The sequence below is a fragment of the Camelus ferus genome, chromosome 7 (assembly GCF_009834535.1).
Source record: "Camelus ferus isolate YT-003-E chromosome 7, BCGSAC_Cfer_1.0, whole genome shotgun sequence".
Taxonomy (NCBI): Eukaryota; Metazoa; Chordata; class Mammalia; order Artiodactyla; family Camelidae; genus Camelus; species Camelus ferus.
In genome coordinates this window covers 70546714-70835071 of record NC_045702.1, presented here as the reverse complement: position 1 = coordinate 70835071, position 288358 = coordinate 70546714, and the positions used below count along the sequence as shown (strand labels likewise).

Sequence of the window (288358 nt, the reverse complement as noted above, 5' to 3'; positions counted from 1 at the left end):
ATTTTATTTTTATATAGGCAAAGTTTATGAGGTATTGTAAGTCTGTCTTTCCTGCTTTGAAAATGTTATAATTTCCTGTCTTCAATAATCATCCGAATTTTTCATGTTCACATTCAAGATGTCCTATGCTCAAATATGTTACATATTTACCACAAGCTACATTTTTCCTGACACTAAATGTAGCCTCCAGCTTCACTGCCTTCTCAACATTCCCCAGAATATATTATACTCTTTCCAGAGTAATTCTATACCTTTTCCCTGCAAAGCTTTTCTTCTTCTAGTCATATTTTTTATAAAGAATATGTGTTCTTAGAGAACTACATTATTTTCCTCCTCTATTTATAGAGAATTTGCTGCCTATCTCAGCCCAAATAAACTTACCTTATTTTCAACCCCCAAGTTAAATAACAACTGAGCTATCATTTGACACCATGTAGTATTTATTTAAATTGTTCTAATTGTATATCCTGTCTTCCAGTGAGATTATATACTTTTTAGGAAACAAGCTTACCAGATATTTTAAAAAATCTTACATGGTGCTATGCACGTGAGAAAACCTTCATGAATATTCATTAAATAGAGAAAAATATATTATCATGAGAATCAACAGAATTACTAAGAATCAAAATTAAATAATAGCAAAAGGGCCTGTAAGAATGATTAATCAACGTTGATATATTTAACTTGACTCGAAAGTAATGACTAACAGCTATAATAATTTTTCCTTATTTTAATGATGGAAATTCTAATATATTAAAGTAACTGTTTTATAGATGCCTTTTATTGCCAAAATTTAAGGATAAGGATAACCCCTGTGAGAGTTCCAAGTACATCTATGTTTACGACTAATTCAGACTACTTTAGAATGATATTTCATCACTATGTAAGTACTTACTGTAGTTGTAGTTGTTTTTGTGGAAGAAGTTGGCTGCGTTGTGGTCCAAGGAAACACATGAATTATGACTGTTGTAGTAGCTGACAGCTGACTAGCTTTATTCCCACCTAATTCATCAGTAACTTCAATAAGTAGCTGGAAAGTCATAGAGTTCCGAATCCCTTGAAATGCATCATACTGGAAATTCTGAGTGATGGCCAGAGAAGGAGGGTCAACACCTAGTCTCCAAAGTGTGAACTGATTATTTGTGTTTCCTGAGAATTATGAGGTAATAAAACAGAAATAAAACTGAATTATATATTATGTTACTTCTATTGTCTTATTGAAGTTTTTAAAAATATATTTCATGATAATATGTTTTCAACAGTTAAAAAATATCTCATATGGGTATCTTTTAAAAATACCATAAAAGTGACTTATTTGAAATTATATGTCTTACCTCCTACAATTGAGTAGCTCAGCTGTTCCTGTGGAGAATCTTTGTCTGAACAGTTGAGCTGAATAAAAGGAATCTTAATAGTGGAATAAATCTGAGTTTCCAAATGTGGTGGATTGCATACAGGAGGCTCATCATTCATATTCTGTAACACAAGAATATTATCTATTTTAGATTATGTCTTAAAATTTTGCCATATCTAATTAATTACTTGTTTAATTTTTGTTATTCATTATTTTCATCTTCACAATATTGCTCAAGTATACTTTTACAATTTATCTTAATTATTTTATACTTGAAAAATATTTTTAGTGTTTCATCATGGAAACCTTGTTTAGAGTTATCCATCAATATAGTTCATGTTCTATATTTAATTTATGAATAATGAATTAATTTTTAATAAATGTCTGTCTCCTACATAATATTGCTAAAACAGGTATTCATGACATTCATGAGATTATTAAATTTTACATCAGATTGAAAACTATTATCTATTCTAATCACTTCTCTTTAATCCAGAAAATATATGGCATCAAACATTTCCTCAAAAGGGGTACATAGTATCTAAAAGGAGCATATTTCACCACTGGACAGCTTTACTTATTAGAAATATTCAATTTTTATTAATCTAAAGGGTTCCCCCCCCCAACAAATTCAACCTCTTCTTTCTAGCTTTTGTTCTGAGGAAACTGGAAATCTAGTAGAACATGTGACCTAAATTTCTTTTGTTAATAACCTAGTTTTATCTTTTTTGGGGGGAGGTAATTTTTTTAAAGAGAGGTGGTTCAGGGGATTGAACCTAGGACCTCATGCATGCTAATTAAGCATGTGCTCTACCACTTGAGCTATACCCTCCTCCTTAAATTTCAAGCATATGGGAGATTCCAGCAATTCAGTTGAAAGAGTAACTGTGTTATCTCTGGGAATGTTCAAATTCTAAAGTTCTTTAACTCAATAATCTAGGATAGAAAGTATCTGATAAACTACTGCTGCTATCACCCCTTTCCTTCTCACCTGTAACAGACACTGCCATGCAGTCCACTCTCCTGAAGGATATAAATTTAGTCTCAGAGTATTTTCAAAGTAGCATTCAATGAAGACATTGCCATTGTATCAAGATAGAATGTGAAACAAAACCAATTTATGACCTTGATTTAGGAAAATGAAGTGCCTAATTTTCAGCAGTCTTTTTGATATCTCCATTGAGGAACATATTGGATGGAATTCTTTTTTCTCCAATATTATTATGACCAGCCTTTAAGCTAGCTCTTAACATTGAACACAGGAGACTCTGCCAAGCTAGAAGCATTAGCTCCTATTTCTGGGGTACTGTTTCTATGGCCTGACATTTAATATATAATGTCAATGTTGCTTGTCAGAATAATTTTGGCCAAAGACCGTTATCCTGACTAACTGAATCTCCAATTACAGGATAATGTAGCATATTTACTGCTTTAAATGTTCCCAATTAAAATATTAGAAATATAGCTATTGGATTATGGAAATTTGCACAATACGAAGTCTACAAGAGAGAGAAAAACTGAGTTTTAGCATTTGTGTATTTCAAACACACAGATTATTAAATTTCTAGAATGATAGTGGATGGACAAGAAGTTCTTTTTCACTAAGAAGAAAGGGTAGGTAATGCTTCACCTTTCTCTTAACTTTCAATACAAAAATGTAACCTAATAAGGCAAGCTAACATAATTCATAACACTATTTGCTCATACTATACAATTTTATTTTATATATTTATTAACCAAATTTCAATAACTAAAAACAAACATAGCCAATTTATCTGGGAATTTCCTTCAAACCTGCTCCCAATTAAAGAAAAATGAATTAAGATTATCTTTAAGTAATAAGTAAAAGTCATTTTCAGTTTCTCTCTCTTGTTAGTGAAGAAACCAAAGCTATCTATATTTCTTTATTTGCTAATGAAGAAATTATTATCATCAATATAGAAATTATAATTCTTGATAATTATTATTTACATTCTGGAGATATAATAGATTTTAGTTTTAAGTGTAGAAAATGTATCGATTGTTAAAATATAAATAAACTTGTGGATTATTTGGGCAGTTATGAACCACTTTATTAATATAAATTAACTTAAAAATGTCAAATGGAAATTTAATTAAGTTAAGCAAATTTTCTAATAGTGACATGCTATCCTAACATGGGTACTATACACTGATTCTTACTATTCAAAACAGAGTACTACATACAAAATAATGAAAATAATAACTTTGCATGAGGAAATGTAAAAGCTTGGGTTTCTTTAGACACAGCAATCTCTCACAGAAATGTTTAGAGAAGGTGTGAGTCTTTAATATGCAATTTAAAATGATAGCCAGTTATTTGCATAAATGTTTGTAGAATTCATGGGGAGGCAAATGAAGTTACATATTATCCAAAATGTTTTAAAAATCTTGCTTCCCACATACTGACAAAAGAAATAGTGTTAATTTCAGGATATGGCAAATGCCTTTTGATAATTCTACAGATTATAATTCTAAAAATTATAACACCTGCAAGTTTGTGACAAGTTCTTGAAGTTTTCATTTTGTTATCTAAGCAATTATACACTCCCTGCTTTAAAAAAATAATGTAATTCTGAATTTATCAAATGGGGCAAAGCAATTTCCAAAATTTTCCAGTTCATAAAATGATCAGTTCTAGAGATGAATTACATTCTATTTCATGTTAATTTAATTACGTTTTACATGAAAACTCTCAGGAACAAATCAGTCTTTAAAAGTGAAGGATACCTTATAAAAATCACATACACAGTCATTGCATTTATACATTACTTATTTGAGATGAATGATTAAGTTTTTGGTTAACACAAACTAGTATGCTTTCATTCTTGTTGAAATTATTCATTAAATTAGTCAGCTTCTGTTATCTACAGTGATTTTATATCACAGTTTTAAAGAGAAATTTTATAATCAAAATTAGTTTATGAAATAGTTCCTAAAGTCAAGGAGCTTTTTTCTATTTGATAAGATAAACCTGGGACAAATGAATAGAAAACCTATGTGCTAAACCATGTGTTTTTGTTAAAATTCAGAAGACATAGTGATAATAGTTGGAAACACTTTATAGAAGAGATAGGGGGCAATACAGTTCAGAAATTTATGCCACAGTCTCATAGAAATATTTGTGGCTTGTTGGCATTTTGAATAATCAGGAAAGAAAACCTCTACAAAATTAGGATTTGATTATACATTATATTAAAAATAAATGTATATGCACTTATCAGTTAATGCAAACCCAAATTATTTCATTGACTTTGAAAGTTAGAAGAAACTTAGAGATTATCTATATTAGAAGTCATTGACTGGTCTACACAGAAAAGTCTGAGGTGGACTTTTAGAACATAGCTACTCAAACCCTTTTCAACCACTTGTCTTCTCCCTGACTAAATTTGTACTTATGGTACAGAAAGCCTTATCATTTCAAAAGACAATTAAAATTAATATGCTAAAACCCAAAGGAAGATTTTACATACATACACATACACAGTATGTACATATGTATATGTATATATGCGTATGTATACATAGTATTACATACATATATGTATCTGTAGCATATATAATATGTATATACATGTATGTATCTGTGTATATATATATGATGCTAATAAATTCTAATATAAAAAAATCTTCAAAGACCCTAGTTCTATATTTTCAAGATATGGGGTCATTTAGTAGAGGAGATGTTACTGCATAAAGGCAGGACAGGGATCTTCTAGTGTTTTTCAAAACAAGCAAAAGACAATATAATACTTACTATACCTATAGCTATGGAAGCTATAATCTTTGGAAAAGAACACAAATCGTGATTTGGAAAGGAAGGAGACCCCAGAAGCCATCTAAAGTCTAGTTGGGAGTGTGCCCTTTCTCAAAGCAGAAGCAAAAAGTACATTCTCTTTGGAAGAAAGTATCCTCAATTTTCACTTCAAGGTTCCTTCATAGTGAGATCACTCATATATGAGTCAAAACCAACAATCACAGAGAGGAAAAAGGCCTAATGAATGAGCATTTGTTGATACAACCAACAAGAGGGCATTTCCAATGGTCACTTATTGTTGGCAGAGATCCTGATCTACTCTCTGTGCTGGTGGGTTTCCCTGGTGTTGTCAGAGAAAGTCCTAGGGCAGAATGAGCCTACCTGGGATGCCTTCTGTTGTGAGGTTGGAGGTCAAGAAATGAGGGACCTGGGTCACCTTCTTCTGTTGGCTGGCCACTATGGAGTTCCTCAAATCCTGGGGTTCCAAACAAGTTCATCTTTTTCTTACAACCTTTGAAAACTCTCCTTTGAATGTCTTATGTTATTTTGAGGGTGTATAGTTGAGCTTAGCAGAGAGGAGTATGGAGAAAGAGGACTGCACCATCTTGACTGGAAGTTAACCTACTATTTCTGAAAATGTACCTAATAATTAGTCTATTCTTCAAAACTCCCAGACACAGAAGTCAGGGAAAATACTCTGAAAGTTAGAGTATCTTAATTTGCAGTCAGTTCCAGGGCACTCTTTGTCCACTTAACAGTCTAAATTTCCCAGACATTCAGCAAACATTTGATTATTTTTTCCTCTTTCTGAAAAAAAGGTTGGAATAACTGTTTTTCCTGTTAATTTTTTTCTCTATAAGATCACATTTTCTTCACCTTTCTTAGAAAGTTTAATTTCACATTATTGCCACAAATGCTGTGTTTACCAAATTTCTCTGAGACATCTTTGCCCAAAAATTGTCAGTTTACTTTTCTTTAGCACCGTGAAATGTTTGCTCAACCCAGTGAATATGCCTCGAATAAATAAAGGAGCTATGAGTTGATTTCATCATTGCCAGTTATATATGCCAGCCTCTGTCATAATTAGCCTGTAAAAAGGACCTGAATACCTCCCTACTTTGAAGTAGACACTATTTGCAAGCCCACAAATGGTAAACATTCTGGAACTGCTTCAGAATACAAATAAAAAAGAAATTCCACAGTCAGAGAGTGGAACAGAGTGTAGTGATATCTGAATTTTGCATATCGTTTTGAGTTGAAAAAAGTTTGAAAATAATCATCATCTAACCATGCAGTGTTCCATACTCACCATTCTCTTCTTATACCTGCTTCCAAATACCATCAACAGAAACAGCTTTCATCTTGAAACTAGTACTCAGTAATATCTTGCTTTGTTTTGTTTTCATAACTTTTGAAAGTGAATATAATGGTGTTGTAAACTTTTGGAACTTACTAACACGTAATAGCATATTGGTAAGATCCATGCATATGACTGGGTGTTAACTGTGAATCATTCATTTTGACGGCTATACTGTCATTTGCCTACTGTTCTACCTTATTACCAAGATCCTGAGTATTATTTTATAATAGTCTTGAATGTACTAATTATATTATTTAAAATGACAAAAGCAGGCCATGAAAGAATGGTAAGAGCTATCAACTAAGGATTACAAAAGTGTCCAAGTTTGTGCCCCTGACATCAACTTTATAAAATAAATGAAAAAGTCCTTTCAGATTTGCAGGAAAATGACGGGAACATCCACTATAAATTGCCTGGAATGCTGAATTTGAGCTTATTGAATTGGATTTAGGAATAAAGAGAAGTCCATAGATGCCATCAATGGAAAGGAAATTGAAAGGCAGAGCAGTAAGGTTGCAAACTCATTTGCCCAGACCCTGAAGGGTCATCAGATTTGTACAAGGTCCAAACAGTAGGCAGCTTGGAGTTAAGGTCTGCACAGGGAGGATGGGAAGATATACCTTGAGACTGTATGAGGTAAGCAGTTGAAAGTGAAAAATCTGTGCAGAGTCGGAACTCATGAAAGCTTTATAGTTTCATTAGGAGTAGAATATATACATTCTATCCACAGCAAGAAAGCTTTTCTCTCCCAAGGGATCTGGAGAGGAAAATTAAAAGTTCTCTGGAATACATAAAAACTACAACCCTGGGTTTATTCTGGTATGGAGTTCAAATTTACCCTATAGCATACTGTGGAAAATGTGAAGATAAGATTAATATACAATTTGAATCCAAAACATGATAGCTAGCCATAGACTGAAAAGTAGAAATAAAGGCAGATCTGTTCTAGAGGAATAATTTTACAAGCCAGTCAATGGACTTTCCATTAAAAAAAAAAACAAACTGCAAAAGATAAGTGCATAATGAAAAATTGCAAAACACAAACAGAAATAATCCTCCAGGAAACATGCAATTATATGAAAGGAACAGTAAATGTTAAGCATTCTTAAATTAACTAAACTAAAATTTAAGTATTATAAACCACAAGCGAAGCCTAAAGCCTTATGAAAAGTATAAGATTTGATAAAATGCCATTATTCTTGTTTCTTTCCTGTTTCATTTGAAATGATAGTAAAATCATGTAAAAATATTATTTTATGTAAGAATGGATTTTATGCTAATTGTAGTTTATAATTTCATCATTGAACTCAGATCTTCCTTATAATTATAAGCAAATAAAACAAATAAATACATTCCCAAATACAGAGACTGTGGCTTCTATTCTCTCCGTGTATTAGGAGACTCCTTACAACTTAAATAAGATAAATTTGCTACCATTCTACAGCTTTACTTGAAAGGAAACACAACACTAACCCCAACCTTATAATCCAGGAAACCAGTGAGAGTAATCATAGATTTCCTTCTCAAAAAGTGTTTTTTTTTCCCCCCGAATAACAAGACAAGGTAGCAGTCTGTATGCGTTTGCTAAAAGAAAAAGAAATGGTGCTTGAATTACTAGTCAGAGCTTCCTCTTTAATTCAATCATACATATTTTTAATTAGGATGAAAGGCAGGACTATATTCCTTAACTGCCATAGTGGGATTCAAAAGTCATTTCTTTATTATGTTTTTCTTCTTAGTTTATGGGATCAATTTTCCATATGGTATTTGTAGTTCTTACAGGCAAGTTTGTATTTTGGCTTTCTCTCTTGTAAAACACATGTTCTTGAGTTCTTGGAATCTGATTGAACATCCTCTGTCTCAGAGCATGCCCGGAAGTCCATTTCTATTTTATCTCGGGTTTATACACATACAGCCAGAGACTGGACTATAATTACTTTAAAAACTTAGGAGGATTTTCCAGTTATGGGTGGACATAGACATAATTTTCCCTTTGTCTTCTTTTCTCACAGATTCTTTGAGCCAAAATAACAAAAAAGTAATAATAATGTTTTCCACCCATACTTTCATTATGCTATTAAGATTTGCTGCATTGTAAAAAGTAACGTAGTTTGAATTAAACAACAATATCATTGAAAATAGAAGCAAATTCACAAATAAGAAAAATAAACCCCCAAACCCCTCAGGCTTTATTTCTGAATTTTCTTGTTTCAGCCAAAGAAGAAAAAGCAAAAACTCAGAAAGAAAACCTCTGTGTGGGTATATGTATCCAATGTTATTGTCATCCTAATGTTCAAAATCTCAAGAGTAATCTTAGTTTCCACAGTGAGTGCAATTGTATGTCTGAAACACTAATAGAAGATGGTATGAATGTTGACAGACTATATAGAAAGCAAAATGGCACTGAAGCCAACAAAGAGTATCTGCTAAATCATAATCTGGAATTTCCTTTGTTTTGGTTTGGCAAATTTCTCTTCATCAAACTAGAGTAAAAATAGCAGTACTACTGGGGATTATCCAGTATTAACTTGTCCAAATCTTTTCCATGCCTCTTAAGCTTCCAATATTGTGCCTTTTCCTTTTCAGTATATGACCCTGTCTACCTTAATGAAGTAATCAAGGGCATTTAAGATTAAGCCCCTTAATTTTTATCTTCTAAAAATCCTTATGTCCTTTTGTCCATTTTTATTGAAAAATATGCTGCATATCTATCATAATTTATCTTTAATAAAGTACAGTTTCTCAAGTAAGCTTTAAAATAGTCCTAGAATTTAGATGGGAAAGAAAACATTGTGCCTGTTTGCTGAATAAGGAAATGAGAGCAAAGTAGTAAATGACTTGGATAAGTTACCACTCAAATAAGATTCTAGTTATAGGCTTCTGCCTACCAGCCTACACATTCTGGAGTCAGAATTTTGGGTTAAAATTTTGTCTCCATAGCAGTTTCCTGGGCAAGCAGCCTCTCAGTTCCTTACTTGTGAAATAGGAATAAAAATTGCCTATCTTTTAGGGTTTTTTGGGAATTAAAAGATATATTACATAAAAAGCATTTAGAAAAACACCTGTATTATCCTTAAATATTAACCATTATTATTATTTCCTGAAAATAATGGTTTTTTTTTCATTGTTTTGCAGTACTAGAACCCTTACTTGTACTAATTTTCCCATTCAAATCTATAAATATTCTCCCCATTTAAATAATCAATCTACCCACTGTCTACTATGGGTATTTTTTCCTTTTTGTCTACCAAAATGGTCAGAACTCTTTCTTATACATAAGGAAACAATAGTTATTCTCTCAAGTATCATCTTTTTCTCTCTCTCCTTTAATTTTTTCAAAGAGCCACAAATCATTTAACTTTCCAGCTGGAAGTGACCTTCCAGTTCATCATTCTTGTTTCACAGATTAGGATCCAGAGAAGCTGGTGCTTTGTGCAAGGAAACAAGGCACCTACCTGTAAGAGCAGACGAAAGTCAAAGAGAACAGTTCCCCAAAGGAGACAGTGCTCTTTCACAGTCTCATACTCTTCCTGACTCCATTTCTACACAGTCTCATACTCTTCCTGACTCCATTTCTATTCCTGACTCCATTTCTATACCCCAAAAGATACATTCAAGTACTATCCCCTAATATCTGTGAATCTGATCCTTTTTTTGGAAATAGAGTCTTTCAGACATAATCAAGTTAATATGAAGTCATATTGGAGTGGAGTGGGCACTTAATCCAGTATTGTATCCCTATAAGAAGAGAAGAAATACAGAGGAGAGACACATAGGAAGAACAGGGTATGATGATGAAGGCATAGATTGTAGAAATGCATTTACGAGCTAAGAAAGGCCAAGGATTGGTGACAACAGCAGAAGCTGAGTATGGCAGAGAACCGATTACCCTGTTCAAAGTGAACATGGCTCTGGGGACACCTTGTTTTCAAACTTCTAGCCTCTAAACTGTGAGAGAATGTATTTCTGTTGCTTTAAGCCACCCAGTCTGTGGCAATTTGTTATGACGGTCCTAGAAAACTAGTAACAGTGAACATTTATATTCAGTATTTAAAGCTAACAGGATACACAAATTTCTCATACTTGCAGAAATGTTTACTGATTATTAGGAAATGGTTGATATAGAATATAAATCTCATCTTGAAGATTGCAATGTAATCTAAAAAATAATTAAAACCATTTTCAAGTTAATATATCTAAAATAAGAACATAAGAATTCTCATTCAGGAAATAATATACATGTTTTCATTTAAAAATGTGTCATGTATTCTCACTTGTTATCAAATTTTGCTAAAATTTAAATTAAAGATTTTGCATTTTTCATTAACAACATATTGTACGGAATTACTTCTGTGATTTATTTCTCCCCTACTTGCCCGTGGAATACTTAGAGAATAATCGTAAGTTGTTGAGACAGGAAATGTCATTTTATGTTCATTTTTATGTCTTTTATGGTTTTTGTTTAATCATCAAGTATTCTCTCTCTCAAAACATTTTTTTCCAGAAGTACACTGGTTTCTTATATGTGTATGTGTGTACACATATACGTATATTATATATATGTAAAATCTTGCATAAGGACATTCCTCACGGAACACTTGTATTCCAGTAAAAATAAAAGATAATGACAAATTAAAGATAGTGTTCATCTCAAGAAGTTGATTCCATAAATTACTTAATGATGGAATAAAAATGCCAATGTAGATGATGAATTTTTAAATTACAGACATTTCATCTCAATTTTTATGGTTTTAAAAACACACTTTTATTTTACTTTTATTATTGTTGAAGCTGAAATAATTATTGCTAGGATAAGTATTAAATTTAATCAAACTTATGAGTTTCTTTTTATCTTATCATTCACTGACACTGGAAAAATTATCAAATAATTAGTTAAGCACATACTTTTTCAGAAAATTAGCTGGTAAAAATTTATATCGATGATTTTTCCAAGAAAAAGTTCCCCATATAAATGTTTATGCACTCTAATAACCTAAATAAAACAGTAAGAGGATATAAGAAAGCTTGTCTTGATGTTCTAGAAAGATTGTTTACTCTCAAAGCCATGGGAACATAGAGATGGAAAGAAATTCATGAGAATTCCAACTATTTGGTAAAATGTAACTGTCATGCAGAAAAATTCTGCGTCAGGCACAACAGGCTAGACTATGTTGCAATAACAATTAGAACATGAAATCTGATTGACTTAACACAGAACAGAGTTAATTCTTGCCTGTGTTACAAACAAACACATTTGGTGGGTCTTCTTGGAGGCTCTTTTTCAGGCAGTGATTTCCATCTTGTAATGTTTCCATCTTTAAAAAGATGGGCTTCAGAAATCACCTTGCAAAGGGAAAGTAGGCAGTTGAACTGGAGTTTTCATGGCCAGACTTGGGAAAGGGCTTCAGCCCATGTCCCAGTCACATAGCTCCAGTCTCTCTGAAAAGTAGTCAGAAAAATGTAGTCTTTCTGTGTACCCAGAAAGTAAAATGGATTCTGGTGTACACAAAACAATGTGTCTGCCATTACTTCAACTTCAGAGTACACATTTGGGGAACCACTGGTAATCACATTGCTTTTCAACTTCAATAAGACAAATCTCTTTTGTATAAAATGAGAGAAGCAGAAATACCAGGTTTCCTTAGGTTTTCTCCATCCACAAATTCTCATTCTCAATGACAGTGAGTACTTAGGCCCTAATGTATTTTTTCCTATTCAGAATACCTATTGAATTCATACTCATATGTATATTCAGTAAATAATTAAGGAAATCCAATGCTTAATGCATAGAAATAAAAGTACATAAGAAAAAATTCAGCATTCAAGGACTTAAAAACTTAACAGAATTTTTTTTAATGATCTTTATAATGTAAGCCAGAAAGATTTAAGTAACGAAATATAGATATAAAAAACACTGGAACACTAAGAAAAGAACAATTAATTTTCAATTCATAGATCTACTAGAACTGTGTGGGTTGAGATTGTTGATTTTTAAGTGTCAACTTGACTGGTTCATGGGATGCCCAGATATCTGGTTAAACATTATTTTTGGGTGTGTCTGAGAGTATGTTTCTGGACGAGATTAGCATTTAAATTGTATATTGAGTAAAGTAAATTGCCCTCCCCAGTGTGAATGGACATGATCCAATGCAACAGAAAGGTGAAGAAAGGAGAATTTGCTCTCCCTGCTTCACTGATGAGCTGGGACAATTGTTTTCTTCTGCCCTCAGACTGAGACTTCCACTGGTGTTCCTGGTTCTCAGGCCTTCAGTCTTAGAGTGGAACTATACTACCAGCTTTCCTGAGTTTCCAGCTTGCAGATGACAGACCTTGGGACTTTGCAGCCTCCATAATCACGTGAGCCAATTCCTTATGATAAATCTCTTTATGTGGAAATAAAAAGATAGATAGAAAGATAGGTAGGTAGGCAGATAGATAGATATAGAGATATTTATTTCTCTGGAGAACTCTAATACAGTGCTTTTTTTTCTTTTGTTTCCTTCAGCTTGCATTATTTAAAATTTTTTTCTCAAAGGGTGATCTCATACATGTTATAAATAAAATCTGTAGTAAGTTAGTTCTTTATGCTATATTTTAAAGTTCTTTAAACTATGCCATATTTAGTACATGAAAGAAATTGATTTACAGTTTCAGTTTCATAATAATATAAACAATTCAAGAAACATTATGCTTTTTAAAAATATGCAGGCTTAGTGACTTTCATGCTGTAGCTTTATTCTGTAATCTGCAGAAAATAAGAACATTTGAACTGCTTATCAGTCACACTTAAGTGGTTCCTGGCCTTTGTTTTAATGATTAAATGATGAAAATCCCAGTCTTAATCAAGTATGTAGACTCAGTAGAATAACAGTTCCCATCATGTTTTTCCCAGTTGTAGAAACGCTTCTAGTTTATTCATTTACCAAATGGTGCTTATGGTGAGCCAGTCAGTGCTTTACAAATACTCCCTTTTAAAAATCTCATCTGTGCCTTCTGAGGTAGGCAATATTACTGTCATTTTTAATGAACTTCTCCAAGGTCACAAACACAGTTTAAATACTATGCAATGGCATAAAAGATATTTGGCAATGCCATTATCCCCAAATACACATGGATATAATTGCTGGCTTTTGTGATTAAAAGGCATCCAGGTTAAAAAATACATAAATCCAGGATCTATTTCTTTGGCATGAATAGCTCTCCAAGAGAAAAATAGTTATGAAGAGACAATCAACTCTTGGTAATGTCTTGTCATTTCACACGGTTATTTCTGTGCTTCCTAACACCTCTCTGTTAGAAAGCAAAGCTAGTAAAATTTGCCTACCAAATAGGCAGTTTATTTGTAGAACCAGATAAATATAGTGGGGCCCTTACCATGCTCTTGCATTCTAATTCCTTTAGAACAGGAATGAGTTCTAAGAGTTTGACTACTCATAACCATATCAAGGAAGGACAAACATAATTTATAAGTCGTTGACTATTAATATTTTAGAGGTAAAGAAAATGGTTTATATGTTTACATGTTCTAGAAATGAAGTAAGCATCTGGCTGTGGGGGAGCCACTGTACTCTGGTTTGGAAATAAAGGGAATGTGTTTGGTAATAATTTCTTCAAAAGAATCACTGAAGAGACAGTGATGATTTAGAATCTATCCTCTGAGGAAATTTATCATGCTCTTTGCAGGAGACAAAACAGCCTTCAATTTTGTATGCAAATTCTTGTCAGTGAGTACAGGATGGTGTAATAGACAATGTATGATCATGCTAGGAAATTGTTTTTATTACATTTTTACATCAGTAAGGAAATTCCTGGTTTGTTTCTCTTCAGATCCAAGCAGAAGTGTTATTTGTGAATATTGATTTACTTACCTTGAGTATCACAGATGCAAAAATTTTTACTCTGATTAGATAAAAGCACATTTCCTTTTAGTAATTTACTGTGTTACTCGACAGGCCTCATTCTATGCTCACTTTCTAATTGACATAAGACACAACGCTTAACAGCTGACTGCAGCTTTTCAGGCAGGTCATATCCACCTAAAAGGACTAGTTTTTCTATTTTTTCAGAAACTTGTTTCAGCTATAATGATCCAATTTATATATATTTTCTTATCATATATATATGTGATATATATATATATGATAAGAAAACCTGTTGAAACTTCTTCAGTGCATCTAGCCTCTGCACTATTCTTAAGCTTTCCAAAGAATACATTTTTGTAGCTTTTTTAGGTACTACATGAGGCTACTTGTCACATAAAATGAGAGCTAGGTTGGATGCTTATAATTCTCAACCAGCATTTTGCTAAGTGACCTTCAGCTCCTTTTATTGTAATAAAATAGTGCTCTTCTAAACATCAGGACCACGTCTAATTTTCACTACTGTGCACTTTGTTAAAATGTTCAGAATGCCTTGATTTGAGACCAGGTGCCATGTAAACATTGTAGTCATAAATTCTAACCACTTCCATTGTATAAATATTCTATTACCAATATAGCTATTTTTCTCGTTCATTCCTTCTATACAAGATATCCCCAAATATGCCAATACTACCTAGAGTGGTTATGCATATTTAGTATGAAGTAAACATTGTACAATATGTTAATAATTAGCTGCTAAATGATACAGCAATTAGCAGTGAACTACTCATATAAAACAAAACCATAGCATTGTCGTAGCATCATCTGTACATGAGTCAGAACTAGACTCCACAGCACAAGGAAGCAAGCCATTTCCTAGTCCTGGAGTCACATCACAAAGGTGTGCTAGGCTGTGCGTCTCACCTCGGCCCCAGTCATTCCAGCTTAAAGCTAATGAATGGGGCGTGAAATACTGTGCATTGGCGAACTTAGTGCTCTCAATGTTGTGGCCTTTTTCTAAGAGTTTGAGATTTTAGATTCTGAGCTCATATTCAGCCAGGTTTTACCTACAAGAATGGTTTACAGTTTAGGTGGAGGTTAGGCCTCTGCAGAGAAGTTTTTATTCCGTTTCTGTCGAGAACTCAAAACAAAGGAAAATATCTAGGACCATGTTTTTTCTAATGTCTAGTCTTGGGTTTTCTGTATCTTGCAGTGTGTATAATTCAAACCCAATGTATTCGCTTAGAATTTCAGGAGACACATTTTTTGGCTTAATTCAGAGCCCAGGCCTAGAGGGGCAAGACTTCTTATTCCCTTCCTGGGCCAGTGTGTTAAAATGTTCTTTCATTCTTTTTATCATTGTAAAGCCCCCATTGTTATAAGGGATCCCAACTCCTTGGCCTTTCTTGCTTATTATATTTCCTGTTGAAGTAGCTGTGAAAATGCAAGCCTACTCTTTACAAAGAATAAAAGATGTTCCCAGGACAATCAGCAGCTGCGAGTAACCTCTTTATTTTAGGTCCCTGGAAATTTCTCTTAATTTCTTTGGAGGTCAGTTTTCTACTTTAAAGACTTATTTGTTAAATTTTGTCACACATTTTAAGGTGTTTTGTGCCAGATTCTATGTATAGGTGAAAGTGGAAATAAATTATAAATTGTGTAAGTCCTGCTGATTTGGGAGCTCCTGAGCTGAGCAACATCAAGAAGCAATATCAGTTTGTTCTTTTATGGCTTAATTTGTGTTTTCTGTAATTTACATTCTGTACAAATCTGTAGGCCTCACAATGGCAGAAGGAGCATCTTTCATGTAGGTACCTTAGTGGGCTGCATGCACCCTGGATAAAGAATAACTGCTCCAGGCTGCAAGCTTTTATAGAGCAGAGAAATTAGTTCCGGGATGAGTACAGGCCCTGTCATACCATTTCATACAATACTTGCATTTTATTTAAAAAGTAAAGGTTCATATAGGAGTAATATACTGCACCTTGAAGTATATGTGGAATAGTAATAGATGCAGACGAGAATAAAGGACACATTAAATTGAGAACAAAATCCAGAGGCTGGAAAGCACATATTATGGTGCATGGACAACAGTAGATAAATAGATGTCATTAGGTAATGATTGTAGCCAAGAGACATTTTCTGATTTCCTTGGGAGTCATGGTGGTTAGGAATGATCTTTTTAGAAAACAAATAGAAATTCATCATAGGGAAACTGAGTGAATAGTGGAAGTGAGATGTGTTCTTAACCACTTCTTTTCGAAATGGACCCGGAAGTTTTAGTGCCCAATTTTGTCAAAATGAAAGCATGTCTCTTCGACTCCTGCTTCTGTGGAATATGGGATTTTCCAACAAACCAGCTTATGATGAGGCAGTTTATTATGGTAACCTAGGAGTTCTCTTAGAAACATACGACCCAAGAAAATGATTATTCCCGAAAGAAGAACTGCAGATCAACTAGTCAATCAACAAAAACAAATATGAATTTGGCAATAGCTGATGACATGTATAAAACTCATCTCACTAAAACATTTTGACATATATTTTGAAACTAGTTTATCATAGAGGATATAGCAGGAGATTGCGTACAAGCTTTTTGAGTGTTACACTGGCAGTGTTTTTGATTGTCCTTTTCTTACTGTTTTAGAAGCAAAGCTAGACATTCTGTTCTACAATTACTTCAATTAAAAATTTCAGAAGACATAGATATGATGGCAAGAAGAATATTTAAATATATCCATAGCATATTTTCAAAGAAAAATACAATTAAAAAGATGACAGTATTTGCTATGATTTGATATAATTTTCCATCATAGATATTGGGAATATAAATAGTCTTAGTATTGATGCTTTTGAAAAATATGCTTGAATAGAGGAGTTTAGTGATTATAGGGCTGAACTGAGGATTGGCTGTGCTTTTGATAACCATGCAAGGCTGGTTAATTAACCTTTATAAATATCAGTTTCTTCACACATAAAATGTGAATACTAATTTGTATGCATTGCCAAATGTGAATACTAATCTCTATATATTTCAGAAAAATTGTGCCAATTTAATTTAAATTCCCAGAGAAATGAGTTGTCCATTCCGTACACCATTTCTAACACAAAATATCATCTACTTTTTTTTTTGCTAATTTAATACACAAAAATAAATTAGGTTGTTTTAATTTTCATTTTCATTCCTTTGTTTACTAGTAAAGTTGCTAATTTTCTCTTATATTAACTTATAATTCCTATTGACATAGTTCTTTTCTCTGATTATCTTATTGACTAAAGATATTAATATTTGAAATTCTGTTATAAATGCTATAAATAGATTTTGTCAACTTTTTGTTCACCTTTCAGTTTGCCTTATGCTGCTTTTGAAATGAAGACAATTTAAATGTCTTTGTAGTTAATCTGGCAATCTTGTCCTATATGATGCCTCCTTGTTACGATGCTGTAAAGTCCTTCCTAAAGTTCAAGATTTTGTAAATATTTACTATTTTATAGTTATTCTTATCCCATTTATGTGAGAATTTATCATTAGCCTATTATCTTTTATCTTGGATCCTAGATTTCTTAGTATGTTCCGTTGATCTAGCTGCATATATCTTATTTACTAGGAATATACCTTTTAATACTACAGTTTGTAACATTTTTATATTGTATTTACCTTAGTCTGCTTGGGCTATCATAGCAAAATACTATATAGACTGGGTTGCTTAAACAACAGAAATTTATTTTCTCAAAGTTCTAGAGGCTAGAAAGTCCAAGATCAAAGTCCAGCAGGTTTTAGTTTCTGGTGAGAGCTCTCTTCCTGGCTTGCAGACAATCACTTCCTCGCTTGTCCTTACATGGCAGAAAGAGAAAGTAAGCTCTCTGGTGTCTCTTCTTACAAGAAAAATAATCCCATCAGACCACAGTCTCATCCTTGTGACCGCATCTCATCCTAATTACCTGCAAAAGGCCCCATTTCCAAATACTATTACCTGGGGATTAGGGCTTTAACATATGAATTTTGAGTGGACACAAACATTCAGTATATAGTAGTATCCATTCTTTGTTTTATAAAAGATACAATTATTTCTTATTTGTTTTTACAGATGAAATTAGATTTATTCATCTAATTCTAATTTAAGTAGTATTGCTATATTGTGTTTATCTTTTAAATGAGCTTCAGTCTTTCTTGGAACAAATTTTAGCATAAAAAATTGTATTTATTGTACATGGGAATTCGGGCCTCAATTTTTTTTTATGAATAAAACGTTTTATATACCTTCCACCCAAAGTTTGGTTGTAAGTATCTTTAGAGGAAAGGTATTATAATTTAGTGGCAGTGTCTTAGGCAAAAGTTAACCACAGTGTCTGATGGTGGGAAATGTGTAGCCTTTTACCTAGTTCTAAGAAATCATTCCTAAATAAATCCTTCTAGCTCCGTAAGAGAAAGAAATACGAATGCTTAAAAAAAACTTTTATTTTGTTTATTTGTTTTATTGATGTATAGTTGATTTACAATGTTATGTTAGTTTTTGGTGTACAGCATAGTGATTCAGTTATGTGTATATATTACCTGGGTCATATTATATATATATTCTCTTTCACATTCTTTTTCATTATAGGTTAATATAAGATACTGAATATAGTTCCCTGTGCTATACAGTGGGACTTACTGTTTATATATTTTGTATATAGTAATTTGTAGCAGCTGATCCCCAACTCTTAATTTATCCCTAACCCTACTTTCCCCTTTGATAACCATAGTTTGTTTTCTATGTCTCTGAATCTTTTTCTGTTTTGTAAATAAGTTCCTTTGTGTCATTTTTTAGATTTCACATGTAAGTGACATCATATGATATTTGTCTTTGTCTGTCTTACTTCACTTAGTATGATAATCTCTGGGTCCATCCATGTTTCTGCAAATAGCATTGTTTCATTCTTTTTTATGACTGAGTAGTATTCCTTTGTATATATACTACAACTTCTTTATCCAGTCATCTATGGATGGACATTTAGGTTGCTTCCATGTCTTGGCTATTGTAAATAGTGCTTCTATGAACATTGGGGTGTGTGTGTCCTTTTGAATTGGAGTTTCCTCCAGATATATGCCCAGGTGTGGGGTTCCTAGATCATAGAGTAAGTCTATTTATTTTTTTAAGGAATCTCCAGACTGTTTTCCATAGTAGTTGCACCAAATTGCATTCCCACCAACAGTGTAGGAGGGTTCCCTTTTCTCCACACCCTCTCCAGAGTTTATCATTTGTGGATTTTTGAATGATGGCCATCCTAGCTATTGTGAGGTGATATCTCACTGTAGTTTTGATTTGCCTTTCTCTGATAATTAGCAATACTGAGCATCTTTTCATCTGCCTGTTGGTTGTCTGTGTGTCTTCACTGGAGAAATGTCTGTTTATGTCTTCTGCCCACTTTTTGATTGGGTTGCTTTCTGTTTGTATACTCTGAAAGTAAATCCTTTATTGGTTGCATAGTTTGCAAGTATTTTCTCCTGGTCTGTAGGTTGTTTTTTTCATTTGGTTCATGGTTTCCTTTGATATGCAAATGCTTTTAAGTTTCATTGGGTCCTATTTGTTTATTTTTGCTTTTATTTCTATCGCCTTGGGAGACTGACCTAGGAAATATTGCTACAATTTATGTCAGAGAATGTTTTGCCTGTTTTCTCTTCTAGGGGATTTATGATGTCCTGTCTTATGTTTAAGTCTTTAAGCCATTTTGAGTTCATTTTTGTGTATGGTGTGAAGGAGTGTTCTAACTTCATTGATTCCATGTGGCCGTCCAGCTTTCCCAACACCACTTACTGACTATCTTTACTCCATTGTATATTCTTGCCTCCTTTGTTGAAGATTAATTGAACATAGGTATGTGGGTTTATTTTTGGGCTCTCTGTTCCCTTCCATTGATCCATGTGTCTGTTTTTGTGCCAGTAACATGCTATTTTAATTACTATAGCTTTGTAGTGTTTTCTGAAGTCTGGGAGAGTTATACCTCCAGCTTTGTTCTTTTTCTTCAGTATTACTTTGGCAATTCTGGATCTTTTTTGATTCCATATAAATCTTAGGACTACTTGTTCTAGTTGTATGAAAAATGCCCTGGATGATTTGATAGGGATCACATTATATCTGTAGGTTACTTTGGGTAGTATGACCATTTTAACAATATTAATTCTTCCAATCCAAGAGCATAGGGTATGTATCCTGTTCTTTAAACCATCTTTAATTTCCTTTATCAATATTTTGTGAATTTCAGTGTAAAAGTCTTTCACCTCCTTGGTCAGGTTTATTCCTAAGTACTTTTTTATGTGATTTTAATAGGGATTGGTTTTATACTTTCCTTTTCTGGTATTTCATTGTTAGTGTAAAGAAATGCAATGGATTTCTGTATGTTAATCTTGTAACCTGTTACCTTACTGAAGAAATATGAATGCTTTTAAAGCTAAAGAAAAAAATCTGTTATTCTATACCTATGTGCATATAGGAGTTCACAAACAAAATGCAAGTAAAAACAATTAGATATAGAAGTGCAAATGCAGAAGACATCTACTGAAACTTACACTGTAACTTAAGGTGCACTTGGAGTGTATTATTGAAAGCTTGCATAAAGACAACAGGTTCATTACCTTATGACATCCTCTGAGTCATGGTTGAAACCATTCAAGTCACTTCATAAAAATTTTTTTCTACAAAGATTTTTGGCTTGGTTTATTAAGTTTTCCAGATATAATGATCCTATAGTACGTATTACAACACTGAGTAATGGGCCCCACTGAAGACTTTAACTCACCAAGAACACATATGAAAGTGTTCATTCACCACGTAGGATTATTCATAGACTCTCAACAGTGTAGCGTTAAATCACTTTATTAGAAATCATGGCCTGCTTCATAGGATGCCCTGTTGGAATTCTTACTGCTCTCAAGTAGCAAGAAGAGGGATAAATAAAGTCGTAAGATAAAGAAAATTTGGCATTATCTATAAAGGAAAAATTTTCCTTTTGTATAGTTCTGCCAGTAAAAGTAGAGCACAGAATTGTATTGATGTAAGTCTTAAATGAGCCAAGTAAAATATGTTTTTGCTTTGAATATTTAAAACGTATTTATAAGTTAGAAGTTCTTGCCTCTTTACTACATGTTTGTGAAACTCTCTGGCTGATCTCTCAGAGTCTTCACTAGGGAAAATATTAAAGTATTTTTTAAGTGAAAACCAGAAAGGGATAGAACAACCAGATGAGCAGAGAAACAGATTTTTTTAAAGTATCAAACAGAGTAGTCTCCTAAAACTCTAGAACATATGTTTGTTTCATTTATGGAAGTATGTGCAACAACAGACTGATCCTTCCAACAACTTCTTAAATACAACTTTAGGTATCAGGCACTCTAAATTGAAGTGCAGATTTGTAAAACAATCAGATTTAGAATTCACACAGATTAGTTTGTATACAACAACAATTTTTATCACTGTATGTTACAGTTATAATATTTTTGAACATACATGTTACTCTCTGAATTAGGTCCATGCTGAGGAGAATGAACTGTAATCCTTCTTAGTTTTCCTCTGTTTTTATTTCCCAAGAATGTCTCCTAAGTGATAACGGCATTACAAGCAGGGATTCATTCTTACCAGAACATTGACAGTCACCTGAGCAGTACTACTTCTTTGTCTGAGGGGATCAGGGACAGCATCATTATCCAAGTCTGTTATTCTCACAGCTATCTTTTATTGTGACTCTGTTTCTCTGTCCAGTGAATCCAATAGCTTTATCATTCCTGATACAAAAATGATAGAACTGTTACCCCAGGATCACTAAATATCTTCAATTTATGCTAAAATATAAACTATATGAATGAACTAATCACTACAATAATAAATGGAAATGACCTAATACAAATTAACTTTGTTTATATGTTCATACTCCCAGCATGTAATTCATCAGCAAAATCGTGGTAGACATTCATTCACACACCATTTTAAATTATCTGATATGTATTCTTGGAAATATGGAAGAAATGCATGTTCATAGGCTTTCTGAAGATCTGTATAGCAAAGATTAAAGCTTCAGTGCTTTTCCTGAAGTACCTAAGAACTTATGGATACAGCTAACTAACCAAGGTGAACATTGCATAATTTGAAAGTTGTTTTTTTAGCCTTTTCCAATGCCCACAGTTTCTCAGTAAAATAAATTCTAAATGAGTATATATGGGTTCTTTATTTTTATTACTAATTGATATCAGCATTTTTACAGTACCTGTGTCTGGTTCAATATAAAATTTGGGAGGTGATCCTAAAGTGCCTCCAACAATGGTATATTTTATATTATTAAATGGCCAGTCTGTATCTGTAAATGTAATTTTTCCAACTAGGGTATCAACTGGACTATTTTCAAATATACTGAAGGTAAATGCCGATGTAGTTCCAATTGGATTCAATTCATTTACACGACTCACCCTTAAAATAACTGTAATAGTTGCTATGGAGAAAAAAAATACAAAAAAATGTAACTATGGTGATCATATGTCTTTTTATTTTTCTTTTCTTTTTAATTAACACCTTATATATTATAAGTGTGTAAATTATACAAATACTTCTATATTGTTAAGTTTTGTTATTAAATTATTACCTTTTCAATTATAGAGCATTTGAAAGTAAATTTAGAATTAAAGCACTCTATTAACTAATTTTGAATACCTGTCAAAATAATCATCTTTTGTAACATATTTATACATAATGCTACTATTTTGAATTAAAGAGCATAGTGTATAAAGTATACATTGTTTGCTAGCTGAAATATGATTAAAATACTTTAGCATAACAATATACTAAAGAAATATGAAGGAAATGCAATTTATTATTAATGGGAATATTAGTGTTTTCTTTAATGCAAAATAGATTAATTCCCTGAGAAATCTTCTGAACAACAAATATTTCAGAAAAGTTCAACTTTGACCTTGCCTTTAAATAGCTGCAACATGCTGTAAAAATATTTGGACATCATTCTCTTATTCATGTGCCAATTTTTATTCTGACTTTCTTTTTTTTAATAGCAATACATATGCACCAAATAAGTTAATGTAAGTAAGTAATTTATATACTTTAGTTATAACAGATCATCAGAATATTTATAAATATGATAAACTTCTATAACTAATTTTTATAATTACTTATTATTTATATAATTCAGAATATTTTAATATTTTAAATCAACAAATTCTTACTTGATAGTACAGGGCTTCCTTCATCAGACACTCTCACAAGTAATGTATATTTGAAGTGCATTCCTGCAAAAATAGCATTATCATAATCTAGATGCGTAGGTCCAATCTGCAAATGAAAAATACTTTTTTTTATTAAACATCTATTTTATCAGTTACATGAATCTGAAACTAAGACTTGTGAAACCTTTGGTAAAAAAATAAGTGAAAATAATATTCTATAACAATGCTATTCAGTAGGGATACATTTGATAGGAATGTGAGCCACATACATGATTTTAAGTTTTCTAGGAGCCACATTACCATCACATTAACAGGCTAAACAGGAGAAATCACATGATCAGAGAAAAGCTAACACCCATTCATAATAAAACCTCCAATGTACCAGGAATAGAGGAGACTTTCCTCAACTAGATAAAGAATATCTACAAAAAACTGACTACAACTAACATCATACTTAATGGTGAGAAACTCAAAGCTTTTCCACTAAGATCTGGTACAAGGAAAGGATGCACCCTTCCGTCATTCCTTTCAACATTGTACTGGAAGTTCCAGTAGCCATATTTTTTAAAAGTAAAAAGAAAGAAGTAAAATTATTTTTAACAAAATGTTTTACTTAGTCAAACACATCCAAAATACTATCATTTCAACTTATAATCAACACCTCCCCCCAAAATGGATGGAATGTTTACATTCATTTGTTCACACTAATTCTCTGAAACTGCTGCTTATGTCACACACGTAGCATTATCTCAGTTCAGACAAGCCACATGTCAGGGGTTCAAAAGCACATGTAGCTAGTAGCTTCCATACTAGAGAACAAAGTTTTATAATATAGAAACTATAAATTTATTGTGAAAACTAAGATAATATTACTGTATATTCTAGTACTTTGTAATTATTACCTTCATATTGTAAAAATGTACTAATAGCAAAACTAGGGTTACATGTTTGATATGCATTTGTTCACACTGATTCATTTGCCATAGATTGTATTCTTCCTATTTCACATATTTTCTTCATCAATAACTGCTCTGAAGTATAATTAAGATTTGTGGAAAGTAGTTGTCATAACTTTATTTGTACTTTAAAAAAATGAGTTAGGAATGAGTTAGTATTAGTAAGAATAATCTCTCAGAAGCAAGCTTTAAATTGCAAGCTTTGAAATCATGCAAAAACAGAATTTGAGATTCACTCTGTGTGTGAGAGAGGTCAAAGCATCTCATATTTTTGTTCTTTCACTTTACTCTCCTGGGAAGGATGTGCAGGGCAGGCATGATGCATTCACGATCTTTCATAATGTTAGTAATCATACAATCCTCAGGGTGGCCATAGCTAGCCTAGGTCTGAGGCCATGCAAGAGGAGTGGAAGGAATGTGATTGTGTGCTGTGTCTTCAGTTCTTCCGAGGTCCTTTTGGTGCCTTAGCCACACTCACATTAACTATTTTCCTCAGCCAACACCTATTAGGGAGAAAAGTTATGTGTAGCAACTAGTTGATAAGCTGGTGCAGAAAAGCATAGGAGAATAGCATTGTTTTCTTAGGATTCTACAGTGTTTTAAGAATTATGGAAATCAAGGACTGTAAGTTAATTGTCAAATGGAAAAATGGTTTCTGCATGAATAAAGTATAATATTAGGTGATCTCTAAAATATTTTTCAATGATAAAACTCTGTAGTCTATGTTCTAAGGATATAGAAAGAGGTGACATGAAGAACACAGATGGCACTGAACCAGATATCAGTTAAAAAGTTAATAATCCACACTGGTAGTGGTCCTAATTTAGTGTATGCTTTCTCTTATCCTATTTACATTAAAATGATATGGAAAATAGAAATAAATCAAACATTAAAAGGAATATGTAACAAAAATAAAATACCAGATACACAAACATTCACAAAAATTCTATGTCAGAGATGGCACTGCAGGTCACTGTAGAAATATCACTGTGCAGGTTGGTATTACAAGTGGTGAAAAAAGTCAATTGAATTCCTGCTTCACTCCAAGCCACAAAATTAGTTCCCCTGTGTTTAGAAAACTTAAATATGAAAGACCACTTGTTAAAATATTTACAGGAAAATTAGATATTTTCCAGAGTATATCATAGAAATCAACAAGGAAAACAAAACAAAAATGAATAAATACATATTTATGCTTTTCACACAAAAGAAACACAAATAGTTCATGTTTTTTTCATGCAGTTGGTGAATATATGAAGAGATATGCAACTAATCGGGCAAAAGCATGTTAAACTGTGTGAGAATACCAGTTATCATGGGAAGGATATCGATCAAGAGCAATCTGTATACATTGCTGGTGAGAGTGTAATGTGATACAGTCTCTTCGGAAAACAACTTGGCACTACCTCATGTAACTGAATACATACACTGTGACAATGCAGTTCTGTCCTTAAGTAGACTGTCTTGAGAATGTGTTGCATGTAGGCACCAAGAGAAACATACAAGAGTGTTCATTATAACCTTAAGCAAAATTCAAGAGGAAATCCAAATCCTAAAGGGAGAATGGTTATAGTCACAAAATGAATATTAAGACATGTAATGGAACACTATAGCAACTAGGTAGGGTAGGTAGGTAGTAGATAGATAGATAGTTAGGTAAGTAGGTAGATACTCTCCATACATAGATGACTCTTAGAGACATCACATAAATGAAAAAATTAAGTCACAGGAGACTGAATAGAATGTGATACCACTTTTTTAAAGCTCAAGAGCTAAGCAAACTAACAGTGTTGTCCAGGAACATAAACATAGGTGATAGAACTATAAAATCCCCCAAACAATGACAAATATCAATGACAAAAAAATCATATTACTGGTTGCCTCTGAAGGACAAGCAGAGGGATGAGAAAGGTAGTAGCACAACTGTTAGTAATGTTCTAGCTCTGAAGAGAGGTGATGGATTCAGGGGTTCATTTTATTCCTACGTGTCATAACTTGCAGATATTTTATCTTGTAAATGTCAAATATTACATCATAAAATACTAATTAAAAATGAATTGACTAATAATATATTGCAGTGATTTTTCAGGTCAATGCTCATTAAAGAGAAATGAGCTAATAAAATATGTGATTAGCAGTACTAACATAAAGGAACATTCATCTTTTATTAGTTTATTAATAAGTTAAGTATATTACATATGAAATGAAATGGTTAGGATTCATTATATAGCAATTGATTGTTCTACATTAAAATCACATAGCTATCATCAGTACCCTGGTGAACGTCACTCTTCATTAAGATAAATTTAGAGTTAATGATTATCTACTAGTCTATTAGAGCTTTATTCATTATTTTAACATAAATTCTTGGTGCTTGTTATAAATCCCAGTTTTGAGTGAATGCTAAAACTTTTTTTTTCTCCCCTTAGTATAATACACTGCAAATGTGTGGCCATCTTAGAACAAATTAATTTTTTTAAAATTAGTATCTTAATTATGCCCCTTTGTGAGTTTAAAACTCAAAAATTGCTAGAAAGCCAAATTCATGTTCTATGTTCTCTTAAAGGTTTTAGTCAATAAGCATTAAAATTATGTCAGTTTTTTCCTTCTCAAACTGGCTTCTCTTGGCTCAAACAGTTTGGCTGCTGTAATGAGATAAGAATGTTGCCATTTTAATAACCCTTTCTGAACTTAATCACTTTTGAAAAAAAAAATCCCATTCCAATAGTCTGATAATGTTTTCACAAAGAAAAGGGAAGTATACTATATACCGGGGAGTTTAACATTCCATAATTTACAGGAAAATGTAGGAAAACCCATCCTGGGTACTCTGATTCAATGATTTTGCTTCTAGGAAATTAATGTGGCTAGTTTTATGGGTTTTGTCAAAATCAGAGCAGGTCCAGTGCAACAATCTGCTGTTGTTGTTTGTTCATATATTTTGTGAGCTTGTTTTATTTATTTCTTGTTCAAAGATATGTTATACAGTGCCATGATCTTCATATTCCTAATTAAAATAGTTCTGATACTGCATAATTTTCCATTATCAGGTATATATAGTTTATGAGGATCTGTTTTAACATTCTGATCATATTAACAGTATCTTCTAGTTGCAAAGGCTTGTGAAAATGTGATATTGATGGCCTTGGGAGTAATTTTTTACTAAATCTTACTAATGCATTACAAACTTATTTCATAGTTTAGTTTTGTTCACTTATTACTTATTAATTCAGTCACTGATTAATATATATCTAAGATGTACTGAATATATGGTAGGCACTGGTTTAATAACAGATTTTTTTCTTTCCCTGTTTATTTGGAGAGACAGAGATGTGACAAGGGCTTTGGTAGGAGAGATACAAAATTCTGTGAGAACCCAAAGAGAATCATCTGACCGAGACAAGAGAGAGAAAAAATTTCAGGGGTGACTTCCTAAAAGAGATGATGTCTAAACAAAGTTATGGAGGCTATACAAAACTGTGTGGGTACCTGGGTAAGAAAATAGCCGGGGAGCATTTTCTAGCAGTATGAACAGTGAACAGCAGGACTAAAAGCCAGAGCTGATAGACAACACATGTTTTAAGGTTGTGAAAGTGATTCTGTGTACCTCTATTAGAGAGTGAGCAGCAATGGTAAGGGTATTAGGGGCTGGTATTAAATATAATTTGGGGCTTTGGTAGGGGTCCAGCTGCAAGGGATTGTGTCAAAGCAAGGCCAAAAACTACACATTATCTATCTATGTCTTACTTATTCAGACCATGTCTGATGTCTTAGCCAATTGGTCAGGTGAGCAATTTTTTTATCATAATAGTATCCAGATATTATCCACAAATCTAGTTGAACACAATGCATAACCAACCTTGCCAATTCTATATGTGAATATAGCAACTTACAGCCTGACTTTGGTCTCAAAAATTGTTAAAATAAAATGTAGATTTACTCAATTGGTAAAATAGTTAAACTATTGTGTATTCTAAGATACAGTAATGAGGTATACATACTTATTCTACTTTATACAATGTTCAGTAGTTATTTAATATACTTATTTATGGCAGTTATGGTAATTTTAACACATTCCAAAGGAATAGCCAATACTTTATCATAGAACCACTTGTTCTTGGAAATCTATAACCTTCCTAGTTCAGTTCCCATGATCAAAATTGCATTCATCCTAAACTAAAATATTTTGTTGGCAATTTAAGGTTCATTTGAAAATACAGGAACAAATTCTGCCATCAGCTATTTGAACTACTGTAGTTCAATAAGAATTTTATAATAAAAAAAATAAAGTATTTTTCTAAGGTTAGTCACAGGGCCACAATCAGAATCTTTAAAATACTTACTTTCAGCTCATTGTTCGTGAGGGTAAAGGTTTCATGTGAAAAAGTATCCATAATCAAATGATAATTTATATTGTTATTGGGAATAGTGCCATCCTTATCTGTACAAGTTAGAGAGACTAAAAGAGTTTCAACTGGGATGTTTTCAGGAAGTTCAATTCTGTAATAAGTAAAACATGAGAAAAATGCGGTATAGCATGTTAATTTAGATGTATGCAGATGTTAATATTTAATTTAAAATATGTTTTAAAATATACTCATATTTTAAATAACCGCTTCTGCCAATAATAAATCTATAACGTTGGTGAAAACTGTGAAAGATAAGAAAATATTTGGCATTATTACTATAAGTCCTAGGGAAAATGAGATGCTATTATGTTGGATTAATAAGCAGCAAATTTAGTAAGACGCACATATATTATCATTGAAAAAAATGGCAGTTTGTACTTTAACTTCATAATTTTTATTTATAAATCCTAGAGCTGAAAGTCATCTGAAATTATTTGCTCCATATTTTTGCCTTTAGGCACATGTGTTATCTTTGTCTCCATTTTAAAAACAAGGAAGCTGAGAACAAGAGACGTTAAATGACAAAAAGGCACAGACTGGAGAAAATAAACCTTTGACTTCTTGCTTCCTGTACAGTATAATTTTCTTTGTTTTCTTGATATTTAAAACTGTTTTGTTTTTAGAAAGTTCCTTAAATTAATAGTAGGCTTGAACTAGTGCTATGATCTGCTCCGTGTGCAGCTCAAACTGCAGTAGTCCTACTACTGTCTGTTCATGCAGCTTACCAGTTAGCAGGAACTATAAATTTTTACCAATAGTCTTATGCCTGTCTCTGTATCCCAGTTTTTCTGCAACTTCCACAATTGGCTATAGCGGGTAGGAGGAGAGGAGGATGTGCTGGCAAATGAAATGTAAGTAGGAGGTTGTGTTATCAGTCTAGGCAAGAAGATTAACTATGTGGGTTATCTTCCACATACTCTTTTCCTGCATGTGGTTGGAAGGAAAAGGGAACGACATGACCAAGACAGAAGATCCAGTAAGCCAGGAGCACTGCGTCTCAGCATAAAGGAATGCCAACCAACCTTCATTGCTCTTTCCATAAGGGGCAAAGAAATGTTTACTGAGTTTAGCCACTGATTAAAAATTTCTGTTGGTGGTGGTGTTACAGCAACTAGTGTTAAGTATCATAACCAATAGAAACACTTATAATTATGTTATTGTTTGTTTTAAAATAATATTTTTAATTTTAATTATTTAAAATGCATTAGGTTTGAAAAAATAGTGGGATAAAAGGTGGGTTGTCTAATGTTTTAGAAACCAAAAATTCTAGTATTCCTCCAGTAAGAATGTGTAAACTACTAGCTAGAATAGGAAGGGAAAGCACAGTACAATTGGAGTGTCTACAGAATTATTGTTTATTCTTTCTCCTTCTTGATTTTTTAATAAAACATGTGTCTGGCAAAAAGTTTATAAACTTAAAGTTGTTTTTCAAAGTACAGTAGAGTAATGGCATTGTTTCTATTTGGACTGTTTTGTTTCTATAAAGTGATCAAATATATGCCAGCAGTAGTATTCCTTAAATATTAAGTGGGAGATAAGTTATTTAAGAACAGACTGCCGAAACACTTTTATAGCATTGTATAAAACATTGTTTCTGCTACATAGGTGAAAATTCTCTTAATATTGCTCAGTTTGCAGGACTATCAGAGTTCTACCCCATTTAGTTGATTTCAGTTCCATCTAGATTGTTTTCTGTTACCTGATGATATAAAGTACAAATTCCTATGGTTTTCCTCAGGGGTGGATTACTACATACACTGTTAGAATGAGATATGTAAAAAGAATAGCAGAGAACAATGTGTTATCAGAATACTCCCAGACTAGATTAAGAATTTTCTGAGCAATCAGGTATTCTGTAGGGAAAAATGTACTAAGGATCAGGAAAACTGTGTTTCATGATCTAGTACACTAGTAATTAACTGTGTAAACTTTGTAAGTAAACGAAATTTTACAGATTTGGCACTCCATTTATATAAAGGGAAGATCCTATCAGGCCTGCATTTAAAAATCTCTCTGTAATTAAGAAGCCACACCAAGAAAGATAAGTTTCCATGTGGCTTTAGAGCTATCTTTAATGCCAGTAACATTTTAAAAAGTGAATTACAATTTGCTATCCATACAAATATATAATTTTCAGTGTAATAAGTGTTTTACATCCCTAGAAGCAAACGGTTAGCTAGACAAATACCATCTTTTGGGGTCCTTTCTAGCTTTAATTTTTGTAATTTTTGGAGCTGAAATAAAGCAGGTCCAATTATACCAGAGAAGCTGCAAATTGGTTGAAAATATAGTAAAGAAGGAAGGGTTTCTTCTTCATTCCAGGAAGAGTATGTTGCTTACCCATTTATTTTTCTCTCTTTTCTCTCTATGCCAAAATCTAAGACCAAATTTATTATAATAACTTACATGTAAATATCCTGAGTGCATTGAGGTGGATTGTCATTAACATCTTGTAGAATCACTGTGAGTGTTCCAGTTGTGGAATGCACTCGTTCATTGTCATAAACTCTAAAATATAATACCCAGGAATGTGGGATGGCTGCGTCTTCATAATCCAAAGGATAGGCAATTTTGACCTCTCCTGAATCTAAAAGGTAGACAATGCAAATTTGTCCAACATTCACAAGATGAAAATGTTATAAATTTAAAAAGTGACATGGAAAAAATAGTTCTATGGATAACTTAAAGGACAAATCACAATTGCTGACCTGATAAGGCTCATAAACCAGTCACCCTTGAGGATCTGAGGAAAATGGCTAGTGACAGGGAAGAAGAGAAAGCCTCCTGAATTACATAGGTCAGGAAATATTTCATAGGCGGGTCATGGCAAGTGAGATGAGGGGTACACAGTGAGACCTAAGCTGAATGTTAAAAAACAAGCACAGGACATCCAGGCAAAGATTGGAATGGAGTGGAGGTTGCAAGGAGGGAGTTACAGCAAAGGAGAGGAAGAAATAGGACAGACACACCAAGTAAATGGAACAGCACATGGAAGGGCAGAAATAAATGCAAGAACAGAGTATTTTGAGAAAAGTAAATTTCACTGCTGAAGACTGAATGAGAGACACTGAATTACAATAGTGATGGAAAGAAAGGATTTTAATTCATATTTAGCAGATAGAATCGATATTCTAGCTGATTGGGCATGTGTGTGCTGGAGGTAGCTACAGAAGTGGAGTGAAGGCAATGAGAGAAATTCTTAATTTCTTTAGTATATTCCATACACTTTTTAAATTATGTTGTTTTAAAGACAGTTTATTGCAATTGAAAATATAAAATTTATATTTTATTATGATGGGACATATATTTTCCTGAATACAATATTTTGTAAAAAAAAAAAAAAACCACATATATTATCTCCTAGAGAATAATACAATAAACCCCATCACTAACTTCAACAATTACGATATATTGCCAATTTTGTTTCATCTATAGTATTTCCTACTTTATCCCTTACTTGGATTATTTTGAAGAAAATCATGAACAACATGTAAACAACATATTACAACATTTGTAAACATACTTATCTATTCCTGAAGGCAAAGGACCCTTAAAATATAACTATGATAAATTAGCATACCTAAAAACATCACCTCAATTCCTTAGCATCATCATATATTCAGTAATGATAAAATTTTTGCATTGTCTTATGAAGTTTTGTTGCTTTTCAAATCATGACTAAGTCTACACTTTTTAATTGGTTAGTATCTCTTAGCTCTTTAATCTATAAAATTTTGGTGTATAATTGTATGTTCTTTCCTTGATAAATTTAATGATAACACATTATGCATACTATTTTCACCCTTTTTCTCCTAATATATCTCAGACATCATTATGTAAATAACATGGAGAGAGGGTCCTTATTTCTTTTCTAGGGACATATTATCCCATTGTCTAGGTATACTATAGATTATACAATCAGTACCCTATGGATTTTAACCTTGCTATTAAATAATGCTGAAAATAATAACATGTGCATACATCTTTTCATATATTTTGGGGTAAACAAAGTTTATTCTAGGAAAAGCAACTCATTGAGAGATAAAGCTGTTTTAAATTTTACATATATGTACTGTTCATTGTTTCTAAGAACATTTTAGAGCTTTTAGCTTTTTAGGCTTACACAGTTATCAAAGGAATAAAGCCAACCACAAAATAAGGATCAATAACTTTCAGTAGTCCAATTATAAAGGACAGTCAAATGTGTTTACACATATCCAAGAAATCAGTCAAGTTATAAATAATAAGTAGTTCACTTGTGTCCTTTTTTTTTTTTATATTCCACATGTAAGGGATATCATGTGGCATTTTTCTTTCTCTTTCTGACTTGCTTCACTTTGAATGATGATCTCCAGGTCCAACCACGTTGCTGCAAATGGCATTATTTTCTTTTTTATGGCTGAGTAGTATTCCATTGTTTAAAAAAATATACCACATCTTTATCTAGTTATCTGTTGATGGACATTTGGGTGTTTCCATGTCTTGGCTGTTGTAAATAGTGCCCTATAAACATTGGGATGTATATGTCTTTTTGAATTGTGTTTTTCTCTGGATATATGCCCAGGAGTGGGATTATTGGATGATATGGTGAGTCTATTTTTAGTTTTTTAAGGAACCTCCATAGTGACTGCACCAATTTACATTCCTATTAACAGTGTAGGAGGGCCCCTTTTTCTCCACACCCTCTCCAGCATTTATCATCTTTGGGCTTTTTAATGATGACCATTCTGTCTAGGGTGAGGTAATATCTCATTGTAGTTTTGATTTGCATTTCTCTGACAATTAGTGTTGTTGAACATCTTTTCATGTGCTTGTTGGCCATCTGTCTGTCTTCTTTGAAGAGATGTCTATTTAGGTCTTCTGCCCTTCTGCCCATTTGTTTATTGGGTTGCTTGCTTTTTTGATATTAAGGGATACAAGCTGTTTGTTTATTTTGGAAATTAGCCCCTTCTCGGTCACATTAATTGCAAATATTTTCTCTCATTCTTTAGGTTATCTTTTCATTTTGTTGACGGTATACTTAGCTGTGCAAAAGCTTTTAAGTTTAATTAGATGCCACTTGTTTATTTTTGCTTTTATTTCCATTACTCCAGAAGCTGGTTCAAAAAACATATTGCTGTGATTTCATCTTTTCCTATTTTTGCCATTGTATTTTGAAATCTTTTCTAGAGGTGAAATTGTGGCATCAAAATGCAAATACATTTGTAGTTTTCCTATATTCTAGCATATTCTCTGAGTAAGGGTTATACTATTTTTCCACAACAGTTATATGAGGTCGGTTTCACACAGCCTCACCAACAGAAGATACTGTCAAACATGAATTTTTGGTAATCTTATAGGTTACAAATAGTAATGTAGTAGTATTTTAATTTTCAGTTTTATTATGAGTAAAGTTGAGCATATTTTCCCATTTCGTATATGATTGTTACTTTTAATTCTTCTAATATGCATATATTTTCCCAATGTCTCATTTGTATTTTTACTTTGCTTCTGATGATTTTATTTGTTTTCTATTAAAAATGCTGTTGCTGTTATTGTTGTTGTGATGATGGTGATGATGATCATAAGATAATTATGTCACACTCATCAATTTATTTCCATGTGGGTCTCTGGATTTTGAGTTACAGTTATAAAAGTGTTTCTTCCTCCTAAGTTATAAATAAATTTATTTATATTTTCTTCTATTACAAGGATGATAGCATTTTAAAAGTATCTAATCTATTTGATTCTTTCTCATGTACAGTATAAAAATGTTTTATTTTTCCTAATGCTATCCAGTTATTACATCATTTTTAAAAATGTCAATCTTTTCTGCACTTTTACTACATTTTCATGATCATTTGGGACTCTTATCAAGCCTTTCTGCTCCATATGTCTATCTGCATAATCATTTGTCACTAACACACTGTTTGCAATTCAGAGGCATTATAATATGTTTTAATATCTACTAGAGTAGCTTTCCCTCATTGCTTCTCTGTTCCAATTTTTTTCCCTACTATGAATTCTTTTAGTTCTTCTAGTTTCAGGCAAAGTAGAGTTAGCATAGGGAAATGCATACAAAGAGAAAAACAACAAAAATTAACAAAAATTAAAACATGATGTTTTCATTAATAATTGCTTTAAAATTCATTTTACTATATCTGTATTTGCAGAGCATATAGCCTTTATGTGTAATAACTATCCATATACATTACTTATTTTTAGTATTGTAAATAAATATGTGTTTAATTCTCACCATCATTTCTTAGGGTGATAATTCTCCAGTTATTTTGGTTGTCTGGAGTGCATTCTCTGATGAACTCCTCAGGAAAAACTCAGGAACAATATTTCCTGAGTGCTTCCGTGTTTCTAAAATTTTATCTGCTTTCTTTATCTATGAGGTCATTTTCCTGTGTATAAATTTTTAAAGTCACAATTTGTGTCCTCAAGTTTCCTAAATATGTTGCTCCATTAGCTTGTGGAAAAGTCTTATAAAAAAGTCTGTTTACAATTTGATTATAACTCTCTTATAAGTGATTTGATCTTTTTGCCTAGGGGCTCAAATATTTTTTCTTCTTTGTTAATGTCTAATAGTTTACTGGAATATGTCTCAGATTCAACCATTCTGTATTGGTTTTCCAGAAACCTAGTTTGCCTTTTTTAACATGTAGCCTCAAATCTTTATTTATTTTAGAAACATTTTCTTGAATGATACTTTTCAGTATTTTTCTCTACTGCTTTTATGTGATTCTTCAGGAATTTTTAGAATATGATTGCTTGGAATAGTATTGCTTCTTTTCTGCTTATCTTCTGTATCGATCATCTTTTTTCTTTCTTCATTTCTATTTTTTAGGCTTTATAATTATTGAATGTTTTAAATAATCACAAACACGTGGAATTTTTTTTTTTCCTGAACCATTTGAGAATAAGTTGCCAAGCAGATGTCTCATCATCTACAAATACTTTAAGGTACAACTCCTAAGAGCATTCTCCAACATACCACAATAAAAACAACACAATCCAGAAGTTAACATTAATACTCCTAATGCTGAGACCCCCTTTTGAGTTTCACAAATTGTCTCAATATTTTTATAGTAAAAAGATCTGGTTCAGAACACATTGTCATGTCCCTTTAGTCTCCTTCAATCTGGAAAGCCCTTCAATCTTCTCTTCTCTTAACTTTTAAGACCATTTTGAAGATAAAGGCTGGTAATTTGGGAGAATTTTTCTCAAATTGGATTTGCCTGATGTCTGCTCATAATAAGACTTGGGTTATGTAGTTTTGGATTAAATATCACAGAAGTTATGCTGTGTTTTTATGGCATGCTATCAGTTTGACTCATCACTGATGATGTCTACTTTAATTATTTGACTAAGATGGTGTCTACCTCTACTTCAAAGTTGCAATTAATAAATATTTTAGGGTCAGATATTTTGAAATTATGTAAGCATCTCTTCCTCATAAAACTGTCAATTTATGTGTGTATGAATGTGTATATATATATCTTTATAGACTCATGGTGCCCCATTTTTTGTAATGGGTTATAATCTGCAACAATTATTTTTAATTTATGAACTATTATGTTCCTCCTCTGTATGTGGGGCTCCTTCCATCGATATGATAGGACAGTGTTTGTTCAGTCCTGCTCATTTTATGCATAAAAATGTACAACACCTCTTAAGAAGAAGAGAAACCTTTCTTTCTCCCCTCCCCTTGCTTATGCCTAAATTGTTAGAGGCATGAACTCCTAACTTGTGGTTATATAGAATGTACTTAGACTTTTAGGTCTTTCAATCAAGCAAATTGAATTTAAGTGCAGGTTCTGACATGCAAATTAGCTGCATGAGCCTGAGTAAATTAAGATTTCCCTCCAGGCATCATATGTTAGATGAGGATTGAGATAGTAAACAAAGAAGTTATTATATATGCAAAGTGCTTATGAGAATGTATGATACAGAATATTCAATGTATGTCACTAGTATTATGGTTTCCATGGGAAAATGTACTTCTCAGAGAAAACACATACAATAAAATCCCAGGGAACCTTGCTGTGGGTCTCAATTGTTTGGGAGTCCCATGGAGCAGACAGGTTGTGCAGACTATTTCCATACTTCTGAGAAGGAAAGAATGATGACTTTTTATCTCATACAAAATATGCTAAATATGCTGCTTTTTAAAGACTCTTCTATTCTCATAGAATAGTAATCAGCTTATTTTTAACTAGTGGAATTGCATTTTATAAGATACTTTATTAAGTGATTAGCATTAAAACATTATTATACCTTCATTTATTGAAAATTCTTTTTGTGTACCTATAAATTCATAATGTACTGAGTCCTCTGTGTCTCTATCAGTTGCTGTCAGCTTGACTATCTTTGTTCCAACAGGCAGATTTTCATAAATATTTATGGGTGCATCTGGTATATATCTGTGGGACAAAGGGGATTTTTTTTATCACTTAGTGTAAACAAATGTCTCTTTTCATCTATGTCACACAACAAATATTTTAAATTTTATGTGATACATATTTTGTAGCAGCTTCAAGCCCCTGGCCTTAAAAAAATCTTTCTTTATAAGTTACTATATACATCAGAGAATGTTTAGGTATTATAAAGTGAAGTTAAAAGTTTTCTTCTACCTATACCCGTTCTCTAGTACTTCTACTGACTGGTAAATCATACTTTATTCCCGAAAGCAAAATCTACAAACACTTTTGAAATCACTGTTTCATTTCATATTCAGGCCTGCCTTGTTTTATTGCACTTCACTTTAATGCGCTTTGCAGATACTGCGTTTTTTACAAATTGAAGGTTTGTGGCAACTCTGCATTGAGCAAGTCTGTTGGTGCCATTTTCTATATCACACTTTGGTAATCCTCACAATATTTCAAAATTTTTCATTATTATTATACTCATTATGGCAATCCATGATCAGTGATTTTTTATATTACTATCATAGTTGTTTTGGGGCACCACAGATTATGCCAGTGTGAGACATCATGTGAAATCTAATGGATAAATGTTGTGTGTGTTCTGACTGCTCCTCTGACTGGCCGTTCCTCTGTCTCTCTCGCTCTTTTCAGCCGCCCTATTCCCTGCGACACAAATACTGAAATTAGGCCCATTAATAACTCTACAGTGGCCTCCAAGTGTGCAAGTGAAGCAAAGAGTGGCATGTCTCTCATTTTAAAGCAAAAGCTAGAAATGATTAAGCTTCGTGAGGAAGGCATGTTAGAAAGCCAGAAAAGGCCGAAAGCGAGGCCTCTTATGCCAAACAGTTATCCAAGTTGTGAATGCAGAGGAAAAGCTTTTGAAGGAAATTAAAAGTGCTACTCCAGTGAATCGGGAATGATAAGAAAGTGAAATGGCATTATTATTGATATGGATAACGTTTTAGTGGTCTTGATAGAAGATTAAACCAGCCACAACATTCTCATAAACCAAAGACTAATCCAGAACCAGGCCTTAACTGTCTTCAATATGAATGTTGCTTTGGATATTTGTAAAACAAAAACAAAAACAAAAACAAAAACAAAAAAAACAAAGACAATGGAAATAATAGCAAAACACTGATATTTACCCCATTATGAAAACAGTTTTAGTGGTTCAATCTTATCATTTAAATATTTAGATTACCCATTGCTTACGTAAGAACAGGACTCTCATCATTAACATTCCTGATGTTTAAAGTGATGGTGCCAGTGCATGATTCCAGAGACAGGTTCTCTCTGTTTTTCACAGCAACCACTATCTGGAAATGCTAAAGTAAATGAGATGACAGAATATGGATTTTTTTTTGAGTGCTTAAAATATGCAATTTCCCTTAAGAATGCTTTAAAATAGAATTAAAAAAACACTTTAAAAAGTTGCAGCATAAGACTGTAGATCAATTTGTAAAACACCTTAAGGTCATTTGTCTAAAGGAGTATCTTTTGCACTTATACAAAGTTCTGTGTTTAGTGCCACCTACCAGTTGTTATGGAACTTTGACCACGTTTTTAAACATTGGTTTTGCTGTGCTCAATTTGAGGCAACAGAGTCAATTTCCATTTGTTGAAATAGCAAACTAAAAGAGTAACTTAAGTTTCACTGTTTAGGAAAAAAAATGTAAAGCTAAACAGCTATCTAGTTTTTGGAAAAAATTGAAAAATTATGACTACCTTAGAAACCTTATAAAAAGCTACAAAATTTCATATAAAAAGTTGATATTCCAAAGTCATAATAATTTAAAATTTGGTCTAATAAGGTAATAACTAAATAAGCTTGGAGTCAAAGAATGATTTTCATTTTGTTTTGTTAAATTTAATTCTGTAATTAATAAGTAAATTATGTAAAAAACAAAGAGCATTTCAAAGTGCTTTTAATTCTAATAAGATTATACCTTATTTAGCCTTCTATGTCAGGAATATTTCAAATAAATGAAAAGAAACTGAAGAGAGTACATGAAATGTTTAACGAAAATGTGGCTTGACCAAAAATATATTACCACTGAAGTAAATTATTGTTCAAAAAACGTATGAACTGCTCAAAAACGGTGATTTAAAATGAAAAGTTTATCCTCGAATATGTCCATTTTTCCTTTCTTTGACACTGTCATAAAAAATGGGGTTTCCTATGACAGCACAGCTATTCTGAATTAATCATGCATTTGTTTACTCATTCTCAGTATGTTATCATTTAAGTACTGAACATTGATATTTAAAATGAACAGCACACAGTTTCTGCAAATATGAAAACTACATCAGAGCATGAAAGCATGAGGATAGTAACAGCTTCTCACAAGAGGTGGCAAGTCAACAGGGGCAAGGTAGCATAGTGGTGAAGAGCCGATACTAAAGTTAGGCTGCTTGTGTTGGAATCATGATCAATCCATTCGCCAGCTGGATGATCTTGGATAAATTACTTATTTCTTTGGACTTAGTGTCTTCATCTGTAAAATGGAGGTAAAAATGGTTTAAAAAAAAAAAAAACTCCCAGGGTTTTCAAAACTGTTAAGTAATTTATTTGTAAAGCATCTTGCTGGTGCTGGTGACTAACACATACTCAACATAATGTGTTTTGTTTCTTTAGGGGAAAAAAGTTGGAAAAAAATAAATGTGTGGTGTCTTGAAAATCAGGGTAAGAGTGCCAACACAGGACTTGGTAATTAAAAAATGATTTTGAACTAATGAATCTATTGTTTCTCATTGTTTTAAGTCTTAGCAAAGCACATGGACCCTTAAAATTAGTAGAGAGAGTTCATGATTTCATTCGAGAAATATTTCTAGAGCACTGACTGTATGATGCACTGTGCAGTACACTAGAGATAAGAACTAAATTAGAAATAACCTTACCATAGAGGAAATCACTTTCTAATGGGGGAACACTAATGTGTAAACCAAAGGAGGATGAAAATTTATCAAATGAAGGTTTGCTTTTAGATCAGGTTGGTGAACAGAGTAAAATCATTTTCCATAATCCTTCCAGGATAGTACTGAAATGAAATTATAGGAGGAAATGAGAGATTGAGAGAGAAAGAGTGACACAGAGAGACAGAGAGAAAGAAACTAATAAAAGTTAGGCCATACTACACATTTGGTCCAAGAATAGCCAACCCATGAAATTAACATACAAGCTTTCCTGAAGCCAGAGATGCCCTAGGAATGCCTGGAAAAGTCAAAAGGTATACCCATTTGGAGGGACAGATGCTCATCACTGTTCAAATATATAGATATGTAAAAACTCTCCTAAAGATGAGCTCATATGTGGGAAAAAATAAGTGAACAAACCACCTTAAGCAAAAGACAAAGGGGGGAACATTTAGGGTTGCTCAGCAAAGACAAGGGGGAACAATTAGGATTACAATTCCAAAATTATATTAAAATATTAGCAAATTGAATATAGTAATCCATATTGAAAACTGTGTTAAATGGGGAGGTTATATGTCAGAAGCACAAAGATGATATAATAACATAGAATGTATTAAAGTAACTCAAAACTATTACAAATTATAATTTTCTAAACAGATGCAGAAAATATTATAAAACTCAACATCAAATTCCTGATAGAAACTCTTAACAAACTAAGAATAAACAAAAATTTTCTTACTTAATAAAGATGTCTACCATAGTCTTACAAGGAATACCATTCTCATCTGAAACATGTAAAACATAACTTTAAAAGTCATGACAAAACACGTATGCCTCCTATTACCACTTCTAGTACACACTGTTATGGAAGTCCTCATCAAAAAAATAAGGCATATCATATGAATAAAGATAAAAGAATTAAAGAGAAACAACAGTCACTCCTCACAGTTATTTTAATTGTGAATGTTAACACATAGAAAATGACAGATCATCTAGAAATCATTAGAATCAGTATAAGGAGTTAGCAAAGTTGCTGTTTTAAACAGCAAGATATAAAAATCAAATTTTCCTCTATAACCCTGAAGAACAGTTAGAAAATGAATATTTACCAACAAAAGTCAAGTTGTCTAGGAATGTCACATATGTATAAAATTTCATGGATAAATTATGAAATATATTGAAGGGCTTCATGAAGTTCTAAATAAATTAATAAATCATCCTGCTTTATAGATGATAAAGATGCTAATTTCCTTCAGTCTAACTTATAAAATCAGTACAGTTAAAATCAGAATGTGAATGGGGCTTTTCATAAAGTTAATTTTGATCATTATGTGAAAGAGTAAAGAAGCAAACAGAACTGAGGCACTTTGTTTAGGAGTAAATGGAAAACAACAAGTTGATAATATGAGAGATCCTACATACCAAAGTGAAAATTAATGTTATAAGCCATTAGCCAATTTTCCTAGAGGGACAGTGGTGGCTTTTAATTTTTTTTGCTAGCTCTCAGGTAGTGACAAAAATCCTGGTCAAAATATTTGCAGTTTATAAAGGCTTGTTCTAGGTAAGATTATGTTTTTAAAAATTGCCTGATAAGTCTACAACTGGAAATACTGAGAAATGTTTAAAGGAACTGGAAAACATTTGAAATTTAAGTGGTCCCATTTCCCAGAATGACTTTGTAGGAAAAGTGATTTGTTGTATTTTTCCATTTCCTTGTACCTCTTTTCTTTCCAAATATTTGAAAATTTGAAATTTGACCAGGACATTGGGGGAAAAAAGAAGCCAGATCTCTATAGTCAAGTAAAGCCAAGCATAGAGGCAACACTCCAGATAATTTATGACTATAAACGGGTAATTTCACTTAATTACCCAGAACATTGCCTCAGTTCTATGCTTTTGAGTATGGAGGCAGTCCCTTCTCCAACTTTTATATGCACTTAAAGAAGCAAACACAGAAATTGAAATAATATTTTTTAATGTCTAATGAAAAAAGTAAAATGAATCAAGTAAGCTTCTAAATATATTTTCTTAAAGTGAATTTTGCTTCATCTATTTGAATATGAATATGCAATTTCATAAATTTAGTATTTTTATTTCAATTTAGGTAAGTTTTTGAAAGTTATTCTTATTGAAAATGTTGAAATTGTTCTTACTAAAGGGTTTTTAAAGATATTTATTACTTTAGTTAAGTTTCATATTTATTCTCACCTTAGGATTTGTTTCATAATCCAAAAGAGGTTTTGTAGTTTTAGAAATGACACCACTACGTGAATCCAAAGAAAGTAGGCAGTGGCATTAACTGAAGAATTTAATATTAAAAACTTAAAAAAAAAGACAAAAAATGGTTAACACATTATTGAAAAAGCATGGATTTTGAACTGACAGTTTTGATGCAATTATTTGGCAAGACCCAACTAAACCAAAATGAATTTTGTGAAGACTGTGCCTGTAAAATAAAAGCTAAACTTTCTTTCAGTTCTAGACTTCAAAAGCAATATGAAAAATACTTTCACATTTTTAGTTGTATTTTTCCAAAAGTTTTTTATATTTCAATATCAGAGTATTTTTGGTAAATAACTATCATTGATTTTATAATTAGTTTATTTTCTAGTGTTGCATTTACAGATTTTTCTAAAATATTAAGAAGTCAATCCCTCTTGTATACTCGAGAGGCACCTACACTTAATTATTTGGAAGAAGCCGCTAGATCTCATCTCCATGCTGATTTTCTGTATGGCACAATAAAATACTGCTTTAGACAAAGATATTTTTATGGGCATTAGCATATTCCTCTTAATTGTTATCACCATGTTTATAACTGGGCTCAGTTTCAAGATTAATATTAAAGATTTTGTAAAGGATTTAGTAAAGACATCATATTTTAAAAAGTTTACATTCAGTTTCTGATCCAAAGAAAAACAATAAAACCTGGGAGGCATATCCAATGCCATTTCCAAAAAGACAGCCGTTTTGATGGTCATACTAACTGATTTTTATTTGTCTGTAAGTGAACAACCAAAGTTGTCTTGTGTTAGACTAAAATCCATTAAATGTTCTTATGGAAAAATCTCATTTTCTTCATTTCTCCTCTTATTATTATAATTTTGGATTTATTTTTAAAATTATCATTTTCCAAGTCTTTGTTTTGTTTTTCTTTCCTAGTGACTTTTACAATATAATCCAGATATTATATTTAGTTATGAAAGATATACATGTAAACACAAAATTATAGTTTATATTTACATGGGCATCCCATCCTCCACACACATGCACATATCCTGGCATAAGCCCCACACATAAATCTACACATTCTAAACATACACAATCCCCATATCCTGACCCTTTCCTCCCACACACATTTACACACCCATGTAAATAGAGCTTCTGAACCTGGTAAACGAGAAATTGAATTTTTCCTGTGTCATCTTCTGTACTCAGTCTAAAATTCACATGACCAAAAAAGGAAAAAAAAAGAAAGTGGGAGTACTGATCAATGCCTCACTGTAACCAGGTCACCAGAAAAATTATATACAGCTTAAATTCTACAGCATGCTGCCCCCCCAAAGCTTTCATTTCAACCTTATTCTCCAAAGTTTCTAAGCCAGTTGTTAGAGTAAATATGAACAAATGGAAAAAAATTAGTTTGCTCTGCAGAGAATTAGAGCAGAATATTCCAGTGTACTAATATGATTTATAGTACATTGTATAATCAAAAAATCATTTCTTCTTACAAATATAATTAGAATATATTTCATTTGTACACCATAAAGATTTCTGAGAAAGTGTACAATGATGAATTATCTTGTATATCTTCTCCTTTACTGCTTCTTAATCTGTAACCATTTTATCATCTATTATTTATTAAATACTTATTTATAAATTATTGCTGAAACTAGAAATAATATGAAAGTATAACATATCCTTTATTCAGATTATATATCTAATAAAGAAAATGTGCCTGATCTGGGATGAATAAAAGGTGATGAAATATGAAAGGATATTCTCTGCTGTATGACTGTCATCGGATAAATGCAAATAAACGTAAGCTCTAGTTTTTCTAAGTGCCTTTGAGAGCATTTTAGAAGTTCTGTTGCTTTCATTTTCAAGTCATATCATTTTTAGTCTATGTTACTCTATTCAAAGTTTTAAATTCCTTCTTTCACTTAAATGACTACCAAAGGTATAAAGACGACTTTAATTCAAAGCCTGATGAAATAATTTTTTGCTCATTGAAAATTTGAGCACTCTTTATTTTTTTAAATCACATTGGAAAAAAAATAGATAATAATAAAAACACTTACTTCAATTTCTTGTCCTGGATCTGGATCTCTTGCAAGAATCATATATATAAAAGCAGATGCAGGAACATTTTCAGGAACAGATACTGAAACACCTAAACAATTATATAAACCATGAACAATAATTTTAAATTCAAACATTCTTTTGCCACTGTTTGCTTCATATTGGTGTCATAAGTTGTCATGCTGTAAGAATTTCTTCCTATAGCAGTTTTATTAATGATACTTATTTAAGAAAGTATTGTTATTAATTATTAATCATTATTAATCACAAATAATTATTCCCACTAACATTCATTTTAATAAAGCCAACATTCTGATAATCAGTTTCATATTTCTACATTTAAACTTGGGCCTAATGTATGGGTTGGGATATAATTGCTGGGTATCTGGCACAAAGTGAATGACCATTAAGATATGGTTTCAATTTTGATTTTTTTGTTAGATAATTTTTTTCATCTCTTTTTCACAGTAATGTACAAAACATAGAGCAGAAGCTGTGAGTTTCTGATCCATAAATATTCTCATCTGTGCAGTAGAATAAGGTACATACTCAACCTTAGAGTAGTTCTAAGGATTAAATAAAATATTATACACAATGCATCTCACAAGGGCTCAATAAATGTTACTTTCCCTTCTTCAGCCACTGCTTCTTATCTTTCTTTAAATGTTACCAGTTGTGATTCTATCTTACTTCAAAACCAAGTAATACAAATGCACACACATTAGACCCTAGGTATTTTCTTCACCTGTTATATGATTCTACAAATTATACTTTTTAAAAATTACTCCTGCTTTTTGTGCACTTGGATCTTAGATATGAAGTTCAGGGAATACTATATTATAATCTACACTAGGTAGTGCTGCAAAAGCCTCATATGATTTGACTGTTTCTAAGAATGTCATGGAATAATTTTTATCTGAACAGGTCTTGCTTATTTTGAACCTTTGTCTCAAACTGAACAGGTGTAAATAGATTCCCTAATTTAGTGGTTTGCTCTGGTTAATTAAGGGCACTGGATAATTTAACACATTAAGTGAATTGAACATGTATGTATCACATCAGCCACCTGAAAATTGTGTCAATACCCTGTCTTGGGAAACATCACAGAGACTAACAGAGTTACCCTATTTTAGGCAGAAAGTAATATTTTCTTTTCTGCTACTTCTTTGTCACAAGGACCATAAAGCCACATGACAGAAGAGAAGGGAATCTTGATCTTGATTCTGCCTAAGCAGCTTGTGCTGGTTTAGCCAAGTCTGTGGTAGAAATCAGGTCAGAATGACCTCCTTGGGGTCCATGTGTATCTTTTTAAAGCTTTCTATGATTTGGGGGAGAGCAAAAAAAGTAAATTACAAAGAGTAACAGTTAAGTTGTCTCAAAGTGATCCAAAAGATAAAGTTTTCATAAACACCAGACCTATACGGTGATTCATTGCCAAGGCCTAATAGGAGACTTTCCTTTCTTAAGTTTAGCAACTGTGATTATATCCCTTTAACGCAAATTCTTATTTCAGATAGATTTACAGCATACTAGAATGTATGTTTTGGGTCAAAGTAAGAAGTTGGTGTGTGTGTATGTGCTTGTGTATTTTGGAACTTTTCAATTTCCAAAACAGTGATATTTCTTTAAAATGTAGAAAAGATAATACTGGCATTGAGAAATGGATAGAAAGCAGTAATGGACAGGAATCCAGGGGGAAAAAAACTATTTTAATAAGGTTTTTGGTGTTCCATTTGCCCTCAACTTTGTTATCCTCTCATTGTCCCCAGGCAACTAGGTAATTTCTCCCAATAGAAGCAGTGAGAGAAAAACTGTCAAAACAGAGAGGGCAGAAAGAGTAGAGATGGTTTTAACATGACAGATAAGTAAGCAAGCAGGTTACAGATGAATGGAGGAAAAGAATGGAGAGACTAACAGAACAGATATAAACTATGGCTCGAGTTGACCCAACCAAATTCAAATCAAGCCAAAAGATTTTCTGACATCCTACTATGTGCAAGGTTTCAGATACATGTAAATGTTTTAAAATGTTTTATTTTCAAGGTTTTAATGAAAAACACAAACACATAAGGATGAAGTCAGGAAACACTTTATGAGGTTGTGATTTATATGACACTCATGAGAACATACTCCATTATTTTATGCATCTGGGTATACTGATTCTAATTAATATATTCTGAATTTTTTTTGAATGGGTGGAATTTTAAAAATGAAACACAATTGACAAAACTTTAATTTATACCAGATTTTTCAGGAATATCTATTTTACTGATACTGAAGGATACCGACATATCTATTCTATTGTAAATACCTATTCTTTAAGTATCTATTCTACTGTGATTTATGTAATTGAAAGCCAATTTTAGACAAGTGTACTTTTGAGAGGAAGAATATCAGATGAAATAACTACATACTGTTAGTAGTAATGATAGTGATTATTCAAGAAGTTGAAATTTTATAACTGTAGCTGGAGTTTTAATTTGAGAAATATTTTTTAAAGAATTAACAGTAGAGAATGTTTATTAATGTTGGGAGATGAAGAATAATTTTTGTAAATTTCAAAAAGAGATGACAATGGTTGTATATATAAATATAAAATGGTATTTATAATTATTGGTTAATATCACATAGCATTATATATATAACAAAATTAAGGAAACTTTTTATAGTTTATATCATATCATGCTTGTATTTTTTGAAAAGATTTTTTTAATTGCTAGGTAGCATTTCATCAATTGGATATGCTATGTTTTAACCAATTTTATATTATTTGACATTTTGTTTATTTTAAATATTATGTTACTATAAATTTTCCACATAAATCTGATCATATCTCCAATAAATCTGTAAAAATCAACTCTAGGAAATAGAAATACTAGAATAGAGATAATAATTATTTTAATATTCTTTGTAAGTGTTCACTAAAATAGTATTTTGGGTGGTTATTTAAAATTTCACTTTATGAAAATGTTAATTTCTTGTTTTATTGAAATATATTTGATTATAATATATACAAGTGTGCAGTATACTGATTCATAATTTTTTAAGGTTATACTCTATTTATAGCTATAAAATATTTGCTGTATTCCCCATATTGTACAATATATCCTTGTAGCTTGTTTTATACCTAAGAGTTTGTTCCTCTTACCCCCTACCCCTATATTGCCCCTTCCCTCATTCCCTCTCCTCACTGGTAACTACTAGTTGTTTTCTGTATCTGTAAGTCTGCTTCTTTTTTGTTATATTTGCTAGTTTGTTGTATTTTTTTGATTTCACATTTAAGTGATATCATACAGTATTTGTTTTTCTCTGTCTGACTTATTTCATTTGGATATTGCTCTCCAAATCCACCCATGTTACTGCAAGTGGCAAAATTTTATTTTTTATATGGCTGAGTAGTATTCCATTGTGTTAGTTTCTTTACACTTTAGTGAACACTCTTTTTCTTCCCTGTTATTTTTAAGCCTTGGTCAATTTAGTAGATGAAAATTGTATTTTATTGTTTACATTTTCATGTATTTGACAGTTTTACGAGGCTACATGTTAATTTATATGTTGCAGGTAAACTTAAAATAATTTTGTAACTAATCCTATACCAAATCTGCCACACAAAGAAATAATTTTTTGAATGTTACTTTAAATCACACCAACTCTATTTTTTTTAAGATCTCTCACTTTATTCATTCTTTTATTTACTTCTCTTTTATTAAAACTAAAAAAATTCTTTATTCCCAAATTTGTTTAAAAATTGTTTACTCTATTGTTTCATGAATGTTATCAATAAAATAGATTTGTAATATACCTGCTCCTGTTGAAAAACTTGAATCACAGACAATAGGATCGTCTACATTCTCCACAAAAACTGTAAACATATAGGTACTGGTATTATTTCCATTATCTATGGCCTCAATTTCCAAAGCGTAGGTTTTAGGATTATTTGGGTTGTCAAGATTCAAAGGCTGAAGAAGAGTGATTATGCCTGTGTCTAATGAAAAGAAATAAAATAAAGAAAAATGACCAAACTCAAATAATTAAGCATATGTTAATTAATCCATGTTGATGGTGGTTTAATTCACTTAATAATGTATGTTTTTAGTGAGTGAGGAAAGTGAAGTTTAGCAGTTCTGCATTTGTTGAAAATACTTCGTTTAAAAATGCTTACTTGCTTTATGCTTACTTTTAAAATATAATTAAATATTCAAAATGGTTTCATCATATTTTCTTCCAAGTCTCTGATTGTAATTTATGGGCTTAACCAAGCATAGGTAGCATCTCTATTTTAAAAATATGGGATACGAACCACAATATTTGATTTTAATTATGATAATAAATAGTTACTAGTGCTTTTGAGCATGACAAAACTAGCCAAACCATATTAAAATCCTAATCATGTATTGCTTCTGCCAACCAACTTAACTCAATTTAGTAAGCTCAAGGGCCAAACTTAGGAAAATTTGTGAAGATGGAAATGACAGTTCATCCCTGGTATCTCTAAGGGAGAATCTTGGTTGCCTGGGAGAACTGAAGGTAGGAACAGCCGTTTCATTTCTATCATATGTTTTTGCTGCTCCACTGTCTCACCATTGACATGAAGTAGCAGCTGGCTCTGCAACTGCTCTATGCACCTCTGGATCCTCTTTCAGGTTCTCTGACTCCTAGAAAAGGTGTATGTGCTCAGCTTTATGATGAAAGGCCCCAGATTCTGCAGGATACCCCTCACCACCAAGGTCAGGGCAGCAAGAACTGACATGGGTTTTAGTGTGTTGTTATAGAGTTCAGCACCTGCCTGTGTGTTCTGGTCTCCTCTTAATCTCCCCCACTTTATATCCATCTTCCTTCCTGACTTCTGGGCGTGTGAACCTCAAGTTCCAGCATCAGACACAGAGACAACAGCCTTTCAGATTCTGTGTAATAAGCTCTCATACTTGTGTTGCTGGTGGTTCCTTTTCTCTGGTCAAACACTGGCCAATTAAATTAAATACTATGACAAGCCATAGGAAAGCAATATTTCAGAGTAGTAATTCTTTCCACACAGATAAAAAATATATCCATAATCAAGTATCCAAAATAGAATTAGTAAGAAAAAGTCCCAATTTTCACAAATGAAATTAAGGGGAAAAATATGACTTATTTGTCCTATAGTCTAAAAGGATTTCACAAAAGTATTTGTGTTGATTGCCTCTGAAATCCAATAGCAAGTTTTAAAAATAATGTACTATGACAGTCATTATTTCACAAGAAGTCTCTTTTTACAAGTAGGAAAATAGCGATGTCAAGTGCCACACGATTTTAGTAAGTTTCTTTCTTTATATTTAATTTAATTTTGAAAAGGTAGTTTTACTAGCCCGAGTTCTAAAGGAAATGCAGAGATTAGATAATGCATACTTAAATAAAGTAGGCTATAAGTATGTATTTAAAACTTACAAGGATCCAAAGCAAACTTTTCCTGCTTTGTTTTAAAGGAATAAGTGATGCTGCCATCTTCATCTCGATCTTTTGCTTTTACTCTTGCTGTAATTTCCCCACAGGTTTTTTTTCAGTCACATTAATAGAATTCAGAAGAAATGGTCTAAAGAAAAAAAATACGGTGATGGAAAAAATGCAATGAAAATGGAAATTCGTATGCACATATCTGCCCAGTTATGATAACCTGCAAATAATCTTTTAGATTTGTGGTAATACTACCTTCAACTTGTCAAGAATGTAAGAGTTCCAAAAGTATTAAAATGTTGAGAAAATCCATTCCTGGCCCAAAGTTATGTAATTTTTTGCATAAGTGTTAATTTTTAATCATTTAGTCTCTGGCATCATGCCAGACATCAAAGATACCATGACATCAAAGAGATAAAAACTGAAAAACAGACTGAAATAGTGCACCTCTGTTATTCCAAATAACAAATGTATGGAATAGTTGGCAATTGAACATAAGGGACTAAATATATTCATTTTCATCTTGGTATCTGGTATGATGAAATACTGTCCAAAGCCATAACTTATTAAAACACGCTATCAGAACATTTCTTGTAAATTTATTATTCATCTCGTTAAAGTATATTTAAAGTCCCTGATCAATTTCCAGAACATGTCTGAAACTTACATTTCTTTCCTATTCAGCTGTCTGTTCAAGCATCAGACATTTATCAATAACCTACAGTGTGTTAGTCCAGTTTATACACATATGAATAAGCCCACTTCTGCTCTTTAGAACACATTGCTAGTGGAGAACACAGGTATAAATAACTTCAGTGCTGTGTGATAAGATGCTATAACTCTGCTACAGATTTTAAAGAGAAGAAAAGGCTAAATCTGGTGTTGAGAGACAGGTTCAAGGAAGTAAAAGGAAAAAGGAGGTGAGTGGGTGAGGCCATTCCTCTGAGCAACCTTCTTGACCACCACAATCTAGTGTGGTTTCTTCTTTATACCATAAGTCACAATATTTACATTCTAGACCACTCTAAGTCATTTCCTTCTCTGTTTCACTAATTGTAATTTAATATATTGTCTCTTAAGAGACCAAAACAGTGTTTTGGGGCAATACCGATATTTTGGTAATTTTGGGATTGCTTATAATATCTAGGATTGAATTCTACTAAATAAGTAAAAGCAAAAGGTTCATGTTTATAGAAGGCATGAGGGTAATAGAAAACTGTTTTAAGAAGTTGTTGGCATCCCTACTACAAATGTAGATGGACAAATAGGGTAAATAGCTTCAGAAATAAGAGAAAAAGTAAGTTCTATATTTGCTTCTATTCAGGTGGTACAAGTTAAAATGAACTGGGGATTTGGTGTTACTCTCCTTAGTCATCTGTAGAAATAGTGATAGAAGGAAAATAATTTGAATACTGCTGCTTTTCTTGTCTCTCTTCATTAATCTAAGAAGTATTTAATTTTTATTAGATTGTAATTACCATATTTTTAAGTATAGAGATTACCATATTTTTAAGTATAGAGAAACATGAAACAGAAATTCATAATCTGAAAAATTTTTTGAATGCTACAATTATGGCTCAGAGTATGGAAGGGAAGTAGTTTAAATTAAATATTTTAGACTACATTTTTAAGGTCTACTTTTCCCATTATTTAAAAATTAATATATTTATTAAAAGTAACACAACAACTTTACAAAACCTTTGGGGAAGATAACAAAAGGAAAAAAGACATACAAAAATTCTTCCACCATATTACAATGTTGGTCACTTCTATATTTGTTTTCCAGTATTTTCTAACATATGTATTTTATGTATATAGTAATATATTTTTAATATAACATGTTAAATATTTTCTATGTAGCTACATAATCTTTATTATTATTATTTATAACATGTGAAAAAAATTTAGTCATTCTCTTATGGTTACACTTTAAAACAAATATACTTACTCAAATTGAGGTTTCTCATCATTTATGTTTCTAACTTTGATAATTAGTGTCCCTTGACAGAACAGACCTGTTGTATCTTTTGCTCTCAGTGCAAGCTGGAAAACCTGGAAGAAAGTTTTTTAAAAACTTTACAATATACTATTTAGTAATACATGTAGAGTGTTATAATGTGTCTCCTTTTAGGTTTCTTTGTTGTTGTTTTCTCCAATTAGGTATAGACTTTTATTTTTCTTCTAGGAAGTTAAAAAATATATTAAGTGCTTTCTTAGTTAACTAGATTAGTTGTATATTTCAAAATAGCTTCATTTCATATGCCATTAAATTTCACTCAAGGGTCTGTGTAGCTTAGCTGTATGCATAAATATAGATTTCACTGAGCCAAAAAAATAATGAATGAATTACAGATTCAGTCATTAATTCAAAGTACAATGCATTGAAGCTATTCACGAAGCAGGGTGTTTAATACTAACCCCTGGATACAGTACCATGAGTTATTCCTTAGGTCAAGAACAGGAGGTAATTTCTGAAAAGAGGTGAGAATGTCGTAAGACCTCAAATAGTTTCCTCATCATCCTGTCACTCATCTTACCCTTTAGATATCTTTATTCAGATATATCAGTATATATCCTTTTGAAAGGAAAAAAAAAATGTGCCCCTGAGGCAGTAAAATCATCCACTAAAAACCTTTCTTAAGCAAACTTTCAGTGAGCCTTTGCAATGTATAAGAGTCTGGGCTGAGTGAGAGGCCAACAATAATTGTACTTAAATCTCTTTGATGGGTACTAACATATAAAATATCATAAAATTAATTTGTTAGTTACATAGTGGAAAGATGAAGTAGGTCCTAAAGGACTTGTAGAAGTTTGGTTGAATGTGTGAGTTAAGGCAAGTTGGAAAGTGCGGCAGAGAATGGGGACAGGTAATGAACTGTGTAATGTGTAGCTCATATGCACATTCTCCATTTTTCCCCACCTAATTTTAACCTCACATTGTAGTCCTCACACTCAAATTGCCTAAAAGATATGTATCATTGGCTTCTGCACTGTCCTGTAACAGTTAACATTTCCAAATTGAAATTAAAATAGAAATCATTGACTTTCCTCTACCTTTTATGTATTTTTAGGCTAGAAAGTTCAGATCATCTCCAATGATTAATACTTCTTTCTCCTAAATATCTATTCTGCAGCAAATTCTATATTTTTTCTATAAATTTTGCATGTACCCTCTTATGGCTATTTTGTCAGTCACCTTATTGATAATATATGTATGTGGGTAATTTTTGAAAATGGAAATGTTTTACCATTAACAATAATAATAATAATTATTATTTATCCTTTTATTTCTCAAATTCACATCCCTTTTCTGTGTGGACAGCTTATCTCAGTAGCCTTCTAGCTGTTTTCTTTCTAGTCAGTTGTTCCTACTTATACATCCTTTATTCTCTACTCAGAAAAATCTTCCCAACAGTGCTTTCCTTATCCTTCTTATGGAAATATCAGAAATCATTCTTCTTTCCTATCACATTAGTTTCAAATGCACCTATAAGGTTTATATATACCCCATCTTACCTTGCTACCTATGTGTTGTGCAATTCTAAGTGGAGCAGGGTATAAACATTCAAGTTCTTCCAATATGAAAACTTAACTGTTTTGAAGGGTTTTTTTTTTCCCATTTCAGTGATGTTCAGAAAGATTTAAAACTTGAAGATTTACTGATTTAACTTTCCCTAATTAGAACGCTATTTAAAGTCTTTTTTTTTTTTTTAACTTCTTTAGATAGATCTAAAAAGTTAAGCCATGATCTCTATGCTTTGAGTTACCACAAATACTACTGGATCCATACATTTGGTTAACTGCACTAATCCTTAAAAATGAATCACACAAAATATTACTCTTCCTCTAAAGTAATAAAGTGTTTGGTTTTTCAGGCAGAGAGCAGAGTTACCAAAAATTCTTGTCACTCTTTGTAGAGTAATAAATAAATATATTAATTACATGATATCTAGCATCAAAGTCCAAGGGATCTTTGCCTCTCAAGCTAACTATGCCACTTACCGATTCCACTCCAAAAGAATTTGCTCCCTCCTTGGGTCCGGATAACTGGGTCTCAATGGAGTACTAGAAAAATAAAATATATATTGCTCACACCAAAATAAATGAAAAGGTATTTGGAAGATCATTAAGATATAATAAAGGAGCAAATATATAGAAAGTTCTTTATTTTCACATTGATTAATTTCTGCCTTTTTTATCTAAGCCTATATTAAAACCATTGGCATATACTGATGCAAAATACAGGAAAAATAAGAGTTGTGTAGCTTATCAACACAACCAAAAGATCTGCTATATTTTTATAGAGCTGCATAACATTATACATATTTTTCTAATAGAATTGAAAAAAATTAGATCTGATTCTGCAAATTAATACATCTCTGAAAGAATGTACAAAATAAACTCACTGTCACTGTTTGAATTTTTAAAAATCAAATAAGATTAATAATGATATAAACCCATTTTAGATATTAATACAGTTAAGTGCAGTTTGTGATTTATCTTACTTACTAATTTGCTTTTTATTTGCCACCACTTAGAAAGTGGTGAGAGTAGATAAATCTATTCTCAAAAGTATCTGAAAAAAATTTAGTTTGAAATGAGGTAAAATTTGATTAAAGATAAGTTCAGTTATAACTAACTGCATATTTTAAAAAATCTGATAAAGATCTAGCCTCTAACAATATAACAATTTCCCAAATAAATTTTAAACATTAAATTTTAAAACAATTACCTGCCAAGTTCTTTTTCTGCAAATAACAGAACTGGTAATAAGTATGATCAATTGGACCATAGATTTTTTTTTAATCTATTGAGAAGACATCATCTAATAGGAAAAGTCTCATAATTCTTAACAATTTCATATTGGCTGGTCTATAAAAAAATATTTTTGAGCAGAGACTTTGAGTACCGTGACTGACAATAGCTGGTGTATCACTTAAGATTGTCTGAAAATCAAGGGCAAGAGGGATTAAGTGACTTCCCTGGGACCACACCACTAGTTAGTGGTAAAGACATAACTTGATCCAAATCACCTTATGAAGCACCATTGTTTCACCCCAATTCAGTGCTCTATTACTTCATACTGTGAATTACTAAATTAGAAGTAAACTCTCAATACATGTTTAAAAAGAACAGCTGCAGAGCAAGCATGCTGACTTTTGTAGTCCAATGTACTGCTAAATTCTCCAGAGAGAGCTTTATAGGTTCTTTTTATTTTGCCAAATCTCTGAGACTTTACAACTGTGAATCAATTATGAGAAAAGCAATTCTTTTGCAGTTAGATATCTAGTAATTAGGATAGTGAAACATCAAAAAAGAAATAAAATCACATTCAGATGTGACATTGACATAGCTAGAAAAGTTAAAGAGTTCTGAACAGAATCCAAAAGGTAAAGCCCCAGTTTCAGCGCAGTGTTGACGTCTTCCTCACAGCTGCCACCTCCATGAACAGTTGTATAATTTTCTTGTACTCATCAAGAAAATTTCTTCTTATAAAAATGCTGCTTCCAATATTAACATGAATATTGCATTAGAGTGGTTGTCAACCTCATTATGCTCTCTGTCATGATCAAATTAAATATATTAACTACTCCTGAAAAAATGTCTCGAAAGCATAGCACTGTATGCCAAAGCGATATATGTGTCTCACATGATGATTACCACTTACCGTCAGTCTATCACCATGTGAAGAATCCTCATCTGTGGCTGTCACTCTATAAATGGACTGATATAATGGGTAGTCCTCATCAATTTCTACAGTAGCTGTGAAGCAAAAATCAACATTGTTTCAAAAATTAAAATATATGATGTTTTCATTAGCTCTTTATATGTATAAAAACAAAATAAAACTAATTTTAGATTGGATGATTGGGCTGGGATAATATTTTAAGATATCCATTTGTATTTTCTTACTTTTGTGTTTTTCCCTTTGGCTTCCTGCCATCTTTCCCTTACAGAGTCCTTTTCCTTACTTCCTAGCACTGTCTGGGGCAACTGTAGCTTAAAATAAAAAGAAAATGACATATATGCTTACAGATTGCCCTATGCGAAGCCAGCCAGGTATCTTAAAAAAAAAAAATTCCTGTACTTCAGTTTCTAGGCTTGATGGGGCCATGTGTGGAAGAAACTCTTTTTCACAGAAGCACATTTGTGGGCATCTGTGATTGACCACCAGCTTTCACACACCTTCTAAAATCTCCCCATAGCCTTGACTATGGGTGAGAAACTCAAATTACAATGCAGTGTGGAAGGAGTGACCTCAGGAAAGACTCAAATTAATCGTTTTATTTATTATCTGATGTTTCGTGTGTCTTATATGTGTGTGTGTGTGTGTGTGTGTGTGTGTGTGTGTGTGTGTGTGTGTGTGTGTTGTTACAGTCCATGGAATGTGAGTTTGAAATAGAGTGTAACATAAATTATGTAGTGAGACAGTTAAAATTTTTCTATTTCTTACATACACATTTGTGGACCAAATTTATACATTATAATAAATTTAAATTGTAATAGATTGATCAACAATTAAATTGATCTTTGTTTTTCTATGTAATTACATTTAAAGTGAGTGACCAGGAAATATTGCTGTAGGTGAAAATAATAAGATAATAAAATAATAAAATAATGTTAGCTGCCTGGAAGCATGTCTCCCAATATTTTCTCCAAAAGCAATACAGAAAGAAGAAGAAGTAAAATTACACAGAAGCCTGCCCTCAGCATAACTTGAAGATAGCACATGACCAAACTTCATAACTTTAAAGTAGATTTTTTTTTTAAAAAGAAAAAAGTTTAACAAATCCTGACAGGTAACATCTCAAGTTTCCATCCCACCATCAGGCTTTGAGTATAGCAAAGGATGATGCAGAAAAGCTTTTGGTAATAGGAAAATTAAAAGCAAACTACAGGCTTAAGATTGATGTAAAATTACTGTCAGAAAGAGTAAGTCAAAGTGTAAAAGAAAAACCTCAAAACTTCTATTATGTTGAAAATACCGTGTTTAGTGCTGTAGGGAGATACATAATTGAAGAAACAAATTTCACATCCCTGAATTTATTTTTTCTTAAGGGCAAATAAATAAAAAACAAAACTGATTTTAAGATAATAAATATTTTAAAACAGAACAAGAAATTAATTAAAATATATGCTAGAGATATACTGGCATCTATAACTTAATCTTTGACTCAGTAAATTGAGCTTAAAAAGATTTGAAAATTTTTCCAATATTTAAACGAAAGTCAGATTTTGTGACAGTTTTTAAGTATAAGCCTGAACTATTGATTGCAAAGAAAATTAATAGAGGAATAAGTATATTGGATCCTCAGTGCTGTTAAGTAAATCCTATTCTATTTATTCTTCACCTTTCTACAGTTATTTCAAACTCTGGCCTTTTGCCCCAAACCTCTTACCCTTTCTGTTCTATCTCACACTCTTCCTACAGCACAGAGTAAATAGAAACCGTTAGACTAGTGATAGCTCACTTTTTCTCACAGCCCCACTTATATCTACACCATTTCTCCTCCTTTTATAGTAAAAGGAGAGAATTTCTTGTCATTAATTTTAATCTCTGTCCACTGGGAGGTGTCTCCCCTTCTACCTTCCCAGGAACTTAACGTCTCCTTCAAATACTCCCTCACTACTGTCTACTTTGCATGACCCATTAAACATGCTCAAATTGCTTCCGTTAAAAAAAAAAAAAAAAGCACCTTAATCCCAAGCACACTTTAGCTATGGCCCTGTCTCCCTACTACCCTTCAGGTCCATCCAGAGTTTTTTACATTTCTTCACCTCCTGCTCAGTCTACTCTTCTAGAGGTTCTGCCCCCATACAAACATCAAAATTTTTTCCAGAAAGTCATCAAAAGCGTCCATGCTGGCAAACCTAGTTGATACTTGTTGTTCATTTTATTTGACTTCTCATTGGCATTTACACAGTTGACTCTTGCTTTTTATCTTGGCAGGAAAAGATCATTGCAAATCAATAGGATCTGCTCTAAACTTTTCAGTACCTCTGGAAAAATTGCCTTGGAAACTCAAAGTTGGCATTGTTCCTGAACTGCTATTAAGTTCTTAGATCAGACAGAATCCTTGTTATAACTTTTCAAATCTTAACCAACAACTTCTTAATAATCTGCAGTCTCCTTTAGCTACCATTCTATTCTGTAATCTTTGAGTGCACATCATTCACCACCTCATATCCTGGACAGAGCGAGCACTGAGAACGGAAAACAAGAAAGGACTCAGGGGCTCTCAGGGTAACACAGAATGGGGCTGAGAGCCTAAGAGATCTTGGAAGAGGTGATCTGGAGTCTTACCCATTGATCAAGAGAGAAAGGGAAAAAACTATGAAGGGACTCTAGTCACTTATTCACATCCATAGCCAATATCATATTGAATGTGTGTGTGTGTGTGTGTGTGTGTGTGTGTGTGTGTGTGTGTATGTGCATGTTTGCTTTGAAAAAAAACAGAATGTAGTATCAGAGAGCATTGCCTTTAAGAGTGAAAATTAGAATGCTTTTGTGTCAACATAACAAACATTACATTTCTGAATGTAATCAGAGTGATGTAATCTACAGCTTTTAAGAAAATTGGTATTTCTGCACAGAAAAGTAGAGGTGTGTATAGAAAAATTCTACTTTATTTTTGTAATCAACTTATAAGATACTTGATATGACAGTTTAATTAAATGAATAATTGGTTTTGGTTTATATGGTCCAAGCTTCAGAGTGGTAATCTTTTAATTTCATTTATATGTTTTTTAAAAGTTATGCTTTACTTTCATGATTTTTCAAAGCAAGGGATAATAATGCATGTTTCCAAAGAACTATGTATTTCTTCTTCCAGTTTTATTGAGATGTAATTGACATAAAGCACTGTATAAGTTTATGTCAACATAATGATTTGACTTACACACACCATGAAATAATTAATACAATAACTGTAGTGAACATTTATCATCTCATATAGATACAAAATTAAAGAAATAGAAAAAATTGTGATAAGAATTCTTAGGATTTACTCTTAACAACTTTGGATAACAGCAACATAATGGATAGCAGTGTTAATTATATTTATCATTTTTTAATTATATCTCTAGTAATTATTTATCTTGCAACTGGAAGTTTGTACCTTTGACTGCCTCTATCCAATGCTTCCTCTCCCCATCCCTACCTCTGGTAACTACAAATCTGATCTCTTTTTTATGAGTTTGCTTGCTTGTTTTTGAAGTATAATTGACCTACAACACTGTGTTTGTTCCTATTACATGACATAGTGATTTGGTATTTTTATACATTTCAGTGATCACCACAGTAAGTCTTAGCATACAAAGATCTATAATTATGTAATATTGTTGTTGATTATATTCCTCACACCCTACACTTCATACTTGTGAATTATTTTGCAACCTGAACTTTTTACCTCTTAATCTCCCTCACCTATTTCTTCTTCCCCCCACCACTCTCCTCCCCTCTGGCAGTCACCTGTTTGTTCTCCATATCTCTAACTCTGTTTCTGTTTTTTTTATGTTTATTCATTTGTTTTGTTTTTCACATTTCACATATAAGTGAATTCATAACAGTATTTGTCTGTCTTTGACTTATTTCACTTAGCATAAGATCCTCTGGATCCATCTATATTGTCACAAATGGCAAGATTTCTTTTTTATTGCTGAGTAATATTCCATTCTACCAAATCTTCTTTATCCATTCATCATTTGACGGGTTGCTTCTATATCTTGGCTATTGTAAATAATGCTACAGTGAACATAGGAGTGCATATATCTTTTCTAATTAGTGTTTTTTGTTTTTTATGGATAAATGCCCAGAGGTGGAATTATTAGATTATATGGTAGTTCTGGTTTTAAATTTTTGAGGAATTTCCATACTGTTTTCCATAGTGACTGCAAAAACTTACATTCCCACCACAAAGGGATTCCCTTTTCTCCACATTCTCAGCAATTCTTGTTGTTTGTTGTGTTTTTGATTTTGATAGCCATTCTGACAGGTGTGAGGTGCTATCTCATTGTGGTTTTGATTTGCATCTCCCTGATGATTAGTGATGGTGAGCATCTTTTCATGCACCTGTTGTCCATCTGTACATCTTCTTTGGAAAAATGTCTATTCAGATCCTCTGCCATTTTTTAATTGTGTTGTTTGGTTTTTTGATGTTGAGTTGTATGATTTGTATAGTTTGGATATTAACTCCTTATCAGATATCCCATTTCCAGATAACCCATTCAGTTGGCCTTTTCTTTTTATTGATAGTTTAGTTTGCTGTGCAAAAGCTTTTTACTTTGATTGAGTCCCATTTGCAAATTTTTGCTTTTGTTTCCCTTAAAGAGACATATCAAAAAATATTGCTAAGATCGGTGTCAGAGAGCATATTTACTGTGTATTCTTCTAGAAGTTTCATGGTGTCAGATCTTACATTTAAGTCTTTAATCCATTTCAGTTTATTTTTGTACATGCTATGAGGAAAGTAGTCAACTTTGATTCTTTTGCATATATCTGTCCAATTTTACCAATATTATTTCTTGAAGAGGCTGTTTTTTATTCTTCCTCTTTTGTTGTAAATTATTGACTATATAAGTGTGGGTTCATTTTGGGGCGCTCTCTTCTATTCCATTGATCTATGTGTTTGTTCTTGTGCTAGTACCATACTGTTTTCAGGACTGTAGCTTTGTAGTATAGTTTGAAGTCAGGGACCATGATACATCCAGACTTGTTCTTTTTCTCAAGATTGTTTTGGCTATTCAGGATCTTTTTTGTTTCCATACAAATTTTAGAATTATTTGTTCTATTTCTGTGAAAAATGCCATTGGTATTTGGATAGGGATTGCATTGTATCTATAAATTGCCTTGGATAGTATGGTCATTTTAACAATATTCTTCCAATCTATGAACACAATATCTCTTTCCATTTGTTTGTGTTATCTTCTATTTCTTCTTCAGGGTCTTAAAGTTTCCTGAGTACAGATCTTTTACCTTTTTAATTAGATTTATTCCTAGGTATTTTCTTCTTGATGCAGTTGTAAATGGGATTGTTTTCTTAGTTCCTCTTTCTGATAGTTTGCTGTTAGTGTATAGAAATGCAACAGAGTTCTTTATATTAATTTTTTATCCTACAACTGTACCTAATTCATTGTGAGCTCAAGTAGTTTTTTGGTGGTGTCTTCTATGTGTGATATCATCTCATCTGTAAATAATGACAGTTTTACTTCTTCCTTTCCAGTTTGGATTCGTTTCTTTCTTTTTTTTTTTTTTTTTTAATCTGATTGCTGTGTCTAGGACTTCCAGTGCTACTGAATAAAAGTGGCAAGAGTGAATTTTCTTGTCTTTTTTTTGATCTTACAGGAAATCCTATTGGCTTTTCAGCATTGAGTATTTTGTTAGCCATGGTCTTATTATATATGACTTGTATTATTTTGAGTTATGTTCCCTCTATGCCCACTTTGTGGAGCATTTTTTGTCATAAGTGAATGTTGAACTTTGTAAAAATATTTTATATATCTATTGACATGACCATATGATTTTTATTCTTCAATTTCTTAATGTGATGGATAACATTAATTGATTCGTGGATATTGAAAAATTCTTGCATCCCTGGGATAAAGCCCACTTGATCATGGTGTAGGATCCTTATAATGTATTGTTGGATTTGGTTTGCTAATTTTTTTTGAAGATTTTTGTACCTATGTTTTTCAGTGATACTCGCCTGTAATTTTTTTGGTGTGTGTGATATCTTTCTCTGGTTTTGTTATCAGGGTGATGCTGACCTCATAAAATGAGTCTGGAAGCTTTCTTTACTCTGAAATTTTTTGGAATAGTTTGAGATGGATAGGTGTTAACTCTTGCCTAAATGTTTGGTAAGTTCACCTGTGAAGCCATCTGGAGCTGGACTTTTGTTTGTTGGGAGTTTATTATCGATTCAATTTCATTCCTGGGAATTGATCTGTTTTGTTTTCTGTTTCTTAGTGGTTCGATTTTGGGAGGTTGTACATTTCTGGGAATTTGTCTGTTTCTTCCATGTTGTCTATTTTATTTGCATATAGTTGTTTGGTCTAATCTCTTATGATCCTCTGTATTTCTGTGCTGTCAGTTGTAACTTCCTTTTCATTTCTGATTTTATTGACTTGGGTCCTCTCTCTTTTTCTTGATTAGTCTGGCTGAAGGTTTATCAATTTTTTTTTATGTTTTTAAATAACTAGCTCTTAGTTTCATTAATCCTTTGTACTGTTTTTTTTTAATCTCTACTTCATATATTTCTGCTCTCATTTTTATTATTTCTTTCTTTATACTAAGTTTAGCTTTTGTTTGCTCTTTTTCTGGTCCCTTTATGTGTAAGGTTAGGTTGTTTATTTAAGATTTTTTCTTGTTTCCAGAGTTAGGATTGTACCATTATGAACTTTTTCTTAGAAGTACTTTTTCTGCATCCCATAGATTTGGAATGCTGTGTTTTCATTTTTGTCTCCAAGTATTTTTTTTCCTTCTTTGATTTCTTCAGTGATCCATTGGTTGTTTACTAGCATTTTGTTTAGCCTACACATTTGTGTTTTTGCAGTTTTTTTTTCTTGTAGTTAATTTCTAGTCTCATAGTGTTCTGGTTAGAAAAGATGCTTGATGTTATTTCAGTCTCCTTAACTGTATAAAGAATTGTTTTGTGGCCTAGCTTGTGATTTATCCTGGAGAATATTCCATGTGCATGTGAAAAGAATGTGTATTCTCCTGCATTTGGGTAGAATGTTCTGTGCATATCTATTAAGTCTATCTTGTCTAATGTATCATTTAAGGCCAGTGTTTCCTCATTGATTTTTTTTTTTTTTGTCTATTGGTATAAGTGAGGTTTTAAATCAGGGATAATAATGTGTTTTCAAAATACTATACTTTAATTAGAATAATCAAGAAAATTTCTGTCAAGCACACACCCAAATAAACTGGGACCTTCCATTCACTAGTTTTTCAGAGATTAGAGGTGCAAGTAGAATCTGAAAGGAGAAAATTCAAAACCCCAAAGCATTTTGAATTTGTTAAATATAGAAACAAATTGAAAATGTAAATATAGACATCTAGGTATTTATAGATTAGTAAATTAGATCGATAAATGATTGATTGATTCCAGCTGATTTGACCCATCTCTGTCTTACTTTCTCTTTCATGTCTTCAACCAACAAGTCAGATGGATTCTTCTCATTTGTTTCTAAAATTACCCAAGAGTCTCCCTTTAAAACAAAATGCCCTAGACAAAGCTTTCAATCCAGTATAGTTCTACTACTGATTCTCTCCAGTTTCATATGCCGATTTCTAAAAAATGGTTTCTAATTTCACAGTTTTACTCCTCATTGTGCTCCATTCTGGTTTCCACCTCTATAACACCAATAAAATAGTTCTCAGTAGGCTCATTAGGTTTTGTTATCCCCATAGGACTAACTAAATGCAAGGGGACATTTTAATACCATCTTACTCGATTGTGGAATTCAAGTATACTAACCACTGGCACTCCCTATCAACACTGTCTCACTTTGCCATTCAGGGCACAACTTTTTCTTCTTTCTACCACCACTTTTGCTGCTCCTTACTCTCCTTGGCAGTCTGAGCTGCTTTCCCACGTCATTATGTGTAGGAGTTCCTCTAGGTTTGGCCCTATGCCCTCCTTTCTTCTAATTCTCTACTCTCTAGCTGAGTAATCTCATCCAACTTCATGTTTTCAATTACAAAACATTTATAGCCCTAGGCAAGACCTATGAGCTCCACTGCTTACTTAAATCTCTCCTTTGATATAACAAAGGCGTATCAAACACAACATGTTCAAAAGTGAATTCATAATTTTTTCTCCAAATTTGGTCTATTTCTAGATTTTCCTATCTTAACTGAGAATGTCCAAGCCAGTTATGCAAATCAGAAATCTCAAGGTCTTCCTCTCATCCTTTATATTTAATTCAATACCATATTCATTTACTATTTTAATATCTCAAGGCTATCCTTTTATTTTAATCTCCATCACCTTCCTAAGCCAAACTATATCTTTCCTTGTCTGGATTATTAAAATAACCAGGTAACTAGTCTTCTCTCTACTCCATGGGTCTTCAAACTATTGCCCTTGAGCTAAAACTAGACTGTTGCCTGTTTTTGTATGGTCTTTTGAGCAAGGAATTGTTTTTACATTTTTAATTGGTTAAAAAGATCAAAAGAAAGAATAATATTTTGTGACACATGAAACTCAGATTTCAGTGTTTATAAAGTGTTAACAGAGCACACACACACCCACCTGTTTATGTATTGTCTATTGCTGCGTTCTTGCTCTGCTGGCAGATTTGATAACAGAGATAGAGACCATAAATGGTGCTCTCATCACTTCACACAGTGTAAATTGCAGTAATATAGTCAAAATAGGATTCTGAGTACTGTGTTATTTTTTGTTACCATGCCTACCCATCATGGCTAAACAAGAAAAGAAGAGAAATGTGGACTTTGAATGCCACACTGGAATTTGGATTACTTTTAAGGCATGGTAGATGTGGCAAAACATCATGCTTATTATACAAAAGTATTATAGCTGATAAAAGAATACAATGTATAAAAGAAGTATGAAACTAAGCACTCATCTCTGTATTCTCATTTGACAGTAAAACAATGGTCAGAAAAAATAAAAAATGTAAAACAAAATATTTCATGATGACAGATTTTATTCACAAAAGTAAGTCAAAATTTAGGTTGAAGCTGCAACCAAAATAAGATTCTGAGTGGCTCATTTGTTAGCTAAGCAAGGAAAACCATTCACTCTTGTTGCGTTAACCACTCCATCTAATAAAAGGAAATTCTATCCCCCAAAAGAGACTATCCATTCTTCTCACTGGTAAACTTGTATTACAAACTTATAACCAATTGTTACTATTATTATTATATTTTAAAAACGTATATCTCAAAAATTTACAGAAATTTGTTTCCTCCATTGTTACATAAGTACTATGTAAATAATATATTTTTTTTCCCATCTGGCCTTCAGAACCCAAAATATTTACTATCTGACCCTTCTCAGCATCTGTTGACACCTCTTATACCTTTGTCCTCTTCAAATATTTCTCTCCATTCAACCAGATGGATTTATTTGTAACACTGCTTTATTATTTCAAAGGATTTTAATATTTCAGAGGATTACCACTGCCCTTAGGGCAAAGGCCAACATTCTTAAAATGCCTGTATTATCTTTCAGTAGTAATTTTGTATCATATTACTTAGTGATCTCTCCTTTTCAATCACTAGACTTTCAATTCTTTTTACTTACCGTGTTCTATATTGTCTCAAGGCATTTGTCCATACTGTTCCTTCCACATGAAGACACTCTTCCCATTCCTGTTTATTTACTCATATCAGAGTATAGATTAAAGTAAAATGTCAGTTCTTTAGAGGAGGTTTCCCTAAGTCTCTGACTTGGTCAACCCCTACACACAAACAGACATTATTTGCTTTTATAATATGAAAATACCCTTTGAACCTTAAGAATAGTAAAAATAAGTCACTCTTTTGTAACATTTTCAGAAATATGGATTTAAATTTATGTATTAAATTGTCAGAGCCTTTTATTATTAATTTTTTCTTCTGCTTCACTTTTCTTACAATGTCTTTTGAAGAACCTCTATTGCTATTTTTAATATATTTGCTCTCCAGCATCTTAATTGTGAAGTGAGAATTTCTACATGATAAACCCTTTTTTCCAAACAATTCCATAAAGAAGTTATGTGTATTTTATATACATGAATATCTGCACATTTTTATATCTATATAATCACATATTTTATATATATGTATAATGTTTTTTAAAAAGCAAAAAAAAAAAAAAAGTCACTGAACATCTCCAATGGAGAAATATGCCTGACATCTTTCATTATAGATAGCTGTTAAAAGTAAACCTTATAAAAGTGATATATATCATACCTGTGCCTGAAGAAAACTGGGGATCAACAGTACAGTCTGGAGGTTCTGAAACATCAATGATATTAATGGTCAAAACATGTCTCGAGAGCCCTCCAGTATCAACTATTAGTAGAAACCTTCTGGGATCAGTTTCATAATTAAAAATTTTGGTAGATGTGATTATACCAGAACCTAGTTAAGAGATAATCCATAAATTATAATTATCATAAATATATAGAAACATATCTTTTGAGTAAATATTTTAGAATCATGTATTTTAACTCTTATTTTATTAAGAACCTAAGTGGAAAATGACATGGTTACCCTAAGTCACACAATTAACAACCATCACATGAATCTTTAATTGAAAGGAAAAAAAGTAAGAATAAAAGTAGTCCCAAGTTTTTTAATGCTACTTCACAAGGAAAAGATTTAAAATATGAAAACAAATAGCAAATGCTGATAGTTGACTTACTTTCTTTTCAAAATGTTTCACAATTCAGACTTCTATTTTTAATAAACTGTATTTTGCTCTGAAACATATTTATTAAAAATTATTCCCAAAGGTTACAGGGACCATCAGTCACAGAGATTATATTGTTATTGCAATACATGTCTATTTTTTGTTAAGAGGAAAAAAATTGTTTGCCTATATCTAACTTCATTAGTTATTATGAGTTTACCTGAAGTCATAAAATAGGTTTGGTATAATTTTGAACCGACACCAAGGTAAACTTTATCATGAAGATGTCCTTGTTGTCAAAGAAGGCATACTGCCTCCAAAAAGGTACTTTGTACGCTGCTTAGTGCAACAACAACCAATTCCCTGATGGGCTAGCCTAAGACCTGGGTGTAAAAGAATTAGCTCTTTTAAGTGAAGACAGAAAAAGTATTGATGAAGGGAAGAAAAACACAGACACTAATTAAAACAATATTTTTAAAAAATTTGTTATCATTGTGGGCAAGATTAGTTCCATTAAATCTGGGCATTTTTAAGAATTGTCATCAATTTTTAATAAAGAGTATGTTTTAAAATTAGTGAATTATTTTGGATATTCTTAGAGAGCCCCGAGTCACCAAAGCCATTGAGTTAGAGGGAGGAAAGATTATTTTTAACTTTGAGAAAGTCTTTACTTTTGATAGACAGCTTTTTAAAAGTTATATACTATGAAATCTTAGCTGAGAAATTTAATACTGACCAAAAAAAAGTCAGTCTACCTGTAACAAATAAATTTCCTTCAAATTTTTGTCGAGTTTCTTTTTCAATTTCATGAAATAATGAGTTAAGCAAAATCAGATCATAACAAGAAACAAGAATAACCCAATGCTGAACTTCTTTCAAACTGAAGTAGAGCTTATATATTCCTTCCAAATGGGACAGTAAACAATGTGAAAGTGTGGTGATGGATCAAACCCAGAGGGAATGTTAATAGGTTTAACGACCGGGTGGTTGTTCATCATATATAATGTCTCCTAAGATGTTTCTTACAGCCATATCAATGGAACTAAAACTTGATTGAGTAATTCTGTGAGTCTCTCCTGATCCTTCTAGCCCAAGAAAGATTTTTGTACTCCTTACTAAGGCATCAAGGATACAAAGGAGGAAGAATCCCAGTTATCAGTATTGACAAACTTATGAAACAGCTAGCTAGATAATGATAGATATCAAAGAACTATAGTGATACAGTTCTATTTGTACTTTAATAAGATTACCAAGTATGTGAAGAGAAAATTGTAGAAGAGGTCTGAAGGCAAGAAGACAAATGAGGAAGTATGTACAAAGATCTAGAGGAAAGGTAATGGGAAGTAACTTGAGATAGCTATTCAAAGGATGAATGTTTCAAAAATATGGAAGATCGCTAAATATTCTAAATGCTAAAGAGATTATATGAGATGAGGGCCTAAATATGTTATTTATTTAACAATAAATAAGAATGCTATGTATAGTGACATGTCTTGCTGGAGTGATTTGTCTGTATTTATACTGAACTTTGTTCAAGAATAAACAGAGGTACAAGAGTGGGAAAAGTAGTGTACAGAATTCTTTGAAGATGTTTGGCCAGTTAGAGGAGAAGTGAGACATTCTTTAAAAGGTCAAAAGGAAGACAGTAAAAGGAAAGGAACATCATTCAAGAATGGATTTTATTAACATAGGAAACACATAAAAGACTAGTTAAAACTTAATAGAAGAAAACCAGCAGGAAAGAAGAAAAAGCATGAGAAAAAGAGTATAAGCTATACAGCAGGGTGTCTGAAGAGGGGAAAAAAACAGAATTCAGAACAAAGTTGAAGGGAATAGAAGTATATGAAATAAACATGTATCTTCCTTTACGACAAGAGAGCAGAAAGAAGGGATACATTGCAAAGAGCCAGCTGTCTGTAGGTAACAACAGAAGGAAATTCCCTCTTCATTGCTTATAATTTCCCTCAAATATGTAGGTTGAATACAGCTGATAAGAGAAGATTTTAGGTGAATAGGAGAGTTGAAATAAGACTGAAGAAAATTTTAAATAGCCAGGTTGGCAAATGAAAGAAAGATTTAATTAGAGAAATTTTGAAGGATTATCAGAAAGTATGATGAGCCAAGTAAAATTTTGAGTTAATATGCAGGCTCATGTGATTTTTCTCTGCCAATATTCATTAGCCCTGGTACAGCAGGAAACATCAACTTGTGGATTTATCTCACGTTGAGTTTTCCTGGGTATAGTTATAGAAGACAGCAGGACAAGTTATCTGGGAATATTATCATGGATGGGTTGAAAGATGGATCGTAATGCTAGACAGGGAAGTAAAGAGAAGAAGTGAACGAGAGAAAAAATATATCAATGGATTTGTAGACCTGGTGATGTTGACAAAACAGTATAGTACTAGGGATAACTGAATAAAAGAGGTGAAAAGAGCATAGGAGAGAGATGTCTGAGACTGAGTGCAGAAGTGGAATTGTAGATGCTGATGAAGTTCTGGCTGCGGCCACAGAAGTGTGTGGATAGAAGTAGATTTTAAAGTCGCAGGGGTTTAGGTCCAGGGATTTCTACTCAATAAGGTAGAGGGATTGAGCATGTGAGGTGCTAGATGGGCCATAATGTGAATATTAAAATAACCTAAGAGATGGTGGTTGCACTTGATATAGGAAGAAACATTGTGAGTGATACATTCAAGCCTTCAGGTCTTGAGAGACAGTGATTAGTATATTTGGTAAGGAGCCAAATATCCTGAGCTCCAAATGAGCAAGGGAGTTTCCAGGGAGAATTGGAGTGATGGTCAGGGATCAGCCTGGGAAGTGAAAATGCTGACTTTCCACTTCCTGACCTAGAGACATGAGGCGTGTGGGTGAATGAGTAACATCGGCTTGAGGCATGCTATAGTTTTCCCACAGGACAACAAATTTAAAGCAAGAGGTAGAGAAATGTCACAAAAGAAACAAGTAAGAGGTTTATCTATCTGTTTGCTTGTCACATAGTGGGGATTTCACAGTCTATCACAGAAGGACAAGAGAATGCATGAAGAGTGTGAGGTTAGGTTAGGGGAGAGGAAGACTGGAGCAGTATGCTGGTGAGAATAGAAAAGAGGTACATACGTATTTTCAGGAGCTTTTATCTTAGGCAATTACCAAGGATAACAGGGATTCAGGAAACAGGGAATTTAAGTGGATACACATTCTTCACATAATTAGATTCAGATATTTCCACATTTTTAAGAAAATAACGTACAAAGAAGATGAGGGATTCTTCTGGGATTCTGGCCAAGGTTTGTGGTATCATTCCCAGGAGAGGTCAAATTTAAAAAATGCCTTAGGTCAAAATGGCAGGCAATCAGGGAGCCTGAGGAAGTGGGCATTATTACAGTCTGACTACAAGGAATTAGAAACGCTCCCACCAAAGGATGGCCTCCACTAGCTTGTTCCTTGTCAGACAGAAATAAAGGGCCTGGGGTTGTCCAGCTGGTATTTGGAATTTGTAGGTTAAGAGCACAGTCCTACTTACAGATAAGAAGAGCAGTAAGTGAGTTAATAGAGCTTAGAATCAACCTCCACAGAAAGAGGTTGGGCTTGTGATTAAAGTGTGGGGTTGTACCGAGCCCCAAGGCTTGCATTCAGGTGAAGTGACACTGGGCAGTGAGGGAGATGAAAAACTGTTGATTCTTGTTCTCAAAACCATTTCTTACATTTATAAAAATCATGCCTGGCAATATTTTAACATGTCCTGAGCATAACACACAAATGAATACATATACATTAGTACATCTATCTGAAATGTAGATAACAGCCATGCTATCTTAGGCCTCAGTTTAGAATTAATATCTAGTTAATTGTGTGTAACTATAGAAATAATAACCTGAGTAAAGAGCAACCTAGTAAGAAAATAGGTGGACCCTATTCAGAGGAATTCAGTAGCTCATTTGTATTTGTTAATGACCCTGGTTCAATTATGATTGTGAAAACGAAGGTTTTTTGGGTTTGAGTTTTAGCTGAGAGACTCTGTTCTACTTTTTCTTTGAACCTACAGAGGACCTACTATAGGTAGGCACCGGGTGCTGTGGGGAGCACACAGCTCGTATTCCTTGCCTTAACTGACTAATTTATTCTTCCTTTTCAGAAACCTTTCAATTCATGTGGCCAGAATTTTTTTATTCTTTTTTCTTCAAATTACATCTTTCAAAAATGTACAAAAATACCATCTTTCCTATTATTCAAAGAACATTTTTTTCTCTGAAAAGAATGGGAAGACCCTCATGTAAAAAAAATAAGCAAATTTTTAAAAATTTTTTTCAGAAAACATTTGTGATGATGTTGGTGTTGTGAGGCAGGGTAGTAATGAGAAGCTTCTCTAGAAATTAAGTGTTTATATAACTATCTGCAGCAGGTTTTAACCAAAAAACCTAATATAACACTTAGGTTTTTAAGTACTTTTCTTTAAACTCTGAATCTTAAAAGTAATAGGTATAAAATAAATAATATAAATGCTAAATTCACTTACTTGCATTGATAAGAAAATCCTTTGTGTTACTCAGAAGGTGATAGACATCTGCTTTTCCAGCTACTTCCTTGTCATAAGCTCTACTCAGTTGTGTCCCAGGAAGTGTGTTTTCAGGCAAATTCACTGGGTTGATTAAGATCTGAATTTCTGCTGCAGCGTATGGAAACACTGAAGAGATAACACAGGGAGATTGCCACGTAAAACTAAGTTAAAATACTAAAATGAACAGCCTTATCAATAACTATTTAATGTGTTTATCCCTATAAATTACATTCACAAGTGAAACTGTAATTTTGAAAAAAGTTTAAAACTAAGTCAATTTTTTTTCTTTTAACTCTCATTTCAATATTGTTCTTCTGTGTTGTGCTGTGCAGAACAAACTTAAAGAGCAAGCTGAGACCCCAGATTTACTACAAATTTATTTCATTACTTCATTAACAACTAGTATGTAGAATGGTTATTTTAATTAAAAGGCAGTATTAGTAATTCCTTGCTTAGGTTACTGATCATTTTAGTCAAATCAGTTTGCATGTTTGAATAAGCTGTATGTGTCATGTGAAAGTTTTTTGTATTGTATTTTTAAATGCTCGTTGAAAAAAATCAGTGAAACATCCTTTGTGGATTAATTGAATTGAGTATTTTCATTGCTTTTTTTATTAGAAAGAAAAGAGACTGTTTTGGTTAAGTTGTGACTTATTGTAAATTGTGTTATGCTGCACCTCTAGAGCAAAAAGCAGAAATAGGCATATCCTGTAACTCACTCCCAGAGTATGTAGTATGACTAAAAGGCAATATAAATAATATTAAAAGATAGTCCAATAAATAATAATAATAATAATATTTAAATTAATAAATAGTTCATATAACATTTTGTTATATTATAAAGATTTCATATAGCAAACTACTCTAAGAAAGGAAGACCCTGAAGGTAAAGAAAAAATACCAAAAGTAGAGTCCTATTTGAAATAATCCAAGATTAAGTATTGAGTTTTTGTTTGTTTATATAAATACACACACATGTGCACAGAGTGAGAATGAGAGAGAGAAAATAATATGCAATGATTTAAAAGGATTACCGCAGGGATTCAAATCCTTAACTAACATGTCACCTTAAGTTTCTTAAGAGCTAAGGGAACATCAAAAGTTAAACAAACCTGTGCATATTAATAAAATCTTGAAGATGTTCATATCTAGGCCAGCTTCCCTGACGCCCGTAGCAATACCTACTAACAAATGCATGGCTTTGCTTATTTATACAAATGCAATCTTTGCTCAAACTAAGCCAACAGGTCAATAAATTGTTACTCAACATTGAAACCAGTCATTTTATTCTGCTTGAGTGATTATGCACATAGGTCATATTTCAGCTTCTCTGTCTGTTTCCCATAAGAAGATTATCAGCAAATCCAGGGTCATTATATAACATCAATTTAAATTATAAGTATTTGGAGTTGACGTGGGGTTTCCTATGGAGACTTTCTGGCAAGCAAACCAGATGGTTTGCGATTCAATACTTGTTTACCTAATAGAAGGCACTCTATAATAGGATAAAGAGTTATTTTTAATACGATTATTTTTATATTTTCACACCCTAAGACCATTCAGTCAGCAAATATTTCTGAGTGCCACTACCAGTGCACTCAGTACTGTTGATGTCTGAGGCACTCCAGAGGTGAACAAGAACCATTCTTAGGTTGTTTGTAACCTAGCGAAGATAATGGATGGATAAAAATAACTACACCATAGCAGAGTGGTGATATGTTTCAGTAAATTCCTATCAAACTTCAGGACAGAGAAGAGGCACTTCCAAAAAGGGGAAAAGAAAGAAACCTTCAAGGAGGAGGTGTCTTCTATAAAATGAGGCTTTTAAGCACCAAAGTCTTTTGATAATAGCATCTTATCAGGTAAAGGATTTTTAGTGGGTGTCTATAAATAAATGTACATTTATATATTTATAAACTATTTATATATAACATGGCATAATATATTATGCACTTATAAAATAGAAATTAGAATAAACTTTTTAAAATGATGTAAGAATGAAAAATATTGTATCACATTATGTTAAGCATATGATATTATAATTACCATATATATTATAATGCAAAATAATATAATATACCAAAATAAAATGTTTTATATCTTTAAAATATTATAAATAATATAGTAAAGTACATCATTTTATACTTTATAAATCATGAACTCATCTTTTAGTTTTATCTACTAACTCTCAAAAGTATTGAATACTGACAGCTATAAAATGGTCTTAATCTTTGATGCCAATCTGATTTTATTTCAAGCTAATTGAAAAGTATTGCATTTTACAATTTTAATGAGTTAATTTAAAATCTACTGAGGCTTTTCATGTGGAAGATTTTAAAACTGACTAGAAAATTCTGTTTCACAGTACAAGTGGGCTGATATAAGAGTTTTTGTAGGTAATACACTTCAGATGGTTTGAATCATAGAATGAGGAAAATATTTTCAAATTCATCTCTCCATAGAATGAGGTGTTTTGTTTGTTTGTTTTCAGAAAACAGTTGCTTGCTTTTTTCTTTTCTTTTTTTTTTTTTTTTTTTATTCTTTGCCTCCTTGGTTAACTTAAATATATTCCTAGGGATTTTAGTCTTTGTGATGCACTTGTCACTCGGATTGTTTTTTCTTTTCTTTTTTTTAATTGAAATATAGTCGATTTGCAATGTTAGTTTCTGATGTATAACATAGCGATTCAGTTATTCATATATTCATTTTCCTATTCTTTTTCATTATAGGCTATAACAAGATATTGAAATAGTTCCCTATGCTATACAGTAGAATTTCGTTGTTTCTCTATTTTATATATAGTAGTTAGTATCTACAAATTCTGAACTCCCATTTTATCCCTCCCCGCCTCTTTGCCCCTCTGGTAACCATAAGTTTTCTATGTCTCTGAGTCTGTTTATGTTTTGTAAATAAGTTCATTGGTGCCACTTTTTTATATCCCACATATAAGTGATATCATATAGTATTTTTCTTTCTCTTTCTTCCTTCACAAATTATGATAATCTCTGAGTCCATCCATGTTGCTGCAAATGGCATTATTTCATTCTATTTTTTGACTAAATAGTATTTCATTGTGTATATCTACCACATCTTCTTTATTTAATCATCTGTCAGTGGGTATTTAGGTTGCTTCCATGCCTTGGCTATTGTAAATAATGCTGCTATGAACAAATGGGCAGAAGGCCTAAACAGACATTTCTCCAGTGAAGACATACAGATTGTCAAGAGGGACAAGAAGAGATGCTCAGTATCTCTAATTATCAGAGAAATGCAAAGCGAAACTACAACAAGGTATCACCTCACACCATTTGGAATGGCCATGATTAAAAACATGAACAAACGATAAATGCTGGCAAAGGTGTAGAAAAAGGCAACCCTCCTACACTTATGGTAGGAATGTAATTTGGAGCAGCCACTATAGAAAACAATATGGAGATTCCTGAAAAAATTAAAAATAGACTTACTATATGATCCAGCAGTCCCACTCCTGGTCATATAGCTGAAGGAAACTTTCTTATTCATCATTAAGTGCTACATTTATCTTTAAGGGACTGATAGAGTACTTTTCTATTACTATTATCTTTCATGAAACCCATGCATATTACAAAAAAGATAAACACATTTGGAAGACTTGTGTTTTTGTAAGGAAAACTGTGAAACTCATCCTTAAATTTGACAGTTCTTTAAACACTGTGACATTAATAACAAGTAAACATGTATTGGAAGAAATATTCTCATTATTATTCTCTGCTCTTTATAAAACATTATGATTTTTAAATATCTGTTTCCTCATTCCAGTCCCCAAAGTAGCCACTTTGATGATTATTTTCTGCGTCTGGCTTAAGCTTCTCCATCGTTGCTGCTATAACTTGCCTATGAATAATGCAAGTGAATACATGTCACATATGATGCTATTTCTTTAAGCTAATTTCTTGAATCATTTGTCTATTTTTAATACAAAACAGCTATTTTATCAGAAATTATCCTTATATTTTTTCCCCATGAATTTTATTTTCCTTAGAGTGGTCATTCTTTGTGTGTGTGTGAGAGCCCTTTTTCTTTAGTGAACTTTTCCTTTAGTGGTTCAGAAAAAGTGATTCTTCAATTTGTTTCTTATTAAAATAGAATCTAATTAATACCATAAGCTAAGACATGTTTATGCCTGCACTTTCCTCCAACTATAGTACAACAATCTCACACTAAATGGTGAATTCTGATATTTATTTAAATCTTTAACATTTCTCTCCATCTTCCAAAAGGTTAATAACAAAGCACTTTACTTTGTTATTTCACATGAGCCCTTTTAGTCATTTTTGTACTGTATGAACAACAATTATTACCTCAGTCAAATATAAGCTTTTGACTTTTGCTGTTATACATTTATTGCCAAATTGGTAAAATCTTGTCAGGTTCCAAATGTACTCCTAATTTGCAGCAGTACTAAAAATATTGCATAATTTTGACATTTTGCTAACTCTAATGTCTTCAAGTAATCATGAGCTAATGTCTTCAAAAAATATATACACTTCAGTTGAAATTCATCATTAATAATAGTCATGTAAATCCATACTGCAACAACTTTTTCTGAATAATATTAAAGGTTTTTGGCTGACTTCTTGGTAGATCAATTTTTAGCTCTTAATACTAGCAGCAAGCATGCATGTCCAATGTCATTTTTTGCTTCCCCTATGTTTTTATTCATTCTTGTCTCAGTGAATTTAAATTACTTTTTTATTTAGTAAAGAGAAATTTAGTTTAAACAAGTGCAACTGATTGCAAAATGCCTGGAATATGAGCAAACATGGAAGAAGGCCCTTGTGTCTGTACAGTGGGATTTCCATTCTGGCCTCCATGTGGCACGTGACTGACATGAGGGCCTGTAACATTGCTAATGCCTACATGAATATTAAAACTTAGCTTCTCTTTTGTATTTTAGATTTTTTAAAGTATAAATAGAAGTTCTAATTTTTCCTTCCAACACTACAGTGGATTGTTTTCCACATACCCTTGTGTATGAGAGTACACTTTGGAGAATGTTACCTTCATTTATTTCATTTATATGAGATATTTCACCAGTAAATATTTGCTTGCTTGCTTGCTTGCTTATTTATTTATTTATTTATGCATTCTTGTAATAAAGAGAAGAAGAAAAGGGGAGAAGGAGACATTGGTAGTGAGGGCAATATGAGCAAAATTAGGATGTTGGAAAAATATTTTTGTTTAATGAAATACACAGCAGTTTCTCATTATTCATTTTTAAGTAAGGCCATGACATTACTACAAGTGCATTTTAGGAAGATCCATACGAAGGGACACTAACATTGAGTAGCAAGAATGGTAAAAAGACTTTGATAGCTTTCTATGTGAGAGGTAATGAGTACTCAAAATAGGATGTTGTTAGGAATATAGAAATATATTTATGTTTTATACTTAAAGAATCATCTATGGTGTGTGGAATATATGTTATATTACAGACTATCATATATATATATACATGTATATATATATATGCACATATATATAACAAGAACTAGGAAGGCCTTGCTTTGCATGGTATTGTAGGATTATAAAAATGCCTATGCATATCAGTCTTAATAATAAATAAGAAAAATTACAGTCATTCCAGTACTTTTAAAATTTTCTCAAAGTATTAAAAATCCTGTTACTATAGGTTAGAAATGGATAGGGAATTTAAAAGCAATAAATGGATATTTATTTGATTCACTGCGATTTAAATGTGAATTAAAATGTTTTACTTTTTTGTAAAAAAAAAAATTCCCTAGAGTAAACAGTCCTTGCCTTCTTCTCATCATATAATTTAAGATACAAAACAAAGATCTTTCCTCTGCTGTGGCAGATTGTTCTGTTTCTCTCTAGGTTTAATCAGCTTCCCATATTTCATTGTTTGCAATTTTAGTATTGTGACATGTCTGAAATTTCCTTTAATGTGAATTTTTGACAATGTCACTACCTCTGGGACAGCTTTTTGTCACAACCACTTACTTCATTTATGTTGATAAGTCACCTTCACTGTATTCCTCTAGCTGCACACTTAGCGTTTCTTAAATCATGGCAATATCAACATTCCTACAATCAGCTATTTCTCCTAGTAACTCCATTTATGTTCTATTGGAATCCTGCAATTTGCACAGTGTGGTAAATGTTTCTGCCATACTGTATGCATATTATTCACTATTCCTTCTTTCCTGGATGTTCTCATTATTTCAGATGCATACTTTATATAATATTTCATCCAAAGATCAGCTAAGGAAGTTGCATGATCTTCAGTTTTTGTGTCAGTAACCTGTTTGAAAATCCATCTAAGGATATAGGCATTACAAGCTGAAATAATTCCTTGATCTTTTGACTGAAAAAATTGAGTTGTGTTTGGTGGTAAAAATAAAATTTTCACATTTTCATTCCTGACCTCAAGATAATCAGGATGATGTGGAGCATTATCTAGATTAGCAGTGCTCTAAAAGTTAAGTTTTTTTTTACTAACAATGTTTCTCTATCACTGAGAACATACAAGGGTATATATGATTCAACCAGTCACAATGCTAGGAAAAAGCTTTGAAGCATATCATCCTTTAATGGTGGCATCAAATCTACCAAGGAGTGAAAATTTTCTATATTGGATTAAAAATCAATTCCACACAGCCATATTAATCATGAAATGAAATTTACAAACTTCTATATAGCTCTGGCAGTGGAATCGAAATAGGCTTAGATCACTCAAATGAAGTTCTAGGAAATGTTTGCATGTCAAGTCTGCCGTGGAATTCCAGGTACATAAGGTAGAAATGGTGGCTGTTTAAACTTCCTCACATATACTCTTGCACAGCATCCTTTTGAGTGAGAGACTAGGAGACAATTCTCCTTTTTTTTTTTTTTTTTTTTTTTTTTTTGCATTTCTGTAGGTCTTGTGAACTCACAACCTGACCACCTTTGTTCTTGACTGTCTTCAAGGATTTTTGTGCAGGAAACAGTCTTGAAAGATATAAATAGTGTCTCTCTCTAGAAAAAGGGACTGGTTTGATTGCTGACCAGTATAATAAAGATAAAGTCTCCCTCCAAAGCAAAGGTCAGGCAGACATAATAACCCTTATAAAAGATTTGAGTTCCCTAAACTCAAGGATTCTCTCTTATAACTCAGCCTACTGCATGGTCAGGCATTGCATGGCCCTCTTTGAATCATTCTTTGAAATTGAGAATTTAAAAACCAGTGTGAATACTGACACTCTGGCTTCTGAAGTTTCCTTGAGTAATAATGTCTTTTGTCTCTGATCCAAGAGTCTCATACCTTCTACCAGCAACTGTGAAGCTATGAGAAGCAAACCTCTTTGCTTGCAAGTAAGGCAAAATCTCATGGCCTTCACTATTTCTTGCCATGAGAAACCTCAATATATCTTTCTAATCACTAAAACAAATCTCAGCACATAACCCGAACAAGTTCAAAATCTGTAGAAGAGAAAATATATCCATGTGTGCTGTGCCTTAATGGCAAACTACTAGAGACTCATGTAATAGAGGCCAGTTTTTCAGAGAAGTAGTATAGCAAGCACTTGCAGGAAAGGGTACCTGATTCCAATAAAAGCTGTTTCAACTACGGTTGTTATTTAACCTCCCTACACATCATTTCCCTCATTTATAGTATGTGGAAAGTTACAGTAACTACCCCAGAGCTGTTATGAAGAATATATGAGGTAATGCATAAAGGAACAAAACACAGTACAGGATATACTAGAAGCACTCAACAAATATTTTATATTGCTCTAAGAGTTACTTAGAATACCTCATTAAAGAGCTCAAAATCTAGAATGGAATCTTATAGACCTTCACATTGTATAACCCATGGGATTGTGATTTGAATATTTTTGAAAATAATCTATCCTATTCTGAGTTCTGTTCAACATCAACACTAGCAGTATGATTCTTATTTAATGTTATAAAGCTTTCCCTAAAGAATTAAAGCGTCTTTATATATGTATCTACAGGGATCTTTTATGAATAGCTGGTAACCATAGGAGTTTGCCTGAAATGGCGCAATTCATCCTCCACACTCACCATCAAATAGTTCTAACTTACAAGCCTGATTATGTCAGTTTTCTACTAAAATAATTCTCCTTACAAAAGAAAGTCCAACTTAGCATGCGTTATTTCACGTCGCTCATTTCTCCTTTCCCCTTTCATATACCACACATCCAGTAAATCAAGGCTTTTTCATATTCTCTTTGATATGTTTATTTTTAAAGATATGATTCTGTGCCAAAAATGCCTCTCTCTCATTCTTCTTGTGAAATCTTACTCATTCTTCAGGAACCAAATCAAATATCACTTCCTTGGTGAAGGCATTCATGATTTTCCAGGGACAGTTAGTCACCCAACCTCCTATCATCTAAAAGAGCTCTGTACACACACTATTATGGCCCTTATGATGTGAAATTAAAGATTTTCTTACATGAGTTTTCCCTATTGTCTAACTCATCTTTGTGTTTCCAGTGCCCAGGACAATGAAAGACATATCATTTACTTTTTTGGTCTTTGAATGAATGAACAAAATACTCTATGTCTATCATGATATTATGGATTAAATTCTATCATGAGAATTTACTTCCTTTGGTTCTTAAGAATATATATTCTCATAGAATCTTATAGTAAGATCCAAAACCATCTGGCAGGCACATCCTGCCAAACACTCAGCTGCCTCAGTCCCTTTGAAATTACCATTCTCTCTGCCTGGAGCATTCTTCACGATGTTCACGTGTCCTGACCCATCATCTCCTTCAAGTTTTTGATGAGTGATCACTTTATTATTGAAGATGGTAAACTTCTGATTTAAATAGAAACTCTTTATTCTCCCTTTCCCTGTCTTACTTTTTTCCTTAATAATCATTCTTTAACATACTATGCAATTGTTTAAAGTATAATATCATCAATTTTCACTCACTGCAGTGTAGATTTTATGAGGTCAGGGATGTATTTTTTTTCTTTTCTTCAAGGAGGCATCTCCAGTATCTGGAAGAACACTAGGCTTAATGATTATGTGAAATATTTACTATAAGGGAAAAAGTATGAACAAGATTTTCTCATTAAATTCTTTCTGAATTTAGCATCCTATGAAAACTGATTCAGAGAAAGGTGCAAGGATTTGATTTATGATACTGAATTGAATTTTAGCTTTAACACAAATTTCATAGTTCCTCCAAGGACTTGGATGGATGGATGGATAGGTAGGGAGGGAGGGAGATAGATAGATAGATAGATAGATAGGTAGATATAGATTTATATGCTTATATAATGTTTTTATTTTTCTCAGTGATTATATATTAGTCAACTTGTTTTAAAATACAGTTTAAATGTGTGACAAAAACTATAGATTTTTAAATATCTTTGAAAATCAGGAACTAAGATAAGTAACAGAAGGGCATGCTGAAAACAGTCAATTAATTTGTGTGTTTTGACTAAGCAGGGAAGAACAGAGGGTAGTGGGGGAAGGATAGAAGAGGGCTGGTCTGTTTGTTACTCATCCTGTGAGTCACTGGTTGCGTGTCTGAAAAACATAGATCTTTCGTGAGTAACTCAGCTCTTTTGAACCAAAGGCTTAAGTAATCCTTGGAGGAAATGAGAGTTTATAATTGGCTTCTGAATTATTATTTAATCTTATAACTAGAACAATCCCATTTATACGTGAATTCCCTCATATAGGATATCAAACTAGCAGATACAGATTTTACACAGTAGTAGTCTTTTTTCCTCTGCTTGATCTGTTTATTTAGGATTATAAAAATTTTTAATAGACTTTATTTTTTTAGAGCAGTTTCAGGTTTACAGCAGAATTGAGCAGAAAACACAGAGTTCCCACATAGCCCTCCCCACCCACAAGTATATACTACCCTACCCTCAACATCCCTCATCAATGTGGTATATTTGGTACAATCGATGAACCAGCATGGGTACATTATTATCAACCAAAATCCACAGTTTACATTAAAGTTCACTCTTGATGTTGTACATTCTATGGGTTTTGACAAATGCATGATGACATGTAGCCACCACTATAGTATCATACAGAATAATTGCATTGCCCTAAAAATCCCTTGTGCTCCATCTGTTCATTCCTCCCTCCCTCCCTCTCTCCAAACCCCTGGAAACCACGATCTTTTTATTGTTTCTGTAGCTTTGCCTTTTCCAGAATGTCATTTGGTTGGAATCACACAGTTTATAGCCTTTTCAGACTGGCTTCTTTCATTTAGTAATATTTTTTTTAAGTTTCTTCTATGTGTTTCATGGCTTGATAGATCTTTTTTTTTTTTAACTGCACATGTATTTTTAAATTTACATATATGTACTGTTCATTGTTTATAAGAACATTTAGAGCTTTAGCTTTTTAAACTTACATAGTTATCAAAGGAATAAAGCCTATCACAAGATAAGAATTAACTAAAAAATATACATACACCATGCTATTAACAGCAACATTATTTATAATTGCCAAGATATGGAAGCATCCTAAGTGTACATCAATAGTTGAATAGATAATGGAGATGCAGCAGATATATATATATATATATATCTGTAATGGAATAATATATATATAATATATATATATATATATATATATATATATCCTAATGGAATACACTCACCCATAAAAAAGAAGAATATTTTGCCATTTGCGGCCCTTCATTCACTTTGTTTGTTCACTTCAAAAACCAGAATTTTATAACTGGCAGAGACATTTCCATTACATCAAAAACAACAAAACACCTAGAAATAAACTTAACTAAGGAGGTTACCTATACTCTGAAAACCAAAATGACACAAAGAAATGGAAAGATTTCTTGGGCTCTTGGATTGGAAGAATCAACACTATCAAAATGGCCACACTACCCAAAGCAATCCACAAATCCAGTGCAAACCCCCATCAAAATACGACATTCCTCACTGAACTAGAACAAACAATTCCAAAATTTATAAGGAACCACAAAAGACCCTGAACAGCCAAAGAAATCTTTTGTAGGTCTCTCTCTCTCTTTTTTTTCTCTTTCTTCTTTTTGTTCTCATTTCTTATTGTTTGATGACTAGAGAAGGTCCTTTAACATTTGTTGTAAAGCTGGTTTGGTGGTGCTGAAATCTTTTAGCTTTCGTTCATCTGTGAAGCTTTTGATTTCTCCATCAAGTCTGAACGAGAGTCTTGCTGGATAGAGTATTCTTGGTTGTAAGTTTCCCCCTTGCATCATTTTAAATATATCGTGCCACTCCCTTCTGGCCTGTAGAGTTTTTGCTGAAAAATCAGCTGATAACCTTATGGGAGTTCCCTTGTATGTTATTCATTGCTTTTCTCTTGATAATTTTAGTATTTTCTCCTTATCCTTAATTGTTGTCAATTTGATGACTATGTGCCTTGGTGTGTTCCCCTTTGGGTTGATTCGTATGGTACTCTCTGTGCTTCCAGGACTTGGGTGACTATTTCCTTTCCCAGGTTGGGGAAGTTTTCGGTTATTATCTCTCCCAAAATTTTCTCAGGTCCTTTCTCTCTCTCTTCTCTTTCTGTGACCCCTATAATACGAATATTAGAGCACTTCATGTTGTCCCAGAGTTCTCTTAAACTATAGAATTATACAATTTATTTTAATAGTACTAAAAAAATCATTCAGATGTTTGCTTATTATTTGGTTGGTTGGTAGATTTTTAATTACCTTCTGTTCAGAAATCTCCGAAAACATTTCAAAGAGCCTACATTTTTTTTTTTTTAATCTACTAATTTACTCTGTTAGAAAAGGTATACAGTTAAGAGGCACTGTTTTGGGCTTTGTTTTTCCTGAAGAGAATGTTTATGTTGACAAATAGAAAATGAAAAGAAGAAATCAAGAGCAAATAAGTTTTTTCTCTTTTGCTTCCTTAAAAGTTTCTTTTGAAAGTTTCATTGTTTACACAGTTTTGAGAAGTTGTCAGGCCTTGAATTCTTAAAATTATCAACCAGTATATGGATCATGCCTAATCAGTCTGTTGCAAAAGGAAAATTGGAAGATACTTCGCCGAGATTTAAATAGATACTTTTAAAGAGACAACATTAGTTACACTAATCCCTCTACTTCCTGAGATTGTGACAACAAAAGAGTTTATTAATTAATACACTTAAATATATGAATGGAACTTTTAAAAGCAATGTTGGCTAACTTGATGTCATATAATTAGGTGATGGATCTAATGGAAGAACATGAGGCAGTGCTTTCTGGACCTGGGGAGAACACAACATCCACTTCTAAGATTTCCTTTTGCACAAGAGCGAACCAAGATCATGAATAAATATGTTGGACGTTTCACTCTGATCTTGGATAACTCCGTTTATATATAAGGCTTGATGGGGGAGAGAAGTGGAAGGCTGCTTACCATGTAATAGCTCTCTTATTTATAGCTTCTCTAAACACCTTACTTTTCTTTACTTTAAAATGAAGATAACACTTTCCTCACAGGTTTTAAAATTTATTGTTATATATGTGACACGTGTACCATATATGATGTTTTGTGGCTCATAGAGCTATTAAATGTGTTCGACATCATAATCTTTCTCTTTACCTTCTACTCATCATCCCAAATTTGTCCTCTGGAGCTATATTAAACAAGTCTCATTAAAATTCCTTTTATTATTTTATGCATGTGAAAAGGAATGTCTGTATTTTCTTTAATTATTCAGTTGTCCTGTTACTAGACATGTAGTTCTTGTTTGGTGGTATAATCTCATGTTCCCCAAAATGCGGATTTTTTTCCAAAGGCATATCTGCAAATTTCTGAAATGCAATACCCTGAAAACTATTCAATACGTGCCAGAGAGGGTTGATTGGTTCCAGGTAGTGTACAATTACTGAGATTTATGTTATACTTACATATTAATGGTAAGATTTCAATGACATTTATTCTTTACTAACTTTTCCTTATATTCTTTTATATCTGAGAACAAAATGGCTGTTAATTATATTTACAGAAACTTTGGTTTGAACACTAACTACATAGCCACAAAGCCTACAGTGTATCCCATGATATCTATTATATTATTTGGGGAAATGCCAACTTTCTTTAAGACTCCTTGGTCTTTTTTGTAAAATAATTATAATAACACCCATCATAAAAGTTACGCTGATTATGGTGTCTGGCACATGGAACACACATTAATGAACAGTGATATTAACAGGAAATTACCATATCATAAATTTATTTTCATCATTAACAATTATAGAGCGTTCAAAGGAGCCACATATCTTTTAGCTAGTTCACCTTTTTTTCTTCTTGAAAGGAACTAATCTTGAAATTATAGTTTTGAAATACTCCCTCTCTTCTTTAGCCACAAGAATTTTAAGCTGTGAAATCTTTCCCTTAAAGTTGAGGAAGTCCACACAGGAGAAATCTTTGATCACACTCAGTGTTTTCTGCCTTGGTCATCACACACATTTAAAAGATGTGGTTGCTTATCCCCACATAGCATTAATGTTACTTACTCCTTGTTCTTTCATATTTAAATCTAAAATAGCAGCTCTATTAGTCACTCCCTTTACCTTCTTAAGAGAAGAAATAATCTCTAAGACAGAACAATAATTTGTCCTTATCTTTTAGTAAAATAAAATTTATATTTCCTATGTGAATGATTAAATTTCCATATAACAAATAGTTCTTATCTGTGACTCAGTTTTATAATCAAATAAATAATATGCTAATGAATATAGTTGTGATAATAAAGATCAATGTTCACATTTAACAGTGTTATAAGTGCTGTGTCAGGTATTGTTTATTTTCACAAATCTGCATTTTTTGTTTCCACCACTCCCACTGGCATCTTCTGCTCAAACTATATAGAACTTCAGCAGGTTTTCCCAATTGTACTCTGATGTTCTAAGCCATCTAGGCTGTCTGTACTGTTCTTTCCATGTCTTTTCTCCCTGGCAAGCTCGCAGTTATCAGTAAATATCATCCTTAGATAGAGTTAATCACTCCTATCATTAATGTACTTATCAAAAGGCATTTTAATTGCTTGTTAGTATGTCTCTAATAAGATATACTTGTTATGAACACCTTGAAGGCAGGGATAATTCATTTTCATCTTTGTACTATGTGCACCGCACATAGTACAAAATTGATTGAATAATGGAACTGTGAATGAATGAATGAATGAATGAATGAATGAATGAGGGAGTGAACCTCTCATGTAATGGTTATCAAATCTGGAACACAACCAACCATGGAGAATGCAGTCTCTTTTATTTCTCATCCATAAAATAACTGAGGTGCCAAATTGACCTCATTTAGATATTGCACATTAGAAACCCGTTTTGTTAAAAAAAAAAAAAGTGAGTAAAATGCTATTAATTAAAAATCTGGATATTGCATATAAATATCCAAATTCCTAACTTCCCTTGGAAAATCATATAAGATTTGGCAGCACATTGTATGCATTCCTGGCTCAAGTCAGATGGTAGCTACCCCCTCTAGCCTGGTACATATAGTCCCCGTCCCCAAGTTCTGTTTTTATTATTATTGAAGTGTAGTTGATTTACAGTGTTTTTTATTTTATGGTGTATAGCGAGTGATTCAGTTATACATCTATATATTATATTTCATATTCTTTATCATTATACATTATTATAAGTTACTGAGTATAGTACCCTGTGCTAAACAGTAAGACTTTGTTGTTTTTCTATTTTATATTTAGTAGTTAATATCTACACATCTTTTTTATCCAGTCATCTGTCAGTGGACATTTAGGTTGTTTACGTATTTTGGCTATTGTAAATAATGCTGCTATGAACAAATAAGCAGACGACTTAAACAGGTATTTCTCCAATGAAGACACACAGATTGCAAGAGTCACATGAAAAGATGCTCAATATCGCTAATTATCAGAGAAATGAAAATCAGATGTTGAGGTATCACCTCAACATCACTGAGAATGACCACCATTAAAAGTCCACAAATGATAAATGATAGAGAGGGTATGGAGAAAAGGGAACCCTCTTACACTGTTGGTGGGAATGTAATTTGGAGCAGCCACTATGGAAAGCAGTATGGAGATTCCTTTAAAAATCTACAAATAGACTTACCATATGACCTAGGAGTCCCACACTGGAGTATATGTTTGGAGGAAACTCTAATTTGGAAAGAAACATGCACCCCTCTCCCTATATTCTTTTATACAGATTCTCTCTTTTATCACTAGTGCATGAATTTGACTCTGGTATTTATTTAGTAAGTTTTGTTACAGTTTTTAAAACCCGGGGATTGTTCTAAATTGAACACCACTATTCTCAGTAAACGGGGAGTGATAGATATTTTAGAGATGGGAGAAAGAACAGAGAAATATGTAAAGATGAGACACATATAATAGATAAAACTCTCATAGGAAGGGTTTTCTCCCTATACCAGGGAGAAAAAAAAAACAAACATTCTTATGACCAGAGGTGGGGAGCCAAGAGAAACTTGTAAAAGTAGACAATGTTAAGATTACTTTTGTCTTCCTTAGTCTTCCCATATATTTTAGTTATTTTTCCACAACGAATACTCTTTTTTCAACCTAGTATAGAATATATAAGTACTTGAATCTGTTGGCTTGTTTGAGTCTTTACCTTCCTATGGAAGCTGCCATATACATACAAAGATGTATATGCTTTTCTCCTGCTGATCTGTTTTATGTCCATTTAATTGTCAGGCCCAGGTGGAGTCCTTAAGAAGGTAAAGTTTTATCTCCCCTACACCTAGATACACCTCTAACAGCCTTTTCCTTATTTGACAGAACATTGTGTAAATTTGACATCCCAAAGTCTTGTCTTCAAATGTGCTGTCTCTAAAGACAGCAGAATCTAGCAGATGCTCCATGAGGAGATGGTGGTAGACGTAGCACTAAGTGGTACACGACGAGTGAAAAATAGTACCCAGAAGCTGCTAAGCAGATAAAATGTAGTGTGACAGTAGTAAGTGTGTTCATGAGTGCGTGTGATACATTTTCAGAAGCACACTTGAGAGTTAATTTATAGATAGCTGATATCCTTTGTGAAAAAGAGAGGCAAAAATCCAGTAATATTTATTATAAAATAGTTGATGTGCCCCTGTTATGACATTTGCATGATATATTGTAAAATATAGAATATTGTGTTTTAACATTTGAAGAACTTTCTTTTTATCTCCACTCTTGAGTGTAGCAGAGATAAGTTTATTCACCAAACCCATTTTCTGTTTTTCCTACTACACAGATAGAGGACATTTTTGAGCCTTTTGAGCCTTTATTTCATTAGATGTGGCCAATAAAATGTGGAAGGAAGTATGGTACACAGTTCCAGACCTGGCACATAACAATCTCCTGTGTAATACTTTAAATTCTCTCTGATGATTAGATATGGAAAAACCTTCCAGTCTTTGAGCCCTACTGATTGGGAGAGCCACAAAACAGAAAGAACCTGAATCATTGAAAGACAATATGGAAAGCTGTCCACCAATTAAAAATATTTGCGTTAGGCTTGAGTGAAATAGAAGCTTCTACTGTGTTAAGCCATTGAAATGTGGGGGTTACCTACACTAACAAATAAACCTAAGTCAACCAAATAGTCTAATATTCTCTCTCTTCACATCATTTCAGTTGATTATGTCTGTGAGTCAATGTAAAAAAGAAAAAATTGCCATAACTGCTGAAACCAGAAACTACAAGCAGTCTTTGTGCAGAAATAATTAGCTATTGTTCCGTTTCACAACCATCAAATTATTTCACTGGTTTCATTGTCTACCTGAGAACTATCAAAAGCACTGTCTCATATTCTGTTCCTTGTCTGAAAGAAAGTAGACATGTTCAAACTTCATGTCCATTCCAGCAGTATTGTTAAAAAAAAAAAAGAAAACTCTGAACACTCACAAATCTGTACTTTCCTTCCTAAAATAGGGTGTTGACCTCAAAGGAAAACAGTTTTAAGCTACATCTACATGGGTGACCATGTGTGGCATAAAATAGATTTTTCAGCATGCGTTTATTTGGCAATGACTTAAAAGTACAACCAGATGTTTTTATAGAGAACAGCTCTTTTAGCCACAAATGTTTCCAATTTAAATACGTTTGTTTTGACTCTGTTTTGCTGCAGCTGGAAGACATCCATTTTCTTTCTTTCCAGTGGGGATAGACAGTGAACGTTGGCAAATATCATAGAGAACAATTACCAGTGTAGACAAAACTTCAGTGAAAGCTGTATTTCCATTAGGAGAATTTTTAAAAAGACAATTTTGCATTTTAAACAGGTTAGCTCTTTTAAGACCATCCCCCCCCCCGCTAATTAGTACCATAAGTCTTGAACATCTGTATGTGTTTGTTCCAAAGGGAACTACCTTACTTTTAAGTGATAAGTCAAATGGATCTATTCAGAATGACAGCAGAGCTGCTGGGTGTGCCATCAATAGCTACTGCACATAGTTATTTGAGAATTTCTTACCAAAATGTGTGTTATGTAGAAGCTTTTTAAATCAAATTTACTTGGAATTAGCAGATTGAAAAATAGTAGGAATTTTAAATGTCATATAAAAATAACAGAAGTTTTTCTTATTTTTAAAGAACAAACTAATGTGTACATGACAGTTTAAAATGATCTTGGCAAGAGTATAATTTTCTGTTTTAAGAACCTAGGAGTTTTATTTTAACTCATAAAGTATAATATTTTCTTTAACCAAATCATTCTTAACATTTGCTGTTATAGTTTAAACTATGATTTGTGAGGATCTTTCTGAAAGACAAGAAGGTTTTTTAAAATTTTATTCCCTGTCTTAGATAATTAAATAAGTTTTAAAAATCCAAGTATCATTTTAAACAGCATTATAATTATTATTTTTCTATTGAAAGAGTGCAGTCTCTATCATCCAGAATATAATTCCATAGACTGAGCACTATGATAAACAAATGTTATTTAAAAAATATAAATCCTTTAAAAAGGAGATTAAAATGCTAAAATTAATATTGATTTTCATGTTACTCGTTAGATTCATGCAACAACCATTATTTTTTACCCCATGTCTTCCCACTTTTAAGTGTTTTCATGTAAGGTGTCATTCTTTGCGGAAAGTATTTATATCTGTTATACAGGTTTTTTCTTTCAGACAGCATTAATCTTTGTTAGCTCTTTTGACTATTCTCTTCTGTCATTGATTCTCCAGTGAAATTTCAGTTATTCAAATAAAGGCCATGTTCCTAAAAAACACTCTTTATCCTTTGTTAATTACTTAAGCTTTTGCCACTGAATACATAATCAGTTTGGCTTAAATTACAAGATACTGATCTCAAGAATAGCTACATATTGGGGAAAATCTGAGGTTCTCCTAGAGTCCAGTTAAGGAAAAGAACACTGAGATCTTGGCTCTGTTCCAAAATCTCTCTAGTGGCCCTCCCAGTTCTGTATCACTGGGGAGAAAGCTCTTTGGCCAGATCACAGAGCTAGACAAGGCCCTGAGAGTGTGGAGTAGTCATACACTGTTTGAATAACCCTATGCAATTAGCTGTTGTCTGGGGAAAACAAGGATTAAAAGCAATTTTTAGCAGCAGAGTAAAATATATGTTTGGAAATATTTTGGTGTTACCTGGAAAAGGAAAAGCAACACTTCCCCATTTATATTTTTTCTTAATAGCACTGTTCTTATTTGCAAATTAAAGTGATAAATAGGAAATATGATCATTTTCATATTATCTCAATCTGACATAATATATGATAGGAGTTTTGATGGGAGAATGAAGAATATGAAGAATCTCTTTGTTTCACTAAAACTAAATTATATACAACATTTAATTAAGACATGCTACATCTCTATTTTTCTAGGAAATGTACTATTTTAATATAAACTTATAAAGCACTGTCTGTTAGGAACATTGTGTATTATTATAAAATATTATTTGTAATCTGTTGCTAGCTACTGAAATACCATCTTGGATTCCAGCATAGTTTTTTGCATTTGTTTTATAAGATGATTTAATACCTATTATTTTAAAATATTATTTATCATAATTTCTTTTTTGTCTAAAATTTCATATACACTAGCATATAAAATTTTATAATATCCTTGGCTTATCTTTTTTTCCAGTTTTAATAACACGCATTTGACATAACATTGTATAAGGTATCTAATGTGTTGATTTGACAAACTCATATATTACAAAATGATTTCCACTATAGAGTTATCTAATACCTCCGTCAGCTCACCTAATACCATTTCTGTTGTGTGTTGAGAAATTTAAGATTTACTTTCTTAGCAACTTTCAAATATATAATACAGTTTAGTTATCTAAGATCCCCATCATGCACATTAAATCCTCAGACCTTATTCGTTTAATAACTAGAAGGTTGTATTGTTTGACCAACATCTCCCCATCTTCCCCAACCTTCAGGCCCTGGTGGCTACCATTCTACTCTCTGTTCCTATAAGTTTAGTTTTTTTAGATTCCACGTGTAAGTGGATCATATGTATGTGTCTTTCTTTGAGCTATTTCACTTGGCATGGTACTCTCCAAGTCTAAGTATGTTCTCTCAAATGATATAATTTCCCTCTCTTTTATGGCTGAATAATGTTCCATTTTATACATGTGTGTATATGTGTGTGTGTGTGTGTGTGTGTGTGTGTGTGTGTGTGTATCTCACATCTTCTTTATCCATTCATTCATTGATAGATACTTAGATTTTTTTTTACATTTTTTATTGATTTATAATCATTTTACAATGTTGTGTCAAATTCCAGTGTTCAGCACAATTTTTCAGTCATTCATGGACATATACACACTCATTGTCACATTTTTTTCTCTGTGAGTTATCATAACATTTTGTGTATATTTCCCTGTGCTATACAGTGTAATCTTGTTTATCTATTCTACAATTTTGAAATCCCAGTCTATCCCTTCCCACCTTCCACCGCCCTGGTAACCACAAGTCTGTATTCTCTGTCTGTGAGTCTATTTCTGTCCTGTATTTACGCTTTGTTTTTGTTTGTTTGTTTGTTTGTTTTTGTTTTTGTTTTTTAGATTCCACATATGAGCGATCTCATATGGTATTTTTCTTTCTCTTTCTGGCTTACTTCACTTAGAATGACATTGTCCAGGAGCATCCATGTTGCTGCAGATGGCATTATGTTGTCAGTTTTATGGCTGAGTAGTATTCCATTATATAAATATACCACCTCTTCTTTATCCAGTCACCTGTTGATGGACATTTAGGCTGTTTCCATGTTTTGGCTATTGTAAATAGTGCTGCTATGAACATTGGGGTGCAGGTGTCATCCTGAAGTAGATTTCCTTCTGGATACAAGCCCAGGAGTGGGATTCCTGGGTCATACGGTAAGTCTATTCCTAGTCTTTTGAGGAATCTCCACACCGTTTTCCATAGTGGCTGCACCAAACTGCATTCCCACCAGCAGTGTAGGAGGGTTCCCCTTTCTCCACAGCCTCTCCAGCATTTGTCATTTGTGGATTTTTGAATGACGGCCATTCTGACTGGTGTGAGGTGATACCTCATTGTAGTTTTGATTTGCATTTCTCTGATAATTAGTGATATTGAGCATTTTTTCATGTGCTTTTTGATCATTTGTATGTCTTCCTTGGAGAATTGCTTGTTTAGGTCTTCTGCCCATTTTTGGATTGGGTTGTTTATTTTTTTCTTATTCAGTCGTATGTGCTGCTTATATATTCTGGAGATCAAGCCTTTGTTGGTTTCACTTGCAAACATTTTCTCCCATTCCGTAGGTTTTCTTCTTGTTTTACTTCTGGTTTCCTTTGCTGTGCAGAAGCTTGTAAGTTTCATTAGGTCCCATTTGTTTATTCTTGCTTTTATTTCTTCTAGGAGAAAATTTTTGAAATGTATGTCAGATAATGTTTTGCCTATGTTTTCCTCTAGGAGGTTTATTGTATCTTGTCTTATGTTTAAGTCTTTAATCCATTTTGAGTTGATTTTTGTATATGGTGTAAGGGAGTGTTCTAGCTTCATTGTTTTACATGCTGCTGTCCAGTTTTCCCAACACCATTTGCTGAAGAGACTGTCTTTATTCCAATGTATATTCTTGCCTCCTTTGTCGAAGATGAGTTGACCAAAAGTTTGTGGGTTCATTTCTGGGCTCTCTATTCTGTTCCATTGGTCTATATGTCTGTTTTGGTACCAATACCATGCTGTCTTGATGACTGTAGCTCTATAGTATTGTCTGAAGTCTGGGAGAGTTATTCCTCCAGCCTCTTTCTTTCTCTTCAGTAATGCTTTGGCAATTCTAGGTCTTTGATGGTTCCATATGAATTTTGTTATGATTTTTTCTAGTTCTGTGAAATATGTCCTGGGTAATTGGATAGGGATTGCATTAAATCTGTAGATTGCCTTGGGCAGTGTGACCATTTTAACAATATTGATTCTTCCAATCCAAGAGCATGGAATATCTTTCCATTTTTTAAAGTCTTCTTTAATTTCCTTCATCAATGGTTTATAGTTGTGTATAATTCTTTCACCTCCTTGGTTAGATTTATTCCCAGATATTTTATTACTTTGGGTGCTATTTTAAAGGGGATTGTTTCTTTACTTTCTTCTTCTGTTGATTTATCGTTAGTGTAAAGAAATGCAACTGATTTTTGAACGTTAATTTTGTAACCTGCTACCTTGCTGAATTCTTCAATCAGCTCTAGTAGCTTTTGTGTGGACCTTTTAGGGTTTTCTATATATAGTAACATGTCATCAGCATATAATGACACTTTTACCTCTTCTTTTCCAATTTGGATCCCTTTTATTTCTTTCTCTTGCCTGACTGCTGTGGCTAGGACTTCCAAGACTATGTTGAATAGGAGTGGTGATAGTGGGCATCCTTGTCTTGTCCTAGATTTTAGTGGGAAGCTTTTGAGTTTTTCACCGTTGAGTACTATGCTGGCTGTAGGTTTGTCATATATAGCTTTTATTATGTTGAGATATGTTCCCTCTATACCCACTTTGGCGAGAGTTTTTATCATAAATGGGTGTTGAATTTTATCAAATGCTTTTTCTGCATCGATTGAGATGATCATGTGGTTTTTGTCCTTTCTCTTGTTGATGTGATGTATTACACTGATTGATTTGCGTATGTTGAACCAGCCTTGTGTCCCTGGGATGAACATCACTTGGTCATGATGTATAATCTTTTTTATGTGTTGTTGGATTCTATTTGCTAAAATTTTGGTGAGGATTTTGGCGTCTATGTTCATCAGTGATATTGGCCTATAATTCTTTTTTTGTAGTGTCTTTGCCTGGTTTTGGTATCAGGGTGATGGTGGCTTCATAGAATGAGTTTGGGAGTATTCCCTCCTTTTCAATCGTCTGGAAGAGTTTGAGAAGGACTGATATGAGTTGTTCTTTGTATGTTTGGTAGAATTCCCTGGTGAAGCCGTCCAGTCCTGGACTTTTATTTGTAGGGAGGTTTTAAATTGCTATTTCTATTTCCTTTCTAGTGATCGGATTGTTCAAGTGTTCAGATTCTTCTTGATTCAGTCTTGGTGGACAGTATGTTTCCAGAAACTTATCCATCTCCTCTAGGTTATCCAGTTTGTTTCCATATAGTTTTTCATAATATTCTTGTATGATATTCTGTATTTCTATTTTGTTTGTTGTAATTTCTCCATTTTCCTTTCTTATTTTGCTAATTTGTGCTCTCTCTTTTTTCTTCTTTGTGAGTTTGGCCAGAGGTTTGTCGACTTTATTTACTTTTTCAAAAAACCAGCTTTTGGTTTGGTTGATTTTTTCTATGGTCTTGTTAATCTCTATTGTATTTAATTCCTCTCTGATCTTTATTATTTCCTTCCTTCTGCTGCTTTTTGGGGCTTTTTGTTCTTCTTTTTCTAATTCATTCAGGTGGTGGGTTAAATTGTTTATTTGAGATTGTTCTTCTTTTTTGAGGAAGGCCTGTATCGCTATAAACTTCCCTCTTAGCACTGCCTTTGCTGTGTCCCATAGGTTTTGAGTGGTTGTGCTTTTATTATCATTTGTCTCAAGGTATTTTTTAATTTCAGCTTTGATTTCCTCATTGATCCATTGTTTTTTCAATAACATATTGTTTAATCTCCATGCTTTCCTTTTTTTCTCCTTTGTTTCTCTGTTGTTGATTTCCAGTTTCATGGCATTGTGGTCAGTAAAGATGCTTGAGATAATTTCTATGTTCTTAAAATTGTTGAGGTTTCTTTTGTGCCCAAGTACATGATCGATCCTGGAAAATGTTCCATGTGCACTTGAAAAGAATGTATATCCTATTTTTGGGGGGTGTAATGCTCTGAAAATATCCACCAAATCTAGTTTTTCTATTGTAGTATTTAATTTCTCTGTTGCCTTGTTTATTTTCTGTGTGGAAGATCTACTAGTGATGTTAATGCAGTGTTAAAATCTCCAACTATGATTGTATTCCCATCAATATCCCCCTTTATCTCTGTTAGTAATTCTTGTATGTACTTAGGTGCTCCTATATTGGGTGCATATATATAAACGAGTATAATATCCTCATTTTGTATCATTCCTTTAATCATTATAAAATGTCCTTCTTTATCTTTCTTTATGGCCTTTGTTTTAAAGTCTATTTTGTCTGAAATCAGTACTGCAACACCTGCTTTTTTGGCTTTTCCATTTGCATGGAATATCCTTTTCCATCCTTTCACTGTCAATCTATATGTGTCCTTCTCCCTAAAGTGGGTCTCTTGTATGCAGCATATTGAACGTTCTTGGTTTATTATCCAGTCTGCCACTCTGTCTTTTGACTGGAGCATTTAGTCCATTAACATTTACAGTAATTAATGATAGATGTGTGTTTATTGCCATTTTGAACTTATCTTTGCAGTTGAATTGGTATATCCTCTTTGTTCCTTTCTTCTTCCTTTTGTGGTTTGGTAATTTTCCTTTGTCTTATCATGGATTTTATTTAATTTTTGTGACTCCTTTGTAAATTTTTGGCTTGTGGTTACCCTTTTTTGTAAATCTATTAGCCCATTACTATAACTGTTTTTATTAAACTGATAGTAACATGATCTCAAACCCATCCTACTGTTAAAAAAATTTAAAAAAGAAAGAAAAAAATATTCTATGTTTCCCTGCCTCCCTCTCCCACTCTCAGTGATTTGTATGTCTTCTTTTATAATTTCGTGTTTACTTTATTTGTAATTCATGAGTTATCACCTTTCTAGTTGTGTGTTTCTCATTTCTGTAGCATCCTGCTGCTTTTCTATTTAGAATAGCCCTTTCAATATTTCTTTTAGCATGGGTTTAGTGTTGCTAAACTCCTGCAGCTTTTTTTTGTCTGTGAAACTCTTTATTTCTCCTTCTATCCTCAAGGATAGCCTTGCTGGATAAAGGATCCTAGGCTGCATCTTTTTTTCATTCAGGACTTTGAATATATGTTGCCACTCCCTTCCGGCCTGTAGTGTTTGTGTAGAGAAATCAGCTGAGAGCTTTATGGGGGTTCCCTTGTAACTTACTCTTTGTTTTTCTCTTGTTGCCTTTAGAATCATTTCTTTATCCTTGACTCTGGCCATCTTGATTATGATATGTCTTGGTGTGGGTCTATTTGGGTTCTTCCTGTTTGGGACCCTCTGAGCTTCCTACTTGGATATCTGATTCCTTCTTTAAGTTTGGGAAGTTTTCAGTCATGATTTCTTCAAAAACCTTTTCAATCCCCTTTGATCTTTCTTCTCCTTCTGGGACACCTATTATGCGAAGATTGGGATGCTTTATATTATCCCATAGGTCCCTTATGCTATTTTCATTATTTTTTATTTGCTTATCTTGTAGTTCTTCTGAATGGGTGCTTTCTATTGCCTTGCCTTCTAGATCACTAATTCGTTCCTCTGCATTATCTAGTCGGCTTTGCACAGCTATTAGATCATTCCTCATCTCTGTCAATGAGTTTACCCATTCTACTTGGCTCTTCTTTATAGCTTCAATTTCATTTTTGACATATTTTATATCTCTAAACACTATCTCTTTTAATTCCTTCAGCACTTTGATCACTCCTTTTTTGAAATCTCGATCTAGTAGGCTATCGATGTCTATTTCGTTGATCTTTCTTTCAGGGGATTTCTCTTGTTCTTTTAATTGGGAAAGGTTTCTCTGCTTCTTCATCTTGCTCATACCTCTTTGGCACTGTGGTTTATGGAGTATCAGTTGTCTATTTTGGTCCTTAAGGATTTTATCTATCTGATTTTATTTATCTATTCTATTTAGGAATAGAACTTAGGAAAAAAAGAAAAAAAATAAGAGAGAGAGAGAAAGAATTTTAAAAGAAGGGAGAAAGAGGGTTTGAAAACAGTGTATAATGAATAATAGAAGAGCGAGTTGAAGCAGAGTATTAATCGGGTTGAGACGTCCTTTTAAAACCCTTAAAAGGGGGGGGGGGATGAATAGATATATTTGAAACCTGTGTCTAATCAATAACAGGACATCAAAACCCAAGAGAAATAGAAATGAATTAAGAAGTAAAAATTAAGAGAGTAATAGAAAATAGAACAGGTAAAAACAGATTTAAAAAAAAGGGGGGGGGGTTGTCGGTGTTCTCCTGGAGTCTGTGTGCTTTTAATGTGAAGTCTTTCTGTCTTCGTCCTGTTTTGGAAGCTCAGCTTGCTGTTTCCAGAGGCCCTCCGTTGGCGCCCTCTTCTGTGCTGCTCCCAGCACCTGTCGGCAAGCAGATCGCGCCTCCTCCTAACACTGGGTCAGGTGCAGCTCTCCTCTGCTGTGGGCGGGCGGGTCACTGCCCCTCCGGATGCCGCAGTCAGATGTTGCAGACTGGCCGGGTAGGAGGGCGGGTCGTGCCCCCTCCCAGCACCTCAAACAGGGGCTCTGTTCCTGCCCGAAAGGCGGGGGGCCGCTGTCGCTCTACCTGCGCTGCCAGTAGCTCCGCTGCTCTGTGTGGCTGCGCGCCCCGCCCTGGTCGGCGCTCCGCAGGTGTGCTGGGGGAAGGCCGAGGGACAGCCTTGTCCCTGCTCTGGGCCAAAGCTCAGCTCCTTGTTTGTCTTTGTGGAGCAAGCTCTCTGATGGACCAGGATGGAAGGATCCTATCTGCCCTGGGCTGTAGGCCCGTCTCAGTCTGGCCTTTGAGGCTGCTAAACCCTTCGGTGGGATGCAGGTTTCGCCCCCGCCTCCGCCTGGGTGCTCAGCGCCGGAGGATATGGCGGCTGCGCCTGAGCCCCGCCTCTCTTCGCCCGAAAAGTTTCCGCGGGTTTTCACAGATGCGGGTGTGCACCCTTCCCCCGAGAGCACATCAACCTTGCTGTTTTATGGCGGGCCCAGATTGTTCTGCCCTGTGCACCCACAGCCACGGCACGCAGCCCCTTGCGTTCCCCCAGGGCTGCCTCCGTGCAGCTGCCCCCGTCGTCCGCCCGGCTTGTGCAGCCTGGCCCTGCCCGCCGCTGCCGGCCCGCGTCTCAGGCTGGGTGTCGGGGGGACGCTCTGTGCCCGTTTAACTTAGTTCTGTCAGTCAATGGCTGCTCTGTACAGATCCGAGCCTCGGAGGCTCCCCCTCCGTCCCGCTGGCCTCTCAGTTGGAGAGGGGAGACCCAGCCAGCGAGCGTCAGTCCTCCTTTGCCACTCCCTCCCCGCGGGACCCGTCCTGCGCTGCTTTGCCTTTTGTTCTTTCTTTTTTTTCCTTTTCTCCTACCAGATTTTTGGCGTCTTTATCTTTTGAAGAGGGCGATGTTCTGTCGGAGTTCCGCAGGTGCTCTGGTTGGCTAAGTGGGTCTGTAGATGTGGGTCTTGGTGTATTTGTGGAGAGGGTGAGCTACGAGCGTCCTTCTACTCCGCCATCTTCTCTGTCCGATACTTAAGATTCTTTACGTATCTTGGCTATTGAATAATGTGCAATGAACATGGAAGTGCATAAATCTTTTTGACATCTTGAATTACTTTCTTTGAATATATATCCAGAACTGAGATTGCTGAGTTATATGTAATTCTATTTTTAATTTTTTGAGAAATCGCTATACCGTTTTCTATAGAGGCTGCGCCAATTTACATTGCCATTAGCAGTCCACAGAGTTCCCTTTTCTCCACATCCTTGCTGATTTTCTTTTTGGTGATGGGCATTCTAACAGGTGTGAGGTGATATTCATTGTGGTTTTAATTTACATTTTCCTGATGATTAGTGGTATTGAGCATGTTTTTTTATACTTACTGATTATTTGGATGTCTTCTTTAGAAAAATGTCTATTCAGTTCTTCATCCCATTTTTAAATCCCATTGCTTGATTTTTTGCTATTGAGTTGTATGAGTTCTTCATATATTTTAGATATAACTCCTTATCAGATATATGACTTCCAAATATTGTTCCCATTCAGTAGGTTGCCTTTTCATTTTATTTTTTTTCTTGCTATGCAAAACTTTTTTATATGATGTTGTTCCACCTAATTGGTTTTTGCTTTTGTTGTTTATGCCTTTGTTGTCATATCCAAAAAATTACTGCCAAGTTAAGGAGTTTTTTCCATAAGTTTTTTTCTAGGGGTTTTATGGTTTCAGTTTTTAGTTAAGCTTTTAATTTCTTTGGAGTTAGTTTTTGTGAGTGGTGTAACATAGAGGTCTTATTTCATTATCATGTATGTGGTTATCTAGTTTTCACACCACTATTTATTAAAGAGACTATCTTTTCTCCATTGAGTATTCTTGGCTCCCCTGTCAAATATTAGTTGATCATATATGCATGGACTTATTTCTGGACTCTTAGATCTGTTCCAGTGGTTTATGTGTCTGTTTTTATTCCAGTGCCATATTGTTTTGACTATAATAGCTTTGTAATATTGTTTAAATTCAGGAAGGAATCATCCTTTACTCTCCAGCTTTACTCTTTTTCTCGGGATTGCTTTGGATATTTGGGGCTTTTTATGGTTCCATATAAATGTTAGGATTTTTTTTTTATATTTCTAAGTTATATGCCATTAGAATTTAATAGGGATTACATTAAATTTATAGATGCTATTGAATAATATGGACATTTTAACAATATCAGTTTCTTCTAATTCATGGACACAGGATATCTTTCCATTTGCTTGTGTTTTCTTCAGTTTCTTTCATCAAAGTCTTATAGTAATCTGTGTACAGATATTTAGCATCCTTGGTTAAATTCATCCTAAGTATTTTATTTTTTAATGCTATTGTGAATGAGATTTAATTTTTTTTCAGATAGTTTATTGTTAGTGTATAGGAATGCAACTGATTTCTCTGTGTTGATTTTGTAGGTTGATTGTATATCCTGTACCTACTGAATTTATTGATTAGTCCTAACAGGTTTTTGATGGAGTCTTAAGTATATTCTGTATAAAAGAACAAAAGATATTTCCAATTTCTTTAGGTGCAAAGTTAGGTTGTTTATTTGAGATTTTTCTGTTATATTACTATATACATTTATTGCTATAAAGTTCTAAGGGAACTGCCTTTGCAGCATTCCGTAGCTTTTGGTAAGTTGTGTTTCCATTTTCATTTGTTTCAAGATTTGCTTTATTTTCCTTTTGATTTCTTCTTTGACCCATTGGTTATTCAGGAGTATATTGACTAATGTGTACATATTTGAGAATTTTCCATCTTTCCTTCTGTTATTTATTTCTAGTTTCATACCATTATGACTGGATAATATACTTGATATGATTTCAATCTTCTTAAATTAAACAAATAAGACTTATTTTATGACTTCTCATGTGATCTGTCCTAGAAAATATTCCATGTAAACTTGAGAAAAATGTGTATTCTGCTGCTGTTGGAAACAATGTTTTATAGATAGATAGATAGGTAATCTGTTATGTCCTTTTGGTGTCAAGTATGGTTCAAGTCCAAAGTTCCCTTGTTGATCTGTTTCATTGATCTACCCATTGTTGAAAGTTGCATACCGAATCCCCTACTGTGATTGCATTGTTGTCCATATTTCTCTTCACATCTGTTAGTATTTCCTTAACATATTTAGGGGCTCTGCTGTTGTGGGCATATATTTATTTATGATTGTTATATCTTCTTGATAAATTGATAATTATATAAAGCCCTTTATCTCTTGATGATGTTTTTTGTCTAAAATTGATTTTGTCTAATGTAAGTATAGCACCCCTTGTACTCTTTTGGTTTCCGTTTGCATGGAATATCTTTTCCCACCTCATCACTTTAACCCTATGTGTGTCTTTAAGCTGAAATAAGCCTCTGTAGGCAGCATACAGTTGGGTCTTGTTTTTAATCCATCCAGCCACTCTATGCCTTTGATTGGAGAATTCAATCCATTTACATTTAGAGTAACTATTGTTACATGAGAACTATTAATGCTATCTTATTAATTGCTTTCTTGTTGTATAGTTTCCTTTTTTCTTTTTTACTCTTTGTGCCTTTCTTTGTGAATTGATGGTTTTCTGTAATGATATGATTTGATTCCCTTCTTTTTATCTTTTGTGAATTTACTATAGGTTTTTGCTTTGTGGTTATCATGAGACTTACGAAAAACATTTTATAGATATAATAGTCTATTTTACACTTATAACAACTTAACTTAGATCACACAAAAATTCTAGTCCTTTATAGTTTATGTCTTGACATCACAGTTTACCTCTTTTTATATTGTGTATTTATTAACAAGTTATTTTAGCTATAGTTATTTTTAGTACTCTTGGGACTAGTAAATATAAAGTTAGCATCCTGTAAATTAAGTTTTTCCTAGAAGATTTGCTTTCTGTATTTCATATGCACTTAAGAATAAATTGGGATAAATTTTAGGGTTTCTGAATCTATTTATATAACTTTTCTTACTCTTAAAATTGTATTTGTGTCCTTTTTAATCAGAAACTCAAGAAGATCTAGTCAGTACTTTATAGTTGCAAATGTAGCCAGAGTGTAGGTAAGTGATACTTTAATGATTATCTGCATTATAATAATCTCCAGAGAATACATATTTTGAAAGTCAGTCTTCCGTGCTGTATGAAAATGAAAATAACTTGATTTTAGGAATTTTAAATAAGAGTAAATTTGTGACATTTTCCTTTACACTAAATTTTGTAAACTGTTGAAATATATGGTACAAAAAGAATACAATGATTAATTTGTAAAAAGTAGTGTCCCTTCATAAATGACCTCATAGACCTATGGGAAATTGCTGGGCTCTACATCTGGCATATGGTGACTAATACTGAGAAATTAATTTAGAGGATCTTGAGTCAGTAAAATTGAATAACCCTAAGGAAGTTCAAAATTCCTCTAGCAACTCAATCTTAGTCCACAAAAGAAAAAAACATCATCCTATAATAGCAAATCCTGTTTTAAAAATTCATGTAGTAAACATTTAACACAATACATTGAAATCTCTGAAAGTTTAAATTTCTTACTATTTTCAGCACAAAGAATTACTTAAAATTCAAGGTATCAGGAGCCATGAAACAAAATATATAATGTGGTTTCTAAAATAAATGAGGTTCAAAGGAAAGGATAGAATAGATAAACAATGGACTTTTACTTTATGACTAATCTCATTAGTTGATCATTTATACCTAAATCTGGGCAAGTTAAACTTTAGAGAAAAACAATCAGCCATTAGTAGTAATCTTAGTATATTCATGATACTATATTTTCTTATATCCTCTACTTCTAAATGGAAGCCATAGGAGCTTATATCCTTGAAATTCAGATTTAGCTAGGCTCTTTTTTGCCTTCATTTAAGTATACTTCTTTCTTATCTAACAACACTTAACCCTCTTACCCACTTCCAGAAACAACAAAAATGATAACCATTTAAAAATATACTCTCAAGTTAATGTACACAACATCCTATTTTTGTTTTTTTTTTTTTTACATTGGTAAGAATTAGTCAACCACAAATCTGTGTCAACTGATAGGGAATATGATAATTTATAGAATTTTAAGGAAAATAGAGAGCTAGATAATAGTATATAATTATATATTGATTTAATATAAAAATCATAAAATCTTGACATTAGGCCTGGAGGTTAATTAGAAGTTAATGCAAGAAGTGTTCTTCCCACTGGAATTTGACACAACATTGTAAAATGATTATAAATCAATAAAAAATGTTAAAAAAAAAAAAAAAAGAAGTGTTCTTCCTATATGCAAATAATCCAAGTAACTTAGGATTCCAAGAGGTCTTTCTTACTTTGAGATCCCTTGGCAGGCTAAAAAGTTTGTCAAAGATAAGAGTTCCCAGCCCTTGAGCTTCCAATAACATTTTCCTCAATTCCTTTCAGTCTTTCATAGACAGGCTCTTCAGGGACTGGCAGGCTTCCAAATACTTGGTCCCCAAAGCAGCATGTAATAGGTTTTTTATGAAACTCCTCAAATTTTGTTCCTACTCCCAAATTGTGTTCTGGTTTTGTATTTTTTAAATAGCAAATCACCAGATCTTAATAGCAAAAGACAACCATTTCTTTTTTTTTTTTTCTTATGGTTCTATGGATAAAGATTTTAAATAGAGCATAATGAGTATAGCTTGCCTCTGAATCACAGTATCTGAATCTCAGGTAGAAAGACCAGAACTACTGGGAGTAAGTCAAATGTCTAGAGATTGGAATAATCTGTAGGCTTCTTCACTCGTATGTCTGGTACCTGGCCTGGGAGTACTCAATGCCTGGGCTCAGTTGAAATTATTAAAAGGAACAGCTACACAGACTCTCCATTTGGCTTGGGATTACTCATATCATGGGATTTTTAGAGTAGTTAGACTTATTCTATGATGACATGTTTCTAAGAGTGAGTGTTCCAGCAAAAGGTGAAAACCATATAGCCTTTTATTACCTAACTTAGAAAGTCACATAGAGTTAACTTCTATTATATTCTTGTGGATAAAGTAGTTACAAGCCTGGATAAACACCAAAGGAAAAGTAGAATCCACCTCTCAATGGGAGAAGTATCGAAAAATATAGGACAGTGTACTAAAACTATCATAATAATATATAAATAATAAACAAGTGATAGTAACTTTTATGTTTGATAGTATGGAATAAATATTTTAAATGATCTATATATTTATTATACATTTATTTGTTTTACATATTTATTTTTAAAAAACTCCAATCTAGATCTCTTATATAAATATCAATTTTAAGATGGATTTTTTTTAGTTTATATTTGGTTTGACTAGGTTATGAAATACAGTCTGTAGTACTAAACTGATCAAAATGTGAATATCTGGAGAAAAGGCAGTTGAAATATAATTATATAGATTATAAGTTGTATAGATTAGTAAATTTATCAGAAAGCAAACTTAAAAAAATTCAAGAGATTGCAAAACATACTGCCTTTTATTTGTATTAAGTTTTCCAATTAATTGAAGTATATTTTTTGCATAATACCCTCTAACTTATTCAACCATTTTGATTCTTTTATATGATGTACACAATTGAAAAAAATAAAATTTAAAAAATAAAATTTGGGCAACAGTATCTAAGTGTTTCACACCATCTTCTAGTTGAAGTGTCTTATTTCCAACATCTTTCCAAGGCATTAGAAAACTAGTATTTCAAGGCCAAATACAGAAGAAGAGAAAGGAAGGATGAGTTAGCAAGAATTTTTCATCTCTCCTTTAGGCACATTTTTATTCTGAAACCTGAAAGTGAGGAGCTGAGTAACTGAGGATTTCTTTCAGCAGAATTAGGACCTGCTAAAGAAGAAGATATTAATAAATCCAACAGGTTTTCAGATAGGACTCTGTTGAACTACATCACAGGAATCAGAGTATAAAAGAAATTTACCAGATTTTACAAGGACTAAAGCCCAGATTTTAAAAATTTTGCTAAATAAAAGGTATCACAAAACAGGAAACATAGAAATTAATTCATTGCAAAATTAAAAATGGAAAAAAATGAAGTAACTGAAATGAAGAAATTAATAGATGTGATTAGATAAAGTTGACAAGAGACTTAGTGAACTGGAAGATAAAGCAGAAGAATAAATCCATCCTACAATAATAGACAGATGTAAACATGGAAATAACATTTAAAAAATAAATGAACATATGAAAGAGAGGCTTTTTTAAAGAGAAATATGTGTGTAGTTAATTGGTTTTACAAAGGAGAAAAGATAGAATTGGGAAGAAACAATATTTGGAGAGATAATGGCCAAGAATTTTTCATAGCTGGAAAAAGATAATAAGTCGCAGATTGAAGTTGTACTACATCAACTCAAGTAAGATAAGTACAGAGATAATTGAATCTGTTGGCATTATATATAGTTCATATGAATTAGTTTAAAACTAAATACAAAGAGAAAATTTTGAGGCAATCAGAAAAAAATACATGTTAGTACCAGAGGAGGAACAGAAAGTCTAATCAGTGACTTCTCAATAAGAATAATGGACACCACAGTAAAATGGAATCACTGTAGTTTCAAAATGTTGAAAAGACACTTCTAAATTAAAAATATATATCCATGAACCTTCTAAAGCAAAACACAGGAGAATAGCCTTATGAATTTTTATGTAAGCATTTTTTTTACTAGTTACATAAGGCTCAACAATGAAAAAAATTATGAAAGAACTTCATCAAAATTAAAAATTTCTATTCATCAATAGAAATCATTAGGAAATAAATCACCAAGCTACAGATCATTAGAAAATATTCATTATTCATACATCTGTCAAAAGACCTTTAAGGTTAATATATTAAAAATACTCCTAATAGTAATAAAAAAAATACAAGTAATGCATCTAACTGGACAGAATGCTTGAGCAGCCACTTTGCAAAAGATTTTTGATTGGCCAAAAATTCATAAAAGCATGTTAACATTAGATATAAGGTAAATGCAAATTAAAACCACAATGAGATTCCATTAAACATACTAGAATGCAAAAAAAAAAAAAGACTGACATTGCCAAATGTTGAAAGAATGTGAAGCAACTGGAGTATGCATGCATTGTGTAGGAGTGAAATATGATACTTCACCTTTGAAAACCTGATTTGGAGCTTCTTATAAATTTAAAACATACATAACCCAAAAATCCTTTATTACATATTTACTGAACAAAAATGTATATCCACACAAAGACCTTTACAAAAATATTCATAGTGGTCATATCAATAAAAGCCATAAACTGGACAGAACCCAAATATCCATTAGCAAATAATAGATAAATTGTGATATATTCTTATAATGGAATAAGGTAAAGTTAAGTAAGATAAGAAAAAGGAATAAACTACTCATATATGCAACAACACAGATGCATTTCAATAATATTACATTGAGAGAAGTAAGACAAATGCAAAAGAATATGTACTATATTATTCCTCTTATAAGAAGTCCAAGAACAAGTAAAATTAGTTTAAAGTAACAGGAATAAGAAATTTGTTGTATCCAGTGGTAGAACTGGGGGAATTCTCAGGAGTGACTAGGAAAGGACACAAAGGAGTATAAAATTGGGTATATAATTTTATTAAAACTCAAGCACCACAACACTAAAGATGTAGGCATTTTATTATGTATATATTATACCTTAATGAATAAACAAAAATTAAAGATATTGAATAAGCAATAAATTCACCCCTCCACCTCCAACAAAAAATTTCCAGTTTACTCACACTCACACAAAAATAAAAGTAACAGTTACTAACTTGATTTAAGACTACATTGCCATAATGTCAAAATCTGACAAGGACAGTATAAGACAGGCAAGTTCCAAGCCAGTGTCCCTTATGAATACAGATTTTAAAATTTGAAATGAAACACTGGCAATTCAAATTTGTTTTATGTTTGTATACAGTAAAATCACAACCAAGTTCCATTTATTCTAGGAATGCAAGATTCTTTTAAAAGTTCATTGGTACAATTAACTTTATGAAAGGACACAAAAAGAAAACTTGTATTTTAAGTGCAAAAAAGAAATTTGATAGCATTCACATTCATGACATGATTTCTGAAAACCAAGAATACAAAGAAACTTTCTATAAAACCCAATAGCAATTATAAACTTAATGATGAAATTAAGTTAATTAATCAATAATTGATTAATAATGAAAACTTTCCCTTTTCATTTGGGAATGAGGCAGGGCTATCTGATATCATTGCTTCTATTTAACATTTTACTTGAGGTTATTTCTAGCCAATGCAATAAAGCTAGTAAAAAAAATAATGGAAAAGAAGTAATTTAATTTTCATTATTTTAGATGACATGAATTTGCATGAGATAAACAATCTATACTAAATTATTAAAATAAATAAGTAAGTTTAACAATTTCACACTACAGAAAAAAATTGTATTTCCATAAACTAGCACAATTAGAAGCTGAAAAATTTTTGAAAGTCTCGTGAATTATTGTGTCAAAAAACATAAGATATATAGGAATGAGTATAACAAATGTTTTGGAAGAGTCCACACAGAAAACAGCAAATCATTACAGGGATATCTTAGATTCTCAAATTAATATTGAATTGCAAAACCCAAAAAATAGAGGCGAGAATATTGAAGGAAAAAATTAGAGGAGTTAGTCTGTATCATATCTAATATTATTATAAAAGCCATAATAGGTAAGATTTTGTTATCTTGTTGTAATATTAGACGACAACAACAAAAATACAGTGTTATAGACTCTAGAAATAGATGTACATAAAACAAAAATAGAATGAAGAACAATGGGGAAACAATAATCTTTTCAATGACCTACTATCTATTAATAATAGAATAGATTAAAAATTATGTATGTTCATATAATGACATGCTATACAATGTAGTTGTTCTCAAAGGATGGTTGAGGAAACCCTAGTGGTCCCTGAGGCTCCTGTAGGTGGTTTACAAAGGCAAAATTATTTTCATGATAATGGTAAGATGTTATTTGCTATCTTCATTCCTACTCTCTCACATGTATTCAGAATCTTATTCAATTTATATGAAGTCCAAGAATAGGTGAAATTAATAAAAAGTGACAGAAATAACAAATTTGTTGCATCTAGGGGTGGAAGTGGGAGAGGTATTTGGGGTGACAAATTAGTTCAGTTTTAGTTCACATTCTAACTTATCTTTAAGAGATTACTACTTGTAGAGCTTTTCTGGAATGTCATAGTATATCCACAGTTACCTGAAAAAAGTATTAAAACAGCCTTCCCTTAAGTGGGGGGGAGTAAGATGGGGTAGGGAATTAAGAGGTATAAAGTATAATACATAAAATAAGTAAACTACAAGAATGTATTGTAAAGCATAGGGAATATAGGCAGTATTTTATGATAACTATAAATGGAGTATAACGTTTAAAAATTGTGAATCACTGTACTGTACATCTGTGACTTATATAATATTGTACATTAACTATATCTCAACAAAAAATTAAAAAAGAAATAAAATTTAAAATAAAGTAAGACTACATGTGTTAAAAATTAAAAAACAGCCTTCCCTTTCCAACTACATATTTGCATGAGATTACATTTCCTTCAACTGAACAACATACAGCAACAAATGCAGTAGCTGATATCAAAAACCAGCTTTCTTTCTATTAAATACAGATTATTAAAGAAATTTTAAAAGTGTAAAACTTTGCTACTCTTCTCACATTTTTGTTTGGAAAATACAGTTATTTTGCATAAAATACATAATTTATGTTACATTTAATGGTTTTATTATTCCTATATTAAATTAATAAATATTTTAAAATATTTTATTTTTAATTTCTAAGACATTAAGGGATATTTATGTGTTTTTATTTTATTTTACTCTGTTGCTCTGTACACTTATGACATGTACACTTTTATGTGTATGTATTTATAGTTCAATGAAAAGTTTATTGAAATATAAAAATATTTAATTGGGAGTAATGATTTTATGTGATAGAGAAGAATTTTCTAGGTCTCTTCCCATTAAAATATCATCCAACTTTAGATTATATATATATTTTAATTCTTAATTACCATTATCAGGAAATAAATAGAACCTTTACTTTTAAGATTGGAAACATCAACTTTATTTCCTCTTCATTCCTACTCTTTTCCATATTTAATCAGAAGTGGAGATTAAAAACTATTACTAAAGCTCTCATGGTTTTTCATGAGGTAATTATTTGGCTGTCCTTTAACCATTCTGTTATCTGAATTAATAAAATAAAGCAATCAAGCAGTTTTGTTTCGTTCCTTGAAATTCATTCTCTGACTGGTTGGACAATCTCACTCAAGATGATTACCAGAAGTGGAAAGATAATACAGTCAAAGATTACCAATGGAACACAAAAATATCTTCTGAGTTTTCCAGGTCCTAGTCCAAAGATGTTAAGGAGAGGAGCTGAGGTTTTGGAGAAAAGAGAAAGACAAATTGCTACAGGGATTTACAACAACTATTTGTCATCTCCTACTATGTATAGGAACTGTCTATATTTACATTAATGTTGTCAATAATGCTGTGAAATGGGTGATTTTTTTTTTCCTATTGGAATTTAACATCAAAGAGGGTTTCATATAAGAATCAGTGATCTAGACAGAGGTCTAAATACAAGTTTGTCTATTGCCAAACTTGGTGGCCTTCCAATTCATCATAAATGCATCATAGTCACCAGAAGTGATTTAAAGATGGTAAATCTCTCTTCATGGCACAGTTGTTATTTTGTAGTAACTAGAATTGTAGTCTTAGAGAAGTAGCAACCAGCTTGACTCTGTTTAAAGAAAGCAATATTCAGTAAGTCAGCCCATATTGGTGATCTTGGGTGTCCTCAAAATGATCCACAGACTAAAACATATGAGAACTAGTATTCTTGAAGACAAATTTCCTTAGCCAAAATCCTGTCTACTTCTATATATCACACTGCAGCAAATTTATCCTTTGGATGAACTAATTCTCTGTGGATATAAGTGACTCTTCACTTGAGTCTCCTGATTTGGACACACTTATAAGGGTCATATAACATACTTTGTTTTTAATTTGTAGGAACTTAAACAGTCAGATTAAAGAACTGGAGGTAGAAAATGAAAATAGGAAAGCTTTTCTTTTTTCTTTTTCTTTTTTTTTTTTTTTTCAAACTTTGAACATTTTCTCTTAGGATCCAGTATTAACTTTCACTTAACAGCAATCTCAAAAATATGCCTCTTAGTCAGTTCCCTAGAGAAAATGGTAAACCAGTAAAAACAGAGACAGTACAATCACTTTTGGCATGAGAGCATAACTTATTTGAACATATCAGGAAGCATCAATAAAATGCAGTGACGCACAGTATAAATGGAAATGTGATATACTGTAGAATTACAGATTAAAGAGTGTGTCTTCTTCTAACATAGATGTCAATCTAGCAGGGAAATAGTGTAAAGTTCTCTGGTGTCTATCAGGACATGGGGTCAGCCTGGGAAGATATAGTGCAGATTATGTAGAGATCCACAAATAGAACACTGCAAATAAACAGAGGGATTTATGTCTTTATGCATTTCAAGAGATAATGTTTCAATTGGAGAAATACAGTGTTTAACCTTATGGAACGTCACAGAGTCCAGATGTTAAAAATACCTTAGTTGAAGCAGCCATTTATGAAATACTTAACTCCTTGATTTAGAAAAATATAAAAAAGAAAAGGAAAAAGAAAACACTAGATACTATGCTCCATTTCACAGAATTTCTAGTAATATGAAAATTAACAGTCATCTGAGATAGTATCTGTGTGATAGCTAAACCCTCAAACCAATTGATTTCTATCAAAATGGTTATTAATGGCTTATGTTATGTTAAATTTGTTCTCTGTATCAAATTTTTAAATGTGAAAAAAGTAATTTTGTTTTTGAAAAGTAGTGTATTTCAATACATAGATAAATAATTTTTAGCAAACTCCAATTTTATTTTTAATGTTACAGTATCACCACCTATAAGACAAACAATAAACTATTATTAAAATAGTTGTAATCAAAGAAAGGATGACTAATAAATATAAAGATTGTTCCATTTATCATACCGTTTTTTTAAAAATCTAAGCCTTAAAAACTTCAATTACATATTTTTCACAAGACAATGTATAATACATATGTTTTTTAAATTCAAAATGCCCACCTTTACTAAGGGCCCGTTACCTACCTCACTACTGAACCAGGCATTTAAAGGAAGATGAACATGATACCATCCCTACTCAAATGGAATTACAGTTTAGTGGGGAAATGAAGAGGCAAAAACAATTTAAATCTACTATGATAATTTAGGTGAGAAGCACTTGTATGGAGGAAGTGTATTTAATTAAGTCTTAAAAAATATCAGAAAACTCCTGCCTGAAGAAGTAGTACAAGAGCTGATTCTAGATGCTTTGTAAATTCTAACCAAACTGGAAATGAAAGGAGGTCCCTCCCTGGGCGAGGAAACAGTATGAACAAAGGCATACAAGTATGAAATGACATAGTACCTGCGCTCCTCCATGTGTGCATGTGTGTGCACGTGTGTGTATAAAAGAGAATCAGTCCAAATGATGAGAGAAGTGTGAAGAAGGGCGTGACAGCTGATGAACCTGGAACAGCAGATCGTTATGATCTTGTTAAGTGATAATTGTTTTTAAAGAGTGATATAATCAGATTTGTGTTTTTAGATTCAGTGATTTGAGTGTATTGCAAAGTTTTGGGGATTACAATCCAGTACAAAAATTACATGGGAGTCTGTTGAAGTTACTCAGGGGATAGATATGAAGGATCCAAGCTGAATCAATATAAATACAAATGGAACAAAAGGGGACTGCTTTTTTTTTTTTTAATCATATACAAGTGATGAAAAGTTGGGTGTGTCTAGTAAGAGCAAAGTGTAACCTGACTGGCTTCCCAAGTTCCTATCTTGGGTGTTATATAGATGGAGGTGCCATTAAGTGATATGGGAAGTGCAAGAAGAATACAGGGACATATGACTGAGAGGAAGGATAGAGTAGTGAACTTGATTTCAGTTTGGATTACATGTGAGAATCCCAAGTGGTTATTCACTAGGTAGTATATACAGGTAAATTTTTTAAAGGTCAGAATAGAGATCAGGTCAAGAAGCAAATACCTGGCATAAAAAACAGCATATGGTTGTTAGAATCTTGGGTATGAATAAGATAGACCAGAAAAGAAGGAACCTTTTTTAAAAGGTCACTATTTATAAAGAAGACCTAGTAAGACTTCACACAATGGAGAATGGGAAAATATGATTTTAAAATGTATAAGACAAAATCAGGAGAAAGATTATCAAAATGATGAATTGAAAGGATAACTGCTAGATTTCACTCAAAAGAACTCCTCTATGTCAGAAGAGAGGATGAGAGAAAGGAAGAGAGAGAGAGGAAGAATGAACAAACAGCACTTAGAATTGAAGAGCCGAGAATAAAGGTATTTAGAATAGGAAGAACTTCAACAATGGAACTGACAGAAGAGAGATCCTTTCAGCAGTGGTGCATGCTTCCTGACAAGAAAGAGGTGGAACCAAGAGCTAGGAAGCAGGAATTGACCTCCATGGCAAAGGCAACCTCAAGTACTGAGGATAGAGAGAAAATATTACAGTAGGGTAATGCAGATAAATTGGCCTGTGGGATGGAAGTGAAGTTGAGCTGTTTGTGATTGTGCATCTCATTTTCTTAAAGAAAAACAGGAGGGACGATTGTAGAGGTTAAAGATAACAGGTTTGAGTAGAGGGCTTAAAAAGATCAATGAAAAGTATGACAGGGGAGCTAACAAAAAATAACACAGGTAAAGAAACATAGAGGCCTACTGTTACATCGTACATTGTTAATACTTTTGATCCCAGTGTCAAGTTCAGCAATAAATTCAGCATACTGGAGAAGAAGGAGGAGGAAGGGGAGGAGGAGGAGTAGGCGGAGAAGAAACCGAGACTGGATGTGGACCCCAAATCCTAAAATACTTACTATGTCATCTTTTACAAAAAGTTTGCCAACCCCTGGTTTAGAGTAAAGAGTTTATGTCCTAGCAAAGGTGAAGATAACCTTTTTTTTTTTTTTTTTTTTTAGTATACTCATGGGCTTTAACATAACTTGTGTTTTCAATCATTGTGGTTGCTATTTTCTTTGTTACTCTAGCTCTCCTACTTATTAAGCCTGTGGGAAACACTTTCAAGTGGCTTCCTAGTTTTATTTAGTTAGTTTTGTTTTGTAATTTTATTGCACTTCAGTAACACTTGATGGCTTTCTTTGTTTCTGGCACAAGATGTTCCAGGACCATCTTGTACTTTTCTTGCCCCAGACCTCTAACCAACCATTTCTTAAGGTCCTGGTTCGTTTTAGTGGGAAATCATATTTAAAGACCCAAATGGGTTTTAGAGGGGCTAATTGCTACTGAATTGTCTTTGTGGACTAGTTTGTTATTTTTCTATGCTTTTTCAATGAATCGAGCTGGAGAACACACTTTATTTTTAAAATATAAAAATAAAATGTTAAATCTTTCTGATATTCCAAAATCACTTTTAAGAGTGTAGATATTTTTCTTAACTCATTTGATTTTGTATTATGTCTCTTTTCTTTTATGCTGAAATCTTTATTTATAATATTAAGATAATTTATTTATAATTTTAAAATAATACTATTAATGAATACAATTTAAAATTATGTAGCTTTTATGTATATTTTTGTTTAAAGACAGCTTGTTTATTATAAACTGTTGATTTATTAATATTGAACTCAAAGCCAACAGCTCTATCACTTACTTTTGAATGAAGCTTTTGTAATTGACAGACGCATTTTCTTTGTAAGGCACATCACAGCCTGCTTGCACTTAGGAACACTAGATAGCACCTAAAATGCTTAGGTTCCATTTTAAACATAAAAATTACCACCAAAAAAAGCACAGAAATGTGAAAAGCATAGCATTAAAGAGATGGTAAAGAGAACACTTTTTTTATAGTAACAGAGATGAAATAAGGCAGTATCACCTTTTTGCCCTTCACTGGGGATTTGACCATCAGGAAACTCAAATATATATGAATGACTGTGAAAGATCTGTGAATATTAATTTTAGGGTTACAAACAAATTTTAGCAAGTAGACAGATTCTCAAATATGGAATCTGTGAATACCGAAGATTGGCTATATGTGAAAGATTCATAGGTATCATATAAAGGGGAAAGAATTATGATGTTAGAAGAATGGGAAAGGGTTATATTGGGTTGACTCCAAGCCCAGGAATTTTAACTTGGAGGAATTTGGGCATGAGACAAAAGCATTACAGATTTTAAGCTGAGGAGCGGTAAGATTGTATTTTGGTTTTATAATGATCACTCCGTTTATGTGCAGTGGGGAAGGAAGTGTGGTGAGGAAGTTAGAGACTGATCAAAAGCTATGATACTAACCCTAGTAAGAAATCGTAAGGCCTACAGCAAGAAAGTGGCAATGGCACGATGTGAAACGGCTGACCATGATGACTGATTGAGAGTGAAGGATAAGTAAAAAGCTGACTTTCTGGGTAATGGAGGTGCCATGTACGGAGACAAAGGAGAAAGAACAAGTTTCAAGAGGGAAAAATGGAGAATTATGTTTAGCCAGTGTAGGGGAGGAAAGTTTTTGTTTGTTTGTTTACTCTCTTAGTGCCTAAGATTAAACTGACATAAAACAGATTAACAGAGAAAACCATACAAGTTTTAATTTTTTTTAACGTATGCATGGGAACCTTCACCAGAAATACAAAGATCCAAAGGAGCAGATTTGAATGCTTGTACTGAGTTGGACAAAGAGTAATAATTTGTAAAAGCGTGACAAGGCAAAGGGGCTTGGAGTGGGGTAATTAATTGGTGGAGAAGTGACTTGGAGGATACAGGTTAGTTTAATAAGGTTTGTTTGTACAATTTTTTTCTTGATTTTGACTTCTCATTGTTGGTAATAAGAATGTTTCTTTCCTTCTGGTATAGGGAAGACATCTTTCACTTGGAAGTTTCATCGGCTTTTAAGGAAAAGAGGGAAGGTCAGACTGTCTTTCTTGGATTTGCTTTTCAAGTACTTTCAACTCAAAGTAGTCAGTATGCCAGATTGTGTTCTAAATTCCTTCACCAGGTTGAGTTTTAGTTGACTATAGGATATCCAGGCATAGATTTCCAGAAAATATTTAGGCATATGAATTAGCTTTTCAGTGAAATTTAAGTAATCATGATAGGGCTGAGGGCTGAATTAAAAAACAGAACAAAACAAAAACAAAATAAAACAAAGGTTAAAGGATATGGAAAAATATATGAAAGAAACAGTTTTTTTAAAAGTGGTCAGAATGGTAAGAAGAAAATGGAGAGTGTTTTCATGGACACTAAACAAGAGAGTTTCAGCAAAGAAGTAGGTAATGATGTTAATTACAGTGAAGAAGTGAAACAAGTTAAACTCAGAAAGACATCTAAGAGATTTAGCAATTAGGAAGAACTTGGTGACCTTAGCAAAGAAAATTTCACTGTAATGAAAGCCAGATTGGTTTAGACTGAGAGGGAAACAGATGGTAAGAAATTCTAGGCAGCCTATTTGTGATCAGGTACATGAATTCAGTGTTGTCGAGGTTCTTCAAATCAGCTCTGCCACTTGAAAACTGTATAGATGTTGGAAACTGATTGTCTCATGCTATTGTTTTGTCATCTGTATAACAGTTTCAATAATAGTACTTAAAGAGTACTGTTCTGAGAAATAAATGGATTAATGCACTTGAGGTGCTTAGAACATTGTCTGGCATAGAGTAAGCACTTAACGTGTAAGAAAGATGCATTTGGATCACATATTTTTATAACTAACACTACTAAAAGAAACACAACAATCAAAAAGAGCCCCTATGTAATTTTAAATTGATTTCTTGGAAAAGAAGGGAGACATATAAACTCTACAAATATCTTTAAAAATTAGGAGAGCCCTTGTTTACTATTAAGCAAAAACAGACTGCAGAAAATTTAATTGCTATATACTTCAATTTCACAAAATTCCAATGTTTATTTTTAACTTTGAAATCAGGTTCCCTTTAAAGAGCCTTTATTATATTTCTTGTACATACTTAACTTTAACATTTATCATTTTAAAATGCATTCTGTGCCATACATTATAATCTTTTACATCTTAGTTTTACTAAGGCTTAAAAATATTTTAAATTCCTGAATTAAAAAAATTAGAAGAAAAATTGTACCTTTATTTTATTTGATTTCTAGTTTAATCAAAATGTTATGCTTTATTTATGTATTCTTTCACACCATGAAGTGTTGAAAATTTTTTAATGTTGTAGTTTTCTTGGACATTGCATTACCATGAAACTGCAATGTTTTAAGTGTGAAAGCATTAGAGTTTCAAGTTTGATTTGGCAGGAATATTTTTCTTTGGCAAACCTTCAGCTTCAAATACATACATGCCTATTTGTGGTTTCTTTAGTTTTGAGCCTCTTTGGGGATAAAGAGATTGGCTTAGTATGGTTAAAAATATCTTTGTGGGGTGCTGGCAGGTAAAAAGGGAAACAGACAAGAAAAGACTGACTACATGAAGGATTCTCAAAAGAAGTCCCAGGAGGGAAAAAAAATCATTCTGTTAACAATGTTAAACAAAATACCCATATTAGGTACAGTTCATACTTAACAAAATTGTGCTTGATATTTATTTTAGCTAGATTTGCCTTGGTACTATTCCCAGCTATTCAGTTTTCTATTCCTGGAACTTTCTTTTAGAGTTGTCTTTACATTAAAAAAAAAAAAAAAAGTCTCCTCTTTTCTGAGCAGTTCACACTTTTCTCACCAGATCCTCGAGATCAATTTCCCCAAATACATAATTATCAACTCTCTCCTCTCATTCTACTTCCTCCTATACAAGTGGATTTTTATCATTTTGGAGGTTTCAGTATCCCGTTTATTGTTTTAGCATATCAACAAAAGTTTCCAGTAGCTCATATGTGCTGTGTATTATTTATATGTGCTAGTGACAGAGAGATGAGGAACATCTATTCAAAGATCCCAGTATGAGACATTCAACTTAGACAGCAGTAAAGTCTACAGTAATTATTTAAAATCATTATAATCAGAACTTTCTGATGAGGCAAAATGAGAACAATTCATAAAAAGACCTAAACTTGCTTGAAATCAGACAGTAAAGCCAAACTCTGCAAGTGAAAGCAGAAAACAGTAGGTGTGACGACCTTAGGGAATAATGACTTAAGGGTATTCACAGGAGCTGTAAAAAGACCAGTAAGGCTAGACTTAAAGCTTGGCTGGTAGGCAGGGGTTTGGGATAGTATGTGAGATGAATATGAAGATGAAGGCAGGGATTATATTTTGCAAAACTTGATACTTTTTAAGATATTTATTGAGTACTTTCTAGGTACTGTTTTAAATCTACTATTATGTAAATTCATTTGACTTTTACAATAACTCCATAGTGTAGATACATGTTATCCTCACTGTATAGCGCTATGCATACACCATGTACTTCAACTATACATGCTGGTAGGCCAAAAAAACAAGACACAAATGGGTGCATTTTTTGCCTTATCCCTCCAGCTATGATGAAGTTGTTTTTAAGAGGCAAATTCTCCTGCTGAGAATAAGTATAAAAGCTATACAAAGTTTTTAAAATAATAGCCTTTAGGAGGCATTAAAAAAGCATCTAAGGCAGACAGGACTTGAGGGACTAGGTTGTTAAGACAGGAAAACTCATTAAAATAAGTCCTAAATTCTTCACTGATTTTCAGCCTGAGGTTTTAGCATGTGTGTAACTTATGCAGGCTGATCAGTAGCTCAGTACTTTTGGAAGACTGAACAGAGTAGATAGACAAAAAATGGGGTTGAGGACTACAAGTTAGTTCTACAAATTATAACTACAAGTTCTAACTGAAGGGCTGAGGTCACAAAGAAAACAAAACTCTAGGGAAATGACCATGGAATCCTGCACTGCTTTTACTGGAGGTGTTTCCTAATCCCTCTGTGGCATGTGGTAAGTGGCCAGGAAGCCAAGCCTAAATAAACCAGCAGAAGCTAAAAAGCTAAACACTGCATTAACAGTAATATAGTGCTAGTGAGACAAAAAGTGGAGCTCAAGGTCTAATAAGAAGCAAGGAACCTGGAACAGAATGCAGGCCTTCAGCTGAAACCACTGAAGGACTCACCATGAGAGGAAAGAAACAGGATCACTCGTTACAAGTGCTGAAATAGAGCCCAAGTCTGCATATTAATCTGTACCTATTCTAATAAAATGCCAGACAAACTAAATCTCCCCTGAAATCAGATAATAAAACTCAAGAATAAATAACTTTTATATATAATAGTTATTAAATCAGCAATTGTAGACATATGAGGAGGATCAATCAATTAAAAAAGAAAAGGATACTGCAGAAAGACAGTTAATGAACTGGAAGACTCATCAGTAGAAATCATTCAAACTAACAAAAGGTGAGGGAAAAGATTTAAAAAAAATAAAAGGGTTTCAGAGATGCTTGAATCACAGTAAAAACTTCTGACATATAGGTAGGTAACTGGAATCCTAGAAAAAGAGGAAAGAAAAATAGAGCGGGAAAACCATTACTTGAAAAGATACTGGCAAGAAATATTTCAGAAACTAAATTAGACCATCAAGCCACAGAGACAAAAAGCTCTACAAATATACAACAGGATAAATGCAAGAAAAACATACCTAGTTACATCCTGGTAAAATACAAAAATCCAAAAACTAGGAGACAATTTCAGAAGTACCTGTTTTTTAATGACTGACTGCAGACATTTTATTGAAACCCTAGAAGATGAAAGAAAATTGACATTTCAAAACAGTAAAACAATAACTGGCAATTTAGGATTTTATCTAGATATGGCCCCAGAAAATGTGAAGGAGAACTGTGGATGGCTAGAGGCTCTTGGCACCAGCGCCGAGGTTCTTTCCACGTGAAGCAAGAGGCAGCAGAGGTTGGACCTGGTAGGAGGAGGCTGCCACAGCCCTCATGATCTGCATAGAGCCTCACTTCTCCACGTGCTCTAATGCAGTAGCCACAGAGTTACTCTTAGCACATATCCAGCAGCTTCTCTCAGCTTCTTAAAGAATCAGATGGAAATTTCCATAATGCTACTGTACCTAATATAGATATCATTAGCATGTTACTGGGAGGAAGTGTTCCAGACACAATATTTTCAATGAGACGATTCTGTTTAACTATGATCTCCTTAAATGATGCAGATATTCCTATGATCAGCATGGAATTATCAGTGCTAGTGAGCTGTCCTTAGTTTGGACATCAATTAACACTTAATAAAAAGTTCTAATCAGAGACTGACACCCCATATTTCTCAAGAAACCTAACAGGGAGATAATAACACTCAGAATTTCAGACACATGATACTTTTGTGTCCCTGTGCTATGTCACAGACAAGCCCATTGCCACCAGAAAGCCAGAGCTTCTTCAGCACTTTCCCTGAACCCTCAGAGGAATAGCTCTTACAAAGATTGGCTTCTCAGGACCATTCAAGCAACTGAAGCTACAGAAGGTTCTTGAGGTAATGGTCAGCTTTGGACCTAAAAAAAGAAGCTATAGATGCCTCTGTTATCAAGATATAAATTCTGTGCCATCCATTGTGGTTAGAAGACAAAGCCCTACCCAAGATCTGATTTACAAAGAAAACTATACATTAAACCCATTGCCATTTCTATCAGTTACTAAGAGAGTAAAATTTTTTTGCTTCCACTAGAAACTACAGACTCAGGAACATTTTTAATGTATATATGTTTGATTGCTGGTGTCATAAGTGATTTTTTAAAGATGTTGTGTAAGACCGAGGAGAAAAGATTAGAGGGAGTTGTTTCTCTGTTTTAGTTTTGCTTTAATGTAAGACCTGGTAAGTGATCAAACAGCATTTTTCCTTGCTATAAGTCTTCAGTCTCACACACTTGTTGATATAGTCTGTTGGGGAGAATTTTGGTCAGGAGTCAGTTGTGTAAACTGAGTCAGAAATCTTCAACTTCAATTCTGAGTTGGCTTTTCTGTGTGTGAACACAGATAATACAGGCTAAACATATTTCAGAAGAAATGTGTCATGCATGAAGCAGGCTATAGTTTTCATTTGGGCCTTTTTGAGTAAGCATCATAGTAATATGTAAAAACTAATTTTTTGTTTCAGAATCTTTGCTCTTGTTCACAGTAATATTATGTGGTGCTGTACCTAAGGAATGTGATGCAATATCCGTATGTAATACAACGAACAATTTTTATTCATTCCAAAATATAAATTTCCTCTTTAAATTTCAGTGGAGAAATGGAATGATAGTATTTTCTTCCAAAGGGAGAATAGTACATATTTTAACAGTAGGATTTATCTTTTCTTTTTAGCAGTTAAATATTTGGGCTTACATGGATGGAAATGTTCCAAAAAAAGACAGTGCCTTGCAAAGCCAGTAGATCTACTTTAAAATAAAATATTGTAACTTTAAAAAAATTATGTGTAAAACATACTGCTGATATTTTTATGTTTGAAAATAGTTATTTCTCATACTCTATGTTATGGAAAATATACCCTTATGATTAAAAAAATTGAGGGGAAAACAAAGATGTTTTCAGGAAGCCAAAAAAAAAAAAAAAAAAAAAGCAGAGAATTTGGTTTAAGTAGACCTTTTGTAAAGGAGCTCTTCAAGCAGAGGGAAAATTACCTATAATGAAATCGTAAAAATTCAGAGCAATAAGAAACATCAGAAAGGAGAAATAAATAACCAAACATAAATTAATATTGATTGTATAAAACATTATTAGTATGAGTCAGTATATTAGACAAAAAAAGTACAAAAGGCAAGAGAGAAGTAAAAGGAGATTTAACTGATCTAAGATCCTTGCGTTGTTCTAGAAATGATGCAAACAGTATACATTGCACTGTAGAAAGTCAAGGAAGTACATTGCTATCCCCAAGGTAACTATAAAAAATTGAGAGAGTATATAATGAATAACTATCAAAGGGGAGAGAAACAGGATAATTAGAAGAAAATGTTTAATCAAAGATGAAGAAAGAAAGGAGACAAAGACAGTAAAGGAAAATGATGCAAGGAGATAAAGATGATAAAGTGGCAGCTGTAAAACTAAATTTATCTCTAATTACAGTACAAGTAACTAAATTAAAAGTCCTGTGAAAAGGCAATATTGTCAGACTGCATAAACAAATCAACAACTACATTCTGCTTACAAGAGATGTGTGTTAAATCTAAAGACACAGAAACATTTGTTTTTAATTTTAAATATTTAAAAATTTGTCATGTTAATGCTATCCACAAATACTGAAAGTTTGAATAGTCACATGATATCAGACAAAGTCTTTGTGGCAAGAAACATTACTAGAGATGCAGTGGCTGTTTAACAGTGATAAAAGGGTCAATCCGTCAAGAAGATGTGAAATTCTAAATGTGTTTGCAGCTAATAAGTTACAAAATATATAAGGCAAAAATCAATCTAAGTATAGAAATAAATAGAAAAATCACTAATTATTGAGGAAAATTTAATAGATATTTAAAATAACTTATAGAACATATACAAAAAATAAATCAGTGAAGATACAAATTTGAATAATAACATTAACAAACCAGCCCTGATTGACATGGATAGAATATCATGTCCAATAACTGTAGCAAAATCACTACCTTCAAGTGCAGATGGAACATTTACCAAAGTGCTGGAAGCAAGCCTGAATACATTTTTAAGGATGTAAATAATATAAAGAATATTTGTAAACCAGCTGAATTAAACAAGAAAACAATAGGAACAAGATGGTAAAAATGGTTTTTCAAAGAATACAAAAAGGAGGGAAAACTCTCCGTCATGCTTTATAACATGAGCGTAAGTGTGATACCAAAACCTGACAAGTGCATCACAAGAAAGGGAAATTATGAGTCAATCTTTCATAAGCATCATCATAATAGTTCAAAATAAATATCTGCTAATTGAATCCATATATATCCATGAAAACTTCTGAATATTCAGAAACAAGCAATTAAAGAGTATATTCTTAATATGAGATAAGCTATCTGTAATACAAAAACCTACAGAAAACATATATAGTTAAATATTTGTTTTCAGAAACCAACACACATATATATTTATGAAATTTTGGAAATATCCCCCACATCCAAGTTTCAGAATGAGGCAAGGGTACTCTTTTTCATCATTCCTACTGATCATTTTTCTGGATTTCTTAGCTAGTAAAAATAAAAGGGAAGCAAAAAACTGTCATCATTTTATAGTCAACCTGTGGGTATGACTGAAAAGTCTTTAAAGAATGTATAGAGTGTACTATTGTACTACTTTTCTGTGATTACAATTTTACTATTAAAATTAATAAATTTGAAAGATTGATGGCACAATATTAGCATAAAAATCAGATATATTTTATATATTTCTTATGTATTGAATGCATATTTGTAGACAGTTACAGCATAACCTTTAAGAGTGATACTATATACAGCATGTCAATAAGATATTTACAATACCTCAGCATTGAACACTGCATTACTGAGGAAAGTTAATTACCCAGGATGTACAGTGGTAATAGAGATCCTTGATAATTAGCAGAATATCCACATTTGTTTCCTTACATGTGAAATAAGGGCTACTATGATGAGAAACAAGAAACGGCATACCCTGGAACCACTCCCACCCCTCACTCCTGTTAACACTGAGTCAAATACAAAAGCAATACCATGTTTCTGGGTTGTGCAGGCCAGGATTGTAGACTGTGCCCAGCTTCCACGTGCACTGCAGGGCACTGCGAGTGAAGTTCCAGTTTCAATTGTTAGTGCCACACTTGTCAGGCGATGCTAGACGAGCTGCTCCAAATTCCATTTTGCATTTTAATCTGAAGTACAGGAGCTAAACCCTTAGATTCACACAATTGTTCACAGAATTTTAAGATTCACTTTCCACCTAATAGTCTCAAGTTGGCCTTGGATTTGTTAATTACATAAATTCTGAGAACACCCTAGAAATCAGAGACTTTAGGTCTCAAATGCAATCAGAGAAACACTGTAATTTTCAATCAGTTAGCAAATGAAAGGAATGTAGGTCAGTAATATAAAGGGAATATACAATCTTGGGTTAAAATAGAACTGAGAGAAATTACTCAAACCCATGCGTGCGAAGGTAATTAAATAGGGCTTTATTGAAACATTGTGCCTACGGATCAGTTTTTGTCAAAGAAGAAATGTGGTGACTTTTAAGATGATTCCATGAGAAAGGAGCAATTTATGAGTAAGAGAAAGAGCAAGAAAGAGGGGTAGAGCTATAGAGAAAAGGGAGGAAGGAAAGGAAGATGGAAGGAAGGGAGGGAGAGAAAGGAAGGCAAGGTGATTAAACTGGAAGAAAAGAAAGGTATCGTTTGAGAAAAGATTGATATCTAAAATTTACTAGAGATATAAATTGGAAAAAATGATATATTGAATAGAAAATGTAATGCTTTCAGATCTAATTACTCATAAAGAGATAAATACAGGGGTAAAATGTGTTAGCTATTACTAAGATTATATTGAGTCCCCAGTGGAGCAGTCTGAAAGAATAGATTGGATCATTCTTCCAAAATAAGCGAAGATCCAAAATCTAATTGAAAAGTGCTTCTTAATTTTCCATAACTAGGAAACTATTTCCTTAAAGATTGAGGTATTTCTGCCACCTATTACAGAAAACAATTCACTGACTTGAGAGGGGAAGACTAGGAATATTGGAATAAAATGCTCAAGGGATTAGTAGGTGATTATAGATGGGGCTACAGATACTGCCTATGCCTGAGAGTTATGTGAAATTAGGCCTCTGAGAGAAGGTCCATAAGAAGAGACATGTTAAACATAGAAGGTAGCTATGGAAAGACAGACAGATTGATTCCAGGCCTAGGTAATGTTTTGATGGGAGGATATCTCCTCGGTGTGTGATTCTTCCCAATAAAGAACTTAAAGACTTTGAGGATCACTGAACTATTTTTTACTATTTATCCTATGGAAGATAACACAACACAACAAATAGAACATTATGAAAGTGGAGGGTAGACAGATATTGGGGTAAGAAAAAAAAGGGAAAGGAAAATGAAAGTATTCTGACCCAGTTTTAGTCCAAATGCATTAAAAGGAAGCAACAAGAACTTGTACCTACTCAGGTAATCTTCCTAAAAAAGGATGAAGAGTATAGAGAAAAGGCATGACCCACTACTGCTAAAAGATAATGTAGCAGACAGACTGCTGTCCAAGACCTTAAAGCTACACAAGCCTTTCAAAAGCTGAAGAAAGACAATGCCTGAGGAGAGTACAAGTAGTGCTGCTGGTTCTGACTTGAACTATGGTGCCCACATTTCAGAGGTGTCAGCAGCAGCCTTAGTTCAGAAATCCCCTGAGAACAAATATATAACTGAAAAATGTGGAGATGACGGGTAAACCTTTCCTAGGAGTCACGTATCAGCTGAAAGCCAATGGAAGATGTGTCATCCCTAGAGGCCACGCCCAACTCAGCAGAGGAGGAACATATCAAGTAGGAGGGTTTGAATATGCTGTCTGGGCACATTTACTGTGGACTGGCCAAAATACCTGAGAGGACAGAAAGTAGGTCTCAAAGGCTTTTTCCCCCAACAGAAGCCTGCGCAATGCCAAACTGACCATTTGAAAAGAGCCTCCTGATTAACTCTAAGATCTCAAGTTGTGTGGTCTGGACAACTAGCGCAGAAAAAAATGGAATCGGTTGAGGCAAAAAAAAGATTTTCTTCATTTCCTCTCCTTCTGTGAAACACCACTGCATCTCCATTTTATATGTTGGAGTCATTCTGGAGTCTTCTATTTGCCTAAAATAAATGCTTTATGGGCTAGGGCTTGACATTTTTATTGTTTTGTTTTGTTCAGTTTGGTGTGTGAGGAGCCAGTGCATGATCATCTTATTTATCCTGCTAGTTCTTGAGACTAATTAGGTCTCTGAGGTCCTAGAGGAACCACAGTGTTTCCCATGGAAGAGAGAACCCAGGCTGCAAATGCTTAGAGGTAGTGACATCTAGGCAGGCAATGCAAACGTCTTTGGCAGAGGCTGGGCAGAATAAAAGATCATGGAGAATGAGTTACAGACTTGAGTTTCTTTGAACTTTACCTCACATCCTCAAAAGAACTTGATTTTGTTCTTTAGCCATCTCTACGCTTTGAACTAGCAATTGGCAACTTAGCCAAAGTCAGCCCCCAGGAGCCCAGAAAATTGGCCAAAAACAGTTTCTACTCTTGCATATTTGTGAATCTGGTAAAGCATAAATATCAACAGTAGGCTATTAGTTGTAAGGTTATTATCCAGCAATTGGGAAAGTTTTAAATTATAAATTCTCCACATATACTTAGGTTTATATAACTGCACACATAATCTGTTTTTGTAAAGATGATTGACATTATCAATGATTTTTTTTTCTTTGTGTATTTTGAGAGTTCAGGGGGGAATTGGAATTTTTTTTTTGCCCAAGCAAAAAGTTTAAAAATTAATTGTTTCATTTCTCTTTTCCTTACCTGCCTGTTTGTTTTTTTGTTTTTTTTTTTAATGAACAGAATGAAGCAGATTTATCCTATTTTCAAAGATGACCGACTGGACATACTTATTTTTCCAGTGTTTTCCTGGCACAAACTTAGAAAAGGTAAGATAGCAGACTGAAAGTGAATTTAACACAATAATGATAATAATTGCCAATATTTATCAAAGCACTTATTAACTGCCAGATGCTATTCTAGGAGCTTTACAAATACTGAAGTATCCTTATTCCTTATTGTTACTGGAAGGAGAATAAAAGTTACTTTGGTTCTTAGTCACCCCAAAAAATGAATTTCTAACAGGAGACAGACAGCATAATATAAACAGAAGATTTTATTAGTGAAGTAAAAAGGTTGTAAAATATAGTACACCCCTGAGAACTGGGAGCAGGCCAATCCCAGAAAGGAAAAATGGCTCCGCTCTTCTGTTTTTCCTGTTCTTATATCCTGGCTTAGGGGGTGTTTTTGTGATTGACTGATTGATGACTTGCATTCTTTGAGTGCTCAGGCTGATTGACAGATGGTGTTCCCTGTGCTTAGTCACCCCCATCTCTTTTATGCATGTTTTTACCCATAATACACACAGAGAAACCTATGGGAGGGGGCTCAAACTGTAATGTTAGTTACATTATAATGAACATTTGGTCAAGTTAAGCCGAGTCCTTCTCTCTACTATGCAGCCATAGCATTCGATTCTAGCTGGCTTCTTTGCTGGACTTCATTTCTAGAAAGTAAGTTTTTGGAACCCCTTATCCTGAATGCAGGAATACTATTATTTTCTGGGTTGCTCCCTCCCTCTTTCTCTCCCATTGCCCAGTGCTCATTTCTATCTAACTGCCTAGCATTGTCACACCAATATGGGGTTTTATTCTGTTATTAGAGAGTTTAAGTACCTTGCCCAAGTCATACAGCTGTTTCTGAGAAAATGATCATTAGAATTGGGACATCAGTTTTGCTTTGAGCAGAACTTGATTAAAAACATTCCAGTTTTCAGAGTCTAGAAGGATATTTCTGACAATGTTGTTCTGTGTTTATTTTTTAAATATATTGTCACAATAAAGAGAAATCAGCTAAGATGATTTGATTTTGCACCTACTCTAACAAATTACTACTAGCTGTGGGATTTTAGCAAGCTCATGAATTTGATGTTCATTTTTCAATACTTATGTACAAGGTGGTATTCTAGACACTAAGGATATGATCTTGAAAAGACAGAGCAAGGTCTCCACTCTCCTGGAGACTACATTCTATTGAGAAAGATATATAGTAATCAGGCAAACATAATAATAAGATAATTTTTGATAGTTACTAATCAGTAGCCTCAATTTTCTTTTTCTATGAGTTAAGACAAGTGCTGTCTACTTCATGGCTATTGATGAGATTAAATAAGAAAATATGTTGCAAACATTTAGTACAGTAAAAGTTATAGCTCTGCTATTACTACTATAGGAATGAATACATGTTTAAGTTTTGCTTCAATCTCTCTGGGTATATAGGTTTTTTTTCCTACTTATAAAGCAACACATGCGTACTTTAACAAGATTTAAACACTATAACTGATTTTCTTAAGTATTACACAGTAAGAATCTCAGTTTAACTCTGAATATCTAGGCCCTTAGTATTCCCAGGGTTTGCAATACTCTATTGTCTGTTCAAAATCTTTGCCTTCATTAGTAGCTTTAAGGAATTTAAGATAAATATTTGCATAAGAAAGAGTTTTTATTGAAATGATCCCAAATCAACATATGCTTTGTCATTTGTAATATTCCCCCTAGAAAGTAGGATGAATAATAAATGGCCAGCCAGATGTAGAACTTATTTAAGTACTTAACGAAAAGTTTATATTTGAGGCATTTAGCCGTAACCATACTTCAGCTGTGTTTTTGTCTTAAGACATAATTTTTCCTAACTCTATGCATACAGAGAGTTTCAGACATCTAATATCTGTTTTGACTCTCTCTCCTCTCTCTTTCTTTTTTTTTTTTTTTTTTTTCTGGTGGGAGAACGGCTCTAACAGAATTCAGGTAGTAAGAAGAATGCATGTAGTTAAAATATGGTAAAGAGAACAATTAATTTTGCTTTCATCTGACAAATGGCATTGCTCATAGGGAACCACCTGTGTGTCAGTGATTGGTTATTTATGAATATAAAAACAGTAAATTGTAAGATATTTCTAGAACACTTTAATCCTGGTCAGAATTGTACAAAGTACTATACGTTTATACACTATAAATAAGCCAATAATTTTACTTTTCATTTTTAAAACAAATATACTGAAGTTTTTAATTTAACAGCCATTTAGTGGCACTTATGGTGTGCTATACAATGTTTTAAGCAATTTACAAGTAACTAATATTAATACCTGGTAAGAACTAATGAAGAAATTTCTAAAACAGCTCCTATTTTACAGTTAAGAAAGCTGAGGCAAGATAAATAAAAGTAAGTTTCCCAAGGTTGCACAGCTAGTAAGTGACAAAGCCATAGTCATCACCAGCAGATGGGCTTCTGAATCAAGGTTCTTAACCATAGTCCTCTGCTGCCTCTTACTTGAAAAGCATATAGACAAGGTCACTTACGGGGAGCAAAGGAAGAGTCAAAATAGGTTTTGTTAAACATAATAAATCCCTGAACTTTTGCTATCTCTTTTAAAAGTATTATTTTCAATATTAAGTAATAGTATTCTAAGATAATTCTTGTATTTCTCAATAGTTATCATTTGATCTACATAGTTACTAAACTTGACATGATCCTGCAAAGGGGAATAATTGTAATTTCCTAAGGAACAAAAAGGTATAGCCACACTAATTAGAATGTTCAGATATGTTTTTTTGGACTTTTTAATATTCTTGGTAAAAAGTAGGATGCAAGAGTTTTTTAATATATAACACCAAATACATAATAAATTTTGTGAGAATTGGCAAATAATATTTTCTGAGAGAGTCATATAGTGTGCTGACAACAGTAATTACAAGCTAATTTATTTTGCTAATACTGTATCCAAAAGAATATTCTGCATATTTGGACATTGACCTTTAAAGGTCAAGTCTTTTCTTTTTTTACTTTTTTAATTTTGTGGCTCATCATAGTTTCTTAGCAGACTTTAGCTATGATATGTAACTGTCAACAATAATACAATGAAACCAAATAATTACAGTATTAGGCGCCAGAGGGTTTTAGCCCTGGTCTACACACTAATTAGTTGAAAACTCCAGAGAAGAAGAAAAGGAAAAATGTCATAGAAAAGAAAGGGCATATTTCAGCTAAGTAATAAAGAAAGGAAAAGCCAAGAATAACTGAATAAATTACATTTCACACTAAATCTGGATAATTGTATCATCCTAAATAGGAATGAAATTGTTATTAGCTATTAATGCCTTGACATTTTTAACATAGTAATATAGTAAACCATTAATCATACGCAACTATTTCCCCAGTTTGGGCAATCATAGTCTGTTATGTCATAACTACATGGTGTGTGATAGGCTCTTAATCCAGGTCAGCTGCTTGTCGAAGGACAAAATCTCCAGACTAGACTGACAAAGCTAAATAGCTCTACAAAGATACTTAGAAGTTTAATCTTGAGTTCATTTCACTTAATGTTTGTCAAAAGTTTATCATTATTGAATAGTAGCTATTGAATGTGCATCCCAATCCCTTTTCTAAATCAGTCCCTGGATTAATCTAGAATCTAGATGACCAGAGAACCGCCTACCTAGATCATACAGGGTACATTTTCTTTTTGGAAAAGTTTCCTCTGAAATGTTTTATTGGGAAGGAAGAAACTTTCCTATGCCCTTTTAGGTTCTTCTTACTGGTCTAAGAATTAAATTGACATGAGACAGATTAGCAGGAGAAAATCAAATTTAATTCACATGTAAGGGAATCCCACATATATGAGGGATTCAGAGACAGAAAAGTCAATGAGGTTTATTTGCCATTCTAAGCTAAAGAATGGGATAGGGGCATGGGGCTTCCAAGGACAGGAGGTCATTCACAGGAATATAAGAGCAGATGCTTGGTAACTAGATGTTTGCCCTACCATATAAATGGGGTCACTGAGGTAAAATTTATCTCCAGGAATAACTCTTTTTCTGGGAAAAGTCTGTAACTTACATTCTTCAAGGTAGTTAAGGAAAGGGCAGTAATTTCCCTTGAACCTTAATAAATTGTCTTTAGGTCAAAATAATCCTCATGCAAAAGTGGCACATATTAGGGAGGTTCATTCTGAATCCCTGCAGTTCCCTCCTCTGAAACGTCCCTGTAAGTTTCACATATTAAAAGCTGAAATGGTGACTCTGGAGAGAGAGGATAGGTTAGTAGGGTTCTCCATTTCATTAAACCAGTCTCTTAGTTCTGAGAACAGGTCAGTTAAGTTAAACAGTTGTATCCCATTCCCGTAAGGGGTAATGCAGGTGGGCTTCCAAAGCTAGGCCCATGGTGCAAGCAATCAGGTATTTAATAAAAGACATTTCTAGGAAAACAAAAGAAAAACAACAGTTAGCGATTATAGTAGACTATAATCTTAGTTTCTGAGTTTGGAAAGTAGCCAGTCAAAAAGAATGCTAGACGTCAGGCTCAAAGCATTCTCAGATGGAGTGAAGGCAGGCAGTGGCAATCTGCATATTTCCCTGGGTTGCAGTTTGAATGTCTCTGATGGTCTTTCTGAGTTACCCATAAAGCAACAGGCATGAAGATTATCCATACATAAACCACTCTGTTGATTTACCTGAAACTTATATCAAGTTGTCCAACTTTAGTTTTCCTGGCTTCAGAAAAAGGACAGTTTTAGTTCTCCAAGCCAATGATTTCAAGTCAAAAGGATGAGAGAAAAACTGGAAACATTAGTTTGGAAAGTCATAGCCAAATATTGGAGGAAACTAGAAGAATTCAGGATCTCATCCAGTTTATAGGTAGGCACCTTAAAAGACAATAGATAGCACTGGAATCTAATATCCACAAATGTGTATTACTGAAAGATAATTTTTTCTCTCCTTTGTATCCTTGTTTCTACCAAACATAGCCAAATTAAGATTAAGATTGTTTGCTACATAAATCTGGTATTAATAAACTTGGCCTCATTATTTACATAAGTGTAACAAGAATAGGAATTGATTCTATAAGCTTTTTAAAATCTGCTTTGCTGGAACTTTTCCCAAGGAGTCACCAATTGAACTCTTAAAGGCCTCTTGAGGCCAGGAAAGCCAAAACAAGAACTTGCTATCAGCTTTTGCCTTTAATACCTATAGATTTGGGTGAATTCCTCTCTTCTTGAGATCCACAAAATATCTTGAGGTTCCTGCATCTACTAAGAAGATACCTTCCTTACTCACATGGTAAGGCTGCTGGGAACCCTGTAAGCAAGGTACCTGGCTATTTTCCTGAGGGACTTTATTGGTTCAATCTTAGTTCCTTAAAGACGCCTGGTCATATGAGTTTATGCGTACTCTGAAATATGACATTCCAGTGAAAGCCTTGGTAATAAAACTAATGTTTCCAACTGTGTCCTGTTATAAGGAGTACAGATTCTTATTGAGCTTATGCGAGTAACTATATTGTCATCGTAATAAAAATACTAAGAGTTTCTAAATTCTGTAGGGACCCGGTAGAGAGAAAAAGATAAATACTTCATTTCCGCTTTTAAAGGTATAATTTACTAAATTGCTGTAAGTCATAAGTAGCTTAGGGAAAAAATTTTTTTCTCATACCTGAAAAACAAAAAATTTAAAAAATAGTAATATCTTACATAAGTCATAAAAATTATACCTATATTCATCAGTTCGTTCAGTCTCATGTAATTAATTCTTATTCTGCTTGAGTCCAGTTTTTCCATTAATTCTGTTGACCTTGTCTGATGATTGAAGATGATAGTGACAGTGATAATTCCAAGAAGTTTACAAGGCAGCAAAGTAAGGCATTCCTCAAACCATCAGGAAAACATGCATACAGTAACAAGAACATTTTGATAGCCCATATTAAGTGGAAGCTGAAAGATGTCCATCTGCAGGTGTTCAAAGGGTCCAGAGAGAGGAGGTCTGAGGCCTCTGGGGACAAAAATATTTTTCCAGGGCTAGGGACCTGGCAGGTCAGAGATTGCTTGTAGACAGTTTTCACGATTTTATAGGAATCTTCCCACCAATGTCAGTTTACAATTTGTGTCATCTTAAATGCACTCTGATGGATAAAAGAATGCAAAAACTGAAAATGCGAAGGAAAAGCCGGGCTGGGCTAACAAGGTAACTCACAAGTCTAAGAATGTGAAAGAAAAGCTGGGCTGGGCTAACAAGATAACTCACAAATCTAAGTATCAGAATACTGATCTGAGTTCTGCTAGACTAACTCGTAAATCTAAGTTAATTAGTGTTGGTTTGCTGTTCTTTTTTTTTTTTTTTTTTTTGCTAGCCAGCTGGATTTTCAAAGAGATATATCTGGCTTGGAATGTTGGTTTGCTGCCTCCCCGCCTCCACTTTTGTGATAATGATGCTGCTAAAGCTGTTCCATGCCTATTGGCTGAATACCCCAAGCTTGTACTTTACCCTATAAAACCTTATGCGCACGTCTTGGAGGTGCTCAGAGCTTCGGAGCAGAAGCCCCTCTGAGCCCGCCAGCGTAATACATCTGAGTACTCCAACCCTCCGAGTGGTGCTTGTTTCTTGGCTGGCCTGTCGTTTCCGTAACAAAAAATGGGATTCACCAGGGAGCTGGGAAGAACCAGTGGCCGTCTAGGGCTTCCTATAGCTCCGACTGTTTGTTTAATTTACAACTATTGTTTATCTATCTTAATTTCTCTGGTTAAGGAGCAGACTTTTGGCATGTTACAAGGACATCAGGCTGACAAAAGTCTGCCAACGAGGGGTCCAGGTTTTTCTGTATTTTGGGAATTTTTGTTTGTTTGTGTGCAGAAGTAGGATGGACTTCATTCACATGTGCCACAATCTTTACAGATTCTGAGGCTACTGCCTTTGCATGAAAGTCAGCAAGGGCATTTTCCTGATACTTGGGTTCACTCCTGTTAGTGTGAGCCTGAGTCTTGATGACAGACATTTTAATGCCAGGACATACTCAACTTCTAAGAATTTCACACAATTTCTGGAACATTTGAAAACACATACATATACAGATGCAACAACAAAAAAGGCTTAATGTTACTTTTTATTTGAAAATACTTTGCACGTAACTTAACATATCAAATATATCTAATTAGTTTAATAGCTCTTATAGGAAGAAAGAACACATCTTTGAGATATTTCAAGGGCGCTCTAAAATATCTCATATCTCAAAGAAAGTTTTAAGTCAAAAAGACTTCATTTAGAATTTGACTTGGGGAAGTGTCAAAAATATCAAAAAGTTTTAAATCCCTTAGTCAAATAGGATCGCAGGTCACTGTGAAACAGTGCTTAGTTATTCATTTAATCATTTAGATGACAGTTTATAGGCAAATATAGAAGGTTATGTAGTTCTAAGCAATACTTAGCCCTTTTAATATTGAGAAGACTAGTTTTACTTAAGTAATCAAAGACTTGATAAAGACAATGTAGATATAGAACGTAAGTGATTGTTTTGACAAGACACAAGATTTTTTTTCTAGTCAGAATTACTGAAAGAAAAACCTTTCATAATCTCTTATCAAGAACATACTGGAAGGAAAAAAAAGTGTTTCCTATTGATATTAAAACTCATTTACATAATTTAACTCATTCTAACATTATCTAGTCCTTACCACACATAAAATTCATTTCCAAAGATTCCTTTTTCATAAATTTTGTTTTGGCAAAAATGCATATCACTTTCTTGCATACAGAGATGTTTCTTTTCACTTTTTTTTTTAACCCTTAGAAACTTTTAATTTCGAGTGAAAACTAAAAAGTAAGCAATTATGAATTGTCTTCTACATTAGCATTCTGTAGATTGGCAAATTTAAATACTTTTTGTAGTTTCTAAATACATTATGATTTCTCATAGAAAATTTCTCAGTATGGTACCAAACATGTTTACTAATAATCTCAAATATCTTTAGTTTCTCTATAAAAAGAAGCCTGTGTTCAGTAATTATTGTTTCAGTATCTTATTTAGGAATGACCTAGATATTCAATAAATTTAACTTAATTCATTATTTAACTTAATTTAGCAAAACTCTAAGGGGGTAAATTACTAAAGAGATTTGAGAAACTCTTCTAAGTAGATAGATCATAAAACAATAATTGCGAAAAAGTTCACCTAAAAACTATTACTGACATTTATTTAATTCATTTGTTCTTAACAACTGTTATTTTAGGTTACCTACAAAAACAAATTTCATCAGATTTTTAGACATCATCAGTCATCATCCTAAGTTATTTTTCTGGCTGACAAGTTTTGTAACAGAGCTTATTTGATGTTTAATAAACCTAGGTAGAATAAAAGTATTACATTTAATGATGATAACTCTAATGACATATCTGTATTAATTAAACCAGAAACCTTAAACTATTTTTTATTTACTGAAGATTAATCCTAGATCACATGAACTTGAAAAATATTTAAGTTAGTTTTTATCATATTGTTGAGAGTATACTCTTATGTATATAGGGCTTATTTGGTTTTAAGTCAAATAAATAACTCTTTCACAAACTAAGTTTATCAATACCATCAAGAGTTAGGAAAAAATAGACACATATGAACATATAAACAGACACAAACAGAAGCCTTATAGTTTTTGTTTAAAATGTTTCCTTGAACTAGATTTTTGGGTGAAGGTGCTTCTATAGCAGTTTATATATTTAAAAAGCCCCCTTTGTCTCCTTTTTTTCCCCTCGATCTTAGAAATTAGAGATGATCTAGATAAGCGCTCCTGGAGAGGTTACAGCCTTTTGAGATAAATAGGGGAGATATGGGGATTAATGAAAAGGAATGGATAGAATTTAAACTGCCTCTTGAGCTACACTTCCGGTTTTGCAGATATAGAAGATGAGATACAGTGTCCATCCCCATAATACAATCACATTCAAAGATGCAACCATTTTATATAAAGCCTATTTAAATATGCCAATTCTCCTGTAAACTTTTTACCTTAATTCTGTCTACTCTTACATTCCTAACTATAGCCCCCATTAGGGCTTCAAAAACAACTTTTGGTTTTACAATATTGTGCAGGGGAATATGTTCCCAGTCAGATATAATATCTTTCCCATAAAACATACAGGTAAAGTTGACATACTTCTTTACATAAAGCCTGTTTAAGAGTTCCAATTTTCATAATCTCATCAATCCTTACATTTCTATGTTCTCTCAGCCTAATTGTAGCCTGAGTCAGCTTCACCAGTGGGTTTTGGTACCACAGTTTATGGGATTCCCTCATCAAGGGGACCTGGAAACTTCTCCTTTCTATCCCCTGACATTTTACCCACTCTTGTGCAAAAAGCTTTTGGTCCCCAGTGAAGGGTGAAGCCAAGGGATCTGGACCCTTTTGTCAATCTTTAACTTGATTAACCTTCCTGTTAAAGGTGGGTCTCATCGGCCCACCCAACCTTTTGTAGTGCTGTATTGAAACCTTTGTTTTAATACCATCAATGTCCATTTTATTCATCCCACTTTGGTGGGTATTTTTTATTTATTCATTAATCTCAGAAGATAATTTACTGATAAAAACTCTCAAGGATTCTCTCTAGGTTCAAGAAAAAAATTTTTTTCTTAAGTTCAGGACAGTTGTACTTCCAGTTTCCTAATTTTTTTTTATTGTATTTGCAAATATTGGAAGATGAATAGGAAGGTGGTCTGAGTAGACTTTGATTTTTGTTCTAATTTCTGTCCTTCCATCTTATTAAGAGAGTTCCAACTGCTAGCTGTTGTACCAGTGTGAGACTAAAGGGTCATTCACAGGAGTATGAGAAGAGCAGATGTTTGGTAATTAGATGTTTGCCCTGCCATATAAATGAGGCCACTTAGGTAAAATTTACTTCCGGTAATAACCTTTTCTGGGAAAAATCCCCGATGTAAATACTTCTAGGTAGTTAAGGGAGAGGCAGTAGTTTCTCCTGAACATGCAGGATATAGATTGTCTTAGGTCAAAATAATTATCTTGCTAAAGTGACACATTTGGGGAAAGTTTGTTCTGAATCCCTGCAGTTTCTCATTCAGTAGTATTTATTTAGATTTTCAAATACTATGAGGAATGAAACTCATCACTACAAGGATTTTGAGGACAACGTTCATTACTGTAAACTATGTCTTTTTGGTTAGAACACTTAAAACAAATGCATTTCTGGTTTTGGGATTAGGAAAGCTCTGCCTCTTCCGAGTAATTTTTGACCCTGTAAATGATATGTCTACCTATATGTCCCTCTTAGATTTGTTTGTAAGAAAGCTTTGAAAAATGACTGCCTCCATTTATCATTTATTACAGTTTTGTGGCAGAGTTTTATATATGTTTTAGGTGGGTCTCAGCTATTGGCTAGTATTGCCTGGGGCACCACATGGGACCCTACTACTTGTGGCCAGCTGCCACAGACATTTCTCCAGCAGGAGCCAGTGTTGTGGCTGGACTAGCTCTTGTGATTCTTATTATGATTGCAGGATGCACCTCAGCAACAATGCTCAGAAAAATTTGAAAAATGAGTTTGATTAGTTCCAGGTCCTGGAGGGTACACAGAACTCCCAGGGCCACACAGCTAAGCCACAGAGACAGAGAGATAGCAATGACCTGGGGTTTTGCCTTTATTGAAGTTGAGGGTGGGGTGCTCAGGATTTCGTGGGTTCACCAATTGATGAATTTAAAACATAAGAGTAGGAATTAAAGCATGGGAAGGGAAAAGAGGGGTCATTCAATGGGTCAGTTATGTAGGTCACCCAGGGTTTTCTAAAAGGAATTTCATGGGTGGGGTGGCCTGACTTTTTATCAGTTGTATAGTTGGCAGTATGTTTGTTTGAGATGAATGTCTTTGAAATGGATGCCTCAGCAATCAGAAGCTTAATGTCAGGCACTTACACTGAGTTATACTAACCTCATCTTTGCTCAGTGTTACATTGCCATCATTGTCTTCCTTTGGAATTCTACCACACTCCTTTTTTTATTTTTTTTTTCTTCTGAGTTGGGTGGGCCAACCCCTCCAGGAAGAGAGATCACAGATGTCGTCTCCATCATAAGAGTGGTGCTCATGGAAATTTCCAGCCCCAATGATGATAGAGGCAGTGGCCTTGGAGAAAACTGCCAGAGAGAGCAGGGTCCTCAGTAGAGCCTGGAGGGAAGAGGAGGCAGAGAGAGACGCTGGTGATTTGTGGAGACTGCAGTGTGATAGAGGCAGGAAGCTTGGGGTGGTCTTTAGCTTTTGGGCCTGGTTTCCACCAGTGCCCTCCCCTGAGCTCACTCAGGAGATGCCACCTTGTTTTTCTTAAAGGAAGGCAGTGACCCCAGCCAACACAGGCAGGCTGGATGCTGGAAACCAGATGTGCCCGCATGAAGCTCTCACACAGATTCATTATCCTTCCCCTGCTCTGTTCTTCACACCGGCACTGACCCCGTTAGGCTATACTTCCCAGGTCCCCTCAACTGGTTTCCCACTGTCTTCAGCCTATAGATGAGCCTCTTTTGAAAGACCAGGTGGAGTCCACAGGATAGGAGGAGCCAGAGTGTTTCTTCGTTCTATTTCTCCAGAGATGCAGTCAGTGACTTCTGTGTGGACCTGGTTCCTTCCTGCCAGACAGACCTGCAGTGGGTCTAGTTCCTATGAGGAGACTCCAGTCCTTACGGCCCCTAACACAGCCCTATGGCCATTTCCTTTCAGCTGAAGATGGCAGCTGCTTCCTGCTGTTGCGAATTTCTGTGTTGCCTCAGTGTCCTCTATTTGGTCTCTCCTCTAGCTTATCCTCTATGTAAACAATTTCTTCTATTCACCTCACTTTATTAAAACAAGATTAGAGCAGTTTCTGTTTTCCTGGTTAGACCCTGACAATTATCTTGCTGAATTTCACTTATTTCCATATAAAGTATCTTAAATCCTTTTGGAACACAGCAGAGTCTGAATAGAGAGGGAGAGGGAAGAGGAAGAAAAAGAGAGACAAACAGGGAGAGATTCAGAGAGAGAGAGACTCTGTAAATATTGTAAGTTTATAATGATTGTAAGTAGATTTCTAAGACATAATTGCTTTCAAAATTGCATTTAAAGATACTTTGCAATTCATTCAGGTTTTTAAATTCATTTTTGCTTTCTTTATATGCTTTATAAGATTGAAAGAGAATGTTAAGGAATCTAACTTATGAAAAGAAACAATCAACTGTTTTTTACATGACTCTGAAAGTAGCTGCACTCTTTTAATATTTTCCATTTTTCATTTGGATTTATTTAAAGCATTCTTCAGTCTTGCCTAAAATAACATTTCTTACTTACATACGCTTACATTTTGAGTCAATTCAAAAATAATGTGTAAATTCTGATTTTCTTCAAAGAAAGACACACTTGTTTTCTTTTTAATGTCATGAATATTAATCACTCCTAGAAGTTTCTGATATTAATATATGGGGATTATAATGGAGATATTATAAATCTGTGTAAACTTACAGCGACCTAACAGCTATCTTTTTCCATATGTGCTCCAGATATTTTTCCAGAATCCAGTAATGAGACACAGTTATATCATTTTGTACCTATGATTTTAATGTGTTTTCTAGTTTGTATTTTTTTTATTTTTCATTTTTTAAACATTCCTTTCTAACATGGTGTATGTCAAGAAAAGACATGTGATGTTTGAGTTGTAGCTCTTCAGTAGCAGATGTACATCCATGAGAGACCTCAGGTTTCCTTTTGATAAATATTTATGTAACATTAACACCAGAAATTAAGCTCTCAGCAGGCCACACTGATTTTTACCTCCACAAAAATCTTTATTTAATAAATAAATTGACAAAGGCAGCTACTCTCTATTTTGCCAAATATTATCAACCAAAAAATCAGCAATTATTACTAGTTATAATTTTTGACTTTTGAAGACAAAGACTGTCTCCTCCCTTAAAAGGGAGGCTAACATTTTGCAGGTTGGCAATTATTATTAGTATTAATCATTATAGTATGTATTAATATTGCAGAATTAATTTTTTCACAGTCTCTTTATTTCTCTCCTCCGAATTTATTTATGATATATACTACAATGTCTACCAATAAGATTTTGGGAGGAATAAAATTAATTATACAAGGAAAGGGGAAAAACATGATATTTACATTTAAAACCATAGATATAGGAGATAAACAATTACTAATAGTAAGTGATAAATAATGATTATATATTATCTGAAAGTTAAGGGCAAAGAAGGCAACAAATATTGTATCACTCACAAATTATACTAACTCACATGTAAATAGATTTTTTTTCCCTAGAATTCAACTATGACTTTACCCTCCATCACATTTAATAATAGAGGAGAAAATATCTTTAATTACAACAAAAGTATCTTAATTAACTTTAATTGTTCCAGTAATACCTATTTAAATAATTTTTTATAAGATTCAGAATCACTTTTTTAATTGTTATTACTTAAAGAATTCATCTATGAAGTGCAGGATGTGATATTAAATCGATATAGAAGGCTGAAGCATAAGCTTCCAGACCCTTTCTTATACTCAGTTAGAAGCTGGAAAATGTTTTCCAGTGGATAGCAAAAATGTCCACTAGGCTGTCCTGAAATGTCAGTGTCTTTATTGAATGGCAATAGGACATGAATTAATACCCTGATAAATGTATTTCATTCAGAGATGTTGCTGAAATGAAATTCACTTGCTTTATATAGCAGAAGCAAGGAAGTGAAAGTCATCATTATACTTTAAATTTTTAACAATTAGATATTTAATCTAAAATACAATTCAGAATTGATGCAGGCATTAGGCATCAGCAGTTAGATACAAGTTTGTACCTGGAAAAGAGCTTTGGCTCTTAGGTGCAATGAGAAAATGTCAGAAATATGAACTTTAAGCCACAGGAGATACGACAATGTGAAAACAAATAATAGGGAAGTGTTAGTAGCTCTGAATAACTCGCAGAATGTCTAAATGTATAAAGAAGTATACTAGGCCATAATTAATTAAATAATAAAGCTGAAAGAAAGTTTTGATGCTATCCTTTAAATTACTGGGATATGTTGGAGAACACATATGGAACACAATCATGTTTAATTAAGTGAAGTTGATACTGAGATGCCTTTCTAGGTATGAATCAGTCACCAAGCCCAATTTCAACGTAAATCCACTACCAAAAATTCAATGAGTGTGAAAGGTAATGCTTTGTCCTTTTTGTATTTTCATAAAGGATTTATTCAATTCAGTAAAAGATCTAGTAAGTGATTATGGATTAAATAGTAAAACTATATGAGGAAATAGCCATTTGACAATTTAAGGTTGGGATTAATATCTAGGTATAATAAGTGATACAGTAATATAAGCATAAAAATAACTAGTTAAAATTAAAAGAATAAATAAAAATTTGTGCAGAAATATAAAAAGAATGAGAAAATTAGAATCAGTGTTTAAAGAATCATCTTGATAAATTGTCCTCTGTTGCCTAAGTCTTGAGACTAGTTCAAGAGATTTCTGGGTAATATAACTAGGCAGAAGCTAACAATTAGCTTGTAGTGTTTCCAAGAGTAATTTGGGTTTAAATTACAAGGCGTAAAGCATAACTTCCCCCCAAAATTCCTTGTTCTACAAAATTTAACTTCTGACTGGTTTGAAGATCAACAAAGAGAAAGTAGACCAGTCCATTAGATTGGATAAAACTCTTTCAGAAACTGTATTTACTTATAATTTACTTGTAACTCACCAGCAGTTTTCCTCTTTGAAGATCCCTATTACGTGATGAAGTAATTGGAATTGTTACCTATTTAATACCTACTGAGATGGGATTAGTCACAGTGTGGAAGCAGAATGTTGAGAAAAACCAAGTCCTTTTTTTGGTGGAGGTGAGGGTGGGGAATGCCACAATTTAAAGAGGAAAATTACTTTAACAGTTCAGTCTTCGTGACAGTAAAGACTTAAAGACTTTTCTTTCAGGAATGAATCTGGCTTTTTTTCTTGAATAAATTTATTTGCCTTACAGTCAACTTCCAATTACCTCCACCCAATCCAACTGGATCAGGAGTGCCCTACCCCTTCACTGCTATCTGTTGTCACTAATAATTTTGAGTTGAAAAAATCATAACTATGAAATGCATGATTGTGCCAAGAAAAATATTTTATAATTTTAAAGTAGTAGTAATACTTGAATTCATCTATTATGTATTTCCATTCTGTGACAACTGGGACCACAACTAAAATATGATACCAGACACAAACTCTTATTCAAATATTGTAGTCTCCCAAAGGATAAAGATAAGGCAAATTGATAACTCTAATCATAGTATCAACTATGAAGGAGATTGGTTATTAAGTAAGACAGCTGAATTTACCCAAGAAAACCCCTAAAGTAGAAGTTATTTGTTTATATGCACAGTACAGAATCCTCACATTTCAAATTTCTAACAAAATTTAACTCTAATTCTAAAGTAAATTTTGAAGTAATTAAAGATTAAATGGATGTTTTTAAGCCAAGAGTGAAAGAGTTAGAAAGTACTATAGAAACTTGGGAGTCAAAGTTGGTGACTTTCGTTCTCTGAAAGAACAGAAGAATGATTCCCTGGTACTTAGATTCGCAGAGTATATTTTATTATTTAAGACAGTTTAGCTTAATTTACCACTTGATCTTAATATGATTTAGTTAAAATATATACAAATATTCTGTATTATTTTACTTATAAAGTAAAATAACGTTTGCTCAACCATGCTATTGTTCTTTTCTGCTCTGACAAATAGAAAAGAAAAGAAAGAAGGAATAAGGCGGGGGAGGAAGAGAGAAGGAAGGAAAGATGGACGAAAGGAAGGGAAGAAATTAGAAAGTTATGTTAATGAAACAACTTGAAAATATACTGTATTTTATTATATATTAGCCTAGTATTTGTGCAGGAGGAAAAACTGTCACTGAAGTATTCTAGAAGATAAACATTTTAAAAAGAAAAAAGGGACAATTTTTGTTTGTAGTTCAGTCAAGGAAGTCAGAGTGGTGAGCTAATTGGAGCAAGGGAGGGTGACAAATTGGGATGACAGTTTTCAAATTTAAAATGTACACATCTGTCCCTCATAATGCAGAGATACTTGTTAATTTGCTGCCTTCTTTACTGTTAGGATTTATCTTTTTCTCTTCTCCCATGCATTTCTTTTTCTTTCTGCTGTCCCTTCTGAAAGGGAACAGAAACGCTGCTCTTGAATTGCCTTCCTCCAGTTAGAAGCAAAGGTCTACGTACCCTACGAACTTTCTGGGGAACTCCCAGTTCCTGAGCCATAAGTTAAAATCTAGCAAATGGATTTAGAAATTGTTACAAAAATAAAATATAGATGTTTATAAGCTTAATAGCCTGTACTACAACATTAACACCATTTCCTTGGTCATATTAATGGCATAGAGTGGACATTATTTCAATAACCACCTTAGTTCTAGGGCCAAAACAACTGATTTATAAAATGGCCGTATATTTATAACAGATAAATGTGCAGTACAGTTGTATTTGCACTTGATTGAAAGCTACATTGAATTATATGCCATTCTTTGGAGAGAATTTTACTTTTAGATTTATTTTTTGGAAACAATCAAGCAGCTGCTTTTAGTTTAAATAGTTTATTCTTGCTAAAAGCAATGGCAGTCCAGAAACATTTTTCTATCAAGGTTTATCTCTACTTGTTAAAGTTTAGATAAGAGACTGCCAGATTTTCTGCTTCAAAAGAGATAAGAGCAACTGTAACCGCAGACACTGCTCATTTATCACTAGCATGTATGGTTTTACAGAACAAAGTAAAAATGCCTCTATCTCTGCTTAAGAGGATGCATTTGAATTAGACCAAGGAAGATATCGGGTATTTAATTTCAAAAGATAATGACACAGTTTTTGTACAAGAGGAGAGAATAATTAACAACTAACACAATAATGAAATTTTAAAGATAAAGTTGATATATTAGTTTTGAACTTCTTTAGACTGAGGTGTTTTTAAGGGTCTTTGGAGAAGACTGAATGTTTAAAACAGTCACTTACCTTTATTCTACTGCTCAGGATTGAAACATATTGGCTTTTCTGTTTTGAAGATTTGCAGATATTTTTAATGCCTACATAGTATCCTTTTTTAATACAGCCTCCAACATTTATGAGCGCCTAAATAAATTATTGAGGATTACTAATTATTAAAGATAAAATAATTATTAGGAATTATCATGTAGGTAGTATAGTCTAGGGTTGATGCTAACACAGAAGATTAAAAGACAGCGAATAAAGAATTCCAGAGGAGAAGATCTAAAAAAATACGTAATCAGAATATAGTATGATAGGGATTGTGGGAGAACAATCAATGATTAATTTATGGATAAGTCAAGATTCATGGAAAGGAGATATTGGACCTGGCCTTAAAGAATAATCAAGATTATACCAGATAGAGAATGAAAATGAGAAAGGCAAACTATTTAAGGGGCAAAAGCACTGAATTATAAGATACCAGGAGTTTGGGGATAGAAATACAGTATGACTTGATCATACATTACCAGGTGCTGCTGAAATAGTCTGAGAGGAAACATTGTAGGAGATATAGATTTAGTCAAGTAGTGAAGAAAATATAATTGAAGCTTTGGCAAAGTCGCAGAGTACATTTTTGACATGGCAAACAGGTCACAATGGCTAAAATATCTTTTAAGTAGCCAAGGGAAAAAGAAGCCGATTAAAAGACTGGAGAGATATGTTTGTAGCAAATTGGCAAGGGTGGTGCACATCACATCATGCTAAAAAGTTTATATTTAACTTCAGACCGTAAAGGAGCACTAAATTTAAGCTGTGAAATAACATGATGAGATGTTAAGTGGAAGAACTGCAGTGATGCTGTGTGGTATAAGAATGTGAGGGAAGTGAACTGCATAAGACCAGGGTCATGTTAATTTTGCCTTCCTATCACTCTTCTTCTCCCTTTAGTAAATGCATCTTTTCTTTTTTTCTGAATTTGGAGGGAATGAGCATCCTGTCTTACCTTGTCTGGGTTAATTATGGTGGCTACAATGAAAAGACCAGAGATGAGTTATGTATGCCAGCAAAGGAAGTTAGAATTTTCCCCATAATTATTTTTTTCAGCTGTTGCTTCTGGGGAAGAATTTACTTTCATTGTAAACATAAAGCCACTTGCAACCTTATAACCAGCTTTGTAGGAATAGCTGCCTGAAAATTGGAGATTAGAGCTGAAGAGAAGAGAGAAAGAGACTGATTCCTGATTGAATTCTATCCTCAAATCTAATATTCTCTGAAAACAGCTCCATCCCATTTCTAAATTTTGTTTATTTGAATATAGTAGATTAAGTGTGAAACTAGCACCAATTCTTCTACCCTCTCTTTACCTGCGCCCTTTGTGATGTGAATTTTCAGCTCCTTCCATCAAGAAGTAGTGTCTATTTCCCCACATCTTAAATCTGGGGTAGCCTTGTGACTTGCTTTGGCCAACAGAATGAGGCAGAAGTGACTGTGTTACAGTTATGAGCCTGGGCATCAGAAGGCCTAGGACACTCGTTCTCTTGAAGCCCTGCCATTGTCATAAGAAAACCCAGGGCAACCAGCTGAAGATTGCGAGACCATATGGAGAAAAACTGAGTCAGCCTAGCCACTAAGCAGCCAACCTGCCTGCCTACCTCAGGCGCATAAACTATAGCCAAGATTATTCAAACCCAGTCCATATCAGCAGAGCTGCTCACCTAACTCACAGACTTACAGAACAAGATAAATTTTAGTGTTATATTCCACTGAGATTTTATGGTTTTTTTCCCCGATGCAGCGTTATAGTGGCAGTATACAGGTGATACAATAAGCCAACAAATCTCCCCTTTTTTGTGTAAGTTACCTGGATTTGAGATTCTGACATAGCCAAGAAGAAGGCATTTTGATATTTAGGTAAGAGTTCAAGCCAGAAATACTGCGGAACCCACAAGACATTAACATTAAAAAACAATCTGGTGGGTAATGCACAAAACTTTTAGGCAGTTGGTTATAGTTTGGGACTAAGTAGGCATTATTAAAAATGATGCTTAAATTTTTGTCTAGAAAAATTGGATGATTTATAATTAAAATGGGGAATAAAAAAGCAGAACAAATAAGGGTAGCCTAGGAAAACAGTAAGCATAATACAGGTATTTTGCCTCTGATATCCTAGGGGACATAAAGACAGAAGTAAGGAGAAGAGTGGCTTTAACATTTAATGTTTCAAATGTTTATGGACTTCACATGCAGTCTAAAATGAAGGCATTGCATTTGATAATTAGCAAGGCATGGCTGAATTTTCCAGGAGGAATTTCAGTGAAAAAAATAAAGTGAAAGTGTAAGAGAAAGTACAATCTGCATAAATCATTAACAGTAATTGTTATATTATATATATCTACACATATATATTTTGGGGATACATATGCATTTACTCATTAATTTATCCATTCAACATTTATTTATTGCCTGCTCTCTGCCATGTTTATTGCTAGGGATGGAGATAGAGACTCTGACCATAGTCTAGTATGTGAGGTAATTTGTGCACATGTACATGGAAAACACTAAAAATAAGATGATAGAGGAAAATATTAAATAATATAAAATTCCAGATTATAATAGAATTAGAAATAATCAACCTGCCTTTCATAAGGCTTCCTAAAAGATAACAAATTAATTAAGTTTTAAAATATGCATTTAAATTATCCGTTTTGGGGGGTTTGGTTTATTTTGGAGCAGTCTTTTTGTTTTTCACTTTTTTAAACCTTTTTATTAAAGTATAATGCATACAGCTCATTGAATTCAGTCTCACCATAGTGTCTTTCCAAAACAGCTGACTGATTATCTGAGACCTGAGATCCAGGCATGGCCCTCACATGACTGCACCATTTTACATCTCTCTAGTAATAGTAAACAATTAGTAAACTTAAGTCTTCCCACACAAAAAAGCCTGAAATCTGATGGTTTAACTGGTAAATTGCATTAAACATTTACAGAAGATACAACTCAATACTCTACAAAATTTTTCAGAAAATAGAGGAAGAAGCAACTCTCTTCAACTCTATGAGGCCAGTATTAGCCTGATACTTAAGCCATAAAAACATTTTACAAGAAAGGAAAACTATAGACCAATATTCCTCAGGAATGTAGATATAAATTTTTAACAAAATATTAGCAAATTGAATCCAGCAACACATGAAAGTATTATACATCATGACCAAATGGGGTTTATTCCAGTGGTGCAAGACTGCTTCAGCATTCAAAAATCAATGTAATCTACAATATCAACAGACTAAAGAAGAAAAAGCACATGATTTGTAGATGCAATACAACTTTATCAAATTTCCAGCAGGCTTTTTTTCCCCAGAAATTGATAAAAACTAGTCCTAAAAACTATATAGAAATAGAAAGGACCACGAATAGCATAAAGGAATTTGCTGAAAAGCAAAGTGGGATAACAGTCACCTCCCAATTTGAAAATTATTATTAAACTATAGTAATTAAGACACTATGGTACTGACATGATGTAAATTCTCCATTTGGCTAAGCAAATAAATGACCACCTAAGAAAAACAAAACAAAACAAACAAACAAATGTTTGCCTGAATGCACAGTGTTGTAAAGAAAAATTGTGCTGTGGAAGTTGTAATCAATACGTTTGGGAACAAAAGCGGAGTCCAGATGTTGAAGACCTTTGTACATTCCTAAGATTGGGACTATAAATATGCTTAGGAGTGGATGAAACCTAAGGCAAAGGGCTACAGGCTCAGAGATTTGTTTAGAAAGATAACTCAAAGGACAGTATGAAGATAGAAAGAAGTAATGATGAGGCTGAGGTAAAAAGACAGTCCAGGTAATAACATATTTTTCATACATCAGTCATTCCCATAAAAAGTCATCAGGATTTTTTACATATCAGTGTGTTACCTGTGTATGTCTTTACTTAATGCTTACTTTGTATCAACTTGCTTTAAAATTCAAACCTATTCATTCAGAAAGGAAACATATATTATCATAAAATAAAAGAAGTAACTTTACTTTTTAATTTATTCTTCTATACAATCTAAAATAATCTGCTGAACTACCAGTGGCATATGAACAACTTGGCAAACAATACCCTGTCATTCAGTGGTAAGCAAAAGGAAAAGATAGAGTTGAGAGACACCAAGAGAAAGATTCACCAAGGCCTGGTGAATGATTGGATGATGGTAGGAATATTAGCTAATTTTATTTTAGCCTCTTAAATGGAGGAAATAATGGTATTCTAATAGTGTGAATATGTCTCCATTTTATGGAAGTATCCACATTGTATAGATGAAGAGTGAGGCAGGATGTGTCTTAGAATTCTCATACTATTGGTTTTCTCTAAAGACTCAGGTGAATGAAGTAAAGAAAAATTCAATATTGTGAATAAGCCAAACATTTATTGGATTCTTATGTATTATTATTACTATTATTAAATATTATAATGGAATTTTGATAGTGTATGATATTAAGTCCAGGCACAAAGAAATAACTATATTCCCCTCTGTTTATGAAGACTAATCTCTTGTCTTCCACTATCATGTGAATTTCCTTGTAGAATTATTCTTAAAGAACATCAGCAAATTGAGAATTAAAGTCTCCATTGAGATAGTATTCCACAATGCCAAGGGAAAACTGTAGTGCAATTGATCTGGAATGTATAGCTTGGGCATTCTACTTTCTGCTGATCTATCTTTTTCCCCCATTCGTTTTGTAAATGAACACTGGGTACCTGGTACACTGTGTCAAGTACTAGGATTATAAGATTAAACCTACACCTCTCTACCCTCCTGGATTTTATATTCTATTGAGAGAAGAGACACAATTAACAAGTTACATTTTTAGTATGTTGGATGATCATAAGTGGCATGGGGGAATAAATAAAGCAGGGGAAACAATAGGGAGAGCCAGGAGGATGGGAATGCAGTTTGTAGTAGGGTGGATGAGGGAAGGTCTTACTGAGACCTGAAGAACGTAAGTCATGAAGTAACCAAAGTAAAAGTATTCTAGGCAGAGGTAGAGAGTGAGAGCTGGAAGGCTTAGTTATAGTTTTACCGTTCAGCCGCCTACAAAGAGGAAGTGGAAGAGAAAGAACCAAACAATGGCAACCACCATTAAGTTACTGTGACTACATATGTTGGTTATTGTGGTTTATAATATACTTGAGCTCTGATCAAAGAGACCAGCAACTGGCTCTCCCTTGAGGAAAAACTAAGAATGGGTTTAATAGAGGTAGGCATAACATGAGAAAAGGATAAAAGTGCTCTCCCCAAAGCTAGTTTCAGATTATTGATAGATGAATAGAGGGTTTTTGTACAAATAACTTCAGTTTGTGCCAGATTGTGTTCAAAGGATTACTTTTCCAAACTAACTTCTCTGTGTTATCATCTTGTGTGCATCTACTTCACTTAATTCATTGCTGAAATAAAGCCAATACTATGGTTAAATACAACAGCTGTTTTCTAGTACATCATGGAATAATTGAAGATAGGAGGTTTAAACACCATAATAATGCAATTAATCACTATTTTGTTTGAGTTCTCTCACTTAAATGTAATCTTATTTTTAATAAAGTATTGAGTTTCAGTTTACAAAAATCAATACCTCATTGGAAAAGAATTTTATGATAGCATAAATATGCTTTCAACCAATAAAGCTGCTCATAAGAGGAAAACAACCTCCAAATATAGGATATTATTGAAATGAATTTCTTATATCTGCACTAAAAAGACCTTGTTTCTAAAATGATAAGAGAGAGATTATGAAAATGAATCAAAAGCTGTTGAAATGACAATAAAATCCAATAAAAGAGACACTAGCCTGGCTTTCCAATATTGGCTTTACCAGAACTAGAAAATTATAAATGGAGAAGGCTATAGACAGCTATCATAAAACTACAGAAGGTTCTGGTGCCTATAAAAGGAGGCCAGGGGAGTCTTCCCTTAGGTCTTCTTCTTGTGCCCAGCAAAACAATATATGTGATTTGGACCTAAGATCATAGTAAACTCTGGCAATATCTGTTGGCTTCTTTGAATTGTCCTGTTGTGGAAAGAGAAGGCTGTCCCACATTCTTAGCTTTTTCATATCAGCTCTGCAGTAGAATAGGCCACAGAAATGGTAAGTTTTAGACTATGATCAGTTTTATCCACAAGGTACAAAAATATCCTCCCCACAAAGATGCAGATTTACATTAAAGCTAATCAATATTCTTTTTGTAGATTTAGTAATCTCGTATTCTGTTGTCAAGTTGATATATAATCTTAAAATAAGTATTCCATAGTATTTAGCTCTCATTTCTTGAGCACTGGCTATTCTAGCCTATGGGCTAGACTGTTGGGAAGACAAGAAGAGCCTCAAATACAAATGTTACTTTCCAAAAGTTTGTGTTCTGGTGGAAATAAAAACATAATTATCTGGTATTATGATATGTACTATGGTAAAGGTATGTACAAATTGATTAATAGCTCATAATAGGAAGTGACTATTTTCTCTGAGGAAGTCTAAGGCAGCTTTACAGAGGTGGTGACAATTCAGTGGGATGTGAAATATGAATATAAGTTTACCTTTTATTGACGTGAGTTGAGGTCGAGAAAGCATACACAAAATTGTTAAAAAATATGTCATGTTTGGTGAGTGAAAATTAGTTCTGCATGATGATGGTATTGGAAAGCAGGGGACAAAGGAGTTTGAATGACTTTTGAACACTGTTGATGACTTAAGACTAGATTCTTTAGAGAATCTGAAGCCACTGAAGGTTTTTAAGTCGGATTATTAAATTTTATTTTAGAAAGCTATAATGTGGAGCAGTGTAAAACAGCTATTATTTATTACAGACAGTTAAATAAGTGACATTAAATGATTAAGTGACATTAAATGAAAGATTAAAGGCTATGTATTTATACAAACATGTTCGTATACTATCACAGCCATTTAACACCTTTACTTTTTAACCTTTAGAACCAGTTTTCCCTCCCTTTTGTAAAATGGTGATAATATATCTAATTTGCATGATAGCTAGAAAAATTCACACAGCGTCAGGTACATAGTAGGTGTTCAGTGAATATTTTACTACCAATGACTTTTATTCACGGGGTTGTTAACGAAGATAAAAAAATAATTTATACACTTAAAGTTCCTAGTATAAACCCTGGCACATATGAAGCACAGTGTTTCTTTTCTTTCTCTTCATCTTTAAACTGAAATAAGAGATTTTTGATGATTATGTTCACAAGAAAAAGCAAAAAAAAAAAAAAAAATCCAAAGAACAAAAACTCTCATTTTGAAAGTGCCATAAGGAAATGTTGGAGATTCAGCAGTGTGTTGTAAAAAAAAAATGAAGTGACATAATAAAGTTATGTGATAACCATTCTAACAAAAAAAATAATAGTTTTCAAGTGAAATACTGACATCTATGTATAAAACTGAAATAGAGATTTATTTCAGACAGGGGAGAGAGAAATGGCCTATCAGTGTGATCATAGAAAAATGTACATGGTATAATATTGAACATACAAAACAAAATATATATTACTATATGAATAAAATACAATTTGAAAGATATATGCCAGACTGTTAATATCATTTCTGTGATGATGTGTCACTTTCAATTTTACCTTATATTGTTATATTGTTCTGCATTCTTTGAATTTTTTATAGTTAGGCATGTATTACATTTTTATTATAAATACAAAAGTTGGTAATATAACCACACACACAAGCTATTTATTTATTTTATACTAAGATAGTATTAAAGAACAAAACACCAGTTCCTTTTACAAAGGGATCCAGCTCACAAAAATGCAAAGGGGAAGTGGTGGCTTTACCTCAATGAAGATAAGGCTGACATTGAGAAAGTCCAGGAGAAGGTAATTGAAGAGCCATGTGGAGTCATGTCCCCACTCATTTATGGTTCCTGACTATCAACACTGCTGCCTCGCAAGGACAGCAGAGGCAATCTGTGAGGCTTACAATAAGTAAGTAAAGATAAATCTCCCCCTTTATTCTACACAGAATTAGAGAAAAGGGGTCAGAGACCGGGTGATAAATAGCACAAAATTAAACTTCAGCATATGGCATCTACAATCACATAGGATATGTCGTCAGAGACTGAAGCTAGAGTTAAGAAAGTTTTCATTGCTTTCAAATGATACATTGATAGTATAAGATTATGAAATGGATGAATATGGAATCATAAAGAGTCTCATTCTGAGTTGCACAAAAATATGTTGGCAATGTTAAAGGCGAAAATGCTATTTTTCATGTACTTGAGAACTATGATTTTCTCTTTTAAACACTTTATAAACATTTCGTATTTGTATGTATCATGTTTCCTGCATAGAAAGCCCAAGACTGAGAGGGAACATTTGAAAAAACACAAACTAAAATTACCTGCTAATTCAATACATTATGTTTAACTTCTTTTCACCCTGAATTGAATCTTGTCTTTCTAAGGTTAACCATGACACTCAACCTGCCAAATCCTGTAGCCCTTATTTTTTCCTATTTTAAAGTGGGTGCATGCATATACTACAGACTAATAAAAATTTGTACAAAGTAGCAAGAATAATGTAAAATCACTCCTTTGTCCATCGTCTTATGACTGTAGTTGTCACCATTTTGGTTTCTTGCCATCCTACAGTTTTCTTTTTCATTTTTATTTTTACTATACTATATGTAGATCTCATAAGCACAGACATTTTACAGGTAACCTCGGCAATGTAATGTATTTTAATAGCAGTAAAATATTTCTGTGAGTTTGTGCTATATATTATATCATTCTAAAGCTGGATATTTAGGGTTTTTCAGTGTTTAAATATTATAAAATGCTAGGATAAACATTTGCATGCTTTTTTTCTTCTATATACAATTGTTTCCTTAGGCTATATGAGTTTGCCTTCCCAGTCATGCTAACATTAATAATACTGCTTATAATAAATACGTCCCTGACACCACTCACCCTGGCTCAAACCAGAGTTGCCTATGAGTGGGAAGTAGGTCGACTCTAAGTCAGTACCTCTGTATTTGGAGCTGAATTTTAATTTTGGCTTCATACATGAAACCACCATTTGTTTTCTTATTCCATAGAAAATTTTCATCTTTTTGAGGCATAAGTGACAAAACTGTCATGGAATCTTAAAGTTCATTGTGTGCTGTTGCTGACTGACCTTCATGCAGATGTCCTAGTTTATCCTAGTTGCAATCCTTTGAAGCGTAATTGTATCAGTCAGGATAGACTAGATTATGGCATGGTCATAAGCAAAATTTAATATCGTAGTTTGATTTTCTTTTTTTTATATTTTTTAATTGAAGTACAGTAAGTTACAATGTGTCAATTTCTGGTGTACAGCACAGTGTCCCAGTCATGAATATACATACATATATTCATTTTCATAAAAGGTTATTATAAGATATTGAATATAATTCCCTGTGCTATACAGCAGAAGCTTTTTTAAAATCTGTTTTTATATATAGTGGCTAACATTTGTAAATCTCCAACTCCCAAATTTATCCCTTCCTACCCGCTTTTCCCAGTAACCATAACTATGTCTGCGAGTCTTTCTGTTTTGTAGATGAGTTCATAATGTCCTTTTTTCTTCTTTTTCTTTTTTAGATTCCACATATAAGTGATATCATATGGTATTTTTTTTCTCTTTCTGGCTTACTTCAATTAGAGTTGCAATCTCTAGGTCCATCCTTATTGCTGCAAATGGCATTATTTTGTTCTTTTTTAATCACTAAGTACTATTTCATTGTATAAATACACCAGAACTTCTTTATCCAGTCATCTATTGATGGACATTCAGGTTGCTTCCATGTCTTGTCTATTGTATATAGTGAGTGCTGCTATGAACATTGGGGTGCATGTATCTTTTTGAAATAGAGTTCCCTCTAGATATTTGCCCAGAAGTGGGATTGCTGGATCATATGGCAAGTCTGTTTTTAGTTTTTTGAGGACTCTCCATACTGATTTCCATAATGGCTGCACCAAACTACATTCCCACCAGCAGTGTAGGAGGGTTCCCTTTTCTCCACACCCTCTCCAGCATTTATCGTTTGTGGACTTTTGAATGATGGCCATTGTGACTGGTGTGAGGTGATACATCATTGTAATTTTGATTTGCATTTCTCTGATAATTAGCGATACTGAGCATTTTTTCATGTGCCTATTAGCCATTTGTATGTCTTCATTGAGAATTGCTTGTTTAGGTCTTCTGCCCATTTTTGGATTGGGTCGTTTTTTGTTGTTGTTGTTATTAAGTTGTATGAGCTGTTTATATAGTCTGGAAATTAAGCCTTTGTCATTCTCATGATTTGCAAATATATTTTCTCCCATTTCGTAGGTTGTCATTTTGTTTTGCTTATGGTTTCTTTTGCAAGAAGCTTATACGTTTAATTAGGTCTCCCTAGTAATTTTCAAAACAAAGTTTTATTTCTTTTCACCCCACATTCCATTGCTAGTGGAAAGGACATGGAAAACGGATATCTTTTAAATGAGACAGACTTGTGAGGGCATTCAAAATCTAGCTCCTTTGCAAATCAAAGTAGGAGAACATGTTCCTATTGTACTATATGAAGAAATCAAAACACATGAAACCAGAAAGCAAACTACTAATGATGCTCCAGTGACACTTAAGTGTTCACATGTTGTTGATGGGAGTTTAAATTTATGCAGCCCTGTTTTTTTTTTGAAGGCAACTTGAGTATATGTGTGAAGAGCTTCAAAAATAATTTTTTCAGTAATCCAGTGATTCTTTTTCTGGGGCTTTAAAGAAATAAAAATTTTGACCTGTTTCACTTTGTTTCACTGAAGTAGCTGAAACTTTGGTGGCTTTTTTTGCAAAGTTGGGAAAATTTATTTTAAATTGTGTGATTTAAATTTTGTTACATGCAGTATATGATATTCATTTGAGGAGCTCAGAGGACTCTAAAAGTAACAGACAGTTATTGTGGTAGGTTATGTTATTATTCACAAACGTTCCCTCCTACTCCCTGGGGAAGGATTACGCTGTCTCACAGATGCAGGCTTGGCTACGTGGCATGCTCTCATCAATGAGAGCAGAAGTGGGGTGTGTTACCTGGGCAGCAGCTTTATGTCCTTTCTTCAGGGATGGCTGGCAGGGGTCCAGACTGAGGGTTTTCCATCAAGCTGAGTAAGCAGAGCTTCCTATTACATTTAGAATAAACGCAAACTCCTAAGCATGGCCTACAAAGCTGTGTATGATCTGGCTCATATCTACCTCCAAACCTCATCTTCTGCTACTCTCCAGACTCTCCTCCAGACACTCAGGCCTCCTTGCTGCTCTCATTCTCCAAGCACACACTATTTCATGTCCTTGATTCTCCCTTCCGGCCCCATGGAGCATGGCTTTTTTCCTCCCTACTCAAATATGGTTTTCATGAAGAGAGAAGTCTTCCCCAATCATAGATGTAGTATCACAGGCTTTTCTTCTTGTTTATATCCGTACTCTTTTGTCAGTTCTAAAACCATTGTATTTATATTTTTAAATTGTGTTTTCTTGTTTACTGCCTGGATTGTTCACTGCTGTGTTCCCACTGCTTAGAAAAGTGCTTGACATAATGTCTGTTCAATAAGTATGTGCAGGTTAAATTAATTAACAAAGGTAACTTAGAGCTGGGCCAACTTTTACATTCTCCAATAAATGGTTTCTTGTCTTGCTGCAAGGAATTTTCATAAATATCAACAAGCAGAAAATAAATTAACTCCTTGAAATATATAGTTAAAAACCAGAAAGGCAGAACATACAAATACAGCAACAACACTAGTGTATTTGTCAAAATAGATATTTTAGTGATTTCATCATGATATTATAAAAAATGAGAATAAAGTGCATGTCATGGTGAAGCAAGATGAAAAATCCATGATAAAAAGTGAAAATTACATGCAAACACCTAATAGCTCTCAACCATGCCTACTTTCTAACATTCCATCAACTCACAGGTAAAATGAAGATATGCAGATTTTTTTGAAGATTAAATTTGAAAATAAATAGATTAATATCTATTAAATTATTAGAAAACTATGTTCATTTTTTACTGTAGTGTCTGCCATATAGGAAGCTATTTTATATTTTCTTTAATAAATGCACTTTAAAATTTGGGTATGTAATAAATCACATCAGTATTTTGAAGTAGATTACCTAATCGGAAATATTTTCAAAATCAAATGCCTGTGTATTAGTGAAAAAGTAGGCATTACATTAGATATATACTTTAACTTAAGAATTTGGCCATTGCAGGGTAAAACTCTCTTCCTCACAAGCACACAGACTCCATATGAGAAATTCCTATGCAGTGTCAGACTTCGGTGATATTTCTTATATACTGCATTTTTTATCACAAGAATGTAAATATGTTTGATTTAAGTTGAAACAGTTGCTAGAACATGCATAAAAAGTATTATTCCACTTTTTCTCCTGAATAAAATCCAACTCTTTCATAATTATCCAGTATATCATCCAGTCATGAGTGTTACTTGAAGTAGTCATGACAAGATGTTAAGTTCAGTTTTGTCTTTCTAATTTTAGCAAGGTATTGTTTAGCAGGCATAATCGGAACATACCTCAACATAATAAAGGCCATATAAGGCATACACACAGCTAACATACCCAACGCTGAAAAACTGAAAGCAGTTCCTCTAAGATCAGGAGCAAGACAAGGATGCTCACTCTCACCACTTTTATTCAACATAGTGTTGGAAGTCCTAGCCACAGCAATGAGAGAAAAAAGAGAAATAAGAGGAATCCAAATTGGAAAGGAAGAAACTGTCACTGTTTGCAGATGACATGATACTGTACATAGAAAATCCTAAAGATGGCCAGCAGAAGACTACTAGAGTTCATCAAAGAATTTGGTAAGATTACAGGACACAAAATTAATATACAGAGATCTGTTGCATTTCTATACACTAACAACAGAATATCAGAAAGAGAAATTAAAGGAGCAATCCCTTTTATCATTGCATCAAAAGGAATGAACTGTAAAGGAGTAAACCTACCTAAGGAGGCAAAGACCTGTACTCCAAAAAGTAGACACACTAATGGATGTCCATTTTTTCAGTGGATAAAAAATAGTCTTCTTCTTATCTTTAAAAATAAAAACTTATTGTACAGCACATTTTCTTCCCACAAGGTATACAAGCTTGATTATAATAAAAGTATACATAATAAAAAAGTAAGCTATTTTAAAAAGTAAAACTTCAGGACTATGATCAGATGAAAATAGTAAAAAAAAAAAAAAAGGTATATATATATATATAAAAGGAGAATGTGGGTACACTAAACTTTCCTTGCAAATATTCCCATTCTCAGTCTGAATAACATGAAATACTTATTTGAACCTTTTCCAAACACCTAATTGTCCCTTTAGGTAGCCTGATCCTGTCCTTTAAAGAAAATGCTGTTATTACTAGGTGAGTTAGATAACTATATCAGTACTTCCCCTAAGTAAGTATTATAATAATACTAATTTGTTATCTTTCTACTCTCCCCATCTAAGCCCTACTACACAAGGAAGAGAGAGCTGTATGTTAAGTATTCTTCTCAAGAAATGTAAAGAGTTTCTTTAGAAAAGTAAGTCTCACTTATGACAGAGTTTGCTAGCATTCCCCCAATCCATTCTCCACTTCTTCCTTAGGAATAAGGTCCCCCAATAATTAGTTGGACACGTGGACACTGAGATACCACATCCTTGTCACCCTTTCAGCTAAAGTTTGGCCATGTGACTGAGTTATGGCCAAAGGCTTCCTGGGAAGTGCTCTTAAATGGAGGGTGACCTTCCATCCTTCCTTTTTCTTTCCTGCTGTCTGGAACACAGACTTGATGGTAGAATTTTGAACAGCTATTTTGGACCTGAAATGGAACTGAGTACTGAGACTAATGCAGCAATAAAATAGAGGGAGTCAGAGTCCCTGATGACTTTCTGATTTTACCATGGCAGCCCTGGACTCCTACCTCCAGATTGCTTTTATATGAAACAGAAATAAAATTATTTTGATCTTTTTGTCAATTGTGGCCAAGCCTAATTTTAACTGAAAAACCCACACCTGTGATGTTTTCTTTTGTATTAATAAACAAAATAATTACTATCAGAATACTTAATCTTGCAAACTGTAACAACAAAAACCACAAAGGTATCGAAAGTATAGATAGTTAAGTACTTAACTGGAGTAGAATTAGGGTGATCCAAACTAAAATCTAAAATTAAAATAAAACAAACCCTAGATTATAATTATTTAAAAAGGCATTTATGTATACAGTTTTCTAAATTCCATTTCATGGAAGGGAAAGGAAAAATATCAGAATCTATGGTTCAGTGATAAACACCTGTTCCCCTGCAGTTGTGAGCACATCAGGTGACACTTGATGTGGAAGCGGAAACTCCAAGGAAGAGGGATCAACTGTGAGAAGAATGTCCCAGACGTTTGGGGGCTAGGCCCCCAGTTAGCAACTACAAAGCTGAGATCCTGTTGCCGCAGGGAAAGTAGGTTCTTTAAGGATACCCATCTAAAAACAGATGGAACAGATCTAGAGCAGTGTTTTGCTCCCAGACAACAGGGCTGGCAGGAACTAAACAAAGCTGGCTGGCTGGGATAAAGGCCAAGAGGAGGCTACACCTAGGGTCATACTCGAAACTTAAGAAGTTAGCAAAGAAGAGAAATGGTAGGCAGAATTATTTCAGGAAGTCAGAAGACCATGACAAATATATCGAGGAAAGAAACAAAGGAACAAATAAAAACAAACAGTAAAACAAAACAAATCACTTTTTTTCAAGCAGCTACCATGGTATCTGTTTGCCTGAGGTCACTAAGAAGCATAGGGTTTGCATCCTGGCAGGTGGGCAGTTTTGTGTATCATCTGCTTTTCTCATATGCACCTTTTAAATGGATCACTCTAAGAGTTCTGGAGAGGGTGGCTTAAGGGAGAACCAATCTAGATTTAGCCTTTTAGGATACTGAGGCAGAGGAGGGAAATAATGAGGGCTTCAACCAAGGACAAAGAGGTAAAAGGAAGACAAATGAACATTTTCAAGGCATTATTAGGTGTCAAAATCAGCACACCTGGAGATCTGAGCTGTGGGGGAGAGGGAGAAGAATGGTATGAAACAAAGCTCTCACTGTAAGAAGGCAGGGCTCTAGTTTAGTGTACAGTTGGTACTGCCACAACTGGAATAAAAAATAGAAAACATTGAAAGAAAATCAGGTTTAGGGAGAAACAACATGTTCTGCGTTTGGAAGATACTGTTTGAAGTACCTATTGGACATCCAGGTGGAGAGACGCATCGGAGTTTGTTTTTCTGAGTAAGCCTTAGGAGAGCATTTTGGACTCCAGATACACTAAACTCGAAGCGTAGCACTGTAATGAAAGTCCAAGAAAATTCAAGTGACTAAAATGGATGCGACATTATTGTGAGGTTAATGAAAACATTTTTCAGTTTGCCTTTACTTTTATCAAAAAAAAAACGCACAAAAATCAAGCTTATGCAACTTGCATCATTGACCGTATGCTGAAGTGATAAAACTTGAAATGATCCAGAAACCACATTTGCGAACCCTACCTCTTCCTCATCAGGATTTCATGAAGGAAAGAGACTGCACAGTTCCCAGACAAGATCACTGGACTAAAGTAGGCTTTAGTTATGTTCTCAGACATGTGAACGTCTTGAGAATGTAGAGACAGAGTTTGAAGATTCAAATTGATGAATTAAGGTAGCTGAGGAATATATAAATCATGTGTATAACATTGGGAGCTGTAAGTACTATTTTCATAAGCCTTTAATCCAATGTATAACCTTGTATTTGGGAAAATTTAGAGCAAGAGCTTCAACCTCATCTAACTCACAGGTTGCACAACCACGGAACACCCCTGACCATATAGGAAGAACTAAAAGAAATTCTAATTTGCAAATTAAGCCAATCTTTTAAAAACTGCTTTAAAAATAAAGTCACTTCTCTGCGTCAGGAACTCTTGCTGATTTCTGAATTGGTTAGCCCCAGCAGGTTTGTTTTCTCAGGGTCTGGGAAGAACCGTCCTGCACACATCATTTCATTTTATACTACTGCTCATTAGCGTGTGCTTTTAGTTATTCCTCATTTTAATTCCATCTCTGCCAAAAAGTTAATCCCCCAGTTTGTCCTTAGAAGGCTTCTTCCCAGTCAGAGATGGGGTCAGATCATGAACTGAGCTAGGGAAGGAAGCCAAATGACATCCACCTTGGCTTACTCCTTAGAGAGGAGTTTGCTAGATCTCTACCTGGGACTGGCCCTGTATGTCAGGAATTACTCCAGATCCCTTTAGGCTGTGAGGTAAATTGGGCCTCACTTTTGCTTGGGCAGTGTTTTAAGTTTTTGTTAACCATTTTTTAAAAAAATTCTTAAGTACTGCAGTTCTTTTGAGGTTTTGACTAAATTTCAGTATTATGTACTTTCTGTTAACAATCTCAGTCCAAAATCAGTAACTAATAAAACCAAGGTTTTGAATTTTAAAAAAGGGAGTAGATTGTGTTTCCAGGACTGGCTCTGCCTCTAGCTGTGTGACCCTGGACAAGTCATTACACATTTTTTCTTCCTCTGTCCCTCTTTTTTTTTTCTCTGCAAATTGGAAAGGTGACAGGTGCAAAGATAGCTGTCAAAGTCTATGAGTCCATATAATATAATGCAAAGGATAAATATACAAATCAGATTTGTTCCCAGGATTGCAGGACATATAAATCAAGATTTTCCCTCAAGCACCCTCTGGTATCTGTAATAAAGGGCAGGCAGCATTACTGCTTTTCTCTCTTTAAGAATAAATTCTGAGCTTTTTTCCCCTTTGAGCCCCCTTTGAATTCTTAACACTACATATTTCTCTATGGCTCCTACTACTTATCACAAGACTGTTGTTTGTGTCAATAACTATATCCGCCTCCCCTATGAAAGATAAAGAAACCTCCCCTGCTAAACTAGCCCTTACCCTACTAACTTTCAATTCCATAGTGAATAGCATTACGAGCAACTCATATTTTAGCCATTCACATTTGAAGGTGAAGAGGTCATGCTCCTTTAGCTGATGCCTCACAGAGCTTTGGGCAAGGCCTGCTTGAAAAGCGGTTTGACCCCAGAATAGCTTTTTGCTCATATCCTGCCCAGATGATGGCAGCGTTTTCTTGTTTAAATAAGACTTTTCCACTTTATTCTACTTTGCCAGAAAATAATGAAATTAAATATACATTAGATAGGATAGAATGAAAGGGTCAATTAGAATTAATATGGAAGATCTACCCTTAAGTATGTTCATATTACAAGTTATTTGAATACTTTCTGTTCTCTAAAAATGAATATAGTTATATAACGTTCCTTTGTAATATTTTGTAATGATGACTAAATGAGATAAAACATAGCCTGGCAAATAGAAAGCACTGAATAAACATTATCTAAGGTGATTAGATCATCTTCAAATATAATTAAAAGCTTACCATGATAACATTTATCAGTCTTGTGCTAGCAAAAGAAACCTTTATAATTTCATCTCTAAAAATTGTTAGTGTTCTCACCATTTAAAAAGTTACACCATTCCCTTGATAATAAATGCATAAACTTCTCTGACTCTACTAAAAGTGTCCTAAGATTCTTGAAAATATAAGGAAGAAGGGACAGCATTTAAAAGATTAGGAACCTGGAAAAACTGAACATAGAAAGAGGAAGATAAAAGAAAGTAACTCTAAACTTAGTTAAATAATTAGTAATGCAATGATGGAAGGGTCCATAAAATAGAAAAAAGAATATTCAAATTGGCAGGATTTAAGACTGCAACAATATAGAAAGCTTAAAGGAAGATGAGCAAAAAAGCTCAGTAAAATCTTGCCATAAGCATCAGAAGTTATTCACACATCTCAGTTAATACTTCTAGGTTCTTGTTTTATGCTTATCTCCCAGACTTTTCTGTGTTTATAATCAGGGTAAGGGCTAGGTTTTATTTACTTATTATTATATTCCCAGCACCCAGCTCTATCATAGTAGGTGATCAATAAGTATGTGCTGACATAAAGCAGAAGTCTATGACAGAAGCCAGTAGAAACCTCCTCCCCAACACTAACTACCAAAGGTATTTGGAGATATTACTATTTTAATAATAAAATTTAGAAATTATAAAGTAATTGTATTTTTGAATTGAATGAAAAATAAAGTATCCTGCATGCAGATAACTACTGATACATTCATTTAATAAATATTTATCCTGTAATGCTTAGCCAGTACTGAAGATAAATGTGTGAAGAATTTAAATCTAGCCCATGATCTCATGGAGCTTACAATCCAGTAGGAGAGCCTATGCAAATAACTGAGATAAATGTTCTGACAGAAGTGCATCATACTGTGAGATGTGTAACTGAGTCAGGAGAGTGGGTGGGGGGATAGTTGATGACCTTTAAACTGAAGGATGAAGTAGGTATTAGTCAGGGAAAAACTGGTGGGTGGGGGATAATTCCAGGCAGAAAGAATAGCAGATGCAAAGGCTTTGAGCAAGGAAAGAGTTTAGCCTATTCCCAGAATGGAGTCTGATACAGCTGGAATATGGTGGGCAAAAGGAAAAAGAGGTGGTGGTGAGTGAGCCAGAGAGTCAGGGACAGTTCATATAGGTATTGGTAGGCCAGTGGGTAAAAAGTGACTTTCTAGATTGTGGTTTGCAAACCAGATTGATGTGTCTTTTATTGAAAGAAAGTTGAAGGGAAAGGAGGGTGTGGTGTTTACTTTGGATTCATTCAGTTTAGTTGGTGAGAGCACACCCAAGTACTGATGTCAGGTGGACAGCTGAACTTTTGCTTTTGTGCCTCCACTTGATACTTCAGTTCTTTCCTGTTGAGCAGTCCTGCTGAAGTTGCAGCCAGGTTCATCTGTAAGTTACAGCAGCGCAAAGATGCTGAAGACCTTGAAGGTGAGAGGGATGCTGTAATATTTTAGAGAGCAATATAAATATAGAGAGAAATGTGTTTTTCCCTGTTGGGTCACAGGTAAAATATAATTGAGATAGGCACCAAGTAGAAAAGGAATAAAGATGAAAGAGTAGAAATGGCACATTGACTGTAAATGTAGACCATCTATATGCAGAAGTGGGACATGGACTGTAAATGTAGACCGTCTATACTCACACTCTATGTTTGTTAATTTTAGGATGACTTATTATACTTGGTGTTTACAAATGGACTTGGGAAATGCAAATGGTTGTGACTAAGAAGGAAAGAAGCTGATAAAGAATAATGCTTTAGATATTTTTGTTGACTTTACTTCCATGGACACATAAACACGTCCAGAAAAGTTTCCCAGCTCCTCTCCAGGCTCTTTTTATCTCTTTTTCCTCTTCCTTTTTTGTTTTCTTTTATAATATTTACTTGACTTTTTCCCTTAGTTCCCCCTCTTTCAAAGCTGGAAATTTCAGCAGATGAGGGGATATTGTGGGGGCTAGTATGATTGGAAAAAAATAGGCTATTTTGTCATTTTTTTTTTTTAGCTTTGGGTGATAAAATAGTATCACCTTCATATTTGTGTGTTATCAATTTTGCTTTTATATTAATAATATGAGAGAGTAAGTAGATTGTATATATGTGTGTGTGTATGTATGTGTGTGTGTGTGTGTGTGTGTGTGTGTGTGTGTGTATATATCAAGAAATACATGCCTCAGCTTCTCCTAAGTGTCTGAATTTTACTCAGATTGATTATAAAAGGGCAAATGATGTTAAAAAAAAAAAGAGAGAGAGAGAAGATTTATCTGGGAAAATTTGCTAAATGGAAAGATTGATGAGGTATTTTTTAGGGAACAAAAATTATTGTAGATTTTAAAAGACAATAGAAATCTCAAACTATATAGTTACCAATGCCTCCCTTTCAGAAAATAAATGTATAAATCATTTTCCTGAACGGCATATAGCAGATCTCTAATGCTAAACGTGTAACTATTGTCTTCATAATTTTAAGGAGGTTCTGTAGCAAGGTGAATTTGAAAAAATATGCCTTATGATACTCCCTATTGGAGCTTCAAAATATACATGAAAACCCAAAGGCCCTTGACAGTTCTGAAGCAGACTGACCTGTATAAAGCATCCCAGCATTTCTAAAACTTATTCAGGCCATGGATGTTCGCTTCTCAGCACAGTTTTTAGTGTCCTGCAGAATGGTGGTCCATGAGAGACCAATTTGGGTAAAGCTTATCTAAGTCATTGACAAAATATTTCCTATTTTAAGAAATATCCATAGTAAGAGGTTCTGAGTTGTCTTATTCATTTTTGTAATTGGTAATCTTCAGAATTAGAGATTTCTACCTGATACCTAAACTGTCTGACAGAAATATCAATCTTACTTTCCCCAAATTCCTACTTTTTAACCAGAAAGACCTGAACATTTATTTCCTGTCAGAATGGCTCTTTGAACAAAGAAAGATGCTAAATTATATGTGCACCTTCTCTTCTGTACTCTAAGGTATCACTTTTATCACTCAATGGTGTCAAATTTCCACTTATTAAATATTTCATTATTTTATCTTATAGGATATATAAAGTTTTAGGCTATAGTCATATATTCCATAATCACTGCATTTGGATTTTTGATCAGAGACTTGAAAACTACACAATATCTTTGTAAAGAACTGATAATATATGAAAAATACAAAAATACATATCTGCCTTTTCTCTGCTTAATTTCATTGCAACATACTACCTCAGAAGACATTGTGAAACTTCTCAATGCACAGCAGATGGCATATTTGCACATAAGTAATGAGTGGACTATTGCTGACTCAGAATTTTTTTGCAACAGATTCTTTTCCCCTAAAAGCTATGACATCAAGGCTTCATAAAAGAAAATAAGATGGGAAAATGTTCACCAACATAACCAAGATTGTATCAGGTTGTATGAGGTAAAGACCTATATCCATTAGTGAACAAAAACCCAGTTTTCCATTTTTATTTCTGGTAACTGCATTTACAAATGTAAGTGTGCAGACATAAATTTAGTAATTCCTTTATTTTCCAGCTGTACATTCTAGTGTGTAAAATATAATAAACCATTTAAGAATAGTTCCACTTACTAATTCAAATCTAAATAATGGAATTAAATATAGAACCCTAAAATTCTTAACATTCAGTGAGAGTTGCACAATTTCTAAAAAATGACAAATCTATGGGTAATACAGATAAGTATTCAAAAGGAGGGTAGATTATAGAATATTAATAATTATAAAATATATATTAGATATTATCATGTGTAAACACTGTGCAAAATAAAGAACATACAAATATTAATAACAAGACATTGCTGATGTATCCAAGGAGCTCAGACTGAGTGGAGGTAGACTGCACATTAAAAACAAAGCAGAATATGTCAGCTGACTTTTCAGCAGAAACTTTGAAGGCCAGAAGAGAGTGACAAAATACATTTAAAGTGATGAAAGGAAAAACCTACAACCAAGAATGCTCTACCCAGCAAAGCTGTCATTCAGATTTGAAGGACAGATAAAGAGTATTACAGACAATCAAAAGCTTAAAGAATTGAGTGGCACTATACTGGCTTTTCAGCAGTGTTAAAAGGATGTCTCTAAGTGGAAAAGAAAAGACCACAACTAGAAATAAGAAAATAGTAAAAGGAAAAATATCACTGGTAAAGGCAAATATACAGTAAAGGTGTAGATCAAGGAACTGGAGGAAGAACAAACAAAACCCAAAGTTAGTAGAAGGAAAGAAATCATAATGATCAGAGCAGAAATACATGAAATAGAAGCAAAAAAATAATAGAAAGATTAGTGAAACTAATTGCTGGTTCTTTGAAAAGATAAACAATCTTTAGCCAGCCTCATCAAGAAAAACAGAGGACCCAAATAAATAAAAATCAGAAATGAAAAAGGAAAATTTACAACCAACACCACAGAAATACAAAAGATTTTAAGAGATCACTATGAATAATTAAATGCCAGTAAAATGGACACCCTAGAAAAAAACGGATAAATTCCTAGAAACAGACAATCTCCCAAGATTGAATCAGGGAGAAACAGAAAACATAAACAGGCCAATTACCAGTAAGGACATTGAATCAGTAATAAGAAACAAACCCTGAACAAACAAAAGTCTAGTTCCAGATGGCTTCACAGGTGAAGTCTACCAAACATTTAAAAAATAATTAACTTATCCTCCTCAAACTACTCAAAAACATTGAAGAGGAAGGAACGTTTCTGAGGTCATTCTGTGACTAGATCACTCTGACACCAAAACCAGAGATTAAAAAAAAGAAAATTACAGGACAATATCACTACTGAACATAGATGCAAAGATCCTCAATAAAATATTAGCAGATTGAATTCAACACTACATAAAAAGGGTAATATACCATGATCAAGTGAGATTTGTTCCAGGAATACAGATGGCTCCATGTCCACAAGTCAGTCAGTGTGATACATCATGTTAACAAACTGAAGAATAAAAATCATGTGATTATCTCAATATATGCATAAAAAGCTTTTGACAAAGTTCAACATCCATTTATGATAAAAGTTTGTAATGAAGAAGATATAGAGGGAACATACATCACCATGAAAAAGGCCATATGAAACAAACCTACAGCCAACCTCATTACTCAATGGTGAAAAGCTGAAAGCGGTTTCCCTAAGATGAGGAACCAGACAAGGATGCCCGCTCCTGCCACTTTTATTCAACATAGTATTGAGTCCTATCCACATAAATCCTACCCACACCAATCAGATGAGAAAAATAAATAAAAGGAATCCAAATTGGAAAGGAAGAAGTAAAATTGCCACTATTTTCAGATGACAGAGTACTATATATAGAAAATCCTGAAGAAACCACCAAAAAACTATCTGAACTAATACGTTAATTCAGTAAAGTTTCAGGATCTAAAAGTTATACACAGAAGTGTGTTCCAGCTTATACACTGACAACAAACTAGCAGAAAGAGAAGTTAAGGGGAAAAAATCACATTTAAAATTCCCTAAAAAGGAATAGAGTACTCAGGAATAAATCTAACTAGGGAAGTAAAAGATCTGCACTCAGAACCCTATAAAATGCTGATGAAAGAAACTGAAGATAACAGAAACACATGAGAACATATACCATGCTCATTGATTGGAAGAATTAATATTGACCATTCTACATAAGGTAGTTTGGGCAATCCCAAATGCAATCCCTATCAAAATACCAAAAGCATTTTTCCCTGAACTGAAACAAATAAGTCTAACGTGTATGGAAACAGAGAAGACTCCAAATATCCAAAACAATCTTGAGAAAGAAGAACAAAGCTGGAGATACAGTGCCCCCTGAGTTCAGACTATATAGTAATTAAAACAATGTGGTACTGACATAAAAACAGATACATAGACCAGTGGTTCACAATAGAGAGCCCAGAAATGAACCCACACTTGTATGGTCAATTAATCTATGACAAAAGTGGCAAGAATATTTAATAGGAAAAAGGCAGCCTCTTCAATAAATGATGCTGGGAAAACTGGACAGCTACATGCAAAAGAGTCAGACTGGACTACTTTCTCATATCATGTACAAAAATAAGCTGAAAATGGATTAAAGACTTCGTGTAAGACGTGAAACCATAAAACTTCTAGAAGAAAATATAGATATTATGCTCTTTGACAGTGTTCTTACCAATATTTTTTGATATGTTTCCTCAAGAGAAACAAAAGAAAACATATTAGACTCCATCAAACTAGAAAACTTTTGTACGGTGAAGTAAACCATCAACAAAGTGAAAGAGGCAACTGAATAGGAGAAGATATTTGGAAATTATGTATCTGATAAAGGGTTAATATTCAAAATATACAAAGAACTCATACAGCTCAAAACTTTAAAAAATCTGATTAAGAAATAGTAGACGACGTGAATAAACAGCTTTTCTGAAGAAGACACTCAGATGACTGACCAGCAGGCACCTGAAAAGATGTTAACCATCACTAATCATCAGAAAAATGCAGATCAAAACCACAGTGAGATATCACCTCACATCTGTCAGAATGGCTATTTTCCAAAAAAATAAAAATAAGAAAGAAAGAAAATGACAAGGGTTGATGAGAAAGTGGAGAGAAAAGAACCCTTCTACACTGTTGTGGGAATGTAAGTTAGTACAGTCACTATGGAAAACAATATGGAGATTCCTCAAAATATTGAAAACAGAACTACTATGCAATCCATCAGTGCTACTTCTGGGTATATATCCGAAGAAAACAAAAATGCAATATCAAAAAGATATATGCACCCCTATGTCTATTGTAGCAGTATTCACATTAACCAAATATAGAAGTAACCTAAGTGCCCATGAATAGATGAATAGCTAAGGAAGACATGGTAAATATATACCATAGATTATTACTCAGCCATAAAAATAATGAAATTTTGCCTTTTGCAACAACATGGATATAACCTGAAGGTATTATACTAAGTGAAATAAATGACACAGAAAAAGACAAATACCATATGATTTCGCTTAAATATAGAATCTAAAACAAAACAAATGAACAACCAAAACCAAACAGAAGCAGTCATGGATGCAGAGAACAAATACATGGTTGCCAGAGGGGAAGTAGTTGAGGGGAGGAGAGAAATACGTGAGGGAGAGTTAAGAGTTACAAACTTTCAGTTACAAAATAAATGAGTCATGGGGATAAAATGTACAGTGTGGGGATATAGTCAGTAATAATGCAATACCTTTGTATAGTGACAGTAACTAGACTTATCATGGTAATCATTTTGTATGGTACAGAAACATGGAATCGTTATGTTGTGCACTAGGAACTGACAGAGTGTTGTTGGAAACAACAGAAAACAAACAAACAAACGTACAAACAAACTCATAGAAAATCGTAACAGATTTGTGGTTACCAGAGGTGCGGGGGTGGGGGAGGGAAATTGGTTGAACTTGGTTAAAGTGTATAAACTTCTAGTTACAAGACAGGTAAGTACTAGGGATGTAATGTACAGCATGACTAATATAATTTAATTCTGTGTGTTATATATGAAAATTATTAAAAGGGTAAATCCTTAGAGTTCTCATCACAAGGAAAATTTTTTTTCCTCTTTTTCTTTTATTTTGTATCTATATAATATGATGGATGTTCCCCAAACTTATCCTGGTAATTATTTCATGCTATATATAAATCAAATCATTATGCTGTACACCTTAAACGTATACAGTGTTGTAAACCTTAAACTTATACACTGCTGTATGTCAATTATATCTCAATAAAACGGGAAGAAAAATCAGAATTAAACAAAACAAATCTCGTGCAGTCATAGGCAGACTATTATAACAAGTGAAAAGGAAAAGCATCAGCACAGCCAGTCATAGGCTAAGGAAATGATAGCTTCTAGATGAGGATGTTGAGGATGGATTCACAGGGGATATTACATGACATCTGATGGTTTTGAGGTGTTAAAGAAAAGCCTAATGTTTACAGGAACTATTTGAACACAAGCCTGAATTAAAGGCATTTCACATTTATCATGTGAAATAAAGTGATGAGTCTTTAGGAGCATTTGGAGAGATGAGGGTCCCAAGTTGGTTTGGAGTTAGATTATATGGTAGAGTGATAGGGTCTTATTTTGTTTTGTTTGATATTGTTTACTTTTGTAAAGCATAAGTATTCATATAATCTGTAGTCTCATGCTTCTTTTTAATTCTATAAAGTAAAAGTGTCTTTCTTTTGTCCAGAATTTTCTGTCTTGCTTAGATGTGCTTTAGACAATAACATGTTCTTCATAATACTATAAACCTTTCCCCAATTACCTTAAATGTTATTTTTTGTTCTGGAAGTTACTTGGGCTTTTCTAAACAACACGTGCAGTTGAAATATTTGTAAATGTAAGGGCCAAATGAAAAATATAGACTGTCTAGAATAAGACTTTTAACCTAAATTTTACATGAAAGTGTTATAATTTGGTGAAATGATACAGAAATTCCTTCTAGGATTGTGTACATTAAGGATGGTGCCTGTGTAGGAAAATAATGAAATAAAATGACAGTAAAACTCCTGGACTAAAACACTGATGAAATGCAAACTGAGGTGATTCTATTCAGGGCATTGACAAATGGTGACTAATTAATACATTACAATTTATAAAATATAAACTGTATTAAGAAGCCAGCAAAAATATTGTCCAAGTTTTATTTCCCAGGGCCCAGAGAAATTTTGCTCTCTCATTTCATTGAAGACCCTGTTCAAATACCATCTCTTAAAGAAGCTTTCCTGGGCTATTCTACTTAAAATAGCACAATATAGGTTTATAATGGGATGGAGTTCCAAACAGAGTGGCAAAAAATCAAAATTTGAAAAAAATCAACAGTATATATATTTGAAATATTCTTACTGACACCAGAATTGATTAAGTGCATATCTTACTTGGATCATAATCATTAAGGAGATTGAATATTTTGTAATGGGCTCTAGAATTAGGTACAGTAATCATCACTTAACATAAGTATCTATCCCAGAAGAATTAGTAGAGCAAACTTTTGGGGGCAAAGGCAGTACAATATAACTTGAAGTAGTCAATGGCTCTTTTTGGTTAGATCAGTTGATAATTAGTTTTACCAATTTTGCTTCCAATTTGAATTCAGTGAGTCCATTTGATTCATATTTATTATGAACATAATGCATATATAGTTCAAATTGATTAATTGAATCATTTACAATTCCCTTTGTAACATATAGTGATATGATAAAGGTATTCAGGTGATCATTCATGACAGTATTATATATACATATTAGCAAATTATATCATAGCATAATTTTAGCCAATATGAAGAATGACTAAATAATTGTGTTTTACAGTGAGAGAAATTGAAGTGCACAGCAATGAATAGTTTACCAAAGATCACTGTTATTACCATAGATAGAAGTTGGAATAAAATAGTAATATTTTGTCTTAGTTCTATAGACAGGGTATATGACATTTCTTGAAATAAAGTGTATGTAATTTCTGTCAATGAGATCATTGTTGTTGTTCCTATACTAAGTTCCAGAGCAACTTCAGATATGACCATGTATATAATTAAAATAAGAGAAGGAGAGCATTTTGATGAAATATTTTATTATTATTAAGAAGAAGAAGAAGAATATAATCATGGTTATAAAAATAACAACTTTATTAACTACAGAAAATTTATGTACACGTCATAACCACAGTGTTCCCTTTTTGGGTAAGCATCCAGCTATACCACTCAATAGGCAGCTTATCAACTTCCTATATACACACAAGACAAAGAGTCATAACATCCACAGTATTCCATTTTCAGTTTCCTAAAGACAGAAACTTTCTGTGCAAATGGAAATGAACTTACTTAAAATTACACTGTCAAGATTTACAGGGTCCCGAGAATTTTAACATTGTTTATTAGTAAATTCTTAGTTCAAAATTCAGTAAACATTGAAAGATAACTTCTGTCTGGGCTTTATTGTGAGAAGTAATTTATTTACATAAAGACTATGTCTTCTTATTCAAATTAACTTTATTTCTCAAATGAGTTTGTCTATAAATATGGGATATAATTGATTGAAAGTATTTCTTTTTTTGGACTTCAGTTAAGTCAATTTAAAGATTTTTAGTTTTACCAAAATTCTTTTGCTCATGATCCTTATATTTCAAAACCAGTATTCCTTTTTAAAAATGTTTTGAAACAGCAAGAAAATGCCTAACAGCAGTTTCTCACCTCTTGACAGTGTTTTTTTGTCCAAGAGAATGTTGTGGCTATAACATTCACTTTGTACAGTACCATTGGTACCAACAAGAAATATTCACAGGAATAAGTGAAATACAATTTTGCTATCACGTGTCATTATTGTTATATTTCTTGCCTTCCAGTGTCTCACATTCCCCTTAGTTTGAAACACTTAGATAGCAAGCAAGAGCCTGTTAATACTAGAGACTGACTCATTATAAACCATTTTACTGAGGACCTGCCCACAGAAAATAGGCCAAAGTCATTATACATTTTACAATAAAATTAAAGAAGTATACAAAAGGATTATCATCCCTTCTGCACAGCAGAGGCATTATGACAGATATTTTAATTTTACATTACTATTCCTGGTAGACATAAGAAAATGTCCACAATTACAACAGCAAAAACCATTATTCAAACAGCCAAAACAAAATAACATTGAAAACGTCTAATTTAAAAGATTCTTTTGCCCATAACTTGAAATGGATTTTTGGGTACACTGGATTTTTTAGTTTCTGTAGTTTATTAAAAAAGAATGTCCAGGAAACAGTATATATCACTAGAGAAAATAACATGATTATTCCCTGTGTGTACCACCTAAAATAATATGGGTCTTGTTCATCTTGCTTTTATTGTCTATTCCACCAATCTCCTATTGGAAAAGAAACTCCCAAAGAAGTTTTCATACACATCTGATAGTTTATTGGTGGTCTTGTTTTTACCCTTTAATAAAATGGAAGACACTGAGTTCAAAATGTCTATACAGTTAGCTGCATTTTGTATCTACGTAATTCTTATCTCTCAGTCGAAATTTAGAAAAAAGAAATGAAAGAAATATTTTAAAATATGAGTATTCAAAAGAATTGTAATTTTATAAATGTTTTACAAATATTAATATGTGACAATAAACTCTTGCCAGTTTAGCAAGAAGTAACTGAAAGTACTGTAATATTTGGACAATATGCCTTTGAAATTTCTGTGTTTTGATTGTAATTATAATTTTTGTGTTTTGATCTTGTTGGATCTCTCTTTGCTTTCACTGTTTCTTAATACCAGCACATACCTTATTATAAATAAGTAAAATGGCCCAATTTGGAAAAGCATTTCTGGATTTGCTGCCCTTATACTCTGTAGACTAAGCTCTTGAGTAAACCTAAAACTTTTTCAGTCAAGAATGAACAGGGTCTTATGGAGCTTTTAGACCATCATTTGGATCCCTGGACTTAATTGAGATCACTCAACCAAAACAAGTCAGAGAAATGGAAATACTGGATTGAAAATATTCAAATAAGTACTTTAAAAGAACTTTCGTACAGGAAGATTTTGTGAAAATTCAGAGGCTATCCCATTACTCTTTGTTACCTAATTTCTTGACAAATACATGATCTTTAGTTAATCTTGATTAATACAGTAATAAATATGACAATTTGCTTATTATACAGAATATAAAATTTGAATATTTCTCAGTGGCATTAAGATATATCTATGTAAAATGAAGTAAGATAAAATGAAGATATCTTGGTCAAATATCTCATTCAGCAGATTTAACTGTACTTAAAAAAATAATTGAATACAAAGTTTAAACAAGCTACTTTTTTTCCTTTCCTTTTACATTGTTTCCTTTACTTGAGTAAAGTTTTATCAGGCTGAAAGACTTTTGGATTGAGAAAAGTATTCTTGTATCCTTCTTCAGTATATACTTTAATGTATAATTTGATGAGAGGCTATTTACAAATTTTGGAGACATATGAAAAACTTCCTTTTATGTATTTATTTCAATTTAAAGAAAGTGAGAGAGAGGCCAATCAGCAGCAAGTTTTAGAGTTAACCTATGTAATACATTTTAAAGACCAAAACACTTGTAAACTTCAATTAGACAGTTATGTAAGAATTTTTTAAATACTTCAGGAAAAAAGATCTAAAAGTATCTTGCATAAATGTGTCCATAAATTTGAAGGAAAGAAATAATACTAATAGATATAATAGTATCTTCCCTCTAAGAATTAGAAATTACATAAAATAACTAGGACAATAAATATATGTAAACACCTAGGTTAGGTGTTACTTAATTTTGTCAACCAGTAGAAGTCATGTGCAGATTATGTGCAGACAATGATCTAGTCACTTCTATCTTGTACCTTTCCATAATACTTCTACTGGTCTTTAGAAATTTTTATCTTTTTCTTAAGGAAAAACTATTGGTACACAATTTCATTATATTTAGGGGTTACATTAGATATCCACAATTTGAATTCTAGTGCATGCACATATGTACCCAGGCATTCGCATATGGGTACATGTTTGTGTAAAGAGTATGTGTACCAGTATTAAAGGATACATGATGAGGAGAAATGAATGAAAAATAATGTGTGGCATATGAATGATAATATAACTTAATATTGAGTTACAATTTAAGGACACAAGATATAAATTGTTTTTGTGAGGTTAAAATAATTTTTAACATACTGGTTTATTCATTATTAAGAAACTAACCTTGGAAAGCAGCCGAGAGAGATTAATTGATCTTTTCCATTAAATCTTTTATCATTCAGCAATTGTATCTTTGCATTTTTTAATCCATTCAAGTATCTTCAGGAGATATGTTACTACACTTGCATGTACCTTAATTCACTTCAACATTTACAAAAATAACACTGACAAACAAAACAAAAATAAACCCATAAATATTGAGTATCTTAACAAACATGACACTCAAGTAGTTGTTGTAGGATTGTTTTAAGTTACATTTTAATTCCGTGTACTTCAAAATCTTCACGTAAATTAGAGTTGTATTGATGGAAGCTTCAGACAGTTACATCAGCTATGACTGTGGTACTTTATATGTTAATATAATTTTGTGTATCCATTTTGCATAATATGCCACTCGGACAAAAATACCAGGACGATTTGGAATGGCACATCCACGACCAGGAACAATGACACCAAGAACCATTCTCATTTTATGTTGTTCACAAACAAGTGGGCCACCATAATCCCCCTAGGAAGAAGATATGCAACAATTACAACAACAACAAAGTATTATTCAAGAAATAAAAATGAACAATTCATTGACATTTCCTATATAGATTGGTATCTCAAATATACATATATACAGAGAAAGAGAATAACTGCAACTGAAATATGAAGGCAGAAAATCGATGTACTAGACCATTGGTTGTCTTTCTATTGGACTACTCAAGTAAGATTGAGATAAGTACAAAAGTTCAAGGTGTTCTGTAATGTATAGTAATCATTTAAGAATGACTTGTCTTTTTCAAAATATTCATTCATATTTTAAAGTGGGTTTTGGCTTTGTTGAATGCAGACTAATTAACATATAACCATTGATAGCTATTTAAGGAGGTAGATTTTATATTTATCTTGATTTTCTTCTGATGTTCAAAATATGTTCAATATAGAAAATTTGGAAAATGTTGAAAAATATGAGTATCCAAAATATCCACCTGTAATCATACAATTTTAATGATTAAACTACATTAAATTTTCCCTTAAGTCTAAAGATTTTTTTCCTTCCTTCAATCCTGCCCCCAGAATGATTTTAACAAGTTAAATAAAAACTTGTAGTGATAAAATAATTCTGTTTACTACTTGGAAGTTGCCTTTCCAGACATAAAGAAGAAATGTTAGTATTAGTACTTAATATGCCCCACTGTGGAGCATAGTCTGTGATTTCATGGCATTTCTTATTTGGTAACCCTGTTGTATCCTCAGATATAGACAGGTGATTTATAGATGAAATATGAATAGAATGATAAAATTATTTGTGTGTGCATTTTTATATACATAAATTTACACATACAGTTATATAGAATCATTGCAAATGTGCTGCATCACTTTTATGTGTCATATAGCCTTCTAAGATTGTAAGGACTAGCTTTCGGCATCTTTGTATGAAGAAGAGTGTTTGGAACTATCTTGATTTCCCCCCAACAGTGATATGATGAGATGAAACTAAACTACTGCAAAATGTAGTTCTGTAATACAGGTGAAAAGAAGAGAGCTATCAACAGTCTATAATGGAGAAAATCAAAGTAGGGGTGAAGTAATAAGTAATTCTTTCTCCTAGTAGATTTTCATTTGTTGTAACAGACATAGTAATACTGATATCCTGAAAGAAACATCAAATTTGAAAGAGATTATAAAAACATAATGTTTCTAACCATATTATTTTAAAGTAATTTAAAAAAAATCTTTAGCTTAGAAACATTTTCTTTTCAGGAATAAAATCTCAGAGCAATATATACATACTACATGCATTTCAATATAAATTTATGCTCCATAGTTAGGGCATTTCACAATTATTGAGCTCATTCTATGTTTTACTACACATAGTATTATATAACTCCACTGCTCCCAGGCTTAGAAAGCTTGTCTCTTGCATTCAAAATACATCCAAAATAACAATTTAACAGCTTGTCTCTGTGAAATAAGGATAGGAACATTGCCAAGTAAAAAGAACAGTTGCCTAACAAATGAAAATATCCAAACTCCTAAAGTCACAAACTTTGACCTTTTGGTTTTTTAAAATAGAATTTGTCTAAACACACACACGCACACGCACACGTGCACACGCACACACACACACACACACACACACACACACACACACACACACACTGGCTTAACCGAAAACACATTTAAAAGTTTAAAACCCAGCATGTATCTCTTTATAAAATTATTAATAGAGTTCAGTTAGGGAGAATTTGGGAAGATCAGATAAATTTAGAAAAACAGTAGAAAAATGCAAGTTATTGTATCAAACTGCATATTGGCTACTTCTAATTTGAACAGCTTTCCCTTAGAGTTTGGCTGTATTACTTTTTTTTTTTGAGAGATAAATATCATCATAGTTTGCTGCTAATGAAACATGGATTGCTTTACTGTTTAGTTAAAAGAAATGTACAAGGATAATAAGGGTTATCTTTCCCAGGTCCTGTCTCTTAACAATAAACAGGTTAGTGTACAATAATTTTTATTTGAGAAAAATAGGAAAAAAAATAAACACAAGAAACTATGCTATCCATCAAATACTTCTTATTTAAAAATCTCCATTTTTACCTCGCATGGTCCTGATACAATATTTTCAGCCCCAGCACATATTTCAGACTCATTCAGAATCACCTTCCCTTGATGATACTGGCTGCATTTCTCATTGCCCATAATATAGAGATGTGCTACTCGTAATAGACCATCAGAGTTGATCACTAGAACAATGTAAAATGTGTACAGTCAATGAACACAGAGTAAGGTGAGAAAAATAAGAAACATACAAAATGTCTTTATAAAATAAATATGATATTGCCGTATCTTTTAAAAAATAACTTACATCCAGTGTAGCCCCAGCCATAAACACTGCAAGTAGTTTTTTCAGGAATTGTGCATCCATAATTAGGTAAATCAATTGTGCTAACAAAATCATCCAGGACAGCAGGCCTGAAAAGAGAAAACATAATAGTGAATACCCTTGACTGGATTCAACACAAAATTAACATATTAAAATGTGTCAATGTTTAATATGATTCATTTAGAGAGAATAAACAATTTTGTTTCTTTAAGAAGAAAAATATGTGTAGTATATAATGTAGAAATTTGGAGTAGGTAGTAGGGAAATGAGTCATTTATTTGCAAATATTAAGAATAAACGGTCACTACTACTTTTAATTGTTTTACCTGTTAAAGTTATACAGTTGCTCACTAAGCTTTGGTTTTAGAGCAGACTGAATTATAGTGTTGGTCTAATTTCATTTATTCATTTTTGTAAAATTTGAAAGTGCTCCTCTCTGTCTTTGTATACACGCACACACGTACCTATGACATTTGACATATGCTTTTATAATAAATCTAAATGACAGAGAAAGAATAGCCACATAGTTGAACAAAAAGCTTCAACAATCTCAGTCTAGACTAAAAATACAAAACCATCTACAGGAACTAACCTAGCAAGCTTCAGTAATACCAGATCTGATCCTTCAGGCCCGTATACCAGCTGGGAAACATTTAGAACCTGTTTGCGTTTCTCGTCTCCTCTTCCATGTACATCATGAATTCCAAGCCAAGCTTCATAGTCTTTCAAGTCTTTGTTTCTAAGTAAAAAATTTTAATGTACATTATAATTTTAAATTGTGTGATATTATTCACATATATTGTTATGTTGGCTTTTAAGAGCAGATAAATAACCTAAGATTAAAATTTGATTTAAAGTGTAATAAAGAGCAACACATCTGTTATAGAAGACTGAATACTACAAGCACATATAAGCGGGAAGAGCCTTTAAATTGCTGAAATTCTAAATGGCTATTTTAAAAAAGCACTTTTACTTATGCTTGCTGGAGTGTAGGTCATTTGTGAAAAGTTCTCTGGGGAAGCACACTATATGAATTATAACTTTACTGCAAAATTGCCTTTTTATCTCAGCTGTGTATATGTTTGGTTTGTTAATAGAGGCTGAAGATGTATACTAATAGAATCAATGTGACCTTGATGAGAATCAAGAAGTAAGCTTACAGATGCTACCTCTTTATCTCTTCCTTAGGCTAATCTTCATTGAAAATTATTCCCAGTATGATTCTGAGGCTGGCTCCATATAAGAAAGTAATGAGAATTGAGAGAAGTTTGTTGATAATTCAGGAAAAAAGAAGTTCTGTCTAGAAGTGTAGAGTGCAAAAAAGGATATTGGGGTAAAAATTAACATAATTCTAGCAAAACTTCCCCCAAATGAGAGTAGTGCTAATTGTGGAAAGAGGTGAACAGAGCAGCACCCATAATTATCAATTAAAGCAAAGTAAATTTTGTAAGCTAAATCTAAAAAGTAAATTTGTTCACACCATGCTGGTAAATCTCGGTTGAAAGAATGCACATTCTAAGCCTAAAAGTGAAGTGGAAGCCATACATATTTTAAATGCTCAAAACAAATAGTAGTTTCAGAAACACTTTACCGGGAAGGGAAACACTGTCTTGCAGTAAGAATCCAACTTTCCTTTATCAATGATCCTCCGCAGATATGTTTATTTCTATGAGAAAGAGGAAAGAGAAACAAGTAACATCTGTGCAGAAAGCGTGCCTGCCAATTAATGCAAAACCTATGGCTTCATCTGTTAAAAATAAACCTATTTGAGAGGGAAATGTGAAAATTAACCCAACCAGAATAAAATGAGTAATCTTTTTATCAGAAGTTTGATATTTGGTGCTTGTAGCTTTAAATCTTGTATTTTTTTCATAAAGCAGTTACAATTTTATGAAATCAACTTTATTTTTGTGTAAGGAACCTTGTCACTACATACGAAAATTCATTCCCAATCACATGTTCATAGGTATGTGTCTATCCTTCTGAGAGAAAGTGTGGGCTACTAATATAGGATAAGTAGAATTAACAAAAAACACCAAACTACAACAGAAACAATGTAGACCTATTTTAAATTCAGTGTTTGATTATGAAAAATGCGAATTTGAGTTTTTATTTAAACTCGGAAAACCATCTAGTGGTAACCATATGTAATATTTATGCACTATTTTCTCCTTTTATTACCATTATTTACTTCTGATATGTTAACTTAGAGTATAACTGAGTTTGAGTAAAGTTGTTTGTTCAGCTTAAGACTAACAATATAATATTTTATTTATAAAATTAAAACAATTTTGCAAGACATATCATCTAGGAAATTATAAAATATTCATAGAGAATAATAAATACTAGTACACTTATTTGATGACATCCAAAATCGTAAATCTATTATTTTTTGGCAGAGACATGGGAAAAAGTAAAACATTTCACAGCTTACATTTCCAAAGAATACAGATGTTCAATGCTTCAGAGGGTAATAGAAAAAGATTCCCAGGCTAAGACTATAGTTATTTATGGCCTATACCACACAGGAGGATGAGTATATATTGAGTTTTAATTTCTGTTCCTTTCAGTATGTGTTTTGGAAGAATAACTAAACAGCTGTTGTTACTAAGAAGTTGGATTGAAAAGAAAAAATACTTTTTAAAGAAGTTTATAGTACTCTGATCTGATGAAAAACAGTTTCACCTGCTTCTCCAGGGATGGACACTTGCCAAGGAGTATCCTTGTACATTCTCCTATTGGTAAGAATCAGTTCAAAAGTATTTGCTTTTTTTTTCTGGAGTTATCAGATTTGCAAAGAACCTCTAATTAATTCAAAGATGTGGATTCTTGGAGCATTTCCTATAATAAAGGAAATGAAACACTTCCCCCAAATTTTACAGCCTTCATTAAGTATTCATATTGCACAGTTTTAATATTCTGGTGAGTTTCATAATTCTGTTTCATTACTACCCACCTAGGACAGCTACACTATAGTTATCAACATAAATATTTATAAAATTTGATGAATTACTCTTTGAGAGAAAGACATACTATACGAGTACATTAGGCTGTCTTCTACCTGGTATCAAGTCAAATATACACCAAAGGACATAAACTCTATGCTTGCTAAAAATTGACAATCATAAAAACACATCAGTTTCAAGTTGTCTCTATTCTATTTTATTGTCACTGTGATTTAATTGTAGTAAAAGATGTACTTTCTTCCTCTACTCTAGGAGGCTAGAGGTAAAGAAACAGAGGGTTTCCAAAACCAGGAGATATTAGAGTTGGTCTGTAATGAATGAGAAAGATTTTCCAGGCATAAAATATGGAGAAAGAAAGCTAAAACATGCCATGGGAACAACAGCATAGAGGCTTAGAGGGAGAAACATGGGGTGTCTTGAAAACAAGAGAAAATATGTCTAGAATTCATGTGCCATTTGGGGTATGCTGCATGATACGGTTCCAACAGAGAGAGACATAGACAAAGTTATTTTAACATTCTAATTACCATACAGTATGATATGTGTAGTATATAGAAAGTTATAAGATCAGGGCTTTAAATTAACTCCTTTTTTCAATATTTAATTCTTACAACATAATTACTAATGTTAATTTTTGTATAAGTATATTTTGCAAAATGATTTTACAGAGAACATGTCATGGATTCTTAACACCGGGAAATACGTCAAGAATTTTTTATTCACACCAAATATAATTGCAAGACTATTCAATTATGAATATAATTTGTTAATCCTTTTCTTAATGATAAAATATTCTAGAACTTTAGAGTATTACCATTTTTCATTAGAATGACTGAAAAAAGTCAAATTTTTTTAAAATATAAAAGTTTTGATATGATTATGTGTAAACAGAAAACAAACTCATAATATCCTAGATTGGAAAATTAATAACATCGCTATGACAACTGCTATGGTGATATCAAGGTATAAGTAGGTTCTCTGTGTAGTTGTCTTTTCCTTAATCAGAACCGAAGTGTCACTTGTAATCAGAGAAAATACCAATACATGGGACCTTTGTAAGTATTTTGAAACGCGCTATCTCTAGAGGCACAGATGGCAAAATCCAGGACGGTTTGGCAAACGAAATGTGAGCAGTGCCTTCTTGTGCCCCCCTCATATGGGTGCCTTGCGGCGGGCGGGCACAGCCTGCAAGACGACATATGGCCATACTCCTGGAAATACGACTTTTGCAAATAATCCAAATATGTATGACTTGTGTCTATTAATAATTACCTGTATTTCAAACTAACCATCCATCCTACATTTGTTCGTGTTGGAATTCCATTTACAACTCGCAATTGTTTTGTTTTGGCGCAAGATATTACAGGATCTAAAAAGAGGACCAAACATAACATTTTGACAAGTCATTTTGAAATAGTCAGTGCCTCTCAGCTCTTAAGTGCAGTGGTAACTAGACAAATGTAACTACTGTAATTGTGTTAGAAGAACATTTTGGACAAAAAAGGTAGGTACTACAACCGCAGTGCCAAAGCAGGCCCAAAATGTTTGCTTTCCTTATCTAAGCAGATGAGTAACACAGAAGAAATAGTCAACTCAGGGTGGACAGCACTGCCATGATAGTGACAGTGGCTTTGCTCACTATGTACAAGTTCTTCAAGTCTAACATTAATTGTACTTCCCTTACTAGCCTTAACATAAAATGGAACGGTGTTATTTATAGTGCTTATTTCTAAATGTCAATGGAAATCAATAGCTTGAGTTTAAAAAAAAACTGTATTTGGTTTATTACTTTTGAATTTGTACAGTAAGAATGCAGAGTCATTTTGAAACATGTTACCAATGTTATATTTATTGAACATTTTATCCAAATGACATAATTATGTCCAAATCATTACATCCAAATGACATAGTACAGCATTCTTTGGAGTAAACTTTTTCCTGACCCTCCTTTGTGTTCCTTGCCTTATCCTTTCTACTCCCATCCACAAGCTAAAATAGATTTCCATTTGCTTCTTCAGCCTGGGACACAGCAGGTGGTATCTTAAATCAAAACATTTGAGTAACTTCCTTCAGCCCGAGAAATATGTGAAAATCAAACACAGGCAGCTCCCAACAGCTTTTCTTAAACTGAGGATTAACTGAACCTTTCAGATTCTGTCATCTTTTGCCTAGTAGAGCATGCAAAGAGCTTTAAAGATAGAGCAGGATAAAGACTGCATAACTTTCCAGCCTTCTGGTTTCATTCTTCCTGACTTTAGCATCCTGATTTAATTTAAAGGATGATGAAGGTTCATAAGATACACTCTGTCCCAAATTAAAAGCAATATACATGTTCTTTTCAAAGTTAAGTATAACATATTTTCTGATAGACCATTGAATTTTGATACTCAGAAAAAAGTTGCCTTTGTAACACCTTTACACATGTGCACAGAAAAACATTTAAGTAAAATAAAATCGATTATTTTATTTTTATGATGAAGTTAATATAATTATTTTTCTATGCAGAAAATAATGATATTATTTCTGGCACATAGAGACTCAAATATAATATATATTTTGAAAGATTACTTACGGTCTAAATTGACTATTGTAGGTGTAGTATCGCCTTCACCTGTAAAAGCAAACATATACATATACACATAATTTATACATACATATTTCTGTTATATAGAACCAAAACTGTCCACTGAAACTCAAATATCCATGAATTGGATAATTTACTAAAATTCTTTACATTTTATTGAAAAACAAGATGTAATAGTACTCGAGTAATTATGTATCACTTTTACTAGACAATTTTGTAAGTATGTGCCTAGTGGTAGTGGTGGGTACTGGGGAATGTGGGGAAAGCCCTGTTTTGTGACTGTGAAGTCTCTTAGGTATGTGGCTGGATGCATGTTGGCAGCTTGAACTATACTGCTGATGTCAAGGAGCTGCCTCATTCTCCCGAGATGCCCAACACTGTACACAATGAACATTCCACTTAATAGCACTAATGCTTGTTATTGTTTGCTTGGGCCATTCATACAGATAGACTATAGGTTGTTTACCTGTAATTTGGTCCATTCATTTTTTTTCCTGAAAATTACTTTTTTATATGGTTATGGATAATTGAAATTCACATGCTTCAGAAAACTCTTCAAAAATTCAAGAAGATAAAAATCAACATCACTCATGGAAAAAGAGGGATAACAGGATAACAAAAAATAATTGTTAGAATATTTCAAAGATTGATTTTTCTAAATAGAAGTATGAAAAAAAGAACACTGGAAACTGCAAATAAATTGTAACTAAAACTTCGTGCTTATTCCTTTTTCTTAACCTCCCGACTGGGTGGGGTTTAAATGCTGCAAAGAAAAAGGCTTGGAGGATGCTAGGATTTGAAAATACTTAAGTACTAATGAATGAGGCACAAGACGTTTCCTGGCAGTTAATGTCTGACTGTTCAGAATTGATGGCATAGAGTTTAGCCAGGCAGTGTATAGACTCAGCTGGTTTTTAAATCCCTGGAGGTGCCCTAAGGTCAAATAAACCAGCAACAAAACAATAATGACATGTGGATTCCTTTGTAATAGATGCAAAGTTAATTGCTATTTATGGGGAATCTCAAGAAAATTAATAGATGCTAAAACATCTTTATATATGTTTGTTTTCCAGATCTAGATATTTTAAACGAGTAAGTGTAAAGGTGAACATACAAATTTCATCATTTCCCTTTCCCTTTAGTGTATCCTTGGGGATGGTTTTGTCTTAGGTCATTGTTTTAGTTCATAGTGAAAATTACGATTGAGGCCAACTATGGTCATTAAAACATCAAGGATATTGGTTTCTCCACTCAAGTCAGTTACTTAAAATTCTAAAATAGAAATAGATATTTATTCCTTACATTGTGATGAGAAAGTCTAAACTATTCATTGTATCCTTAATTGCTTATCAAGTTTCCTATTTCTAAGCATCAAGTTAATAGGTCAGCAAAGTATTTAGTGCATTATTGTGCCTTACTAAAAATATTTAAATATAAAAAAATTTATAGATATTATAATTTGGGGGCTTTCATAATTAATAGTTATATACATTTCTATATAATAAGTAATTATTTCCTCTCAGCCAATATTTCTCATACTTTAGAATAAGCTGGAATACAGCTTATTATAAATAAGCTTATAATATAAAATCAGATTTCTAGAGATTCTGGGTTGTTGGCTAGATTATGAATTTTTAAAAGGCATTCTATTTTCTTCTGTTGCACATTTTGAGCAAAACTTTGAGAAACTGCTTTCTAGGCCTTTTCCATTTTACCATCAAATAGCATTCTTACTTCTCCTCTTACTTTTCCCCCACTGTCTCTACCATAATATTCAAATCTAAGCAAATATATATGATACAAATCTTATTTTATATTTATTCAGCTTAACGTTGAAGAAGGAAAAAAGGCCAATGATAAACGTTTTCTCTATGGAAGAGTAGGTAAGTATGTGTGTGTGCGCGTGTGTGCGCCTGTGTGTTTGTATGGCCTCAGAACCAAATATGTGCTCTTATTGGAAACGTAAACTTTTAATATATTCTTAAAGTTTTAAGTCAAGTTCAAAACTGTATGAAGAGCACATATTTCTCCAGCAGATATCTGTGTTCCCATTCTCATTATGTATTTTAATATTAATATATACGTATTAATTGATTGTCTTTTCATTTATTTATGTAAATATCTCCTTTCTACAGTGAAAACTATTTGAGTGTAGGAAACATTTTTTATATTTTGTATACCTAGCATGTTACGGAGGGCTTTGCACACAATAGCAGCTCAATTTCAAATTTTTAATAAATGAATAAATAAATACAAACTGAGATGGAAGTAATTTACCCAAGGCACTTACAGTGGTAGAACTAAAATTTTTATCCAGGAAGTCAGTATTAAAGCTCTAAACCACTACATTCTCTGTGGCTAATGTTTAAATTTTAAGTGTGTATATATATATAAACAAACAGGCATTTCTACAGTTCTATATCTGCATTTTGATAATCTTAAAAATATATGTTAAATATTATATCATAAGCATTTTTAAAAAAGCAAACCTTTGCATGTTTTATACTATAAATATGCAGTGTGAAAATGATTTATATAGTCTTTGTAGTTAAATAAATAAGAACTCAAATCTTCTAAAGATAAATTTTATTAGTCTTTCACCAGTGAGAAAATGTAAATAAATTCTGGCTACAAATATTAGTTAGAAAAATGACAGTGTAAAAATATTTATTGAAATTAAGTAATGTTCAGAATACATTGAAATAAAAATGACTGATCTGCAATAGCATTTAATCAAATACTAGCATCACCCTTAAGTCTTTCAATAATACATTACTTTTAGTTTTAAAATGTTAGTTGAAAATATGTTTTTAAAACTTTTAAATTATTAGTCTTGTGTCATTTAGGTTTATAAAATCTAAAATCACAGTTCCCTGAGGTTCTATGGGAACATTTCACACTTAACTTTATCTATGTACTTAAAATTAAGCTACTGTGATTTTTACAAATGTGGAATTCCATAGGGAAAGCAACAGAACCCATTTTAGAAGCCAGATCATTGATTTTTTTTTTTCCCCTTCTTCCTAGGTCATTGGAGAGTCTGTTTACCTCCATTATCCTTAATCATAGAAACTCCACAAAAAGGTACCATGAAATAAAACTAATATTTAGAAAAAATAATCCTTTCATCATTTAAAAACATCTTGTGTGAACCAGATGGGTTGGCTTGTTTGCTTGTTTATTTTAGTGTTAAAACTTGTAAGATGTCTACTATAGAAAACATTTTCAGGACCTTAGCAAACCCTAATCTAGGATAAGTAGAAGAACATTAGGAAAACACTAATTAATTTGAAAGGCTATGACTAAAGCTGATGAAATGAAATTATAATCATATGAAATACTACTTATCTGTGAACATATGTTTATTGACTATTATAGAAAATCCTTATTAAAAATGGATTAGGAGGTTCCAAGTTTTAATTATAGATATAATTGATTGACATCATATTTTAGAAGTTTGCCTTTTTGTGCTAAAATGTCATGAAATGTAATAGTGTTTCCATTTAAGGTGCGAAATTGTCTCTTTAATTTGACATAAATTATGGAAATATAGATGTGTTTGTGTTTTATGTTTTAAAGCAAACATCATTTCTTCAATCTAATCTCTTTAAAATGGGTATTTTTGCCACTATTTTCAAGGTACTTGCTACTGTCTTGTCGCATAAGAAAAGCATTCTTAAAACAGGACTCTTATGGAACTTATAAAAGTATGTCCTTTTTAGACAAGAAGGCAGGTTAACATAGAGTTTAAAGATATTTGCTATAAACAGAGCTATGAAATATGTAGTATAGTAAAATAGTGTCTTGCTACTAACAGAACTTTTATCTTTTTCACTCAATAACATACTGAGGATATATTTCTATGTCAATATATATTACTTTAAATTAGTGGTGCTCAGTGAGGGTGATTTTGCCCTCCCCAAGGATATTTGGCAATGTCTGGAGATTTTTTTGATTGTCATGACTGGAGGGGGAGGTGGTACTATTGCCATGTAGTGAGTAGAGACCAAAGACACTACCAAATGTCATCTAATGCACAGAGCAACCCCCCGTAACAGAGTTATCTAGCTCAAAGTGTCATAGTGCAAAGGCTGAAAATCCTGGTACATTTCCCCAAAGTGATTTCCAGACAGGCTTTCTAATACACACAGCAGCACAGTGTTGGGAGAGGCTGATTACTCAGGCCCTCACTAACATTGGGCATTAACAATCACTTTCTTATTTGCCAACTTTTAGGTGGAAATGATGTCTTATGCTTTTATAATTTCACAACATCATTATTATGTTTTCTATTACATTTTAATGTGTTTTCATTTGTTCATTATTTTTATTCTTGCCGATTCACTTTCTTCACTTCTCCTGAGTTGTCTCATCTTTTTCTTATTGCTATATAGGAGCTCTTTTATGTGAAATATATCAGACAGATATATTTCACATGTATCTTTTATTTTATGTGGTAATACTTTTCTAACAAAATCATCTTGGGCTCATAGACATGGATGGAACGTTCTAGGCTTCTTATTCTTGGCCTAAAGAACTGAGAAGAAAATGGTAGCACCGCTGTCTCAGCTCTGTTTATGGGACTGTTCATGGGCTGGGGACTTGGCTAAGAGCCCTGCTACGTTCAGAGGCTGAACAATCAGCATTTATTGACAGTGGAGGTGGAAAGGTCTTTCTAGCCCAGTTAGAACTACGGCTATTTATTGCTTCTGGATTCCAAATAGGAACCTTCTGAGGAATCTCTTTTAAAAGATTAGCAGAAAAAAAAAAAAAAGATTAGCAGAGTATCTCCTTGTCTAGAGGAGATATGAAGTTGTGTATGTGTGTGTTGCTGTCTGGAGAACATCCTCATTGGGGATCAACTCCAGCTCTCCTATATTATTTCCACCTCTGATTAAGGTATCATTTTGAAGGGGAAGCAATATATTTAAAATATTTCACATGAAAAAAATCAATAAGTATACTTACAACGAGAAATAGGGCAGTAATCCCAAGGAATGAGAGGATTCCCTGTGTAACACCAGGGACCATGGGCATCATCATCAGGATTCCGGCAGTAATTCTTATTCAGCTTACTAGCATCTGGTTCCCAGAAGATATGCCTGCATAAACAACAAACTCTGAACATCACAAGATGCTCATCTTTTCCAAGAGAAACAAAATGTCACCAGGAAGATATAATCCTAGCACATAATTTCTTTATAAATACAGCACAAGCTACTTGCTGTGAATTTTGGTTATTTTGTTTGAAATTTATTTTGTTGTTCTTTCAGTTTGAAAGCATGCTCTTCAATTCAGGAATAATGCTGAATAATCAGCATAAATAAAATATTAGGAAATTTTGTGACTTTGCTTCTATTTAATAATTACAGTGGTGAAGTACAATATCCCTGTGCATAGAAATGGAGAAACATTGCCCAAAAGAGAGCAAATGACAAAAAGATCTAAAGTAGAAAATACAAAGAAAATATACACTATTGCAAAAGAATTTTTTTCATGTTTCGGAAACATGAAGGCATAACACCAGCAACATCACTGAAACAAAGTACAGGATGATATACTGAAAAAATTAATAATAATGTGGTAATAAAAGAATTAAACTGTAAAATTTCACTGGTCAGGTAGTTATAAAATATTATTTTGACAGAAAACTGACTTACACTTAAGTCTTTCTAATTTCATATCTTAACTAAGACATAACTTATAAAAGAAAGGCAAGAGTACCACATGTTATTTTATAAGACCATGCCCACCCAGATAACCAACATTTATGTTTACCTTAGCAACACTAATGAAGTCAAATTCCACATGGCCATCCTGATCATGTCATGAAAACTGTACATCTAATTGAATTTGTTTTGTGTTATTAATTACCATCATGCTTGAATGTAATTAATGTGTAATTTCTTTTGATTGGGAAAAGCTTGGACATAGAAACTTGGACTGTCTTTCCAAACTCAGGTTTTTTTTGGACCAGTAACAACAGCAAACACATATAGTTACTATATGTCAGATTCTATTATATGTGACTTACATATGTGATCTTAGACCAACCTAATGACAGAGGCTCTAAGATTATGCAATTTTATATTTGAGGAAATTGAAATTCACAGAGGAAAATTAATTTCTCCAAGATCACATGGTTTGTAAGTAGCAGAGCAGGAGTTTGAACACATAGCTCTTTCCAGAATCAGTATTCAAAACCACCACACATACTACCTTCTTAGTCATAGTGTGTTCTTAAACCAATGGCACCATGAAAATTAATCATTCATCAGTATCTTGTATATTATTTCTAAATGACTTTTACTATTTTCCAAAGTCCAACATAAACTCAATGAATCAAGAGTAATAGTAATTGCAATCCGAAATATGTCACACATTTCCAGTCACGTGCTAGTAAATGTTTAAGCAAGGCACTGCGATGTGTCTTTGGCCGGCACGGGGGAGTGTCTTTATTTGTTGTCCTTGCTGATTTCTGTGCTGTAAATACTTCCACCAAGAAATGTCAGGCTTCCCATGTGAAATCATTGAAGGCAGATATGGTTCAATTGTCTCTCACAAGTCTGTGAAAACTAGATCCACTCCGCCATATTTTAAAATGCATTTTAAAATAGCAGTGTTGAAATCAGCATTTAATTTTAATCGTGTCAATTCTTGCTTACAATTCTAAAATGAATCCCTTTAATGCTTAGGATAAAATACAAACATCTTAACACAGCTTACAGGGTGCTATATGGTCTTGCCACTGGAGCGTTTCTTCTCTGTGGGCATTGACCAAATTGTACTCTTTCATCCTTATCAAAGTTATTTCTGATTTTTAAACACTTCAGTTTTGGGACTTCTGGACAAACTACTTCTTCCTGATGTACATTTCTTCCTACACTTCCTTTGACCAACTCCTACTTACCATGGATGTCCCAGATAATGTCCCCTCCTCTAGGAAGGCTTCCTGACCATCTAAGGCTAGTTAGCACTTTTTTTGCATTCCCATAATGTAAAATATGCTTTTCTCATGTTTTTTTATAATATGTCATTGGCATTTGCTGCTTTCTGATATTCCATACTAGGGAGCGAGATGCATGACAGCAGAATTCTGCTTATCCTTGAGGTCCTAGAGCTACAGCATCCAGTACAGTAGCTACTAGCCACATGTGGCTGCTGAGAAATTGATTATGTGGCTAGTCTAAATGAAAGGTGCTATAAATATAAGTATACACCAGGTTTTGAAGCTTTAATATAAAATATTTGAAAGATCTCATTAATAACTTTTATATTGAATGCATATTGAAATGAAAAAGCTTTAAAAATATTAGATTAAGAAAAACATTATTAAAAATAATTTTGTTTATTTTTACCTCTTTAAATATGGCTACTAGAAAACTTAAAAATACACGTGTGGCTTACATATGTGAACTGCATATTTATGTTAGAACTGCTTTAGACCTATCAGTGTTTGTGAAGTAAATTAATTGAACCAATATCATCCACTAGTGAGTAAATTCTTAAAGATAATAAAGGCTTCAAAGTGGAACTGGGGGCAAAATAACTCAACCTGTCAGATCTTTAAATTCTTATTTACGCATATAGAAATACCTTCCACGTAGGATTATGATGGTCAAATAAGATAACTCATATAAAGCAACCATGTTGTAGGTGCTTGATTAGGTTACACTACCTTTTTCCTGTTATCCTAGTGCATACATTCTGGGATATTTACCAAAAATTAGTTCTATGTCACAACTATGTCTCATACTTCTTTTGTAATTTCAAACACACTAGCACTATCACTGGGATCCAGTGGAAGATAATTGCTTTTGTTGTGAATATGTCCAATGTCAAAATCTCTATTTCTCTGAAATATATAGATGTTTCTCAATTGCAAATTTATTCCTTTAATTACAGAACAGATGTGTGTGTCAAAGTAAAGCTATAGAAGGAAACCTGTCTCAGTAAGTTTTTAGTGGTTAAGTGGATATTTAAGGTATGCATGTACGTGAAGAAGATCACTTAGTTTTTTATGAACCAATATTAATAATTAAATAATTATGAGAACATAATAATATAATGTAGTATTTAAATTGCTAGACTTGACACTTAATTATACGCTATCTAGTCAAGTTGTTATATAATTATTTTCTCAATCTGACCATATTGTTCTTTAAGGTGGAGCCAAAATGTATGTCCACTTTATATTAATGTTCCCCATGGCACCTATTACAGAGCAGAACACACAGTAAATGCTCAATAAATATGTGCTGGATTGAATCATTTATTTAACAGTTTTTGCTACACAGAGAGAAGATAGTAAACTAAGTTGCACAGAACAATCAGTCTAATGTTTTTATTAGCTCACTGTGATATATAAGAGAATAGAAATAGCAATGTACCTTAGTAAACTGCTGTTATCACTACAAACTATATATTGAAAGAAAGAAATTTACACACCGGTGTAAATCTTCCATGTTCTTGTCCCACATCGAACATGTTAGTCCAGATCGTGTTTTGGATAAATTGCCCATATAATTTTTGCCATTCCCACGATAACAATCTAAACGTAAAATATATGGAAAGAAGACTAATGAATACTGGGGAGTAAAACCATTTTTAACAAGCATATGAATTCATGAAAATCAACCTAAAAATTAAAACAAAGCACTGAAATCTGTACAGAGACTTAACTATCTCACTAAAGTATATTTTTAGCCAAATTTTTTCTTCACAAAATGAAAGTTTATTCATAAAATTACAAATTCAAAAAATAATCTAAGAAAAAATTAAATGACTGGCTCTTAGGGACACTAAAGAAATGAGAATTTTTAGACACATCTATATTTCCCAACATTTTCTTCTGAAAAATTTTGCTCCACAGAAAAGTCACAAGAATGATATAATGAGCACACATATCCCCATCACAGTTGTTGTGTTTTGATTGTTGTCTTTCATGAGATTGACATTCTAAGTCACCTAAGGCAGCTGTTTTGTAGATGCTCTTTAGTTTCATTTTGTCTGATTATTTTTTTCATGAATAAAAGCAAGTTAAAGACAAATATTGCATAGTTGATATGTTGTCCTTTTTACAGCATTATTTCATGTGACATGTGGTATTAGTTTGTTCCTTTACTGGTGATGAATTCAATAACTTGGTTAAGTGGTATGAAGGAAAAACTTCACTTTGTATGTAAAACGAGCAACAAAATAATGTATCAGGGCTCTTGAGACTGAGTAAACATCCTAGTCCCAAATTTTCTCAAAATGGCTTAGGCATACTTTGATTAATTTTGCATGAATCAGGTATTACGTTGTTTGCTGTGTTGTTTTAAAAGTAATTATTTTTTGATTTTCTACATTTCTGTCTTTATGAAGTAGCAGTAGCAGTAGAAGTAGTATTACCACTAGTAGTAGTATTACAAGTAGTGAGTAATGTGGACTCATGGATTCTCTTTTTATTCAACATGATCTATAATCTATTCCTGTTGTTTATTTTGGGGTTCGACTTGTTCCAAATAGCCAACGGAAGCCACTTTAAAATGGCTCCTGTGTCTTTTATCATGTTCCATGTGGTTTTATTTTTCACTTTATTTCATTTGAGCAATTTGTGTTCTATCAAACATTTATAGAGGTGTCCATATACTAATTTTTTAAAATCATAAGAAGTCAATTTCTTCCTAATATGTAAGTTGCAGTTCTACATTTGAAAAGAAACATTATTCCATATTTTGAAATAATACTGCATATTTTAAAAACGACTGTTAAGCATTCCTATTTTAATATGAATAATAACTGTAGTTTTGACTATAAAATGTTATCTACAAATGTACATTGACATTAAGATTATTCTGTTTTAAAGTTGGTAAACCATAGTATATTATCATTGGTTTTAAATGTGATGTGTGATTAGAATAAGTAATAGATCCAAACCTAATACAATTTTTAAGTGAATAATTTAATAATTTATTCAGGAATTAGTTAACCTAGTGAAAAAGAAATATAAGTATAATAAATATATTCAAAAGTAATGTTTTTATATCCATGGATTACATTTTTGCAATACCAGTCTAAGAAATTTTGGCTTAAAAATGAAAACTAAAATAGGATAGGGTTTGATACAGATAGTATAGCAATTATTACTAGACACAATAAAATTGTTTTCAGAAAGCATAAATTTGTAAAATCCAGTACTTATATATATGTAGAATATACTAGTTAAAATATGTTCTTATGATAATACTATTTTTTTGTCTGTATTAGTAAAGTTTAAACTCTTAGGTAGTAAACTTTTTAGATAGGCTCTTACTGAAGTAAGCAATTTGTGCATTGCAATATATTGGTACTGCTCTTTTATTCATCTTTGTTTTTATATCTGTGTTTTCTGTATTAGAAAGAAATATTTCTCACCACTACCACCCTTTTATTTGAATATGAGCTATGAGCTTGTTTTTTTTTCTTAGTAAACTCTTTATTTTAGAATAGTTTTTAATTTACAGAAAAGTTGTAAGTTGGTACAGAGGGTTCTCAGGTACCACGCAGTCTCCCCTACATTTAACATCTTATATTAGTGTGATAGATTTGTCTCAACTGTTAACCATACTGATGCAGTATTATTAACTGAAGATCATATTTGGTTTAAATATTCTTAGTTTTTACCTAATACCCTTTTTTCTGTTCTAATATCCCATGTGATAACTACTTTACATTTAGTTGTCATGCTTTCTAAAGCTCTTCTTGATGTAACGGTTTCTCAGACTTTCGTTTTTTATGACCCTGAGAGGTTTGAGGAGAACTGGTAAAAAGTTCTGTAAAATACGTGGGTCTGATGTTTTCCTCATGATTAGATCTGAGTTATGGGCTTTTGAGAGGAAGACATGAGTTTCTGAGCACTTAACTTGTTGGCAAAAGATATTCCAGCCTCTCCTTGTGTTTTTCTTACCCTAGGGTTGGAAACTTCAGCTTCTCCAAGGAGCCTTTATTAATGTTGGTGATGAAAGGTAAGGAGAAGACAAGAATGGGGGACAGCTGTGCTCATTCTATTTGGTACCATCGTTTCTAGTCCCTTGCAGTTGACAGAGCTATGCAGAGTGTGTGTGTGTGTTTGTGAGTTCACGAGCAACTGATCCCTCTAATTCCATTCTGGCACCATAGTTCTTCCTCTCCTCTGTTTCATTTGTGTATTTTGTTTCTCCCACAGTGAAAACCTGATTCCAGGTAACATCAATATATTTGCTCATTTTCTCTAATTTAAATGCACACAAAATAATTTCAAAGTTGCTACATCCTAATATTAACAGCAAACCTACACTTTAAAGTTCAAAATGCATTTATAGTTATCAAAACTTATCATCTTTCCAGTGAGGCCATCTATGTTTAGAAGTTGTGTTTAAAAATTATTTCGAGTTTTTCCTTCTCTGTAGTAACGGTATATCCGTTTGATATACAAACAGGCACATTTCTGTGGTTTTTTTTTCCATATTTCTTGAGGTTACTTTTGAACACTTAAAACATTCATATTGGTTAATATTCAAAACTATATGAAAGTGAGTACCCAGAGAATTCTCATTTTCCCTTTTGCTTCTGTGTCATATTTCTACTGACTAGCCACCATTACAAGTAATAACCAGTTTCATTACTTTCTTGTTTATAACTCTTTTGTTTTTTTCACTTTTTTGGCAAAGCTGTTTGTATCTCTATATGTACAAATATATATAATATGAATATACAGATTATTTGTATGTATATTCTATATATGTATTATTATATGCCATTCTTTACTATTAGTAGTAAATCCCTTTATTTGTTACTAACAGAATACCAAATATATATTTGAGTGCCTTTTTTTTTTTCAAGTAACAATATACCTAAAATCACTTCATATTAGTTTTATCATTCTTTTTGCAAATTCATAGTATTCCATTGTGTGACTTTGTCAGAATAGATTTGAGTTGTTTTCATTGTGTTGCAGCTACTACAGAAAATGCTTCAATAAAAAATGTGTGCATATGTTTTTGCATATTGCTGAAGCTGTATATTCAGATAGTGCATTGTTGAGTCAAAAGGGGAATTTATATGTAATTTATTTATTGTAATATTCTGTTCCATAAGAGATTTACCATTTTGCACTCCCAAGAGCAGGCTGTGAGAGTTCACTTCCCCATACAGCTTCACCAAAAGATGGTGTTGTCAAGCTTTTGAATTTTGGGGAATTTATATTTGAGAAATAGAAGTCTTGTATTATGAGAAATCTCAATGCTTTTATTTTGCTTTTTTCATATTATATGTGAATTTAAGCATGAGTTTAATGTGTTTAAGGGAACTTTATATTTTTTTAAAGAAATCTTTCTGTTCATGTATTTTTCCATTTATTTTATTTTCTATATTTTACAATGTCACAGTTTTTATATATTAAAAATATTTTCTCTTTATCTGTGACATGCATTTTAAAACTGATTTCCAAATGTGTCATTTGTCTTTTGAATTTAAATATGATGGGCTTGTTTATGTTTTTTGCGATGGTAGGGTTTTTTTTTAACATTTTCTTATTGAGTTATAGTCATTTTACAATGTTGTGTCAAATTCCAATGTAGAGCACAATTTTTCAGTTATACATGAACATACATATATTCATTGTCACATTTTTTTCAGTGTGAGCTACCACAAGATCTTGTATATATTTCCCTGTGCTATGCAGTATAATCTTGTTTATCTATTCTGCATGTGCCTGTCAGTTTGTACAAATTTTGAACTACAAAACAGAAACAGACTCATAGACATAGAATACAAACTTGTGGTTGCCATGGTAAGTTTTTGATTTACCTTATCATTTTTTTTCCTTTCATTTCCTCTAGGCTTTCAGTGTCAATTAGAAAGCATTTCACCACATCTGGCATGTTGTTACATGTATCAGGTATGATATATTGTTAAAGAAAAATAATATAATATATTGTTAAAGTATTAATGAAAAGGAGAAAGCATGGAGCAATGCAAAGATCATTTTAAAGAGACTTTGAGTCGATCCTAGCTGTCTTAATTTGAGAATTCAGGCAATTTATTTAAATTCCATGAAACTAATTTCTTTATCTATTAATGTGTAGATTTATTATATAAGTAATAGCATCAGCCTAACTTTAAAACCCAAAACTCTCCTATCCTGTTACCTGATCCTTTAGTAACTGATATATGTACATGAAAGCATCTTGATACCTACCAAACAATTGTTCACATTTGCCTCTATCACTTACAAATTATCAGCAATTGTTTAAATGAACAAGGCAGGTCAGAGAAGATCCAGTTGGCACCAAAGTTTCCTTAATCATTGGTTTCAACTTTATGTCCAATTGACCTTAAAGTGTGCCCAAGAACAGTGAAATTGATTGAAAAAGGGCCTCATTCCCTTTTCTTTTCCCTCTACAACTGTTTTCAGAGTTGTTCACAAAAAATGGCACTGAGGAAAAAGTCAGGGGATGGAAGAAGTATGTATAGGGCAATAAATCTATGAAATGAAGCTTTAAATTTGGTTTGGACTTCTAAGAATGATTTAGGACTGACCATGGTCATGACCATCATAATTAAATTTATGTGAAAGAATATGATTATTTAAAAATCGTAACTCCCAATTCATTATATACCAATAAATGCCCAGAGCCCGACATTATTATTAACTTTTGACAAATGATTTTTTAAACCTATTTCAATGTGGCTTTTCTCAACTGCTGCTCCCTGAAGCAGTTATTTTCAACGGTGTCTATGTTTCCAAGTACAATAGTGATTTGTCCCAAACCCCACTGCTGCATATTATCTCCACTGCTAACAACCAGGTCTGCATCACTCTCCTCTCTTGCCTGCATTACTGAAGCAATCACCAATTGATTCACCTGTTTGGCTCTTGTCAGTTCTGGCTGTTTTTCATAATACAGCCAGAATCATCCAGTTAAAATTTAAGTCAGACTGATCATTTAATTTCTTTTCTCAGAACCCTACATGAGTCTCCTCTCTTTTAGAATAAAAGTGTAAATCCTTCCAGTTTCTACATAGCCTATGCAGTTTTAGCCCAACTGCTCCCTAACCTCATCTTCTGCCTCTCCCAACTTTGTTCACTGTGTACCAGTCACAGTGATGTGCAGTTTCTTTCTTTTGACTTTTCATGCACTCTCCCATCTCATGCTATTTTCGTTTGCAGTTAATTCTACCTAGAATGCTCTTTACAAATATACTCATGTGGCACATGCTGCGCCCTCACTTCTTTCAGGTTCTCCTTAAATGTCAGCTTAGTATGTAAGATCCTCTTAGACCATTAGAACATAAAATAGCAACATCCTCCTTTAACTCTGGGACATTTATCTCTCTAGCACTTACCACACACTGACGTTCTATCTCCACTTCCATTTTAATTTCGTTTGTTTGTTTGCTGTACATTAGTTCTGTGGGGTCAGAGAATTTTGTTTTGTTTACTGGTATAACCCCAGTACGTAAAATCGTGCCTGGCACTAGTGTACACTCAAATAAATAAACAGATGTTGAACAAATTTATATATAAAAGAAATGCAACTTCAGACTTGGGTGATTTTGTTTGCTAACCAGCAAAAACAGTACAACAAGAAATAGGTCTTCCGCTCTAAAAATGTGTCCTCCCTTTAGGCATTTCCACTGAATTTAATCATGTCCACCCTGCAAAATGTCAGCTATTACCTTGTCCACTTGACGCGTCACATTTTGGAATTTGGGAGCAGTAGCCAACTCGGATGTTTGGATCAGTGGTAAAACACCACGGTGACTCAGCTCCATCTGGATTTCGGCAGTAATTTTCTCTTAGGTCCCTATTGAGAATAAGCATGTTAATGTAAATGGCCATACTTCTTACACTGGTGAAATCAGTGTTCTTACATTTCTAGAATCCCAGAATGTATGCATTCTATAAATAGAGCTCTACATTTTAGATTTAAGATAGTTATAACAATTTAGAATTCAGTATACACAACTGACACTGCCCGCGTTACTGAAATAAATGCTGTCAGATGTCAGAATTCTTTTTCTTTCAAAGACCTGCAGTTTGACACAAACACTGCTGCTTCATGAGGGAGAGAAATAGTACCGCTTCATTCTTCTCACTCATTCTCAAGACTCTCAACTGTCACAGTTTTTAAAAACTGGCCTGTTACTCATTATGTTTTCATGGTCCATAATGTGGAAACAACATGTATCTCTTTTTGCAGAAGAAAGGCTATTATTAATAGTCTTTAACTACTCTTGTTTAAAACAGAAGTTCCACATATTCAAACATTTGCCACAAAAAAACATGATATACATTTTTTCCTTGAATTCTGTATTCCTTTGATTTATTCAATTTACTGCATAGATTTCTTCCAATTACAAAGTAGTTCTTTCCTGAGTTAAAGAAGTTACCTGAAATCTTTATCAACATTTCTGTAGATTTAAGGCCTAATTATAAATCTAAAAAACCTAACTATAGAAGAAATTGTCAGTGTAGTACATGTACATCCTTTATTTTTGTCAATGATATAATTAGATGTTTACAATTCTCAATAAGGAAAAAGCCTACTAACATCATCTGTATGTGAAAGGCTTTTACATACAGGTACAAGGTTCACATTAAATAAAATGGAATTTGTGATTTGCTCTCCTGATAATGCTTTCAAGTTTGGAGAAAGCATGCACTTTCTTTACATAGATCTGTAGCTAATGATTTACCAAAATTAATATTCAGTCTACTGGAAAGTACACTATTTATTTCACTTAGGTCCAATTAGAAATACTACAATTTTATTAATATTCAAAATGACCATTAGAAACTGAGAATTTTTAAGAAGGAAGCTTAGGTTTGGTTATAAAACCAACAAAATATTTGGCCAAAAGATGTCTGACACAAACTGTGTTACTTGAGGTTATGAGGACAGTGGACGCCAATAGATAAGGCCATTGTATAGCAGATGTTCATAGTGATAACCCATATTTAAACCTTCCGCCTTTTTATAAAATGACAAAATTATTAACTGGAAAGAAAAAGAAAATACTTTCTTTCTTTTAACCAATTTATACTTACATTTTAAAAAATTGTCAGTACAAAATATGTGCATTGGATTTTACATACAGTTTACACAAATTTGCAATTTTAGGTGAATAATTGCTTAGTTAATTTATTTCGAGTTGTTAATTTAAGGCAAGATCATTAAGCAGAGATCTAAGGCTATCAAAAGTTTTAGTTTCAGCCCACTTTTATAATCTATATCTAGAAGCACCTCATTAATCTAGATTAAGCAAGAATGAGAGACAGGGTTTTTCCAAGTATTTTTTTCTAAGTTCTTTTCTTCACTTGAGGAAAGAATTGTTTATAATTACTGAAACAAATGAATGACTATATGATTCATGTGGGTTCATCACGGGCAGTACATTTCAGTTACAGTGTTTTAAAGATTGTCATGTGTAAGGAATCTCAGTATTGGGGCAATGGTGTTTAATACAACCAGAGACAGCTGACGCATACCCCATCCTCTGCTAGACCCCAAGCAGTAAATGCACCAATACTCTGAACACAATGTTGAGTCAGATTGTATCAGTTTTATAACACAGCTTACCTTTTGATTTTTGATATTTATATTTGGTTATCTTGACCAAATAACCAAAGTAAGAAAGAATGGCTTAAATTCCAATAACATATAACAGCTAAACTTTTTATCATTTTTAATTGTGAAATGTGTGAATTCAATTTTTATAATTATTCTCTTTTTCTTACAGATGAGGTTCATTTGGGCATTTTCACATACACACTTACTTGAGTATTACCAGTCATTAGAAGTTAACAAGAAATGTGAATGGCACTGAGACTGTCTCCTTTGTCTCTCTTTATTATTTTCTCATTTTCTTTGTTTTCTCTATTTTGATATTTATTTCTGAGGTTTGAAACACATGGGTCAAGAATAGAGTGAATTGCTGTGAAGAAAATGAGGGAAATAAACCCAAAACAGCCAAATTTGTTAATATAAAATAATTTTTAAAACGTAACAGATGAATATTTACTATCTAAGCAAAGAAATTTGAATTAGCTAACCAATTTTTTAAATAAAATTTAAAAAACATAAAATTTCTTTTCTCCCCAGTGGATGGGCCAACTAATGCTCATAGTTCTCCATCTTGAAATGTTAAGCTCTCTTATTAAAAGCCAATTACATAAAGCCAATATATGTTATTTATAGGTGCTATTTCAGCAAAGCCACTATGAATGACACGTGTGTTATAAATTTTAAAAGCAATCATTTTATGTTCCTCATAACAAGGTGGACAATTTAAAAACACATGGCATTGTGGCTGTCTGTCCAACAAAAGTCAAGAGGTGAAGAAAAGCAGCCATGGAGAAGCACACAACTATATAATTGATAATCAAGAGCAGTTTCTTTGGCTTGGTTCATCTAAATAAAAATTGTTTTATTTCCCCACCTTTTAAAGAAAATCTAGAAGCAATGAAAAACAGTCATTTAAAATTTTTTAAAAAAATCTTTTTTCCAAGGCGGAAAACTCATCAGTTTACAATGTTGACTGAAATCAGGGTAGGCCTTGTAATCTCTAAAGTTAATACAAAAATTTAAGAAGGCACTAATTTGAAACTTACCTGGTTATCATTACTATTAATTGGTTTATTAAATAGACCTTCAAGAAGAAAGCTGTGATCAGAAATCTAGGTATGTTTTTCCGAAAGCATGGATGATACATCAACTATCTGATTCAGAATCACTAAGAATGCTTGTTAAAAGGTATTATTTGAGATCCAAATTTCAGACCTGAGGAATAGAAATCTCTGAGTGGATGAATCTGCCTTTTAATTGACGATTTTCCCTAAGCACACTAAAGTTTAACGATCACTAGTACACTAATGAATTAGTTAAAAGCAACCACTTTGCCTCATGTCTTCTAAGGCATACTGAAATTTACATTTGCCTAATTTACTCACTTGCACTTGAAATTTTCAGGAGTTATGTCATGCTGGTGAGGATACTGGGAATCCCAGCGCTGACATGGAATTCCATTCCAAATTGTATTGGTAGTGCCCCGGTAACCTTCTCCTTGACTTTGAATGCATTCAGTTGTTTCCATAGGGACATCCGTGTCATTCATAGTACTGTGGGCTATTGGTAAAAAGAAATATAAATTTAAATAAAATCTTTCAATCTGTTGTCTACCTCTTAGAGTTCATTAACATTTTATTACCAGGATTTTCTGTCACATAAGTTTTTATAATAATTGAATGGGGTAAAAAATTCAAGTTATAATTATTACTGTCTCACTCAACCTAAAGGAGGAGTTAACATAGTGGACTCAACTGTGGAATTTTTCTGCTTATGAAACAGAATATTCTAGATTGGCTTTATTTTGTCCTGTTTGAAAAAGCATCATTTAATAATATTTAGATTTCCTGGATCTGTCTATTCATTTATTAAGAACAGATATAAAATCTCTCTATTTATTAATGTTTAAGCATTCTATATTTTTAAAATCACTTTTCTTACTTTAGACACTGAAAAACATCTACGAGTAATATAGTGACCAAGTAGGGAAATTAAAAAGCACTGTGCTGTAAATTTGGCCATAGAAAAAAAATTAATGTTGGTCTAGAGAGCAGCGTTATTTTTTAAAAAATTAATTTATCACTATTACTATCTCCATTCCAATTTTCCTGTTATTCAAACACTAAATTAGTTTATTCTTGAAAAATTCTTTAAAGGCATTTTACTTCCATGTGTCACTATAATTATACATGCTGAATACACAGTATTCATAAATGAGTATATATATAATTATTCCTAAAGTTAGTTTGCTTAAATACATACAAGATTGCCAGTGGTATTAACTGTGGTTTTCCTCTAATATGATAAACATGTTCCAAGCTGATATGTTACATTTTTCTTCTTAATCAACTTGTTGGCATTTAAAAAACAAATCAGTTATTTCTAGGCAGATTTATTTCTTGCTTTTTTCCAAGTCCAATTGCAATACTTACCAGACATTTATGAAGATCCTGAAAATCTCAGTAAGAAAATTAGAAAGTACAAAATTTAATTTTTACCACAACTTGAACTTTCTCTTTTGTCTTAAGGTTTACCCACTTGAACAAACTATAACTCGAAACATTCTGGAACAACTAAAATTCACGTATCTTCTCAAAACATACATGAAAATGTTTATGGTTCCCTGTAAATACCCCAGTCACCTTTATAATCTAAATGGTTTTTCAAGATGCCTCTGGATAAAACTCAAGTTGACACCCTTTAGGATAGTTTAAGAATTGAATAAATGTCTTTGATTCATCCATTCTGGAATTTGAAGTATCTTGTCTCCGAAGGAGAGATCAGAATTAGACAAGCCTTCAGAGGCTGGGGATGTCTATAAAACTGTTCCACATTTAATAGTGTAAATTCTTTTAACATGGCTCTTCAACTTCATTTTAAATTTATTTCTTTCTTACGAATAATTACTACCTCATGTGGCTGAATGCGTTATTTCACTGAATTCCATGCAAACTAAGTAGAGGCTAAGTTTGGAGTTATTCTATGAAGTTTTGTGGAAAAAGGAGGACTAATTAAAATGTGTTTTTATTCCTTATCTGTCTACTTTAAAGAATAGAAATACAGCTCAGAAATACCCTAAAAGGACATTCAAGCAGATGTGAGAAAATGTCCAGAGATTGACCCATAAAATGGTCATTGAGAGTTAATATACTAAAAAACTAATAATACTGTTATTGGTAATATATATATTGATTCAGGAAGAACAAAAATTTTGGCCTGAGAGAAATGACTTGTATAGAAAAAGTTGGTGCTTTTTCATTTCATTTCTAGTTCTTTATGATTTTAATGATGAAACAGAAAGTAAGATGGATTTCAGTTCCTGAGAAACTATATTTCATTAAAACAAATGCTACTAAGCTGCTTATTTCTGATGATTTGAGTCCACTGTCGAATGATTTGAGGTGACTATGTGTGGGAAGTCTTTAAAGGGTGACAACTGTAAAACAGGTAAAAAGGTCAAGCTTGTACTGATATATAGCATATCTAGTTATAAAACTATGACATGAAAGAAGACAAAAACAAGTGTCCCCAGGAATCCATCAATTCATTAGGTTAACATTTTAAAAAGAAAAGTTTTGATTCCCACAATTCTCAGGCACAAGCTCCTGGGCAGCAAACTTGTGACTTTAGTCAGGACACAGAATCCTGACAATAGGAGGAAGGTCAGAGGCAGGGCAGCCAGAACAAAAACACTTCCAGTCAATCTCTCAGACTTCAGTGCCTATCTTGGGTACTACAACTCTTTTACTTTCCTAGTTATTTGTGTGTGTTTTGTTTTGTTTGTGTATTACTGATCCATTCTTCACTGTATTGCTTTGGCACTGTGAACTTGTAACCAAAGAACCCAGTCTTGATGAGTTCCAATGTCAATCAAGGCCACTTTTGGCTAAGAATGGACCCATAACATATCCTGGAGTACCTAGTTCTAGGCTGAGCCCATCAGAGATTAACATACTCTGATCCTTGGACTCTAGTGTTATTTTCCAGACACTAAACTAAACAATGAGAGAAAGGAATATGACATTCAGACATGATTAGGAATCTGGCCATTTTTTTTGGAATTTCTAAATGTGGGAGCAGTTTCAGAGGACAAGAGTGATTGGATTTTAAAAATAATTTTTCATAAATGCCTTTTTTTACATGATACTCTTGTAGAAATGATTTATAACAGTTAAAATTTGAAACAATACAGAACCTTAAACTCAAAAACGAGTTTCATTATACTGCTTTTATAAAAGAGAAGATTAAAGTAAATTAATATTATCATAATTTATTATGAAATCAATACCTGGAAAAATCAGTCAGTAACTAACTACATGATCATCAGAAAATATTAAGAGGAATGATAAAATGTAAACCTGGAGATGGTCATACTAAGTAATCCAGAAAGAGAAAGAAAAATACCATATGATACCACTTAAATGTGGAGTCTAGAAAAAAAGGACACAAACTTATTTAGAAAACAAAGATAGACTCACAGACATACAAAATAAACTTACAGTTACCGGGGGAGGGGAGGAGGAGCAGGGAGGGATAAATTGGAAGGTCTGGATTTGTGGATACTAACTACTATATATAAAATAGATAAACAATAAAGTCCTGCTGTATAGCACAGGGAATTATACTCAATTCCTTGTAAGGGCCTATAATGAAAAAGAATGTGAAAAGGAATATATATATATATTCACACACATATATATGAATCACTATGCTGTACACCATAAATTAATACAAAATCATAAATTGACTGTATTTCAATGTTTTTAAAAAGCTAGTAGAAAATAAATATTTTTCTAATTGTAGGGTAAAGTTTTCAATTTTTAGGAGTCTCTGAAAAGAAATACCTGTATTACAAAAAACCCTAAGTCAAAGAAAAGACAATCTGTGTAAGAATATTGAGGAAAATATTTCACCACTGATTGATTCACTAAAATTTCATTGTTAAATTCAGAGACTTGAATTGTTGGTACCAACTTTGCACCTCAACTGCAGAGGTTCCCAGAAAGATTTAATTAAGGTATTTTTCACTTAAAAAGGAGCAATCATAAAATCCTCATTTGAACAATTATGTTGAACAGGTTTTTCTTAAATTTTATTAGTACATTTTAAAACTTTTAACATAAACTTATCTTAAGGAGGCACTAAATATCCATAAAAGACAAAGGAAGCTAAATTGGTTAGATGAGAAATGAAATTTTGGATCTGAATTTAAATAATTTAGATTCTAATTTGGAGGTAGAAACCAAACCTTTTGAAATTACAAAAGTTACAGAATACAAAGAACTATTGCACATTAGTTTAAAAAAAAAGAATATTTTAGAGATAGAATAAATGAAAAAAAACTTAATTAGGTGTTTGTATAAACTGAATGTATGTGTCCTCCTCAAATTCATATGTTGAAATCCTCATCTCCAATATGATGGTATTAGGAGGTGGAGCCTTTGATAAGTGATTAGGATGTAAGGGCAGAGCCCTCATAAATGGGATTAGTGCTCTTATAACAGACCCTGCAGAGCTCTTGTGACACAGGGAGAAGACAGACATCTGAATTAGGAATCAGGCCCTCTCCAGGTACCAAACCTGCTGGCACCTTGATCTCGGACTTCCCAGTCTCCAGATCTTTGAGGAATACATTTCTGTTGTTTAGAATGTACCTCATCTGTGATATTCTGTTATAGCACCCTAAACTAAGACAGGCCTCATCAAGATGTAAAGAATCTAAATAATAATATTATTATTTTTTGTCTTTTCTTTTCTAAGCCCCTATAACTTTAAGATATATAACGTCAAACAACTTGAGAGTTTTAGTTATTCTTGTGTTTTAATTCAGTGAAAACATTTCTTACCATTTTGACTACAAACTAGCAGTATTCACATATTATTTTTCTTTAATTAAGAAGTATCTTATGAAGTTAGTGCATCTGTATTTATCCCATGTGACATTCAGCTGCTAGAAGTGACCCCATAAACAAAAACTACATAATTCTGGTGGCAGTGTATAGAATAAATAATATAGGCAAAAAAGATATATTAGTACAAGGTAGCTACATAGTTTTCATCAATTAGTAAGAGTTATTGTGAGACTTCATGCAGCTGTTTAATAAATATTATCTGATGGGGACCATGATGAATGATGTGTTCGCAGAACATTTAACTGTGATATAAATGTTTGATCTTTGCTGCCTACATGAATACTTATGATTCAAACAAAATGAATTATTCCTGAACTGCAATAAAATAGACTCCTTCAGCTGCCCTACCATATAAATACCAAAACCTGGTGCAAAAACAAAACAAACGTTTCATGTGAGTTGATTTGGAAAGAGCTGTTAAATGTTGGGAAAGCTATTCCTTTGGACTTAAATATGAGACCTGAACAACGGTGGGTTTTGAAGAGCCTCCAGTGGCCCAGCAAAGTGTTAAAGAAGCACAGAAACATCCCCAAATATCAGCTGAAGCTGATCAATTTTAGCCAAAGCAACATGTTTTTAAAATCCTACATCCCCACATACACAAATATTTTTTGCAAGTAGTTCTCCCAAGCCCACACTGAAAATACCAGGAACTCTTCTGAGAGTTCTTCACAAATGAAACATTTTGCCAGAGGTGTCAGTAGTGGTCACCCTTTGGAAGCAGATGCAAAGATATTTATATGATCCTCAGTGTCCTATGAGTGAAGGAATGTTTTTCTTTGATGATTGACACGAAGTTTTCTATTTGGAAATGCTTTAAGGAAAACAATATTTGCTATTGAAATTCTTCACTGTCCTGTTAGAACATGATCAAATACAATGGGTGCCTCTTGGAACATTTTCACTTTGCTGGTGTGGATATTCTATGATCTGATTGTGAGAATATTTGATAGAGAACTTTAAGGTTTCAATCAGTTTTTTGAGAGAATGAACATTAACTGTTACATAATTTTTGACAAAAAACATTGTGCCCCCCAACAGAAAGAGACCAATGGAACAAGACAACTGATAATAAATCTGACCCATTTTCTCTTTGAAAGGCTAGCCAGATCCTTGCAGAGAGAATGCAAGGCCCTGACAGGAGTTCCTGAACAGCAACTGGAGAAAGTGAGTGGGCACGTATATTGCAGAAGTCCACACCCAGGGCTCCGTAAGCTTTATGTGGACGATAAGTAAATCCTGATATCCTGGGTCACCGTAGCCCTCCAAAAAAATCTAGATTTCTTAGTGATGATACGCTATTACTGTTCTTTTGCCTATAGCTAAGAACAAGTTGCTTCCTGGGCCATTGGACAAATACCTGGTTATTCTTAGAGCAGTTCAACCCAACCCACTTCTTATTCCCAGGTACTGAAGAGCAATTGAAATGTAGGGTTTACTTTATGATGGTCTTTGGAGATTTAGAACAATGTGTAAAGCTACTCTCCTGTCAACAGACTTGTGTTCTTCGGGCCATAAAGGGCAGGACTGGGCTTAATGTAAACTTAAAGAGCTTCTTATTTTTAAATTGACGTGGGAAAATAGTATGAAGACCTCCAAAGTACAAACCTCAAATTGCTTGCATGTTTGCTTTCCATGTGGACTTGGGATTCCTATCTGAAACTTTTCCCTGGACTTTATCCAAACCTTTTCTGGTGTAAAATGTTCAAGAGACAAGACTTTCATGAAAAGTCTTCAATTCTATAATCTTAGTCCTTAGAAGATGGCTTGGAAATGACTTCCAAATACAAGATCTGTCCCTTGAGAAAGGATATTGATAGCATTGTTTTTTCCTGACAGAATAAAATAAGATTTTATTTCTGTGAATCTCTGTTCTGGCTGGCTTAGATGAATTAATAAAATTTACAGAAATAATCAGCTTTACTTAAGAAAGAAAATAATTTGCTAAAATAATTTTCCCAACACACTGAATTTTAAAAGTTACATATTCTTTTAAAATGGTGCCAATGTACATTAGTTACTAGGAGGAAACATTCTTTTTATGTATTACCAATGGCAACATACCTGTATTAGTCTGCTAGATCTGCAGTAACAAGAATAGGTGGCTTAAATAACAGTAATGCATTTTCTTACAATTCGGACATTTGTAAACTCCAAGAGCAAGGTGGCAACCAATTGCTCCTGGTGAGTTTTCTTCCTGGTTTATAGATATAAGTGTAGACATACTTTTTTGCTATGTTTTTATATGGTAGAGAGAGATTGCTCTCATTCTCTACTTATAAGAGCACAAATTCAACTGGATTAGGATCCCACCACTATATTTTATTTAATCTTAATTATCTCCTGAAAGCCCTATCTCCAAAGTAAACATATGGGCTTCATATGAATGGGAATGGCGGAGGGGGACACAATTCAGTCCATAATGATACGTTTGGCAGAAATCGTAGCTATCAAAGATCTTCCTAGGCCACATCTCTGAAATGGGGAGTTGTTCAAGAAGTATGCAGTTTCAGTTATGGAAGATAAGTAAGTTCTAGAGATATACTATACAACATGGTACCTAGAGTTAACAATACAGTATTGTAGACTAAACAATTGTTAAGAGAGTACATCTCAAATTAAATGTTCTTACCACACACACACACACACACACTAAGGCAAGGTGTGGGCAGGAGGAAACTTGAAGGTGATGAATATGGTTATTATTTTGAGTGTGGAGATGGTTTCATGGACATGGGCATATGCATATGTTCAAACCCATCAAATTGTGTACATTAAGTATGTGATATTTTAAAATATCAATTTTACCTCAATAAAGCTGTTAAAATAAATAAAATGACTCTGGACATCTACATATCTAGAAGTTTAAAAAATAAATAGGAAAAGAAAAAGGAAGAGGAAAATAAGGTAAAACATGAAAAATGTGTCTGTTTTGTTGAAGGGAAAGCCATCAAGACAACCAGCAATAAATAAACAAAACTAGCTCAGGGAAGCATGAAATCTGGTAACAAGGTGAAGTGATGGAAAGAAGGTCTGAAGCAAATCTTCCTGGTTGGCAACATCTGGGAAAAGCCAAGTTTTCATATGAAGATCAAGAAGCAGGGAAGAAATTCCAGAAGACACTGAAAGAAAATGAAGAACCACCACTTCATAGGAAGGGAACATTCATTCATTCAACAAAGATTTGTTGAACTCCTGTCATGTGCAGGCAATGTGGTAAGTCTGCGGGATACAAAAAAGACATGGTTCTTCCTCTGTTGGAGCTTACAGATTTTGATAGAGAGAGCTATTAACCAAATAACTTCAAAAATAAATGTAAAAATCGAACTCTGAGAAGTACAAGGAAGGAGGGGTTTATGATACTATAAAAACACAATAACGAATTTGACCCAGTCAGGGAAGTCAAATAAAGAAATGATAACTGACTTGAAATTTGAACAATGGGTATATAGCCAGTAAAAGTTATATAGCCAGAACTAGATGAAGAAGAAAGAGAAGAATTTTCAGGGTAGAGGAGATGGCAGAGGTGAAGGAACTATAATGAGAATATGGAAAATATGAGGTATAGGAAGAAAACTATTCTGGCTGGAATAGAGAGCACGGAGAGAAATGTATATGAGTTAGAGATATGGGTGGAGGAGTAAAAGATAGTTTTACTTTGTGTTTGTCCTAAGATCAAAGAAAATCATTGAAAAGTTTTAAACTGGAGTGTGTGTGTGTGTGTGGTCTGCTAGGCATACACTCAGACCTTTAAAAATATCATTCTATTTGCAGTGTGGAGAAGGGATTGGAGAAGAAAACTAATGAATCTGGATCCAACTCCACTCAGAAGGCCATCCAAATATTCACGACGAAAAATACTGTTGTCTTGGATAAAGGAGACAGTGATAAAGTGAAATGGAGATTTGAGAGGTATGCACAAAATGGAATTGACAGTTCTTAATGATGGATCAAACATGAAAACTGAAGGAAAGGGCATGTTTGGGATTACCCTAGGCTTTTGGATTTTAAACTGTGTAAATGGTGGTACCAATCATGCAGACGAGAGTTTAAAAAGTAGATTAGACCATCCTATAGGTTAAATGAAGAAAATCAGAGAGAAAGATAATAAATGATAGATATCTCAAAACCAACTGATTTGTTGATGGTGAAAGATAGAGAACCATTGGAACAGCCAAGAGGTATATCCTAGTTACTGTGCTTTAGTGGGACATCAGCCTTACATGTCTGACATGAAGCAAAAAAGTTGTTCTCAGAGGGATACCTGGGGTTCTGGTCCGGGACCTAGAAGATCAAAACTGTTTTCATAACAATAATCAGATGTTATTTGTTCTTTATACAGTGGAATTTCTAGATGCGTTTGATGTATGATATCCAAGACGGAATGCAGCAGCAAATATGACACACTCAGCCATTGTCTCCTAATTAAGGTAATGTTAAAGAAATTTGCAAAAAACTTAACTTTACAGAAAGTCTAAAACAATGTCATTGTTCTCCCTATTTTTCTGAAAAGAAGAGTTATTTTTCTTTTAAAATGTGTTTGTTAACATCCAATGAGCTGGTATTCAGAATACAAAGTTACTATTATAGGGAAAGAACATAAGAAAGTTAGCACTTCATTCAAGCACTGTATGGGACTTCCAATTTTGCTATGTGCTTGCAGTGTCTTAAAATTCCATATACCTGGAAGTCTGTTAAAAGTTATATAGCCAGAACATGTGTGGGCTGCTGCCATTTGGGTAGCCATCACCCTCTGAGGAATGTGGTCTGAAGGAGGACCGAGAAGGCCTGTCCTGGAACACCATGGTACACATTTGTCATCCTTCACTTTCAGTGATACACTGCTTGTAAGATTAGACGATTGGAAGCATGGTGACAAGTACAAATTTGTAGTATAGTCATCTTTTAAACAGATAAAAGGAACTGAGAACAGTATTCAAAACCTTGGCTCTGAAAGGTGTGAACACCACAATGTCACGGCAATGTCAGCTTTTACTTAGCTAGTTCATGCCAAAATTCTGCGGTTTCAGTTTTATCATAGATCTTGGTCTGTTCTGTTCGCTTTTCTATCCCCAGCATCTAGAAAGGCATTTGATGTGTAAGAGCTACTCCGTAAATGTTTATTGAATGAACTTTATAGAAAAGGGGCAAACAGCCCTCTTTATGCTCTTTCTGTGCTCCCTGGGATTGCTGCTATGCCCAAGGCTTTTGCTGTCCCTATTTACTTAGACTTTACATAACCCTAGGAAGACTGAACTTAGGTGTGCTGTGAGTGCAGACATGAAGCACCTACATCTCAGTACAACCAAACTTGCTGTCTTTCTCTTCAAATTTATATTTCTCTTAAATATGCATCATCTACCCAATAACTCAGGAAATGTTTCAGACTTTACTTTTTCCCTACCTTATTTCCCACTCCGTCCAGTCTGTCATTGTATTTGGGAGCATTCTAACTCTTATTATTGCTCACTTTCTTCTTCACCTTGTTATTCTTGCTCTTACTGCTTTAGTTTGCATTCCCATTATTTCTTACTGGCCTTTTAAAATCAGTTGTATAATCATATAAATGATAAACATTGTGAACATACAGTATTTTCAAAAGGCTCTTTGTTCAGAGTTTCTGAGATTTTTACACCCTGTGAGAATGCACCACATTCATACTCAGGTAGGACTGGCAGTCTGCCTTTGTTCAGTAAAATAGGAAAGGGCAGTTGTCAATGGCAAGGTAAGATGTTGAACTTGACTGACTCCTTGGGAACATGTGCATCTCCAGAAGACTTTGGAAAAGAATTCATGTGAAAACAAGGAGTTGGAATTTGAGCCCTTTAACCTATCCCTGCTCATAGACCCCTAGGATAGTATTTCGCTCCCCAGAGTTTCACAGACACCAATTTGGAAGCTATTGTTCTAGATCATAAATCAGATTAGAACCATTCTCCCTGCTTAATTTTTTAGTTTTTCTCAGGCATCTGGATGGGCTACTCTTGGATCCTACTTCAGCTGCCTCGTATCAGTCTTATTTTTCTTATCTTCTTCCATGTCTCTGTTTTTAATCCCATCCCTACCCACATCAAACTAATTGCCATGTCTTAAATAGTGCATTGCTGATCCACCTATCCATGTCTTTGCACGTCTTTCTTCACTGGCCTACCTAATCACAGTCATTTTGTAGAATTGAAATAAGAATTATTGATAGTAGAGGAAAAGCACCTTTCTGTAGATGTTAAATAAATGTCAGAAATTATGAGTTTGTAATACAGTTATTATATAAGGAAACAAGAATTTTAGTCTCAAGGATGTTTTGTACAATGCAGGAATATAGCCAATATTTTGTAATAATTGTTACAAAACTGTTAATATTTTGTTACAACCAGTGCATGTAAACATGTGTGTGGTAAACAGAATTCTAATATGGCCCCCACATTCCCACCCACTGGTATACACTCTGTATAATACCCTCCCCTTGAGTGTGGGTAGAAATTGTGAATATGACATGAGAGCCACTCCTGTAATTAGCTCACGTTGTACAACAAAAGTGAAGAGAGTTTGCAGGTATATCAGTTAACAGTAAGTTAATGAAAGGGAGAGTTCCCCAGGTGGGATCGACCTAATCAGGAGAGCTCTCTAAAAGAAGGTTCAAAGTAGCAGAAAGCTAACCTTTCGACCTTGTAGAAGTAAACTGCATTATTGTGGAGAAAGTCATGTGGTAGGAAACATCAGGCAGACTCTAGGAGCTGAGGACCTCAGCACCACCACCACAAGAAACTGATTCTGCCAACAATTTGTGAACTTGGAATGGGACCCTAAGTCTTTGATGAGATAGTAGGTCTGGTGGGCATCAGGACTGTGGCTGAGTGAGTTCCTAAGCAGGGAACCCACCTGACTCATGCATGGACTCCTGACCCACAGAGACCATGAGATAACAAATGTGTGTTATTTTTAAGCCACTTTTTGATAATTTGTTACACAGCAATAGAAAACTAATATACAATTGAAACCACCACCAAGTTTCTTGGTTTTGCAGTATGGGCTTTACATATGTGTAAGCCAAAATATTTGGAAGACATTCTCTCCTATGCTTCCCAAAATTCCTGAAGGTCAACTTTATTTAATTAATTTTAACAAATGTATAATCTCTATTTATAAGTTTACAAACTAAAACCTGTTTTGTAATGAAATATTTTAAGAATATTCCCGAAGCTCAAAATATTTTTACCTTAACTACAGTTGACCCTTGAACAACATGGGTTTGAACTGCATGGGTCCGCTTACACACTGTTTGTTGGTTTTTCCCATAGTAAATGCTATAGTACTGCATGAGCCACGGTTGGCTGAATTTGCAGATACAGAGTAACTTGGTGTCACCTCTTATCACCATGTCTTTCAAGGGCCAACTGTATCAAAGGTTTGGCTCTCAAATTCTGCCACCATTTTCTTAGAATTAACATTCTATAAATACTACCATCTGTTTAATAAAGCCATCAGAATTGCATGTTAGTTGCTAATTAGCCAACGCTGCACAGAGGAGGGAAAAAATCTAGCAGTTAGAAGTTTCATATTCATTCTATTTCTTTTGTCTCCCAATGTCTTTTTATTTTTTTTTTTTGAGTAAAGATAAATTTATTTAGATACATACCACATAGAGTGTAGGCTGTTTCAGAAGGCGAGAGAAGAGCCACGAAGTGTGGGGTTTGGTGCTCAGGTTAAAGTAAAAGCAGATACACACTCCACAGACAGAGTTCAGGCTGTCTCCGAAGACAAGGGAGTGAGAGTGGCCCCTATGTCTTTTTAAAATCACCAGCTTTGTGTGTGCCAGTTGAAGGGTGAATATACATGTGAGTATGCATGTGAGTGTTTGTGTGTCTGTGTTTATACTGGTCTCATTCCAGAAATGATTTATAAGGGTGTTTAAAACACAAAAAATGAAAGGGAGACAGTTGGTTCATTGTAACTAACTGGTCTAGAATGATGGACAGATTAACAAGATTTAAAAAGTCAGTGAGTGGAACTAACCCAATCTATATAGGAAAACACTGTCACAGGAGTCATCTTTTATTTTAAAGGACCAAACAGATGGTTCAGTTTCCTTGGAACATTGTGTTCATGTTGAGAGCCTTCCAGATTCTGCAGTTATTTCACATATGCCAGACACATCCCCTTTCTGTGGGTTTTATTTGAGTTATCCAAAACATTTCCTTTTATTAGCAGGTCTAAGTGGATAGAGATTTACCTAGGCAGTATCCTAGTGTAGACAATGCTGAATAGGTTCGTTTGGTTTGTTCAAAGGAATAGTCTCATCTTGCCAATCTAGAGAAATATGCAAATCCCTATCCATAGCCTCCTAATTGTATGTCCAGCATTCCAAGTGCTGGCACCTGATCTTATGTAGACTATCTGTCTTTACATTTCTCTCTCTATATATATATACACGTATTTTTATACTAGCAAGCCAATTTATGACATGATTACACCATACAGATTATGCAGTTCTACTGATCTGAAAGGATTTTAGGATCCAGTTGAAAAAAATAAGACCTGTATACATAGAAAGAAAAGCATGTCCACATCTAATTGTTATCAAGGATTATTTTAGAGAAGAGTAAAAATGTGTGAGTTAACCATGGAGGAGAGGACGAAGGGTACAGATGTAAAGGGATATCACAAGGCAAGTGAGAAAAGAAGCTTTTATCATAAATTCTGAAGAGGTGGGTAAAGGCCAGTGTATAGAAGGATTGTAGGACTGCAAAAGACAGGTTGAAACAGAATGCTGGCTATGTACAAGGACAGCTAGAGAGATTAAGATCAGCTACACGAGATTAAAGATGTCTTTGAGAATCTTCTGCTAGACTTAGTTTTCTTCATTGCAGCCCCTGTGAGTCACCAAAAAAGGTTGACAGTCAGTTTATGGCTCATGGTATGTCTGGGAGGATCAGTAGGGAAAGGATACAGGATTGGAAGGTGAGAATCTAAGGTCCTAGCTCTTATGGCCCTAATGACACCATGGGAGTGCACATAATCCCTGATCTTTTTCTTTCTCTGTGGACTTTTTTTCTTTTTCTTGATAACATGAGAATGTTTAGGCCTTTACCATAAGTGTAAATGTTTTGTATGTATGCACCTGTGTACATAGCTCTTTCCAAATAATGTCTCTAAAAATGCAAAAGATTGAGTAGGATTATGTAACACATTCTTAACTAAAACCTATATACGTTAAAGCATCAAGTAGAATAGTTGTTAAGCTGTCCCACTAATAATCGCCTGCTTAGATCCAGTCTGTGAGAGGAAAAGGAAGCAATAAATTTGACCCCAACTTACCACACATTTTAATTGCACAGTACTCCCAGGGGGTGTCAGGGTCAAGAGTATAGCACCATGGCCTCGGCTTGCCATCAGGATTGCGGCAATAATTATCATCAAAGCCCTTGTCGGGATATCTGCAAACCACACCAAGAAAACTGTCACGTAAATCTGCCTGGAAACACCACCCAGCCCTCTGCTCACAAAATAACTTTCGACTTAGCTTGGATACTACTAGCTGAGGAAACGAGGGTTTTTAGGTTTTGCCTTACAGGGGCTGCTGATCACTGACTGCTGAATCTATTAATGTTACTAACACTGTTAACGTCTACGCTACTAAGGATAGAGTACCATCCCCTTTGCTAGTAAGTTAGGTCCTTTTGGTGCCGGTCCACCAGCTGAGGTCCCAAACTGAATCCTCTTGTCACAAAGCCCACTAAGGACAGATTACATAAACATGATACTATGTAGAATGCTCGTTAAGAAAACAGGTCCTCTTCTCAGATAGGCTGAAAGTTCAAACTGAAAGTTAGGTTTCAATAGCTCTGTTACTAGTGATAGCTCAGTTTTGGAACTAGAGCTTTTCTCTAGGTCATGCCCTCTCCTCCACCAGAGCAAGAGACAAACTCCATCACACCACTTTCTCTATCCCCGCCTCCCTTTTCTAAATTAACAGGGTCCTGAATCAGTGGCTTGATTTTAATTACTACCATATCCCTTTTGCCCTCACTTGAAAAGACAAGAGATGTACTTAAAAATAAAGCAGTTTTAGTTTCTTCTAGAAAAGCAACAAACAAAAGGAGAAAGGAGAAAGAAAAAAGACCTTGCAGCAATTGCCAAAGAAAGTTGGGGATAAACCTTCCTCTGTAATTATTTGTAGTTTTATTTTCTATAATAAAAATAAAGAAATTTATTTTTCTCAACTAAAATAGTTCCTGGGAAATGAATGGGCCAAAGTAGATGTAATTTTTAAACCATTTAAATTCAAAACCTACTCCTGAGGAGAAAAGTAGACTTGGTTGCCTGACTTGTTGAGATTGGCAATTTCAAAATACACCACAGTTAAGCAGCCAAAGAATTCTTTGCTCCACCTTTCATTCTCTTTCCATGGGCATGACCTGTGTGATGGTGTCACACGTTGACCGCACTTTACCTAAGTTACTGAAGATGTGGTACTGGAAAGAGATTGGCTTTTATTTAACAACAATGTCTCCATCCCCTGTTTGAGCTTGTCAAAATGGTCATTGTTAAATGAGCTTTTGTCTTTTTCCTGCTATGGAAGAGAAAGAAAAAGCTTCTACTATTGCTTCCCTTTTGCACCCACTGATAATCCTGTGTTCAGGACCATCCTGAACCTTGTCAGTCAAGACCAGTTGAAGGTGTAGCCAGCATTCTCATATACCTCATCATAAATCCCTTTGCCCCAAGACTATCAGGAAAACATAGAAAAGAATGTTCATGGAAGTTTGTCATGGAGCAAACAACAGTTTGTAAAAAGAATCATTGGAAGTGTAATTTGGTGGTATTTTACCTTTCTGGCAAGAATTTGTGCCGGTGTGGTGTCTGATGATCCCAGCGCTGACAAATCTTGCCTGATTCTGTATGATCCATGGGACCTCGATAACTTTCCCCATTGCAGGTCATGCATTCAACTAATAAAATTAAAGCATGGCAAGTTAATTGCTTCTGACAGCAAAATCAAGAGCACCACTGTTCCACTTAAAGAACAGTAAATCACCTGTTTAGCAAAGAGATTTTTAGAAAAACATACATAGCATTTTATCTCTAACTTAGGGCTTGAAGTCCATTATAGTGGCATAAAATCCTCCCTACAGCACTCTTCATACAGGTTCAGTGGGGTTTTTGTAGTTAGTGTCATACACATTCACCAGAGAGCTGAGATGCTGCCTTTCTAATTTTGTAATAACTGTCTAAAAGGTTACTGAAACTGAAAATACGAATTACACCCTTGAGGATTTTCCCTTTGTGGGTCTAAAATCAGTATCTATTGGGTCAGCACCGCAGTGTGCCTCTCTCAACTTACCCTCCAACACATACAAAGAAAATACACGATTTAAAATGAATATACATCATACTCCTACATTTAATGCCAAGATCAGGACCAGATAGATTTGAGAGACCAGCTTCGAATAGAAATCTGGTACTATTCAAAGAATATAGTTATTTTAAGATGAAATCACGGTTCCTTTCCATTAGTGAACATCCATCTTGAACAACTGGGCAGACTTACATTCTTATCTGCTTAGGATGGAAACGTGACCTAGTATTGAACTTCTTGTACTCACTGTTTTTAAAATATATAAGCTCCTCTAATTATGCAGGATCTTACTGATGATTCTGTGAGTTTAATTAATAGTTCTTTCCTGGCTGCCCTCTCATGTCATACGGAAAACTCTGAATCGCATCAGCTAGCTGAAAAGGAGACTTCTCAAATGGACAGGTTGATTTGTAGCACAGCAGGCATCCTGTGGAATAAATCATTGCTTGGCTTTCCTATGAATCCGGCAAACTTCCCCAAACACATCATTTGTATCTTGTGAGTACTGATCATCTAACACTAGCTGAAGTGGGAAAAGATCAGTGTTTAGTTTTATCCACCGGGATCTAGCCTAATGAGTATTTGTAGTAATTTAGGATATATCATTAGAATCATCACTTTTGAGCCTTTGATTTTTATAATCTAAAAGGACATTAACTATTAACTCCCTGGAACAAGAAACCATTTGGCTTGATCCATCTGCTTCCTTTTGTGTAGGCTAATCTATGAACTAAGACAAGGAACCAGTTCCCCTTCCTCTCTCTTGATACTGAGGTTCCCCCAGACAACAGTTAGTAAGCACCTGAACTATAAATGAGAGGGGTCCAAGAGCATATTGATAAAAGTGCTCTGGTTAGCCACGGTCAGTTCCACATAGGGTGTGCATTATCACATTTCAGCTTTCCATCTGAGTGGGGATACAGACTAACTTAGTTCCTATTTTAAAAAGAATGCAAGGTTTGATATCTTTACAGAAAATGATGCAACATTTATCGTTGTCATTTGCTCCTTTGCGTTAAGCAAAAAAGTAGAATACTTTGATCGCTCATATCCACATGTACAATTTCTAACCTTGAATAGTGCTTAGGAATCAGAATATACGTATTTTGTCTCTGTCAGCTAATGCAGTTTATAAGGGTATATCCTTTTCTAATTAGAGTGAATAAAGTTATTTCCTGGGAAGCTGTGTTAGGGGCATCATTACAAAATATTTCTCCAGAAACTGTAGAATTTTTAATTTTCTTGCAGGAAAAAAGCTACACAAATCAAACAGGTGATTCTATAAGATGACTATTTTTCCAGCATGAGTGATCAATTGATGCTTCTCCAAACTTTAATGTGCATAAAAGTTACTTTGAGATCTTGTTAAGGGGCAGGTTCTGATTCAGTGAATCGGGACTGGGGCATCAATAACAAGCTCCCAGGGGATGCTGATGCTGCTGGTCCTTGGATCTCACATTGAATTGCAATTTCGTAGCAACTTATTCAGTTCTGAAACTTCTTAGCATTTGGCAGTAATGGCTTTTAGGAGAGACTAGATTTTACTTGGATGTGAAGGATGGATGAGATGTGGGTAAATTTTAAAGGGTCAAATAACATAAAATGGTACAGAAACATGAAATAATGTGCTGTGTTTATAATAAAGTGAAGTAACAGTTACAAATGCAGGTACAGATCTAATGAGATTGAAAAATAGTAAAAGTTAACAAGAATAATGTTAGATTTTGGAAGGCAATGAAAGTTATCGTTGGGGTGGGAATTAAATGTATCCTGCGATAGGCCTTAGATACTAAATACATTATGGTTATATATTCTTTGATTATTCAGTATTTTTAACATGTAAGAAATCATTTGATCCTTATAGTGAGGAAAACAAGGCTCACAGAAGTTTTAAGGGACTTACCTAAAACAGAAAATGTCAAATCTGTGCCAGGAACATAGGTCCTGTGATGCACAATCCAGTGCTCTTACCATTCTCCCTAATTGCCTTTTTGTCCTATATATTTTAATTTGTTTCCTACATACTCTAACTGGTCATACTTTAAGATAGCCTAATATTCAAAACTTTTAAAAAAAAAGTCAATGTCCCTGCCTTTTTCAATATCATCCTCACTACCTCTGCCCTCTTGTTTCCAATAGCAGGTTGCCCTCCTGTTGGATTCTCACCCATTAGAGGCTGGAGGAAAGGAGGCTGTGGGAAAGCAACGAGCTTGGCCATCTTACCCAAGGATGAACCGTTTGTGCATCAAAGCATCAGGTTAGTCGTAAAAATTACTTCCAGATAGGTAAATTTTGAGCTCATACTGACTTTTCACACTTTAAGAATTCCACAAATCTTCTAAGTTTTCCAAAAAAATAATCAGGCAGTACAGGTGGGAAGCAAGTTCACCTACTCAAGGAATCAGGTGGAAGCGTGATCTATGTAACAATGCAAGAGGGTGAGGATTGCACTTCCTGCTCTATTTCCTTCTGACCTTATTGCTGGCAGAGTATTATTTAACCATTCCAGCAAGTTCTTCCCTTTAAAAAACAAACAATCCAAGATCACATAAACTCAAACTAAATAAATGTTTCTATTCATAAGTAGAATATTTTCATCTAATTATAGTTTTGGCCTAAATCACAGTAGAAAACTATAAAAACTACACATGAATTGTAATAGAAGTAGGGTTAATTTAACATCTTTCTCATCATACAAACCAATTAAACTAACAAAGTATTGTGTTCCATTTTTCTCAACCATAAAACCACAAGTGATCTGAGTTTACAAACTAAAACAACTATTTTGAAAATATCTCTCAGACAAATCCCTGCTGGTGATTTCTTCAGCAAAACTGAATGTTTAAAAGTTGAATGGTCTACCAAATTTATAGTTTTATTTAAGTCTTTGGTTGTAAAAGTCTTTTACCACACAGAGTATGGAATTACACACATAGAGTTATAGCAGTATTATTTGGAATTTTAAGTTTAAGGTATTTGAAAAATAGTGATTATGGCTTAATAAAGTGTATTTACTCAAATGTTTGACAATCAGGGAAAAAAATCTGTTGCAGTGACTAGTAATTGCTATATTTTAAATCCCAAGCAAATGTTAAAGTAAGAAATCGAACTTTATATACTTGAGTTTTCCATAATCTTTGAATTAAACATTAATGATAATAATTTCTTTACATAACTATGTAAGGCTCTGAATGTGGTAAGTGAATATTAATTTTCTTTTGGAATGCAAATATATTTTAAAGGTTTAAATTATAAGAAAATAACTTTAACCTTTGGGTATCAGATGTATTTTTTTAATGAACCAACATTGCGGACGAATTTCAGATGATTATTTAGCAAAGACTTTAATATAGTTAGAAAATTTTAAAGAAATATGTACTGCTCTACATGTTTTTTCAAAAAGAATAGTCCAAAGTTTGACCAAAGGTATTTATCTTATTTAATTTTAAAATATACAAAATGATTTGATCATTGCTGTTTCATCCATAATAACGTAACCTTTGGAACTCGATATTTAATAAAATAATATCCATAGATAAAAGTGTTTCACCTGCCATACTATTGAATATTGTGGATTTTGAGGGTTTTTTCCCTTATATTTGTATTTTAATAGGAACATATCATTTCTACATTATTTTGCATATTTGGTAGTATCCATTTTATAAGTAGATCTGTTTTTCTCTATTAATGTATTGAGAATGCTTCTTATTTTAGATCCTATTCATTAAAATTCTGTTAAAACCTTATTCATTTTAGGGCAAATGTAAATATCACAGCTCAATTCACAGTCCCTGAAATACGTTGAGCCTACAGGCAGGTGTTGGTTACTTTTCTCACAGAAGCGTTCTTCTACCCATGTCAGACTTCTGCCTGTTTCCAAAAGAAGGATATCTGCAACCTTTAGTGCCAAGGTGACTGTTAGCAGCATGTGCCATTGATATCAATGAGCTATGTCCTTTTCTAAGGGGGCTCAGAGACCACAAAGTATTAAAAAATATTAGAGACATATATTTTGATGACATAAGGATTACCAGAAATTTTTCCAATCACTTCTTTTCTACCACATTTATTCTATGTTGCCTATTAGTTCAAATCTATGCCAGTGTATTTTGACGAAGGTTCTTATCAACCTTCACCACCAGAGGTTGAAAAATCACATTCCCACGTGCTAGGCAGGTAACATAAATGCTACACTGTTTGAAGTTTGACCAAGTTACCTTTCCCTGGAAAACACTGTCCCAGGTCAAATAAATAAATAAATAAACAAACAAACAAACAAACAAAACTCCTTGTCAATGACTTTCAACCTCAGAAAACTGTGATATTGGAGAGTTCCCTAAAAGTAGAGTTTTTCTTCCATGTGTAAATTTAACACAAATATTAAATACAGACTTATTCATACAAAACAGACTTATCCATTACGTTATCACAGATCAGTTTATTATTTTTAAAAGAAAAGAAAACAATGAAGAAGTTATAGTGAACAGAATATGATATGGAATGGAAAGTAAGAATTTACAAACAGATGGAACTGGCTCTAGCACATGAAGTCAAGAATTTTAAATTAACTAACAACAGAAAACAAATTCACCTTCTCTATGACAATTAGCTAACAATGGCCTTTCCATGTGATAAATATCAACCTAATATTTAATGAATATTGTGGAAGAATTAGTTCAAGAATATTTGGTTAATAACAAATAGGTAGATATCTTACTATAAAAGTTGGACAGCATTCCAGCAGTCCCCCCACCCCACTTAAAAATCCTACTAAATTTTTATCAGAATTTAATCCGTTTCATTTAGATTTTTAGAACTTTAGTTTCTGACAAAACTAAAAAGCCAACTATTCAGTAACTAGGTAACTTAAAAAAAAAAAAAAATGAAACTACATACAATGCTGACATGGTTACTCTTCCTTCTTGTCAGTCATTCCATTTCCACTGTGAAAGTAATGACTGTGCCCTTTTTTATCTTGTGAGAGGAGGTGGAAACGTAGACATGGATTTAGAGTGTCTGCCTTCCAGACAGCTTGGGATCTACTGTTCTGATCTTTTTGGATACCATTCTGAATGGTATTCAGTTGCAGTCTGTGTATCAGATTTAGTCACATATTCACCAAAACACACATGGGGCTCTCAAACTTTCAGTGACCTGCTCCCTTATTCTCTTCTGGGTTTGTATACCCTTGCCACACCACTCCAGGATAGGTTTGAGAAAACTTCTGCAGAAGCAGGTGCTGGATGAGGAAAATTAGTGACTCATAAAGGACAAGTGTCATGTGGCTCCTTTCAGGTGATGTATGGGAGCAGATTTTGAGGTATGTGAGTTTAAAACAGTAGATGAGGAAGCCCAAAGTTTTACTCTCCCCAGAGAGGTAACTCAGTCTCTTTTGAAATTCAAACTGATAACTCGCTCCATTATTTTGCATTAGTCTGATGATAATCAGTTTTTAATAATCATTTTTTAAAACATCCTGTAAAAATGCTGAAATAATAATCTATGGTTGCATTTGAATGAACATCGTATTCATTAATTCTGTTAACCTTTAATGCGAGTTGCAGTTTTACACAAAGGGGGAGCAGAGCGCCCCACACGGCATTCAGGTTCATTTACCTTCTGAACACTGAGGAATGTCACAGACTTCGTAGCGTACCTCTGGATTGCTCGTGAAACACCAAGGTCCCCCTTCTTCCCCTCGAGGATTGCGACAGTAGTTTTCCTGTAGGTCTTTACCGCGATAGCTCGAAGGCAAAAAGCTAGTTTTAAAATGATAATCATTACAGTATAAGAGCATGCAACTTATTTTTGGCCTATTAAGTTCACTAACTAGTGGATATGTTTTCCTGAAAATAGAGAAATTCTTTATTCTGTCTCAGACCTTCTTATATTTACTTGAATTCTGTCATTTCCATCCAGTCTAAAAATACTTTTATAAAACATTTATCTAACTGAATTCTCATATTCAACATCATTAACAATGACTCATCTGTGGATTTACTAAGAGTCAATTATCGTAGAACCTAATTGACACTTTCAAAGTTCCACTCAAAGGCATCAAGCGATTGAGGAAAGCCACTTAGGAAAGAACTGCAGAAACACTGAACCTGACCTTGAAATCTCTCTATTACACTGCTTATCTGAGATAATTACTTGTTTGTTTTTTTTACTTTTTTTATGGAGAATAGCCCCCCTTTTTCCTGCACAATTGAGAAACAGATTGATGAAGTAACAGGAACAAAGGGTCTAGAATCAAATTGAACCTCGACTCAAATGTCACCTTTCTGTCTTTCTAACTGGAGACCCCAGCAGGTAATTTAGCCTCTTTCAGCCTGTTAGCTTACCAGTGCACAGAGCAGACCATAACTTAAAACATCTACACCTTATATGGTTGTTTGAGAAGTTCAAAGAGATAAGAGAATAACTGACACCTAGTACATGCTACCTATTACTAAACACATTCCACTTAGTAGTCTTTAGTCTGTCGTAGTAGAAAACAGAATTGCTTATTTTCTTTAAAAATATTAATAATTTTCACTGTGACTGGGGCTTGGTGTTTTCAGGTTTAGTTCATAATAGTTGGCCATTGAGTGCAGAATGCAATACATTACCTTCATTTAAAATTTCTAAAGCCCTAGTTATAATTTTGTTCCCAGCATAAGGTATTTCGACAAAATAGCAGAAAACTCCAAAGCCCTTTTTTATTCTTTTGTAGTGCTTGTGGCATTGGCCTCAGTGATGCTGCATGTGTCTCCTAGATTGCACACAAAAAATCATAAGTAAACAATATACATCTGTAGGAAACATTAGTAAGCACTTTTTTGTGAAATCTGGTTACGTTTTTAATAATCAGTTCAATTTTCCCTATAAAACTTAATTTCTACTTTTATTGATCTCTGAATTCTAAATGGTTCTTAAATTAGAATGAAGTCGAAGGATTTTAGTTTCTCAGTTAATACCATTCAGATGTGTTTCCTACCCATTGAAACTTCTAGTTAAGAAATAATCATTTTTCGTTATGCTGTGGCACAAAATAAATATGGACATGCCTTGGGTACCAAGCAACATTCTGCAACGAAATTATTTAATTCGGACACCAAATATACCAGAGTTAAGTCTTCAGAAAATATAAATTGTTAGTAAAAAAAAGAGTATTCTAAAAGACTTACTACTAACCAAGCATTTTCAAGGAATCTATTAAGTATTATAAGCTTTATGAAACTCCCAAATGTGTTTAAAGAAAGATTTTTATATCCTTACTTCACCAGCATTTTAAGTTTGGCAAACCAAAATTGGACATTAGGCCATATGATTGAGAAAAATTATGATATAATCAAAGCTTATGATTTCACAATTCCTAACACTGTTTAATTTTCAAAGGAAAACTTAGTCATCTTTCATCTTAGTTTTAGCCCTATTGTTCAAGAATAATTCAAGATACCTTTTGTTTGTGCCATTGCTTGAAATTTATCTCCTTTTATTTTTGCCAGTTCTCTAACTTTAGTAAATTTATAATGAAATACTCAATTTTGTGATAAAAACAAAACTGACTTTTTACCATACATTTCTCATAAAGCAGTACATTAATCAAATTTACCTAAATTTCCCTGTAACTCTATTTTCTGAAAAAGCTTAGGTATAGTATAGTAGTATGATTAAATTATTGTTAATCACAGTAATCTACATTGTTGCCCCATTGTCACTGGACTAGTCCTTAGACAATTATTTACTCTTTGGGTTTTCAACTTCTTTGTTTATAAGATGAATGGAATGAATTAGAGTATTACAAGGTCCTTTATTTTGCATCGCTTTATGTATGAAGTTTACTTAAAAACTAAATAATGACTTACCACATGTTAAATGCACACATATAAAACATTCACAGTTTTAGAGATTTTTGTTACACACACACACAGAAACACATACATATACCTTTCCAGTGGATTCGTAAAGCTAAAGGAGCTATGAAGGAAGTAGTGAATGAGTCAGTAAACAGTTTAGTAGGAAAAATACAAGTAGGAAGGAAGAGAGATAAAGTCGAAATCAAAACTAGATATGGCTGAAAGATGAATAAAGTTTTCTCACTGGACTAGTAAAATGAAAACTGAAAAGAAAAGGTGCACTGCTTTTCATAATTCCATATCAATGCATATCAAATTCCTTTTTAGGACATGCAGGGTAAAGCACTGTCTGGGTCACCTCTTCCCTTCATTCTTTGGTATATATAAGTCTTTACCCAAAGTAAGTGGTTTTCTTTTGTGTCCTGAGGTTTTAGTCTGCTTTTCTCTAGTATCCCATACTTGACCAAAGGATGAAGCCTCGCCCTGCTCTTTGCAGTTACATGTTCATTCAACACATGTTTATGAGAACCTATTACAAACAAGCCCTGTGCCAGTCAGTAGGCTCTGTAATAAACTTTTATTCACATACATACTATTTTTGGTTCTTTGTCCTTGTGAGCAAGGCTTTATTTTTAGAGAATAAATGAAGAAATATTTAAAATTGAGTTATATCCAAATATGCTTTGAAATAGAAATTAGATCGTCTGGGTGCTAGCCACCTTTTCTTTTCTTTTCATATGAACAGTGTTCATAGGAAACTTGATCTATTCCATCATCTGCTTCATTAATGAATGCTGGGTGGCCAGTGAAGGATACAGATGTAGATATCAGGTCACCTGATTTTCTAGTTAAGCTTCTATACTAATTTCATCATCTATCATCATCTTCCCATTAAGCCACTTGTAAAATATTTCAATTTAGGGAATCAACTATAAATCACTCCTCTAGATAGATAGATAGATAAATAGATACATAGGTAGATATATAGATATTCTTTTGCCATTTTCCATAAAGTTAATCTTTAACACTTCAAATTGTTAAGCTATCATATAGATATTCCAAGCTGCTAATTCATGAAAATTGTGTTGCTCCCATTGAATATAAAAAAATAATTTAATGTACAAGGTCCTCTCAGCCCTAAAGCTCTATATCACAAGGAAATGTTTGAGGGTGGAAGAGCTGATTAGACTGGGGAGCCAGTTCCCAGGGAGATCTATTTCACATGTATTCCTGTAACAGAGACTCACAGTCATAGAGAATTTGGGTTGAAATAAGACCTCTGGTGGGTCAGTGCAGTGCACTCTCCTCAACTAGGGTAGGATTGATTTCAAATGCTGTTCCTTTGTTCGTGAAAAACTTAGATCTATCTATTTAAGAAAAATATATTCCTCACTATGCAGGGAGTGACACCATGCAGATCTGTATGAGAGGACAAAATGAATTACATTGTTTGTTTGAATAGAAGTATAATACTATGTTTCAGAGATATTCATGTATAATTATAAGTAATTAATTTGGGAAAAAAATTAGTTCTGTGTCATTGAATCACTGTCAAGCTGATCCACTTGGACACTTACTAGCTGGTGTTAACTAGGCCAGAATCATAGGATTGATCCCATTGTGGAGCAACCAACTTTTATTCTTTGTATGTGGGCCAGTGAACTCCTCTCTGTTTACTAAAGTGAAATTATCTTGTATAGTTATGACCCCTCCAAGAAATTATTGAAATGAAATAAAAAGTGGATTCACCAAGGCAAGTCAATACTACTACTGCAAAAACAAATCACAGCATGTGTCCTACTAATCTTCTGAGTGTTCCAGGTCCTGGGATTGTTCAAAGCACAGGTTATAGAATGACACTGGCTGGGCCATACCACTTGCTAGTTGTGCATGACCTTGAAAAATTACTAAGACTCTTTGTCCTGAAGTTTCAGCATATAAAAATTTGATCTAATAAAATCACCTACTGTATGGTTCTTGGGGAATTAAATGAGGTAAACCACTCAACAACTAGGCACATGGTAAACTAAATCTTCTAATGCATTTAATAACCAGGGAGAGCTCTTTTAAACTACTTTAGTTCCTATGAAAATTGTTTGTGAAATAAGTCTTGAAAAATTCTGGCTATATTTTGTTCTCTAATGGGTATATTAGATATCTGTGTTTCTCCTCTGCAGTTAAAACTCTCAGACTAATGAGTATAGATGCTATGTCTACTCATGTTTAAATAGCATTCATCTGTTGTAATGAACACAATTCTTTTAAGTGTAGACACTTAATTTCCAAGAAATAAGAAGCTTTCTCCAGTCATTAGGCACTAGGTGAAATGGGAGAGCTGGTCAGTCTGAGGCATGAGTTTTTAACTGAGCTTCTCAATTTTGGCTGTGCTTTGGAATCATGTGGGGAGTTTCTTTTTTAAAAATGCAGAATCCCTCAAGAGATTCTGATTTGATTGGACTGTGTGGACACCTGGGTGGTAGGATTCATTGAGGGCTTATGGCAGGCGATTTTAATGTTCTGCCACCATGGTTAAAGAACAGTCCTGCCCGGGGTAAGGTCAGGATCTGATCCACCTCCAATTTATCATCGTCAGCCTCTCCACTCCAACTGCAGAGTGCTGTGCCTTCTCTAAGGCAAAGAGAGGGAAAAATATTTTTAAATTATTTATTTCCAAATACCACGATCTGTAAATTGAGATTTTGAGGTGAAATAACATTAGGTCACATCTTAATAATAGTTTTTTAATCCTGGTTTAATATCAGTTATGAATTCACACAAGACTCGGCCTAATAAAATTCAGTGAAGTTGGCTAAATTATAATAGAACTGTAGGATTATTCTGAAGGGTAACCTGGGATTGCTAATAAATACATAAAAGAGAGGCTCTAGCCTCTTTTCTTCATCTATTCTTACCTGTGTTCATGTGGTATCATGGAATTCCAGGGCTGGCATTTGATGCCACTTTTAGTGATAGATACCGTTCCCTTGTAGCTACCTCCTTTACCAATGATGCAGTTTCTAATGTAGTCTATTAGAATAAAGTGGAAAAAAAGTTATAACTATGTGTAGCATATACTGTATATATTAAAAATTAAAAGATAAAATTCCATTTAAATCTTTAAGTAACTAATAGTTGCAAACTATCACGAATCAAAATGAAATTTTTTGCCTAAGGATTCTACTAATATTTCCAAACTAATACATTTCATAGTGATCCAAAACAGAAGAAAGTCTATTGAGAAGTATTAAGTTTGCAACTATGTACCTGGATAACTGCAGAAATTAGTTTACATATTTAATGTAGATTAGTCTATATACTGAGCTGGCCAGGTGAATTCAATTTGGCACAATGATTTGCTCAGATAAACAGACTGTTTAAAAAAATATATTAAAAACAAATGTTAAATGATTTGTAAACCTTTACTGAATTTAGAAAGTTATTTTAAGATAATAGAACTAATTTGTCTTTTTATCGGTAAAATTGTGTGGGTTTTTGTGTATGTGGGTATATATGATGATTATATTATGTTGATTATTATTTTCCATCTTTGCTAACGTATCAGCTGCTAAATTATAGGACAATCAAATTGAAACAAGATGTATATTCCTATCAAATAATAGTATATTCAGTTGTTAGCAACCTAAAGATTGGAGGTAGTTTTACACTAGGTTATGAATTATGTTTAGGATTTATGGAATTATTGAGATGTACAGAGATCATCTTATTTTCTACCATGAATTAAATTTAATTTAATTTAAACATCTTCCGCATTAACAAAGAAATAACTGTATACTACCAATACCTAAATTTAATAAAACACAATGTGGTTTAAGAAGGCATTAAAATTGAAATAAATATTACTATCCTAAATATAATTCATGATTATTATTTTGTGTGATGAGAAATTCATTTTGTAAAATTCATACTTATTTAACATTATTTTATTGATATAAATCTGCTTTTGAACAAAGTAAATACCTTGTGAATACAGGATCAGACTACTAAAATAGACAAATTGACAAATAATGTGGTCAAATCTTTCTCTTAAAGATTTTAAAAATTATATAAGTAGGAATAGATCCAACTAATAGATCCAACTAAATTCAAAACCTCCACATTTTGTTTTCTGCAATCATCACTAAAACTTAGTTATCCAAAGTTGCTAAAATTTAGAAAACTATAGTAAGCTCAAAATTTGCTTTTTTATAAAATGTCTTAAACTAATAACTAATAAAATGAATATGGAGAATATCAGCTCCAGGAGATGCTCCTAGAAATAAACAGAGGAAGGAGATAATAGAATTATGGAAACTTTGGGAAACGCTCTTGATAAAGTACCATATATTGAAAATAGGATGCTAGTGTCATCTGTCTTAATGGATGAATTGACTGCATAGCAGATCAAGTATATAAGAGAAAAATCAGTTGGGAAGAGCACTGTGGCAAGAAATTACATATATTTATACTTAATTTCATTATGAAATATTTACAGAGAAGCCAGTTACCTTTGTTTTCATAGAGGTCAAATTCATGGCCAAATTCTTTTTTCACTCCACTTGACATGCTATTGAAAGGGAACCAAAGGCATCGTTTTCTTGCTTTATCAAAAACAAAGGCCCTGAAAAAAATATCTGAATGAAAAGAAGGAATACTATTTATACAGCTTTTAAAGAATAGGCACATGGTTTAACCAAGGAGGGCAATATAAAAAGAGATGCATTATTACATAGACATAATACAAACATGAGTGATATTTGAAACTACCATTTTGACAGCCAAGTAAGAAATAACAAAATTAAATTTTTATAGGTATAGGTTTAAATCAGATAGAATAAAATTTGAAATATTCTTACATTATTCTAAATGATGTCTAGAAAAATGAGGGCTTCAAAAGCAAAATCAATATATTCCACACCTACCTAGATTATTTCTGAAGACTTTACTTTTTTGTAAGTACACAGCAAGTTGGAAGATTTTTTGTAGTTATATACAGATGATCGTATTAGACCTATCATGATTAATTTCCAAAAGTTATGATTACATAAAGTAAGTTCTAAAGTGACATATTCTAGAAAGCCTTAGACAAATCACCACCCCAGGAGATCCTCCTAGCAAAGGGTGATCTGAAATCTAAGGCTTAGGAAATTTTGTAAATAAAATCTGTTCTTGGTGAGTTATAAAGCATTGAAGCTTATTAAAGGCTATGAAAATCCTGCTATTAGGTAACTTCATATAAATCAATATTTCCAAAGTAGATTTGATTGCATAAGCATTTTTATTAAAAAAAAAACTACTAATATCATAGAGAATATGCTTTTAATAGATCATCTTGGCAAAAATTACTAAAATGTGTCACTCCTACAATCGTTGTTCCTGTAGCTAAGTATTATATTGGTTTTTTGTTGTTCATTAAAAAAAATGTTTCTGGAGCAAAGTAATAAATACAGAAAAATCCCTTAACTGAGGATAGTAAAGTCCTTGATAAAATTTTCAACACATTGTTATCATTTTTTACAATGTAGGAATTGTAAGTTGGTATTCTGAACAGTTTTCTTTCCATTAAGAAATAGTATTAAAATCTCTTGTCATTATGTTCATGCTGATCATAACGCCACCATTTACAAGAATCTATTAAAAGAAATACACAGATTTTTCTAAGAATGAGAACTTTTCCTTTCCAGACCATATATTTTTGAAAATGCATTTTCTTGTAATTTTAAATTTTTTTAATTAGTCATTTATTTCTTAATATTTTAACAACTTTTAAGTAATTTTAAATACCTGGGAATAACTTTTATAAAACAAATGAACAAAAGATGTTATAAAATTATTTTAAATATTTTACCAATTATTTTATATTTTTAGTGCAATTTATTTTATATCCAAATAACTTCAGAAATTTTATTTGTAAACTTTTTGCTTTGACTTACATATAGACATTTTTAAATACCCACGTACGAGAACATTTACAGCTGAAATAGTATGAAAAAGGTCAAACATGACAAATCTAAAAGTATATTTTATTTTTGTAACTGTGGCAGAATAACTTGATAGGAGAAACTGACTAATAATAGATTTGAAATTTGATTCTGGTAGATAATGGGCTTATGCAATACATGTTAAATCTCCTATTTCCTTATGTAGGGTGTTGGAGGGAAGATGTTAAATGAAGTTGAAAGCATAGTAATTAGATAAAGAATACATATGAAGATTAAAAACTCAACAAACATGTAAAAAGAAATTTTACAGTTACACAAACAAATACCAGCCACTTAACTTCACATTAAAATTAAAACATACCACACATATATAAACCACTTTTCTATGAACAACATGGCTTTGACATGAGATCACCTTGCAGGTGACTCATGAGCCCTATCAGGAACATGTAAGATTTGCCTCTATGAATACAAAGGTGATTCCATCTGCAAAGTGAGTGACAGGTTTCCAGTTTGCAGATTTTATTCGCCCTTTTCTTTCATTTTATCACAATGCCGTATACTGTTAAAAATGTGTTTCTCATATCAGTTTACATCTCCATGTGGACTGGATCCAAGCTGTCAAATCCCATGAGTTGCATCTTTTTTTCAGTTTAACTGTAGGAGTCTTTATCTTAGCCTTACTTTAATTATCATCTTCTTTCAAGAATTTATTTTGTCTAGTTTTCTAGTTGTTTATTTTAAGAGGGCAATTCCAGTACCAGTTACTTAGTCATAATTAGAAAAGGAAAGCCTCCTATTTTCACCTCTTGAGTGAACTCATGAACAGCAATTTTCTGAAGAGCTTAGAATCAGCCATTCTTTCTGTCTTTCAGTCTCTAGGAAATCAATATTGTTGATACATTCTCAAGAATAAACTGTGTTTGAGACCGTTCTGCCTCACACTCACTGAACCACAGATGGTTTCACACAGCACTGTTGGTATTTTCCAAACATTTGTGTGTATTTGCCATTATTTTTCAGTGATTTTAGGTCATGTTACAGGTCTGCAAAAAAGATACTTTAATTCAGTAAGAACCTACTTTTAGAGTATCACAGTATTTGTATTCAATTCTGAATAAGTAATATATTTAGTGATACCAAATATATATTGGTATGTATACATATTTGAGATAGCCAAGTATGAAGGATGATACCATTTCAGAGCTGAGAATTTTGGCTGTACATTGGTATTATTACATGTGGTTTTCTGCATAGGTTGCCATAAATTAGGAGACTAAATATAACTCAACCAGAATACAGTAGAAAAGCAGGAAACCTCATGTACACAGGATATGTAAAGATACATTAATCAGGTCACATGTGTTCTCCAAAGCAGCAAAATCCTTTTAGTTTCTCCTAAATAAAACAAAGGGAAAGCTTTGTTTTGTTTTGTTTTTTCTAGGCGTAAGGCTGACTAATGTGAACATTGAGAAGTAGCAAATCTTTCCTTACTTGTGGATCCAGGAGAGTGTATTTTCTGATTCATAGTTAAAAATCAACAGTGAGATGTGCTTCTCCCATTCCCTTTGCCCTGTCCTTCTAACCCTTCGAGGGGACAATACAATAAATCCAACCTCCACAATTGCCAGAACATCTCCATAAATCTACATAGCCGAGATGTTGATTGAGCGTAATTTTCTCTAATTTATTTTTTCAAAAATCTCAAAGGTTTTCTAGGAGAGTTAGAGAAATAAGCAGAATTATCATAGGAATTACTTGCAAAGTTAATTCCCCACTCCTCTTGCCAGGTAATATCTTCCTAAAAGTGGCAGTTAGCTGTAAAAATACTTCAGAGGAGATCTGAGTGAATAGAAAAGAGGTAGTTTCTCCTCCCCCTGAATCTGTTGAAGACCTCCTCTGACCATGACCTTTTGCCTCAGGTCTATAACACTTACTTCCCTGAGAAGGGCAAGAGGAAATTAGGACCTCTTGCCATGACATAATTAAAATTTGTGTTATTACCCAAATGTTACTAGCATAGAATTCAAAAGGGACAGGATGCCATATGCAATCCTGGTAAAATGGAATGAAATTGGGAATACAAAGGTGGAAAGTAAGTGAGGGGGAGGGCATGTTGATGAAGAACTAGGAAATGCAATTTCTGCTGGCAGTTTGGAAGACTGTTCAGATGAAATTGTCACCTTCATGGCCCTAAACTCCAAGTTTTATCCTCTGGGAACACTAGCAAAGTAGTAAAGAATTCTTCCCTGTGAGGTCACACAGGGCCTGTCATGAGATAAGAAAACTCTATTTGAGTCCCCTCATGCCTCTGAATTGCCTATCACTTTTTACCTAAAACTTGATCATCACTACCCCCAACTTCTTTTAAACAGCCTCTGCTGCTGACATCAATCCCTCTAGCTTTGTTGTTGTTGTTGTTGTTGTTGTTGTTGTTTAATCTAATTCTCTCACATCTTTTATTTAAATCCCTAAAGACAATGATATAAGTTGCAGTAAATTTTGGTTGTTGCCCAATTTATATTGTGAAAATCCATCCACTTTTCTTGTAAGAGAAAAAAATGTTTAATCTGAATAGAATATTTTTAAATATTAGAGATAAAAGTTAATATAAATGAATTTTAGTTCCTAAATTTAAATTGTCGTAAGATGAGAAAATATAAACTCCATAGCTAAAGCCACTGTGGATTCTAAAAGATCTCAGTTTATGTGCTCTCCCTTACTCATACTTCCATTAAATGAGGGCTCTTCTGTTGTAATGAGTTAAAATTAAAGTCAAGCTTATAATTTTAAAGGCACATTACATTGAATACCCCAAAAATGATGATAATAAGTATATGCTCTATTTGGAAAATTATCCTCAGAAGAAAATAAAGCAACTTACTTGCAAGTGAATGGAAGTCCTTTATTCCTAATACATCTGTTGGCACATTGGTCTGCAGAGTTCATTTTTTTGGTTTTTATCTTCAGTAATGGGTCTTCTTTAATTAGAGTAGTCTTTGAGGACTTTTTGAATTCATGAAGTGTGTTTCTTCTTTTCTTCTGTCCTTCTATTAGTAATAACAATTTTGAAAAACACAGGGAAAAGCTTTTAAGGCTCATATAGAAAAAGTGTCCCTAAGAATCTACAAGATAATGATTTTATCTGACAACATACCAGACCTCCAGGGATTGAGGGTGGAGTGAGGTGGAGAATGATACTCTCAGATAGTTAAGAGCAAGAAGGAAATATATAATCGGTGAAGATTAAATAACTTATCATGCAGAGTCACTCATCTACATTCTTTCAAATGAAGGATGCTTTTAAAAATTAGGACAGAGTTTCCTCTTAAGAAATAAGTAACAGGAAAGTCTCCAAACAGTGTGAAAGCAAGCTCCAGGGCATAGCATATCATGCTCTATAATTAAATTTGTCATTTCCTTCTACAGTTGGTCCTTATGCAACTTACAGTATTAATTAGCTAATCCATTCAACGACAGGTGAGAAACTTCTCACTAAAATGGTACAGTGGATAAAGTGTTCTGACTTGCTCTTTAAAGTATTTCATACTATTCATACTTTGTCCCTTCTCATTTCCAACATAAGTGTTTTCTGTGCTTTTGGGCACTATTTCTTAGTATCCTTGAACTGTTTATCTTGAAATCAAGCCAAATACTATAAATTGAATGTATGTAAAACTTCAGCCTTTAATGTAGCACTGTCATTTTTCTTCATGGAAGTATTCTACAAGGCCCCTAGATAACATGAAGCCTCCCATTAAAAAGCTAAGGAACAGAGCTAAGACATCCTAAAAGACTTAATCTTATGGATAACTTTAGAATATCAAGAACTTGCTTCTTTATTCTTAATTTGTCCAAAGTTACTTGGTTTCTAATGGTGATCATCTCTTCACAGTGATGATCAAATTATCTAAGAGATTGCAGGTATTGTGTAATGAGGATGGACATGATTGTGCCCCTCCTCTGCGTGTCAATTCTTTTGAACACCCTTATAACAAAGGCAGTAATAATATATTTGTTTCTAAGATGAAGAAAGCAAGACACAGGGGATAATTGACAACTTAGAAGATCTGATTCAAAATCCAGCTTTCTAGTTTCAGAACCTCCACTCTTAAACACTTATGACACCATCTTTCTCTAAGAATTGCTAAGAAAGCATGTAGAAATACAGCTTGTAAATAGTTTCTAAAGATTGGGTTTAAAGCTATCAGTAAAAAAGAAACTTGGACGGCAAACCAGGAAATGCATTCCTGGTCTTTAAATTGGTGAAAACTGTCAAGAAAAGAGGGTGAAATTTTTTCTGCAGAAAATTTGAAAATGTGGCTTCAGAGTGAGGTACCAAGAATGGCATCATACTCTTAAGTTTGCCAGCAACCACGGGCTCCAGTTATTTTATTAAACTTACAGATGCTACTCATTAATGTCTATCCTAACCTGAAGCCCACAATAAATAAGAGAAAACATGAATTCCTCTAAATTTCTGGCTCTCTGTAAAACTCCAGAACACAATCCCCAAAAGACTGGTACTAATTCCTGTAATAATGCTTTCATTTTTAGCTTTTCTTTGCCCTACAAGATGGAATGGCTATGGTAGGACAGATATAATTTAAAAGACATTTTAACATAGAAAATTCTATCAACCAAATAATCTATCAACATGTTATTTATTGAGTGTGGACCAAATGCCTAGCATAACGTTGGCAGACTGACGATAATACTAGCATTCTTATTGACTTGCCAGATGACTTTGTTTAATTACCTGAAATGCTAATGTCCTATTACTCAACCCACAAAATGAAAATTATATTTTCGTTGAACTAAAAGGAGCTATTTTAACTGTAATCATTTGGAAATCAATTTGGATAAAAAATGTTATGAATATGCAAAGTTTTAGTTTTGTTTTTGAAATTTCATTCTTTAATTTCTGGCATAAGAGAAGAAATTGCTACTCTCCCAAGCAAAGATGTAGTATAATTCTTTTCAAACTTTGGTTTCTGCCACAGGACCACGTTAGTGGGAAATAAGTCTCTCCAGTAAGAGTTTCTCCCTCTTTTGACTTTGCTCTATTTCTTAGGTGCTATGAAATGTTACAGTGCATAATAATCATCTGATTTCCTGTATAAATTGGACTATTTTTAGAAACAAATAGTAGTTAATGGATGAAGCAAATGTATTTAAAATCTATCTGCCAAAATGGAAAAATTTATCAAATAAATTCAATTAAGTGGAAGTATAGAATTAAAATCGGCCTAATGTATGACATATTCATTGCATATGCTGAAGTGTGAGAGAAGAGCATAAAATTAAATTTAAAAAGCCTAAGACAAATATTGAGTTCAGATATGTATTTTACTAATTAATAAATAAAATAGAACCCTTGGTCAATGCTCTGGTTTCTTTTCTCAGTACTGTACAACAGGAAGGCAGGCACTGAGGACAGCTGTAGAGAAAAAGTAGTCTCTGTGGGATTGCTGGCTATGTTTAATTCTGCAGATCCTCAGTTGTCCTATTGAAATGTGTTAATGCGTGGTTGTACCTCATAAAAATAGTCTACTCTTGCTTGCTGATAAAGTTTTCGATCACTACCTTTCATCTAAAGATCAAAAAGTATCCTGAAAAGCAAATAAATCTATGGTTTCCCTTTACTAGATAATAAATAGGAGAGAAAAGCTTGTCCGGGGCGACAAAGCTAATCAGAGGCAATCAGAACCAGACACCGGGATTCCCTTTTCACTATTTGTTTCTCATGACTTAGAAGCTTTCCTTTATAATTCAATCATTTCTACTAGGTCAGTAACTAATTTCTCAAAAATATGAAGTTCAAGCTAGTTGTACATCAAGTAATTCACACATCTATAAAATTAATTCCTTCTTCAATAAAAGAAAAATTCAAAACAGGAGTCATTCAAAAACAGCATCTGAAAATAAAATTCCTTTGCTGAAAATAGTTTCAACTTTCCCTTCCATATGTATTAACAACTGATGCTTGTTTTACTGAAAACAGTTAAAAGACAGGCTTAATTTGGGAAGAAACTCAAAAATATCTTTGGATCAGATTTTTCCCTACTATTTTTTGTGCATGACTGTTAGTTGAAGTTTATAAACAAAATATTGAAATGAAATCAAAGGGTAAGAGATCACTGCAACTTTGTCATGCTTTCCTGTACTTTAAATTGCAACTCCTTTTTCCCTCTTCTCCCAGCATGGGAAAACATTCTTGAAGCTATATTTTCTGAAGAACCTGAATTCCCTATTTTAGAACTGAAATCATTAGGATCTTAGTGAAAACCTACAAACAGAAAGTAGGGTCAAATGTATCAAGGTGCTTGAAGAAAGACACATTTTTCCCTCTGGTCCCCAGGCCTCACACTCATTTCTCTCAGTACCTCATATATTTTCTTCTCTGAGTGGACTAACCATTGACTTCAAAGGAAAAGCATGCAAGGAAAGGATTTGCAGGGTGTGGAAAGAAGCAGGAATCTGGCTCCACATACTCTGAGAAACGTACCCACATGATTAGTGATTAACAGCTTGAAGTGGCAAGATGTTAAGATGAAAGTACACAAATAATTAATGGAAGGGAATGGTGGTGACTGGAGACTTTAAGCTTCCCAAAGGCAAAATTCATAGGTACAAGCTGAAATCATCATTGCTGTTACCTAGGACTTGCATTTCACAAATGGACGATCCTCTCCCCTTCTTTAGAGAAGGAAAGAGTATCACAGATAAAGATATCAAGAAGCGATCATGTCAGATGTAAATCAAATGTTAGCATTTGAGAAGGAGCAAAATTTTCTCTTCCAAAAAGGTTTACAAATGAAATGATGTTCAGTGTGAGATGAGGGATCTCCCTAGATATTTCCCTCCTCCTACTTCATTCCACTTCCTTGTTCAGCCTCTCCCTGATCCCTTCGTTCACTGTCTGTTTCTGCCTACAGCTCTCCTCCACACAGCATCCAAAACAACTACACTTCAGTCAGGTATCTTGTCAACTCAGAAACTTCTAGCTGCAACCCATAATGCTTAGAATAGTATGATTTGGCATGACATTCAAGCATGTACATGCTAGTCTTAACTTTTCCAATCACAGGCCATTACTCTCCCTCAAGCACCCACTACTCCAGCCCCACATGACTACCTGTCCTTTCTTACACTTTCTCACCTCAGAACCTTCAGCCACTTTGTGTTCCCCTAACTTAGGTCCTGACTGTGTTACTACCTGTCTGTTCATACTCAACTTGGGTACTACATACTCCCTAAACCCAGTTTGATCCCCTAAGCTAGAAATGAACTCTTGCAGAATTGTTCTTATATGACTTAGCAAAGTTTATTTTTTAAGGTTTCAGTTGATTTCACTGCTATTGGCATCGATATAAATTAAAGGAAATAAGCACATTGCATATTTCATTCAGATCGATTTGGGTAGGAAATTCAGCTCTGTCCCTTAACTAAGATAGTAAGATAAAATAATTCAGGTCTTTAATCTCAGTTTCCTCATGTAACATGAGTCAGTCCAATAATGCCAATCTTATTAGATGAAATAAGCTTTGTTTTAGAATTTTGATCCATAACAGTTGCTCATAAAATGTAAGTTTCTTTCTCATGTGTTCATCTTTGCATCTCCCATAGGCTCCTAGACAGGTGCTCATTTAATGCTTCTGTTGTTACAGAGGATTGGATATTTGTATCCAGTGTAGGTGGGAGTGGATGAAGGATAATTCTGTGTAGACGAATTCCTGTAAAGATGGCTTGGGTCCACTATTGGGATATTTCTTCAAATTTTTGAAACTTTTCAAAAACATTTTACTCATAACTGGTTGTCACCTCATTATAGTATCCACTTCTTTTCTAATACTATCTTACAATATGTAAGAAAGTAGACTCAAGATAAATCAGATAAATCAAAAAGTATAACCAAAGCAAGTGAGAACAACAAAAACCTCAATGTTAGATGACTTTTAAGAAGAACAAACTTTCTATGTATGTTCTAAGAAAGCTACCCATGTTTTCCATTTTGAAGAATGTTATTTTAAAAAAAAAAAGTATCAAGATAAACTTGCCACCCAAACAAAGACAGATCCTCTTTTGATGACAATTTTAGCATTATCCACTTTAGAAATTATTCACAATATATCTGTAATTCCCAGTTGGCCTCTCCTTGCCTGCCAACATACTCTTGGGCTGCATTCTCCCTGTACTCGGGAAACACAGTCATTTCAACATTAGCCAAAGTGAAATATAATTACAAATGTGTGTCTCCTGCCAAAACTTCAGAATGCATGCCAAAAACAAATAGACACTGTCTATGGTTGATCTACTGTTTGGGTTTTACACACTGTGTTCCCCGTACATTAGCACACATGATTTCAGGTAACCGTATTCTACTTCATCCCATCAACATTTTTATCCCTAAAAATAAAAATCCTCTAAATTTTAGACATGATTTCAATTTATGCTCAGAATCCCCCAAACCCGCAATGTTGTAGAAAAATCCATTTTAACATGAAATGTCTCAAGGATGATAACGTGTTTGATTGAACTTTTTTTTTCACCTCTTCAGAAATCTAACCTAAATGTTTTCAAACAGACCCTTCCCACACAGTATTGTTTTCCAAAAGGGGTACTTCACAAAACAGAAGAAAGCCAGGTAGGTTGAATGATTTTCCTTGTCATTTAGCAAATTCTTAATGTTTTCAACCTTTGTATTACATCAGAAGCTAGATCAGAGGTCTGATAAATTTCATATTTAACTTATCTCAGAAGATATAGCCAGTTCTCTGTTTTATATTATGAAAAGCCCGTGTCTACCATCTGGGCATTTGTTCTATTCTTTTATTCCCCTGTGCCTACCTATGATGTTCACTACCTTCTCCTATTGGCATCCCAGCCACAACAATGATAATACAACCAAATACAGATGTTTCCTCTTGCCCTGATAACAACAGAAAACTTCCCAAGGCAGCAAATGAAATCTCCAAACTCCTAGGCAATATGAAGCCCCAGGCAACTCCTTCCCAAACCTGTAAATTCTGGGGAGAAAATGAGACTGAAAGGAGCAGTTCTGCAGCTTTAATCAAAGTCTCATAATTTTTGCCTCCCTTGCACTGCAGTTTCAAAAGAGCAGGCATCCATACCCAGAAAAACAGATCTTAGGAGACAGGCTTTCTCTTTCATTTTTATAACATGCATACACTCAGAGTTCAATCTGCCTTCTCCAGATGAAAACCTGTATCAAGTCATAATTTGGCCCTGAACGTTGACTGAGTGATGTAGAGTGGTGGGTTGTCATGGAAAATTGTCCTCTGGGAAAAAAATGTGTCTCTGCTGTACTGACCATCACTCTCCCCTCTTCAGATCAGACCCTCTGTTCAGCTTTAAACTTATCCAAACCAGCAAAGTTGCAGCCACTGTTAGCACTTCATCCCCATCCCACCGTCCACAACTATTAGGCTGAGAAGGGGCTGGGTCAGTGGGTGGGGGGGATGGAGACACACAGAGGAGACGCTAATGATCATTTTAAATGCTTGTCAAACAGGAAAAGAATGTCAAAAGAAAGCTAAAGGAGAGGTTTTTAAAAATCCATACCACATACTGAGTTAAGGAAGGATGCTGGGAATATGGTAAAGAGTGAGTGTTAGGAAAAGGAAAGGTTAGCAAGAGAGAATTAAATAATAATAAAAAATGATACTAATAATGAAGACAAGAGAAAACTAACCTGCATAGGGGATGGCGATGGGAAGCAGGAGGAGGTGTAGAAGGACGTGCTGCAGCAGCAGGACTGGCAGAAGCTTGGTCACCCACATGGTGCTGCTGGATGTGCTGGCGGGTCCCACTAGAGGAGATGCCTGGGTGAAAGAATCCTGTTCCGACTCAGTGCCTGAAGAGCCAGTCGGCTCTGAGCTGCTTTTTATTGCGATGAGCTAAGTTTGTTGTGTGATTAACTGGAAAGATCTAGGTCTGAACTCCCTCTTACGGTAAGAAACTGTTTAACAACAGCCCTTTACTCTCTTCCACCCCCCTCCTTTCCTCACCTCCCCCCCCAAAACAACACCAAACAGATCCCAGCTCCCCCCACCACCACCACTCTGCTTAGGAAAGAAACTTACAAAGAAAAGGTCACCTGGCCTGAGGCCAGCTTCAATTTGGAAGTTCGAGCTCCAGATCCCAGTGGCTCCTATCCGAGCAGGGAAGGGAGGAGCAAGGCTCAGCTCAATAGCTAAATCAAGGCATAGGCAGAGGACTAATTCGCTAAATTTAAACAGGAAAATACATGTGTTTACATATCTATTTGGGAAAAGAGGAAGGGGAAGCTGTGTAAGAAGAAAGCAAAGCGCTGCCTTTCCGTCAAATGTGCCTCAGCTCCTAATCTGTCTAGTTTCACTGCTAGAGCAATCTAGGGATTCCAAACACTGACACAGGTTCCCTGGGGTGTTAGAGACAGGGAGGGAGGGGGAGGCAGGCTGGGAGCCAGAGCACAGGCAGGTCCAGCCCAGATAGAAGGAGGTCAGGTGAGAGAAGGGTATGGTATCGTGGTGTAAAAATAAACAAGCGAAACAGAAGTATCCACAATGTTAGGCAGGAAAATTGCCCCTGCCCAGCGGGCTCAGCAGGCAGCTTTTTTTCAGAAGCTGCATTAAGTGCCCCAGTCACCGTAAATGTACCAAAAGAGCACAAAAGAAACTTGTCTGATTTGGGGTCTGTGATAAAATCTGGTCATGTTCCCATCTTAAAATCTCTAAGAGATGGGGATTAGCCACTGCCTCTCCCTGACAGATAAATGTAGCACAGACTACATGTCCTTGTTCACACACATACTCTCTCTCACTCACGGATGTCTATGTTATGCATACCTTCTAAGACTTTCACTGGAAATCTCTCAGGCTGTTGGAATTCATGAATAATTAGTGCTCCTCTTTTCTCCAGCTCCCCCCCCCCCACGATGCACTCACCAGGCTGCCTAAATCTGAAGTGGAAGGATGAAGAGCTTGTATTGCTGCTGGGGGTGGGGGGTGGGGGCGCAGTGTGGGGGGCGGAATAAGGGCAGGACTCTTGTCATATGTAGATTTGTCTTTGTACCTTGAGGTGATGCTCTGATTACTTTACATAAGGCTCGCTTTATTTTTAATGGATTTGGGGATATGGTTGCCCCTGAGATCTGTGAAATGGGTACAAGTAGGATCAGCATCTCTGTCCACACACGGAGAGTGGGCATAATGTGGAACAAGTGCCCTGGATCAGTGTACAGCTGTACAGAGGGCAAAATCAAAGCCATCCACAGAACAGCCTTCCCTCCACGCACAGCTCTCACTCCTCATCCTCCAGTTCAAACCCCGCCCCCTCCAGAAAGAACGCAAAGTTGGGCGATAGCTAGAGAAACTAGCGATTAAGAGAACTACATTTGAGGAATCCCCTGCATCTTACTTTTTCCTATTTGTTAATCCTTCTCTGATCATTTTCTCCTTACAAAAACGAAACCAAGCAAACTTAAAAATCATTTGTCAGCCTCTCACTGGTGTCCCAAGTATCCATTTTACTTTCCTTTTTACTTTCTATTAAACTTACTAGAAAATCTCAATTTCAGGGTATTGCCTGACTGTGATTCTACCCCATGGTATCTCCTGGGCTTTACTAGGGACTCAAACTTCTTTAAAGAAGCTAGATTTTCCTGTAGGTAAACTCCAGTAGGTAAAGAATGAAGGAAACAAGTCTTTCTATTTGTTTTATCTCCTTCAGAGAAAGCAGAATCAGGGCTGTAAGCATAATTGCAATCATCATTATAGGCATGGGAGAAAATCTATCGTGGGTAAGAGATTGAGGGCACTGTTAGGAAATTGAAGAAACTTATTTAATAGGTCACACATTTTCATGATTTTTATTGTCATATTAAATACAGTAAGTGCTTAACCCTGTTTTGAATTATTTATTTATATTTCTATTTTGACTGGTTATTTGGTTTTTCTATATTGAAATGACAGCTAATATGCATTGAGTTTTTAGTGTATGCTAAGCATTGTGCCAATTACTCTTAAAATGATTCTTATTTAATCCTATAGTAAACCTGTAGTAAACAGAATTATTACAATTCCTATTTTATAATTGAGGAAACTTAAGTAAATTTTTTTTATTCTCAAATCACTTGCCGAAGATCCCAAAGGAATAATGGGAGAGTCAAACAGAGTTGTTCACAGCCGCTAGGATTGACTAGATTTCTGTAAGCCTCATAAGAAGAACCACATGTCTTTTGAACAAGATTATAATCCTTAAAATCAGCCTGAGATCAAACACATAGGAGATGATCAGTAATAATTTACAAAATAAACCAATGTATAAACAAGTTAAAATCTCCCCGAACTATAATGAAATAGACAAATCGAATAATGAATTGTGCCATTATTTCACTTTGTTTTAATAACACATTCTCTTTGTTCTTTTCAAATTATAATAATGATGTTTTCCCCATGCTCTGCTATTACCTTTATACTCCTTAGGTGTTCAATTGTATGAACCCATATAAACCCCCAAAAATGTTTTTGAAAAATTTTTAAGAAAACAGAAACTCTTGTAAGGACAGTACTTTGAATGGTACAATTTATGTAATAGCTTAAATTCAGGATGGATACTTATTGCTCATATATCATTTTAAATCTTTCGTAAGTTTAAGTTATCTGGTATTCCGTGTAAACTAGATTGATTGAACAGGAAAATGTATGTTATTGTAGTTTTTAAAAAACCTGCACTTGGATCCAGAAAAAAAATCCTTATCTTCAAAAGCCCCATGTTTCTCAAGCACAAATGATGTGTCTGTCTGTCTGTCTGTCTGTCTATCTATCTATCTATCTATCTATCTATCTATCTATCTATCTATCAGAATACGTATAAACGCTGATAGGACTTTGTGCTCTGCGGACCATTAATAAGTTCTGTGCTCTTGGACTAGTCATTCCATTTACTGAGTGACTGGCACATATACGGTGTCATTCTGTTTGCTGCTACTACTCCTGTAGACTCACTTTAGTCATATGCTTGGTTTCAAAACCCAGTCACTAATTGAGAAAGTTCATTAATCTCCCTAAACCTCACTTTCCCTACCACTGCAGTGAGACACTATGTGCCAGGTACTTTGCTAAACATTTCAAATGTATTATCTCACTTACCCACCCACCCTGAAAAAAAGTTACACATGTATAAAAGGTATGTATTATTATTGTCTCCGATTTACAGATGAGGAAAGTAAGATTTAGGGATAAGTAACTCAGTTTAGTTAAGCTGCTAATAATGTATGATTCTAAGCCACAGCTGTCCAGGTGTCAAGTCACTGCTATCAAATACTATCCCACATTGCCAGAGATCTAGATTGAGAGATTTCCAACAGTCTTTCTAGTTCTAAATTTTGATTATTCTACTTATTCTGAATTCTTAAGTGGTCACTATATTTCTATACAATTCTTACCTGCCACAGCTAAGAAAGAAGCACCTGTGCAATCTTTGATGTGGCTTACCTTTCCCATGCAACCGTATCTTATTCTTTTCTCCTTATCAGTTCCACCCTCTAAATGGTAATGTTTCATCTATAGGCCTCACCACTAAATACTTGTGTTGACTTTAATGTAGGAAATACGGCAAAATTCATTACGATTTGTATTCATTTCCTTTTGTCAGTACAGTTCTTTTCGGAGCATTTCCATAAAATGTTGGTCAACCCATTAGTTTGCCTAGAATTATACCCAAAGTGCTATCATCTGAATATTTGTGTCTCCCCCAGAATTCAAATAGTGGAATCCTAACCCCCAAAGATGATAGTATTAGAAGCTCAGGTGTTTGGGAGGTATTTTGAGAATGGGATTAGTGCCTTTATAAAAGAAGAGGCTCCAGAGAGATTCTTTGCCTCTTCCACCATATGAGGACACAGGAAGAAGTATATCTTCTGGCATCATCTAGAACCAGAAAGCAGGTCTTCACTAGACACTGAATCTGCTGATGCCTTGATCTTGAACTTCCACTCTCCAGAATTGTGGGAAATAAGTTTCTGCTCTTTATCAGCCACCCACTCTGTGGTATTTTTTTGTGGCAGCCCAAACAGACTGAAACACAGTTGTCTTTAAGAGGAGTTCCTAATGAAGAAAGAATATATGTTCCAGGGCTAAAAAAAAATCGTTATTGGGTAATAGCTTTTCAGAAAACAAAATTTAAAAGTATGTCTCACATCTAACACTTAGTTATAGTTCAGCTAAAACTTTGGATCAGATAGAAAACATTTTTAAATAAGTGAAGCAGAATCATAAAGTAAGATAAAAGCAGACATGATGCCACATTTGTTTCAAAAATTCTTCAGGACGGGGTAAAATCGCCGTGTTAAAACCTTGCCGTGTGCTGTCAGTGTGGTAGCACAAGCCACTTGTGGCTATGTAAATACAAACTTAAGTAAAATTAAAACCAAACATTCAAAGTTGCACTAGCCATGTTTCAAACACTTAACAGTAAAATGTGTGTGGCTAGTGGCTCCCATGGTGGACAGTGCAGATATAGAATATTTTCTGGAAGTTCTATTAGATAATGTTGATCTAGTCTAAGGTGATTGGCATAAATATTTTTTAAATGTGATCAGAGGCTCAAGTAGAGAGATAGAGCAAGACGGTGACTGCTCAAGACGTAAGAAAAAGAGGCTACTAAAAATAATCTGTACATTGGTGACATTTACTCTCAAATCCCCCCACTTTCTTTCTATTAGTATTTTACATAGCTAAAACAAGGATAACAGGACCCCAGTTACTTTGGCCCTTGAACATAAAGTAACTGACAGAAGACAACTCATTGTTTAGAGGGTATGTCAGGCACACACGACAGACACAAGCACCAAGAAGTTCGTCATGAGGAAAAGTTTTCTCAATAGATTTTTTTTTTTAACAAAACACCTGTCTACTAAGAAATGTGATGCAGTCCATACATTCAAGTATAAGGTCTCTGGAAATGTAGCAAGCCCTTGTCTATAACATTTTTTTTAAAAGACCTAATTGAAAACAACTAGCAGGACTTTAGAATACATTATAGATGTAAAGTTGTTTTAAAAAGTAATTCAACATTGATTAACCACTAAAAAGAGTAATGTTAACTCAGTCAAATCATGGAGTCAGCCTTCACCCCTGACTTTGCCACACTCCCAGGAAATCTGTTGCAGAATTTCTGGTGAGACCACAAGGCAACATCCAGGTAAAAGACAGTAACAGTTAAAGGACGTCGTCACAAGCTAGGAATTGTCACGTGTGTAAGAGAGCAGGGTTATTTTTTTCTCTAGAAATGTACCATATAAACTTAAGCAGAAATCATTTTCCTTCACGCAGTTCATTAGTGTCTATAAAGCAATAGCATAGTGCATTAAAAAAAAATCTTTTAAAACCGAAAGGACGGTCATGACTAGAGCTGTTCCTTGCCTTTGGGGAGTAAAGAGAAGATAGGCATTGAGAACAGGAAATCTGAGCTAAAACAACTCTGTGATGCTGCATTTTCAGTTTTCTTTCCTGAGCCACAAGGGGCCATTCTCTCAATCCAGGGGGCCTAGTTAACTAACACGCATCACCTTGCGCTTAGAGGCCAGCTTTTATGTATTTCCAGGTGTTGGCTGCTTTGTTAAATCTGGAGTGCCCCAGACTTATAAAGCCTAAGCATTCCACACCTGGTAAGTTGGACACTGGCATATTAGTAAAATGTATGAATTTGGGGAATCCATGTCTTTTCTCTGAGTTTAGAATCCAAGGATGATAAAATCATTAGTGTAAGAAAAGTAAAATATTCACAGTAAGGTGCTTTTCAAAGCAACTGTTTAATCCATTTACATCTTAAAAGCTACGTAATAAAATTGAGGTTTCCCTTTTATTATATGTACATGTTGCATGTTTATTGTGGTCTTGGGGATATCTGAGGGCAACTCCGTTTACCAGATGGCACTCAGTGCCAGGAATTACCTTTCAAACTTGAGAGAAAAAGGCTTCCCCTGGTGGAGCGCTGCTTTTGTGTGGTTGTGTATGTGTGTGGGGTGGGGCGGGGCGGTGATATTTGTGTCCTTATAATGTGCTGTGCTGTGCACGGCTCATCTGGTTTATGGGCCCTTCTTCTGGATTCCTTAAAGAGCTCTTTAACTAATGCTATGACAGCACATTCCCATATAACATAGTAACCTTGGTAACCTTTTTTAATGACTGAAGTTGTATCTAGTTTGTTCATGAGGCAATATGGGTCAGGTTGGTCAAGAAGTGTGCCCTCGAGCTCCTGCTCCGGGGACCTGGGATGCCCTACTCTCAGCGGTGGCGTCCTGGCCGGCTTCCCGCCCCTGTCAGCTTGGGGAGTGTTGGCACTCACTGGCCCCTTGGTGACTTTATAGAGCCGTGGGACCTCAGAAACATCTCTTTTCCCTGACCATGTGGTGCTGAATCTGAGGACGCAGATTCATGGTTCCTGAAACTATCTATATTCATCAATTTTTTAATCTTGCTAAATTTATATACTTTTACAATTCACAATAATGTTAGGGGGAAATAGCAAAATTGTGTAAAATGCCAAGCTAAAGGACAGATTAAGTTTGCTGCTGAATGTTTTAATCTAAGCTTGAATGCAGAAAATAACTCTGAAAGGAGCCAATTGTTCTCGCCCTGAAACTCTAAAGCAGAATTTTACCTCATACATTGAATAGGTGGTAACACGTAGCAGAACACCCACAATGGAGAAGAGCAGATTGCAGCTATCTTAAACGTTTATGTTTTACTGTTTACGAATGAGAGGTTACAACCTCCTATTTTAAAAGGAAATATTTTTTAGCCATTCTATCTACCCCTAAATCAATATATTGATCCTAACATTTCTTATGTTTAAAGATGTACTCATATTTTTACTAGTTTTTTTTTTTTTCTTTCTTTCTCTCTTTTTGCTCAGAAACAACTTCCTAACTCTCCAAAGTGCTATTTCAAATTATGGTTATTTTGCAACAGCCAATTTTATTTATCAGAAGAAAACATTATGTCTTGCTTAATTTGTAATTCAGGATTTCTGTACAATATATAGTTTTAATCCCTATGAATTAACATTTCTTGTGATGTATTTATTTAATTCTTTCTTAATGTATGCAAAGAGTGCAAAGTCGAGACCAACTAGGTCATGTCCTAATTATACCACTTACTAATTGGGAGAACGCAGACAAATTAATTCACTTAACTCATTGGCAAAGTGATTATAATAAGGGTTGTAATAATTATTTATAATTATATGTATTTTATACTTATTTGTCATAGTCATGGTTAGAGAACAGTCATACAAAGCACATGGGATATATTTAGGAGTGCAGTATAGTTGTAGGTATTATTGTCTTTGTTGGTACTGAAACATTTAAGATGCTCTTTGTCATTTAATATCTCAAACAGAAAGTACCTGAATTAAAATGCAGAGTAAAGATATGCTCTTGGTATATGATATTAGGGAACGCCCTAGTATTTAACAGTTATTTAATTCAAAGTGTCTATTAATATTTTGCAATAAATTTTAAGTGGTACTAAAATATGAATTTAAGCTTTTCATACACATCCATGTGTATTAACTAATCTAGGGAAACCGAAAAAAAACCCACAGAATTCCATATTATAAAATAATGTTACTGAAAGTTAAGTATAAGTAAAATAATTTGTTAATTTTAAATGTAAACAGTTTTGGACATCCTCAACTTTGCATTGGCATCTTGCTTGGATAGATGTCATTAAAGTAATTTTCTTGAACTTCCTTAAAGGAAATACAGCATCAAAGAACTAACAGTATGTGTGTTCTGTTTCACTAAATCAGTAAAAAAGATACTAAAACCAGCATGCTGTATCCAAAATATTCTTATTGACACCATTTCTCAATGCTAAAAGATTAACTGCTTTTTTCCTATGTTCAAGTAATTCAAGCTACCCACTCATTGTATATTCAAGTCTATAGAGCAAATGATTGAATAGACATTGTCCACCTTCGCAGTTAGAGCCTACAGCAGTGTGTAGAATATCTTAGTCACTACCAGGATCTATTTAGACTCTACATAGGGCTTTATGAATTTTCACCTTAGATATACAAAATGTGTGATGTTTGTCTTCAAACAGCATGACAAAATTGTAATAAATTCACCATTTACCTTTATGCACACGGGCACCCATATGCACAGACACGCGTAACAGTACGTGAATAAATCTGTTGGTCAAAACTACCATAAACTCCTCTAAGGAAAGTCAGTTTACCATTTACTAGACCACTAGATTTTTAAGTGACCCCAGAGTCTGACCATTTACAAAAAAAGAAATTTAATCTGAAAGCAAAGTTTTACTTTTGTAGAACTCTCCAAGGTCCCATATTGTCTGATACAAATCTTTAGACACTTATTTAAGACAAAACCCAAGATCTATGTCCACTGATGCTCTGTTGAGGTTAATTTCTCCTCTAATAAATATCATCTTAATAATACATGATTTGTAATAGTAAAACTTAGGAAATATTTATGTGCATCAACATTAGAATTTACTTTTGGTAATTTAACAACATCTAATGATATAAGCACATACTTTTAATAATCCCTAGATTAATATAATTGAATCTTTTGACATGAAATCTTTTGCCTTCAAATAATTAGATACTTCTTTAGCCATAGCCAAGCCCTATATTTATATACAAGTGCTTTCTATTTGCAAAAGCTGAAACATACTTTCCTTATATCTTTAATATATTGCTTTATGTATCTTCCTATTCATTCATTGATTCAAAACGTTTATGGAGCAGTCTGCTAGATGCTAAAGATACCATGGTGATTTTATATGTTGTAGTAGGCAGAAGAGTTGCTCTCAAAAATGTTTGTGTCCTCATCCCTCAATCCAATGAAAATACATAGCAAAAGGGACATTGCATATGTGATTAAGGTTTAAGGATTATCCTGGGTTATCAAAGTGGACCCTGTCTCATGACCAGCTCTTTCAGAAAGAGACACCCATGATGACTGATGAAGGGTCAGGGAAATGCAAATTGCTGACTTTGAAGGTAAAGGAAAGGGGACACAAGCTAAGGAATGAGGGTAGTCTCTTGAAGCTGAAAAAGGCAAGGAAACAGATTCGTAGAGCCTCCAGAAGGAACACTGCCCTGCTGTCATCTTGATTTTAACCTGGTGAAACCGATGTCAAACTTTTGACCTACACTAACAAGGATAATAAATGTGTATTGTTTAAGCCACCAATTGTAATTGGTTACAACAGTAAAAACCAATACATATGTGTATGTCTTACCTCTCTGAGTAGTTTGTAAACTCTTTAAAGGTAGGAGTTAAGCCTTATATTTCCTTATCTTTCCAAATTAGCTTTGAGAAGGTAATTTGGAAAGATACTTTCACTTAGTAAGTATTCACTTAGTAAGGATTTAAGAAATCTTGATTTAGTGATATAATAAGAAAGTTAAAGAAAAAGAAAAGGAAAGAAAAGAAACGTTTGTACTGACTAGTTTGTGAGGGCAATCTTAAACTCATAGTGGTTTCTGCCTTGCCCTGTGCAACAATGCGGTAACTGCTCTCTGAGAGAACGATTTTGCAATGTGCTGTTTATTCAAGTAATCAGGAGAAAGCACAAAAATCACACTTGACGCTGCAGGAAGATTAGCAAACAATAGTGCTGTTTTGAAAGACAGAGATCTGTATCTTTGAAAGGGGAAGTTGCAAAACTGTCTTTTCCTTTATCTATTCAGATTCCTAAGGAAGGAGGATTTTACAACTGGTATTATCCTTGTTGGAGACTCTTGTGTATGTCTGGCATTCCTCCAGTCTAAGTTTATCTGATACCCTAAGATTTCCCGGAGCCTCCTCTGGGAAGTAAATCCAAAGTTCTCGTGCAGAATGTAACTGAAAAATTGATGTAGCAGTGCAAGGAAAAAGCCAAATAATTTATTTAAAAGAAGCAGAAAAATAGTTATAGGAATTATACAAAGTCTGTCAAACACAGATGGGTTTTGCTAAAAGTCCTGGCTACATCCTCTAGGACCTGTGGGTGTAAAGTGGGTAATCGGGAGTATTTTTATGCCCCCCAACCTCATTGGCCCATTTACTGTTTCTTGGATGACTGTTGTATTTACACATCTTATTACAAACATAAATCATATGTTAAAACCTACTCCAATTCTTGCACCTGCTAGGAAATGACATCAATAATCTTTGAGTGCCCAATGTACTAATAGATATGAGGTCATACAAAGGAATAGGAGACATGATCCCCATCCAAAGGACAAATTATCTTCTACCAATAAGCCTAACAACGATAACCTGAGAGCGCCACTAGTGATAAATTATATTATGTCATGAATTTTTATATTTAATTTTATGTTTCCATTCTTTGTATTATATATAATACAATTTCCTGTGATTTTTAAACTGTTGAGTAAGCAAGTAGAACTGGGTTTATTCTCTTCCTTTCTTCCTAACCTGTCCTAGTTTTCCATCATGATGATGGCTTGTCAGTGATATTCATCCATTTCCAGTTTCTGCATCCTTATTATTTTCACTGTATTTTCTAATTTAAAAATAACTAGAAATACTACTTTCATTAATTTAAGAAATGTGCATGGGAAATCACCAGGTTATCTCTCTCATTATTTTGCAGTAAATAATTTAAATGCATTAACTCCAGATCATAAATAATAATAGACATTTATTGGCATGCTATTCAAAACACATACCATATTTCATACTTTTAAAATACTTTTTAAATCATCACAACAGACATATTATCTCCCATCCTGAAGATGAAGTTCTGAGTTTTATGGCTAGTATATAGCAAATACAGGATTGATACCCAAACATTCGGCTTCTGAAGCCTACACTACTAGCCCCTCTCAAAACAAGGGGGGCGTGGTAAATACTGCACAGTAGTCTAAGGACAAAGGAGAGAGGGTTTCCTCTAATTTGAACTTGAATTGCAAATGGAAAAGGGAGAAATCTGTCCATTAATAATGTAACTGATGTCTCCCATCTGATAGGTGGCAGTGTAGATTAGTTGCTTTTCTTAATCATTACTCATGACTGCCCCAGTCCCTGTGTACATTTATTAGCTTCCGATTTTTTCTGAACCCTATTAGTGGTTATAAGTTTCTTGGATATTGAAATAAAATATTAATTCCAAAACCCTATTTACCCACTGCTCCAAGTGAAACTTTCAATTCCTAATCAGTCATCCTCTCTTATTTCTTCAAAGAAAAGAAATCCACCATCATTTTTAGGTAACTCTCTCTGTTGTTGAGCGTTTGTACTGTTGGACAGTGCTCCTTCATATTGATCTGAAGTCTATCACGTTATCCCTTTCATGTATTTGGTCCTGACTCTGCCTCCTGGAGCCAAAGGATGTTAAGACTACTGCCATTCAAACACATAAAGATGTGTACTGCTTCTTTAAGTGGTGCATCTCTTTCCTGTGCTTTCACACAATTACTTCAGCATCTACTTGAGTTCAAATCACCAAGTCCAGAGGTGAAGGGAACACCGTAAACATGATCCAGTTCATACAGTGAAACTCAGATTAACTGTATTCATGAGTTCTTAAAAACTAAAGAGATGTCAATTGGATTTAATTCTTATAATGCAGAATCTGCCACCTATTGACAGTCTATTTTATGTCCAGAACTGGGAAAGAATTTTATGTAACACTGTATCATTTAATCCTCATAACAACCCACCAAGGTGTGTGCTATGAGGACCGAAGCATACCGTTTCTATCCATATGCAAACTTTCCTTGTCCACGTTTTCGTCACGGTGGTATCCCTTCTTTAAGCAGCCTTGTGAATATCCACATACTTCGTGGATATTTAGAAACAATAGAATATAAAATGAACATAAATGTATTTTATAGCAGTATTAGAACAATGTAGTAAAACTATTCCCACATAATAAATCCTCATAAATGCAGTAATTTTATAGTGTTATTTTCCCATGTAATCCATTCTTTAACTCATAAGGTCATATCAGCTCATATATTTACATATGATTTGATTATGTAATATTTACAGATAAATATTTGGTCACAGAATATTTCTATTTTTTAAAACTGAAATCCACCATAATTAGGAAAAATGCGTATCATTTAGCAAAAGTTGTTTGGAACATAAAAATAAAAACTATACAAAAAGTATCCATAAATCACAAGGAAAAGCCTTTGAAATATTTAGTTACATTTAAAACTAAAAATCTTGTTTATTAACTGAAATTAAATTTAATTATGATACCATTAGGATCAAGAATAACTGTCCAATAATGTGTTTTAAATTAACCAAATGACACTTCACACTCTTTCACATCTACTCCAGGAACCCCTGATCTTCATAGTTCACAAAAATATAAACAGACTTGTCAGACCTCACTAAATTTATTAAGGTTTGGCAGAATGCCTGCAGGAGAAAAAATCCTATTTCAGAATAAAGTATAAAATGAGTAAGAAAAATAACCTCTTGAAAGTCAAGCAGCCGAGCAAAGCAGGTTGCAACTAACTGGTGAAATAATGAGTTCCTTTGGTATTTATCTATCATACGCTTACATTCCTTTTTTTTTTTTTTTTTTTTTTTTTTTGCTTCTTTCGAAACAAAGTTCTAAAACAGATTTACTGCAGCCAGAGTTATGTTCATTCTGGCAGATGTAATCAAAATCTTACAGAAGTAAATGTGTCATGAAAATGAGGGAGAAAGATGAAGATAGGCATATTAAGTAGATAATCCTGTCATATATGCTGATTCCTTACATTTGTTTTCATCTGTATCTTGAATTTATACAGAATTTGGTAAATTCCCCCTGTATTAGTGGACTTCAGGCATAGAACATTAGACTGGATATTTCAAAATAAACAATAAAAAAATGGATAAGAAGTCTTTCATAATATTTATAGAAATATATTTTAAAATTCTTAATTTTGTATTAATAAATTAAGAAAATGTTAATGAAAAATGAATGCACATGTATAAACATACAGTCACTTACTCAAAATGCATACAGAGAGATTACTCTTTGCTTTTGTTTACAAAGATTTTAATAACTATTCAGTAAGGATTTCTGGAAGTGTAAGATTTTTCAAAGTCAAATCCATTTGAAAATTTAATAAGTCAAGAATGGAAAAATATTTAAGAATGAAAAATAATTTTAATGGGGTAAAAATTCCCCAGGGCCTTACTAATGTGATACATTAACTGTGTTCATAATGAACCTAATTTTCTGCTCCTATGGTTAAAAATGTGTATAGGATCTAATCATGTAAATAGAGAATATGAATTTTCTGGATGGATCTGTAATTTAAAGTGATTGTTGTTAATGACAGAAAGGAAAATGACTTCTTAAAAAGACAGAACTGTTTTATAAATTCTTTATTTTACTTTAATTCCTGAAATAAAAACAAAGAGAAGTCAATTTTTTTAACCTCTCATTGAATATATAACAACAAAGACATTCAAGATAAAAATAGTCAAAACTCAAACAAATTTGGAGACTAAACTATTAAGTACACAGTTACCCTACCCCATGAGTTACAGATTGAGTATAAATTTCACTAAAATAAAATTTAAGTGGTTATAATTAAAATGTAATTTTAATTTTCTGCCAAGAGAAATATTGTTTTCATTCTTGCTAATCTTTTCCAGCTATTGAACTACCACTAATGTTACATTCCAAATAGGGCCACTGATTTCAGAGGAAAATGATAATATGTAACAGGCCAAATAATGTGTTTTGAGATAGAGAAGGATAATTCCACTTAATTGTTCAGATGTAGCATGTAGTATTATATTTTTGGATTGTTATTATATATTTATTATACTATATAAATATGATTCAAAAAGCACATGCAGATTTGTATGTAAAACATCACCACAGAAACATTTCAGGAATGTTTGGGGCCAAAAGCAAAAATACTGTAAATTTTTAACATATTACTTAACTTTGAATAGGACTGAAAAACTGAAAGTAGAGTTAATAAGTTATCTAAGTAGGTCCCACATGTTTTTTATTATCTCTGAACTTAATCAGTAAATACAATTAATGTTTTATCCTCTATCACAAATGTTCACTACAACACGTTTCTCACTTGGGTTCCATGACATTACAGTATCATACTCTTACTATGTTTTCTTTTTCACTCCATCAGTTTTGTCCCACACACCATATCTTTGGCTGCTATCCAGTGTTTAGTCCTTCATTCCGTTCTTATGCCTAAACGTCTTCTCTTAGAAAACTGCTTTATTGTCATGGCATAACTCCTTAATGACAAGTAATATACATCAGTAAAATATGAAACCTCAATATTTAACTCAGAGATTGACATACATTTCAGTTCAGCTGTCTACATATAGTCTTTCTTTCTTTGCCTTTTTTTTTTTTCTTATAAAAATTTACTGACTGCCAACTTTCTGCCAATAATAGTTCTAGGCTCTGTAGATACAATGGTGAACAAGATAAGCAAAGATCCCTGTTCACCTGGAAATGATACTTTAGTGGGAAAAGACAGCAAACAAGTAAATAATGACCAAGATTATTTCAGACAATAATAACTGCTAGGAGAACGTAAAACACGGTGATGTGTAAGAGCGGTAGGGCAGGTAGGAATGGAAAATTTAGAGTGATCTAGGGAAGGCTGAGTGGGAGAGGCGACAAGAGAATTAAGACCAGAGTATGAAAAAGAAATAGTTCTGGAAAATCTGGGACAGGGAATTCCAGGCAGAGGGAACAGCAGGTATAATTTTAAAGCTGTAGTTCCAGAATAGGCCTGTCACCAGACCTACCCTCTCAATTATCTTAATTACCTTCTGGTCATTTCAATAAATATTTGTCTATCAACTCCGAGTCAGTTTGAAAAACCACCACATTAACTTCTTCTGTAAACTTGCTAGCCCTTTTACCTTTAATGTTTTTGGTAATCAGGTTCAGAATCCTGAATTAGCTGACACTCACGTCCTTTCTTTTCAGGAAGCATCAGCCAATATTGTTTTGCCATGCTCTCCTATCCGCTTCTTACTTCCCTGGATATGTCAGCCTCGACTAGTTCCCTGACTTACTTAAAGCAGAATTTCTCATCTGTAAGATAGAGATAGTAATTATGTACACATCTAGAAGAATTAGCCTGGGTTTTGGAAAGAGGCAAACAAATTTAAAATGTGACTCACCACTTACTAGCTATGGCCTCAGAAATGGGACAACTTACTTTAATCTCAGTTTCTTCATTTTATGAAAAGAAAATTCACAAAATAAAAATGGTATACTTACTTCACAAGACTTTTGTAAAGAGTTAAGATAAGTTATCACACCAGAAAACCTGAAAAATATTTAATAAGGGTTAAGTAACGTTGTCCCTTTTGAGTATGGAATTGAAAGAATTAATTTAGAAACTACCGAGGAAAATATTTTGTCTTTTTTTTTTTTTTTTTTTTGCTTTTTTTCTCTTATCTTCCCAATGTTACCAACTGATTCAAATCCACATCTCTCCCTACTTAAATTTTTCTCTTATCTTTGGCCGCTAAATGAAAAATTCAGAGTTCTTCTGCTTTCAGCTGTCTCACAGCAAGCAAATGGAAATTAGGACTTTGGGATGTGCAGCCTATAGATTTTGTCTAGAATTGGTTATAGGAGTCAGAAACTGTCATTGAAAACAGCGTTTTAGCAGTTCAAGTATCATTTGATTCTTGCGCCACCAGAAATAGTCCCTTGGGAATGAAGGCCTGAGCCCAGTGCAAGGTAGAAGGAGGATTCTAATCCCCATCAGGAGAAATTTCTCCATTAAACTGTGGTCTCTTGTAGGTAAAGCCAGATCTCATTCAACTCAGTATCACTAGTGCCTAGCCCAGTTCCTAGAACATGGTAGGTACTTAATCAAATGTATTTATTTTCAAGTGATCTGATACAGTCTTGAGTAAGTTTTCAAATAGGAGGATATAGTACTGAATCTGAAGTTCATCACATTTCTCCTGATTGAGTTTCTAAGGGTACAGAGTTTCACATGGGGAAATCTGTGACCTCTGGCACCGTGTGGTTTGAGGGACTGGTTATTCCAAAAGGATTACAATCACTGAGCTGATTGTGAAGGGAGTCCTTGCCTAGTCCTACAAACCCCACACCACCTCTCAAGATCAGGAGCCTGGCAGCTTCCTCTGCAGAGTTTGCCAAGAGACCGACTATAATATCATGGAGCAGATCGTAGTCCTCAAAGATCAAGAGAGAATCTTCTTTTCAAGCTATCATTCTCTGCACTGGGAGGTCCAGCAAAGAGGATCTTTTGCTGTGGTTGCTTTATTTGTTTTTGGTTTTGCTTTGTTTTGTTTTTACTTTTTTTTTTTTTTAACCAAGTTCAAGGCCAGAGAAGTGTATCGCCCATAAAGTAACCCCAGAACCTCATGCCAGAGGAATTTCTGACAAAATGAACGGTTTCAAATGCAACAGCCTGCTACCAAGTTCCCAGCTTGCGATCTCCCTGGAATCTGCAGTTTCACATTAACCCTCAGGAAAAAGCCCCTCATTCTGATGCTTCTGTCATCCTAATTGTCTGCTCCAATCCTAGGGACCCTCCAGGCTGGATAAGCTATTTTGGACAACTAGATGTGTGGTCATACTTAAAAGCCATTTTGTTCTGTTTCTTCCAAATATACCTTTTAAAGAATGTAAGGAAAAAGAAGCAAAGTCTCTTTAAATACCCAAATTCAAAACACAGCAGAAGGAACACAGGACGTTTCACTGAGTAATTGAAGTGATTACATGCAAAGCACTTGCCCATAATCAAGGAGTTTCAAAGGAGGTTAGAGGGTGATTGACAGTGTTGGCCACCCTTTATCTACATCCTGATTGGAGGAAATAATTACAGGCAGGGAGAAAGAAACTCCCAGTACATTTCTTTATTTTCAGATCTAATCTGGGGGAAGAAAGACAATAATGGAAAATAAAATTTTGAAAGTTTAGCAATCTTATTCTTGGGGAACAAGAAAGCAGGAGTCTCTGCTATTACCTACTATAGGTTTCCTTTCGGTTTTCTTTTTCTTTTTTTTTTAAATTTATTTACTGAACAGCTATTATGCTCCAGATTGTAAGAAAGATGAAAGGATATGATGCCATGGAAGCCATTCATGTGAACTGTAAACCAAAAAGAGATATAAGTTGTCACTGTGGGTATTAACTTTTCAAGAAAAAGGATTTAGGGCAAAGAGACAAGCTGTGAGGCCAGATTAAGCTTGCTGTCTGTCTGCCAGAATGTACATCCATATACACATATGTGCAGATAAATGCAGAGCTGTTCAGTTGAAGCAGGCATGGGGCCACTGGACTCCAAGAATCGGAGAGTCCAGGAGGGCACTCGAAAGCCACTGGGCTAGAAGAAAGTGTTCATGCATCTCTCTCTACTGTGGGTACTTCAGCCCCTCAGAAGGGGCCAGGGTGTTTTCTTGATGTCTTTGAAATGCTTCCTCCTTTTTTCCTCTGACTTGTTCTTCCCTTCCAATGCTTCTACCTTCAATTCTCAATTTTCTTCTTTTCTTCTTATTTTTTTTTCTAAAAATGTAAAAGCCTGACCATCTTCCCTGAAGATTTATATTTTGATTTCACCTGCTTGTCTGTGATAACTACTAAAAATACAGAATTTAATTGTATAATTTTTGTTTATTACTTACTCATTGCATGATTTTCTCATAAATCCCAAGAAGCTCATGAGATAATTATCTACATCTTTTAAGAAACTTATCACGAGTGCCCATTCTTTGGAGTCAGCTTTAGAAGACTAGAATCCTGGCTCTGCCACTTAGTTGCCATGGCCTGTAAGCAAGCTACTTAACATCTCTATGCTTCATTCTATTCTTCTATAAAATGGTAATAATACTAGTATTTACCTATAATGGTTGTTTTAAGTGTGAAATAAAATAATAAATGTACAATGTTTAGCACAGTGACTGGCATATATTAAATACTCAATACAGCCACTACCATTATTATTATCAGTATTATAATTATTTCCCAGGAAAATAATACTAAATGGAATTCTGTTGAATAAAAATTAGAATAGGTCTATGTTCCACATTCTTTCCCAAAGAGAAAAATGGAAACTTTTCAGAATGTCACCCATTCACAAGAATGCATTGCTGCAGCCAAATGGGAGGGAACTAGAAAATCCTGAATGGAACTGGCTAAGCAGAAAGTATATTAGACTGAACAGTGAGCCAGGGATGTAGGGAAATAAGGCACTAATGAAAAGAACATTGGCTTTGAAATCCCTGGTCACCCATGGTCAAGTTGGATGAGCAGAAGGTGATGCAGTCCAGCTGCGTTTCCCGCCATGGCTCCTTCCTTGTTGCAAGCATTTTCTCATGATAGACCTAATATCAACACTATTTCATCCTGCCTTTAGCTATTCTGTTCTGTTTTATGAATAAAGTATTGTCCAAGGTTCTAGGGGATTTTGTAAAGTATTTATAGGTGGCAGAATTTAATTGGTCTAGAAACAAATGTATAACTTGAATGCTTTCAGAGACATACACAACCAACTACTCTCAGTGTAGGAACTGGACCACCAGTTCTGCTGTGTGCTTTATTACTGTAGTCTAGTGAACCAGGAAATGCTAAGCAAAACCTTATCTCCTACCAAGCAGAAAACATTATGACATTTACAAAATGTCATAAATAACATACAATTGATGTGTCTTAAAAGGACTTCTCCTTTTAATCATGTTTAAGTAAATTTTTAAATCTTGTACATTTTTCTAATTTGGTTGACATTCTTACAGAAACCTTGTTAGCTAAATATGTTGGCTATTGGTCCAACATCATCTTATGCATTAAAAAAAAGCGACTTTATTAGTAACTGAGATGTTAACTATGTCATCCCATATGTGACATGCGAGATAAAAGCAAATTATTAAACCCTCTTTTAAAGGAAATAAGCTGTATAAATAGTTTACACCATTGAATGCATTTGCAATCACAAAAGTAAGTAAATTTCCCCAGGGTCAATATATAGTGTGCAGTATTGCAGGCAGAATAGAAGAGAGAAAATTTTTAATTCTTCAGTTATTCTCCTGTTTTTTAGAAGCCAAAGAATCATAGGACAGAGTTAAGCCACTCATTTAACATATGTTTATTGGACCCCTTCTATGGTCCTAAACAGTTGTAATCCTCTAGTATGCAAAAAATTATATATATTTTATTATATATATCTATATGTGTGTACATATATGCAAATATGATCTATGTGATATGGCATGCATATGCATATATGTGTATACACAAACGTATGCATATATATACATATATACACACATATGTATATGTCAGCCAGCAACTACAGAGCTCTTTTTATGTGCTAGAAATTGCTCAAAGCATTTTTCCCATGTAATATTTCACACAACCAATGAAATACATATTACCTCCCATTTTGTAGATGAGTAAACTGTGACACAGAGATGTTAAATAGTGTCCTAAAATCATACTATTAGTGGCTATAAATCTAGATAATGCCCATCCATAAAAGATGGATGAACAGAATTGAAACTGTGAAAAGAACTTTTAACCATGAGAAGAATAATAGAATGCTGCCTTTGTTTTCACGATGTTCTTAGCTGTTTGATGGCAGAAATTTCCTTTCTTCTGAATTTGAACAATTGGAGTTAATGTTCCAGAGAAACATTTTAATCATTACTGATAAAGCTGATTTCTCCCCAGTCCGTAAATCACTCTTGCATTGTTGGTATATATTAGGGAGAAGTCTTGATCGTAAAACTTAGCGTTTATATAGTTTATTAAAGATTATTTTTTTAAGAGTCATAACATTCCAAAAAATGAACTTTGGGAAAAGATTCTTCAGCTTAGGTTTATTTTATTTTTTTTCACTACACCAAATTACTTTCCAAGTAGAAAGGCCAATGTTATTTTGTCGATTTAACAGATTAGGAAACTATAGTGTAAGGAGACCAAGGAACTTGCCACGTCGCATTGCATTGGACTGAGATGAGGCTAAAAGCCAAGTCTTGTCATTCCTACTGCAGTTTTTCGGCCACTTCATGCTCCCTCCCCACATGAAATAGTGCGTGATATTCTAGAAACGAATTCTAATGAACCACCGGGTTTCCACAGTGGTGGACGATGTTGCCGTCCTACCCAGTGTGCACCCTTCCTGTGCACCCATCCACTGTGTGATTTCACTTTCAACATCCAACCCTTGTGACTCTTCTGCAGATGACTGCAAGGACTTGGGAATGTTTTTCTCTGGAACGGTAAGCAGTCCTGAAGAGTCCCAAACTCCTTTGCCTGGGGGAACAATCCTGAGGCACATCCCAGACTTCAGAGTCAATCTGCAGCATCGGGCAGAAGCCACCCTCTGCAAGGCTTTTGCCTGAGCTGCTCTTTGTTTGGCTAATTCTCCTTCCCTGTCCTGCTTCTCCCTTTTTTTTTTTTTTCTTTTCACTCTCTCTGGAGTGCCTCCTTAATAAATCACTCATACCTGTATTCTTGTCTCAGAATCTGCCTCTGTGGAACTTAATCTAAGACAGATGGTTTTGTTTATTATTATTAACACATGATTATTGTCATAAGAATTAAATTTTTGTTTCCTGTATAATCCTCATTAGCTACAGTACTTTATGTCACATCCCTACCTCTTCCGGAGACATAGATTTGAGTTGACACCTACTGAGCACCATCTATGTAGATATTTTGAAAGTCCTCCTAATGTCCAAACAAGACTGCATTATCTTCTCCACCCACCCTAAGTGCCTCCCCTTCTTATCTCTGTTAGTGGGAATTTCTTAAGGAAGAAACAGCCATCATTTTAACTTCTTATTCTTTTTTTACTTTCTTCACTTGAATCAGTCCCCAATACCTACCTGTTTATACATTTTTTTTCAAATAATCTTTATTACTTTTCTTTTCTTTACTACTTAGTTTACATTCTCATCATTTCTTTCATATACTTCTCTAATAATGTTCTGCATTTCTCCATTGTCTCCATTATCTATCCTCGAATTTATCCTACACCAGAATGATCTCAAAATATGATCTTGTTATTTCTTTGCCTGAGGAATTGTTGTGAATGTTGGTATTTTAGCTTTAGTGGGTAAAACCTGATTGGGTTCAGGCCACAAGCTCTGATCAGCCTTCAGTGTCAGTTCCTTTTTCAAAGTCTTTGTGGGGATATTTGTATCAACTCCATGTGTGTATCACTCAGTGGCCGGTCTGAGATCTAGATGGTGGTCTCTCTGTTAATTCAGTTCTCGTAAGTCTAGTCTGCTATTAGATCTGTGTGTGCACGGCTTGGTGGGGAACCCAACCCAGCTCTAATCAAAATATCCAGTTTCATTTCATGGCAAATTTCTCCACCCAGAGAAATGACAGCAGAACTACTGGCAAGCTTTATAAATGTACCTTGTGCTTTACCCAGAAGTGTCCAGGGAGTGTCCCCTCTGCCTGGAACATACTTCCCCAGTTTTCTACCTCCTGCTTATTCTGCATCATCCTGTCTTACAACCCAACACCTGCACTGAATTATCTTCTCTGTTTTTACCGACAGCAGCTCTTCCCCCCTCATTTGTACAACGAGCTGGTTACCATACTTGTCATATGGCTCTCTCACTATAGGCTCTTAGCTCCTTGATGGCGAGGACATTATTAATCAGTCTTGTATTGTCAGTTGGAAGCACATACTAGATTAACACAACATTTTCAACATAAAAAACAAATGTGAAGTGTTTTGGAAATAAATAAGAGTATATTTTTGTAAGTTTTCTGCTAATTTCTGAGGTGTAGATCTGTAGAACTGCTGAGTTACTGTCTCGAATTGAGAAGTTTGTTCAACCCACATCTCAATTCCAGGAAGCCCACTGACAATGTCCCTAATGTGTGTGATTCATCCACAATCTGCTTGGACACAGTATTTTGAGTTTTATTTCCTTGTCTGCAAATTGGGATAATTATTGTCTATGTCACTGATAATATGTAAAACAAACAACAACAACAGAAACTCAGGGCATTAATCAACTTTTACAAATTCAGATATTAGTATTCACTAAAGACAAACAGCAGGAGAAGCAATAACCATTGAGAGAGTGCCCACTGGAAGGCCGTTCTTAGGAGGAAAGATGTGTCAATTATATTTGAACAAACCCATTCTTCTTTGGGAAAGCTTTAAGTCCACATTTCAGTGAACAGTGCTGATCCACTTAAAATGTTAACGAAGGTGCCATATGGTACTCTTTCAAAGGATAAGAAGGAATACTTATACTTGCAGAACCTTTAGTGGCAAATAATTGTATCAGATGAAATCATTCAAGATATTCTGTTAGGTGACAAACAGAGTTACTGTAGATTTGGCTGTTTCTAGAGTTATTGTAAACAATTCTGGATTCAATATCTCATCTTCTAAAACAGTAATTTTTATATTAAGAAACATATTTAAGTATTGTAGATTATATGTTCTGAAATGTGATTTATGTCTAAGAGAATATCATTTGCTTCCAAATATTCTTTGGCTTCGTATAAGTCTTTGATTCCATATAAGATAGAGATAGATGTATAAAGTGATCTATAAATATTGATTGCAAGTATATGTATGCTTTGCTAAATCAAAAATCATGAGAATCTTTAAAATTTCCAGATTTAAATGCTAACATTTTAACCATGCCTATGAAATTCATTCTAGAACCTCTGCTTCTGATTTTTAAAAGTTTTAAAATATATGTATTAACAAATAGATAGATACTTTAATAAAATTCCCCAATTGATCCTGATCACCATAAATAATATTTTAAGGAACTTTATTTCTTTTTTTTTTCTTTTTTTTTCTTTATTTCTTTATTTCATAAAAATGCAAATATTTTCAAGTTAATTGTATAATGCACATTGTTCAGTGAAGCACATGAGATAGTACAAATGATAAGAAATTTAAATTACTCTCAATGGAAATATAGATGTAGATTAGAAAATAGTCAAATCTCAGTAGGAAATATGTTTACCTTAAAATGTAGTGTGTATATTTCTCTATGTTTGAGAAAAATATGTGGTAGTTTTTTACGTCATTGTGTTATAGCCTTATGTTGAAAAGTTTAATTGGATAATGGCTAAAAAGAATCTTTGTATGGAATTTTAAATCCATTAAAACAGTGCTGGTTAGAAAATCTCCACCACCAGCACCAATACATGAAATCAAAATGTAAATAAAGATCAAAGGCTTTGCACAGCTGGCGACGGTGGCCATTCAATTCACACCAGGCCTCATTGAGCAGTTAACAAAGTCATGTTTAATAGCTATGCTGAGTGTCAGTGTCACCGTGAAAGGAGAGTATAGTTGGAGATCAGGAAACAAAAATGGAAAAAGAGTTATAAGTGAAGCTGAAAAATATCAGCAAAATCCCCAGGAAAACCTTGCCTATAGAGAAGCAAAATGATTTGGGCTTTAAAATTTATTTCATCTTTATTAAGCAGATTTATTTTGTACATGTTTGTTCTAAACTGTTTCTTGAATTAGTAAACATTTTTATTTTGAAACAAAACTACAGGACACTACCAAGTAACCTCAAGTAAGATTTGACACACTGTACATCATCAATTCCTCTGTGTAAATCAGGCATGCAAATTCCAAGTCACGTCCCAGGAATCAAGAGTGAATTATGTCTTGCTTATATGAGGTTGTTTTACACACAGAGTCTTCATTCATGGAATCATTTCAAAGATGGTGATGAATATGAATTGAATTCTTCTACAATGAGATTATTACATTGATCAAAAATGGGTGGATCCCACAATTTGAGACATAGACCACCCCCCTACCCCTTCTCTTTGTAATGCCCTTTAAAGTCTGTCTATAATACATCTGGTGTTTGTTCTCCTAGTCTGAAAATAACTAGTAGACCACCAGTAATTTAAATTGTACCCTGTTCCAAGGATATTTGACATGTGGTCCCTTTGGAAGAACTAATGCAAAAAACTGGCTCTAACCCTGGAAATAAGGTTACCATAGATTCACAGAAGGTTGCAATTAACTAATATCAAGAAGGTTAACCTGCAAATTTCTCTTTCAAATACATACTAATCTCATTTGTAAACCATTTTATGCAGTTGCAGAGAATTAAATAATAAGGGCTATAATGTTTAATTTTAATTCTTTTCTCTGAAAAGAAAAATAAGAAGGAAATGTCACATTAACTTAATAGTTACCAGTCTACCAAAGAACACACACACAGTGAATTTATTCAATGCCTAAGGTTTATAGATAGAACTCTCTCTCTCTCTCTCAAAGAGAGAGACGGGAAGAGAGAGAGAGAGAAGAGGAGAGGAGAGGAATTTCTTCTGAAGATCATGATATCTGTCTTATTTGTATTTAAACTTGTTTAAAGGAGATAAATAAACCTTTACAGTTTAAGGTGTTTCTCCATCATTCCTCATCACTGTGACTCCCTAGTGAGGTGAGGGGAAAAAAAGAATAGACTCATTAGAATATTAAAGCATGAAGAGTTAGAAATTATGTAATTTCACCATGCACTCCATTGTTTAGGATGCTGAAGCCCAGATGACTGAATGACTTGCTGCAGTGTGCACAGCCAGTTACTGCCAAACATGAGCTAGAAATCTGTTTTCCTGATTCAAAGTCCAGAACACTTTTTTACAATTCCATAGTGTCTCTCATAAAATATTCTGCATATATCTCTGTAATTGATAAAATGTGGGCATACTTAACTAGAGGGTAAAATAGAAGCATATAAATTTTGGTGACAAATTTAAATAAATTCTTGTATAGAAATTTTCCATTTTAGAATTTTTTTAATGGAAATGGGGCAACGAGTGAGTTTTCTGATAAAAGGAAGCAATCTATGTATTTGATTTTTTTTTAAATAAAAGAGTCTGTTCATGAACCATTTAAGACTTACCTATAGCTTAAAGAATTATTTTAGTTTCATGTTGACTATTTGGAGCAAAGTACATAAACTGAAATAGGGAGGAACATATTACTGTGTGTCCTGTGAATTATGATGCTTTCCATCCATGCATAAGATCAGTAGAAATCCCTGGGATATTTTCTTTTGTACCTCTGTTATTTAAGAAAGCATGTTATAGAACCATACAATAAGCAAAAAAAAAAAAAAAAAAAGCAAAATAAAATAAAAATTTAAATGGACATAGAATATTAATTTATATGACAATAAAATGAATTTGTCTACAAAGTAATAGAACTAACTGTATAATCATCCCGAGGGTAAGGAACTTACTGATCATTTTAGTCATGTCCATTTTCCCTGTAGCCCTGCAGCATCCTCTCCCCAGTGACCACCCTCTTTGTCATACCCTCCAGTTCTCTCTTTCCATGGTTCATCTGTCTTGTGGTAAAGTGGATCATTCATTTAATTCCCCCATGTAAATAGTAAATACTGAAACATAACTCATAACAGCACTAAATCATAAAACTAAATAGTGTTGCACTAAAATCATTCTTGGTTTTTTTTTTTTTATAACATATTCAAAATAAACAAAACTGAACAAATTTGACCCTAAAAGTGAGCACAATTTGGCTGAAGTGCAGATCTTCAACATGGAGAAGGAAATGAGTATTTGAAGGACTTGAAACAATGTCACTGGTAATAAAGTTAATAATCCTCATAAATAAACTCAGTAATATCCCCACTTGAGATTTTTGCAGAGTAAAATAGAAAGGGAAAGTAAACATTATTTTACAAAGTAAAAGTATTGGAAAATGTTACTTTTTGATCATGAAATTCTGACATATTCTTGACAAAATTTTACTCCTGGATATTTGATCTTGAAAAGTATCACAAATCAGGAAAGATATCAAATACACGTAAAAACAATATTCAGTAACTCCTCCATATATGATCAAAGTAATTAAAAAATAGGTCTAGGCTACTTTTATTGTTGGTACAAAGTCACCACAATGGGAATATATCAAATTTTATCTTGAGTTTCCCTTCAAAAACTGTAAAGAAGGCCTTCTGGAAGATGAAGTGATAAAGTAGATATGATACCGTAGAGATTGTCAGTGTGACTCACTGCAGTTTCCCGAACCACACTTTTCTCATCTGAAAAATATGGGAAGCTAACAAATGTCTTGCAGAGTTGTGCTGAGTTTCACAAATAACTTGTGTAAAATGCCTGGTGCAGAAGAAGAGTTTAATAAATGATAGCTCGTGTTACTCATGTGACTAGGAGGACGCAGGCTCAGCAAAGCATGGGAGAAACTTCAGACAGAGGAAAGGAATAGGAAACGCCAGTTTTGCTAGGTTTGGCTCTATTAAACATCATCTTGGCAGGAGCACATAATGTGTACAATGCAGCATTTTTTTATGCAGGTGCAAATGCATGATTTATGCACTTATAAATAAATCTGGCTTTACACATAGTTGACTATGTAAAATGGGGCGCTTTTTTCCAGGGGACTTGTGATCATGGTATTCATGTAAAAAAGAACGTGAAATTATTGAGAACTTGTAACAATAGGAATTGTGGAAATGATGATGTCAGGAAAAGCTTGAAATAGTTGAAAATTATTTTTTAAATGCCATTATACCCAAGCCCAGCGTCATGGTTTACTTTTTAGAAAGTAATAGTGAGAAGAAGTTTAAAATTAAATCATAAGCAACTGTCCATAAAGATCTGTATGGAGGAGATCCTTAAATAAGAGGTAAAATGTCAATTACTCACTTGCTATCTGTGGCACTATAGATAAAGCACAGGACATGTTGTTTTATTAACAATACTCTAGATCAGTGTGTCATTGGATTTTTATTATTTTACTGTATTCTATTTATTTTAAATGTTTCTTTGTTTAGTCATGAAATCCCTGCTTCAAAAGATAGCTTATTCATATGCCTGCTATTTAAGACAGGTATAATTCCACCTTCTCTGACTGAAGCAGCGATGGTACCCTGGCATTCTTCCAGCTTCCAGAGCAGCCTACGTACCCTTGTCCCAACTATCCTACCATCTTAGCGCACCACAGAATCCAGTGCGAAACAATCTTTTCAGGAATCTTTTGACAGTAAAAAATGTTTGGTCCAACAGTTAATTAAGAACAAGCACTACACTTTCCTTAAGAATATATCTCCGTTTTTGAAGTGCAGAACAATTACCTCTTCCATTTATTTATAAAAATATTTGACGTGAGTCATCCACAGTTCTCCTAAAAAGACATATGGTGTGAAGTGAACAACAGTGTGTTTGGAGCAACAGAAATCTAGTTTGGTTCCATTTGTGTCCATTTTCAACCTTGGTGACCTTAGCCAAATCTAACTTCTCTGAGCCTCTGTGTCTTCGAATATCTAACATGCACCATGATCTCTACTTACCTCAAAGGATTGTTGTGAGCTTCCAATAAGGTAGATACATAAAAGTGCTTATAATATTTGTAACATTCACATTCTGTGCTATAACCCTAATTTCCATAGGTTTAGGTTATGAATTTTTGTTCAATAATCACAATGCTGATTTACTTTTCACTTTTAACTCTTTGAAAATAGCTACTTTTTTCATAAAAATACAAATGTATAGAGTCATCATTAAATATTAGAAAATTTTACACTTGTAGTAATAAATTTATATTTATATTTCAGTTACTAATAGAGTTCAGCATATGAAACACACAAGAATCTTTCACTTCAAGAGAAGTAAATACTCAGATACGAAAAAGAAATCTGAATGGCGTAGCCTGTTTCTTTCACTGGCTCTGATTTGTCAATTAGAGTTCATAGGAACCCAATTACTTATCATATAGAAGCTCAAAAATGTCAAAAATGACATGGAGGTATTCACCTTTTTGGCTTTCCAAAGGCCAACACTGAAGCCAAGGCCAATTAGCAGATTTGGGCCAAATGTAAAGGCTGCAGGAGAACTTTGGTGCATCTTTTAACGTATTTAAACTTCATGAGTTGTTTCATGTTTTCTGTTTGTTCTTTTCTTTATTTCGTCTTATTCTTGGATTGTGGAAATTTCTCTGAGAGTAACCCGTAAAGATTTATTCAAAGTTGCTTTTGTGTCGTAAACATGGAGAGCCTGCTTCGTGGGTATGCAGTTAGTTGTGCCGTCTCACAGGGCCCTGTGCATAAAAGGTCTTTCTTGGCTTCACGCTCTGCTCTAGCCTTCTTGAAAGCTTGAACAATTTTTGAACAAGGGGACTCAGTTTTTCCCTGGGTCCCCCAAATGTGTGTTCCTGGTCCTAAGTCCACTGTTTCTTCTTGGGTCAATTTCATTCTTCTCATTGATTGCCTTTTTCTATTCCTTTTCTGCAACTGTAGTCATCTGTGGTTGCTTATTCATTTTTTTTTAAGGTGAGGCGATTAAAAGTGCTCTTGGTATGTGCCTTTGTATATGGGAAGGACTTGGCCTTAAAATGCTCAAGCAAGGAGCCTTCCTCTTCCTGCAGGGACTTAAAGCACGTTCTTGGGATATTCAATTTCTCCACAGAACAAATTTCTAATTAAATGTAATACTGATCCAATCACCTTTCAAGTTAGGATCACTCCAGGGCACAAAGACTGCTCTTTATCCTCCCCACGTGTAGCAAACTACATCTATATAAAATATTTTCCTAGGAAAATATATTTTCTATGATGACGATAATTTTATCATCAAATACCTAACAAGTGATTCATTTTATGAGTTAAGCAATAGAAAATATTAAGATTGATTTAATGGAAGAAATACTGTTTAAATAGCTCAAGGAAAGCCACTTTGTAGGTAAGGTGGTTCAGGCATAGAAAATATTGAGGGAATTGAGATAAGATTCTTTACTGTTTATTGTGGACATGAGAAAATGTTAACCCCTGTGTGTTCACACGCATACCTATGTGGGTACTTCATCCTGCATATTTTTAACCATAGGAAGAACTGATGCATTGAGGAGAGTTGGGAATGTGCAGAAAAGGCTGGGAATGCTGAGAAAAATTAGTAAAATGGAGTCTCATTTTAATCTCTTACTCTTACCCATTTCATATTCAAGGTATTAATTTTTAGTATTGTAAAATTTGAAAAATACCACAGAAGTGCAATTTTCAAGTAGTCAGTAATTTTTCTCAAAGGGTACGCAAAATAATAGAAATTCCCCTCAACATGTGGCAGAAATACAATTTAAATATGTAGCAAAATAATCTATAATTTTGTATTCTTATTTATGTCATATATTATTTCATGGTATATATAATCTATTACATATTATATTAGGAAATCATTTCATATAAAAGTCATATTTCTTTGTTTAACCTCTCAGTACACATTTCCCTAATTAAATGACAAAATGCTAAAGTGAAATGAGAGATCTTACCATAAAACTATTGCCACTTAAATGGCTTTATTGTGCAGTGAACCTTCCCGAATCATGTACAGACAGACTTGTGGGCAGCACATAGTCTGTGCAGGTATGTGTAAATGTATATACCCGAAAGGAGGAGGTAAAGAAGATTCAGTTATTATCAAATTCTACCAGGAATCCTAAGCTTCACAAAGGTAAAAAAAAATTACTCCTTTTTATGAAACTTAGAGTACAGAGCAGTGACAGAAATTGGGATATAATAGAAGGATATATTTCTTCAATTTCTTGTCTTTTCCACTCAAATAATTTGATTATCATTGTCTTGGAGAAAATAGTAAAAGACATTTAAGATTTGATTATATAAAAGTTCAATAAGTTAATAGCTTTCTCTATTACTGGCTCTAATTCTGGGCTAGAAATGTCCCACAACCATTAGAGTGTCTGCTTGTTCTTTGTGAATAAATCTATTTTAAAAATGACACCTCAAACTATTTTCATCTAGGAAATGGGACTGGTAGAGGATTTGGGCATCAGTGACAAAGAGTTTTTTCCTTTAAATTGGGGAATATCTGAATTTTTGTAAAGTTATTGGCATCATATTTCTTACTATTTTGTTGTGTAAAATATATAAATAGTGAAAAATCCAAGTACTCTATTAGATTAGATAGATACATTTATCAAAACATACAGAGAAAGCAATTTTAAACTCTCTACTGTAAAAAACCTTTTTTTTCCTAAAATGATATTGACCTTCATCTACAACTTCCATTATTCAGCCTTATTTTGGTATGAATATACTAAAGGTTTTTATAAAAATAATGTATTTAACATGTGTTTTCAGAATATATTGGGTTGAACCCTCAGTGTATTCAAGGAACTCTGATTTGGCATTTGTTTTCATGAGAAGCAGCTGTATGAAGGTAGTTTCTGCATTGTCTTTAAAACAGCTATTGAAGGTGTCTGTAGGGATTAAGAACATGAGCCCTAAACTCAAGTTTGACTACTAGTGCCATCCCTGGCCATCTGGGTATCTTCGGCCACTTCTATTTTAAAATTACAATTATAAATCAGTGTCATCTTCACAGGTGGATTATGAGGATGAACAAATGCAAAGCACTTCCAGCAGCGCCTGACAGAAGATAAGCCCTGACTGAACGTTAGGCGAGGCGCTGCTGCTGCCACTGCACTGGCCAGTGATCCATTTGGACTGACTGACCAGCATCCCATTCCCCTCTTCTAAGAGAACACTGATTTCTTGTTGGGGAAGTGCCACCCCCTGCTTGGTGTCCTCTTGGGAGGACTGTAAAGCCAGATGCCTCCTTTCCCACTAGGAAAGCTAGCGAGGAGCCCGGAGACTCCGTCCGTGGAGCCCTGCTCACACGCCCTGAACGGCAGCTGTATGGGCTTGTGTCACCAAGCTCAGCCAGCCACTCTCCCATGTGCTGTATCCTGAGCACTTTTCAGATATAAAGCTGCTTTTTGAAATATCTGATAGGATTTTGCGTTTTCAGGGGGTGTCTCTGTATATCTCTCCTTCCCTGGAGGCGATAGGTTCCTCCTCCCTTCTCCTTACTCCTGCGGTCTGGCCTGGAGGTAGGGGTGAGGAGGAGCAAAGACTGAGATTCTCACTCAAAGTGTTTCATTTTCCCCTGAAAAATTCTGTCTCTGGGTGCAAGGATCTGAAGTCTTACCAGATTATTAAATTTCACTCTTTTTTCAGTTCAATATTCCCTCTCCTCTCAAAATAATTTGCTTGAGCATATTTACCTTGACCTGAAGGGGGCTACTAGCCACTGGCACAGTGGGGAGCTGTGGGGTTGACAGGATGGCAAGAGAAGGAAAGCAGTTCCAGACCTCAAGTGGCTGCCTCAAGTAGATACTTGTTACGGAGGCCAGGGCGATGGAGCAGGTGGCCTCATGCGTTAGAGTGATAGTGCCTGGGAGCAACTGTCACACTCTGTCTGCTACTGAGACACGAGTCACCTTGTTCTAGTAACAGACGCAGAGTCAGCAGGAAAGCGGGACTGACTGAAATGCTGTTGCCTGGGAGAGGCTGTCAGCCTATTCCAGCTGTTGAGCCTCTAAAAACCTTGCTTCCTCTTGGGTACAGGCCTGGTTTTTTCAACCATCCCTTTGATTCTAGGAGCTCCCTCTTATCTTTTCACTGAATTTCCTCAAGTTACACAGAGGTGATTTCTGCTTTTTGAAACAGAAAACTCACTGAATCAGCGCTGTACAGTGTCACTCATGAGATAAACTCCTGAAATTAGTGCTAGGAGAAAATTTGTTTTCCTGGCATTCTACTATGCTTCTCATGAGATAATTTATTCTTTTCCTCTTTTTGCTTAGCTGCTAGGAAATTTAGGGCTAGAAAGTTTATGACTACAGTAGCTGTCTTTAAGCTAGGATTTGGGGGAAAATATAATGCCTGCTTTTTCTGCTATTAGTGCCTCTTTACTTTATTTTTAAGTATTTTACCGTATTTTAATTTTTAACAAAGATGTGACTTGTGTTCCAAGTTGCTCCCGTTATGTTTAAATGGAGCAATAAATAAAAACCAGAACTTAAAAAGAATTAACCAAATCAAAAAGAGATGGTGTATTTTTATGTCATTAGGTAAAAGTACTTAATTTAAATTATTTAACTATTAAAGTACTGCCTCATTTTCCTCTACTCTGCTGCTCACCTATAAATATCCCCAAAGAATCAACTACAGAGACATAAATTTTTATTCAACGTAATAAGTTAGTCTTTAAGTTTATTTTCGTAGATTTCTTTCAAATCTGTTCTTTGTGTATATATATAGGTATGAAACTTTAGTGTTAATAAGCCAGAGTGTCATGAAAACTTGCACGATTCTTTTTTCCTCTGATACTTAATGTCATTGGACCCTTTTCTTTATATTTAAAGTCTTCAGTGACACTCACTAATGATTAATGACCCACTGGCTCGTGCTGCCTTATAACATGAAAGTTACCGAAATGCCTTTTCCCTAGAGAGCAATTATGCTATGGAACAATATCCCCTACCTGGTGCACTGAAGTCCCAAAGGCTGGCTGTTAAACTTGCAGTTGTAATTCGTGAAAAAGTCCAGAAAGCCAAGGTTTGAACTGCTGGGGATTTTATGCACAGTTTCGTTTTACTTGAACCACTTGTTTCTTTTCTACCTTTCCTTACAAAGATTTTGAGTAAGTAGCAGGAACGGCAAAGACTTGAACTAGGTGTTTTTCTATTTAAGTCCACGGATACCTAACTGGGAGTTATGTATCTTCCAGCATTTTGGTTTGTGACATTATACTGCTGACATGAAAAAAATGCAGATATTCAGGCCAAGTGTATGTGTACAGATGCTCACCTATTTTGATGTTTCAATAGGGTAAGACAGGTAAGACAATTAGAAAAGGATGCAGCTCAGGCATCAGAGTTACATTTTGAAATAGTAAGAATGTCAGTATGTAATTACACATGTAAATCTCTGGTCCATGAAGTAAAGGATGCTTCTTATTCTGACACTTCCCTTTTCAGCAGAATATTCAGAATAATTGGCTCAGGATAAGTATGTAAATAAAGCCAAAATTATTAGACTTGTAAAAGCTAAAGAAGTCACTAACCTCCTTGAGATATTTGATACTGAGGAATACCTTGCAAACTTTTCCTATCTGCTTATAAAAAATAATAATGCATGTTTATTGAATCAAACAATTAGTAAAATTTCACTTTTATGTGACTTCAACTGTTTTGATGCTATGAAAAGTGCAAATAATATTAGTTCTACACAATAAATATTTGTAGTTTCTTTGGTAAAACAAACACAGCATATCCATTACAGCACAGTGAAGGACCAGAGCATATGATACTGCTGAGAACCATGTGAATTCAGAAAATGGAGACATCATTATGAACTTCCTTAATCGTAGAAGGTGGAAGACAATGATTTTGAGCTGAGCCCCCAAGTACCATTATAGTGTGAATAAAAAGAAGGGAGGAAGAGAAAAGTATTCACAACAGAGTTTTGAAGCAGAAATAAGGTGAGTTTTTGTAGGAGAGTGGATGGAAAGTGGCTTCCCTTGAGCTGAGAGTCAAGGTTAGACTGTCCTAGAAAACAGACTCAGCTTAGAAAGACTCGAAATCCCAGAAGTGTTTGGACCGGCTAGCGGCTGTGAATTTTGATGGGCCACTGATCTGAGGCCAGAGTGGCAGATGATGGAGTGTAGGCAAGGGAGTCATCCCAAAGCCTCTTTTAGTAATTTAAGTCCGAGGTGATGAAAGTCCCGGGTAGTGAGGTAGCTGTGGGAGTGCAGCAGGGGAGGCAAAGATGAAGGGATGATAACTCTTGGGGACAGATTGTAATTAGATGATGAAGGAGCAGAATGAGTAAAAGATGACTCCAACATTTCTAGTCTCATTCAGATAGCTAGAAGAATAATAGTATCTGTAAGAGATACGATGCAGTTAGTACATGATAAATTGAATGTAGCGGCAAGACAGTACAGTGGCAACACCCTACAAGTAGTTGGAATTGTGAGTCAGGAGAACTGCTGAAAGATCTGATATGTATCTCTTGAGATATAAGTATTTATGTATCTTTCGAGATACGCGTATTTCTATGACACTATGACACGTGGGTGCATGCCATAGAAAGTAGTAAACAGGAGACTGGGAAACCTAATTTCAATTTTGATATGAGTAAAACTGAAATGCCATATTAAGAAATCTCATCTATTCAGACTTAATATCTGATGACCCAAATACATGCCCCAGCCACTGTGCACATCAGTCTCCTTATCTGTAAGCTAGAGATAATAACCTTGACCTGCACAACTCAAAAGGAAACATCTAAAGTTTTTCATCCTAATTATGCTTTCATTTTTTAAATCTCTGGTTAGTCAGTTAGGCATTAAGTAAAAATACTTTTCTGTATTTGAATGTTGTTATTATCTGTTAGTAATCTAGAGATATATATGTAAGATGTAAACTATATTGCAATTTCTGGCTACTTTGCACATCTGCGTTTGTTACTTGTTGACAGCTTCCTCAACTAGCCAGCCAAGGGGCTTACCCTCTGGGTTAGAGTAAAGTACGTTACTTACCTTACCCAATGGATAAGGGTCGTGGTCCAACTGGTGTCTAACAAGTCTACTGCAACCCACCACATCTGCCTGACGCCCTCTCCCCCTGCTTGTCCTTTTTTCAAGGCGCACGGGGAGCAGTGGAACGTGGCTGCATGGACAGCTGAGGGAGGAGGGGAGGGCACTCTGAAGAGTGCTCTGTTCCCCGGAAACCATCAGGCTATTAGCTACCAGAGTCGTCCTACTGCAGGAGAGAGGAAGTGGAAAGGAAAGAGAAGGAAGAAGCAGAGTAAAGTTGAAGAGAATAAATCACAGGGAAAGTAGGGAACAAAGTGAAGTCCTTTTCAATCACCAGCGTGTGTTCTAGAGCTCCTTTTCCTTTATCACTTTACTACTTCACTCCTGTATCTCAGCCCCTAACCTCTGATAACTTGAATTCTGCTGTGTCTCCTCCATCCTCTCTCTGGAGTCCCTGCTTTTCGGAATCGTTAGGTCCAGAGTATTGAAGACAGTGCCACTAGTCTGGAGTCAGGGTCCATCCTGTTTATCATCATCTGTCAACATCTAGCAGGATGTAAAGGGGTGGAACAGTAAGAAGCAGTGTTTTCTGCCTTTGCATTGTTGTACCATCACAATAGTGACCTTCTTGACCTCGAAGGTCACTGTTATAAAAGAAATTGATGTCACTGAAAATGTGAAGATGTTGTTGTCCCTTTTCTTTCCTTTCACTACACATAGTGCATTTTCAAAGATTTTAATGAAAAATAATTCAATACTAGAAATAGTGAAGATTTACAACTTACATATTACGTTTACATCTCTTTTCTTTCACTATATATTAATGCATTTGGGCACTGAGTTTGTTTTACTCAGAGAAATTATAAACTGTATCTATATTCAACTAAAATATAAGTAAATATGTTAATAATGGAGCAATATTATATATATATATTTCCATTTTAAGAAATTTTGCCTCAATTTTGCTAAACCTATGACCTTCATCTGTGCATTTCCAATCAATGAAATGTACAATTGTATGTTTATTCTCCTGAAAATTAGTAATATTTTTCTCTATTCATTCACATTCTGAGGGAAAGAGTTGTGTTTTGTTCTGTGATTCCTATCATAAAGATATTGTAAAAACTGTTTGCAAACATCCTGCTATGTTCCCTGGCACCAGCAACCTTGAACAGAAAAGATTAGATTTACTCTATTCCAGAGTTTGGCACATAGAATTCTTTTTGTAAAGTATTTATTAATTTCAGAGGCTTGGTCTTTACCATGTTTGAAGATAACCTGGAAAGTATATAAACACTGGAATAAGGAAGAGTTAGTCAATTTTATGTCAGCTTGGCTTCCAGGGCAAGTCATTTCAGTTCCCTTTGCCTCATCTGTGAAACAGGACTAGTAAGGACTTTCTCGCCAGGTTGTTAGGAGCCATCAATGAGGCAGCCCGTGCGAAGACAACACATGAGCCAGTGAAACTGTTAAGTACCCCCACCATGCTCGACATTGGCCTTGGAACGGGAGATTAAGGGCGTGAGTATGTGTGCACACAACACACACACTCCCCTCCCCACTCTTTCCCTCTTAGGGCCAAAAGATAGTATGACACTGTTCTGACAAGCCTCTATTTTCTTCTAATGAATCCGCAGTTTATAAATACAAACTGGGTGCACACTAACTAACACAAATTGCAATAGAGTTTTTATTTTTCAATTTGGACCTTGGCTACGTTACTCTATAATCACATTTTTAACTGTGGACACTCGAGACAGCGCAAGGGGAACAAGGTTTACTCTCCACCTGGATGGCACAGCTGGGAGGAGGCATGGTCTCAGTCTCCTATCAGCTGGTTTATAACAGTCTCCACTCAGGTCTCACTTAGGAGAGTGCAGAGCCAAGGGAAAGTCATTCTTTTGGGACATTTCCCAAAACATATTAAACTGGACATTAGAGCAAGTTTTAAAGGGAAAAGAAACCTTAGAAGCCCATCGTGAATGTGTCTTTGCTGTGCTGCTTCAGGAGTATTGGCAGCCTGCCGGTAGGCACCTTACATGCTCATGAGAGAGCATTCTTAGACTTTTTAGAAATAGGTTCATCTGTTACTGGAATGAGAGAGTACAGATGTGACAATAGATCCCCTTCAGAGATAAGCACCGGGTTGGGGAAGTTTAGCTTCATCTGTGGTCACACCAGAAATACCAAAGTTAATTTAGGGAACTTAGCAAGGGTGTCCGGCAAAAATATATTTACAATGGTATAATCTGTACATTTTGATACTTTCTGGAGTTGGTTTTGCCATGCTGAGAATAGTCTGGTTTTAATTAAACACCAGAGCAGTGGTCCTTTACAGATGAAAAGAGAAGCAAGTGATACTGTCTTCAGAAGAAACCTTAGTCTCCTGGGGATTCAGGAATGAAGATGTACTACGCGCCTCGCTTCCAGTGGTCAGTGCAAGACTCTGAACCAAGCCCGCCAGTCTGTGCAGTCATGTGGTCCAGCGGAGCTTTGTGCTGACAGCATGGGAATTGCTTGCTGAGGAAGCAGTTTTATTTTTAAGTATTATTTAATGGTCTTGAGTTTGTTATTGAAAAAGAAAAAGAAGCAAATGAGAGGAAGAATTCCTCTTTTTTCCCCTAAGTAAGGCAATACAGATCTGGAGGCTCTGACCAGATGGCCAAGACCTGAAGCAGCAAACCTAACCCCGTGGAATGAAGTTCCACTTCTGAGCTGGCTGCTTCTGCACCATACAAAGGCTGCTGCAGGGACCAAGAGAAGACAGCAAATTCTGCGTTATCCATCCAGGAGCCCTTGTGTCTGCAATCCCTGTGCGATACCTCGTGAAGGGCGTCAGTCTGATGAATGGTCAGCCCAGGAGGCTCTAACATTCAGTGACTGCTAGCAGCACCGAGTAAAAGTGCAATGTGTGCGTAGAATACAAACTGGTGACTGCCGGGGGGAGGGGGGTGGGAAGGGGCAGACTGGGAGTTCAACATTTGTAGATGCTGATAGGCATACGCAGAATAGATAAACAAGATTATACTGCACAGCACAGGGAAATGTGTACAAGATCTTGTGGTAGCTCACAGCGAAAAAGAATGCGGCAATGAATACATGTATGTTCACATATAACTGAAAAATTGTGCTCTACACTGGAAATTGACAAAACATTGTACACTGACTATAACTCAATTTAAAAAATACAAAAAATAAAATAAAATAAAAGTACAACATGTGTATGTAAACAGAGGATATGGCCAGCGCTGTTGATCTTTGAAAAGAAGGCAGCTATGATAAGACCGGCTTCTGCTAGCTATGTGACTTTCTGAGAGACTTCACAATTTGACAGTTCCTTAAGGGAGTTATCTAATCTCCATCATTGAGAAGTGTAGAAACTTTATTTAGTCAATACTCCAGAAGTTGTCTAAAGCAAATATATTAATCTGGTTCACAGTAAACTCTGAATAAGCCAGGATGACAGTGATCAATTTCCAGCAGGAAATGCAGTTGTATTGGAAATTGAAAACCTGACCCGTGTGACCAGCTGGTTGTCTTTCTTTCTGAGACTACCATGGGAATCTAAGGCAAAACCTGAAGTGGTAAGCACAAAATCGGAGCTGAGAGTATTTCTCATATCACGTAAATTAGGCTGCATATCTGGATCATAAGCTCAGGAGCTTGCTAAAAATATAGATTACTTAGTCATACTCTGGAGATTATGAGGGACATGGGACTTGTACCTCAAAAGCGCCTCAGACAATTCTGTTGGCACTACTCTGCATGTGGGAATGATGGGGAAATCATCCAATGTGTGCCGGAATCGCTCTAGGACAATGAAATGTGTTGACCTCTACATCAAACATATCCCAGCCTCCTGACTAAACAGTTCATATCCTTATCTCCTGTCCCCTGGACATAGGTAAGTGAACACTGCCAGTGAAGTTCCTTCTCAAAATATCTATGGCTGATTAACTGCTTTTTTAACCAACACCTTCTTTGTTTACGTACATTGTTACCTTCATTTGATTTTGTTATAACCTGAGTCTGTTCTATTTCCCCAAAGGTGACTTCTCAAATAATACGTATATTCATGAGCACCAGTTTATTATATACAAGACCTAATGCAAAGGTAACATATATTTTGTCATTGAATTTTCACAATTGCCCTGATAACTTATTCCTATTTTACTGAGAAAAAAATGAATTTCAGCGAAGATAACTGATTTGCCCAAAATAAAACTAGTAAAAAAAAATGGTGAAACTGAAAATCAAACATATGTGGGGTTAATTTAAATCCCAATTCCATAACCACTAGGTATATTGCCTTGTGCATTGGCTTTAGTACTTCAGCTCACAAAGGGCATTTTTAATTCCACACACTATGGTGTAGTCTCTCGCTGTTTTCTTTCTCTTCCTGTATTGCCTACCTAGAGGCATGAGATACTTGATTGTCTAACAATGCATTTGCCTGGTGCAGACAGGATTCTGGAATTTTGTTTGCCTATTTATTTTGTCAGTTTCTTCATTCTGCTCATAGGCTCATTGAGAAAATATTTCAGTTATAATAACAAGTGCACATTATTTAATAGAATATTGGGGAAATGTCTAATATGAGGGGAGAGCTTTTAAATAATTTGCTTTTAGAATGGAGGTTAAATAATAATGTGATGCTTTTTACTAGAAGAATATAGACTTACATATAATGGAATAGGAAATGACTAATAATGAATATTGAAGAAAATATGCTCGTAGTTCACCACAGGGGTCTTTAAAAACATATAAATTTCTTAATCTTGAAAATCAGGGGTATGGGCTAACTCCCTCCTCATTTTCATTCCTTCTCCTCCTCATCCATGGTGGTAAGATAAGACTAGAGCAAGGGATGTCTTTAGTAAGAGGAGGACAATACTAGCGAAGGCAAAGTTTATTTAGCTTTTGTGACTCTCCAATGGGAAATATATGAAATATTTAAAATCTCTTCCATCAGTGAAAAGTAAGGCACTTCTACCTGCCTTCAGGAAGCATAGCCTAGAGTCTCTATTATTAAAGACCAGTTCTCCTTAGTCATGAACTAGCGGACTTGACAGAGAATTGCAAAAGTTTGAGAAGATGACGGGGAGAAGAGAGGAGACAGTATGAGACTGTAGTCATAAGACTGCGGAACAATGGGAAAATTCTAAGTGGCTAAAAATTAACTCAATAGGACAAGGAAATAAGTGTTTGGCACCATTGGACAGCCTCTAGACTTCACTGGTATTCTGTGTCACCTAACATGATTGTTTTCTTTCGAGCAAAAGAATTGTACCTAACTGTCCTGCTGGATGATGAAGATATAATGAAAAGATTAGCATATGGTATTCATATTTTCTTCTAGTAACTTGTCCAGCAATGAAGGTAATGTCGCTAAATTTTAAATTCTGCCGTTCACCTTTAGCTTATAAGCAAAAAGAAAAAAAAAGCATCAAATTGGTAAATGCCTAAAAGGGAAAAACGTTTCATTCTTCCTCCTCCCTAATTTCACACTTCATTCTTCTTCCCAATTTGATTTGAGAATTGTTCAACTAAAAGTTAATGCAGTTCACTCAGCAAACTTTTATTGAATGACTACTATGCTCTGGTGATCAATCTGCCTGTGAATTAAAGCTTCAGTACTTGATGAGTTCATAACAAATAATGTCCCAGGCTGTTTAATGTCTCAATACTGTTACTCAAGGATCCTCTTCTTGCTATCTTGTCTTACTACATTGGTAGAAAAATTAAACATCTTTATATTTTGAAACTCAGGGCAAAGGTCATCTACTCTCTTAAGCCTCCCTTGACCCTTCCCATCCCTATAGAATACTGGACACCAATTCCTTTGTGTTCTGATTAAGCTCTTCTCTATTTCTGTAATAATACCTATGTTATAGAATGTATCTTTAAAAATATTCATAATGTACATCATATTTTAGTTTCCTAGCTATTTTTCAGAAAGTTATGTATCCCCATTTTAGTCTGCATAGTTCAGTCTGAACTGACTTCACCTTCCTGCTTTTAAGATAAACACATGAGCCAATCATAATGTTAAATTCCTCTGGCCACAGTGAATGACCGAGGAAGAACAAATGACCCAAGTGATAAAAGTCAGATTTTACTTTAAAATTGGTATTGACACTTGAAAAGAAAGGGTCTCTTTTCTAAGCCTGCAATTGCTAAGTGTCATGTAAATTTTGGGGTCATATTTGCCGCCATTTATTGGAAGCATGCCTGACAGTGAAGTTATTAAAAAGTAAAGAACAATCAAGAAATCAAGAGGAAGAGTGTGAATAGTGAAGTATTATTTAAGCGCCTGATTTAGCTTTGGCTGAAGCCATTTATACCCCCTGGATATTCCAGCTATTCTTGCTAATGGACATTACTTTCAGCTAGTTTAGGCTGAGTTTTCATCATTTGCAACCAGAAGAGTCTGAATTATTACATCATGTCTGTGTCTGTCTCTACACTGCTGTAGAAATTGCCTCTTCTATGACAGGACTTGGATCAAAGTGGGTACTCTGTTTACTGACTAAAAAAACAAAGGAATGAATGAAAATAAATAAATAAGTGAAGTATAGCCAAGGAAGACTAGGAAAAATACATGTCTTGCTGTCGTCCCAGAACGCCAGCAATTTGGTGACATTCTACAAAAGAAACAAACATACTAAAAATTCCCCAGTGAAAATTAATTAGTTTCAAATGATTGTACTGCTAGGTCATAGTGGTTTATGGATCCTAAAAAAATCCTTAAGGTGGCTTACATGGATTGGATGGGTTTAGTAAGTATCTTAGGATAATCAAGTGCTTTATTTACTTCTTAACACCAAATGATATCCTCCAGGTCCTAAAGTTATTTTAAATGGCACATGAGATGGCGGCTCTGTCAGTCCCCTTGGGATTGAGTTTCATGGTCTAATCAGACTCACCATTAACAATCTTCCCCTGGACAGGAACGGAGCTAATATAGTGTGATGAGAGAGTGTTGGCCGGTGGCTCAACCAGCTCTGCAAGTCTGCACATGTGGATTCTATTTTCAAACCTATGATTGATTTACTTTCTGACTATGGCAAACCACTCCATTCTCCCATATGATGCTTATCAACAAATGGTGTCTGCTCAACTCATTTATTGAGAAAATATAACTGTGTTTCAAAAATTGGAAATTATTTCCCATAAACAATTTTTGCTTTTTTACCATAGTGCTGTTCTGCATATGTGATTTACTACCTGATCAAAATGAAGTTACTTTGGGACAGTGATTTAAAATTTTGGAAATTTGTGATTCCTCTTAATAAAGATATTGACCTCTTTTGATAATTTGATATTTCTCTTTATCTCAATTCATAGGTTACTTATAATGTCTACTGTAAAAAATACCTTTTGAAGGTGCATTGTTTTTAAATGTTGTGCGGTTGGTTCCCTACCAATTATAAACTACACAGACAGGGAGGGATGAGTATTTGATGATTTGATTCATTGACTTTTGAATTTGATGCAGTAACCATCAGTTTCATATATTCATATACAATGATGTGTGTGTGTGTGTGTGTGTGTCTGTGCATGTGTGTAATCTCCATATGCAAACCACTAGATGGAAGGAGTACTCACTTGGGATTCATTTTTCTTTGAATGTTATACAAATTTAAGCTAGCTTGTGATGGAAAGAAATGGCATGGGCTGTGAAAAATAAGTAGAGCCTCCGAACTGCTCCTGTACCTTAGAGTCAAGAGCTAGGACAGATGACTTTAAGGGATATTTTAGAATTGATTTTGTTATTTGAAAACTGATATTGGACAATAGGAAAAATTATATGACATTGTCATACATAAATTTTCTTTAAAAAAATTGATGTTTGTATATAGATTTATGGTCAGATTTATGCTGACACACTTGTCTCCGTGTTATAGAACACACTAAATAAGATCAATGTTATCTGTTTCTTCAAGGATTGAAAAAGAAAAGTTACCTGGGACATTTTCTAAGCCAGACACTGGAAAGAGTATTAACTTCTGTGGCAGTTTGCTTCCATGGTTCATGGTTTGTTCAGTGTTTTTCTCTTTTCTAGGATCACTCTGTTGTTGTTATTTTGTTTTTTTAGTTATTTATGTACTTTGGTTTTTATGGTAGGAAATCTTCCTTGTCTTCTAGGTTTTTGCATTTATTTACTTGTACTTTTGCAAAACAGGGGACTAAAAGTTGTTTAAATTAATTCAGTGTCTGTGCCTATTTACTCTTTTCCTGTGCTTGTGTAATTATGTTTTCTCATTTCATTTCTTTATTTAAAATTATTCTATCTAAAAAAATTGGCTCTTTAATTTTTTTTTTTTTGCTATTTCTTGAGTCATTTATTATAACTTGTAATTCTATTTGTACCCATCATTATTCTTTTCTTAGGTTTATTTTGTGGATTTTTTTCTATCTTGCTTTATTATATGCTTGATTTAATCTTTTGTGTAATTTTATATCAAATTAAGTAGCACTAATGTATAACACTCTGAATTTTTTATCTCAGCTTAAGTTTAAGCTCTATTTTATATGTTTTACATGTGGCAGTTCTATTTTGGGTATTTTATATCTATTCTAAATATTAAATATGTTTACACATACATACATTTTAAACTTTGTTTGTCTACCTGATTTTTCTGGGAAGATAAGATTTTTTTAGTCAGCCTCATATTTCTACTATGTCTATAGATTTATCTTTGAAAGTTTGCCACTCTTATCAATGTACAGTTGACCCTTGAACAATGCAGGTGTTAGGGGAAGCAACCCTCTGAAAAGTCGAAAATCTGTGAATAAGTTAGTTGGCGCTCCGTATCCACTGTCCCACAGCCACCGATTCAACCAACTGCAGATTGTGTAGTACTGTAGTGTTCATTATTGAACAAAAATGCATGAATAAGTGGACCTGTGCAATTCAAACCCGTGTTGTCAAGGATCAACTGTATTTGATGGTTTACTGCTTGCTCCATAATGAGTCGGTTTCTGATTCAGGAACAGTAAGAAAATTTTCTAGAAGTTTAGTGTTAATTTAGTACCCAGTGTAAATCATCTTTTCTCTAACTACTTTTCTATGTCTTTTTTCTGCCAGTGTTTTAGTTTTTAGATATGCATGTTTATTCTTTCCCAGTGGTCACTTATTTGTTAATTCTGTAATGATATGGTTTTGATTCTCAATTTGTCTCCTTGGTTCCACAGTCTGTAATTTATATCACTCTGTTGTTTCATTATCTCATCCTTTATTTGTTTGTTGTTTCATTGATGTCATCTTTCTTATCATTTCTTCTAGATTTGAAAGTAATATTTTAAAGAAAATGTTTTCTGTATTGTGTAAATTCCAAAAAAGAGGGTTTTTAAGCCCGTATTGAATTTTTTGTTCTAAAATCGTGGTGGTGGCAGGGGGAGGCTACAGCTTTAGTGGTAGACTGCATGCTTAGCATGCAGGAGGTCCTGGGCTCAATCCCCAGTACCTCCTCTAAAAATAAATAAAACCTAATTACTTACCCCCTTCGCCAAAATAAAATAATTAAACAATACAGTAAATGAAATCATGGTAGCATTTTTTTCCATAGTTGTCAGGGTTTTCTTTTCATCTTTCTCATGTGTAATATAGGTGGTTGTGTCTGAGTATTTTCCCCAGATACAGTTTGTATGAGTTTCCCATGATTCTTTTACTCTCTTATCTGAATTCTTTAGGTGTTCACTGCAGACTGTTATGAACTGTGAGGGCCAATTATGGCTGGTTTATGTTCTGTCTGTATTTTTGTGGCTCTTTTTTTAGATAAGAAGCATGAGTTTGTCAGTAAAGGCTATGTGTTGACATGACTGGTGGATTTGGTCTCTTCTGATCTTTTTTTATTAAAGGTTTTATACCTCCTAGTTACAGGTCTCACCTAATCCAGTAGGAGATACATTTGAATTTAATATCAAAGTCAAATCATGAAGGCTTCATCTCTCATGGAGTCACTCAGAGGGGTTGAGTTCCACGACTTTGCCAGCCTTTCTCCAGCAGCTCTCTGCCTCCTCTCTTAGCTGGAGAAGAGAAAACTGGACAAATTTTGTGGAGGTCAAACAGAGCTTTCTGTAAGTTCCTTTCCTTGGAAACTTACACAACCTCAGAGGTTCTGTGTTAAGTCACTTTCTCTTTGGGGTTTCTCTCTGGGCAAGTCCATCTTTATTGATGTTGTCTCCCTGCCCTTCTACGTGCAGGAAGACAAACTTATTCCTTTTCAGTAAGTAAGTCTTATGATGATAATGATGACATTTGCCTTTTTTTAATTTTAGCTATCTGTCCACAGATAAAATTAATTACTCTGGAAATGAGGGTTGCCAATTATTTAACCTGTAGTAATCCCATTTTCCACAGCTCAATCAAAATTCTGGGAGGTAGGTAAAAACTTCTGAAACAAAAGTGCTTCATATCTGCAATGACCAATCCACCAGAATACCCATTTTCTTCTGCAAATATTTGTTTTACTGTTCTTAGTTCCATAATGATGATGGATATGTAAGTCATAAAAATTTTTAAGGTTTTTAAATTTTAAATTTTCTATAGGCTGTGATTTCTGCAAGGCTAAAAACAAGGCTATTTCTTTAGCTTTGCCACACTAATTTGTCCTGGTCAAGCCAAAATATCATTTTAGTTCATGTGGTATTTAATTGTGAACAGCAATGGCTGGAGAATTTTAAGGGTCAGTAGGTCCAGATGTTTGGTCATTAGTCACCACCATATACCCCACCTTCAATATAATAAATATGGATAAAATAAGGAAACACTTCAGCCGTCAACAAGATTAGTGTTCAAGACTAATAGGAGCCTGATTTCTGCTTTTTAACTTTGGTAACATTTAACCCTTTGAGGGCAGAGGATTTCACTTGAAGTAAATCTCTCCTCACACACCCTGCTCTTATTTACTGAAGTTTATATACCTTCATTAATGGCACGTCTATTCACCAAAGAAGTGCAGGCATGCTTTTAAGTATTTTAATACCTAACATCACACTTCATATCTTTTTCTTAACAACATATTGGAATGTTTAAGAAGGTGGTTTTGTTGGACAGTCAGGTAATTGTCTGATAGAGTGACCTATGTCTGTGGCTATGAGCAGCCTATTTAAAACAATTTATTGGATATCTTGGGCTGATCTGACTCCCCCAAACAATAAAGATTCTTTCTAAATCTTCTTTGTATCTTTACCTCTTTTTTTTTTTTTTTTGTATTTATATAGAATGAAAAGCAAATATCTGAAATCTTTTATCTCTAACAGAGTATTTCTCACCTGCTGCAATGGAAGTAAAAATGTGCAACCATAAAGTGCAGGCCTTGGAATGCAGCTACAATGGAAGCCATTTTTGCAGGTTCCTCTGCAGAAAAATGGGATTAACAAAACTAGCCAGGTAGAGTTCTTGTTAGGATTTAATTTTACCTAAGTAGGCATTCGATTAATGTTATCTTTTTTTTGCCTAGATTTTGTACAATATTCTGACTCATATTTGTGTTTGCAAATCAAGTATCTACTTTAAAAAGTGGTTGAAATTATTGACTACAAAGTGCAAAATATCCAATGCTTTCTTTTGCTGATATTCTGCTGTTATTTTGGCATTATTTAGTGCCTATAATGTCTGTTGTTTTACATCTAGCCCTTTTATGAAAATTCTTAAATGTTGTATTGTTGGATTAGATATCATCTTGATTCCATATTTGGGGAACTTTTTCTTCTTGTCAAAGCAGTCCTCATTTTGTACTATTAATAAGTTGATTAAAATCTAGTTTAATATTAAAAATTCTTAATTAAAAAAAGAATACAAAGGAAAATATATATATTTGGCTAGTTGATTCAGTTTATTAAGATGTATTTTTAATAAAGACAAGATGGCAATCATGACCCCTTTAAGCATAAATTATTTTTGCTCCATTTCATTGCTCCAGAACCCTACGGCTGGTTCTGTTAAAATCATAGCTTGCCTCCTCCAGGCCTTTGAGTTCCTCCTTGACCTGTCATACGGGCCAGGTGGCAATGATCCAGGTAAAAATAATTGTTCAACTGAAGGCAAGCAGTAGGAAAACAAAGGATCACCCAGTCCAACCAAGAAGTGGCAGTCCACTGGTTAAATCCCAGAGCAGACTCAGAAATCCTTCCTCTTTTTACAACTTGTATAATTTTCTTCTGTTTCTTCCTCTCCCTACTCTTGCTTCCTCTTCTCTCTCTCTTTGTATAATTTATTCTTTCCTCAGCTCCAAGGCACGGTGCATTTTTATGAGAAGAAAGAAACAAGCAATGTATTTCTATGTCAATTTTATGATCATAAAAATGCAAAGTTTTATAACCATCTATATAATAATTAGCTGCATTGTTCATTTTCTATTGAAAAATTTCTCAGTCAGCTTTTGATTTTATTTAAATACTGAACTAAATTGTTGTCTGTTTACTTACCCATAGGCATTATTTTTCAAGACCATATCTCAATCAAAATATGTAAAATGGTTACATTTAGTATGTGTGTGTAACATGTACATGGATAAGTGTATATTGTTCATACCAGTGTATACGTATATGTATATGATCAAATTAATATCCATTTGTATTCATTTGCTTCTATTAAATCTAGAAATAAGCTTTCCAATGCTTACATGTACCCCTATTGAATCTGGGAGCGTTGTCACAATTTATGTTATACACTGCTATGAGGCTAAGGAGAAAATCCCCAATTTATTTTTCAGATGTTGAGTGAACTTTATAGATTTGTTTCTCCATCCGCTCCTGTAACCCGTTTAGTTAAATTAGTACAGCTGTTTGAAAAATCAGATTCAAAGTCTTCAAATAGTTCCTTGGCGTTAGAAGAGATGCCTCAGGAGACTTTCCAGTAGAAAAGTACTGGATTAGCACAGCCTGTTTTCCTACTACATTCTTTAAACAGAACTGAGTGCCCCCAAATAAGGAGGATAATTTATTTATTAAGACATGTATGGAATTTAAAGAGAGAGCACACTTTCACCATACCAGTATGAAGGAGACCAGAATCGGTTGTTTAAGAAACAATTTCCTACCATTTCAGTGAACAATAGGAGCTCAAATAAACAACTTAAAATATGGCAGGCTTCTATCAATGAAATGGATGCTTGCAAAATGAGAAGAGCGTTTAATGGTGAAGAAAATTCATGTATCAGCTTAGTAGAGCTATCACTCCAGGCACAATTCTGTACTGAAGATACTTGACAGACAATAGCAATCTTGAGTGCACACACTGTGATCTGGTTTTATTGAAACACACACGTCAGTAAGAGCCACATTTATTGATTAGGCAGAAATGAGGCTTCATGAGACCTGAGACAGAATGTGCAACCCCTCAAGAGAAGAATGGGTTTAGCAAAGAATGCAGCACCTGCTACTTTTCACCAAGTGAGATTTAAGGATTTCTTTTTTCTTTTAACTCTGAACTAAGAAAGTAGACTTTGGATAATACTTCAGAATTAGAAAACACAACTCCAAGATGAACGGTAAAGGTATGTCACAAATTATAGAGCTGACTCATGAAAAATAAGTAGGAAATATAAACAAAGCATAAAAGATTTCATTGCACTCCTCCAATTGTGGGAGGGGAGAAATGTGTCTGAGTATAAACTTGTGTTTTGGGCTACAAAGCTCTTCCTGTTTGGCAAAGGAATTTTCCATAATGAAACAATAGCTTTTGTATACTGGGTTCTAGCTTCTGACTGACTTAATGTAAGCAGGCACTGGTTGTGCTAAGGGTCTTTTTTCAAATAATAAGACACCTTCCCATGCAGTGAAGATCAGAAATCCCCACACAACAACCTGTATATGCATTTTTACTGTACTGGTGTAATAACAAAATACACAGTTTAATACATGTGAGGCAAAAATGCATCCAGTTATGACTTGTTAAGCATATCTAATTTTTTTTGGTTTTACAAAGCTGTACCAAAGAGAAGAATTTTATCTAAAGCAACAAAAGGCTAGACAACAAAATAAGTATATATGGTAAAGGTAAGAAGAAAAAAAATTATAAAATAAAGGAGAAGAGACACAATATTTGTTGAGTATTTAATAAGGGCCAGTTGACTTCTGATTTCTGATGCAACATGTAAAGAACTGGGAAGTCATCACTCCCATCCAGACGTGAGAAATGCTGAACAAATTGATTATCAACAAATCTTCTTAGCTGCATCAGAGAATTGAGGTCACAGGTTTAATTGCTTCCCTGAAAACTAGAAAGACAGACAGGCAGATATAGAGAATCACTACTTACCTAAAGTGGAAGCACAGAAGCAGAACTCTGCAATGGAGCCAGCATCAGTAGAAAGACTTTACATTATAATTAATGAGTTGCTGGGGGCAAGTGAGAGTGGAAAACTCAGAGGTGGCCCATTCTTGTTGGGAGGGGCAAATTTTCAAGATTTTTACTTCCATTTGCTTTATCAGATTCTGTGAAAGTTTGAGAAAATTACATCAGGATTCCAGCAGGGGGAGGAAAAAAGTAATCCTTCTGATATATTTTCAGAGCTCTCTGTTCCTGGCCTCAAAGAAACAATTTCACAAAAAGCTACCCGATTAAGGGTTTTACCAGACAGAGCATATCCAATCTGGAAAAGGGGAATATCCAGCTCAAGCCTCCTCTAGCTTTTGACATTGGGGAAGGGAAATACACAATTCGGACTACTGGAAAAAATGAGACCTAATCATGGTACTAGAGATCACTTTCCCTCTCCTAAACCTTATCACAATATGAGTAGATTTCTTGTATAATAACAAGAGTATAACTAAAGGAACTTCAAACCTCAGACCCTACTAAGGAGTCTCTAGGAAAGCCGAAAATCACAAGAGAAGCAAAAGCATGGAACGCTAGACAAATATTAGCCTCTGAAACTGTAGCTACAGTGAACATACATAAGGATTAAACCCTGGACAGAAAGATATAAAACCTCATGCTAAAGGTCTATCCACATCATTCCTTTTACCTATAGTCATGCCTGGATTTCAACAAGATAATTGTAAGGCATGGCAAAGAGAAAAAATACACGCCGAGAGGCAAAGTATCAGAACCAAAGCCAGATACAGCAGAGATTTTGAAATTATCACAGTAGCAATTGAAAGTAACCATGATTAATATGCTAAGGGTTCTACTGCAAAAAGTGGACAACATGCAAGACTGGATAGATAATGTAGCCAGAGATAAAAATTCTAAGAAAGAAAAGGAAATGGTAGTAATCAAAAGACTATAACAGAAATGAAGAATGGCTTTGATGAGCTCATCAGTAGACTGGACGCAGCTGTGGAAAGAATCAGTGAGCTTGAAGATATGTCAACATAAACCTACAAAACCGACATGCAAAGAAAAATAAAGAAAAAAAGAAGATTGAACAGAATATCCAATAACTGAAGGATGATTACAAAAGGTGTAACATATGTAATGGAAGTATCCAAAGAAGAGAGGAAAAAGTAGAAGAACTTTTTGAAAAAGTAGTAGCTGAGAATTTTCTAAAATTAATGACAGATTACCAAATCACAGAGATAAGACAGTCAGAAAACACTAAGCAAGGTAAATGCCAAAAATTCTATACCTAAGCTCATCTTATTCAAATTTAAAAAAAATTAAAGACAAAGAGTAAATCTTGAAAGAAGCCAAAGGGTAAGAAAACTACAGTAACTACAGAGAAACAAGGATAAGAATTCCATTGGACTTTTCAGAAATATAGAAATTATGGAAGCAAGGAGAGAGAATGGAGTGAAATATTAAGGTGTTAGGAGGAGAAAAATGGGAACTTAAAATTCTGTATCTAACAAAAGTAGTCTTCAGAGTAAAGGAGAGTACTTTGGTGATTATGATGTGTCAATGTAGGCTCACCAATAGTAACAAATGTGCCACCCTAGTGGGAGATGCTGATAATGGGGGAGAAGGGTAGGCATGTGTGTGGACAGGGGGTATTTGGGAAATCTTTGTATCATTGCTTCAGTTTTGCTGTGAACCTAAAACTGCTTTTAAAAATTGTCTTTTAAAAAACTGCATTTTTGAATTTTAAAAAAGTGAAGCAGAAATACTTTCTCAAAACAAATAAAAATTCAGCGAATTTGTTACCAGTAGATTTGCCTTGCAAGAAATACTGAAAGATGTTCTTCAAAGAGAAGGCAAAGTATACAGATCACAAACTCAAATCTACATGAAGAAAGGAAGAGTATTAGAGAAGGAGTAACTGAAGGTAAAACAAAATATTTTATTTTTCTATTCCTAATTGATCGAATAGGACAATTTGTTCAAATAATAACAACAATGCATTTGGTGATTATAGCTTGTGGATAAGTGAAATGAATGATAGCCATGGTGTAAGGGAAGGGAGGAAGGAAATCGGAGTACTCTAAGCACTTGTATTCCCCGTTAAGCAATGTAGTATTATGTGAATGTGAATTTG

General features: G+C 33.8%; 1 protein-coding gene and 3 long non-coding RNA genes across 10 annotated transcripts; 2 read left to right on the top strand and 2 right to left on the bottom strand.

The window, feature by feature from the left end:
* Window positions 1-97722: 97722 nt before the first annotated feature.
* On the bottom strand, window positions 97723-118628 carry LOC116665014. Its single transcript, XR_004321593.1, has 3 exons — window positions 118617-118628; window positions 101593-101595; window positions 97723-97935 (listed from the first exon to the last, which is right to left on the bottom strand). It is a non-coding gene; the product is annotated as an uncharacterized LOC116665014 (long non-coding RNA).
* Window positions 118629-168377: 49749 nt separating this feature from the next.
* Window positions 168378-272036, bottom strand: HGF (hepatocyte growth factor). 7 transcript variants are annotated; one of them, XM_032484119.1, is made up of 19 exons: window positions 271935-272036; window positions 237275-237404; window positions 230444-230609; window positions 226126-226238; window positions 224533-224647; window positions 219396-219538; window positions 213252-213372; window positions 211739-211857; window positions 197897-198071; window positions 194623-194750; window positions 188389-188491; window positions 184909-185042; window positions 179929-179967; window positions 178629-178725; window positions 175982-176056; window positions 174983-175129; window positions 174373-174479; window positions 174105-174250; window positions 168378-172023 (listed from the first exon to the last, which is right to left on the bottom strand). In XM_032484119.1, exons 2-19 carry the CDS (start codon window positions 237360-237362, stop codon window positions 171847-171849), a joined length of 2193 nt encoding a protein of 730 aa, XP_032340010.1. In that variant the 5' UTR covers window positions 237363-237404; window positions 271935-272036; the 3' UTR covers window positions 168378-171846. The 7 variants fall into 7 exon arrangements, with proteins under 7 accessions (XP_032340010.1, XP_032340011.1, XP_006194397.1 ...); XM_032484120.1 differs by having other exon boundaries at window positions 237275-237391; window positions 271935-272034; XM_006194335.3 differs by lacking the exon at window positions 271935-272036 and adding an exon at window positions 237666-238307.
* Window positions 176971-216367, top strand: LOC116665013. The gene is made up of 9 exons (XR_004321592.1): window positions 176971-177131; window positions 181766-181823; window positions 182968-183024; window positions 190876-190928; window positions 192783-192841; window positions 205365-205639; window positions 206198-206335; window positions 206766-206853; window positions 215922-216367. It is a non-coding gene; the product is annotated as an uncharacterized LOC116665013 (long non-coding RNA).
* A 9517-nt stretch (window positions 272037-281553) lies between the features above and the next one.
* On the top strand, window positions 281554-288138 carry LOC116665015. The gene is made up of 3 exons (XR_004321595.1): window positions 281554-282014; window positions 283200-283329; window positions 288034-288138. It is a non-coding gene; the product is annotated as an uncharacterized LOC116665015 (long non-coding RNA).
* The last annotated feature ends 220 nt before the right edge of the window (window positions 288139-288358 follow it).

Excerpts from the sequence above, each read along its gene's own strand:
- HGF (XM_032484119.1), bottom strand. The coding sequence starts at position 237,362 with ATGTGGGTGACCAAGCTTCTGCCAGTCCTGCTGCTGCAGCACGTCCTT. Across the intron at positions 176,057-178,628 it reads ATGGTTAGTTTGAAATACAG|AAATAAACATATCTGCGGAG; the intron begins GTAATTATTAAT and ends TCTTTCTCATAG. Across the intron at positions 172,024-174,104 it reads TTGTATCAGGACCATGCGAG|GGGGATTATGGTGGCCCACT; the intron begins GTAAAAATGGAG and ends TCTTCTTCCTAG.